Source organism: Rhea pennata, chromosome 5 (genome assembly GCF_028389875.1).
Source record: "Rhea pennata isolate bPtePen1 chromosome 5, bPtePen1.pri, whole genome shotgun sequence".
NCBI classification, from domain to species: domain Eukaryota; kingdom Metazoa; phylum Chordata; class Aves; order Rheiformes; family Rheidae; genus Rhea; species Rhea pennata.
In genome coordinates, this window is record NC_084667.1 from 46,173,044 (window position 1) to 46,417,592 (window position 244,549).

General features: G+C 42.9%; 8 protein-coding genes across 24 annotated transcripts; 2 read left to right on the top strand and 6 right to left on the bottom strand.

Moving 5' to 3' along the window:
• Nucleotides 1-1,771: 1,771 nt before the first annotated feature.
• Nucleotides 1,772-6,404, bottom strand: LOC134141633 (neuroglobin-like). Its single transcript, XM_062577959.1, is given in 7 exon segments — nucleotides 1,772-1,900; nucleotides 2,826-2,883; nucleotides 2,885-2,943; nucleotides 4,696-4,719; nucleotides 4,721-4,808; nucleotides 6,243-6,296; nucleotides 6,298-6,404. Coding segments are annotated over 7 exon segments (459 nt in total). The 5' UTR covers nucleotides 6,345-6,404.
• Nucleotides 6,405-7,208: 804 nt separating this feature from the next.
• On the bottom strand, nucleotides 7,209-45,386 carry LOC134141660 (protein O-mannosyl-transferase 2-like). 6 transcript variants are annotated; one of them, XR_009958689.1, is made up of 22 exons: nucleotides 45,119-45,386; nucleotides 44,233-44,317; nucleotides 43,299-43,403; nucleotides 42,268-42,376; nucleotides 41,281-41,389; nucleotides 39,282-39,441; nucleotides 36,643-36,749; nucleotides 35,589-35,671; nucleotides 34,678-34,787; nucleotides 32,477-32,543; nucleotides 31,778-31,850; nucleotides 29,978-30,056; nucleotides 29,051-29,202; nucleotides 27,218-27,309; nucleotides 26,034-26,110; nucleotides 24,805-24,876; nucleotides 24,206-24,265; nucleotides 23,900-24,005; nucleotides 21,814-21,954; nucleotides 20,832-20,946; nucleotides 15,851-20,262; nucleotides 7,209-8,223 (listed from the first exon to the last, which is right to left on the bottom strand). XR_009958689.1 is itself a non-coding variant. In XM_062578013.1 (21 exons), exons 1-21 carry the CDS (start codon nucleotides 45,349-45,351, stop codon nucleotides 20,157-20,159), a joined length of 2,238 nt encoding a protein of 745 aa, XP_062433997.1. In that variant the 5' UTR covers nucleotides 45,352-45,386; the 3' UTR covers nucleotides 14,755-20,156. The 6 variants fall into 6 exon arrangements, 4 of the variants coding, with proteins under 4 accessions (XP_062433997.1, XP_062433996.1, XP_062433998.1 ...); XR_009958688.1 differs by lacking the exon at nucleotides 7,209-8,223 and adding an exon at nucleotides 14,755-15,424; XM_062578013.1 differs by lacking the exon at nucleotides 7,209-8,223 and having other exon boundaries at nucleotides 14,755-20,262; nucleotides 31,778-31,847.
• Nucleotides 45,088-56,734, top strand: LOC134141662 (maleylacetoacetate isomerase-like). 5 transcript variants are annotated; one of them, XM_062578019.1, is made up of 10 exons: nucleotides 45,088-45,361; nucleotides 46,603-46,804; nucleotides 49,195-49,246; nucleotides 50,178-50,245; nucleotides 52,143-52,223; nucleotides 52,706-52,831; nucleotides 53,463-53,538; nucleotides 54,408-54,460; nucleotides 55,785-55,834; nucleotides 56,326-56,734. In XM_062578019.1, the coding sequence occupies exons 2-10, from the start codon at nucleotides 46,751-46,753 to the stop codon at nucleotides 56,450-56,452; spliced, it is 687 nt and encodes a 228-aa protein (XP_062434003.1). In that variant the 5' UTR covers nucleotides 45,088-45,361; nucleotides 46,603-46,750; the 3' UTR covers nucleotides 56,453-56,734. The 5 variants fall into 5 exon arrangements, with proteins under 5 accessions (XP_062434003.1, XP_062434007.1, XP_062434006.1 ...); XM_062578021.1 differs by lacking the exon at nucleotides 45,088-45,361 and adding an exon at nucleotides 48,631-48,718 and having other exon boundaries at nucleotides 46,399-46,804; XM_062578018.1 differs by lacking the exon at nucleotides 45,088-45,361 and having other exon boundaries at nucleotides 46,400-46,804.
• TMED8 (transmembrane p24 trafficking protein family member 8) lies at nucleotides 46,500-72,076 on the bottom strand. Of its 2 annotated transcripts, none has more exons than XM_062578017.1 (6): nucleotides 71,867-72,076; nucleotides 70,149-70,227; nucleotides 67,334-67,448; nucleotides 66,284-66,425; nucleotides 65,700-65,999; nucleotides 46,500-46,988 (listed from the first exon to the last, which is right to left on the bottom strand). In XM_062578017.1, the coding sequence occupies exons 1-6, from the start codon at nucleotides 71,973-71,975 to the stop codon at nucleotides 46,855-46,857; spliced, it is 879 nt and encodes a 292-aa protein (XP_062434001.1). In that variant the 5' UTR covers nucleotides 71,976-72,076; the 3' UTR covers nucleotides 46,500-46,854. The 2 variants fall into 2 exon arrangements, with proteins under 2 accessions (XP_062434001.1, XP_062434000.1); XM_062578016.1 differs by lacking the exon at nucleotides 46,500-46,988 and adding an exon at nucleotides 60,904-65,002.
• A 19,210-nt stretch (nucleotides 72,077-91,286) lies between these two features.
• VIPAS39 (VPS33B interacting protein, apical-basolateral polarity regulator, spe-39 homolog) lies at nucleotides 91,287-110,674 on the bottom strand. 4 transcript variants are annotated; one of them, XR_009958568.1, is made up of 22 exons: nucleotides 110,627-110,674; nucleotides 110,378-110,470; nucleotides 109,739-109,838; nucleotides 108,195-108,338; nucleotides 107,205-107,243; nucleotides 106,798-106,862; nucleotides 103,760-103,816; nucleotides 102,670-102,762; nucleotides 101,966-101,999; nucleotides 101,408-101,510; nucleotides 101,296-101,323; nucleotides 101,028-101,101; nucleotides 100,391-100,466; nucleotides 99,963-100,097; nucleotides 99,371-99,412; nucleotides 98,851-98,940; nucleotides 98,284-98,370; nucleotides 97,583-97,672; nucleotides 97,087-97,247; nucleotides 93,802-94,041; nucleotides 92,294-92,588; nucleotides 91,287-91,328 (listed from the first exon to the last, which is right to left on the bottom strand). XR_009958568.1 is itself a non-coding variant. In XM_062577292.1 (22 exons), exons 2-22 carry the CDS (start codon nucleotides 110,468-110,470, stop codon nucleotides 91,520-91,522), a joined length of 1,968 nt encoding a protein of 655 aa, XP_062433276.1. In that variant the 5' UTR covers nucleotides 110,627-110,674; the 3' UTR covers nucleotides 91,425-91,519. The 4 variants fall into 4 exon arrangements, 3 of the variants coding, with proteins under 3 accessions (XP_062433276.1, XP_062433278.1, XP_062433277.1); XM_062577292.1 differs by lacking the exon at nucleotides 91,287-91,328 and adding an exon at nucleotides 91,425-91,563 and having other exon boundaries at nucleotides 92,416-92,588; XM_062577294.1 differs by lacking the exons at nucleotides 91,287-91,328; nucleotides 92,294-92,588; nucleotides 93,802-94,041 and adding an exon at nucleotides 95,955-96,862 and having other exon boundaries at nucleotides 97,143-97,247.
• Nucleotides 110,675-110,914: 240 nt separating this feature from the next.
• Nucleotides 110,915-117,199, top strand: AHSA1 (activator of HSP90 ATPase activity 1). The gene is made up of 9 exons (XM_062576812.1): nucleotides 110,915-111,240; nucleotides 111,795-111,985; nucleotides 112,159-112,241; nucleotides 112,607-112,724; nucleotides 114,205-114,293; nucleotides 114,632-114,766; nucleotides 115,374-115,475; nucleotides 116,239-116,290; nucleotides 116,785-117,199. The coding sequence occupies exons 1-9, from the start codon at nucleotides 111,161-111,163 to the stop codon at nucleotides 116,955-116,957; spliced, it is 1,023 nt and encodes a 340-aa protein (XP_062432796.1). The 5' UTR covers nucleotides 110,915-111,160; the 3' UTR covers nucleotides 116,958-117,199.
• ISM2 (isthmin 2) lies at nucleotides 112,033-149,169 on the bottom strand. Of its 3 annotated transcripts, none has more exons than XR_009958517.1 (7): nucleotides 149,032-149,169; nucleotides 134,151-134,411; nucleotides 133,223-133,562; nucleotides 131,904-132,044; nucleotides 131,181-131,258; nucleotides 130,048-130,620; nucleotides 112,033-112,048 (listed from the first exon to the last, which is right to left on the bottom strand). XR_009958517.1 is itself a non-coding variant. In XM_062576811.1 (6 exons), exons 1-6 carry the CDS (start codon nucleotides 149,167-149,169, stop codon nucleotides 130,103-130,105), a joined length of 1,476 nt encoding a protein of 491 aa, XP_062432795.1. In that variant the 3' UTR covers nucleotides 125,809-130,102. The 3 variants fall into 3 exon arrangements, 1 of the variants encoding a protein (XP_062432795.1); XR_009958516.1 differs by lacking the exon at nucleotides 112,033-112,048 and adding an exon at nucleotides 125,809-128,373; XM_062576811.1 differs by lacking the exon at nucleotides 112,033-112,048 and having other exon boundaries at nucleotides 125,809-130,620.
• Nucleotides 149,170-154,498: 5,329 nt separating this feature from the next.
• SPTLC2 (serine palmitoyltransferase long chain base subunit 2) lies at nucleotides 154,499-228,258 on the bottom strand. 2 transcript variants are annotated; one of them, XM_062577233.1, is made up of 12 exons: nucleotides 228,079-228,258; nucleotides 216,609-216,803; nucleotides 208,414-208,568; nucleotides 207,169-207,317; nucleotides 206,663-206,787; nucleotides 201,383-201,476; nucleotides 198,333-198,438; nucleotides 197,321-197,540; nucleotides 195,407-195,533; nucleotides 165,040-165,175; nucleotides 163,621-163,750; nucleotides 154,499-157,196 (listed from the first exon to the last, which is right to left on the bottom strand). In XM_062577233.1, the coding sequence occupies exons 1-12, from the start codon at nucleotides 228,202-228,204 to the stop codon at nucleotides 157,077-157,079; spliced, it is 1,683 nt and encodes a 560-aa protein (XP_062433217.1). In that variant the 5' UTR covers nucleotides 228,205-228,258; the 3' UTR covers nucleotides 154,499-157,076. The 2 variants fall into 2 exon arrangements, with proteins under 2 accessions (XP_062433217.1, XP_062433218.1); XM_062577234.1 differs by lacking the exons at nucleotides 154,499-157,196; nucleotides 163,621-163,750; nucleotides 165,040-165,175 and adding an exon at nucleotides 166,015-166,260.
• Nucleotides 228,259-244,549: the final 16,291 nt, after the last annotated feature.

Sequence of the window (244,549 nt, forward strand, 5' to 3'; positions counted from 1 at the left end):
CAGATAGAACATTCCCATTCCTGAACTTCTGACAGTGCCACAGCCAGCACCTTTATCCAGTGTCGGTCCTTATATCCCTGACTGGTCTGGAGCAAAAATGAGCAGAAAGCACCAGTTTACAGTGAGACCCACTGATGGGGACAGTTTTGGGTGAGGAAGCATAATATCATGCTGCAAGACTGCAAAGTGGAGCCCAGAACCACTGAGAGAGTAGGAGAGGAGAGTAGCTATGGTGAGCAACACAGGCTGCAGGATGTGAAGATGATCACAAATGTTTGTTAAGCAGATTCTGCCATGACACCCCTCAGCTCCCCTCTCACATATGCCTGGAAAGCTCTTGACTGCCTGTAAAAGATACTTGCTCTGTAGCCCATGGGCTACTGACAGCTAGAAACACAGTTGTGTCCATCCCACAACAATTTTCCCATAAAGATAAGCTCTTCTTCAAAGTGCCCAAGTTCAGCTTCAATTAGAGCCATCAGATGCTGCTTCTCAGCCATCTGCCTTGGATTTCATCTGGCAGACAGTGTTTCTTTACTCCTGGTCTAACACAGCATTGCTGCACACTGCTATCAGATGCCTTGCTCCCCTCCAAAGTGGCCATGGCTCAAAGATGGCTGGGAGTTATTACTAAAGGGTAAGGAAGCTCTGCAAATGCACATTATGTGCATCTGGGAGGCATTCCAATCCTGACAACATCAACAGATAAATTCCAGCTGTGCTTCCTCTGAGCAAGACCTAAATGGTTGCATCTTCATTTTTATTCTAACACAGCTTTTCTTGTGTCTACTTAGCTCTCTTTTCCTTTACATAAAGCATTTTAAATAGTTGCCACTGCTGCTGCATTTCAGCTGGCTCTCAAGTTAAAATAAATGGCCAAGCCAACACAAATCCTGCCAGCGAGAAGCTCAGGCCTGCTAAAAGCAGCCTTACCTTGGATTAATGTGTTCCCAATGCTTGAAAAAATTCCTCGGAAACACACTGAGTTGTTGCTTCCACCAATCTTACACAAGCAAAGGCCTTGGATACCATCTAGGAGAGAGACAAGGCAGAAGAGATCACCAAGATTAATCATCCAGGAGTGATGCTGGGAGAATGCTTGGGTTAAAAGAATAGGGGAAAAAAACACATTTCAAGTTTAGGAGAGGACAGCTGCACTACATGGCCAGTTCCCAGCATCTCTGTTGGCCAAAATGGCTACAGGCCAGCTGTCTCTACTTCTGCAGGGAACCAAATTAGCTGTCATCTATACAGCAAAATGAAGCACAACAGCACCTGAGGATTGAATTGTGACAGACTTGACACATCTTGAACATGGCAAAGAAGAGCCTTGCAGCTGGGCACGCTCCAGTGTGGAGAAGCCCAAGAGACTTATCTTAGCTGTCACTGAGCTAGGGTGGGTAGCAAAACCAGGGAAGCCTGCTGAAAACCAGAATATAGACATTGGTGATGATGCTGCAGCTAGCACGAGGGAACTTGGAGCAGGTTGACATATGTATGCTATGTCACTTCTACACTTTGCTGCAAAGAAATATCTTGTCAGCATCAAAGACAGATGTGATCATGTCAAACCAAGGCAGAATTACTGAGAGAGCCCTGAAGAGTTCATGACTGGAAGAGACAGAGATAGACTGGTGCACAGTGAAAGGCTGAGAGAAAAGTAGAGTGAAGCAGAGAGAGAGAGAGAGAGAGAGAGAGAGAGAGAGAGAGAGAGCGAGCTTCCCTTGTGCAGGGTTGCTGTGAGGTTAGGGATGGGAAAGGCTCACAGGCTCTAGTCCCAGCCACATCGTATGGCTTTCACCACCTCATCACAGAGTTTGATCCAAGCCTCCTGCACATCCAGGCAGAAGACAGTGCCAAGGCAGTTTTCCAGCATGTACAGCAAGGACTCGCCAACAGTCTGCAAATCAAACAGGGAGGCATCAGGCTCAGCGTCAAACACTCAGCCCATTCTCTTGCTTCATCACTTTTTTGGACTTCTATTGTGGGGCAGCCGCTTCCTCCCACCACCAGCCAGCAGACCAAGCCACCCCCTTCTCTGGCTGTTCAGAAGAGCCCCAGAGCAAGGCTGGCCCCTGTTCAGGAGCTGGTCCATGCTGTGCCCTTCCTCTGCCCTGTGCTGGCTCTATCCCCAGGTCAATGGGGAGCACAGGCTGGCTGGGAGCGAGGTTTGACACAACAGAGAAGCAAGAATATATGCACGTAATACCAGGGGAGAGATATGTATCTATCCCCTGCAGCTCCCAGATGCAGGTAGTCAGCACAGTCCACCACCATTTCTGCCCATACTTGCTGGCAGGACTGAGGTAAGCAAGGGTTTGAGATGAAGGCTACTTCTGCCTTACTGCTACAGAGGAAGAGGGGATGAGTATAGAGCACTGGATTATGCATGGGAAAATGCAGAGACTGAGGTTCAGACACCCCACACTGGTGCAGGTGCAGAAAAAGATATTCCCATTCCCAGGCACTGTGAGGTTTGCCTACAGTGTCTGATGATCTAGTGCCCAAAGCAAAAGCTGAGGCTTCAGGAGAGACTGCAATGTACTGAATGGCGGTCCTCCTCAAACTGGGGAAATATCTCATTCCCCTCTGTCCTCTTTCCCTGGTCTCGCTGAGGGCCAGTTGGCAGTGTAGTGAGCTTGAGGGTTTTCCCAGTTAAGCCAACATCACCACGTAGGTATGGGCAGCTTGGGGGCTTTGCTGGGCCACCAGCTTTCTCACCAACTGCTGAAGCCAGCCGGTGAGCACAGAGGGATTGTAGCAGCCACAGATAGGGCTGCACAAACACAGCTGTTGAGGCAGCTGAGCAAAAGAGGATGCCTCACCAAAAGAGATTCAACCTTCACACCAACTGTCTGGTGCTTCTTGTCAAGAGCGCAGAGATTCTTCCAAGCATGGTAAGTTCTCCAGGTGGTTCACAGCAGCATCAATCACCAACATCACCTGCAGGAGCACAGCCAGGCAGAATGGCATTAATGGCAAGGCCATTAATGGCAATTGTGGCAATACTGGCAAACCCACTCAGAGGGGCAGGCTGACCCTGCTGCTCCACCCTTCTAGCCTCATGGTCACCATCACCTCACAGCACTGCAAATGCTTTTGCTTTCCTCTGCTCTGTTACGATGCACTGGCCAGATACCAGCACATCTAGTGGGAAACTGTTCTCATGCAAGGCAGTATGTCTCACAACTTCCTCCTTGCTAGGAACATCCTCTCCTCCTTCCAGTAAAGGGAACCAAGGGAGCCCATGCTCCCCCTCCCGATTCTGCTAACCCTTCAGCTCTCAGAGCTGGGCCCTATCTCCAGCATGCTGACTGCAACACCCCACAGCCTGCCAAGGGCACTGCCAGCAGTGCTACAGCAAACAGCTCTGGTGACTCACCAGGGCCATCATTGTCCCAAAGGAGGCAGAGTAGCTAATTGGCTAAGATTTAACACTGGTGGGGTCATTACAGCTTTTATGACCCTTTTATGATGACAGATCCCTCCTGAAAGATGGGGAGAGAATGCTGCGAACACTGGTCAACCATAAGGCAACTAGAAGTTGCTAAGGTAGTGCAAGTGTGAATCAGGCAATTGCAGTTCTAGGACAACCAAGGCATTTTGAAAAGATGGGCTGGGTAATACAGCCAAGAGACCTTGTGTGGCAAAGCAGGTACCACTGTGGTCTCCCAGGAGCAGGCAGAGTCAAATAGGAACTGAGCAGAGAAGGGTTAATGAGGGTTGAAGGGCAAAGAGAGGACCAATTTAGGAGAAAAGATTAAAGCCTAGCATGGCTAACCTGGCAAAGCCAAGGGGTGATAGAATTGTGCTCTATAATTTCAACAGGGAAATTATCTCAAACAGCAACAAAAAGCTGTTCAGCTTATTAAGAAATAACGGCAGAAATAAAAATGGGCCTAACTTGGCTGATAAACAGAGGCTAGAAATAGTAAAGAGCTTGTAGCTATCAGAGGAGAACAGTCCCCAAACAGTCTCTTAAAAAGAATAAAAAGGGGCAAAACACCGAACCAGCTTAAAGATGAAGCTTGACAATTTGTGGAAGCCTTTCCACACCAAGGCTATGCTCTGCCCCATGTGGCTACATTTCAGGGTTCAGGAAAGGCATTCTGCTTCATTGGATATAATTCTTTCTGTGTACGAGCTCCTGCAAGATCACCATCAATTCTCTCTCCCTGTTCAGGAGAAGGCAAATACATATCACAGCACTCCCCAAGAGGCTAAACAAGAGGTGCTCTGGGCCCTCTGGCTCTGCAGCTGCACTGAAAGCCTCTACAGAAGAAGTGGCTCCACAAGAGCTTTGCCCACTTCTCAACTTCTCTGTGTCACCTCCTGCTCAGCACATGGCCAGAGGACTTCAGTCCTTGTCTCAGCAGAAGTATCACACAAACGTGATAAAAGAAAGTAGCTTCCAACATTCACAAGAGGGAAGTGACCCTGAGGTTAGAGCATGGGGATCAGTGCGGCACTCTTATCCAGCACAACCCATATCCTCGTTCCCTCCCCACTGTTTTCAGGTACTCGATCCTGCCACTAACACCTCCTGCTACTGCAAGAAATTTCTTATTGTTGTTGTTGCAAGAGTCTTTCCCTGCATTCCCCACGGTCAGATATCCAATGGCCCAGAATCATTGCCTGAATGGCTTCCTCTTCACAGGGGTGTGTGCTCCAGCCATGTTGTGACCCCTCTCTCACCTCCCTAATGTGATCCAGGAACTCAAGGGGCAGAGAGGCATTCCTGAGGGCTGGCAAACTGCTTGCAATTGTACTGGAAAAGGGGCAACAGATCAGGGTCCAGATCAAGCAATCTGCAACAGTGAGAGAGAAATCCCCATCTTCTCTTTTCCTCAACTTTCATTTCAGAGTCCCCCTCATCCCAGAGAATAACCTTGTGACCAACATACCCACAGCCCCCCTCTGCCTCCCTTTCCATTAGCTGATCCCTCCCCACCTGGAAAGGAGGCAGAAGTTCTGAAAAGTCTTAGTTTGGGGCAATCCAGGTTATTAACAGTCAAAAAAAAGTCTCCATATCAGGCACAGGGTCCTGAGATCCCTGGTCTCCAATGTGTTCATGGCACCTGAGGATCACTCCCAGTCCACTGGCATTCTTCCTAGCCTGGTCCTGCTCCCCAAAATCCTGTTTGTCACTTTGATTCTTCCTATTCACACTTCACAATCCTTTTGAGGCCCAAGGCTGTTAAATGTGGGGAAAGCCTGCAAGCTTCCCAATTTCAGAAAGGTGGAGTGTAACACCTCACTCTCCCACAACATTACTAGTTCCCAGTTTATCTCCTGTCAGTCTCCTCTGCCAGCAGGTGCTATGCACATATGGGTCTCAGTAGGAGCTACCCAGGCACGTCTAATGGGCTGATGCCGTCCTTGGAGACCACGGAAAATTCAAGCAAGACAGTCTCTTTTTGCTCTCATGTTCTGCACATTAAACTACCATGTCCCTCACCCCTTTGCTAAAACTTTCAAATGTTGCTCTCATTAGTCACAATTTTTTTGTGCAAAGTTTGGCTCATGACTGCAATGGCCCTTTCCAGGAGCTGGCCATCAGCCCTTAGACTGTGCTTTTTAAATGAATTTTCATGGATTTTTTTTTCCTTTTTCTCTTCCCATAATTGAAACATTAATCTGCTTAGATGAGACAAGGAGTTGGGTTTCAGATGTTCCCGCTGACATACCATATCCTTTACTTTGGGATGGAATCTCTCCCCAGTGGCCAGGTCTTTGCCTGGATCTGGAGACTGCTATGTCAATTAGGAAGTTGCTGATACACTCCACAGATTTGATTATACATACAGCTTTTCAAATAACAGAAATATCTTCCTCAGTGACAACGTGTAGAAAGGCACAAAGCATGCCTGCTGCCTATTTCCTTTGTTCTTCATCTTCTCCATCTCCCTGTAACAAAGTCCTGAAGTATACAGGGCCGCAGAGCAGGGGACCTTCCCCACACCTCTACCCTGCAGCAGCTGCAGCTAAATATTAGAGGGGCTTCATCACCATGCTTCGACCTTCTGTCTGCAAATCCCAACCAAAGGAACAAAGGACTGGGTAACAGAGCCAGTAAGGAGCCACTGACAAGCAAAAGCAAGCATTTCTCTCCAAGAAACAGAGCCCATTCACCCCAATGCCACCCACCAGGTCAGTGCAGGAGGGCAGTCCAGGGCTGGGATGCTTGTGCCAGCACCCATGCTGCCCTGGGCTGCCTGCTTCTCCGGGCATCCATCGCTCACCTGCTGAACAGCACCATGCTGTGCTGCACAGGGTCGTTGTTCACTCACGACCAGCTCTCGGATCAATGCTTGTTGCATGAGAGACAGCACTCCACTCTCCATGGCAGGGGGACGTGGAGCAGGAAGCCTTCTCACTCCTGCCCAAGGTCCCTGCACGCCTATGCAGCAGGTGGCTGTGACCAGCCCTGGCACCAGGAGCACACCTCCTTGCTCTGTTGGGGCCCTGCTGCTGCCCCATCACAGTCACATGCCTGGCAGGTGCCACTCTTACATCACGCAGCTGGACCGTCCTGGCCCATGCAGCACAGAGCCCCCAGGCTGTGGAGCAAAGCCTTGTGGGTGGTACCTTGTGCAGGTTGGCAGAGCCAGCTCTGTGGCACCACCTCCCTGCCCGTGCCACCAGGTGGCCCTGTCCTGAGGAGGGCAGCAGGCAGCACCGCAGTGGCCAGCAAGGCTGGCTGCACCCGGCATTCAAAGGGACAGCACCCTTCTCCCACACAGGGCTTTTAAACGGCCTCACAGAGCTCACTTTACATTTCCATTTCCCATAAAGAGGGGGAAGAAAAAAAGACCATCTCCTAACACCAACCCCAGGACTTTCAGCCACAAGGCAGAGTAGAAAGTTTAGCTTATTCATGGTTGAAATTTTCTGATCAGCCTGATTTTACAAAAGGGATAGCACAGCAAAGCAATGCTAGCAAGGAGACAGGGACTCAGCATACTCGCTAACTCTTCAGCACAGCTCTCCATGAGTAACTTCACTTTAGAGGTCTTCAATGACATGCTAGAGCTACACCATCCATCCTCTTGCTCTGTGCTACTTCCTCTGAGTCAGCTGCTATCTCCATGGGCAGATGCAATCTAGACATTGCACCATCCTTGCATAATTTAAGAGGATTTAAGCCAATTGAACCAGGCAAAACTATCAATAGGAGCTCAGAAGACAGTTCACATCTGTCAAACGTGTTCAGGATGCCAACATCTCTTTATTGTTCAGATGAAGGGAAGCACTGCAAAGGCAGCAAAGACAAAACAGAGAGCAAGCAACCAAGGTCTCAAGCAGCACAGCAGAAACCCAGCGTACCAGGAGCAGTCATACAAGCTGAGCTTTCCAGAAGCATCTGAGCAACACAAAAGCTCAAATGTTTCTGAAATAACAGTTGTGCTGAGTTTACTGCAAGATTTGGTACTATACACAGGACTCATTTCTTTTAATTAGCAGAGAAGATGGAAAACAGGGAACCAAATCAGGAGCACATTGATTCAGTGTAAGCAGCAATGGGGCTCTTCTCTTTGGAGCACTGATGTAGGCAAGTTCAATAGCACAATGCTACATTATCAGCTCCAGTCCTATCTCATCTCCCATGGGCCTTCCTCCTAAAGGGCCAGTTCTCCACCAGTCTAATGGCACTGCTTGCAGTGACAGCAGGAGACTAGACCTTTGACACCTCTACTGTCTCCTGTAAATTCCCATGCTCAATACCATCATCCTTCAGATTATGGCTGGCATGTCCAGGGAACATTTTCACTGTTGGTCAGTGATGACTGCATTAGATGTGATGGATGAGACAGTGCTCATCAGAGCTGCTCAAATCAAATCTGCAGATAAGACAGTGGGAGAAGGAAAGTAACATTGATATAGACAATTGTGTCTCTCTTCTGAGCGTGTGTGTCCCTTTGCTGCTACTCTGGGCATCAATACAGTTTCAGGAGAACAACTCTGCTCTAGACCTGCTGTCTCTTGGCACAGGACACCTTCCCTGGTGTATGTAGCACAAGACACACAACACCTAGCTCCTGGTAAGCCCAACAGGATCCAGGCTCTGGTCTCACACCAGCTTATTGCTATAGCAATGGCTTTCTTTTGGCTCCAGCACAGTGGGATGCAGGACAGGACAACCAGCAGAACTGCCTGTACTGAAGGATGAAGCTAGATGGGGGAACAGGCTCAACATCACAAAGACCAAATCAGTGCATCTGACTGGGATTTGGGGGAAAAGAAAAAGAAAAAAAAAAAAAAAAAAGAAGAAGAAAGTCAGTGCATTTTCAGCTGAGAACAGGAACTCAAAACACTTTCAGGTAAGAAAAAATGGTCAAAAATCACTGATCACTGTTAAAAATGCAGCATTTTAGCTTTCACAGTAACTTTTCAAGAAAAGCCTGAAAAAAACACAATCTCTAACATGTAAATTCTTGGAAAATAGGGGATAAATAACAAGCATTCAGCATTAAAGAACAGTCATGAATTGCAAAGCAATATTATTTTGGAGGCTTGGAACATGCAAGTTGACAACACTCAGAGTTCCTGATTTGGCCACCATCTCCTGATCCACAACAAGCTCGCATTAAAATCAGTCTCTGGGCTGTATGGTTGCAAAGAAAACATTCACAACAGGAATCAAAGGTGAATCAGTGCAGAGATACCTGCTGAAGCTGCAGGGATTCTGAAAGAACAGTCAGCAGAAAGGGGGAAAATACTAGGTTAATCTAAGCAGGCAGAATAACACAAAGCCCAGCAATGACAAAGCAAACATTAACCTTCAGCTATCTTGTGGGCTGATCAAGCACATAAGTAAAAAACATTAAGTGTCATCCTATTTGCATCTGCACAAACTACTTCAAATGATATTTCAGATTGTAGTCACAATGACAGCCATGGTGCTTTAGCAGAGCCTGGCTGAACATTTCAATCTGATCCTACTAAAGAGGGAAAAAACAACAAGACAGCATTGTGCTAACAGAATGCTGTAAAGGAGAGAGGAGAGCCCTAACTAGATGCAGGATACCAAGAAACAGATTCAAAGGATATACATGCAATCAGAGCAGCACCATGGCTGAATATTTGCCTAGCAACATTTTGGATATATTCAGAGGTGGATGAAAGGAGAGGAAGAGAAGCACCACTGAAGTAGGTTATTGTTGTAAGAGTGATCAGATCTTGACTATGAGCAAGCTGGATACAGAAAATAGACACACTTTGGAGGTGCAGGAGATGAAGATGGGTGAAACAGGGAGACAACATGGTGATTCTTCCTAAAGCTTAGTTGGGATCTGAGATGCCTTCCTTTGGGTCCATGCAGCTGTTGTACCAGGTATCATAAGGCCAACAACTAAATCCAGATTTAGCTGTCACTCCTGATGAAAAGGGTATCTCAGGCAATAGCAGTGAAACCATTGGGTAATGGGAAATAATGGCTTTTGTCCAAAGTTTTGCCATACCCCATTCACACTTTTTCTCCATGCTGCAGATGGTGGCTGCATGCTACATGATCACACACGCAAACAAGATACAAATGCCAGAATTAGACTGGCCACTAATGGCTGCAACAAAATTGCTGAGCATGACCTGCCTTCTCCTTCCATGGTTTGTAATGGTGACATAAGAGACAATGGGCTGATGATATCCTTGCCTGTCTCTTGGCACCTACCCCCCACACTGGTGTTAAGTTCAGTAAAGGCTGAGAACTGAAGAGAATTAATTCCTTCTCTACCCGTCAGCAACAGGGGTTGGGCCTCAGTAGGCCCAGGTAGGGTAGGATCACATTTAGGGGCAGTTTGCTTGCCTCTTTGCATAGGTAATCTATTCTTTCATTGCCTTCTGCCATTGTTACTTGTTCTTTCCATTGAAATAGGAAAAAAAAAAACCACACAATTTTATTTTTCTGTGACAGAACAGGTCTCCTAAGTAAAGGACAAGGGAGCTCTAAGGAGGGATTTGAGGTAGGAGACAGCAAGATCTCTGTGTAAGAAACATGTGAAAACCATTCCTGTGATTTAAATGAGCGAAGATTCAGGAGATGCAGTGCTTTTCTCTGCATGCAGAACAGCTTTTCCCTCGCAACTATGTCTCTGTCAGAAGTTTTTCCTGCTGCTATGGCATTGAGGTGTAGTCCAGAGAGGATATGAAGTACAAGGGAAAAACAAGCAAGCAAATCTGTCTTCTTGTTCAAGTGTTTAGCAAGCCTTCAGATGTGAAGAATCATCTAGCATGCATCAGGAAGTTGGGCACTGTGAAAGCTTCCAGTCTGCAGTTTCCCTCAGTGGTCCCCAACTCCCTTGGCTCTATGTATCTAGCCTGGCAGCTCAGCTCCTTTCCAAAATGTTCTTGGATTTCTGTAAGACTTTCTACGGAGCTGTCATAAGTGAAGAGGAACCAAGTCACCACACAGACTGTTCCAAAATCACTGTTAGACCATTTGGAGAAAGGGAAGGCAGATTGCCAGTGAAACTCAATGACCAGTAAAGAAAAATAATAAAACCTTAGAAGAAAACAAGTTTATAATGTTAATTGGCAGAAGGTCTCATTATTCTAATCTACAGCCCCTTCAAATCACAATGTCAACTTTCAACTCCCCTTGCCAAGTGTCTGCTTTGCTTATTCAGCACCTCAGTCTACCCACTGGGAAAGAAACTTGTCCAGTCTCACAATGCAGTGTGACAGAATTGGGAATAACCCCACAAAACACCATTCCCCAACCCTGCACAAAGGGTTCAGGGCACCTAAAGTACGTATTTCCCTCCCCATAGACATTACATCAGCCTGGCCTAGGGATGACTATGCATGCTGCTGTGACACTGTCAGTTTTCATCTCACTTGCTGTACTAACAAAAACTAATTTCCCTTTGGATATCTGTTCATTTCCCTTCCTACTTTTGCAAGTCCTCATGAATAATGCCACTCTGATCTAGCTATGTAATGCTCCCTGCTTACCCTGGAGCCAGCTTCCTGGGCTTGGTTCATCCCCTTTCTCCCCTTTGCCCCCAGCCTCTGTTAGAAACTGCAGATCATGACGTCTCTTCTTCTCCCCCGGCCCCATCCTCAAGTGAGGACAGAACTCATGCAATCAGAGCAGCTTTCCCATCTGTTTTCTAAGCTACTCCTTCAGGATGCAATGCAGCACAGCTCAGTAGCAAAGCAAATCACAAAATGCAGTTGCATAATACAAAGCATTAAACGATTAAGGCAACAGCTGCAGAGCTCACTGGGAAAGAAGCTTGTCCAGTCTCATAATACTGTGTGACAGAATTGTGTCATTGTGTCTGTGGGGAGAGCAGGGCACCACTACCAATCTTGAAGATTTGGATTATGGGGACAGGGATAAGCAGAGGGAGAGGGAACATGAGGAAGAAAATTAAAAAGCAGAATAAAAAAAGTAAAATGTGTCATTTGCATTAAACATCTCCAGGTTCTTCTTAGATCTCCCATGGCCTGACTGCGGAAAAAAAAGTCTACAGACAGATGAAAATAACCCAAAGCATGACAGTGCATGAACCATCCGAAAAATCCAGAGGGGACCACACAGAGAGCTGACAGGGTATTTTCGACATGAGGAGAGCGGCTCTTGGAGCATGGCTGGCACCAGCAGATGTATTAGACCTTACCTAGGTTGTTATTCACCTCATGCTCCCTTTAGTAGAGCAATAATCAACTAGTTGCTACCCCCACCCCAATACTTCAGGAAGCAATCTCTGCCATCCCCTCTAAGTCATTTTACCAATGTGACTTAAAAAGTCACTTTACCACAAAGTCTCAACATACAAGTTGAATTTGATTGCAAGACACAACTACTGAGGTTGTCACTGATGGACCTGCACTCTAAGCTGGTGGGATGCACAGTCCAAAGCTCTCCAGCCTCATTAGCTCAATGCTGTTCTCCAGCTAATAGGGCCTTACAACCTGGTGTGCACTGTGTCAGCACAGTTACCCCACTTCTGTCCTACTTCGGGATGGTACACATGGGCTTGGACCAGCTTCTAGCTATTCTTACACTTCTGTATTAGATCACTCTTCAGCTGCTAAAACATCACAGCAAAAGCTTAGAGACAGGATGCTTCAGTCCCAGAGGAGCCACCTCCTCAGTTTCCCAGCTAGCTTTGTCTCATTTCACAAGTGCTGTCAGTGCTTCTCTCTGAAGTGCTCATTGAATGTTTTTTCTCTGATCTTGATTGTGTCTCTGCTCTTTCCTTCCTTCCTGCAACTGGAATTGATGCTATTGACCAGAGTGACTCCTACAATCACCTGACCTACAGTAGTTGCCTCCAAGAATAACGTCTCTGCTGTGATCTACCGAAACAAACATTTTGCTTCTAATTCTCTGGAGATCTTCAAGGCACGCCTGGACGCAACCCTGTCTAACACGCTCTAGGTGATCCTGCTGAGCAGGGAGGTTGGACTAGATGATCTCCAGAGGTCCCTTCCAACCTTACTGATTCTATGATTCTAACTGCACCTATTCCTTCATTGCAAGGCTATGCGAGCATTACAATCTTTCACCTCTGCATTCAACCATTTGCTTTCAAATTAAACCCCATGTGTTATTGTTTCTACGTGTGGGATCCTTTTTCGCTTGAGGCCTCTCCTCTTAACCCATCTAAGCCATTCCAATTTTTGGGCTCTGCCAAAAATATTTTCCAGTTCAATGAAGCTTTGTACCTGTTAACTCCAGAGTTAAAATCCATAACCACTGAATAAATATTTTGGTTCTGTCTTGAAGAGAATGATGTCACATCATAAAGCACTTTCCAATCCATTAGTAACTATATAGGATGTTAAACAGCATCTATTAGAAATAAAAACTTTCAAAATAAGCAGGCACAGATAGCTTGCACCCATGAGTCCTACAAGAGCTGCCTGAGGAAATCGCATCTCCAATCCACTTGTATCATTTTTTAGATGATCCTTGGAATACCCAGAAATTATATCAGAGTTTAGAAAAGAAAGAAGTGCTAATACTCAAAAAAGCCAAAGAGGATGAAAGAAACTTACTTGTTTGGTAAAGGCATGGACAAAATAATGTAATAATGCCCAGCAGGGGAGCTTACTATGAAAACATCTGGAGTATACAACTCCTCAGAGCAATTCATCAATCCATACCTTTCCATCTTTGCTAAACACTGGACCAATTCTTGCTGCATCTTTTACTGCTTATGTCCTGACAGTTTCTCATTCTTTGATGCTCTTCATCATGTGTACCTCATTTTGTGAGGCAGTTTTTTTGGCTTTTTTCCCCTGTGTTAGTCTTTCATAGTAGCCATTAGTGATTTGACAGTCTCCACTTTCTATATGCTTCTCTTTTCTGTTTGAAGCCAATTAAGAATTTGTTATTTAGCTTCTAATCTTTAGTTTCTTACCGTTCCTGGTCTTGCTTTGCACTAGAATAGTTGGTGCTTGTGCTCTTTTTATCCTTTATTTAAATACCTCTCTTTAGACACGCTTCCCATGGGATTTTTACCTGCAAATCATTAAATTGTTTAAGGTCATTTTCTTCAGCTGCACTGGCTTTATTTGCACACAGTCTATAAATCTGAAGAAGGGAATGTACCATTTCACCCACTTTCACATTCTTATCTCAGTAGTTGTAAAAGCAATGAGGATCTATTTCAGCACATGGAATTGAAGAGATTGAGGCTAGAAAACAGTACATATTTTGGGAAAGCCTATGGGTAAACTGAAGAAAATGAGAAAAGAGGCACTAGAGATTTGAGGACTACAGAAAGCACCTTGCAGTGAAAGGATCTATTTGGTTAACAAGAAGAAGATTAAGCAGAACTTGAAGATAACCCACAATTTATATGAAGAGAAAACACTACATTGTTAACAGAGTTTTGATCTAGTTCAAGAATGTGTAATGGGATGATGGCTGGAATTCAGAAGTCTAGAAACTAGACAGATACAAAATAAGAAATAATGAAAATCATATATACCATATTTTTCAAATGGAATCTATCATCAGTGTCCATCCGTATTAGACCTCACTTACCTGGAGAAAGAAGCCATTCTTCCTTTAGAGGGCATGGAGAAGCAAAGCTTTGCTTCAGATGTTATCATGTTCTGAACAATGCTTCTTGACATTTCCTTATAGTCTTCTTCCCTACCCTCTAGAACGGCTTCTGTATCAGTAGTCCTTTCTTCCAGAAAGATGGTCCTAACCAGACATTATCCAAACATCAACTTGCACTTTTTGAAGCAATGTCAGGCTTTTCAGTAAGGTTTATTAGCCTATTTTATCACTTTGTGCAGGCCACAGCCCAGTTTCCAGCTGTTCTGGCTTGCTTCACTCCAACAGCCCTTGGGACATGTACAAATAAACCGACTGGTCCTCCAACATTGATCTGGGCGTGTTTCATAACTAGGACAGCCACAGACAGGAAGACTACTTTTTTTCCTTCTAGCTCCACCTCAGTGTTGCAACCTCATAAGCATACTATACTCATAGTATACATTACTGTCATTACTGCCTGGGGTGGAACCAGATTCTGATTTATAGTGTTGCCACTTTTATTCACAGAATCTTGTATTTAATTCGCAGCAAGGACCTCACTTGTATGAAACTGTGCATCAGTCTGATGTTACAGACAGTACACAAACTGTGTATCAGTCTGATGTTATGGACAGAATACTCCAAACCACAAATCACAGAAAAATTTGGGGCTCAATCTGTCAATTCAACTGCCTATAGGCAACATACCAGAAGTGTGAGGAATATATCAAATAACACATATTAAACATATCTACAGTTTAACATAGCTTTAATGCGAAGAGATTAAACCCACCTCAGCAAACAGTACTTCATTCTCATCCAAATGTACCAGTTTCATTTCCCATTGTGCTTACCAACACATCTCTTGCACTGCAGTAAAACATTGTCTCCTGGAATTACAGTCCAGCAATATTTGTTGATTATATATATAAAGTTGATGCTGGCCATGGCTTCTGTTGTATAGATCACCACTGGCAAATAAATAAATAAAATAAAAACTCTCCAATGGGTCCATTTAAACTTCATGTTGCTATTCTGGGGGAGGGAGGGTGAGAAAGAAAAGAAAGGGGGGGAAGATCTAGACTCAAAGAGTGTTTGAAAGAAAAGCTATTTATCACAAAATAAAATTCTAATTAGAATTCAAAGTTCTACCTCATTTTCCATGAGTTCCCGTACAAAATGCATTATAGCTCAAGAAAGCATTCTCCAATCTTTACTGTGCAGTGCAGTAACCATACCTCAGAAGAATAAGACGACAATCAGTTCATGGACTGATGCAGACAGACAGGGTTATCAGCAGCATTAGTAAGAAAGGTTCGGAATACAGAACAGGATTACAAAAGAACTCCTCTCAGCAACACTGCTCTGAACTTCTATTCAGTCACAGCTCAGCTCTTGGAAGTATGGCTCTTAACAGTTGCCCTTGTAAAACACAATAAATTTACCTGTCAGAGTTTTAGGACCAAATACAAATTCAACAGGAGCGGTTTTAGCACTAATATTTTCTCTTCTTAATTATTATCGGTGACATTCAATAGCCCTTTATATCCAATGAAAAGGGCATGAGGGAATTTAAGTAGTAAAGCAACTCATAAGCAACCATGAAACCCAGCTGTAAGTGCCTTGGAAAAAAGAGCAGTTTTCAGTCCTGACTGCTTGCAACCCACAAGCTCCTTAAATGGAGCAAGCATGCCGTAGAAGTATTGCTCTTATCCCCAAATTTCCCTTCCCAGTTGTCTTATGATGTTGTAAGAATCCACGCATTTTATCCTTCACAATACACACTGCGCTAATGGTAAAGAGGTCACTTGCTGGAAAGGGGGGATAAAAAAAAAAAGTCTTACTTACATTCAGCGGGTGGAGATGCAGGACCAGTGCTGGAGATGTTCACGTTGCCAGTAGGGACTTGACAGGAAGAAATAGTGTTCTAATGGTACTTGTACAGAGAGTGCCAACCCGGACCCTAAGTCACACAGGCATAGATAGCTCTGGAAGGAAAGTCACTATGCCCAGCAATGACGGAGAGCTTCAGGTAAATTTCTGTGATTCCACACTGAGTTCATACTCAAGTTCCCTGAAGATGATCGCCAGAGGTACGCAGGATGGACAATTTGCAGAACACCCCTGCCCTACAAACTCTCAAATAACACATCTTTTTACCTTTCTGTAACAAGGGTCTGGATTTACTGTCAGTGCACGTGACAGGTGCTTATTCACTCAGGATAATATAAGACATCCAGTTCTACTTTTCAGACACACTTTGTAAGAAATGGAAACACAGCCTAAAGACCAGAGAAGCAAAGAAATGCCTGTACTTTGTGCAGTACTTGAAGTGGAAGGAACAGAATGGGGATATAAATAGGTAGGTATTAATGCACTCTGTGCAACAACAAGCCCATCCAATTAAGATGCAAAAAGAAAATTCCCTGCAGACCAGTCTGGTGGTGACTTTCTCAGCTCACAGGCTTGTGAATAATGCTGGTGAGCAGTGCATGACACACCAAATCTTCCACCTGGAGCAAAGACAGCCTTGGCAAAGAAAGCATGACTTAAATCCTCCTCAGTCACACCTCTGTCTCATACACAAGTAGCCTGCTCCCTGGAAACAGGTCAGTTGCTGCTGCAGGAAGAGGTGTGTACGGGTATCCTGAAGCAACTGCAAACAAAACCCTTTTCAGATAGATGGATTGTCTAGGATAATTTGGATGTGCCTAGAGCCCTCCTGTCCGTTTATCAAAGACGGAAGAATTGAAAACAGAGTTTATATGGGGGGGGGGGGGGGGAAGGGAGAAAAGAAAGAAATGGGAACCTAGAAGCCTGCAGCTTTTTGCAATTTGATTCCATAGACGCACAGTTTGATGAAATACTTTGCTAGTGATAAAAAGAGCGCTGTCAGGTAAAATTCAAAGAGAGCAGCTGCTTTAGTGAGCAGCTTCTTCTGGCCTTGGGAAGGATCATTAGCTATTTTCCACATGACTGGGGAACAGGATTCATAAGCAGTCCTCAAGATGAACCTGAACTCGTTCCACAACCGAGAATGGAAAAACTGAACTGAAACAGCTCAAATTACACTCAGAAAGCAAAAAGAGTGCCCTACTCCAATTGCTTCATGCCTGCTCCACTCTGAGACATATAATGTAGTGTCAGAGTCAGTAAGGGAATCAGCATTATTATATCTTACTGGCCTCATAAAATATAGGCTACTATTTTGTTTTCAGCTATGACCTGACAGATTTCTTTTGAGAAGCAAATATTGAGGGAAAAATTCTCAGCTAAGATAAATTCCCAGGCTTTCTCTACTGAAAAAAAGAATAGAGCAAAATCAGTTTACACTTCCTTGCAAATCCATCCCTTGGACTCCAGAAGCAGCAGATGAAATGCATGCCCTCTTAATGTCTGCCTCTAGTCTTCAAGTATAGACCTTTCAGTACTCTTAATTCCAGATGGAAAAAAGAAATGCTGCTGGAGGCTGCTTCCTCTTGTGGGATATCTAGACTTTTCTCCAGTGTATGCCTCCATCCCATTACTAGTATACAGGACATAAAAAATGAATTAGCCCCAATGCTAACCAAGTGCTCTCAACAGCAGATTTCAAAATTGTCCATACTAAATTAAAATAACCCTTTGTTTGTATTGAAACAAGCTGAGTTTGGGCACAGAAAGTTGAATCAAGGAATTCACTGGCTCGTCTTCCTCAGGTAGCTCCTACAAAGCTAATTCTTTCATAACCACTGCACTAATTGAGGCTACTGAGGTGATTTTTAATTCCCCACACTTTTAAGTTGATGAGTAAAGAATTTCAGAAACTGTAACTTCAAAACACTCACAAATTTCTTAGCTTTTCCAGTTAGTGATTATGGCAAGAACGTGATCACGTGTGCTGAAAAATCCATGCCTTTAATCCACGTCAGTCTCTTATCAGCCCCTGTGGCAATTCCTTCCCACAGCAACGAGGCCACTGTATGGAAAGCTCATATTCATGATAGCACAGCATTAAGCAGATAATCTCACCAAAAAGAGAAGAAGCCGAATCTCATTGCTACAAATGCAGCAGAGCACTGTCTGCCTGTCATATTGCCAACAGCTAACAAGTTGCAGCTGCTGCTTTAATTCCTGTCAGACCTAGAAGGATTTGAAGAAGTTTGCAACCTTCTCCCTCACCCTTCTTGCCTATATATCATCTCTGTGAAGCCCTGGTTCAAGCAGGTGGGAACACTTTCTGCAATAGCAAATGAAAAAGAATCATCAAATCCAGTAGCTAGTTAGCATAATGACTTCCCACCACGAATTATCAGCAGGTAATTAATTCAAAACCTTTTGAATCAAAAGCACACATCCATACCATCTGAGTTAGTTTCTATAGAAGTCAGCATCTGGAGGTAGATGTGACACTCCAAGCCAGAACCTTACGATAACAAGCGGCTGCCTTACTGAACAATCCTCTATTAAATGGATCCTCTATCAGAAAGGAATGAAATCAAGCCTGATTAGAGTCTCAGTGCTGTACACAGGACAACCACCTTGGGGATAATGCAAAGGCACAAAGAATTCTAGGTTCAGTAAGAGAAAGAATGCACAATTCGTGTTTGAGAACAGACACATTCACCTGCTGCTCTCCCAGCAACATGTGTACATCATTTTGATGCAAGCCTGAGAAGGACTCTGAAATGACAGGCTTGAGTTCCTTGATACCTACACAAAATATTACTTGTTGAGACAGAAACACAGCTAGAGTTTAAGTGTCATTTGCTTTGGATGTTATAAGGTAGTAACAGTAAACTGTGACAACAAATTATAATTCAGGCATTAAGGATGGGAGACTGAACGTAAAGAACATTCAAAAGGCCCAAAAAAGAACCATAACAGTAGAGAAAGGAATCAATAACCAACAAAAAGTGTTCTGCTTTCTAAGGAGGAGTGAATTCAACATCCAATGACACCTAACACATGAAGAAATTTGCCTGGTATCACATTTCTTTCAATGTAGTATTTCAGTGGTCAGCCGTCTATGACAGGGAAATTGCTCAGTATAGCAATACGGTGTGCAAGTGGCACCCACAACCAGTTTTGCAGATGCCATATTCATTAAGATGACGCCTTCCTCCTAAAAGTACAGATACTGGCACTGGAACAGCTGAGATTAAAAGGTGAATGATAGCTGTCAGTACAATTTCCAAGTTAGCGTTTTAATTCCTAGCCCATCCCCAAGGGGACCAGTCTTCACAGTACATTGGGGCAGGAAATAAATTACGTACTGCTTCCATTATAATTTCCTTTGTAGCTTCTTTGCAGTTCTGTACGAAACTGTTGAGCGCTGAGCTAAAACAGTTCAACTGTGTGTAGAGGCTTGCTGGGTAATCATTACAAACCATTAAAGGTGTCCAGAAAGCAAGGCAATATACAGGGATAAACAAACAACCTCGACTTCCTCTGTCTGCAAAAGGCCTGAGAAACAGACAAGGCACAGTGGCTCAGGGAGATTTCAAGTGGACACCCTTTCAGTTCAGTCAAATTCTGAAAGTAGAGGGTCAGCACAAAAAATGCAGACAGACAGTCAGGGCAAAGTGGTATAGAGATCCCCAGATACTTAGAAGAAGCTTTTTTTTTTTTTTTTTAGATAAAAAAGAAAAAAAAAGAGAGAGAGAGAGAGAGAGAGACTTGCTATAAAGGCTGTTAAACATGATTAAAAAAAAAAAAAAAAAAAAACATATCCATGCCTCAGACACTGACTCTCGAACTGCAATGGTAAATGGATTACAGAAAGACAACACACACACATAAACATCCACACATGTAAACATGAGACAACACACACCCTATGACTTGTACAGGGCTCACTCCTGGAAAACCACTGCTTTTTGACCGTAACAGGTTCTGACATATTGCTCATAAGAATAGATTTAAGTAGCTGGCTGCCCAGAAACATAACCTAAAGATTCACAACTTGAGTCTTCCTCAGAGAGCCTTCTTGTGGTCACCCTCTTCGTCTTCCGAAGCAGGCAATGCAAACAAAGGCCAAAGCAACAGGGCTCCTAGATCCAGAGTTCTCCAGAGAAGGCATTTTATAGTTACATGTCTTCAAAGCCCCAGAATCAGCCTGATATGCAGCAGATCTCACATTTCTGTCTCTGCTTCCAGGCTCCCTTTGCTGCCTTTAGAACTCCCAGGAGTCCATCCACTGAAGCCCTGCCATGGGGCTGCTTGGGTCTGAGGCCATGGGTCCTATCATGCCGTAGGACAGAGGATGGAAGAGGTAAAAGCTGTGGAAAGAATCCAAATACCCATCAGGGGCTAACTAACTGCAGAGTGTTCTGTCTCAAGAACACTGCAGATTAATCCATACAGGAGACCTCCAGGAACTTTGTTTTTAGGCTGCTATAAGCTCCACTAAGAAGCTAAACCCAATATACATGGTATGTAGCTTTACCACAGGTGGTACTTTCTCTTAGAAAGCAAAAGCTCTGGAGCAGAGTCAGCAGGGGAAACCGACAACTGTTCATCTGTATTTGAGGGATCTGACCCTATCTAGTATGGGAATAGAATCAGAAACCACTGAACTGTGGGTTCAGACAATAGCGTGTTCACGCTGAATAGTGGAGGAAAAGAATGAGATTCCCTGTAATAGATTTTTGAAAATCCATTACTGGGACACAAATCCTGAATGTAATGAAATATGAGCATTTAGAGTGCTTGCAGACTTGATGATGTCTGACAAGTTCAGTAGAGAAGAGAGGCAGAGACAAAGGCTAAGGATAATTAACAAGCACTAAGGGTTTCACTGAGACAGTGGCTGTAAAACTTTCAGGAAAGCTAAGCTTTCAGCACTCACCTGTATATGATGAGTACAAGCAGTACCAGGATCACCCCTCCATATACTTTTCTAGCTGTAGTGCTAGATGACAGGAACCCAGTACAGAACTTCAGTAGTGTGTCCCAGGTGATTCCTAGAAGGAAGCAGAAATCAGAAGCAATGCAGAGGCCAAAGAACAGAGCTGCTACATTCAGGCATAGACTGAGCTGATAAAGCTCTGTTGAAACCAGAGGATCTTCTCTACCTTTTAATTAATTTACCCTGTAAACCTTCAGAACTATACAGAATATTTTCTGTCAGCAGAAAGTTGTTTTTTCCCACCTTCTCATCAGAATGAATGGGAAAGAAATGGGTGCCCCAGCATGCTAACTAAGTTAGTATAAAATCACAGAAAAGGCTACCAGACTGAAGTATGAACAGAAGTGGGAGAAGCAAACAGAAGAGGGAAATAACTTGTATACAATTATACATAAGGACAGTGACACAGTGGAGAACAGAAATCAAATCTCTAAATTCAAATGCCCTAACTACTAGACATATTGCCTCTTCAGGGTGGTAACAAAAAAAACAAACAAACAAAAAAAAACAAACCAAAAAAAAAAAAAAAGACAATTTGGCACCTCAAGCTGCCTTGTGGGAAACATTTTAATCTAGCCATTTCATCAGTTCTGCGTAAGTATCAAGAAACATTTATCATTTCAAAACAGCATGCATAACACAAAAATACAGTGCATATGCAGACCTTGAGAGTAGGGCATTGATCCAATTGGTTTATCTCCCTCACAGCCAATAGAGGTAGCTCCTGGCAGTGTATTTGTTAGAGATCTATCCTGTTCACTTCTAGCAAACATAGTTTTCAAGCGTTCATAGTTTTCAAACACTATGCTCAAGCAAGCAGAAAACAAGCAAGCATAAAAATTTACAGTTTAGTCTTAATGTTCCATTTAACAGAATTTCACCTGTTTCTCTGCCTCTTCTTCTACCAATCTCCAGTATTTACCTGTCAACATGCTGGAAAAAAGCATGGCAGGGAAGTAGTGGTGAAAATAGAGAACTCGGCCCATCATAAAGAAAGGGAGATAATGAAGGAGCCAGCCCAGTGTAATCTGCCCTCCGCCACACAGCAAGACTTGGGACAGTTCTGGAACAAAATCAAACATGTTTCAGCAGAGAAAGCCTCAACTCCAGTTTCTCTTTGCATGCCCTAACACAGTAAGTAGTGTGTGAATGACAGTAAAATCAACAAGAATGATCTTTGCAGGAAGTTGTCTACTGGTCTGAAATTGTTCCAAGCTTCTACAGTATTCCAGCTGTATTCTTTATGCACTACAAATACTTCTCAGGGGAACAATTACTAGGAAAGATATACAAAGATACAAGTCTTGAGGGAGTACCAGGGGGTTGAGGGGTTGACCATAATCAATGTTAAAATCAAGCTTGCAGTTTCTCAGGATGTAGATTAGACTAAATAGGCTATTCCAGTTTCTAATATTTTTGGTTTTCTCTGCAATGAGATTAAGAGCCATCCAGATAACTACTTTGTCATCTTTCTCAGGAAAGGAATGTTGCCTACTGTTCAGAGCCTGGGAAAGGGACTGAGAGCTTTGCTGTCTGGCTGCAGCTTAGCCAATAACTCACTGTGTTACTGAATAGCTTCACTTCCCATTTAGAATTCATTTCCTGCACAGAGACCCACAAAATGAAGTAACCATTGACGTAAACTAGAACGGTCGAAGTATGATTTATTAGGCCTTGCGAAGAGCCCCACTGCCCAGGCACTGATGACAATAAAGAATTATTGCATCCGTTCTATCTACCATTTCATCGGTTCTGCATAAGTATCAGGAAACATTTATCATCTCAAAACAGCATGCGTAACACAAAAATACAGTGCGTAAGCAGACCTTGAGAGTAGGGCATTGATCCAATTGGTCTATCTCCCCTATAGCCAATAGGGCTAGCTTCTGACAGTGTATTTGTTAGGGATCTATCCTGTTCAATTTTAAACTACTTGAGATACAAAGCTCCCACTCTTTTCCTTGAAGAGATTGCTCTGTAACCTAGCTCAATGGTTTTCCACCCTTGGTGTACAGAGTCCTGACTTCCACACACTTCCAAGGCATCTGCAGAAAGCACCTATGAAAAGGAAACCTATTATCAGTAGCCTATGTGGGGTCAGTATCGCCATTAGAAGAAAAAAAAAAAAAATCTCTGAAGCCTGCAAATCAGAAGAAGGTAAAAGGTCTCTCTGCTTGAGACCAGTAGATCTCTGCATCAGGAAGGTTCCCCTAACATACACTCAATTGCCCTCTCCTACTAATACGTCCAGATCAAATACGTTCTTTCGAACAGATACGCATCCGTCATCACTGAACTGCAGTAATTAATGCAACTGACAGCAACTGTGTCCAACATCTTGGCTCTTGAGCAGTTCATGAACAATTCCCATGCTAGACTGTGTGATCAATCACAGAGTACAACTGGCATATGAGCTACTACTGACCAACCTTGTCTCCTGGAGGAAGCAATTCAGCAAGACCCTACTGAGACTTTCCTTTTTGGATCACCTTAGGCTGCCAGCCTCAGCAGTCCCACTCAGTACTCTCTAGCAAAGGAGTGGCAAGACTTCTGAGGAGCCACTGGTCCTACCTACCACCTGTAAGTCGCTCCTAGAGTTTGTCTCCTTTTCCGCTTTCTAAGTATGTGTCTCAGCGTCCCTGGTCACTTGAGGATTTCTGATGAAGTCTTACAGGCTTAGGAAATTTGGCAGTTCAACAGGTATGGTCTCTGCTATACAAGAAGCCAGATTTGTTAATCAGAGTGATTCTTTCTAGTATGAAACCCTTCCTTGATAATCACATCATCTCATAGCACACTTTCATAGAACTGATTAGCTTATCTTTTTGCACATAGTACTGTCTTGAGTGCATGTGTTTTTCAACATCCAGAAGCTTTAATACAACACATGAAAAGATCATTGTATGAAAAGACACAGGAGTCCTAAGGAAAGTTTTCTTGTAACAGGAAACTAGGATGTTTTAAGAGAGGATTCTGCAGTGCTGTAAGGATAGGAAAACTGGCCTCACCTTTGAGTTCAGATGTCAGCTGGACACCTCTCTTCAGGGCCACTGTGGCAGAAATTGCCATTAGAAGATACAAACCAATAGTGACGAGATTCAGCCACCAAATCACCTAAGTAGCAAAAAAGAGAGACTTGGGACTTTGGGCAGGGCTGGAAGTGGGAGTGAGCATGTCATGGAGAATGAAAAGCTACATGCAAGCGTAAGAACACAATGAGAGAGGCAGCCCAAAAGGAAGAAGAGAAAGAGAATCACTGTCACTAGTTAAAATTTGCTCAAGACATTGGCTTGGAATCTCCCTCTCCAACTTACCGGATTTCCCAGCAAATAAACTCGATAATCTGTCTCATTGACACCAGAAAAACGCAGGCCCTGAGGAGAGAGATTGACGTTAGTAAATTGGGTTGACATCAGTCCTTATTTATAACCATCTTTAACAGTGTCAAAGGTGAGACAAATTCCTTTCCATTTATCTTAGTCTGATTAAGAGGTGCTAGGCTTTTGAAGCATGGCAAAAGCTGTGAAAAGATAAGACGACTTAGAAATAGAGCCAGACTCTTCAGCAGTGTCCAGTGACGGGATGAGAAGCAACAGGCACAAACTACAAAACAGGAAGTTCTGTCTGAATATAAGAAAAAGGGTGGTGGTTTTTTTGTTTGCTTGTTTGTTCCTTTAAAGTATGAGGGTGAGTGATCACTAGAATAGGTTGCCCAGAGAGATTGTGGAGTCTCCATCTTTGGAAATATTCAAAAATGATCTGGGCATAGACCTGGACAACCTGCTCTAGGTGACCCTGCTTGAGCAGGAGGGTTGGGCTAGATGATCTCTACAGGTCCCTTCCAACTGCCACCTTTCTGTGATTCTGTGAAAAGCACCTGAAAACAGAAAAGAAAGTGAATTGATCAACACACCTGGTAGTTGATAGGCCAGTGCCAAGGTTTAGATGTAACTTCATTGTCCTTTGGTTTGAGGCCACTGTTTCCCTACAGAAAAGTCAAAATAAAATTGAAATGAGTGGGGCAGTTATGCTGCAAGGCCTGGCCAGACATGTTTGGGTACACAAATGTACATGAATATTCTTCCCGAGTAAAGGCTATTTTCTGACTACATGAACAGATCAACTTATGCAAGTGAAAACGTTACTTGGCTACTATTAGACGCATTATTCTCTCACTGCTCTTCTCTAGGTTTTCTGTCACTGAGGACACATGTTGCTTAAACAAGATCTTTGTTCGTTAAAAGGCTGACTACTTCAGCAGGCTTCCCTCCAATAAAAGCAAATAAACGTTTCAGAAAGATTATTTCTATGGAAACTCATGTTCGTACTTTCTCACCTGAAACAACGTTATCACTGGTTACCACAGAAATTATTAGCCTTAATAATGATTTGCTTGACTACCTTCTTTCTTTTGAAAATTCAAGAAGAGCTTTACAAACAATAACAAACAAAACCTTAGATTCCCCTCTCCAAATGGTAACATTCCCATTCTTCAGCTGAAGTAGTGAGGAGCTGGAAACAGAAGGGAAGTGGCCTAGATCACAGAGAACTAGAACATAGATCACATGGGAAGGACTACAAGAACAGTCCACCCTGAAAATATGAAATCCATTTCTTTTACAACTATCCTCAGGGATAAATAAAGAAGAGGAAAGCAGAGAATACAGTATCTAGATGAACTTTAGAAAAATTAACAGGACTTTTCCATTTTCAACTCAAACATTTTTTGTCCTTTCCATTTTTTGTCTGTTTACCTAATTTTGTGACTCTGACCACAGTAACATCTTCCTGCCTTACTCATTTAACTGCCTTATTCCTTTAACTTTAACTAGCCTTCCCGCAGGATAAGAAAAGTTTCAAATTCTCCTTTAAAGAAGGGAACTTAGCAACAAAAGGATTAAAGAACTAGACTGCAGCCAGATCACATTAACAGTAGAGCCAGATCAATTCCAGGGCTTCCAAGCTTTTAGAGTTTTAACTGTAAGACCATCCCTTTCTCTAAGCACAAATCCAAGTAGGTTGCTGTGGCATATAAGTCTTGCCCTACCTTGAAGTCATCACCCCAAAATCTCAGAAATTATGTTTCTTTTTAATGAAAGAGAGGAGGAAGAAAATAATAATCTAGAATTAATACTCTCTTACCCGGATCATAACCATATGGGATTCTAGCAGAATTTCTACAAAAGAGGGCTTCAAAACATCCAGGCTGATATTGGGCACTTCAGAAAAAGAGAGAAAAGTAGATTAGAAATCTGTATTTTTTACTTCAATTTAACTCATGCATAATAAACTCTGTCCTCCTGTGACAAATCTGCTTCTAGTACCTCTTTTAATTCCCTACACAATTCAATCATATTCTAAACACAGAGGCTTGCAGTCAAAAAAGCATCCCCCAGTGAATTTCACAACGAATTCACTCCTTGATTTCCTACCTTTCTTTCAGGAGCAAGAGAAGTAGATAAAACTCCCCCAAATAAGTGGATTTCTGCTTCAAGCTGAAATTACAGCCTAGCTGTTCATAAACTGCTGTTTATCCATAGATGAGCCATGAGTGGAAATACGAAAGACAAGACAACAATAGAGGAGATTCTACCACGTAAACAGCCCAGGATTGCTTTATTTTGGTTTGCATACAGTGGCTCTGAAAGGCTGAAAAGCACTAGGTATTTTTAAAAACTGCAGATTAAGCTCAAGTTATCTGCAATTCATGAGATGAAAATTACATCAGATATTCAGACTAAATGAGGCTCTGACACATATCAACTCCCGGATGAGGCTGGAAGGTCCATCTGTTATAACTGGCATGCTTAGTTCTTCCCTAGCCCCTGTCATATTTCCACTATCTATTACTTGTCATTTAACAAAGTCGTCATTTAACATGCCCCTCCAGAAGTGAAGGAAAAAAATACAGCAAAATAGGGTGCAACCTAACTTTTTAATAAAAATCATTAAAATATATACAACATACTCATATCAATCACAATAATCCCTGCAATTACAACAATGGTGTTAAAATAATAGCCTGTACCACAGCATCTGCAAAACTTCTCCTTTTGTTATTCATGAATACCTCAAAATCCTTGAAAAAAAGATCTTTATACTTCTACTACACTTGAAACACTATCACCAGTTTACAGTACAAACACTGAAGAAGAATAAGGCCATGCATCTCTGAACAACTGGCCCAAGTTCAGCAGGTTCAAACTGGAGCTGAGAAAGCAGGCACAAATTCCAAACACTAAAGTCCAGTTTTCACCATCTCTTCCCTTATCTCTTCCCTTAAGAGCAAGCCATGATGCACCCAGAAAGGGAAATAGATCACTCACACTTAGGGTTAATATGGTCTTCAACATTCCAGAGGGAATTTGGAGTCTCCTTCAGATATGGCGTGCAGGTAACTTCTACTTGTTCCCAGCCCCTGAGGAACAGCAGGGCAGTTAGTCACCACCTCACAAAAAGTCACACAGTATTTCCGGTTCATGTCTGACCCCCCACCCCCACCCCATTTAGTCTCATTCTTCCCCTTAACACCTAAAACACTTCTCAACCTTTTTTTCTTACATACTCAGGTGTCCTGCTCTAGCAGTATGTAGAAACTGGAACAGACCTGCAGGGCAGCCAACATCAAAATTTTACTAAACATATGAGACCACATACCTAAACTTAGGTGCCTAAAGCCAAATACCTACACATAAGAGCACACATAAGCTGTCTGATTTTCAAAGAAGCTGCACATCAACAATCAGCATCTGCTACGAGTCAACCCTTATAGTCTCTCCAGAAAAAAGCTGTCATCACTACTTTAAGTCAATTCATGCCTAAAGCAATTCTACTACAAAAACAAAGGAATGACTTTAGAGGATCCCATCAACTGTTCATTTAGTCTGTTACCTTATTTCTAGCAGTGGGCACATTTTGGGAAGAAATGGAGCAGATTCTGCAGCAATGTGAAAGATCAATCAGGAATTTTCTGCCAATCATCACTTAGCAGGTGATCTCAGTTTTCTGAAGGACAAGGATTACTCCCCTTTAAATTCTTTTCAAAAATATGTAAAAATTCAACCTAATCTAACCATCATTATTCCCAGTTACCAGTATTTTACCTGAGCTCTTAATGTCCACAACATTTTGCGGCAATGACTTTCATCCACAGGGTAGGTTTGCGTCAGGAAAAAACATGATCCTTTCTTGAGCACTGTCATCAGACTCAGTGGTTTGTTTTTTTGCTTTATTGTTTTGTTTCACCCACAAGCGCAGGCTTATTGGAAATAAACAAAATACACTTGCATTCTTGACCAGGCAATCACCAGCAAAGATATCTGCCTGCACTCACTATGATTCAGCTTCCATGGGCTTTCTTGAAAGTCCTTTTTACCATCACACAGTGAAAGGAAAGCTAAGCTAGCAGTAACAGAGGCGGCTTTGGAAGCAGAAGTAACATTATTATACAAAACGCTGCTTCAGGATCCATATTAGTTTCCTACACAGTCCAGCTCCCCAGATACAATAGCTTGTTTGGCATTAGTCTGAATGGTTCTGCACATACTGTTTTATGATGAGTTTATACTCATACAACCTAAGCACATATTAAAATGCTCTCCCTGCTAGTATCAGCTTGTTACAGCTGCCCTTTCACCTCAGACGCTGCATATAGAAATGGCACAAGGTCTTCCAACTACAAAAGAAATTAGTATCAATATAAAGAAGTTTGGTGAATTATGAAATACAGCAGTATAAATTGCCTCAGTTTCTGGAAATTTTTGCAAGCCCCAATGATAAAATGGGCCTTCAAGAACTACTGCTTCATGTCTAGCATCCCCTCCCTGGACTTACTGGATGGCAAGATCTATGCTCATGCCATTCTGCCATTCTTGAATCTCTTGGTAAGGGGTACTAATTTTCCAGAGCTGCTGACCACCAGTTACTTTCACTGTAACAGACTACATGAACAGAGGTTAGGAAGTTCTGGGTTAGGTTATATGCTTAGAGCCTACTAGATCTTTAAAAGAATAATCAAATATAAACAAATGGATGAAAAGTGTTTTTTGCTTAGTTTAAAAGTACTACTGAGCAAAGGAACATTAAAAAAAATGATAAAGGATGAGGAACGTCAGCTGTCAGTTCAAAGCTTTTGATGGGAAGGATTACAAGCTATTTACCATTTTGGTAGAGTCTTTCCAGAAGAGCCCAATATGCAGCCTGTGGCTACATGAGTTAGCCGGATCTGACTCCGCAGGACTTTTATGAGCTTCCCAGTCTTTCTGCCCACCACTTCAATCTTCCAGAAATCATTGGAATCTCCTGTTCCATTCTATCATCCAAACACAGTATAAGAGACAAAAAAAAAAAAAAAAAAAAAAAAAAAAAAAAAAAAAAAAAAAAAAAAAAAAAAAAAAAGGAATGAGGCATAGCAAATAGGAACTTCCGAAACTCTAATGCTGGCACAGCTAAACTGAAGAACTCAGACTACCCTTGCTCAGAATTCACAAAACACATCCCCCATCAGGAAAAGATGATTCTAGACATCAGCAGCTACCAACAAACACAGCAGGTACCAGCAAATACAGTTTTATCTTGCTGATCTTAAGAATTTTTATATCAAATTCATGTTTGACTCCAGCTCAGAATTACGTTTTAAATGGGGGTGGCTTGGCTGCTTCACAGAAGCAGCTTAGGCAACAGCCCCTTGCCTTTGGAAATTCAGCCTAAAGCAGATCTCATTTTCATGATTCCAAATTCTGTCATCATTCTGTCAATAAAAGCCATTTGTCTATGTGATAAGGACGAACACAGAAAATAAGACTTCTCAGAGCAACTTCAAAGTTGCCCAGTTGGGCATTTAAGGAGGTGAATGCTGCCAAAGCTAGACTGGGAGTAATAGCTTAATTCTTTTCCTGACTGTGTTCACACTAAGTAGATCTTAAATACAAATGCACTATCTTATACTAAAACAGATTTTATTCCAGTCTAGCAGGTCCAAATCTATCACTCTGACTAACAACCTAAAAGCAGGAACAAATCCCCTTGGCAGGGTATGAACTCCCCCCAAAAGGAGGGGGGTTTGTTTCATCTTGCCATTCACTTACTATTCCATAGCCAGTGACCTGAAAATGCTTCCTTGTCAGGGGAGCCTCGTGCTGGTGACTGTGGAGATTTCTAGAAGTTCTGGAATGAAATTAAAAGTCAAGCCTGGTTTGGTTTTACGTCTTAGTCAATTTGTGATAAGAACTTTTGTTCGAGCTATTCAGAGAGAGCAGAGAGCGGTGAGCCTGCTGACCGCTGAATCCTGAGGCAGAGCAAGATGCAGCCGCAATGGTGTTGTGGTGCTTCCCACCACATGCCTCTGAACTTCTGCCACACTGGGCAGTGCTGGCAGAAAGGGAAAGCATGAATTAATCCAGTCCTCAAGCTATAATCCACCACCTCCAGATGGAAAAAGACATTGATTATCGTTTGCCACAGTTAGGAAAAAGAAAGCATTTAGCTGAAACTACACTGAGGTTTTGAGGGGGTTTTTTGTTTGTTTTTTGTTTTTTTTAATGAATAGCTAAAATGAGACTAACACTCCTGCTCTCGCAGGAAGCAAAACAAGTTCCTGACCTGTCTTGACTATCAGTTTTGCTTCTGAAGGAAAAGATTGTATCATTTAGTCAGACACAGACTTACTGAGGAGGGTGTCACTAGTCCCCATTAGTACCTGACATACTCCCTAAGGCTCGTGCTGCAGTAATCTAGCTTCTGCCCTAGCTGGGACTCCTAACTTAGAAAACCAAGAAAATCTGGCCATACCTAGGTCAGTCTATGGCTATGCGGTAGTTCTGACAACAGATGGTTGATTCTTAATAAAACCACGCAGATAGTGAGCCACTCCCACCAACAACTGCAGCAACAACTGCTTCCAGCCCTGCTTTACTTGCACAAAAACCCTCTGGTCCACACTGAATGCTGGTTTTATGCAAAGAGGCGATCACCATCCGCCAGATCTTTTCACCAGCACTGAGGTTTCTGGAATGGGAGATGAAACTGACCTCCCTTCAGCATGTGAGTAAAGATAGACCAATATTGCAAAATCAAGAATTTACAACCAACATTTTCACATATTTGGATGGTAAAATCCAAAATTCAAGGCATCACTTTTTTTTAAACCTTGAAATTCTTTTGGAAGCCTAAGTCATGATTTGTGAATGTGCAATATTGAGTGCAATAGGGCACAATTTCCAGATGTACATGTACAGAACTTCTGTTAAGCAATAAAAGTTCAGATAGCACAGGGCACTGCAGCATAGTGACATTAGACTAGATAAAGATTAAATATCAAGTCACTAGTGTTTCCCCTGTTTCCCTTCAGGTATTCACTGGAGAGGCAGAAGATACAAGCCAGTACTTTTCTTTGAAGTGTTTTACTGCTGTGATCTCAGTGTTGATAAAAACTTCAGGAGGCAGATACTGTCTGTATACATGGGAACAGGATACGTTCAGTATGTTGACAAAACCAGCCAGTCAATTCATCTAGCAAAGTGGGAGAGCAGGGACAAACAACACAATGAGGATTTTGAAATTGCTTATTTGCAGGAAAGTGGCCCTTAATATTGCACATCACACAGCTACACAAGTCTTTCAATGGGTGCTGGATGGGTTGTCTAAGCAGGCACATCTAATAAAGCTGTGTGGTTCTGTTAAAGGTTCCCCATTCCACAGACACCCACCAAAACACTGAGCCATAGAAAAAAAACTCCACAATCCCCTCACTGGAAATCCAGACACATAGACACATCTGTCATACAATCAGCTTGTTCTGATCTAACCATGAAGTCTTTGGTAGGTCAAGTGTGTCACCAGTTTTATTCAAACACTCACTCTCTTCACATCTCAGAATTCACTCTTACTCTTTATGTTCCAGGCGAATAATATCTCCATGCCTCACAAACTCCACAGGACTGGAGGGATCTAAAACATCTGCTGAAAGAAGGCAAATCAATTACATCAATGTGTTGACAAACAAATCAGTGTCTCAGAGAAAGTTTTGTGGGAGCACTCATGCCTCAGGCAGACCATAAACACGAGGCAAACTCACTCGTGTGGTGGGCTTGCTCCAGTCTAAAGACCATCTCTGAGGGCTATTCTGTACAACTGTGCAAAATCATGACCCAAAGCAGCACATACTGCCTTTAAATAAAGAGAATACGTGGCCAACCTAACTGAACAGCACAGCTATAATCTTTATTTCTTGGACTATGTCATGACACTTGCAATTTCTCCAGAAGCCACAGCCTCAGTAATAAATTCCATAAAATATTAACAGAGCTCAGATTAATTTTCTGTCTTTTATTTGCAGCCTAGCAACTGTATTGACCAGCTTAAAGTTGTCAATACGATCTTCAGCTGAGAAAAGCTTGTCTACTTCAGCTATGCAAACTGGAGAAAAAACAAAAAGCATTGATCAAGATGAAGCCAGATTCCCCTTGTTCTTCATCCTTTTCTTCCCCTCATACCAATGAAAGATCTTTTGCAGTAGGTGCACTCAGAATATTTAAGCAAAAAACTGAGGCAGCAGTTACAAAAGTCATTCTGCTGGTATTTGTTACCTGTATTTGAATCATGTTTCTTTATAATCCACATGTTATTCAAATCTTTATGCAAGTAGGCAGTGACCTGAAAACACAGTATAAATCATTTAATCGAACAAGAAAAAAGCTGGGCATAGTAAACATGCATTCATCAGCAAATCCAAGTCCTGAATAAATGCACTAACACAGAAAACCTAGGATGATTTTTATGATGTTGCCCCCTAGAAAGTCAGTAACTAGCCACTGCTTAATCCAGATCACCTTTTTTAGTCAAGGTATAGCCCATGCATTCATGATCACTACACTTGATATCATTCACACACACCATGAGTAGCAGCTTTCAACCATAGAGCTTGCCATCCTCTCACCCTACTTTGGAGGCTCCTTCTACAACAACAGGATACCCAAATGCAAACTTTTCGAATAATTACTGACTGGTACCAAAACCAGTTGATGAAAACAGCACTAGCTTTATGGACAGGTAATATTAGTAGAGATTTAGGACAGGAGGCTGCCTGTGGCAACCATAATATTTCAGCCAAAAGATCCAAGCAAAGTAAGGGGGATACAGGGATCAACTGTTAAAGCAGCATGTGCTACCCAGAGGGTTAATTTTCACCTGCCTGCTCAGCCTCACACAGAATAACTGCTCTCTTGCTAGCAGGGGAGCATCTGGCCAGAGTGTGCTGCCACCAAAGGCAACCCTCCTGAGCAGCAGAAGGAAACGTACACACTTGTCACACACTCCCCTTCCAGCTGCAGCTAAAGCAAGCCCAGCTCTCAGGGATCCCATTCCAGTCCCAGACCTGTGCCTCCCACTCAGGTGGGAGCAGAAGGCCCCAGGAGTATGTAAGATGGAGCCAGAACATACAGGAGTGTCAGGGGCCGTGGGAGGGAAGGAGAAGCACAGGTGAAACTTCACACCCTGAGGTCATATTGTCAGGAGAGGAGATAAAGGAGGAGGCAGAAGAAAACCCCTGCCTCCATCTTTTCCTTCTCAGTCTCCTGAAGTTCTCAGTTCCCTTCCCCTCTCCAAATCCCCAAAACTCTCCCAGCCTCCCATCTTCGTCCAACCTCAAGAATACATTGGGGGAGGGCGGTTGTCTCCACTCCTTTCTGCTTAGCCTCAGGGAAACTCTCATTAGCATCTTCCCTGCTTCTAGCATCATAAAGCATATTCTGCACTTGAATTCTGTCTATCCTTGAGCCAGTTCTGATAGTGCATCTCCACTTACAGTAATAAACATTAATGCCACATGAGAGTATTAGATCTTCTGGTTGGGAAGAACAGCAAGAAAAGAAGATTGAAGCAAAGATTTAATTTTTGAAAAGAAAGTCTTCCTCATAACAGAGATGGATTAAAATGGAGTTAAGCAAACAAACAAACATGTTTTGTCTGGCAACTTTCTTTCAAAAAGCTCAGAAAATTTTTAGACATTAATATGCAGACTGCAAAGTCTAACTGCAAAGTCTATTTTGGGAATGTTATCAAGCCTGCAAATACTGTTGAGGCTTAATGATGACAGACAAAACCAGGAAATTCATTTTATTTTTGTACTAGTTACTTAGTGATAATTACATGGTATCTGATTTTTACTTTGATCAACCAGTTAATCATTTATCAGAAGCCCTTGAAGAGTTCAGGTAGGCACCCTTCATTACAGCTAGCTTATGAATGTACAGAAGTATAATTTAATGAATAAAGCCTTACAAATACTCATGTGACAGCTCAGAAAAACAAGGCAAAAAAAGGGGAAGTAGTTAATAGAAGGTCAGAGGCCAATGGCACATATGAAAACAACCTTAGCACTCCTGTTGATTTTAATACACAGCAATGAATACTATAAGATAAAGCAGTAGATCTGTTTTACACATAAGTTTTGCAGCCTTCCTTGAGGTAACAGTTCCTTCATTATTTTAAGTCCTCTTGGCCTCCATCTACAGAGGGTAATCTTGCTACTATAATGAAGCCTCGCTACTGTATGTTATTCTTCTGGTGCAATAGTGGCAGGTTCTCTTGAAGCAACCTAGCTACTAAGGTTTCCAAGACAAAGGTAAAGATGTGGTCCTGAGAGGATACCAGATTGAGTATACACATAACTCCTGTCACAGCAGCATTTAATGCTAAGCACAATGGGAATGCAGCAGCAACAAAGGAAGCCAAGTAGGATAACAGAAGATGGCTGTAGTCAGAGGCAGTACTACAGCAATACACTAACCTGTTGCTGGCGGGCTCCTATGCCCTCTGGGTAGAGGTGCCAGTGTGAGTGAAGGTATCCCCCTGCCATCCGAAGGTTCTTCATTGTGACCACAGAACCATACGCCAAGTCTAAATGGGAAGGAAGAAGAAGCAAAGGCATAAGACAGCTCTCCTATAAGCATCTCCCCCAGCCAGCCTGCAGTGCTCTGATTAGGCATATATGTCCCAGTTTTATTTTTATGCAAGCTCACTTCCTGTTTCACACATTTTTAAGCTCCAAACAGCTTATCTTCCATCACCAATCACCATTCAGTAAAACTGATATATAAGCTTCAGTTGAAACATCTAAAATTCTACCAGCTAGTTTTAACATAAACAGAAGTGCTAGCTCTTTTGAATGCAATCTCAATAATGATTGAATGAATGAATAATGGCACCGCTTTCCATAACAGTATACAGCCAAATCAGAACATTATTGATTTTGAAAAGCATGCAACTAGTTTTAACCACCCCCAGTTCAGCTTCACATACACAAGAGGGAAGGCAGCAAGCTCTGTCAGCTATCAGGTAGTAGAGCTGGCACAATGGCTTTAGAAACCTTCCCTCACAGCCTCCCAGCACAAGTGGAACATCCAGGAGAACAGAGCCGATACTCTCCCAGCAGCACCTCTAGAGCAGAGAAATGCTCCAAACAAAAGACAAAACAGCATGACAAAAGCTACCAACGTGTTAAACACATTTAATGTTATTTTCAGCCTCCTCCTCTTCTGTAGATACATAAACTTGCAAAGGAACAGCATGGATCCGACTATGAGCACACAGCCATAATCTGCACTGTTCTGTTCTGACTCACAGGAGACCTTGTTTTATTTAAACGCACAGGTACATTGACAAAACTCATCAAAGCAGTTTATCCCCTTGGATACTCACACTCTGGAACAGAGATGTTATGAAGATTGTTCCCAATCAACTGGGACTGAAAGGCAGAACTGAAGAAACCATCCCCAGGCCCACTATAAAAGACAGCAAAGAATGTGAAAGTCAAAAGTCTGGCAAAACAGGTATACAAAGCTCTAACATGCATTACCAAATTGTTGCTACAGAAAGAAGAAGATAAGATCAGACACAGCCTCAGGAGAAGAATGACTGTGGCTCCTTCACGTGTACTTCTCATGTTGTGAATCACAGCAGAGGCTCACACTTACAAGCAATTGTCCAGAGATGCAAGGATTTGAGGTCACATAAATGCAAGTCTTCTGAAAGTGTACAAAGCACTATCAACCATCTTTTGAGATGTTGTTTTTATAACAAATAAACTTGACTCACTATCATGTTGGGTACAGCAAAACCTCACTCTGTGGCCCTTAAGTCCTGCTTCTAGTAAGAAACTAGTGATAAGACTTAACAATCTGGAAAACATCAGATTAATTATGTTCTTTTTTATGTTGAAATGCTTATTCACCTCACTTTTTTATGATGGCATATGTATCATTACTTAGCCACTAATCATTATTTAGCTATTTTACTATCTGTTATGCTCTTTCCAGATAGACATAATCCATTAGCTGCAGGCATTCAGAACAGAGCCCACCCTTTGCTAACACTCAGACTATTTTTTAATATGAGTCAAAACATTTTTCAGGAATGCAATGCTTAAAACAAACAACCAAAAAAACAAAACAAAACAAACAAACAAACAAACACACAGAGGGGTTGAGCCATTTCCAAGTCCAGGAAAGAGAGAAGAGAAAGGAGACAGGATGCTGGTTGGCATGTCAGAAAGTCTCTAGCTCCAACCCTGTTTCATTGCCAGCTTGGCCAGAGCCTTCCTCTGAGAAAAATGTAGTAGTCTGGGAAGGGAACTAATCAAAGACACAGCTTGTGGCTGTGCTTCTGACACCGAAAATGGAGAAATCCATAATCAACGACCTTTAATACAAGGCAGAGACAGGTGATTCTTCTGGAGAAAACATCTGAGAAATACCTTTTATTTAAAACTGCAAAATGAACTGCAAACATAGCTGTGTAGAGGGCAAGCGGGAGCAGGATGAGGCAGAGCACTCGAGCCAGTAAATGCTTTCCAAACATGACCTGTAACAAACATAACTTGGATCAAACAGTGTAGCTGCAGAAACAACTCGCGCTCCTTACTTAACCAGACTGAGTAGCAGTCCTATGGCAAGAGTCTGCTGCACCTAGCAAGTTGCAAAATTACTTTAAAGGCTTAGAGAGAGGTAAAAGGCAAGGCAGACCTTATTGCCCATCTACAAAATCTGAATTTGGGGTTCCTCAAAATTTCAGGGACATAGGAAGAAGACAAAAAAAGGTAATGGTAAGTTTTAATTTTTCAAAATGTCATACATCCCTAACTATTGCAAAAAGAGCTTCACGCTTCTCATTTATAATCCCTTGAAAAAGAGGAACATACACTTTAACTTGTTTATAACAACAGTACAGGTCTTGAGACCAAATCACAGCATGGAGATGGCTTCCAGAATAGCAAATATCAAAAGTGAGCAAAACGGAAAATGAAAGCATAAGGGCACAAGCTCTAGCTATATCTATCTATCTATAGATAGATAAAGTGTTTCCCCAGCAAGTGTCCCTTGCAGATGTGAATGTAACAAGGACTTCTTGGGGACCTAGGTATGCTTCATTCAGAGACAGCAGGTCACTTAGCAAGGATGTTCCCACATTTTGTTGCTGCTCCTCAGCCACAAGTTACAGAAAAGTCAGGAGCAAAACTTGTGAGTGTTTCAGCTTCCTCAACACAAAAGCAGAGCACTTGACTTAAACCACTGAGGGAGGTGGTTTGCACACTGATGCCCAGGATGTGATTACATGCCTCTATACCACTGACCCTTCTAGTAGTAGAGCAAATAATGTAAAGTACAGGATGGATAACAGCTGTGGGAAAGGAAAACACCTGAAACTACAACAGTTGTTTGTGGAATGTCTGCATCTAACTCTAAGGCTGGCAAAAACAAGTTTACTTGCTATCTTCTGTACGTTGTTTTTACATGGTACCCATCACACAATTATTAGGCTAATCATCCTCCAACCCTTAATATCAGATCAAATGATTTTGGAACTAATGGAAAAGGAGCTGGACATTACAGAACTGAGGAGGAAAATTGCAGCCACCTAACTGTAGGCAAGGCTCTGAACCCACTTAAGTCAACAGAAAAGACCAGTTGCTCAGCCCATGTACTTGAACTGAACACTTTTCAGAAACAGCTGTGTGCAGCACTTACACAGGACACTTGCAAAAAAAGCTGATTCTATGACACATAACCAAAATTATGCAGCATAGCAGCTAATCTCTAGTCCCTTACTCAAAATGACCACATTATCCTGTAGAAAGGATTTTTTACAACTACAGATTACAATGCAAAGTCAGAAGAAAATGCACATAAAGGACAGTATCGAGCAAAACAGAACAGTGAATCAGTCAGTATAAGCCAGGAATTCTAGAAATCAAATTAGTTCCAAAAACATTGCATGTAATATCAATCATGACTAGTTTCCTAAAAAACGCAGAGAGTAGCACAAATGAAATCACTCTGCAGCTGTCTGAAAGCTTAGACATGATGGATTTGTTCCATTTCAAATGCAACTAACTGATTCTGCTCAGGAAGTATTTCTCTGGAGCTGGAATGCTGCATCTTTACAGCCTATACTAATCCACATTAATCAGAGAAAACGAACCACACAGCAGAAATACAAAAAGTCCCCCCAAAACCCCGCTGTTTACCAGACAGAAGTAGGACAAAAACAGTAAGTGAAAGAAATAGAATTTTTAAGCTTCAGAAGAGGCTGAGACAAGAGGAGAACTGAACATCTTTTAAAAGATGTGCGTGAAGAAAATTTCTTTCTCTCCTAGCTGCAAGACAGCAAATGGCATATCAAAGTATTTCACTAAACAGCAGATTTCACAGCCCCCAAATAGAAGATGCAATATATTAGAAGAGAGCACCCAAATACACAAGCAAATTACTTAGAATTTGTAAGAACTAAACATGCATGAAATCGTGCAGGCCATAGCTGCCTGCACCCTAAAGATGGGTTATGAAGACTGTAAGTTTTAGAGTATGTCTATGACTCATGATGGACTATAGCATACTAGTGCTACACAGTAGTACAGTACATCTCTGTACTACTGGCAAAGCATAGTCTCAGCTTGCTCTGCTTCTGTGGACTACGTGCTGCAAGACATGCCTGTCTGCCAGCTAGCAGGTACTCCTCAGAAGGTCACATAACACTGTTTTGGACGTTTGACTTTGGGCCATCATACAGCCACCACTGACAAACATTTGTAGCTTAGCCTGAAATAAGATTCAGCCAACTGGAAAGGTAATAGTTTTTCTTGGGAAACAGCAACAATCCTTTTGCTTTTATGACAGTATATCCTGCTGATTTTTTTTTTTTTAATGGAAATAGTTTTTCCATTAAAAGCTTCATCTTTAATCATCATCATCCAGCTCAGATGCCCCTGTTTACTGCAGATAGGACACCATAGTTCGGCTGTTTTCATGGACGTCAAAAGCTAGGAGAATTACAAGGGCAACAGAAAGCAAAACAACAACAAAAAATACTTTACAAAGAGAAGCTTTAAACACTCACCAGTGATAGGCTGAGGTTCCCCAGCAAGTCCCAAAGATGGAAGACTGTGTTCAGGCCAACCAGTAGGACTACAAAAAGGCCTACAAACTTCACCCCCATTGCTCCAGCAAGGTTCACTCCAGTCAGGCTCAGCCAGAACCACCAGGAGGTGGAAAACGGCCTGCAGGACAGACAGAACAGGTCAGCTCATAAATGATGGCTTCATGCATGGACAACAAAAATCACAAAAGTAAACAGAAAATCAGCTACCCTCCAAAATTACATTCTTTCTTCTTCTCAGGGGTCCATGGAAATAGTAAGACAAGTTTTTTATTCATTTTAGAAGGATGAAAGGATATCCTTGATACAGAATTCAGAAGAGCCCCTCACTTAAGCCTGGGCAGCCCTAGATCTCCCTTTTAAGGAAGAGAATATAAACTAAAACTCTAGTGTGAAGAAAATAGCACATATAAAAGACCTGAAAGCAGAATTAGGAGTTTTGCTCCACAAAAAACAAACAGAAAAAACAATAACAAAAACCCACAAGCCTACATCAATTGGAGAACCAAAGGACATGGGAGAGGACAGAAGAAAGACAGCAGCCACCTTCTTTTCTAGTGGAGAACATCTATCCAAATCATAAACAAAAGCTTTGGCAAAAAGCAAATAAGTTACAAACTAAATTAAAATTAAAACACAGAGAAAAGACATGGGAAAATGTCAACAGGATTTAAAATCTTTCCCTGCTGACTTCTGATGCTATAGTGCTTATATTTTGACTAGACAAAATCCCCATGACCACCTACTAAGCAGTATCATAGATAGAGTTGGATATTAATTTACATAAAATTAACTACTAAGAGCTAAGCCTGTTTTCAAAGACACGAAAAATAAGATCAGGTCATGGTACATAGAGCTGCGTTATAAACTGATCAAACACTTCCCTTTACCATAGTGCCTGCACTCTCTGGAATGTGTGTTGTACAAAAGGGTCCCGATGGCGTTACACGACGTTGTGGGCTGAATTTTAGTCATGTCTGCTGCAGTCGTGCTAAGATTGGTATGATCAGTTCCTGTACATTTCATAGAATTGGTAAGGTTGGATGGGACCTCTGGAGATCATCTAGTCTAACCCTCAAACGAGTGGCCCACAAGGCGATCGAACCCACAACCTTGGCATTATTAGCACCACGCTCTAACCAACTGAGCTAAACCTAACCCGTTTAACAATGCAAAAAATAGTTCATATATAGCATAGCCTGCTAGGCTTTCTCATCTTCAGATCCTAGCTGCATTATGGGGAAACGACTCCGTAGCACCTAGCCATAGAAGCTTTTTGACATGTCCAAATACCTACAATCACTATTCTTCTCTGAGGTATTTGCTACAGAAATATCCAGACAACTCAGTTGTTTCATTCATAACCATCCTGGCAATATTTGCCTTAAATTTTTGAAATCAATTTCTTTAAATCCAACAAATTACACTATTTACCTCAGCCAGCAGGATTTTATAAACATTCACAGGATTACAGTCACAAATAAGTTGCATTTCTCTATCATGGAGACAAAGCAACTGGGTAAAGATGATATGTTAATAATTTTTCCATTAAAGATCAATGCCTTGGCCAGGCTACAGTCAGCTTCCATTCACACTCTTCTGACCTATGATGCCCTACACTAGCTTTCTTTCCTGTCAGGAAGTTTTAAAAAGCTTTAACACTCATTTCAAGATATGTAGTTCCATCAACATTAATTCTGCCGAAGTTTCCTTTCACACTCCATAACCTATTTAAGTCTTCTAGGTTACCTTAGCCATGACACTTTCTCCCTTGTTTCACAAACCTTTATATTGAAAATAACTCACCTCTACCATAAGCCATTTTCACCTCTAAATTTCCAGAAACAATCTAATTTCAGCCATTTACCCGCACTATCAAGTATGAAACAAAATCTGGCATTTTACCTCTGTGAAAGCTGAATGCCTATAGTTTAAAAAAAAAAAGTCATCTTTATCTTACCTATCTGCACAGCTGTTACATTTAACCATACTCAGAACAGCTCCCATGAGGAAAAACATCAGAATAGGGTCAAGCAGAATATATTGGGACAAAGTAATACAGCCCGTATCTGCAAACAGATGCACAACACTGTGAGAAAGGCTTGCAGTTACAAAGCAAATCTAATATTGAAGGAAGCCAGTTAACTCAGTGTAGTCAAGAGACTAGGAACAAGCACAATTTTTGAAATGGAAACAGGTTGAAAAAATTCAACTTCTAAGTGGGAAACAAATTTAAAAAAATTACAAAAAAAAAAAAAAAGATAGTACAACAATAGCAGAGAAGCACAACTTGGAAAGTACTGCTAACACATTCAGATGAAGAGTGTTACAGTCATCATGGATCTACCAACGGAAGTACCAGTATAGTACCAGAGGATGCTACAGAGGGTGGGGGAAAAAAAAAAGTAATTTTTCCAATGTTATCTATAAAATACAAACATGATTTGAGTATTTTAGATCCCAGTTAATCAAATCTGTGCAATTTGGCAAAACCATAATTTGAGCTAGCAATGCTAACTTCTTCGCTGTTGGCTCAGAAGCCTTATTCATTTCTTACCCTAAACCATGCCACAGTACTGCAGTAGGCTATTAAATACCCTATAACACATGCCACAGTACTGCAGTAGGCTATTAAATACCCTATAACACATATAGGAGATGTCAATATTTAACTAGCGGACAAAATTATTCCTGACCACATATCTTGTAAAGAATTATTAAAATTGAGGTGCAGTGAAGTGCTGGGGAAAAAAAGGAAAAAAAGAATTGTAAAATTATCTAGAGGATTGTCAGTTAAAAAGGCTCCTATAAAGCAGACTTGCTTGGCTTTTGGGAATCTCTCTTATTAGCCACAATATCTTCTGGCCAGGTAGTGACATGAGATTCCAAAAAATGAAATTCTCTGAACAACTAACCTGTTCTGTTCTGCAGTAGCAAGAACACCTACCAAAAATAAGGATGACAGATGTGAGTAAGGCTGCAGGCAGTGACTTGGACAGTTCCAGGACTGTGAGGTAGGCAAAGGGAACCAGGCAGGAGCCAAGAAATGCACAGAACTGCAGGAAAAGAAGATCATGGGAGATGTTACACCCCTTCCCAAGGTGAACATGCATGCATATCCCTTCCCTTCCTCCATCTGATACAACTACCAACAACAGGCAGCTTTGCAGGTGACTAAACTGGCTCACTACAAACATCAGACACAAGTCAAATGAGTAAAAATATTGTTAGAGAATGCCAGTTGCTTACTCTGTTCTTAAGAGATTTCAGTAACAACAGTTGGTCATGTTCTTTCTGACAGATATTTAGAAAAATATCTGTCAAACAGATGCAATACACATCTATCATACTTAGTCTAATATCAATTTAAGATACGGAGTGTGAGGGAAAATATGTGTATCACTCCTGCTAGGCACTAGAAATTGACCACTGTTTCTTCTTTTGAGTTGTTTTATCTGCTATTTAGGAAGACCAAGAGCCATAAGCCTGATATCAGCACCACCTAGGCTCCAGGTGGGGTATCACTCTGAACAATGGCATTTTTTCCCCATCAGCTCTTTTAGCTTTAGTGTCACTCGGAGTGGCAAACTGTAGGCAGCAGTGGATGCTAATGGCTTTCTTGAAATCCTTGGCTCTCGGCCATTAGAGACACCAATATGGCAGCCAGGCACACCAGGGTGAGCAGGAGCCCAAACTTAGAAGAGTACTTTCTGCAGGACAAGCAAGATATACAGCCCACAGAGACTAAGGAGTGCAGCCCTGCTAAGGAGTGATAAGAATTGGCCTCAGTTATCACTTTATATTCTCAACTAGTTTCTCACAGTCAGATATTAAGACGTACTAACACTTCTCTAAAGAACCTAGAGACATGACACAAAGCTTTGACTTCATCCAGTACAGCTGTACTTATGACATAGCAGTCTACGCTGTATAGCCAAGGAGAGCTAACAAGCTAGATACCAGCCTGTAAAGCCTTACCCCTCTCATTCCCACATAGCTGTGCTGTTCATATCTGTCCCCTGGCTTTTGGAAAGGAAATGTACCATCATATCCACTAAGATAGCCAGCAAGTCCAATCAGCATCTGGAGAGGTAAGGTGGAAAAAACCGGTCAGGGAAATCTCATTGGAAGAAGAACCCAAATGAACAGCAAAGAAGATTTTTATAGCAGTCAAATTTGAATCAGAGAATAACTATTGACTAATTCAGACACATCATCAAAACAAGAGTAAAGAGCTTATGTACAGAATTCATATACATACACACTGTCTTTTGTGTAAAGGCAAAGTCAGATGGGACCAAAGAGATTGCAGCTGCTGACTACAAAAATCACTGCAGGCTCAAGAGAAGTAACTGTGTGCAGGATTTAGTAGAGAGAATTCTGTCTGCAAGTTGTTCTCATAGCTCCCTATTCTGATAGATTAAAGAGTCTCAACCTGAAAGGAAGATAATCTTCCCAAGGCAAAAGGAAAGCATACAGATCAACACTTCAAAAAACTTCTTTTTTTGCTAGAACAAGATTTCAGTTACAGGCTAGTAAGTCAAAGCTTTTAAAGTCCTTTCTAGCAGGGATCTTATTTACACACAAGCTATCATGAAATGTTCGTCTCTTTAGATCTGTAGGGTTCCATTAAACATCCCTCCAATCCACGTAAGTCTCACATTCATTTTTTGCTTTACATCTCCTCGAACACAATACTGTGTTGTCTTCCCATATTCAAAGTATTTTTATAAAGAAAAAATACACAACCAGAGGCTCATGATGTGGAAGGCAAATAACAGGATGCCAGCCACGGTTAGGTAAGATTTGCTGTTCACTGCATCCTTCAACTAGTGAAAGGTGAAGACTTTTCTTGGCCTATTCTGAAACATTTCTACATGCTTCTAAAATACACAATAAAAAAGCAGGTTACCTTCCCCAAAGGAGGATGGACATCAAAGAAGAAGGTCCGATTAATGTAGTAACTTCCCATCTTCCCAAAATGTGTTTCATCCCAACTGAAAAAAAAATAACAGAACAACCTGCTCCAGTGCTGAAGAAATTCAAAATCCAGGGAGGTAGTTTTCCTACTGTTTCTTCATCCTACAGAGGGTTACCACAATTCCTTCTATATAAGACACTGAATTAAATTCATTAGAAAAACAGAGAGAGTACTATAGCCATTTCAGGCCACGTCTCTTTTAAGAGTTTGCTATTAGTGCTCCAAAGCTTCCATCTACCTGATTCCAGAAAGAGTTCAGAAACATTAAAAGGTCAACCTGCAATTCACACATCCCAAAAGCTGTCCACCCAAGAGGCCATCTCCTCCCTGCAGCACCTGGAGGCAACAGGCAACAACCTAGAGAGCCAGCAGACAAGAGTCCAGTGGGGAAAATGGCTCTGCAAGGCCAGCGTGCTATCCAGGCACTCTCTCACCATCAGAATCCCACTACATCACCAGCTGGAAATAAAATCTCTTTCCAGCCATGCAAACCAGGGGTGGTCGGGATGTTTGAAAACAGGGATGGGGGAGGCTTCTTACTGATCTGGCATACAGATGAAAACTTTTTCTCTTTCGGATATCGACCAGCAGTAAGTAAGTCCTCCCCCCCTACCCCGCAGAGTGACGAAAAGGCGCTGAGCAGCGCAGCTCCCCGCGCTGCGCATGTCCCTCGCCAGGGACGCGCGGACGGCGGACAGGTCAACTCCCGCCCGGGTTGCCAGGGCCAGTCGCCGCGCCGACCCCGCCTCGCCTCGTGCCAGGCCGCGCCCCCTCCACGTCGGCCGCGCCCCGTTGCCACGGCCCTGAGGCCCTGTACCAAACGTGTGGCGGCTCTGGCAGACAGTAGAAGCGGGAAGCGAAACTGAGCAGGGTGACAAGGCCCAGCGCGGCGTCAGCCCACGCAGGGGCCGCCACACAGCGGGCCAAAGCGGCGGCGGCGGGAGGACAGGGCAGGGTCGGCCCTCCCGGCAGCCAGCGGGACCCCCGCTGCCAGAACGGCACGCCGGGCGGGCCCGACTCGGCCTGGCAGCTCCTCGCCGTCAGCGGCATCCGCAGCCCGGTAAGAGGAGGCGGCCACCGTGCTCCCCGGTGCACAGCATCAAGGGAAACGGAGTAGGCGTCCTGGTGCATTGTGGGAAACGAAGTGCGGGAGCGGGTGCGCGGCAGGAGAGGGCGCTGGGATGTTCGCAATGCACTCTGGGAGATGTAGTTCTCCGCGCAAAACACAGTCCCAGTCTGGACGGGCGTGCTAGCCGGCGGCAGCTCTCGTTCCTCCTCGGCCTTGCACCTCCACGGGCCTCCACGGGCCTTGGAAGAGTGCCCTGGCAGCTGGTTGCACAGAAGCTGCAACCCTGGCCCACTGCTGGCTGGGGGTCCCTAGGCAGCCCTGGCTGTGCAGGGACTGCCTGCTCTCAGCCTGCACCTGCCTGCGCCCCCTGCACACCTGGATGTGCACCTGCACAGGGATGCCATGCAGCACAGCGTACCTCATGTCTGGCCCACAGACTGCTTCACCCTGCCCAGGCCCTGGGACCCACACGGCTTTAAAACCATGCGCACTGCAGAGTGAGGCCAAGGAGTTAATTCATCATGCTAAACTATATTGTGTATGCTTCTGAGAAGCAAGCAGGTATAGTGGGATGCCAGCCTTTCCTACAGCTCTGCAAGCAATAGCAACTAGGGTCTTTGTGACAAAAGTGCCTAAACATGCCATTCTCACTACCCTGCTCTGCGGATGAAACTGTAAGCTGTACCTGCTTTTGGCAGAAGTGTGTTTGGTTGTATTTATAGCCCTCCCTTTTGTATTCTGCCGTGGGAGGTAGTGCTGGCAAACTGGCTGTCATTTAATCCATCTTCACTTTCTGGTCCATCACACAACTGCTGCATTCTTCAAGTGGAAATAGATATTTCAGGGCAAATTTGTTAAATTCAAATTCTAAATATAATAAGAAAACTCACCAGTCAAATAAGGACGTGGCTCCAAAGCTAGTAAGACTTGAGAAAGCAGCTAAAACTACCATTCCCATAACTCTCTGCCACAGCCCATTATTGGCAAGCCCGGGAAGGAACACACACACATCAATGTGATGCAAGTTCAATCCGCTTTATTATTCTGCCTATCTAGCTTATATAACCTTTCCAGCAAGCTCATGCGTCCACGCGCCTCGCAAAGCATTTCTATTGGTTGTCTAGCACTGTCCACGCGCATCTGCTCAGTTTCGAATAGGCTGCTGTGTTGACTCTCTTCCCAGGTGCACATACTTCTGCTTATCTTGGTTTCTCACTCTTCTTGCCTTCAAGGACTTCTTCTTCGGTGACCTTGAACAGCCTGTTGCTTATTTCAGCTCTTCATACTCCTGTAAAATAGCCAGGGCCCCGACACAGGGCCCCGACAACTCTCTGCGAGAATAAACCAAAGAGGACAAGCCCAGGAGGTCTTGTGGTGCACATGCAGGAAGTAAACTGCAGCCCTGAAAGGAAGATGAGTTACGCAGCGGCAAAGGTATTTACGGCTTGCAGTTTGTTGTTTTCATATTCTTACTTCAAAGGTATTCAGTTCCGGTTTGGAGATACTTGGGTTAATTCAGGAGTGGCAGAAGTGGAACTGCAGTAGTAAAGTTTTGGGAATAATGGTGGAGCCAGGTCTGTAGGGAGAAGTACTGTAGGGAGAAGTACTGTTAGGCCTGCTGATAAAAGGAGAAAGAGCAGACAAATACTTCTTACACACAGTTCTTTCTGGTTGAAACTGTGGGCAAAACAGAGGTTGACATTTCTTCTCTGGTTTGTGTTACTTTGTCAGCCCACATGGACTCATTTATTCACACAGAAATTCATTTTAGCCTTCTTGTCTATCTTGGCAGATTACTGGAATCGGGACCTAAATTATTTTCAGATGTCTCTGAAGGTTCAGGAAAGAAATAAGTACTGTTTAATAAAAGGACAGCTGCACAATACAAACAATCACTTACAAGGATTTCCACTATCAGACCCTGGTCTGGTAGCCTTATCTCAAGGGCAAGTAAGGAATTTGACTCCCTGTTAAACAGCATGTATAACAACATAAATCAGACTATTTTGGCGTTTTGTTACACATTGGCATGATGGGGACTCAGCAAAAAGGTGAAAAGATCATGTCTTTTCTAGTATGTCCTGACAACTGCCTAGAAAGAGATGATACCTGGAGCAAAACATATTGGACATAATGGACAGGCTTGGAAACCTCAGAGCTTACTATGCTAAGTTTGGGGTGTCTACCAGCTTCCTGAACAGTAAAATGTATTTCCAGGGGGAAGGATCCTCAGGAATGCTCTATTGTGCTTTATGCTGATTGTCTCTCACAGATGAATTTCTTCAAGCTTTAAGGAATTGAGTCTTATCAGCTCCTTATGAAGTATGGCCAGGGTCACAGCACTGTGCATCAGTGACAAAACTCAGCTTGAATGCAGAAGTCAAGATGAACGTCTTTCCTCTGCTGTCTGCGCCAACTTCCGTACTGTTCCCGAGTACTGGGGGCATCCCCAAAGATGAGAGTCAGAACCTCTTGGCAAGAGGCTCAGGATGCTATGTAGTGACTCTATGGAAAGAACCTTATCCTGCTGTTATGCCCTGCGCTTACAGCTGAATTGACCTGGGCCCAGACTTAACAAAATACCTTTAGGCATTTAGGAGTGTAAAAAGTTGTAAAGCCAAGGCACTCTAGGCAAACCCCCCTACCATTTTTCCTTTAGCCCTGTTCTCTCACAAGCTTGGCATCATTTTCTCCTCTCGAGAAAGCAGCATTGGCTATTGATAGTGTTTATGTCAGTGATGGATTATCACAGGCCTCAACGCAAATGAGTTATCTGCCTTGCCACCCCAGAAGCTGATGAGTTGCTAGCTCTTCCTGGGTTAGTCATTGTGTGATAGGAGGCTTCTTTGGCAACATTTTCAAAGGAAAGAGGGCTGGATCATTGGGGATAAGAAATTCTTTCATTTTTTTAAATCAGAATTGAACAGCCTGTTGCTTATTTCAGCTCTTCATACTCCTGTAAAATAGCCAGGGCCCCGACACAGGGCCCCAACACTGGACAAAAAGCTAGAGAAATAAATGATTCCTAAATATGATTATACCTTCAAAGCTGGTAATTGCTTTGATACCAGAGTTGGGGCTTCAACAGATGAGGATGCAGCAAATTATAGCCACTCAGTTGCATGTGTCTGGCTCCACTTGTTCTGTCCTGGACAGAGATTTGGGGGCATGGTCCATTTCTCATTGGCTTTAGGAGAAAAGCCTTCCCCCACCCCATCTGAGTTGAAAAGGAAAGGAGCAGTTGTTCTCATCCTCTGCAGGGGATTGCATACATTGACCATGGCGTCTGAAAAGGTGAGACCTTGAATGCAGCTGAGGAAGCTGTCTCATGCTGGAGTTCAGGTAGAGGTGAGTTCCCTAAACACTTGGCACTCACCTGGAAGAGCAGTGGCTCTTCTCATTTGGAAGAAGGCCTGGTCTGGCCTTGCCAGACTGGAAAAGCCATTTCATGCCACTCAAATCCTCTCTGCAGCTGCTAGGCACACTTAGCAGGGAATTTGCTTTAAAATCTGTGAGAGGGTAGAAGATGGTAATATCTGATAGTGACGAAGAGGGGAGCTTTGTTGGGGGTTATTTGAACACAGCTTGCATACTGCTGAAAACATCAGATGCAATGAAACATTCAGAGGGCTTGCATGAAAAATAGTGACATTAGCTGTAAGCTCAAACCAGAAACAGTCACTTTATAAAGGGGAGCTCTCCCCGAAAAACTTCATCTCATGTATCATATAGTTCCTGAAATGCCTTCTGTTCATGCTGTGCTCTCCTTAAAATATTCTAGTGTTGCCATGACAAAATGACCTGTTCTGTCTTTTTCTTCTCAGCCGATACTTTATAGCTATTTTCAAAGTTCCTGCTCTTGGAGAGTGAGAATTGGTAAGATCCAATTTTGATACCTGTTTTGCTGTCTTGCCTGTATTGCAGTGTCCTCTCCTTCACTAACCCAATTAATCAGTAACTTATTGAAAGAGAAATCAGCAAACATGAACCTAGAACAGTGCCTCTGCATTACCTCCAGCCCCTCTGGAGTGGGGAGAAAGGGAATAAATACCACAGCTCACCTGGAGCTGAGGGAAGGGAGAGGAAGAGAGAGAAGAGTTTAGCAGGGAATCTGAGGATAATTCCTGTAGCTGTTTGAAATTCAAGTGGCAGTGGGAAATGGGAACCTGCTGGGGGGAAGAGGGCTGCTTGGTTGGGGCAAACGTCTCCCCAATTATCCAAAACAGACAGCAGAAGAACAGCTGAATCCTTTTCTGTGGACAAACCTCACAGGAAAACCTTTGGAAGATTTTTCCCTCCCCTTGACATTTTTTTGCAGATTGTCTCTGCAACTAGTTAGAATTTCTCCTTTTGCAAATCTAACACAATGCAGATGGCTGTTTCCTCTAGTCTTCAGTGAAGCCCTACACTCTGTTCTTGTACAGATACTTCCTCAAACTGTGGTGTCCCCTAGTCTTGAAAGCTAAGCCGGACTGGGCATGGTCACTACATGAGCTGAGAAGTCTCAGGAAATGTTTTGCGGATGAGCACAGAGCCCATCAGGAGGAGCTGCACTGCAGAGGGTTACCCAGCTTGTTTTGAACAGTTTTTCCCAGGGCTGATGCTTGGTGCCTTGGTCCATGGTTTGCCAGAGCACTGTCCTCTCAGAGGACACAGACCCCCTCTCTTGAGAGACAAAGTCTTTTTTGGTTTTAAAAACACGCTTTTACAAATGGAGAGGTAACATTTCCCTGAGCTCGTTTCCTAAAAAATTGAACTTCTTGGACTCAGTGTGACTGTCTGAAGCTGTACATTGTGTTCTCCCTAGCACTGGCTTTGAAAGGGATTGTCTATGACCAGGTGCCAGTGAACCTCCTGAAGGACGGGGGGCAGCAGGTAAGGATACAGCTACCACTGGTCTTCCTGGGGGAACACGAACTTGGGATCATTAGGAGAACTGAGATTAGCACTAGAAAGTTCAAAGGAAAGTCACTATTCCTGAAGGCTTCTCTGTAATTAATTCTTGCTTTCAGTCAGTCTTCCATGGCCTGCAAGGCAGAGAAAGATGACTGTGAGACTAAAGGTTTTCTCCTCTCTTAAATGTCTATGACTGAATTTCATGATATTGCTGATCTTTTGCCCCTGCTTATCATGATGTAACTGAGCACATCTGGATGAGGGGACAGAGTGCCTCCTCAGCAAGTTTGCTGATGATACCAAGCTGGGAGGAGTGGCTGATAGTCCAGAGGGCTCTGCTGCCATTCAGAGAGACGTGGACAGGCTGGAGAGTTGGGCAGAGAGGAACCTCCTGAGGTTCAACAAGGGCAAGTGCAGAGTCCTGCACCTAACAAAAAATAATCCTAGGCACCAGTACAAGCTGGGGGCTGACCTGCTGGAAAGCAGCTTTGCAGAGAAGGACCTGGGAGTGCTGGTGGATGACAAGTTGACTATGAGCCAGCAATGTGCCCTTGTGGCCAGGAAGGCCAATGGTATCCTGGGGTGCATTAGGAAAAGTGTTGCCAGCAGGTCGAGGGAGGTGATCCTGCCCCTCTACTCAGTCCTGGGGAGGCCTCATCTCAAGTACTGCGTCCAGTTCAGGGCTCCGGAGGATAAGAGAGACATGGATCTACTGGAGAGAGTCCAGCATAAGGCTACAAAGATAATTAGGGGAATGGAGCATCTCTCCGATAGGAAAGGCTGCAAGAGCTGGGTCTGTTTAGCCTGGAGAAGAGAAGACTGAGGGGGGATGTTATCAATGTGTATAAGTACCTGAAGGGAGGGTGTCAAGGGGATGGGGCTGAACTCTTTTCAGTGGTGCCAAGTGACAGGACAAGAGGCAATGAGCACAAACTGAACCACAGGAAGTTCCGGCTGAATGTGAGGAGAAATTTCTTCACTGTGAGAGTGACAGAGCACTGAAAGATGTTGCCCAGAGAGGTTGTGGAGTCTCCTTCTCTGGAGATACTCAAAGCCCGCCTGGATGCAAGCCTTTGTAACGTGCTGTAGGTGACTCTGCTTGAGTAGGGAGTTTGGACTAGAGGATCTCCAGAGGTCCCTTCCAACCTTACTGATTCTATGATGTATAATCTGGCATGCAGAGTTCAGAGACTGCAGTGCATTTAAAATGCAGTGCATTTTAAACACAAACTGTGCCTCACTCAGCACCAGAAGGTGTATGTGTTGGGGGTGGGGGGTGAACAGGAGGTCAGAAAGAAGCTAAATGACATGGCAGGGACTGCAAAATGTTCCCCCTGAGAACCTTTTTGTGGGAGCCATGGGTGGGCATCATAGGATAAGACTCTGCTCACGTGTAGGGTAATGGTTAGGGTTAGTAGAGAGAGCCTGGAGCTGCACCTGGAATGGAACTGCCAAAGGAAGCAGAGGACTGGCAAAAAAGATCCCTCCTGAGAACTTTTCCATGGGGGCCATAGCTGAGAGTTGTCGGCTAAGTAGTACCACCCAACTTGGTGTGCCATTATGGGCTAAGACAGTGCTGGGAAAATAGAATAGTAACAGTGATGCTGCCTTGGTACCACCCATCTTGAACTTTGTATTACCAGTTTATCAAAAGGTGAGGCAGTCTGTCCTTTGATAGACAGAACCCTGAGCCCTAGTGGGAGCCTCCTGTCGGCTAATAATACAACATAACTTACTGGAAATGGTATGGAGGTAGAGGGAAAAGCTAGGTTAAAAAAAAAAAAAAAAAAAAAAAGTTGGTAACTGGATTCTAGGGGAAGAAAACAAGGAAGAGGAAGAATTTCTGGTTGCAGTAATCTCAGGTTTGTTTCCTCAGTTTTCTGCTGAGTTCAAGGCACTGAATCCAATGCAGCAAGTCCCAGCCTTGAAAATTGATGGCATCACCCTTTCTCAGTCGGTGAGTTACCAGACACATCTTAACCATTCATTCCAGCCTACTGCCCAGACTGGAAGGGAGGACTTTGCTCCATCTCTTCCCCCAGAATACCAGGTTTGTACATTAGAGAACAGATGGCATTTGTGATGAAGAAGTCAGTCTTACCAGAGGTCAGAAATAGCATGTAGCTGCTGCTGGGAAACTGCTGTCATGTATTCAGGCTCAGCTTGGCCTTGGTTCAAAATCCCACCTTTTACTGAGCAGTTTGTAGTCTGTCTTAGATGGCTGTCGCATGGTTTGTCTTAAATCACAGCTGGGCTAAACCACAAGGTCTCAAGCAGTTATCAAAGAGGATATTTTGTGGCTTGTATTGGTAACAGATTCTATTCAAAAGCCGTTATTTTCTGTTGGATCAACTAGGAACTCTTGTCTCCTAGATATTTAGGCCCTATATTTTTATTCCACTCTCCAATACCATCCCCTTATGTCTTTGCTCATTACAGATCGCTATAATTCATTACCTAGAAGAAACCCGGCCTAACCCCAGGCTCCTACCCCAAGATCCAAAGAAGAGAGCCCAAGTCAGGATGATCTCAGATCACATTGTCTCTGGCATTCAGCCACTCCAGGTACTGCCTTATCATATCCATGCAAATAAGAAAACCAGGACTAGCTAATAGAGCAGCAGCCCTTAGACTATGTTAGCAGATGAAATCTATGCTTCATCTAATATGCCAGTGGAAACAGTACATATTTCCTACAAAGAAAATTCTGTAGGATGCCAGAATTCTTTAGCTTAGCCCATAAGGTTTCACTGCAAGTTTTAAGATGTTTCAGGGAGAAGACAGGCCAACCCCTAGGGCACTGGCAGGGAGATATCCAGGAAGATGCTGTAACAGAAGGACAGAAACAGGTTGTGCAGAGAGGCTGTGAAGTCTCTGTCCTTGGAGATATTTAAAACCTAACTGGGCATGATCTTGGGCCACCTGCTCCAGCTGACTCTGCTCTGAGCAGCTGGATTGGACCAAATGATCTCCAGAGGTCCCTTTGAACCCTGACCCCCTGTGATTCTCTAACAGTCCCAGGAGAGAGATATAGCCAGGTAAATGGTTCCTTCAGTGAGGATGAGATCAGGGCTGACCCAGCAGGCTGAGCTCAAGCTGAGCACCTCCTAGTCTTCCCTCTCCCTCTCTTGGGGAGACATTGGCAAGCTTCAGCTCACAGCAGTCACTCTAACCTGGAGATTTCTCACCTTGGCAGAACCTGAGTATCCTGCAACGAATGGGGGAGAAAAAAATGGAATGGGCTCAGCAATGCATCACATTTGGCTTCCAAGGTGAGTCCCACATCTGACATGATCACCACTTCGACTGACCCTTCAGAACTCTGTGGGGCAGCATGCTGTACCACTGGAGTCCTACTTTCTCCTCAGCCAGAACAACAGGCTTTCCTAGGCTGGTATACTAGTGTCCTGCCGTGCTGGGAAAGACGAGCTCTTCCTGCCCAGAATATTTCATCTAGGACTGGTAGCTCTGCAGTGCCTCCAAGGAGGGAGCTTGTCCATATGCAGTGCCACTGCTGTGCATGGAAGAGGGAAAGCCTGGAGCTGTCCTGAACATCATGGCCTTCATTTCACCTTGAAGCGTGAGGGCTGACAACACTGTCCTTTCCTCCCTGCTGCTTCCAAGCTACTGCCTTTTGCACTTAAGTTCCTATATTAATATGTTTTTGCCTTAAGCCAAAAGACATCTTGTGGCAAGTAGCAAAATATTTCTTTAGCTCCTTGTGAAAAATAGGGTGCAGTTTCACAAAACCCTTTCCCTCCACGTGCTGGAATGGCAGGCTCATCATTACATCTGGACAGACACAAACTGACAGAACCTTTGTACTTCTCCCCTTCACACTCTTACATATCTTCTTACTGTGCTCTTAGTACGTCAGGTGCATTGCCTGAAGCAGCTAAAATCATCCTGGATCCCAGATGGCTCAGGGGTCATAAAGACTCCTATAATTCTTCTGTGGTAAGATTTCTGTCTTTTCTCAGTTCTGACTCAGATCACTCCTCTTCATGCCTACTAGCTTAGGGTTGAAATATTCTTGTTCAGATTCCCAGCTATAGCATCCCCCAGCCTCTACATGCAGTTTCATTAAAGCTTTGAAATGAGTTTCCTGTGGCTGACCCCAGTGTTCCACCTCTCTTGGCAGCACTGGAGCAGATTCTGCAGCATACTGCTGGATGCTACTGTGTGGGGGATGAGGTAAGTAGCTGAATGTCATGCATAGCTGGAGAATCAGAAATCTCTGCATCTTACATAAAGTAGAAAAGAGTTAACTGTGGAGACACAGGCAAAACACATCCTGTGCCTAGAGTTGCTCGCTGTTCCTTCACCATTAAGAAAACAGCTGCATGGATCCTACTTAGGCCATTACTGACTTACAGATAGTCATAGGGATGTTTACTTGTCCCTGCCTGCTGAGCAACCTGCTGTGGCCAGATTGTGCAGATGCATCTAGGATCTGGAAACTGACTGCCACTAAAAGATTAAGTATCTTTTCGTCAATCAGGAGATTTGGAGTTCAAAGTCTCCCCTTAATAGGGCCAAAGCTTGGTTCAGGAAAAAAAAAAAAAAAAAAAGTCAATTTTTAACTGTGAGACCTTTGGCCAGGTTGCATCGTATTTTTCTGCTGTGTTTCTCCAACTTTAACATGGACACATTTCAAAACATAACACGCAAGCTGTTTTGACCCTTTCCAGGCTAAGGGCCACACAGACCTGTTCCATTTAGCTGTCCTGTTTGGCAGGCAATCAGATCTTCCCTATAAAAGGCCTGTCAAGAAAAACAGACTCATATCCTGTGAAGCAGAGGATTGTATGGCAGGAGACTTTTAGGACTGGAGCCCTTGGTAGCCAAAAACTAGTTGCAAGATCTTATGCTGGAGAATATCCTGTGTCCTGAAAGATATCCAGAACTTCACGGCCTGGGGAACAGGACGGCGGCAGCTGTCATCTGTGCAGAAAGGCAGCTATTTATAATATACTTTAGTTTTTTTCAGATTGTGTGTCCCTGAGTGTGTGTGCAAAGGCCTATCACACAACAGGTCTTGATCTTGCCTGGAGCTGCTTGATGGTCCTCCAGTCCAAACAAGCAAGACTTACTCATCTTTCCCCCCGCCATTACAAACTCATTGGCAACCGCCATCACTACCCCCGCCATCTCCTTCCTCTGCAGCCTACCAGCAAGACTTACTTGCTCAGTGGCAGTTGCAATGGAAGCACAATGTTGCTGAGGTTGCTACAATCAGCTTGTAAATAGGAAGCTTCCTACAGGCTGATGGCTTCTTGTACTAGTGACTCCTATGAGGTTCGTGTCCTTGCACCTTTGAGGTATTTTCAACGCTTGATTAAAAGATGGGGCTGCCATGAAAAGTCCTCTCTTCACCCCAGAAATGCATGGAAAACCTTATCAAATGCTACTGGCTGATAAAGTAACAGTTGTTGTGCTGTCAAAGCCTGCCACCACAGTGGAGGGTGACGGGACAGGCTCTGGATTACTTTGACCCTTTTTCTCTGCTCCACTGCAGGTGTCCATCGCTGACTTGTGCTTAGTGCCTCAAGTTTTCAATGCTGAAAGGTAATAAAGGCTAAGCTTGAGGAACAAGAGGCTAGACTGTCTTCCCAGAGGCTCCAGGAGTGAAAGCTAATCTGTGTCCCTGGAAAACCTAAGGCTGTCCACACTCCACATCCTCCCTCCTCTTTGCCCTGTATTTACACTGCACACAGAGGGGGAAGAGCAATCTGACTGAATTTGTAGAGAACACATACCCTGTGCAAGTAGGGTCTGTGTAATTCCCAGGAGGTAGTCATCATTAGGGAAGAAAGCATAGTGCATTCTTACTGTATGCTGAACACTGCAGAAAAGCCTAGTGAAAGAGAAGAGCTAACTAAGCTTTCCTCTAGCTTTTATTTTTAAATTTACAAGAATCTACCCTTTCTCTTAATGTAAACATATTTCAGCTGTGAGATTCTCGCACACTAGGCAGGTACAGCACAGTGCTTTGCCCTGTACACAGCTGCACTCGCTGTCCAGCTGAGAGTACCTGATAATTTTTTTTCCTTTTGCAGATACAAAGTGGACCTGGCTCCATATCCCACAATAACCAGAATCAATAAAGCTCTCCTAGAGTTGGAAGCATTCAAAGCCAGCCATCCATCCCGGCAGCCAGATACCCCTGCAGAACTGCGAGCTTAAAGCCCTTTTACACATTAAATCAAGAAAGCTGGAGTGGCAAAGAGGACAACAGCTAAAGGTTGAGGAGGATTTGAGTGCCAGCAGGAAATACTCACATCTCATTGTCACCTGAATGGAATGAAGGAAGGACAGAGGGAAAGCCCTGTTGCTCCAGAAGTAGCCTGCATGACTCAAAAGAGCTATCACTGTGCTGGAAAGATCGCAGCTACTTCTGACTATGTTTTTCTATTTTATCTCTCTCCATGAAGCAGAATAAAAGAGAAGCATCCATAACTATTAGAAGCCCGTTTTGTATGGTTTTGGATTAGGGAACATAGTCAAAAACATGTATGGGTCATCTAGCCAATTCTAGACGCCCCCCGCCCCGAGGCTTCTCCTTTCCACCAGCCATGGAAAGGACATCAGAGAATGTGGCAATGTGCTGCTGATCCAGTAAGCCTGCTTGTCCTTGCACCTGCCTTAAAGCTATGGCATTGTCAATGCCATGGATATAAACACTAAGGGATAGACCCTGACAGAAGAGATTATTGTTGGATCCCATTGTTTTTGCTAGAGCCAGCTGTCAGCAACTCTGCCCCACCTTGCAATGACAAGAAAATTATTATTTGGAATAGCCAGGTACGTCTTCCCTTTGTCCACCAACTTGCAGAATTAGTAAAGGTCTGTCTGGAGCAAAGCTAGGTGGTCATGCCACAGTCACTGAGTCAAGACAACCAGCTCACTCCCTTATGCTGAAAACAATGGTGTTTTCTTCCTTTTCCTACTCTCAGACTCTGCTCTAGGTGCTTTCCTGGTTCTCAGCTGCAAACTATGTCCCAAGGGAACCTCACCCCAGATTCCCTCCAAGCCAGAACCATGCTGGTACTCTCACTGTGAAGAACTTCCAAGTGGCAGCAACCAAATCCCATTCCACTCATCCCAAATAAAACCAAACACCTGAGTCACCTTCACAGCTGAGAGCACCCTGGGATGACAGCCCAAAAATCTGTAGGGCAAGAAGGGAAACTAAAGCTTGTGACTATCCATGATCCTGTGCAGGCTCAGCTAAGATCCCACTGGTAATTTTGGTATCTAAGTCCAGATAGCAAGCCAGGGATACGGGAGGGAATTTCTGACAGTCTGATGCTGTATATCCAGCAGCCCTAAGAGGGCAATGCTCACAGGCCTCTCATGCTTGATCCTTTATCTCCCCAGTGATCAAGAACAGCAATCAACCCTTCCCTGAACACTTTTTCTTCAAGCTATTTAAATACAGTCTTATCCATAGATAATGATATGAGATAATCCTCATGAGCAAGCAACTATAAGGAAACTATGAACGGGAAACTTTCCATAGATATCTGAAGAGAGATTTTTAATCCTTTAAATCTAGAGGTGAAAAGTGTCAATATTAAGCACCAGAGGGAAAGGCAATATAACTTCATCTGTGTCACCTACAAGGAAGAACTTGGCAACTTGCTCATTTCTCTCCTGTTCTTCAAACATTCTTAACTCTTCCAGAGAATGCAAAGAATTAAAAAAAAAAAAAACTCAGCAAGTCATTTTTAGCAGACAGAAAAAGGTTTAATTGGGTTCTTGTTTTGTAGGAATTCCGTAGTTCAGTTTTTTTCCATTTGAAAACACTCGCTTGCTTTAACAGAAGATAAAAATCTTGTTTGCACAGTGAAAAGTTTATTTAAAGAGGATAGGTTCCAAGACACTATTATAAATCAGCCCTAACACAAACAACACAAACCAAGCCTAGAAGGAATGCAAGCACACTATAGTCTTCGTATGTGCCTTTTGGCAAGACATTCAGTGTTACATCTTATTAAAATATCCTCTTCTCCATTTAAAGCTCTTATCTTGGGAGGTTATGAAAAGCAGCAGGGTAACACAGAGAACTTAGATTTGAAATTACAGGACATCAAAAATACTCACTTCACATAGACTAGGACTGACAGACAACCATTACGTTCACAACAACACAGGTCTCAGAAAGGTATGACCAGCTACGAGACACTCACCATTGAAAGACTATGCAAGCAGTTCGGAGCAGCGAGTCGAGGGCAGATTGCTTCATTCTGAAGAGGGCAGGCAGTCATGAGGGCATCCTAGAGATTGCTGGGAGACCTTCTCCAGCCATTAAAGTTTTCAAAAATAGCTACTAAACTTTAAGGTCATTGCTTGACAAAGCCTTCTTAGCTGTAAGCTAGATGGCTGGTATCCAGCTTCTTGCCCAAGGGATTTGACTCATCAGTAACGGGTGGGCTCAAACTAGACAGCATTCATTCAAGAATCATAAAAGCCTTCCTCTCCCTGCCTGATAAAGGGCATATTTCTTGCAACGATGCATTTGAGAGAAACATGTAAAATTGAGAACAGAATGCAGAAATGCCAAAGGGAGTCAGATTCACTATCCATTTAGTCTGACATTCTGTCCTCAACTGCTGCCAGCACCAGGTGTTTCAGAAAAAGGTGCAAGAGACTCTTTGGAGGCAAATGTGGAATACTCCCACCAGAAGCTCTCCTCATAACAAGATGTGTTTGAACTCTGAAGTTTTATGTACCTTTTAAAAGTTTAGTTAGTATTTATTGAAAATCCACTTATTTGGATAAGTGACCTATCATTTTGATTCCTGCTAAACTTCTAGTTTCTTTCACAGTATAATTAGCCAATGTTTTTAACAGTATCGGTTCTCAATTTTCCATTCTACCAATTCAGATGTAGATCTACATGACATTAATAAATATATCCAGTGTTCTCCCAGATCTGAAAAAATGAGAAATAGTCATTTTTCTCCCACATTTATGTCAAAAATTCTCTGTTGCTTTGGTCTTTCATTCAGTCTTTCAACACATAAGCACACACTGCCCACAATGTGAATGGCCACAAGGAATGCTGATTTAGCTAGTGTTCCATTGGTCCTCAGGCTTGGCATATCAAAAGCCCCATATAATTTTCAAAGGCAAATGTTCTACGGTACCAGCAGATTGGAACACTATATTCTACTACTCATCTTTCAGCAACAAGGCAATCTATTAAAAAGCTTTAATCTCCAAAAACAACCTGTAGGGGCTCTCCTTACCTGACCTTAGGAAGTGCCTCCTCTCTACCCAAACAGGACAGAGAAACAAGGAGAAAAAATACCTTGGATTAATGACATTTATGGCTCTTATTTCAGACATGCACTTTGTTCCTAAGGCATCTTGTGATAAATCCTCTGTAGAGTGGCTTTAGTAAAGGCAGTGAGACAAGAAGGAAGAATATAAACAATGGGGATAAAAATGAACTCATTTAGGGATCCCCTCTCTACCCTTATTCCCCACAAGAGTGGATACTTCTTTCAGCAGCTAGTGATGGGACAAGGTTCCCCTCTATCTCTAACTCAACCTTACCAGGTCCAGCACCCCAATAATTGCTTTGTGTAACTGATCCATTGCAGGCCATGAATGAGGGTTACATGCACACACACACTTTCAAAGAGGTAAGTGAACATAGCAAAAAAGAAAGGAGCATGGTTATCATTTAGATTAAGTTGCATAGTAACTCAACTTTCTTCTTAGCACCTGAAGTCAGAAAACTAAGCTCTTTCTCTCCTTAGATCTAACTAAACATGCATTTTCATTTTATCTGTACACTTAAAGAGCTTGTTACAAATAATGAAGATTAAATGGTCTCAAACATTAATTTTCCACTAGTCTAAATATGACACCAGTAACCTTTCCAAGAAGTCCATATTATAGGCCTCTAAAGAGTTTGAGAATAAATTAAATTTGTACAAACAGATTGATTTAAGCAATTTTAAGCTCTCAGTCCTCAGTGAAACACATAAAATTTAAACTCTACAGAGAGAGAAAAAAAAAAGAGAAAGCAATGGGTAGTATATGACCTTTTCAATATTAAAAAAGGCCCAACAAATTGTTATAAAGTTTCCATTATTGTAAACAAACAATTATACAACTTGATTTTTATGCAAGTCTTACATTGCGGGATTGTCCTATGCCTCTGGTTGAATATACTAGTTTTACTCCTAGACTTAAGGAGGAAAAGTTCAAAACAAAATGGAAAAAAAAAAAAAAAAAAAGAATTATGCTTCCATGAAAGCAAACTCACATTAAAAAACAAACAAATAAAAAGATACTTTGCAAAATGCGAAAGAAGCTTCTTCACCGATTGACCTTTTTGCATTTCCAGACAATTTACAGCGAGAAAAAAGCACATTTTAAAAACCTGACTTCCCTCAGAGAAAGTAATAGGGAATTTTCCTTTCTAGAGAAAGCAGTTCCATCTCTGAAGTGCAGCTGCCTTCTTGGTTAATTTGTGCACATAGATCAAAAGTCTATTTCTATAGGTCTTCAATTAAAATAAGAAAGGTTTCCTATATCGTTCCAGCAAAATAGCAGGATCAGACACAATCTAAGAGACAGAGAAGGCAGGAAAAGAGATACATGAGAAGCAGGCAGATTACTTCTTTGAACCGTGTCTTTGATTTTGAATGGGAATTGCTGCTGTTAATCAAAGTTGTACAGATAAGCTATTAGATTTATCAGAAAATGAATAAACACTATATATTCTTCCAGAGAGAAGTTGTCACTTGGATATTTAAATAATAGAGAAACAGCAAGTTCATGTAACACAGAAATTAAAAAGCAAACAAAACCAAGAATAAACCTGTACAATTGTGAAGCTTGTTTCCTGCAGATGAAATATTCTATATCTAAAACTATTTTATCTTTATATGAGGTACCAGGTACTTCTGGGAAGCATAAGCAGTGAAATAACACACTTCAAAATCTTTCTGTTCCAATGCAGAAAGCATAGCTATGGGTACAGCATGTTTTCAGGACAATCACATACATCTCATTAGCCTGGGGAAGAGAAGACTGAGGGGGGATCTTATCAATGTGTACAAGTACCTTAAGGGAGGGTGTCAAGGGGACAAGGACAAACTCTTTCCAGTTGTCCCGTGTGACAGGACAAGAGGCAATGGGCAGAAATTGAAGCACAGGGAGTTCCACCTGAACATGAGGAAGAATTCCTTCACTGTGAGAGTGACAGAGAACTGGAACAGGTTGCCCAGAGAGGTTGTGGAGTCTCCTTCTCTGGAGATCTTCAAGGCCCGCGTGGATGCAACCCTGTCTACCATGCTCTAAGTGACCCTGCTTAGCAGAGGGGGTTGGACTAGATGATCTCCGGAGGTCTCTTCCAATCTTACTGATTCTATGATTAGGAGGACACACTATATTCAGTCTTTTTGACTAAAGCCAAATAGCAGCACTAAGAGATTTGGACAGATCAGAACAAATGACCTGAGCCTCATAAAAAGGTGGGTCCACACTTCATAAAGCTAGAACCGAGCAGTAAGATTACAATCTATAGGGCAACTTATCTTAGCTAAATACACTATTGGCTTGATAACTGGTGCATATTATTTGTTTAAACGAGCGATCAAAATTAATTGCAAGGCAGGCTTTATCAATTTCTTACAACATGACAAAATTATTTGCAACTTTGATATGAACAAAAGTCAGCTTATGATGCACAGGACAGGGGGGAGGGCAGAGGAAAGGAGTTAAAAATTATCAACAGGGAGACACAACACAACAGGAAGTTTTTACTGGCGGTAACTCATTAGCTTGCAGTAAGCTGTGCAATTCAGGATCAGTAATTCTAGAATATCTAATGTATGTACAGATCAAAATTTCCTTTGCCATAAATAACACCTAAATTAGCGGACTAGGTGCCACACAACGCATCATGTGTTTACCCAGGAAGTGCATGCAGGCTCTCCAGAGCATATAACAAAGGACCAAAGGCAGTTAATGAGAGCTCTGAAATTTTAGTCAGAAATTGGCTAAGTGTCTTTTCTGTCTAGTGCCTAAGAACCTGATAGCCAAAGGATGAGAAAAGGGGAGAGCCTTACCCAAGTTGCTCAGGCCTGCTGTACAAAGACTACAACTTGGTCTTTCATCTCCCCCAAGAAGGCCTTAAACAAACAAATATTCCTGACTTGGCTGCTAAATGAAAGAGCACCTTACTTGCACGGACACCAACAAGCCCTGTTTTACCTCCCTGTGGATTCTCCCATTGTTGCCCCTGCTTGAATAAGGCAGCTTTGCAGTTTATCCTAGCTGGGTTACTTCACTCTCTCTTTCCCTTGAGAAAGGAGGCTGTTTTCTCCCCCATCTCAGGGTGCAGAGTAGCAACTATCCTGCTCCTTATCCTGACCAACCCTGCTCTCTGCCTCACCCAGAAAGTCACTGTGCTCCAGCCAACATCCTTTGTATTTTCACTCTTTCTGCTGAGGAAGACCAGCTTGGGCTGTTTTACCGTACTTATTCTCATCTTTTTTACCTACTAAGTGCTTCAGGGCAGTGAATACATAAGGAGAGGAAGTTAAGAGTCTTACTACAGAGCAAATTGCAGAGCATTAAAATATAGGAAATATGCAGCCCTCTTAGGAGGGTGAAGTCTTTGGCTTTAACTATCTGTAGTGAGAACACCTGTGGAATATTCAGTGAGGAGTCAGTGACTGGCAGACTACATAATAGCAGGCCCAACATGTGAAACTACATACTGACCAAATTCCCAGAGCCAGGCATGCATATTCCATTTTGTCAACAACATCTAGCTGCTTCGTAGGTAGTAGTTGCTCAAGGTTAGAATAGGTGAGATAAGAAAATAGCTCTAGCAGATTTAAGAGGCCTTTAAGAACAGTAAGTCAACTCTTGCCTGGGTGTCTGACCTGTGTCTGCAGCAGTCTCTCATTGGCAACCCCAGTTCACGATTCCCAGGGCTCCCCATGCAGCTTGGGGTGTACATCCTTTATCTTGTCTAGCCCCTTATGAACCTCAAGTGTCTCCCTCTGCCAGTATCCAACCCTCTTTTGTCCACCTTGAAGTCACACTACCCAAAAGTCATTTTTCCCTCATTCCCTCTCCAAGAGAGTAGACCAGGCAGAGCTGCATTACTTGGAGGACTTAAAAATAAAGCTTAGAACTCTTCTAGAATCACCATGCAAACAGCCATTTTGCATCTCTGCAAAATGAAAATACAACAGTATTCTTAAAAAAGAGAACAATTAAGTATTAAAATAAAAAAATGAACTATAGTAAGATACAGATAAATGTGACTTTAAAATCATCTCTGAAGGATTAAGTTAATCCTTGTTCAACTCTGCCAACACTTGAGCTGAAAGTGATCACTAACGCCATTGCTAGCCATCAAAACGTGCCAAGGAATTCTGTGCTTTACCACACGGTGAGGGTTAGCAATAGCCTTGCTGATTCTAGCTTATAAAAAAGATTGATTAAATCCCACACCTTAAGCTTCTGAGCAGATGTTCTTTTTTAACAATAGCTTGTAATAGCAATAGCAGCTGACAAGTTACACTTTCCTGAGGAACATTTTCCTTACTATATTATGCAGCTGGCAACAATACCCGTGAATCAATATGCTGCTACTAAGAAGCATCTTCTGTATATTTATTGGTTGTATCCCAATCTGCTTGCTGGTTTTGTATTTATTCAGCATTGCAGTAAGTCTTTTCTTCCACTTCACATCTGAATTACAAAGAAAACTCTTTGTGGCCACTGAAGTTTTAATCACCTACATATCCCTGTAATCAGTAGATATAACATCCAGTTCCCACTCCACAGGAAAATCTTCCTGTAGATCCCTACATATACCCCCCACCACCACACACTGTACAAACGCATAGGTACTACACCATTTTGGGCCTGGCTACTGTAGCATGACCTGGCCACTGCAAAAGAGGCTGTCACTGGCCACACTGCATCCCCACACAACTTAGTGATGGAATGAAGCACTGCCTGGTGGTGACATGTAGCGGTGGTAAGTGATAAGATTGTCAGTGGTTAGGTGACCAGCCAGTCATGCTTTGCCTCATTTTGGCCAACAGCCGCCCTCTAGTGACACAGATGCAGCAGAGTCTGAAAAGTTATCTACAAAACAGTAACAAATCAAGGAATATTTTGACTTCATTTTGTACTAGCACAACAGAAAGAAGCTCAACTACCTGAACCTGGCCTCTGAACATTTACTGGCTGTGACAAAGAGTCCCAGCCTGATGCCTGTACAGACCAGGCCTCCTGAGGTTTTACCAAAAGAGCAGTTGCCTGTGGACAATCAGGCAGAAACAACAGTCTTCTTCACTGGGTCAGCCGGGAAGGAATGTGAGGGGAAAAGCCAGTCTGTATCTGGAGAAGAGCTGGCAAAATTGTGCCTTGACTCTGTAACACAGCAGTGCCCATTAGGGAGTACAAGGGCTGGGTGGCAGCCTGCTATGCTCACCATTACTTGCCTGCTGTCCCTGCCCCCTCCATTCCTTCAGCTGGTGTAATAGATGTGAAAGAACAGAGTCTTATTGCGGAGGAGAGAGTAGGAGTTATCAAATTTGAGGAGGTAGATGCCCTCCCCTGGGTAGTCATGGCTGCCTGCCTGCACCTCACGATGGCTGTCTCTCCGATACACAGGCATGATCTCCCCATAGCGGTTCCACAGATAGCTTTTGGAGCCCCTTTCCACATCACCAACAGGGACAAGTCCTAAATAGCAGAGAAGACACAATAAATAAGTCAGAGCCGGTAAAGCTATCAGGCAGTCTAGAAAATGATCAACAAGTCCCAGAATAAACCACAGGCATGCAGATACAAGAAATGCTGACTACAATAGCATTACATGTAATATCTGCCCTGAGCCCTGACCTCTGCTCACAGAATTCAGCTTTCCTTGATGTGACAAATGCATTGAAAACCAGTTTTGGGGAATACCGATGAGTCAGTGGCCATCCACCTGCCTGGCCTCCTCTCCCTGCTGATACTTTTTAGACACATGACTACTTTTACTCACACCACAACAATTTCTCCTTAGAGTCATCCAGTGGATACTAACTTGGGGCAAAAGAAAGCTCAGAAGGGTCTTCGCAATAACTTCACTGTTTCTACATGTACTCAATTCATTTCTCCATTGGGATACCTCAAAGAGAACAAGTCCCTGCAAAATATCTTTCAGATACCAGACCCTGCATTTAAGAATGCTCTTGGAGGACAGCCTTTAACATATGCTGAAGCAGGAAATGCTAAATGCTTTCTCGTCACAGCATAACTGATAATTCCAAAGGCTGTAGAAATAACAAATGGGCTGAGTAAACAAATTATGTGGAAATTACAGCATTTGACAGATGCTCTCAGTAGCAAGGCAACAAGCTCCACAAGTTAACCCTTATAAGCTCTGCACCAGTACCTTCAATTTCCTCCTCGTCCTCTTCATCCTCCTCATCACTGGATTCACTGACATGCACAGTAATGGCAGTGCTAGTAACTGTAGTCCAGTCAAAATAGACTCCAAATCCAATGTCGTAGTCATCTGTAGCAAACTCCCAGCAGACACGTTTCCCATCAGGATGGGTTGGCACATGGACTGTCACCACCTCGCCTCGCTTCACCACCATCCGGCCATTCTTCTCCTTTCCCATCTTGGCTTTGAATTCCTTCATCTTCTCAGTGGTCCAAGTTGTGGGTGGAGCCAGAGGGGAAGACTGAGCTGAGAGAAGGGAAAAAAATAAGATGAGCTGATGGCTTTGTCTTTACTGGCAAATTGTTATCTGAAAACAGTGAAGTTATTCCTGATAAGATTCTTGCATTCCAGAGCCTGCTCTCAGAAACCTTGGATGTGAAGTTTTCGCACTTGCTAGCCATAAGCTCTCATTTCCAGCAGGAGTCAGTAGTGCCTGCAAGACAGCCTCTGCACTTTTCTGGTTAGGTCAGACACTGATGCTTCAAAATCAACCCGAGTCACCTAACAAGTTCTTCCCTTTCAGGCCTCACCTTTCCTCTGCTCCCCCAGGAGGTCTGCAGTCTCCAGCTCAGCTGAAAGGATATCCACAGCACCTGTGTGATCCGACTGAATCATGACTATATCCCCTGCTCCTTGAAGGACATGGTACTTGGTCATCCGAACAAAAGCTTCCTGCATAAGGCACATAAGCAACTGTCAGAGACCATCACAGTAAGAGTTCTGAACTGGATTTAAAACAACTAGTTAGTAATCCAGGCATCTTTCGAAAGCCCAGTCAGCTCTGCAGGAGCTTCTGTTACAGTAACAAAAGAACTGGCTGGCTCTGATGCACATCTGTGCATTATTTCCCCCACAACACCAAGGCTACGAACTCTGAAGTCAGGCACCACACTGATGTTGCATATTATACAATACCTCGGCCTCCCCAGGAGGCAGTCTCTCTGGGCAGGTACATCTGGTTATCTACCTAAGTTAATTGTTATCGCTAGTAAAGCAACTGCCTTCCAAATTTAGCTGATTACTCTCAGAGAGCCTTCCCAAGATACTCTCTCTCTCCAGGGACAGCCCTTTCACTCTGTCAGCTTCTGACTGCAGCCACAATTGCACTGACATTTGCCGTGTCCTAGTTAAAATTCTCTCCTCATACATGCAAACACACAGCTCCTGAGCCAGGTGCAACCTGTGCAGGTTTTCCTGGCTGTATTTGTTATTGGCTGCTCACAAAAAAAGCTCATCAGCTCCCTCTTCAATAAATTTACTAAAAGTGAATTCCCATGAGAGTTCCCAGAAGTCTCGGACAAAAGGTAGAAGGTGAGAACAACCTTGAGGCCTTAATGAGCCAAAAAACAGCAAGGGAGCAAAGCCTAGCCCAAGGTACAAGAGGGATTTTACAAGCCAGACTGACAACTCTTTCCCCTTGCTAACATATAGAAGAAATATAACTGAAACTACATTGATATTACCGTGTCTCAACACAGCTCTTGAAGCCTCAGTCCCACAGCCATAAGCACAGCGATAGAACAGAAGAATTGTTGCTGCACCTCTTTCCTTGCTTTTTGAGGTAAAGAGTCTCCACCTACCTCTTCGGGGGAATGGATTATGTCAGCCAGCTTGTCCTCCAATTCAGTTACTTCCCGGTCCTCCAGAGTGCCATCTTCTTCCTCCAAATCCTGTGCAAGTGACCCAATCTGCGACCTCTCAGAGGAAGACAGCATTTTCAATTCAGTATTTAAACTCAGGATACAAGGGGCAGACCACAGCCACCACAGAAACCACTCCATGCCAGGACTGCAATTCAAATGGACTGAGGAAAACAAGCTTCCTATAACCTGCCACCTGGAATGAAGGATTCTTTTCACTCCAGTTCTGCCCTCATGGGCAGCTCTGTCTTCCTTCCATGGTGGCCAGAGGGAGCAACTTCAGTGAGCTCATTCCCTATTTACTGTCCTTTAGAGAGCAGTAACTTAGAGCACTCCCCTCACCACATGCTAGCTTGTTAATGCTATACTAATTGCAGAAATCAGTAGTAACTTTCCTGCTGAAAAAAAGGAGAACTTCTATGTCAGCCACTATATGACACATATATATATATATATATGCCAGATGAATCAGTGAAAGAATTCAAAACAGTTTTGAAAGCCATCCTGAAAATGCCTTGTATTCAAGTGGCCCATCAGGTCTTTCCTATCAGCTAACCCAAGAGATAAAGAGGACACTCAGGTCCATCTATCATATTCAATATGCTGTACCAACAAGCAAACTATAAACTGTGCAATGGCAGCACAATAATAGTAAATAAGTCCAAGCACTGCATTATGACAAGAGGAGATGGAGATGTTAGAACAAAAATAAAGCTGAACAGCAGAAAAAAATGTGAAAAGAAACATCCTTGGTATTCATTCTCTGTTGAAGATTTTCTTCTAAACTGCTTTTTTAAAAAATTGCTGCACGTTGTCTATTGTTGGAAAGAGTTATCTCAAACAAATTTAAATGTATGTCATGACAGTTTCTGCTGTCATACTGCTAGGTACTATGTGAAACTGCCTTAAAAAGTGACCTGGTCTTTAATAAGAATAGAAGCGGTCTTATTTTTGAGAAGCAAACCACTGTCACGGCAGTACAAAACCAATGCCAGTTGCCTAAGTCTAAAAGATTAGAAACAGGAGAATGTAGTAGTTATGGAAAACACGTGCATTTCCTGAAATTTCTGCTTTTAGGAATCAGAAATATTCTGATTAGCAAAGGGGCAGGCTATGAATATGGTGTGGAGTAGTTTTAAAATAAATAATTAGAAGTGGAGAGCAGGGGGAAGGAAACAGAAACAACTTAATTCAGACACATTCTGTATTGTATCCATAAAGAAGGAGATCAGAACAGGGCAAATGTGGCTTTTGTTTCCAGCTCTATATTCGTATGGGGAGAGGAGGCTGGATCCTGAAATAAAGCCATTTTTTACTTAACAAAATTCTCTCAGTGCTGCAATTTCCTCTCCTGGAAATGGCACGATACACCAGAAGATCTGTAAGAATAGCTCAAATGAGCTGAATGCTAGCATGCTCAAAATGCCAGCAGATAGACAGGAAAAGAAGGAACATCGGGGGGGGGGGGGGCACAAGTTTTTGTTGTTGTTTTAAACAGGAATAGCTCTCACAAATTTGTAACTGTTCCTTTGGCAATCCAAAAAAAATTAGGACTTGATATCATTTTCCACTACATTTGCTTTTTATCTTAACACAGGTCACACCAGATGGTCACTTACTACCATCCATGTACACATCTGCTCAAAATGCTCCCCATCAACACAGGATCTGACAGCTTGAGAATTTTTTCTTTTTCTCCAAACATCACTGAAGCCCAAGAATGTCACACAAAGATTAAAAGGAGCTGTACAAGCTTTATAAGTAGATTTACAAAGACAAAGTTCAACTGATTCTTCTTCATATGCCCCTTTTGGATGACTCCCTTTCCTTTCAAGGAAGATCTAACAAACAAATTTATCTCATAACATCCACAAGTATCTGGCATCTGCTTTGGCCCTTTTGCTTACAATTTATATTAATTTATTTGAAAAAAAAAATAGAAGACATAGTAAAGAGAGATGGAAGAATATATGTTTGGAGTCAAGAAGGCTGATACAAAATTTCATTAGCATTTGGACAAGATGACCTGCAATTGCTGTTTTAGTAAATTTTTCTTTTTTTCTTTTTTCGTTTTTTAAACAAGGTTGTGGTTTACTGAGTGGTGTGACCTAGTGCCTCACCTATTCAGCTCACACATTTCTGAAGTTGCAAGCCACACAGCATGCATACAGTATTAGTGCTTGTAACCAATCCAATGACTAGGCCACAAGTATTAAATGCCCAACAAACAGACAATAAGCCAAACACTTGATAACATGGTGTGTCAGTAATATGAAGGACAAGATGAAGAACAAGTGCATAGAAGACAAAGGGTGAAGAATAAAACATTGTCAAGGAAACAGCAAAAGGTGATGTCTTTCCCAGCTGCCCTGGGATTATACACAGTGAGAATGCTTAATAATTAAAGTATCCTTCAGACAGAATGGAGAGAGCAATTTCCTGTCAAAAATTTATTAGCTCTTATCAAGGTTTGACTATATAACCTTTCAGGGCACCTTTCAACCTAAATGATTCTGTGGTTTTAATAGCTGAGCTATGAGCTACACATTGTTTTAAAGCTTATAAAATAATCATAAGCCTATAAGAACAGCTCCTCCTATACTCCTGTACCAGTACGCCCTGTCCAAAAGCACATAGTTCAGTCTCCAATCCTTTCTCTCAACCTAGATTGAAGCAACTGCCAGACACAGTCAGTGACAGGAGTGAAACAAGCTGTCATGTACATGGGTCACAACACACAAAAATATTTTCCTACCTGCACTGTGAAGTACCGGACTCCAAAGAATCATCTGGCTTATCTGCAGGCTCTGTCTTTTGGGTTGAATCTTCATTTTCTAGCAGTAAGCAGAATATATGGAGAAAAGGTGAAACAACTTTTAGTCTTTAAAAATATGCAGATAGTATGGCAAACTATAGCCAGTACTCAAATGTTTGTAAGGTCAGAAAACTGTGGAAACAATAGCTGTTCCAACTGTGTTCCAGCTGTGCCAACAAGCTTTTCACATTACAGGCTGTCTCCTTGCAAGACAGAAGTTTGTTGCCTGTAATGACTGTAAGAAGGGAACACACACACACACACACACACCACAAAGCACAAGGTACAAGGCATATTTTTGGTGCAGCACCACTCTCAGAAATAGAGTTCTTTCAGAAACCACCAAACCCTGCTTCAAGAGCAAAGAACGAAGCAAATTTCATCATTTAAAACTGGGCTGACAAAGCCCTGGAGAAAGCAATCCTGCACTGGCTCCCACAGTGCACTGAATAGATTGAAATTCATAGGTTACTGCTAACAAGACAGTCTCCTCTGAGTTTCCTCAGACTCTGGCAAAACTCTGTCCCCACATGACTGCAGCACATGCTCTGCAGTTCTGTCCAATTGCATGAAGGCAGTAAACTAGACATGGACAAGCCCCAGATTTTACAGCTCTCTAAAAGTACGTACTACTATCCCTAGTTGTTTCACAGATAGTTCAGAGTTGGAAGACATCTCCAGACTACAAGCATAAAGCATGAGACCTACAGTTGACACAAGAGACTGAATAACCAGAGTATTCCAACTCTTGACTGGAAGTGGCCTCTTTTATGAAGGAAAACACCTTATTACCCTTTCTTCTACAGGAAATAAGCACAGGGAACTGTTGCCATGCTTTCAAACATATAAGTCACATGTTAGCTGACCCCTTACAAGTCACTGGCAGCATAGGTTTTATGTAAGAGCAGGTAATATATGTAGCAGTGTACCCCTAGACATCAACAGATTGCTTCTTCTACTTCTAGTAGCCAAGTTACCTGATTTTGTAAATGTTATCCAAGGACTTTTTTTTTTTTTTTTTTTTTTTGCAAGGAATACTGTATTTTCCACATAAACAAGGAGCAATTCTAGAAATAAGACATCTCCTCAAGAAAAAAGGCAAAATGACTGAAAAAAGGAAACCTACAGCATTCTTCCTGGGCATAAGACCAAAACTAAAATATTTGTTTTCTCATATGTGTTGCTTAACCCAGTCAACAGCCATTTGAAATACTTCAAATACTTTAGTTTAGGTAACCGCAAAATCTTTGGAAAGTCTGAGCGAGTTTGCCATGCTAACTTGAAGCACTGTAAAAGAATGAAAACAGATGACGTTTACTGTTAAGTTTATTCCTCGCGGTGCTGCTCCAGCCCCTAAGGCTCTCCGGGTAGGGCGCACCCCGTGGCAGCCCCCCAGCACAGCCCATTAGGCTCCCCGAGCAGGGGGCACAGCCTGCACCGGAACAGCCAGAGCTCGCCACCACGAACGTCCGCCCGTCCGCCCGCGCCGCGCCAGCGCAGCCTGACCGGGCCGGGCCACTAGCTCCGGGCCGAGCCACACAGCTGGAGCAGGGGCGCAGCGCCAGGAAGAAGCGCGGAGCTCCTGCGCCGGGCTCAGGCCCTGCCTGTGCCTCGGCCCCCCGCGGCCGCCGCTCCCGCGCGGAGCCCTTGCCCCATACCTGCAGGCGCCTGGCGCCGCCGCTCGCTGGCCTGGGCCGCTGGGCTGTCCGGGGCTCCAGTCGCTGGGGGCTCGAACCAGGAGCCGGCGGAGGCCAGCACATTCGACATGGGCCAGGCTGCTAGGGCGGCGCGAGTCGCGAGGGCGGAAAGAGCCGAGTGGAGCAAACGCGCTGCTATCGCCACCAGCGGAAACGCCTGAGTGTAGGGGGCGGGAAAAGCCGAGCCGCTGCGTGCAAGACAGGAGGCGGTGTCTCGGTGCTGCCGCCTCAGACTTCCTCCTCGACAACGAAGCCGCCCAAGCATGAGTTCCGCAAAGCCAAGGGGCGTAGGACTCGAGCAGCTTTGCAGAGCCAATCCTCGGAGTCCACAGGGGGACGGCGGAGGGGAATATCGGAGGTACCTCCCGGAAGTAGCGGTCGCCTTGGGAACCCACGGCTCGGAAGGACGCGTTACCATGACACCGCGGTTAGGCCCGCGGCCGCGAGGATGACGTCGAGCCATGCGCCCGAGGGGCCTGGGGAGACGGAGGGGCCCGAGGAGTCGGGGGAAGCCGAGGGAACCGGGGAGGCCGAGGGACTCGAGGGGTCGGCGGAGGCCGAGGAACCCGAGAGGCCAGGGAAGGCCGACAGGGCCGCGAGGCGGCGGCCCGCCCGCCCCTTCTTAACCTGGAGCGCGGCGGAGGTGGCGCAGTGGATGGGGGAGCTCGGCTTCTCCCAGTATGAGGTGCGGAGCTGCCGCATTGGGCCATTGTGGGTGGGGGCTGCTGGCCGCGGCTGGACACCAGCTCCAAACCTGAGGCCTCACCGTATCCTTAAACGGATGCTCTTAATCGGGCGTGGGGGGGTATATAGCCGAGGGCGACCTGCCACCAGGGGCCCATTTGCCTTTCCCCTGCTGCCCTGCCCAGGAGTGCTTTAGGGACAATGGCATCACCGGCCGCCGCCTCATCTTCGTGCACTGCTCCAACCTGCCAGCCATCGGCATTACAGACTTCGGCCACATGCAGGTGCGGGCTGGGCAGCAGAGCCAGTAGCTCCCTCGTCACCCTCCCGAGCCCAGCTCTGACTCTTTCTGCTTGGAGGGAAGCTAGATGATATGCTGTCCACCAAGGCAAATTGTTTGTTCAAAGAGTCAGCCTGAAACTGGACAGCCAAATTTACTCAGCCGTACAGTTACCCTTCGTGAGTCCTTTCAGTTCTGAACTCTTAACTGTCTTGACATTGCAGGCTTCCTCTCCAGCATGCTCTAAGTGCATCAGAAGCGTTCAGTCTTTTTTTTTTTTTTTTTTTTTTCCTTTTCTTTTGGCCTATGGTGCTCCTCTTTGCTCAACAAGGTGCATGTGACTTTGTTAGATTCTCCCTCAGAATTTATTTTCAGTAATTTTCCACTTGCTAATCTCTTTGATATAATCAGTAGAATTTCTAAAAAGACAATGAACTTTAACCTGCAACAATTGAACAACAGATCCCAAGCAGCAGAAAGGCAATGTGTTATTACTTCCTTGTTTTATACTCTGCTGAACGCAAACCATATCTATGCCACTTCTCCATTTTATAAGCATGTAATTTTCCTGTAGACCTTTCAGACCTCCATCTTGTTTCTAATGAATGCAGATAGTTATGCCAACTGGACTGATGAAGGTTACAGTGTGGCCTTCAAAAGTTTCTTGAAGGTTCAGAAAAGAAGCATTTCATATTTGAAACATATGTAATATATTTGTATATATGTAGTACTTATATCCTTTTATACTCATTTAGGTTTACCTAGAACCATGATGGAAGAGAACAACTTGATCTTTTATTGCCTCATGGGGGGATGCCAGTAGGAGATACAAAAAAACCTCAGTGTTTGAAATGCAGTAGACAATTCTTCATTAAATCACACTCCTCTTGTACAACATATGCAATTCTACTCAAATGAGTAGAAGTGCTGTAAGATATTAGAGATGGGTGCTGAGAAGTTTAGATCAACATCAGAATGGTTAAGAACCCACTAAAATGTCTAACTTATGTGATTATGGCATTTTGGTTTACTTTTCATTATAGCTCTGAACCGCAACCTAAGCAGCTCTTAGCCAAAGGAGACCTCTATTTTCAGGAGACTTTACACATGACTGTGGAAGCAGCACGAATGTTGTCTATGTTTTATAGAGTGTAAAATACAGAAAGTAATAATGATTTGTCTTTCTCTAGCTTGGGATCTGCTGTATGATTGTTGCAGTTACAGTTATCCATACTCTTAAAATTAGGAAACAAGAAGAAAATTACAGAAGTGTTGAGGAAGAGTTATCTAACAATTAATGCCCTGTTAAGCAGTTAAATAGAAAGGCGTGGATTTAGTTGAACAGTTCCAAAAGAGATGTTTCACAGTCTTTAACCATGCAGGGATGGATCCACTATCTGGGCAAGGGCACCCTTCATCTGCTATTGACTGTAATTTTGGTTGTCCTGAGGTCACATTACTGTTAAATGCATTCTCCACTTTCGCAAACAAACTGTAATCTAATCTCTTTTAAAGTCAAAAGGACTGAACCTTGAGTCTCAGCAAGGGGTAACGTAGTTCTTTACTATTGAAGAAGCGTATTTATATTTAACAGAATCACAAAATCACAGAATGGCTGAGGCTCAAGGGACTTCTGGAGATCATCTAGTCCAACCTCCCCACTCAAGCATGGTCACCTAGAGCATGTTAGACAGGATCACGTCTAGGCAAGTTTTGAATATCTCCAGAGAAGGAGACTCCACAACCGCTCTGGGCAGCCTCTTCCAGTGCTCTGTCACTCTCACAGTGAAGAAATTCCTCCTAACATTCAGGCGGAACTTCCTGTGGTTCAGTTTGTGCCCATTGCTTCTAATTCTTTCACATGGGACTATTGAAAAGAGTTCAGCCCTATCCCCTTGACACCCTCCCTTCAGGTACTTACAGACATTGATAAGAACCTCCCCTCAGTCTTCTCTTCTCCAGGCTAAATCGGCCTAGCTCTCGCAGCCATTCCTCATAGTGCAGATGCTCTAGTCATCTTTGTAGCCCTGCACTGGACTCTCTCCAGTAGATCCATGTCTCTCTTGTTCTGGGGAGCCCAGAACTGGACACAGAACTCGAGATGAGGCCTCCCCAGGACTGAGTAGAGGGGCAGGATCGCCTCCCTCGACCTGCTGGCAACACTCTTCCTAATGCACCCCAGGATACCATTGGCCACAAGAGCATCTTGCTGACTCGTAGTCAACTTGTCATCCACCAGTACTCCCAGGTCCTTCTCTGCAGAGCTGCTTTCTAGCAGGTCAGCCCCCAGCCTGTACTGGTGCATGGAGTTATTCCTCTGTAGGTGCAGGACTCTGCACTTGCCCTCATTGAACCTCAGGAGGTTCCTCTCTGCCCAACTCTCCAACATGTCCAGGTCTCTGAATGATAGCAGAGCCCTCTGGACTATCAGCCACTCCTCCCAGCTTGGTATCATCAGCAAACTTGCTGAGGAGGCACTCGGTCCCTTTATCCAGGTCATTGATGAAGAACTTGAACAGGATGGGACACAGTACTGAGCCCTGGGGAACTCTGCTAGCCACAGACCTCCAGCTAGACTCTGTGCCACTGGTGACAACCCTCTGAGCTCTGCCTTTCAGCCAGTTCTCAACCCACCCCACAGTCCACTCATCTAACCCACACTTCCTGAGCTTGCCTAGGAGGCTGTTACGGGAGACAGTGTCAAAAGCCTTGCTGAAGTCAAGGTACACAATGTCCACTGCTCTCCCCTCATCTCCCCAGCTAGTCATTCCATCATAGAAGGCTATCAGATTGGATAAGCAGGATTTCCCCTTGGTGAATCCATGCTGACTACCCCGATCACCTTCTTTTCCTCCATATGCTTGGAGATGACATTCAGAATGAGCTGTTCCATCACCTTTCCAGGGATGGAAGTGAGGCTGACCAGCCTGTAGTTGCCTGGGTCCTCTTCTTGCCCTTTTTGAAGACTAGAGTGACATTGGCTTTCTTCCAGTCTTCAGGCACTTCTCCAGTTCTCCATGACCTTTCAAAGATGATGGAGAGTGGCCTGGCAACAACATCTGCCAGCTCCCTCAGCACCTGCTGGTGCATCCCATCAGGGCCCACGGATTTGTGAATGTCAATTTTGCCCAAGAAGAACTCTAATCCTATGCTCCTCAACCAAAGGAAAGTCTTCCTTTCTCCAGGCTTTCTCTCTCATCTCTAGGCTCTGAGATTCCTGAGGGCTGCCCTTAGCAGTGAAGACTGAAGCAAAGAAGGCATTCAGTAATTCTGCCTTCTCTGTATCCTTCATCACCAGGCCCCCCACCACATTCATGGGGCCCCCACCCCATGTCTCTCTTGTGCTGGGAGCCCAGAACTGGATGCAATACTCCAGGCAAGGCCTCACCAGGGCTGAGTAGAGCGGCATAATCACCTCCCTTAACCTGCTGGCAATACTCCTCCTGATGCACCCCAGGATATCATTCTTCTTGGCCACAAGAGCACATTACTGACTCATGGTCAGAAAAAGAGTCTCAGAACTCCAGCTGTAAAAAGAAACCTAGTTAAAACTACTTCATATTGATTTAAGTTATTTATATAGGAAGCCCTATCAAAGATGCAGAAGGTTAGCTAATACGGAAGGATTAGAAGGAAATCCAATATGGGATCAATAGGAACTGCATTTTAACAGAAGCCTCAGTACAAAGCAGGTACACATACACTTAATGATCAGAGTGTTCTGAGCCTACATGGATTAGCCTATGTGCACAGACCTGGAATGTGGCTCATGAAAGATGATGTTAGAGACCAGACTGCAAGAGCTCAGACTGGAACAAAAGAGTGACTGTAATGAGTGTCAGCATCCCAGTGAGGTCCTGATAATTCTAAGAAAATAGTGACAAAGAGAAAAATACTAACTCCAAATCATGTAACAGAACTAAGGTAACCCTAGAAATAAAACCCGGGTACTATCTCTCTGCTGTAGTTGCACGACCATCTTTTCTTCCTCTTTTTCAGTATATGGCTGAGAAATTAACACTGACTTCACAAAAACATGCAAGTAGTTTCCAAAGGGAAAATGTTATAGAAAGTAAAACTGCTAAAACAGACCCAAAATACTTACAGATATTTCCTAAAATAGCAGACCCCTTCACAGAATAAGGAAAAAAATCTTTAGCTCATAGATAGGAAAAATGATCTGTTTTTAAAGGAAGCTGATATCTGGGTGTTTTTTTTTTTCAGGGCTGCTCAGTGTAGTTTTTTTACACAACTCATTGACTGAAAAGCCAAAGAGAGTGCTTGGCCTTTGCTGACTTCTAGTTTTCCCACTGGATTTCTGTGATCTTAGAAAAGCCCTTTAGGCCAAATTCTTAAGATCTGTCTTACATTGCTTTCAGTTTAAACTCAGTATTAGCTATTTTGATGTCATTAGGCTGAATTCCACAAATGAACGTGTGGATTGTGTATTTATACATCTTACAGGGAGACTTAGGTTCTCTGAATGTTGTTGCACAAAATGGCTCACTGAACATGAAATTTAGAAAAGAAAATTCTAGAACCTCTATTTGCATCCATTTCTTCCACGTGTAAAATAAGGAAGTTCCTCCACAGCAAGACTAAAAGGGGTAATTACCAAATTATTTTGACAATTTGATTCTGCTAGAACTGAGTCTTTGATGCCATTCTTTATTAGAGCAAATTTGCTTAAATTTCATCACCTTCCTTCCTCTCTGTAATGGAAACCACAGAGGGAATGCCATTAAAGAGCCCAAAACATTTTAATGTTTAATTTTTAAATTAACTGTAATTTACAGTTGCTTTCCCGATAGGATACAAGGTAGATGTTCAAATAACCATCAAGAGATAAAATCTTTATGCTCTAGTAACTAGAGTATGAATTTTTTTTTCCTATTCTACAGTAGCAAAAAACAAATTGACCAGTATGTTTCTGCCTGGCTGAGCAATCTTAACACTTCGAAATGAAAAATACCACAAAAAGATACTGATTAGTACCAAGAATTTGCCTGTTGGTTGGAGGAGAAGGCATCAAATTGCAATGCTTAGTTTCTCAGAGAACAGCCTTTCAAGAACACAACAGCATTTTTTAGTACAAGCGGATACCACTGGCCTTTATAGTCAGTCGTTTATGTTTGCCACAGATGGCAAACATCTTACACACTTTTTAAGCCTCACCCTCAAATTGGAACATTAGAATTATGTATGGTGGTAATATGTCTACCATTAATACATAGTGGTTAGAGAAATCACAGATTAGGGAAATCATATGGAAAACCTCTTCTTCTTCAGGAAGCAGAAATTCTTCAGGGCCTGGATAAGCAATAGCCAATGTACCCCAGCAAACTTGGAAATGAGACTGTCTCTGTAATGTTTTCAGAAGCTTTAAAGTGAATTAGGAACATCTCACAGACTTCAGTGGAACCTTGATGTTCCTGAAGATCATGCCCTAACCCAATATTTATTTGCTTTTTCTAACTCTACACAGTTTATAGCCATCTCTGATAGACTCCAAGTTTGCAGAAGTCAGAGCAGAATGTGGCCTACCTGGCTCTTTCAGCAAGAGCCTGGTAGGGCAGGTACAAAGGTAAGGCCATTGTGCATATAAGCACATCAAGTTCATGATAAGGAATATCAACAAAAGCCTATGAACAGCCAAAACCCAGACAGTTACTACAGAAGTTAACATGATAGCTTCAGTTCAGCGAGATGGAAATATTTTGCGGTTTAAGGAAAACAGCAGTTTGTTAGAGAAGCCCTACTCATTGGATGTGGTGGAAGCTTCTCATCATGGACAAAGAAAGTAACTGTTAGTTTTAATTCTGCCATACTATTTTAAATGATATCAAAAGCACTCAAGGTATCAGTCCAATGTTCTTTTGATATCATACGAAGTAGGGTACCAAGTGGTATCCAAGTGGAGATTGGGGGAAGGTTTTGAGTGAATGCTGTGAAAGACCAGTAGAACCTTGTGAACTATATTTCAAAGTCTCAGTCAAATCACAAGGTTATAGTCTCAAAAGTGATTTCAAAAATAATGGCAAAGCTCTGTTCACTGGCATTTCTTTGTCTAGCTGGCTCAGACAGCCAGTCACCCATACCTTTCTTAATGAGCAATATGGTTATTGGTTTGTTAGTCTTTCCACATCTTCTATCAATAGACTCTGTTTTTGACAATAATTTAGCAAACAGTAGTATCATTTTTGCATTAGGCAAAGCAGAATCCAAATCACTCAACCATGACTTGTTTGTTCTGCAAGTGCAAACAGGAAAGCTAGGCTGTTTGTACCACTAAAGTGAGCAACTGTGATGCCATCTCCCAGAGTAAATCTGGTGAATGAGCCATCTGCTCTGCTTTTACAGTTTCATATTGGGTGCATAAGTTCAGATCCTGCTTGGGTTGCAACTTCAAGTGTGAAAACATTCCAAAATTCAGAAATTCAGTTCCTTTCTCTGCTACTCTGGCACAGAATGTATTAGCTCTTACCTTGTGAAATGAGAATTTCAGGTATTTTGTCTTACATTTCAGGAGATTTCACGACACGTGCGAGAGCTGCTGGGGATTGAGGATCCTCTCTTCAGCAGATCCATTGCCCTCCCATACAGAGACAACATGGGTCTCTTCCTGGAGCAGAAGTCCCAATTGGGAGAGAAAGCAGATACCCTCACTTTCTCACAGTTCGTCCAAGAAGCAGGGCTGGAGCCCTATGCTACAGTTCCCCCTTTGGAACAAATCCAGATGGGGGTAGAAGCAGGTACTCTCCCAGTGTTGCAGAACACCCAGAGTCAGGATTAGAGCCTCTCACTGTAGTTCTATCTCTTTAAATTGTCCAGTTGGGCCAGCAATAGATACCATTATTACCTTGCAGTTTGTCCAAGCTGATACGGTTCCACTTTCTTTAGGTTAAAGACAAGAACACTGCTGCTCTTAGCCATATCTTGATAGCAACACATCCCTATATTGGCTCTTTTGTGCAATCACCATCCTTACTTTGCTTCTAGGAACTAAGTGAAGCAGAAGCCGTAAGTCAAGCATGATACTGCAGCCTATCATGGTCTGCTATTTCACAGTTGATTAAAAAGACAAAAGATAATCAGAGATGTGCTTTAATTATCAGCAATTGATAATTACTTTCCTACACCTCAAGTGAATAGACTTCTCCCATACTTTAGCATTTGCAGACCTGGTTCACTGTTAAACCTAGATGTAAGATAAATGATGTATACAATAATTAGTATATATTTGTGGTGCCTGATGCTGTCAGTGCTCTGAAAGTTTTTAGTTACAACATAAACAATGCATCCCTGTCCTGATGGCAGAAATGATTACCTGTGAGGTAAGACCAGGCAGCAGTTTGTTGTAGTAAATAGTATTGAAACACATGACAGGGACACACAACAAAGGCAGGAAGCACAAGAGAATACTGTAAGCTGAACTGAAGATTTGTCCTGGGTAAATTTAGACCCGGCTAACTCCACTTTGTTTGAAAGAAGTATCACATAAATGATAGAGGTGGTGCGGCTTTAATTTTACAGCCTATCCAAAGTGTGTACCATCATCAGCAAGGAAGTATGGATAAGTGTTGATTAAAGCCTGGCTCAACAGGTAAAATGCTCCTGAGTATATCATCACTACTTTGTCTAGCAACAAAGACTTCCTTGAGATCCTCCATGAAAAGAAAAGAACTGGGCTTGATCCTGTTTGGTTATTTAAGTGACAGCTGTAGCCACTACAACATAATTGTAGTTCAGTTTCCTGTTAAAACTGCAACAGAAGCCCAGGGAGGTTGAGTCGGGCTCAACTAGGCTAAGACTTTATGATGCAACTTTGCATCATGACTTCTTAATGAGCAAGTCCAGACTGAAATAAAGCAAGACTCAGGCAAGCAGATTTGCTGGGTGGTCTAGTGCATGAAACTTTTAGAAGCAAACGTACATAGGGTTATTGGTTGTATCCGTACTACGTGATACTTGATGGGAATGGTGTATCCGTACTACGTGATACTTGATGGGAATGGTCCGTGTTGCAACTTTTGTATCTGTACCACTTGCTATTTGGTGAGAATAGTCTAGTGCTGTAGCTTTTTAGTGCCTAGAACAATACCGCTGTGTTAAGTGGGATACAAACAAGTAACTAATAAGATCATGGAAATCTGTGAGAAAGAACAGCAGTTGGTCACATATAGATTCTGTGGCTTCCAGCCACAGAATCACCATGAGAAGCAGTCGACATGAAGGTCAGAAGCTGAAGAGTAGTGAAATAGCGACCCCCAAAGTCAAATGTGGCCCCCGAAAAAAGTCTGCACGCGTGCGCAGTATCACAGCCCAATTATGCAACTGGGGCGGAGTTGGGCTAGACTCCCTGCACTTGCTGGCCCCAGGTGCCAGGACTCCCGCCTACCACAAGTAATCATAAATGCCGGAGTTTTCCGAAGGATGGTGAGGCTGCTACACAACAGAGGACCACACTGCCTCCTTGGGGACACCCGAAAAGATTGTGCCTGCCAACTCTCCTTCTCGCCATACAGATGATCGGGACAAGCATTGAGGTGGTCCTTCTCGAGATTACCATCAGGTCAGTCTGTTTGTAAGTATCTACTAATAAACTTCTTGCTACTGAAGAGTGTTTGTGCATGTGTGTGTGAGTTTGTGCTGGCTTGCCAAACCAGATGTTTGGCCCCTGGGAATCTAACTAGAACATAAATTGGCGACGAGGATGGGGTTCCCAGGGTTTGCAGCATAGTGTGATTGGTGAAGCGCACAGCTGCACTGAGGCTGCGCCACCTGCATTGGTGGGACTCAGTCAGTAGAGCACACAGCCGTACCAAGGCTGCGCCACCTGGATTGGTGGGACTCGGTCAGCGGGGTGCACAGCTGCACTGAGGCTGCGTCACCTGCATTGGTGGGACTCAGTCAGCGGGGTGCACAGCTGTACCGAGGCTGCGCCACCTGGATTGGTGGAACTCGGTCGGCAGGGTGCACAGCTGTACTGAGGCTGCGCCACCTACATTGGTGGGACTCAGTCAGTGTGTTTTCTTGTATTTTGCCCGGGCTTGACATTTTGGTGTGCGCGTTGTGGACATAGCATTGTTTTGGAGCAAGGTGCCTACTGCTTATCTTTGTCACCGTAGTCATTGCAAAGTATATCGTACCGAGCATAGGATTAGACTTGAGCCTGCTGGTTCAGGCTGTAGGAACAAAAGGGGGGAAAGGACAGCCCCATTCCTTGAGTGTCCTGGGTGAACACAAGAGCCATGGACTGCACTATGTGATAAGTGGGAAACATGTATGGGTGCTTCTCTGGAGCCACGGATCGGGACAAGCCCCATGGAAGTGTTAAAAGTACAGGGAAAAATTTGTAGAACCCCCCCACACACATCAAGGACAAGGAGCGATTAAAGCATGCAGGGTGAATGGCGGGGAGCCCTCCTGTTTGCCTATAAAGTACTGGAGGGACAAGCTCATGAATTAGCTAAAAAGGTAGGACAGCTAGAACAACAGATGTAAGAGCAGAAAACTGCAAATCTCATGCAGCAACAAGCTTTGTTAACCATAATGAATCTGAAACCAAACAGGGATTAGACAAAGCCTCAGGTCCAGACTGCCGTGTACTACGACATGACCTGCGTCCCTTTGTCTTGTGCACTATTTGGTGGTCAAAAACAAATTCACAATAGATTTGGGCATTCGTGGACACTGGGGCAGAGGTCACTATTATACATGGCAATCCTGACAAACACAAAGGGACACAGACCCCTGTCTGGGGTCTGGGCGACCAACCCATCATGGGAAAAAATGACTTAGATGGATCCCTCTGGGCATTTGGTACCGTGCGGTGGCTACACATCCGTGCTGTCCAAGTGGGAAAGGTCATGGAAAAAAAAGTCATGGAAAGCACAAATTCCAATTGCTACCACTGTTGTTAATCAACGACAGTATCGAATTCCAGGGGGTGATGAAGCTATTCAAGCCACAATTAATGACTTACTACAGGCAGGAGTAGTGCGATACGCACATTCTCCATTCAATAGTCCTATTTGGCTGGTAAAGAAACCCGATGGCAGTTGCAGAATGACAGTGGACTATCGAGATGTGAATGCAGTCACACCGCCGATATCCGCTGCTGTTCCTGAAGTGGCTGCCTTAATACAGCAGATCCAACAGCATGCTGGCACATGGTATGCAGTCACAGATGTAGCCAAAGCTTTCTTTACCATCCCCATTCCAAGGGAAACTCAGGAGCAGTTTGCCTTTACCTGGAATGGTAATCAGTATACTTTCGCCAGACTGCCTCAAGGCTATAAACATAGTCCTACCTATTGTCACCAAGCCATCCACCGCACACTCGTAAAAATAGAGGTACCTGCCCAGGTACAACTGTTGCAATACATTGATGATATACTAATAGAGGGGCTAACACATGAAGAAGTGCAAACAGTCCTGGACATGACTGTTTCATGCTTACAGGAAGCTGGATGGGAAGTCAATCCAAAGAAAATACAAGGCTCAACACAGAGTATCAAATATTTAGGCATCGTGTGGAACCAAGGGAAGCAGCAGATACCAGAGCAGGTTGTTGATAGCATTCGGAACTGGCCTGTACTGGCTGCCAAACGACCAGTACAACAGTTTTAGGTGCAATGGGTTTTTGGCGGGCTTATTTACCTGGCCTTGCCATCATCCTGAAGCCCCTGTATTAGGTTTCACGGAAACGGGCTTGCTTCCAGTGGGGTGACACTCAGCAACAGGCCTTTGACAAAGTAAAACATCTGATTCAGGAATATCTTGAATTACATCCCTTAAGGGATGGTCCAGTGGAACTTCATGTAACACTTGAATAGGATGTGGCTCTATGGAGTCTTTGGCAGTTACAGGAAAATAGGCAACGACCTCTTGGCTTTTGGTCCCGACGGTTGGTTGGAGCAGAGCAGCGTTATACCGTATCTGAGAAACAGTTGTTGGCTGTTTATTGGGCTCTGCTCCACACAGAAGCCAAGACCCTGAATCTTGAAGTAATAGTCTGTACGGACAGCCCCGTGATTGCTTGGGCACTCACACCCACCACTTCACATAAAATGGGACATGCTCAGGAAGCTACCATTATTAAAATAAAGTGGTATTTGCAGGAGTGGGCGAAACCAGGGAGTGAAGGAGTACATCAATTACATGAAGCAATCAGCCAAGGGGTACAAGGAGAACCAGGAGACCCCATGAATTTAGTCAATTATCAAATTGGCAAATGGGCCAAACCTTATGACGAATTGTCTAACACACAGCGACAACAGGCGTGCTTCACTGATGGTAGTTGTACCGGAAAGGGATGCTGGCATGCTGTAGCATTTAACCCTGCAAGTGATACTCAGCTGGTAATAGAAGGGCAGGAAGGTAGTAGTCAGTTAGCTGAACTGGTGGCCGTGTGGCAAGCTATTGAGGCTATACCCATAAATCACATTTGTTACTTATACACTGACCCATGGGCAGTGGCACAAGGTCTGGTCAATTGGCTAGGTAAGTGGCAGCAAGACCAATGGCTTATTGGCACCAAAGAAGTGTGGGGAAAGCGGTATCGGGAACATATATGGCAGTTATTACAAGAACAAGATGTTCGAGTGTTTCACGTGGACGCCCACACTACAGCATCCACAGAAACAGCAAAATGGAATGCGCATGTAGACCAATTGGCTCTCATCCACTGCCTCACCATCACAGCCCCAGAGGAAGAGGCGTTAGCAAAGCAGGCTCATGATAAAGCTGGCCACGCAGGGCAAGATGCTACCGTTGCATGGGGAAAAGCACGGGGTTTGCTATTGAGCCAAGCATTAGTGCAGCAAGTCATTGATCAGTGCTCTGTTTGTCAGATGCTGAAGGAACGGAAAGTGTTATCTCAACCATTGGGACAGATCAAGCGAGGAACCACGGTGGGGGAAAGTCTGGCAACTTGATTATATGGTTCCATTGAAGGAACATCGACAGCGATATGCCTGTGTAGCAGTAGATGCCTGTTCTGGGCTGGCTGTTGTCATTCCTAGCCACTATAGTAATGCTTTTATAACTATTCGATGTTTGAATGCCATTGAGATGGCATTGAAATACATTGATACTGAAATACAATCGGATAATGGTTCACATTTCAAAAATAAAGCAGTGCAGCAGTGGGCAGAAGAGCAGGGAATTATGTGGACATGGCACCTCCCTTATCATCCCCGGGGAGCTGGCTTGGTAGAACGGATAAATGGACTGCGAAAGGAGCAGCTCTGGATATTAGGAGGAGGCTCCTTTCAGGGTTGGGTAGATCACCTTCCAGAGGCTGTTCGTATCTTTCCAGTCTTGGTACCACCTGCTCCATGGGTTAATGTGTATTATATCCACAGCGTAACACCAAGTCAGCCACCATCAACTTGGTTTACAGCAGCTCGCGTCTGGTACCAACCCCCTTTACAGCCGGTACCATTTCCGGTGGAAATACTTGCAGCTGATGATTCGCATGTAGTAACCATTGTCATTCAGGGAGAGCGGTAGTGGAAGTGAGTACCAACTGAGCACCTTAGGCGAAGAGAGTAGTCAGGGACAGAAGTATGTTGTCTTCCCCTCCCCCTCTTATTTTCCCAGGTAAGCCTGGACTGTACCTCAGCCACAACAGAATGTCTGGGTGACTCTAGCCAATGTCACGGGACAAGATCACCTGTGCTTAAGTACTGCTACTCTGCAGAACCCGTTCCCTACCTGCTTGGTTGGCGCACCGTTGATGGCAGAAGAATTAACAGCCCTGTGTAACACCACACTCAGCAGCAGCTAGTCTCGTGGTACACAGTGGAACAGCTCCTGGGATGGCTGGCTATCGCGAGCAGGCGTATCACCTGTGTTACCGCCACAAGAACTGCAGTTTCTAGGGTCTTTGTCCACTACTTATTACACTATGTTTAACTATACTGAGAAAAATCAGTCTGCAACCTGGTGGGTGAGCAGTACCAAGGCAATTTACCAAAATGCCACTGCTTGGTGTAACATCACTACTACCAAGGGGAAAATGTCCTTTAAAATTGCAAATGCTCAAGCATTAGCTATGCTAAATAAACTTGGCGGCTGGTTAAGTAAATTTAGTAACGCCACCAGTAGTGCTTTAGTGGGCTTGCTGACTGATACGGACTCCATAAGATAAGCTACACTGAAGAATCGTGCTGCCATTGATTTTCTATTGCTAGTCCATGGTCATGTCTGTCAAGATGTTAAAGGCATGTGTTGTATGAATTTAAGTGATCATTCGCAATCCATTCATGCAAAGATCCAAGAACTACAACACTTAACAAAGTAACTGCAAGCTAGTGATGAGTGGAACCCTTTTGGAATGTGGACATGGAGATGGCCTTGGCTACAGAAATTATTGCTTTTTTGCTGCTTACTATTTGTAATTTTCCTTTGTATTTCCTGTTGTATCCCTTGTATGCTATCGTTATTACGTTCTATTACGGACTCCTTTTTACGACACCACATTGTTCGTGTGGTGGAATATAGCAGTGTTCCAACAACAGACCAGGCGGTGGCATGTATCCGTACTACAGCATGTATCCGTACTACGTGATACTTGATGGGAATGGTCCGTGTTGCAACTTTTGTATCTGTACCACCTGCTATTTGGTGAGAATAGTCTAGTGCTGTAACTTTTTAGTACCTAGAACAATACTGCTGTGTTAAGTGGGATACAAACAAGTAACTAATAAGGTCATGGAAATCTGTGAGAAAGAACAGCAGTTGGTCACATATAGATTCTGTGGCTGGAAGCCACAGAATCACCATGAGAAGCAGTCGACATGAAGGTCAGAAGCTGAAGAGTAGTGAAATAGCGACCCCCAAAGTCAAATGTGGCCCCCGAAAAAAGTCTGCACGCGTGCGCAGTATCACAGCCCAATTATGCAACTGGGGCGGAGTTGGGCTAGACTCCCTGCACTTGCTGGCCCCAGGTGCCGGGACTCCCACCTACTGCAAATAATCATAAATGCCGGAGTTTTTCCAAAGGAGGGTGAGGCTGCTACACAACAGAGGACCACACTGCCTCCTTGGGGACGCCCGAAAAGATTGTGCCTGCTGAATCTCTCTCTCATCATGCAGACGATCGGGACAAGCATTGAGGTGGTCCTTCTCGAGATTACCATCAGGTCAGTCTGTTTGTAAGTATCTACTAATAAACTTCTTGCTACTGAAGAGTGTTTGTGTGTGTGTGTGTGTGTTTGTGCTGGCTTGCCAAACCGGATATTTGGCCCCCAGGAATCTAACTAGAACATTGATTTGGACATTTAAAACTGTTCAGGAGCAAATAGTGCTGATTCTCACATTCCACAGACTGGTCTGAGGCACCAAGTCATTGTCTTTTTCTACAGCTGTTCAGGAAGAGCCTTGCTCACTGGCATAGTTATTTGTTAACAACCAGGCCCAGGCTTCAAGTCCATAGAGTTCACGACTCAAAATGTGAAAGTCAGAGATCTCAGTGCTTGTTGCATTAGTAACAGGGTTGCTGCTTTTATGCTTGGCAATGCTGAAGGTTGATACAAAATGGTGTTTCAGAGCAGAACAGTGGAAACACTATGTAATTCCACTATCTAATCTTTCATCTATCTCCATTAATGGTTATATCAATTTATGTTATGATTGAGTAATGGTTAAATGAATATTTATTAGGTATTTGGCATTATTTTTTCCCCTGCAAGATGAAGTCCTCACGTTGTGTTCTTTCACCACATAAAACCACACGAAACCAGCAGAGAGAACTGATTTCCAGTATCTCTGGGTCATAATCCCTTTGGGATGGGATCTCAGCAAAACCTTCCATCATGGGCTCCGTTCTAGTTTATGAGGATTTAGAATCCTAGTCAGTAGTTTCTTCCAGGATATCTGATGAAATCTCGGAAGCAGTTGTGGGGAATGAGGACTTGTGATTCAGAATCACACCAGCCTCCACTGCAGCTGAAGAAAGAGATGTGCTGCTGCTGATCAGCCCATGTTGCTCTATAGGCCAGTCTCCAAAGGATTTCTGGTATAGCAGAGCAAGATGGCTCTGTACAGACTCACTGTTTTCTAGCATCCGGCTAAAGGGAGATTCTCTCAGTTGTGCGGCTGTCAGGTCAAACCAGGGGAAGGTTCTGGGAAGAGAAAACAAGCTGAATCATATATGGAAAATGATAGCCCACGCCAGCTAACAACAAATAATGATTTTCTTGATCTCTGACTACTCCTTTCTTTCTAATGAGAGGACAATTAGGCTTGGAGACTTGACTCTTAGACTGTTCCAGGCATTCAAGGCTAGAACTGCCATGCTGAGCAAAAGTGAACGTAATGGCTCAAAAACTATCATGTACAAGAGCCTTTTCTGTCAACCAGTATATCCTCAACCTTACATCCTGAATGGTCTAGTCTAGTGAACTACCATAAATCCATCGCCCATAAGAAGAGCCCTCTGCAGATATTACTACAGATTTTTTTTCTGCATTCAATGCAACTGAGCCCTTGTCCTGACCAGTGGCTTCAGACAATCCTCACAAGTAGCCAAATGCACTAGGGACCAGGGATAAAACATCTCAGAGATGGAAGTCCAACTCTTCTATTGCTTATATAACATCAAGGGCAATCTTTCATAGCAGCTACATGGTCCTGGAAGCAACACCAGTTCAATGCCTTCCAACCCAACATGAGAAGTCCATGCTTCAGCTGTGGAATGGGGCAAGTTTGAGAGCAAAGAGAAAGCCCAGACAAGTAGTACCTCTGTGTTCAACCCTTTACTTACTCCTCTTGAGTCATTGAAGAGGCGAATGTTTTGCTAACAAAACTCTCACACACAAACTGCGGGCATGAAGATTTTTTTTCTGCACAGATGGGGCACTGTTCAGGAAAACAGAGGTCATTGAGTAATTTCAGTGCTTTCTGGTGTGGCAGGCTCTGCCATGTGCTGCTATTCAGGGCTGCATAGAAAATAGCGACCAACCACTTGGCGTTGACTCTGATTTTCCCTGCACAGTAATCAAAATCAAATGTCAATAACCAATATGTGTACAAGTGTAAGGAGATACTTCAGTCTTGCGTTCCTCTGAAGAATTGCATTGGAAATCACATCTGATTTATTTGAAACCTATGGTTTAGGATGATTTTATGTGAGGCATGCTGAAATTAGTAATAATAAGCCTAGTATAGCTTTTTTCAATAGTACATTTCCTTCAAGTAAACAAGAGTCCTTTACAAGCTGCATATAAAGCCATGTAACAGCTCCGTCCAACAACCACCATGGAATAAGAGCACTGCAGCTGTTTTAAGAACATCCAGCAAGGCTGGAATTAAGTAGCATACAATAAAATTGTGGTGGACCGAGGTAGCAGCTGGTAATTGCCAAGTTGGCAATAGGAAGGGTGTGAACACAGAAATTAAAATTCTGCCTGAAGCATGAGAGAAAGATTTTGGGCCAGACACTTGCTCAGAAACCAGATCTCAGCTTCTGCTCATGGTTTTAGCCTCTGAGCATTAGAGCTACTATTGTCTTGTCAAGGAAAAGGTCTTAAGAAATCAGATGGTACATTAAGAGAGAAAAGTGGTCCTGAACTAAAAAGAGTGACACTGGGAGCACTAATCAGAGAAACTGGTGAGGAAGACACACAGTGGTCATTTTGCCCATTCACTTCTAGTACAGGACCCATTTATGTACAATTAAGGTTAAAAGCTATTGTCAGTCCATACCCAGCTCAGAGTATTACAGGCAGTGGAACAGCCAAGTGCAACTCCAAAAGAACTATGATCAAATTAAAAAAAAAAAAAAAAAGAGAGAGAGAGAGAGAAAGACAGAGAGAGGACAAAGTCGGGGAGAGAAATTTTACCCTGGGAACTGCAGGGACACGTTGCCTGTACGACAGCTGGGTCTTTCAGTGCAGCTGTGACTGCCCCCTTCATCTCCCATTCATTTATGGGCTCCCTGCCAGAGCACTGGTACTGAGGTCTCACGATGTCACTGTAGGAAAGTAGTTGCTTCAACCTGAAAGCAAAGCCAGCCAAAGAACTGTGTGCCAAAAAGCAAGAGGATGTCCCTCAAGCACTCTATCACAGAGAGCTTTCCAGACCCTACAGCAACAGCAGAGATGCAGCCACTGCCAGTACACAGCAGCTTTCGGAGTGTGCAAGAAGAGACTAAACAGCCTGAGCAAACCTTTGCTCTGAGCAAGTGCCAGGAGCCAGCTGTGGCTGCAGAGTACAGATGAGCTCAGACATTTTTAAAGTCAGATCTGATGGAAATGCAGAGAAAACCACAGGGATCACTGCATCAATCAGCAGAGGCTGAGGCAACAGTGTTGGAATTCAACCTATTATGGATTTTAATGACTACCCTTTTTTAATAGCTACTACAACCAGTTGTAAAGGTTCTTCCCATTTAACAATTCCTGTGCATGTGTTCAAGCTAGTCAGTGGGCCTTAACATTGCTAATGGACAGATATCCACAGAAGGACTGCCAATTTTGTAGCACAATTAATGATCTACTAAAAAAAAGGTAAAAATTGTCCCTTGTACTTACTCCCTCTGTGTGTGCAGGCATTGCCTGGGTTAGGTAGGTGAGAAGAAACTGGGTTTAAATGGCAGAAAGGAGGAGAAGAAAGCAGGAAGTTCTTAAAATCATGATAAAGAGGTCAGCAGTTACCATTTGTGGGATCAGCAAATTTTTTACCAATTAATAGCCTAGCCCATAGCATGAAGAGCAAGTGTCATGTTTGACCCCTTGTTAATTATCTCAACAGAAAGCCAAGAACTGGACTGATCAAGAATAAGCAACACCCCTCTGAGCATTTGAACTCTTCAGGACAGGCTCCTCTCCAGAGCTACAGCAGCTTGAAATGAAACAGTAAGTATTTGGCTTAGGGTTTTTTTCAGCCACAAAAAATGTGCTCTGCATCTTTGCTCCCTTTTTTCTGGGTAGCTTACAATGGGCCTTACAGCGATGATCTGAGGCTGTGGCAGAAGGGGGTTTTCAATATCAGTTTTGTTTTTGATCTGGAGCTTTTCTGACTCTTTTTTTCACATCTTCTAATCATGTTTTCATGTTTATAGCCATAAAGTTTAGAAACGTCCTTTAGAAAAACAGAAAACTGGAATTCCAAGGTATTCCCATGACTCTAGTAACTGAGGATTTGGGAGATGGCTGAACGTGACAAGGTTTGTGATGATGTTTTGCAATAAAACATGCCCTATGCTTGCCCCATGAGATCCCAGATGAGGACAGCACATTCAGGCTCTCCAATGACATAGTTCATATTACCTGTGGAGAGGAACAGTGGTGACAAGGCTGTACACAACACAGGGTTTCCGGATTGCAGGCCGAGCAGCAGAGCAGACTGTCAGCACATGTGATGGGAGGCAGCAGAGGAAGACCACATCCGCCCAGGCTACCAGCTGAGCATTGTCGTAAAAGCACCTAACCCCCTGCTCCTGCAGGTCTGCTGAGATAAGCAAGGCAAAAGGTGCTCAGAGCCATGAACCCAGGGCAGGTGAGCAGCCAGCACCACCAGGCACGGGCAACATGGTACTTGCTCCCTGCTGCATGCAGATGAAATGCAAACCACCTCTTCCTGGCTGGGACTGCCCTCCCAAGGTAGCACTATGAGATTTTGGCAGCTACCCATCACCATTTCTACATGGCAGATGGCACCTTGGTGACAAAGCAAGCAAGTATCTCTGTAGAGAATAAACATGCAGAGAATTCAGCTGTCAGGCCCCAGTTCATAAACACTGATTTAAAACCTTAGCCAAAACAACCAAGTCTTGGGATCTGGCTAGTTTTCAAGATCTATAAAAAGCCATTTAATAATGCTTCATCTCTACTCTGAGATTATTAGAGGATTTTATTGTTCTAAGCATCTCCCTGGAGGAAAGTTCTCCCCACTCATCCTGTTTTATATAACAGTTTGTGGGGCAGTTGACAGTTTGTATGCAAACAGTTGCTGTAATGCTACAGTCTAACCCCCTCTTCTCTCTGGGCACTTGGAGCATTTCAAAGCACAGCAAGAAGTTTGTCATGTACAACTGGCCCTACATTAATCAAATAAGGAGAGGAGTTTCTCAGTCTCAGCATCACTGCAGATTTGGAGAGATGTTTCTCTGTTGGGTGAATATTTAACAAGCTACAGCCTCAATCACTGAAAAAACTTATGGAAAACGTAGCATATGACAAGGAGAATTTTGAAAAGAGAGGCAAAAACTGGAGGGAGGTGGGGTGGGGAAGGAAGCCTAAACTAAAAGTGTCCTGAAACTAACAGGCTTTCGAAGGAACAGAGTTACTGGGACTGGTGAAAAAAAAATTACACAATTAAATTAGCACTTAGTGGACAGTGGGTTTCCAACTGAATAAAGATTTTTTCCACAATAATATTCTCTGCTTCCTCATAAAAATTTGCAGTTTCAGTACCTTCAATATTTTTGGCAGAAGAGCGTTCTCTAGTGAGTTCTGCCTGACGTGCTATAGGAAAAAACAGTTAAAGTCCACATAAATGCAGTCCCACTTCCAAATCCAGGCTCAGAAGCACTTACCCAGGCTCTCTGGGCGCCTAGTGGAAACGTGGATACCGCAGCTTGGAGCCCAGCTCAGCGTCAGCAGCGTTTGGGCCAGCTGCTTCCCAAGGTGGCCCCCACCGATAATCCCAACCTTCAGGCCACAGTTGTCCACCAAGGACGTTGGCAAATCCTTCTCAGTCTTGCTTGGCCTAAGGAAGCGGAAGGGCTGACTTCAGCCCTGTGGGAGCCCCAAGCTGCATGCTGTCCTACCCTTCCAGGAAAAGCCCCTTGCCAGATAACACTTCCCCATCACCCCTGGGGAAGTGGGAGATGCTGATGCCTGGAGGTTTTTGTCTCTTGGGCACTTCTTTGAGTATGACTCCAGCAGATAGTAATTTGCAGGCCCCCCCCAACCACCTGACAACTGCAGCACAGCACATGTGGCATCAGTGCGGCATCAGTGGGGCTTAGGGCGAGACCCATGGGAGCAGATTGTCTGCAACACTCAACAGCACCCTGCCGGAGCTAACTGGCTGCTTTCCCCATTATCAAACACCTCCAAAGCCTCAGACCTCCCTTGGGCAGAACAGAGGTCTGGCCAGCTAGAGTAAAGCCACTACTACCTTTTCAGGGGCAGGGAACTGAAAAGAGGCTTAAGGACCAGACAAGCTGTTGGGATGTCTCCCTTGCTCTGGTGTGTCATTGTAAAGCAGACTGGTGACTAAGAGTTGATACCTGTCTCACCCACATCAACTCATGCAACGGCCAAGCCCAGGAACAAGTCAGCATGAAGAGTACAGAATAGTGACAGGAGAGACTGCTGCTGAAAAGTGATGTCCCATGTGTTAACACGGGACAATTGACTCTTTATAAATCATATACATTAACTGCAGGAACATGTAACAAGTGTTGGGCACTGCTAGGTTTCTGGGGTAAAACCTTCCTTTGGTGTGAGAGACAAACTTCCATTCTCTGGTTTTCTCATGGGAAAATTAGCCCAATTGAAGGGAAATCCCAGATGTTTAAGATTGATTGTGAGTTTATACAAATGCAGATGTTCAGTGGCTAGTGTGGATGTGAACAGTATGTAAGATACTACCTAGGAAGAACCAGATAAAAAGTCAAAAAAATGTAACTGGCATACCCACATAATGCTTATTTCATACAGACTTAAGTGTGAACTGCTCAAGAAGCTCCCTACAGAGACCAGCTACCTTACTCACTTCTCCCAGTGACACATCTATGCTGTCTAGATCTACATCAGAATGATCAATGATATTCCTTTATCACGTTTTAGCTCAGTAAAGATGCAGTATCTTTGGAAAGAGCTCAACACCTCAAGGCTTCCTCCTCAAAGCCTATCTCCCTGACGCTTCTGTCACCCAGCCAACACTTTTTACCAACAGCTCACTTCCACCTTACCTGACAGCATGAAGAAGTTTGCAGCAGAAGATGGCATGGGCAAACGCATTCACTGTTAGCCCCTTGTAGCGCCTTGCCAGATACATCAAGGCCTCCTCACCTTCTACTTCCTCAGACTGAGAAGATTTGAAAATCTCTGCAATATTCCACATCATGGCCCAGAAGGACAAGCTTCCACAATGAGGATTTAGAAGAGAGACATGGCCTCCGCCCACATAGTACTGCAATCCAGACCAGCACCTGCCAGAGAATAAGTGGAGGCAACATACAGGCGCCAGCTCTTCTCTTGCAAAGAAGTAGCCTAGGAAAGCAACTGTTCCCTTCACGCAGTGCAACCACTAAGAACAAGAGACATCAGTGGATATTTGAATCTGCTGCTTTTTGAGGCTACAGCCCCCCATTATATGAGCCCCAAATAGACTTGGAAAGTCAGTCATCTGCAAGCTGCTGGCATAGCACTTGACCAGACTTCATTCAAGCTGCTCCAAGGCTGAAGGTAATGAGAAAAATCAAACCTTTTAATAAGTGATTTGTTTTTTCATTTCAAATCTGCATACTGTAGTACTGTGCTTCCAGTCCTCCCCAGCAGAGCAATCCATCAGCTCCTTCACCTTCCCTCATTTGCTGTGGAAGTCCCTATTCCTTGGCACAGTCAGCTCAGCAGCAACCAGTTGCAAGGACCCCAGCTGGTACCTGTGTTATTGCTTCATGTGAACTACAGGGACTCTTATGGGGGTACAAGGCAGTTGCCACAAGAAGACAGTGGTTATGGACAGTCCACAAAAAGTCCACATGTGCCCAGTGAAACCAGATTTCCTTCTGTGCTGGGGAGCTGGTATTTCAGTCAGCAAGAGTGCTGGGGGTTTAGAGGTAGGGTCTCCTAGTCCTACCTGTTTTTTAGCCTGACATGAGGTAAACATACAGCGCTCTTGACCGGAGCAGGGCACTGCTGAACTATCTGAATTGCTTCTGTCCCTGATACTACAGAACTGTTAAGTATATCACAAACCTGCACTAGACATGGAGAGAGAGTAAACAAAACAGACTGCTTCCTGCTTTCTGCAGCTCACCCAACCCAGGTGTGGTTCCCATGGGGCAAGAGGCACCAATAAGGCTGAAACATCCTCAGTCAAGCTTGAGCCAGGGAGGAAGAGTCCAGCGGATTCAAATATCCAGTCTAAGCGGGTGTCCTGTCTCCTGCAACTGTTCTTGGCCTGCAGCCCCCTGATGCCCGTGGCACCACAATCAATGTGAGGAACAAGAGCAACCTGAACAAGCTTCTTTGCTCAGCTTCTGTCCCTGTTCGTGTGCCCTGACAGTAATGTTGCAGCAGGAGCTGGCACTGCCTGTGAGGGCAGCAAGCCCCAGGCACTTGTTCTCCAGACTCCAAGCTCCCCCATGGACACCCAGACAATGCAGCCCAAACAGTGCTGTTGCCATGGCGAGCACTTGGTTATCAGGTGCCTCAGCAGAATCTCAGCTTTATGTCATGAGAACCAGGAGCTCCATTCCTTCCAGAGCCCAAACAACATCCCCTGGAGCATTCTGTCACTCAAATCAATCACACATGAGGATCAAATTAACTCCAGCAACCCTTGATTTTTTCTGCTGGCTTGAAGACCCCATTTTTCAGAACACAGAAAAAGATATCTGGGTTCCACCAGATTTCTCCATGAACACATTCAGCTTCTCCAGTTGGTACTCCTTGACACAAACTCCAGCCACTGACACCATTCCAAATCCTACAGCTAAGCAATGTCCCAGTCTGGGATGCATGGTTTAAGCCTGACAGCAAACCTCATTTTAACAAATTGAGATTGCATTTTGTACACAGTGCAGCAGGCATCCTGGAGCTCAGCCTTGCCCCCATGAAAGTACATCATTTTCATACATAACCTTCAACTCCATGTGACCATCCCTAGGGCAGCAAAGTGCCCTGCAATATTCAACTATACCCATCTGTGCTGATAGCATCGAAGGTGTGAAATAAGGTACTGCTGCAGGCAAAGCCACTTCCTGGTCATACTCATTGCGCTTTTCAGGACATGAGAAAACACCCTCCCTACTCACCCTGTAGAAAGTGTGATGAATTGCTCAGGATCAGCACTCACAGTGACAAAGTGCTCAGTATGGGAAGGAAATAAACAACCCCAGGAGAAAGAGACAGCTTTATTTAGGGAATGAAGTGACGTCTGGAAGGGTGAAGCCAACAGTTGCTGAGGAGTCATGTTTCTGAGAAGGTGCAGTTCAATCCTTCCTGGTATAACTCTCTCAGAAAAAAGAGCTGCTGGGTCCAGCAGGTTTGTGCCTAATGAAAGGAGTCCCTGCTTGGTCTTTGCCCAACCCAGCAAGGCTCTGACCAGCTCCAACCAGGTGCCTACTCTTCCCTGACAAGGGAACTTGCTGAGTACCAGCATGGAGATAGTGGCAGACGCTGTTGCCTTTGCTCTCAGGAGTTCACACACCTCTTTTCTTGGGATGAGTAAGAACAAACCAACAAAAAAGAAAAGTGGGTTTTACGGTACAGCTGGTTCTTTCCCCTGTCATGCTCTTTGAGGTGGGGAGAGTACAGCCTTGTAGGCTTTACTCTGGACACAGCCATGGATGATGATGCCCAAGTCAGCTGGGAGTGCTATAGGGACTGGTCAACATTGTCTGTTGGAGAGACCCATGAGTGTGACTGACCTGTTCCTCTTGCTAGAATAAGCCCAGACACCACACAGAGCAAATATAACCCTGCTGTGCCAGTGACTGCCATCTGCAAACACAAGCCATGCCTGGCTTACAGCCAAGTCAGAGACTCAGATTCCAAAAAGAATCAACCCTGGTGGATCAGTACCATGTTTCACTGTCTACACTGGAGTAGCTGCCTTCAGCCAGCCCAAATGCCTGTCCCACAAGCCACAGGCACCCACTGTCACTGACTGATATTAACCATGCAATGACAAGTAACAGAGTTGCTCTGTTGGCACTGGACCAGGTTTCATGGTTTCCTCTCTCACTGGCAAGGCAATGGCCAAGTGGGCTGCTTCATAGGTGCTCAGTTCTTCCATCGGATTTGCTAAAAGAGAGGCAGAACAGAACATGACTAGCATCAGGGTTTACTATAGATCCCTTCAGAGCCAAGTTAGTGGGCCCCACACCCCAAAAAGCACAAATATAACCATAAAGTGTAATTTCTATCACTTTCATCCTTCATTCCTACGCTGAATGCAACTCCAAACATAACATTATTTTCCTAGCAGGGAGAAAAGGATGTGGAATAGCCACACCCTTACTACTCACCCAACATACGCCTGTCTCTGACGAAGGTGTCTAGAAAGTAAAGCAGGGTTTCTCACCATATTGTTGAGAATGTTGTCTATCTTCTCTTCTTCTGCAGAGCCCCGCTCTACTTTGCATCTATACGCTGCCAGCTGGATACGATCTTTTAGATCTCTGTATGTCTAGATAAAGAGCAAAATCAGAGCCCAGATGAGCGAAGGGGACACTTGCACAGTGGGATGGTGCCCTGCAGATGAAAACGAGTCACTCTTCAATCCACCCTCAAATTTCCATCAACAACTTTGGCTGACTGTGCAGATCTGGCCTGGGCACAGCACAAACCCTAGGGACTGCTCTCCTGATTCAGTTGGCTTCCACTGACCATAATGTTCCAAGCTCATAGAGATAAGAAAACCGCACCAGGCACACGGAAGGAAAGAAAGAGAGAGACAAAGAAAAGACAGGGAGGAAAAGCAGGCTCTCATCCTTCCTCTTCATACACACAGCAGGGACTCACATCAATGACAACATCATGGCACTTGTACTTGGTGGCAAGGTTTAACCGTGTCTCCACATCCTCCACCAGGCGCACATACTCCTGCAGCACCTGCAAGGGAAGGGTGTGTCAGCTCACTTCTGCTAGCACCTCCTGCCTTACTCTCTCACTCCAACCACAACATCTTTTTAAGATTGCTGGTTATCACAGACTTGACCCATTCCACCCTAAGACAACAACTGACCAGGATAAATCTGCTCAGGACCATGGAGGCACTAAAGCTTTGCTCACAAAGACTCTAGTCCTAAGCTACTTCACTCCTGTGTATCAAGTTAGCCACTGCCAGATTGATCAAGCGTGAAAGTTAAATGTAGCAAACAAGGGTGGCAACGCACTGTGTGGAGAGTGCTCCCAGACTCCCTTACACCTGCTGTCCTTCTTGCAGTCAGCTAGGACCCAGCTTTCATGTCTATTTTCACTTTCTGTTGACATGTGGGTCACTAGCTGGCTCAGCTGAATGCTGTGCCCCAAAGGCAGAGCAGCTGTGAGGCAGCTCATTTGGGGAATCAGTCACGTACCAAATCCCAATGAAGAGCAGGACACAGGCAGTGGCCTCTGTTAATGGCCCAAGAGGTCAAGCCAAGAGGCTGTAAGACAGCCTGAGATAGGGCTTGGTGACCTAAAGGGACATCTGACCTTGAGCACAGCAGTTCCTTCCTCACCTGCACAGGAGCACTGTTCCTCTGCAAGATCTCCACCACTCGGTGGAAGCCAATGGGTGCCTTCTTCTTGGTATAGCCCAGCCAGTTCTGAAAACAAAGCCAAACCCAGCATTAACTCTAAGGGTAATCCCTCCAGCCACACTGCCAGAAGAGGCAGAAAAGCAGAGAACAGGGTTGTCATAGATTAAGGCTGGAAGAAAGAGACTTTTTGCTTTTAATGAAGGGCGGAAAAGGTCTCTCTCCAGCTGCTGGCAAGATTTCCCACCTGTAACCACATACACTGTTGGCAGAGCTCTTCATTCAGTGACTGGGTTCAGGCTGGCAATGAACCCTTTACAAACTAGGCATGAGGGCAGCCCTTCTCCCTGACCCAGTTGCTAGGGCTGAGGCAGGCCCAGCAGAGCTCTTATGCAGGGAAAGCTGCCCTATAAGGAACTCACTGCAACCTCCTGCGGCAGAGATGCAGTGGGCCCCACTGAAATAAAATCAACCTGCATAGCAAGCAAAGTATCAGCACTGGCTATCAGCCTGGGAATTGAGCTCCCAGCAAGTCCTTCCCCAGCTCACCTTGGTGGTAAAGAGGGCATCAACATCATTCCAAGCTCGCAGCTTGGCCCGTGCAGCCAAGGCAGTCAACACGTACTGCTTATCAGGAATCTGCAAGGCAGACAGCTGCAGTCAGAGCAATAGCACAGCTCAGAGGGTCTCTGCAGGATGGAAAGGAATGTCACCGGCTTCTGACCCTGGCAGGACCTGTGCCCACAGCCAGGCAAGGAGCGAAGGTGCTGTGTAAGGCCAGGGCCAGCACTTGCAGAAGGCATGAGATAGGAATTTGCAAGTGCTGCTGCAGCCAGGCTCTGCTGGCCCCTGCTCAGTGGGACAATGAAGCCTCTGCACAGCTCCCATTTGCATTTCAGAGGCTCCAGAATTGCTCTGCTTCAGGAGAATGCAGCACTACCCTCCTCTTCTCAGTGCTGAGCCCATCAAACCCCCCTCGCTCAGCCTCCTTGCTAACTCAACTTGGCTGCCTACATTTTCAGCTGGTGCTGCCACAACATCAGGACAGCAGTCATAGAGGGTCCCATACCTTAAATGTTTTCTTCAGGTTGCTCGGGCTGCTGAACGTCCCCTAAAGAGAGTAGACAAGTCAGCGCAAATTTGGCATGCAAGGTCAAGAAAGAGGTTCAGATACCTTCTGTGTTAAAGCACTTGCCTCACACAGGGTAGATCTCCCATTCACAGAAGTCTTCACTGCTTGTTGCTCCTACCAGTGCCATAAGAGGAAACAGCTGGCAGAAGGAAGAGCAACTATTCCACCCCATTAGCTCTCCAGTTTGGTTCTTTCTACATCCTCAAACTGTGGAACCTCCAGCACTTCTGAGACCATTATCACATACCTTAGGCTCATGGGATCAAGGGCCAATTCTGGCTCCTTGGAAGCAGAAGTACAAGACAGTGATTGCTTTTAGGTAATTCCCAACACACCCAGGCTGAATGTCCTGTCTCAGAGTACAGGAGAAAACTCCAAATCAGTCCTGGAAGGTCAAGGGAAGCTGTGTCCTCTAGGTCTAACTAGAGGATGAAAACATGACTTGCTTCTTTCACTAACATGCTAAGCTTAAGCATTCTATGTGCTAAGGGCTACAGGGATGAGATGTCATCTCCCACATAGTCCTCACCTCAGCCTCTGTGTAGTGGTAGAAACAGGAGTAGAAGAGAGTGGTCACCAGTGGCATGTTGAGAATCGAGGCCTTGCGAGGATACTTCCGAAATATCTCTGACTGCCCAGCTGTCTCTAAGTGCCGATCATTGGCCTGGAAAAGCAGAGAGAGAGGGCGAGCATGAATCAAGGCAGCTGCCTGATCTAGCTGTGGGGCAGAGATCTGGAGAGAGTGTCGTGCAAGTGATGCACAAGCACACCCCAAACAGGCCATAAAATCTCAGGTCTGGTATTTCATACATGTGCCTGGCCCTGCAGCTTGGATGGTATTTAAATTATACTAGTAAGGGCAGGCTAGTTAGATAAAAAGTGCTGTGAACTAGGGACGGATAGGGACCTCACAGCCAAACCCCAGTCATTTCCTGACCAGCGAGAAGGATTTCATACCTCAATGATTATCTGTCTCTCCAGCAGGGTATAATGGTCTTGGATGTGAGATGTATCATCAGCTGAAAAAGGTAGCCTAGCCAAACACAGAGGAAGACACTGTCAGCAGCTCTTAACACAGTATAGCTGAGTGTGCTCCCCATGTACAGGGATGTGGCAAGGAATGCATCCCTTTATCCCCAACCTGAGAGGGGCTAGTAGGTACTCAATCTCCTGCCTCACCAACCCCCAACCCCACTGACCACCCTTCCTGTCTTTCTCCCACATGAGCTCCAGAGAAAGAGAAATTATTTGGCACCCCTCAAAGGACAACCTAAAGCTGACACTAACGATTCCTTAAGTGCTCAGGCACCCAAGCTTTCACCCTTCACAACCTGAAGGGTCAGTGCTCAGAAGATCCCTGAAGCATCTCTGCCCCCAAATAAGCATCAAAAGATGATGAAGCAGTAATCATCCTAAATTCTTCTCTGATTTACATTGCATCTCACAATACCCCACTCACCCCAATACAAAATCAACATCAGCTCTTGAGCTACATAAGCTGCAGCACAGCACTGGGAAAGGGGTCTCATTTTCTTTATTACCATCTTCTGTTAAGCAGCTACATCTCACCCATTCTCTTGCATTTTTTTCTTACCTAATGCAGTCTTTCAGAAACTCCCTTCGTTTTTCTACATCCTGGATGTTCAAATGCTCCTGGTACTGGGACAGCTGGAGAAAGAGGGAAGACAAGGACAGTCTGTTCTCATGGGCTTGGGAGGTACAGGATTCTAGAGTGCAGAACCAGGATGCCAAGCTCTCCTCTGGCTACCAGACACCCTGCTGCTAGCCTCTCCCTGCCCTTCCCATACTCCATGCTCCCTCCTGAATGAGGAAGGAGAGCTTCAGCTCCTGGGAATACTCACTGCAACTTCCTCAGTCCTGTCCAGAAACCTATAAAAAGGAAGCAGCATTAGTTCTGGGGCAACTTCCTAGTAGCACACTCAGCCCTGCCACAGGACTGGGCAAGAGCCTCACCTGAACAGATCCAGAAGCAACTTCTGCTCACCCATCTCTTTGAGGAAATGGATCAGATGACACAGGGCCACTTGCCGCACCTCCAACTCCCGAAACAAGATCTCTATGGGGGAGAGGGATACATGCATAGGGGTAAAGCAAGTTAGCACCAATGAGCCACAGAGGGAGCTATGTACAGTGCACAGAGCTGCAAGCCACTACCGGAATCCAGCAACCCCATCCCTCCTCAAAGCACAGCCCTAGAGACCTAGAGACAGAAGTGTACCATTCACCAGGCTGCCATCTGAATTCACAGCAGCTTGCAATCCCTCCCGATTTATTCTCATTCACCCCATTACTGCTACCACCTACCAGTGCTTAAAGCTCCTCTTTGGGGCCTTCCTGGGCTTCATCACTTCCCTCACTTTTTACATGCACTGCACTCACAGACATTTCATGCTCAGTAAAGTAGCAATGCCCTAGCTGCTTTCTTTTCTCAACTTGCAGTCTGTGGGAGAACCAGTGCCTCTGCCTTTAATCGAAACACACCATAGAAACCTTGACTGTGGTCATGCTTACCTTTCCTTAGTGTCTGTTTCAGGAATATCAGGACCTGTGAGCACAGAGAGGCAGCCTTCAGCTGAAGAGATCAATCTTCACCAGAATTAAAACAGACAGACACTGAACTGGTCAAGGCCTGGGGAAGCTTTTGTAAAGGCCTTCTGAAGGTACAACTCTTACAGCACTGAAGTGAATTCTGCTGCTTACTGGACACCGGGCAAGCAATGAGCCAGGGTCACAGCTGCCTGGATTCTCTAAAGCTTTAATAAATGACATCAAGTTTTGCAAAGAAAAGGCTTTACTTGGGAGATTGAAGGTCTTAAAAGGCTTGGATTAGGGATGCTCTGACACAGCCTGCCCCATTAACTGCATGATGCTCTGGAAGCCAGATAAGCTGGAGAAATCCCTTAAGTATTCTGTGCTGCAATAAGCAGATTAAACCTTGGCCTTCAAGAACTCACTGCAGAGATCTAGAAAGCTGAGGGATCAGGTTCCTTGTCATCAATTGATGGGAACTCTGTGAAGTGGCAGGAAAACCAGTAGGAATATGTAGCTTCCCAAGCTTTAACTTTGACACTCTGGTAACTTCTTGGTTTTAAGCAAAAAACAATCCTTCATCTTGCAAGATTAAATGGTCAATTGATGGCATTCACACAAGACCCATCTGTGGGGTCACTGAGGAAGTCCTAGCCCTAAACGGATATGGCCCCAGCAGGACTCACAGCTGTAATGACGTTCCCATCATGCCCTGCCACAGCTTCATCCAAGAGCACCAGCTTGTCCTGTAAGGAGCGGAATCTCTCTAGAGAGCAGACCTAGAGACGGAGGAGGTAAAAGATGGTATATAGGGGATCAGGCAAGTCCCCAGGCTGAACTAAGCCCCAAGATCCTACCCATTCTTTCCCCTTTCAGCACAGCCTTTCAGCAACATGAATAACTGTCCTCCCATCCACTGGCGAACTTTTCATCAGTTGAAACCATGCACTGCATGATCTCTGGGAATCTGTCCACAGGGGTTGCAGAATTAGCTGTCACTATACTGCCTGGCCTAGGACAGCAAACATTGTACAGGAAGAGTTCTCCCAAGCACCCTTGTAATAAGGCCAGATTCCTTGCACACCACAAACTACCAGCTACCAGGAGGAAGGAACTCTGCAGGGCCATAGAGGAGACGAGAAAATTGGAGTTGTGGAACTTTTACTTCCTTCCTCTTACCCCATAATTGTGGTCTATCTCAGCCTTTGGTCCACCTGCCCCATTTGAGGAGACACATGCAGAATAAAACTGTATGACAGCTGGTAAGGAGAGGTAGCTTCAACAGCAACTCTACAGGGCTATGGTGGCTGCCTCTGTACAAAGCTCCCTGTGTGCTTGCTGCAAAGTCTAAGGCAGCTGAGACTATGATTACAGCTCCAGTGTAATAAAGATTGTTTGTCATCCTCCCTCCATTTGCCATCAACTATGGCAGGAAGTCCCACAGTCTCGTACTTTTTCCTTAGGCTCAGAGAGTGAAAAGGGCAGGCAAGAACACAGCTGTATAGATACCTTCTGTCAGAGCCTAGCTGAGGGGGAAACCCAAGTAACAACCCAAGAAACTCTGCAGGTCTCCTACTGCTCATGATCTAGGGTGATTTCAGTGCTGTCACCTGGCAATGCAATAGACAGGCACAGCACACACCCTGGTAAGTGCTGCAATCAACAGGGATCCCCTTCCTGCTCCTGGACACAGCCAGAAGCACGAAGAAAGTATAAGGCAGTTTGAGAGCACCCAACCTCCTCTCTGGCAAGCAGGTAGAAGAAAAAGTTCCTTACCTTGCCCCTCTGCATTCGCCTGACAGTATCTTTGGGGTTCCAGACATTACTGTAATCCTGTCACAAAAATAAATAAATAAAATTTATTTTATTTATTTATTTATTTATTTTGAGCCTCCAGAGGCCTGATTACTCTAACAGGCTCCAAGCTGGCTTTCACTTGTGTTGGACCAGAGCGATGGCTACAGTCTGCTGACAGGACAACCAAACCCAGCCACTCAAGGACACTGTCCTGAAGTACCCAAAGGGCACTCTGCGCAGAGGAGGTTTAGGCCCAGGTGTTGCTTCTTGGACTTCTCATTCAGCTGCTGCAGGGAGATTATTAGGAGGATGCATCTTCACAGTCTTCAGATGGGAAATGTTGTGCACTGAAAGTCTGCTTGCTGGTGGAGAATACTAGAGGCTGAGAGGTCAAAGAAGAGTCTTTCTATTGACTGGGTAAGGTTCACCACCATATCCTTTACAGGAAGTGCATTTCAACAAGGTAACCTCCTTGCAAATTAAAGCTCTAAGGTTGGTTTCAGAAGGACAAATAAAACACATGCAAAATTGACAGCCTGGAACTGAGAGAGAAGGATTCAGTTTCTTACCACAACACAGACATACATCTCCTGGTGAGCATTCCACAGCACTGTGGAGAATACAAGGCCAGCAGCCTTAGGTAAGTGCTTGGGGACTCATACAGGACTAGTCAAATGTGACAATAACACTGAAGCCTGTAGCTAGGCTATCCTCAGATAATGCTCAGATATGCTAAAGATGCTGTAGTTAGCAAAGTTCTTCCCTCAAAGACACCAGGATCTGGAAGCACTGGATAATGGATGGCCCAAGCCAGGCCTGAACTCAGACTCCAAGCAGGTATCTAAGTCAATGTGAGGCCCTAGGAAAATGTGGTCATAGTACAGCACTTTGCCTCAAGAGAGACAGAGAAAGGGAATACGCAAAGGCAGCTTTAAGGATACTGAACTTAAAATTCATTGAAGATTTACTAAAATCCCAGATATAGAGAAAAAAGGACTTATCCAGTCCCTTCCCATTAGGGGACCATTGCATATGAGTCACTGAAGTCACAACACAGCTGAGTGTCAAAAGTCCTGTGCACTGAGGCGGCCTGCTGCACCTCTGGCAAAAGGCAGTTCCTCAGTCTGTCACTGTCAAGACACCATTTCAAAGCTGACATTAGCTTTCCTTTCTTAGTTCCACTCCACTTACATACTCCTGCCTGTTCTATGGAGCTGTGCAACCCCCCTCCTTCCTACTTCACTGTTTCTGAAAGCAAGAGAGGAGGACAGAACATAGAATATTTATTTCTCCTGTTGCACTTTCAGGAAATGCTGCCTGCTAGGTTATGTGATCAAAGAGTAATCACCATGAACAGACTGATCTGGTAACAATCAGATGACCATGGACAGGATGAAGAATCCCAGTAACCTAATCGGTGCAAAACGAGCACACTGTCTTGGCTACTTCTATCTACCATCAAATAAGACAGATTAAAACATGATCCGTTTTATGATACCTGCGAATAGCAGTAAACCAAAGAAACTCTCCCCAAACACCATACAACCCTAAAGAAGTATAAGAGTAATATTGGACGAAGGGGAAAGAGAACCTTGGGATGTTTTAAGAGGACTGTTGGAATGTGTGAGCCTTATTACGGGATGCTCACGGGAAGGACAAAAGGTACAGAAAGGGAGGGATCAGGATAAATTTGGGAGGAACAAGCATGGGAAAATAGAGGGAAAAAGGGATAATGGGGGCCAGTTGAGTGTAAACAGGTGGCAGGTTGGTGTGCTTTTCTGAATGAGTCCTGCACTTGATCACCGCAGTCTTTCTTATTAAATCTTATTTTTAATCATCCTCTGTGTGGGTTACCTCTCTATTCCAAGTGTGTGTGTTTGTGTGAATGCTAGTGAACTTCAGGCTCACTTAGCCAGTGAGTAGGCCGAGTGATCCAAATACTAGCAATTGGAGCGAGACAACGAAGAACAAGAGCTTGAGCATCCAGGTGCCAGTAAGCAACTGAAGGAGACTGGGATCTGGAAGCCAGATAGACTGGGTGTCTAAGAGCAGTTACTGGAGAGACTCATGTGGTGTGGGTATGCTATGGTAGTGGACTTTGATCCTGAATAGAGAGAGAAAAGGCTCAGGATCAGGCCCGAGTGCTGCATGTTTATTAGTCTGCTGGTAAAGGCACTGTTCTCTGTCTGTGGACAGCTGTGTTAGTATTCTGTGTGTGCGTATGTGCCTATTGGGAATGGGCTCAGCCTTGTTACTGCTGAACCTGGAGACAGAGAATCACAACCTCCCATCTGCTAGGCTAGGACAGGAGAAATCCGTTGGGTGCCAAAACCCATGAGATTCGGCAGCATCTAACACCACCTACCTTGAGAACATTCCTGCCAAATGGAACTCCATCTTTGTGCTCTCCCTGACCAGGGTGTTCCCGTGATTCATGAGCAAGGGATTTGGAAGGCTGTAGGTTCCTGTTTCATTTAAGGAATATAAATAATGCCAATGCATCTAATGCAGCATGAAAGAATCATAGACACTGGAAGATTGTATGTACTGGAAGAGGTTGCCCAGAGAGGTTGTGGAGTCTCCTTCTCTGGAGATACTCAAAATCTGCCTGGATGCAATCTTGTCTATATGCTCTAGGTGACTCTACTTGAGCAGGGAGGTTGGACTAGATTATCTCCAGAGGTCCCTTCCAACCTCCACCATTCTGTGATTCTGTATGAAAGCAGCTTACAGGCAAGGCATTACTAAGAATTCCTTTCACAGAAACTGATGGGCAAAACATTAGAAGAAAGAAAACTAATATCCCTTTTCATAGAACCAAAACTCCCTCCTCCTGGGCACAAGCAGAGAATGCCTAAATTACTGTGAGGCTGGTTCTACATTCTGCATCTCCTTGTCCTATGCCCTGCATTGCCCTCTGCAGTCTGAAATAGTGATTAATCACTTCCCACAAAACCTTTAGAGTAGGCAGTTCTGGCAGTGCTCTGGTCTCAACATTACAAACACAGGTTGCTCACCTTGTACTCTGCTTTTGGTCTGCGCAGCTCTGGGGTGTAGTTTTTAATTCCTGTGTCAGAGAGGGCTGGGAAGGAAAGACAAAACTATGAGTAGCAGCACATCAAGATCCTGATTCACATTCACTTTTGAAACCACTCTCTTTTGGTTTCCCTGGTAGAAGACCCAAACTCAAGTATCAAATGGCAATATAAATTTGATCTAAACCCAACACTCTTCACTTATATATGGGTTAATATGTTAACCATCATGCCAATTTTGCCTGTTTGCTGGGTGACTCTCATGATTCAGTTTCCCTTTCTGCAATATAAGGAAGATGACACCACTCCTTCTTTGGAAATGCTTTGGATAAAAGCTTCTTACACAAAACAATGCCCATCCCAAAATGAGGCAAAGATTCAAAACTTACCATCTGAAAGGGACTGGAAACTTGGAAGTTTATTTCGTCCTGAAATGAAAAGAAACTGCCGTGAGAGATTGCTTCTTTCCCAGCAACATCTCTTGCAGAGAGAACATAGCTCTAGACCACAAGCCAGCAAGCCATAGCTATGTCAGTATAGAACAAGTGACTCTGTACAGCAATTTGTGCTATATTGTCATACCTCAGGCTCACATGCTTGCAGTCATCTGCTTTCAGATAGTCTGTGGCCATATGTACCGTATGGCACCCTCACCTATCTGCTCTCTTTTGACCAAGGCCAAAAGAAGCTAGACAGACTGCAGAACATAGGCTCACGGGTACAGCACTGTTTAGGCGACAGCAGCAAAGGGAAGCTTCGTTCACCAGGGCTATGATTTTGACGCCCTTCATTATCACTATACTATGAAAGCTGTGGGTAAAAAAAAAAAAAAAAAAAAAAAGATAAAAAAAGGAAAAAAAAAAGAAAACAGAAAACAGAAAAAGAGAGAAAGTAAAGGCTGGCTTGTTCTCTAGCTGCAAGAGAACTGAACGGAGCTGAACTCTTGCAAACTGCTGTGTATGCTGAACCAGCTATAGACATCAAGAGCAGCCAGCTATGCTCCAAGTAAAGGATAATTAGCCTGTCTTCTCGACAGTACTGAGGATCAAATGCAAGCCATATAGGTCAAGACAGTCCCGTTGTGGTTCGCTTCTTTCCATCACGCAAATAGGTAGCTGTAAAGTGCCATGCTCTATATAGCTATTCCATGAAATTTGGCTTTTAAGAAGCCAGATCATCAAAGTCCCCTTCACAAGAGCCTGTCTTCTTCTGCAAAAGACAAGCACTGTCTCTGATTTCTGACTAGTGGCAGATATACCTCTCCTCTGAACAGAGATCAGACCTTTCCTGTTCTGCAATACACTTAGCAGAAAAATGATAAGATAAAATGATTTTCCCTTGAGACTCTTGAGGGAAGAACTGTGTATGAGGAAGCTCACCTTTGAATAGGCTGCTTAGGGAGTAGGAAGAGGCTTGTTTGGGAAAAGTCGTAAAGGATGAAGAGCCCTTCTGCAGGCTGGAATCTCGACCCCCCAGGAAACTAGCGCTGCTAGAAGCTGTCTCTTTGATTGACCAGGAGATACCTGACAGACAAAATGTACAGACAGAACTACTGTAGTCATTTAAGGCAGAGAAAAATAAAATCAGTCTGTAAAGAACGACCTTAAGGCAGGGCAGGAATGTATGACTCCTGGTCAGTTCTACGGTAGCACATCCTGGTACATCTTGACCCCCAGCACTAATCAGATGCAGTGCACTGACTCTTAACATCATATAATATTGCTTACTAAACAGTTACCTGTTCTCCTCCAGAAATGATTCACTTCATCAGAAGTGATACTAAAAAAAAAAAAAATGCCATCCAACATTTGTGTGTTGTTTTATGGGGTAAATCATATTCCTTCTCAAAAGTACAAGGCAAGACAGAGACTCTCTTGCTTATCTCAAATTAGAGACACGTAAGAACACCCCTTCGTGGACACTGGAAAGCCAAGATACTTTTGCTGCCCACAGAAACAAATCAACTATGAAATACACAAGCTGCTGGCAACAATGCATATATCTCCCTCCTTCTTGTTCTAGTTCTGCACTTTTCATGCAGCTGCAGAACATACATTTTAGGACAGAGTAGTGTAACAAAAGAATAAGTGATTTCTCTTCTCTTAGGTGGGAAGAGAAAAGACCTGAACCATAGGGAAGAGTTGCAGCACAGAGCAGGCAGATCAGACTCTTTGAAAGTCCTCTGGATGATCCAAATTTAAGCTTTCACTGGTTGAAAGGTGCTCAATGGCTAGCAAGTGCCTGAGCTGTTTTTATAGCAGTAATGGGTCACAAACACCAAAGAACAGCAAGTAGTGTTCTGTGAAGATCAGAACCTGCTCCCACCATCACTAGAAATGGATTTGCTTAATGCTTTCAATTCTCTTTCAAATTTCAGGGAGAAAGGTCTGCTCTTAAATACACATCAAACCTTGAAATATCTCCTCAAAGTGTTGCAAGGCAAAGCACAGAGAACTTTAAGTAGCTTAGTTATTTAATCATAAAATCAGTAAGGTTGGAAGGAACCTCTGGAGATCATCTAGTCCAACCCTCAAGCGAGTGGCCCATATGGGGATCGAACCAGCAACCTTGGCATTATTAGTATCAGGTTGCAGTGTGAAGCAAATGTCACCCACAGTCCTGCAGGTCAGCTGAACATGATGAAAATCAAAATGTTTTTAACCCTTGAAATGTCTGCTCTAGGCTGAGCTACATATTGCAAAAAACATAGTAAACTCCCATCATTTATCTGCCTTCTTTCTAGTTATGTCATTTGCTTGCTCTCTTTCTAGCATATCCTCACAGGTAAAAACAAGCAGCTCACAACTTGATCTGAAGTAACAGGAAGGGCAGGATTAGATAGGCTCAAATAAATGGCATAAGTTAAATGGTAATTTTAATCCTACTTCCTCCCAAAGATAGCTTGGAGTACTTCTGCACTTACTTCCCACAGGTTCCCCACTCCAGCTGACCTTCTCAAGGTCATCGTCATCATCGTCGACAATATCCCGAAGGCTATTCACTGCCCGTTTGGATTCCTTTAGCTACGAACAAAGAAAGAGCTTGTAATAAAGACCACTAATGTTGCTTGGAGCTCTTTGTTTCCTGTTACCTTCTCCAACAACCTCCCTCAGAATTTTGTAAATAGCTTCTCCAGCCTCTAAGCCACTGAAGGACTACCATCCCTGGAGAAGGCATTCTATGCTTGTGGATGTATAATAGCCAAAGGCAGCCTCTCCTGTTCTGATGTGGATACACAGGCTGCAGGCACCCACACAGGCACAAATAGCTCAAACTAGCAAGAGATGCAGTGACCTGTGGCAGGAGTAATCATCATAGCTTAAAATGAGATTTCAGTTTGTCTATGAAGGGGTGAGGCGAGAGCTCTTGACCTCCAGGTGGGCAACAGTACGACTCATCCCACCCCTCACCCCCACCATCCATGGCCTCCTTCGAGGCAAAGCCAGTAAAAGGGCCGCCGCTTGGCGGCCGCGAGGGCAGCAACCTCGCTCCCCGCGGGACCTCGCATCGGCACTTGTAACGTAGCCCCGGAGGGCACAGAAAGGGGTTGGAGAGGCCCTACCTGGGACAGTTCGTCATCCTCGTCGTCGAAGGTGAAGGCTCGGAACTTGGAGCTGTGCCAGTACTCCTCCTCGTCCGCCCTCGCCCTGCTCATCTGCAACGGCACCGCACGGCACGGTCAGGCGGGGGACAGGAAGGCCCCGCCACCGCCACCTCCCGGGCCCCCCCATCGCAGCACCACGGCGGCACAGCCAGGAGAGCACGACCGCAGCCTGGACATGGGCCTGTTCGCCTCCCCAGGCTCACCCACCTTGCCTGCCCCGCGCAAGACACCGGCACCGGTAATGGCGCAGCACCACAGGAGGAAGCAAGGCCGTCGCAAAGCACGCCGGGACCCGTAGTGTTCTCGCGGCCCCCACTTCGGCGGCCCGGAGCCCTTTGACTACGAGTACCGACATGCCCTGCGCGCTCCGCCATCGCCCTGCCCGCCGCGGTCGAACTACAAGTCCCAGCAGGCTGCGCAAGGCGCTGTGGGTAGTTGTTATGGGTGGCGTTTCCGCTACTGGCCAGTGCTGGGGGCGATCGTGGGATGCGGCGTGGTGGCCTGGCCGTAGGGGATCGGTTGCAAGAGCTGCTGGGAACGCGTGGGCGGAGCGAGGAAGCGCTAGCTCTTGGCAGTGTGGAACCAAGAAGGCAGGGCCCAGTCGGCCGCGCTAGCGGGGGAAGAGCCCCGGAAGGGATCCTACCGGTGACGGAAGCCGGGAGGTGGTGGGGTGGCTGGCGGTTCTAGCAGTTTCCACGGGCGGTCGGTGCGGAGGCGGCGGGCAGGGCAGTGGCGATCCTGATGGCAAAGTGGGGAGAGGGAGACCCACGCTGGATCGTCGAGCAGCGGGCGGACGCTACCAACGTCAACAACTGGCACTGGTGAGCGGTGGCAGCACAGCGGGGCCTGGCCCGGGGGGCTGAGACGCTCCCTGGCCGGTGGGAGTCCGGGCCTGTCCCCTGGGGAAGGCCCTCCGCAGCCCCGTGTGTGTGCGTGCTTGGAGGAAGGGCTCTGGGCTAGTGTCTGGGAGAAGGCTCTCTTTCCATACCCGTGTGTGTGTGCGGGTGTGATTTTTTGGGGGGAGAGGGAGAAAGGCAGGCTAGCATTGCAAGGGAAACTCCTGCTTCGTCTGTGTGCGTGTTTGGGGGGAAGGGGTCCTGAGGATGGGTGTGTGTGCCCCCCCCCCCGCACACCTGCAGCTGTGTGTTTAGTGGGTGGTGGATCCTGACAGTAGGGTGTGTGTGTGTGTGTTCAGTTGAGAGGGGGTCCTGGGGATGGGTGTGTGTACTGTTTTGCCTTGCCCTATGTGTGTTTGAATGTTAGAGGGAGGTGAGGGTTGGGGTTGGGGGATGCGCAGGTAGTCTGTGTATAAGCAGTTATCATGACCTGCCCCAGATTCTCAAATCCTTTCCCCCACGCTTGTCTTTTTCTGTAGGACAGAGCGAGATGCGTCCAACTGGTCCACAGAACGGCTTAAAACTCTCCTCCTACTTGTCAGAGTAGAGGGTGAGGAAGGGGCCTGCGAGGTGACAGAAGTGAGCAAACTGGATGGAGAAGCCTCTATTAACAACCGCAAAGGGAAACTTATCTTCTTCTATGAGTGGGCTATTAAGCTGGCATGGACTGGTGAGTGATGTTCTCCTGTTTCACAGCCAGATTCAAGTATACGATTAGGGACACTTATCTCATCTAGGAAATAATAATAAAGAAAAATAATTTTCTTGTGATACAATACAAGGTTGCTCTTGGAACAACCAGAGTAAGGAACATTGATCTGAACAACATGATTGCTGTTGCAGGCACCTCAAAGACAGGAGTGAAGTATAAAGGATATGTAGATATTCCTAATCTCTCAGATGAAAATGACATTGATGAAGTCGAGGTAAGCCAATTACTAATATTAGTGACTGTACTGCTCTTTACTGAATTCTTAGAGGGCTAAGATTCCTGTGTTATCGTTTTAAAGCGATTGTAGAGGGCCTTTTTAGTGTTAAGGGACTGCTTAAACCTGTGTTGTATTGCTATCAAGTAAATTCCTTTCTTGTAGGTGTATGAGAGCTATAGCACATGAATGAACTCAGCTAGGTGCATAACTTACAGTGGGCTGACAGAAGATGAAATGAAAAACTATAAAACTGCACAACTTCTTGTGAAAGCTTAGATCAAAGCCTAAGTGTGATGTTGAATCAAGTGATAAAAGGACTGTAAGTGTGACTTTGTTAACTAGTGCTTGTCTTTCTGATTTAGATCCTTGTCAGCCTTGCTAAAGATGAGCCTGACACTAACTTGAAGACCTTGATGAAGCAAGAGGGTACAAAAAAAATAAGAGATGCAATGAAAACTTACATCAGCACTCTCAAAACTGGTATGTGACTGAGAGGGAGAAGTGTTTTGGGACATGTATACTATCCCTATCTCAATAGGAAGGTGTCTAAGTGACAGCAGTTATTTTTCTGACTTGAAAAAGGTTAGTGTTTAACAGGAAGCACTTCTGTCTCTAGATCCTCTAGTACACATTGTCTGCAGTGATAACCCAATAATAAGCAGTGGTTTCTGATACACGTTTTAAAACTGAGCATGTTTTTCATATGCTGAAGCCCACCGATATAGGCTGTGCCAGTAAATTCTGTATTTACTACCACACAGTATCAGTTACTGCATGTGGCACAATCTGGCCTTTGACTCGCTTGTTTCTAGGAAGGTGGTGTTTTCAGTCTAGTTTTCTGATTTACTAGTTTTTGTTACTTTCTCTTCTGCCACACTAATAAGACAAGATGCATCTAGTGCTATTTGGATTTGAGAAAAACTGACCATTTGAAATTGTTCTGCAAGCTTAGGTCTCATTGAATGAACTATCTTAGCATCTGGAACAGAGTTATTTTTTAGGAGATAAGTCTCCTTGGTTCCAGCAGTTGGGAGTTGAATCAGTATGCTTTGGTTGAGTTGTGCTTTGCTGTCTGGTACAGTATCTGGGTACAGATGCTTCTTATATCTACTTACCAATTTACACCATATACGTTGGATATTCAAGTTTTGCTGAGTACAAATACCACTTTTCACTGTTTTTCCAGGATCAAATTTCTGTACCCTTGGGTTTTTTAAAGCTTTTTAATGTTAAAGTTGGGAGGTGCTGTCTCCCAGTGGAAGATGAGAATATTATTCGGAAAGAACCATATAGTCTTGTGGGCTGGAATAAGTAGGTGGTAATAGGTGGGAATTCAGTAGTGCACATTTTAATAAAATTCTACTGTATGATGTAATTTTGCTGGTTTGAACAAGCTAAAAAGGAAGGAGAAAGACCAAAGTGTTTTAAAATTGGCAAAGGCAGAACTGATACAGCTGTTTTTTGCTTTTTTTTTTTTTAATTTTTAAAAACTATGACTGCAATGATCTGAAAAAATTGGAGAGCCCATCTGAAAAGAAATGAAAGAGCTTGGTTTCTTTAGACCGACAAGATAAAAGTATTTGAGATGTGATTACTGTTTATATTAGAGAGTAAAAGAGAAAAACAAATTAAGTATAAGCTTGATACTAATGTGAGAGCAGCATGTGTAAGACAGCAATAAGAATATCTAGACTGGAAATAGGAAGTTACTGACTGTTCATACCATCAAGTTTTACTGTAGCTGTCAGTGGAGAGTAGTGAGGACAAAAGAATTAATTGCTTATAAAATGAGGCCTGTTCGTTTGATTTTTTTTTTTTTTTTTAACTGAGTTAAGGATATAGGTACTAGCAAGAGCAAGGGAGAAATCAGAAAGCCCTTTTTGATTATGTGTTTCAAAGATCAGTTAAAAGACTTACTTGATCTTTTATTAGTTTTATGGGCATTCTCCTGTCTTTCCAGAATTCACCCAGGGCATGATTTTGCCCACAATGAATGGTGAGCATGTGGAAACAACACCTCATGTGACACTAAAAGCCGAAGAGTGCAAGGTAAACAAAACTATGTAAATGTGTTTCGGGGATCTCTAAAGAAATATGTAACATGTAAGATACTGCAGCTTACAACAACTTGTTCTGTTTATAGAATATATATTTGTATACGTGTATATAGGATATATATTGGCAATCTGTGGTGCAAGTCTTAATGTTTCTATTTGCAGCATCTAATATTTTTTAATTCAAGTGTTAAATCTGCTTTATAGACTCCAGTATGGTGTAATTCCTTCTTTTCCATACAATTTTTGTTTCTCTCTTGGATATGCGATTGCTTGTTGAGGTTTGGTGGGTGGGAAAGTATGTGTGTGCTTCAGTGCTCTTTGTTTTGTTAGACCACTGCTAGCAGCAGTACAGCCATACTGCAGTCCAAATCCATAGGAGTCAAGATTCCTACTTGTAAGATCAGCTTGAGAGACACTTTCTTAACATCTCCTGAGGAGCTCTACCGGGTATTTGTTACTCAGGAGGTAAGTCCATGATTGTTCTCAGAACAGCTGCTCTTTGCACAGAAAATGCTGTTCCTGAGAAGCTTTTTAAGGTGGCCTGTAGGACAGTCATGATCCATGAGAGTGGAATAAGAAAGTTGATCTATAAAACAGTTGCTTAAAGCTCCTTTTCACCCGGTTTAAAAAGAGTGCATTAATGCCAGCCAGAAGCCAATTCCAGGTGATTCTCAGCACCTGTCAGCAGGTGCATCCCTTTCAGCATGTGATCAGATCTTTTGGGATATACAGTTTTGGTGGGTTGGTTGGTTTGTTCCTTTTAAGGTTAGACGGTCTCAAAGCCAGAGAAATGCTACTTAAGGAATAGATTCCTCCCTGCACAGTACTGTGTGGTTAAGAAACTAGGGATTCTTTTCTCTTGGCAAGCAAAATGCTGCTGTAGTGGCTCTAGCTTTGCTTCTTCTCACTGGAAGAGGGTTGTCTTTTCTTTTTTAATAAAGACCTTATAATATAGACTTTCTTACTCCTCCAGAAGTTGTGGAATTTTTGTAGTTAGGTGGGAGGCCTTAAGCAACATGTTTGCAGGCAGATAATGTCAAGTAATACAGGTTTCCTCATGAATTCTTTGCAGATGGTCCAAGCTTTCACCCATGCACAAGCAGTCTTGGAGGCTGATAAAGGAGGCAAGTTTCAGTTGCTGGATGGCAGTGTCACAGGAGAATTTGTTGACCTAGTAAGTACTAGCCAGTGTTAACTCTATCTTGTCCAGGAGGAAGTGTGTTAGTTTTGGATGCATCTGTTCTGTAACAATCCTTCAATTCACTAATCCTGAATCTCTCCCTGATGCCAGGTAGTTGCATATAATCACTGCAGCTACTGAAAGTCTCCTTATTGCTGAAAGATAATATGAGTACAAGATGTTAGCTTGGGGGGAAAAATGATTTCTAGTCCTGCATCTGTCTTGTTATTGTGTGTGGGTGTTGGTGGAAGTTGTTGTTTTTTATTATTATTATTTAATTGTGAGAGTATGGGGTGGAGCTCAGAAGCAGTGACCGACTCTTTTCCACTTTAACCCTCATGATACTGAATTCTTCTGAAAAGGGACACTACATCAGTGTTTGAGACTACTATGACAAGAATTAGTCTTCAGTGACTTCCTTGTAGCAGTATGTAATATCTGAACATGATGTACAATATTCAGAACTTGCTCCTGTATTTCGTGGTTGTACATGGGAGTCTGAATCTGAGATTTCCCACCTTCCTTTCTGTAAGCCCTTAACTTACGTGCTTCGGATCTAGCCTGGCCTGGCTTCCTGGTAAAGGAGTGGAAAGAACAGTCAGCTTTAAGATACTGTTTTTCATGTTTTTCAAGGGATGATTGATAAAGCTTCAGATCAAGCCTTATCTTCTAGTTTAGTTTAGTTTTAGTTATTTTCTATTAAAGATTGCAAGGTTTGCAAGAAATACTAGTCTTCAGTCATTTATCTCTTTCATAGATCCCTGAGAAGCAACTTATTATGAAATGGAGATTTAAATCTTGGCCAGCTGGTAAGTAGTCCAAAAGTGGACTATGGTATTTTTGCAGCCCTTGCCAGTGTTCAAAGAATCACAGTCTTATCTACCATACTGCCCTCCAGCTAGTGATTGGGAGGGAATGGGAGGGTGCATGCAGCACTCTGGGAGCTGCACCAATTTTATTCAAATTTCATATCCCAAATGACTAGGTCAGAGCCATGAACCACTGGTTAGGACAGCAGTGAGGGATTAGGAACAATGAAGTAGCTTGCTCTACTGCAGCTGCTTTGAGACATGAAAAGGGAGCCCTCTCCTCCCTCTGTTTCTAAGGAAGACCTGCTGCTGTCATAAATAGATCCCTCTGGGAAGGATCCTGGAGAGTATTATTTTGATTTGGTTTTTTGTTTCTCTTATGGTGTTTTTCTTTCTTCTTTTTTGGTGCTCTGCAAAAGGAGGAGCAGAGCAGCTCTTTGGGGCAGCTGATACTATACCATGCACTGCTGACAGATATGCTTTGGTTTCCCTAGGGCACTTTGCAACAATTACCTTGACCTTCACTGAAAAAGGTGGTGAGACAGAAGTGTGCTTGGAAGGCAAGGGCATTCCTGCCAGTGAGGAAGAAAGAACAAAGCAAGGCTGGCAGCGCTACTACTTTGAGGGCATTAAACAGACATTTGGTTATGGCGCCCATTTGTTTTAACACTGGTTGCTGGGAAGGCTCTGCTCCAAGGCTCTGCTGCACGGACTGATAAATTTCTTACCTGTCCCTTTCTAATCTTGGCCCTCTGCTTGGAGGAGTAGGATGATGGATGATAAGGAAGGCCATTGACCAGCACCACTGTTGGCCCCTAACTGCTTTGTGCACGTCTCATGTTGTAGGGGATTCTACATGTACATACTTCTATTCCTAAATAAACCTAACTTAAAAAAAAAAACATGAAATTTGTGTCTTCAGCTCAGCTTGAGTTCAGAGGATTGGTGGCTAGACCAAGGAAGGGATATGGCTGGAAAAACACTGATCAATGAAAAGTGATCCCAACATGATTTACTTCACTTCTGAGTGAGCAGAGAGCGTGAGTTTGATGCAGTTTTTAGTCTGAGCAGCTGCTCAGTTTCTCTTTACTTTTGATCTTCTGATAGTAAATATTTCAAATCCTTCCATTCTGAAGGAATTTAAGGCCTTGTTCAAGCTATTTCTCTTCCATTGCACATCCCCCTCTTCAACACCATCCTTTTTACACTTAGCATACTAGCCTGCTCTACAAGAATGCATATCATGTAGTTGCCCAGTGTCCAAGAAAATAAGCAAACTACAGCTAGGAAAACTCTTACCTATAAAGAGTGTTCTAGCAAGGGTGTGGAGTCTAGGGACAACCCCAAGAACATCAGGCCAATGCTAACTAGGCTCTCAGTGGGGGTGAGATTTGTTCTGTAAAATAAACAAGGTGCACTTCAGCTGTTCATTCTACTGGTAAGGAAGGGAAATCACATGTTTTTTCCTGCTAGTACAATTCATGGAGATTTCTTCTGTGCTGACTAAATTTCTTGCTGGAGATGGGAGAAGGGAATGGGGAAAACAGTTCCAGTGAGAAATGCCAATCTGCTTAACAGCTAGAGTGACTGAAGTGCTTAATTTTGCCTTTGAGGGATGAGCTATTTGTTGCGTTTTCTGATAGTATAGTTTAATCTACAGAGCAGCTCTAACTGAGTAACATTACTTACTTTTAGTTAGCAAGAACTGGAGGTTGGTTGGTTTGTTTTTTCTTGATGGCGTGTCTTAGCTATCAGCAGAGAACTCAAGAAGACAACTTTAATGCCTATTTAAAAGGCAACTCAAGTATATTTGTTTATCAAAATAGAAATTATTTCTAGTCTTGTCCCATCATTATTCCACAGTGGTTATTCACAATACAGTGTGTCTGAACATAAAGTTACAGAATCATGGAATAGTTGGGGTTGGAAGGGACATTTGGAGATCACTAACTCCCTTGCTCAGGCAAGGTCAGTGAGAGCAGATTGTCCCAGACTATGTCTAGTTGGGTTATGAATATTTCTGAGGATGGAGACTCCATAACCTCTTTAGGCAACCTGTTACAATGTTCAACCACCGTAATGGTGGAAAAAATATTTACTTATGTTCAAGTGGATTTTCCTGTGTTTCAGTTCGTGCCCAGGTTCAAGAGAGTGGCATAAAACTAAATTCTATATTGTGTATTTATCTCTGCTGAGCTATGGCTGAAACTGAAGTTGTATGAAGGACCAGGCACTTGTAATACGGTAGGGCTTCCCTGTGTCCGTGATTCCCTCTTTTGCTAGAAAAGTGAGTGTAGGTATTTTTCAAAGATGCTTATGCGCAGATGTACTACTGTAAGCAGCTGGTAGACTGCAGGAATCTAGCATGTTATAAGCACTCTAGCATTATTTAGAGTGCATGTTTGTTTTTTCTTTAGGAAATGCTAGACAGAAATACAGAAAACCTTAAATAGCAGATTTGGCAGATTTGTTCACAGGCAAGACAAGAGCTTTGGTGTAAGTAAAGCAAAATTATTTCAAAATAGAGAAAATAAGCTCATTCTGATTTAACTTGAAACAAACTTGATACTTGAATCGTAGCGTCTTCATTGTACTTTACTAGCTGTGGCAGCAGCTGGCCACACTGTGGCAGCAGTGCTCCCAGCAGGTAGATTTGCTCTGGCATAGCTGAGCAGAGGGCAGCAGAAAGTTGGCTGCACTAATCACCTGCTGTTGGAAGGTTGGGAAGTGGAACAGGAAAGCAGCTGAAGTGGAATTTTAATTGCTTTCCTTTCATCACAAACATGGTTTACTTTGGGCTTTCTGCTACTACTGTGATAGGACACAGTATGGCCTCTGCCAGCAGTCCACAAGCACATAGCAGTGCAGACTTAGGCTTTTGCTCACATGCAGTTTGAGAGCTGTGGTAGACATTTTCTAGCAAAACTGCCTGCCATAAGTTATGCCAGTGGTGTCACAGCTGACTCCCAGCCTTTTGAGCTGAAAATCACCAACCCCAAAACAGTAGAACAGGATGTGTAGCCATGCTTTGGCTGTTCACAACAGAATGTACTGGATTAAACCACTGGTGAGTGAAGGCCTGTACTAAAATACTTGACTGTGAACTAGCAGTTAGTCTGAGATGCTGAACATACTGGGATACGTTAGCTCCAACTGGATACAGCCGTGGTAATCTCTTGCAGTACTTCTGCTTCCTTAGTGAAGGCAATCCAAGCCTTAAGTTGTCGCATGATATGTAAACGTTCCTGTGCTGAGAGGTCAGAGGTGGTGCTATGTTAGATAGCTGGACAGTTATGAGACATATGGACAAGTAAAGAGCAACCATCAAATGAAAAAAGCCAGAGTCAAAACAAGCAAAGCTAATAGTTCTTTGAACACACTTAACTGTTCAGGAAAGTCCCAGGTTCACTACAGGTATTATGGATGCTAAAAGTTTACATGGATTCGGAACAGGAGTGGACAAATTCCTGGAGGACAAAAACCACCAAGGGATATTAAACAGAATAACTATTGTATCTGGCATAAGAAATCACTTTGCTACCAGATGCTGGCAGCAGAGAGATTATTTCAGGAAATTAGCAACATACACTTGCCCTCCTCTTTACTCTTCCTTCCTATTTAGCTGCTGTTGACTGCTGTCAGAGACCGGATGCTGGTTTAGAGATCTATGATATGATTCACTTTGCCCTTCTAATGTACTTAGTAGTTATTTATGTACGTGAATCTTCAAAAGGGAAAGTGAGGTCACAAATCAGGGACTGAAATCCCCTAACCTAGGTAACTATAAAAACTATTTTGAAACATCAGCTCATCCCTACTTCAGTAACAACGTGGTAAGAATGTACAAATAAAACTAGGATAGAAATAATTGGTTATTTGCAGCATGACTGGGCTTGAGGCGGCTTACCCTAAGAGACCTACTTGGAGAACTGGAGCAATTTTAAAATTCAATAAGGATGGGAGGGAAGGAGACAGAGGGGAGAAAGGGAGAGGAGAAGTAGATAAGGGAATTAGACCAGAGATTCTAACATCAATTTGTGAAAAAATACAGAAAAAATACAATCAATAAATTTGTAAATACCAAGATAATCAGGCCATAAACAGTCAGCACCCTTGTATCAAGTGTGATTTATATCCAGTCAATCTAACTTCTTTCTTTGGCAGGGTATCTGGGCTCTATTAAGACTTTAGGCACTGCTTCCTATGATGTTTCTATTAGCAAATCAGGGAAGGCCTAATAGACTCATAATGAATCCAGTATTTTTCAGTACAGAAAACAACATAATTGATAATATAAAAATCTAACATAATTCATAGTAACAGAAGTGCTGCAAACTCTTAGAAGATGAATTTAGAATTGAAAATAATCTTGATCGAGTAGAAGAGTGATCCAGAACAAAAAAATTGTATTTGACCTTACTGAATTGTAGTTTTGCATTGAGGCAGAAGCAACCAGTAATATATGTGCAAGAGGGGAAACAACAGACTTGGTAACACAATCATAAATTACATTTAAGTTGGACAGGTTAGGGTGGATTTTCAAAGGAACATAAATTTAAAACAAAAGCTGCCTGGACGGGTTGTTTCATGTAGGCCTCATGAAGAGATCTTTCCATGTAGCATTAAGAAAGCCTCCAATGAGATTCTGTGTCTTCAGTTTAGGGCTCCATACTTCAAAAAAGACGTGAATTACTTGGAGCAAGTCCAGTGGTCTAGAAATACTGCTTATAAGGGAAGAGTGAAAGCATTGCATTTTTTTAGTCTAGAGAAGAAAAGACTAGGGGCAAGGAGGAGGGAGCACAATGATAAAATTCTGCAAATATGTGAGAGGTAGGAGCAAATAAGGAACTGCTATGCTTTCTAGGACCACTGCAGATAAGATGTAATGGTATTAAAGCAGGAAGGATTTAAATTACCGTTAAGAAAATACTTCTTCCTGCAAGAACAGTAAAGCTGAGGGATACTGTGGCATCTCCATCTTTAAGATGCCAGAGATCTTTAAGCTCAGGAGAGAGAGAGAGAGACCCATGGGTAAGGAATGATTTGCTCATGTCCCTGTGGTGGGAAGTGGTCTATGTGATTTCTTGAGGTCTCTTCTAAACCTGTTTTCTGTGGTACGTCCCCCAGTGTGTAAAGGCTATGATGCCCTGTTGGGCTTTCTCCCAGCCTTTCAGCCACCAGCCAGCCACTCTACCAGCTGCAGCCTCAGCTCCCAGCACAACCACTGCAAACTAGACCTAGCAGTGTCCAAGCTGCCACAAATCACCCGTCACCAGTGGCAGCAGAGGGTATTGCTGTGCCAGGGTGCCATGGCACCATGGCACTTCTGTCCAGGCAGGCACATTTTGTCCACCAAAAGGGGTTATGAATATCTTCTGCTGCTGAACAAACACAAGATGGAGGTGGCAACGATAGCTCACATTTTCCAGACAAGTGCTAAGCCTCCCTGCAGTTGGGCCACTGCCAGCAGAGCTCTCCCTCCCCAGGGCCTGGCCAACTGCCTGCGCTATGAGGGCACATAGCTGCCTCCCAGCTCACTGGGGCTGGGGCTGGGGCTGGGGCTGGGGCAGTGGCAGTCATAGCAGCACCCTCATCCCCAGGCAACCCGATGTCCCAGAGATTGTATCTAATACCTCTGAATCCAGCAGCAGTGCCTTGTCCTGGTTGAGACAGGAGGTGGTGGCCTCTTGGAGAGCTCAGCATTCACTCAGCACAGTGCTGGGGCTGCTTTCCCCTCCCTGTGGGGAGCCCACAGCCTGGGAAGGTCATCACCCCTCGGACTGGGCAGTGAGGGCTTGTCCAGGAGATGGGACATGAGTTTAGGCCCTTCCTCATGCACTTTGTTGCCAGGCAAACAGAGGTGGTAGCCAGTGGGGAAAGGCACTTGTTCAGGAACCGCAGACACCCCTGGTGACAGCTAGGGTGAGAGAAAGTGGAGGGACTCCATGAGGGCACAGAGCCATGGCGGCCAGTTTGACCCTTGCCTGGAAGGGCAGGGCTGGTGCCTGTGGGGTGCCTGATGCTCCTCGTGAAAAATAACTTTACGGCAATCAGATCTGCAGCTGGTCTGTCACTGCTGTGACTTGAAAAGGCGAAGGGCCATGTGGATGGGGCAACAGCGGGCCACACTGCTTCTGGTGCTACCTCCCTCTGCCTGCACAGAAGACTTTAGCCACTGACTGGTGAAAATGAGCATAGTTTATTGCTTCTGGCACCCGTATGTGTGACCCAAGGCCTGTTGGCAGGAGACGGGACAACTGCCAGCATGGTATCTGTGCTGGGGACAGACCCTGTGTTGCTGAGGCTGTCCTTAGACTCCTCCTCTACACCTCACTATTCTAAAAAAAAGCATTCCCCAGCGGTAGTAGTATCTTGCTTTGTAAATGCACTGGAAGCCTTGAAATCTGATGCTGGTTGTCCCCAGTGGCTAGCTTCCTGCTTGGCCAGTCCCACCTGATGAAGAGCATTTGGGCTGGGTGCTGCTCCCTGCCAGACCCTGCTGCAGGGTCGAGCCTGCATCTGCCCTTCCTCCATGGTCAAGCTGCTTGGGTTAGGAGCAGGGTTACTGCTGGATTGCCATGCAGTGAGAAAAGAATAACTGAAATGCTTTCAAGGACCTGGAACAAAGTGGGAAAGGACCTGGCCAGCTGGGCTCGTCTCATGCGTTTCCAGGGGGCAGCTGTCTGTGGCATCACTGTGAAAGGAGAGTGAGACATTCCTCCTCCAACTGCAAATGCATGGGGTCCCTCTTTTGCAGTGATGGATATGCTTAGTCCCAGCCCATGAGTACATTTGGCAGGATTGCCCCAGCATGACTGCAGCATCCCCAAGGCTGCAGTTTGGCTTTGCATCTGGTGAGGGTATCAGTGAAATGAGAACTTAGAAAGGCATAGCCTGAGAGCATCCAGGGCCAGGAGCAGGAATGCCACTCCATGAGGAGGGAATCTCAACACGCAGGATTAAAGCATGGCTCAGGAGACGAATTCCTGAATTCCTGTCATGAATTCCTCATGAATTCCTCGTGAATTCCTGTCATGAGTGCCTCTTAATCCAGTATATATGCTGCAGCCAGAAGGTATTGCTGAAAAACTGCAGCTCATGTAATACTGTTACACAGAGAACTTGACAGCTGCGTGGCACACTGTCCCCACCAACACGCATTTCCAGAAGGGCACAATGTGTTGCACACAATGGAGACTTTCCACAGGCCAGGAAGGCGACTGCTTGATTTCTACCTGAAAGGATTTTTTTTTTTTCCTTTCCAAAGCTTCAGTTTTAACTCAAGGCCCACAGCCCATCACTACCATTTTTATCGCTTAAGGCCAGGCCTTGTGGTTCAGGTCTGCTCCACGGGTTTTGGCTAAACTCATCTGGTTTTATCGGCCTGTGTCTTCTCTTTCTGGAGTGGCTCATTTTGGGCTCATTTGGACTTTATTGTGCGTTTTCCAAGAAGTAGATTCTTGGAGTAGGAGCCCTGAAAACAAACACAGTTAGTGAGATCCCTGCTGTTATAAACACATTCCTATGAAATCCCACATTCTCTCCTGAGATATGGGCTGCGCTCACTCTCTTTGTCCCCAGGTAGCTTAACTATGCAAGGTTCCCTTTGAAATGTCATTCACAGTAACAAGCATTGTCTACTCCCTACCCATTTGGGGCAAAGATGGAAGGTCAGCAGGGGCAAGTACATGCTGACAACATTGTGCCTAAGAAAATCTGGGCACAGATCTGTCTATGTATAAATTAACTTAGCTATGAGTCAGATGTCAGAGAACTGTTACAGCTGAGACATGTAAGCTCTTTCTTTGGCATGCTGGCAAGGTAAATCAGCCAGTCAAGAAGTCTAGGGTTTAAAGCAGACGGCAAAGATCGAGACTCTAGCTTGCTAGAAACTTACTGTGTGACCTTGGGTAATGATGTCTCCAGTTCTTAATAGCTCCTTTCCATACTTGCAAATTAGGATATTAATTTTTTCTGTTTCCTCTCCTTTGGCTATGGGATTTCTATAGCTTAGGAGTTTCTGGAGCAGGACTCAGCACCCAGCACAACAGGGGCCTCATCTCAGGGGATAAAGCATTAGGCCCTTTATACACAGTAGTAACTCTTGACCACCACGCCAGAGTAACAGTGTTTTTTTTTTTCTTTCTTTCTTTTCTTTTTCTTTTTTTTTTTTCTGTGCTACTTTTTCTGCACAGCTGAGTTCAGCCCGTTCCCCCCAGACTGGACTGGGATCCAAGCAACAATGTTTTTGATGTTGCAGAAAGGTAGAAGAAAGCTCAGCGTGACAAAGCATACTTCACCAAGAGGAGCTGTCTGCTCCTCCTCAGACAGGGGCCAGCAATGGTGCGAAGCAGCAGTGGAGCAGCACCATGTGTTGTACTTGTAGATAAGCCTTGACAGATGTGCAGCCAGCAGAATGAAAAAGAGCGAGAGCAAGAAAGAGAAGGAGGGAAAACAGTTGGAAATATCAAGAGCTTGGAAATAGAATTTATGCAACAATTTAACAGCAACAAAAAGTTGTGATCCCTGGAAAGCTTTGCATATCCCTCTGCTGTCATTAGCTTTTGGCTAGGGAGGCTGTAGGCAGGAAACAATTTATCAAATCATATTTCCAGGTGCAGTGATACTGTTTTTTTCACACACTCCCATATTCAGCACCTGCTTAAAGCAGTAAGCTCATGTAGGGTCAGCAGGCACCCAGATATTGCTTGGCTGAGTGTGGAATAAAACCTGGCTTCGAGGTTCAGTTACTTAGCACTGACCCTGACAGTCTGCTCTTAGGAGATGTTTCGTTCACTGCGACCAGACTTTTGCCTTCTTGTGGCCATGATGGAGGGCTCTGAATAATACCTTTTATCCAGAATTCTTGCAGCACTTTCTAGATGTTCCTTTGTTTCCCATTCCCAGGACATCACTTCCCGTCTTCCAGGTGCTATTAGTTTTAGTTCATCAACACCTGGCAGTTTTATCAAGGCACAAGTAGAGAAATGCCTTGTCCTAAAGAGTTTAGAGACTAACCAGAGAAAATAAGAGGTGGGGGGAAGATGAGCTAAGTTAATAGACATGTGGAAAAATGATGTGGCTTGCTGAAAGTCATACAATAAAGCATTGGCAGAATAATGAAAATTAATTAGTATTTCATCTATTTGTTGTGCTGTTGGTTACGCCATCTTCAGGCCCTAGCTAGTGCACAATCTACATCCAACTACATCACCATCTTCACCTACATCTACACCTCTCTCCGAGGCCACTTTTGGAGTGTGAAGCCTTGGGATGATTCAGAAACACAGGGAAACCAGAGGCTGCTGAAGGATAGTCCTAAAGCTAAGTACCCAAATCCCTTCAAACCTAATGTGGCTGTTCTGCACAAAACTAAAACGTGCTCACATATGTGGGGCAACAGCCATCAAGTTAGGAGCCCCATGGGATGAAGTTTCCAAGCATTACAGAGCAGATATAAACTGGTAACAAAAATGTTTATTTTTAAGAGATGTCTATAATATATTTATTTGGGGGGGATGAAAGGGCAGAGGAGTAAGGGCTCTATATTCAGTTTACACACACACATCTCAACAGCATAATCCTTATCTCCCAGCATCACTTGCACCTGTTCTTAAACTATCATCAACATCACCACAAACAATAAATATTGTGTATGAATGAACCAGAAAATTTAATGTGCTAGGACTGAGCAAAGCACTTGGAAAGAATACCAACGTTCTGCACCACCTCACAATTGAAGGCTTTGGGATTTGAATCACTATTATTAAAGCAATTGAAAGTAGCCTTATTGTTCTCCTTCTCCGCTTTCTTCTGACTGGGAATGGGAGTATCAGAAAGTCACCAGGTCAGGAAAATCAGATTCCTCTGAGCCTTAATGATAAGCTGGAAATTACCATCTGCAACATTCAGAAATTTCTGCATCTCTCTGCTATTGAAGTTTGCTTGGCATCATCAATTGCAAACGGTAGGAGAAGGAAGCAAATCCATCAGGGTTCTTGCAATACAGCTGTGGCTAGAGTGCCAAAGTATGCAGCATTAAACATGGTGTCATCCCTCTCAAACAAATCAAAACTTTCTGGCAACATTCATTTCAGTTCCCAACTAAATGACAACGGCAGCACATACATATTAAAGTGCTTTATTGGAGAGTCAGATAAAGAATTCTTCTCTATGAATTTTTGTAGGAATAAAATACATTTTATATATATTAAACATATAAAATAATAAACTTAAGGAGTGGAAACTAAGAGATTCATCACTTAAATAGCAGTGAACTGGACAGAATCTTTGATGGGATACAAAAATAAATGCTCGCTTCGTCTCTACGTTTTTTATGGTGCTCTGCAAAGCCTCCTAGTGTGTAAGGTGCTTGTGTGAGGAACAACACTGCTTCTTGTTTCTCATGCTTCAGTTTATGCCTGTGTCTTCCAAACCACAGAGACAACGAGGCAGAATAACCACTTGGCTTTCAACCAGGTTTTAATGGGGGCTCACTGTAAGAAAGTTTTCTACCTACTCTTAGACAGGAATAGCATTTGTTACAAAAATTATTGTTTCATTTTTAGGGAGTACGTTGATTGACATATTCAGTATAAACAGGGAGAGGGTGCAATTCCTGTGTAACTGTCCTTATTATAAGAGGACTTCCTCTGAGACCAGCCAGTGTAAAGAGATTGGTTGACCTACTGAAAGTCTTTCCAGAAAGACTTTATTTGCAGAGATCCTGCTTCCATGTGTAGGTCCAATATTGGACCCATGTTTAATGGGAGGTTATTTTAAAGAAGTCTAGGTATTGATTCAAGACAAACTTGTCTGAGAGTCCTCTGTTGTTAGTGATAGCATTTGAAATGGGAGAAGAAATATGAGGATGCTCTACTGGATGACAAACGATAACAAGCTCAGCCTTCCATAGCCTCAGCCACTCAATATCTGTCAGCTTCCTGTACAAATGTCTCCATGGCTTCCTCAGTGAGCCCCCTTGCACATGCATGTGATAAGCTCCCAGAACCAAGCTGCTCAATCACTGCCATCCCCTCATTACCACCTCCTTGTAAACTCCCTCTTTACAGGAAACTAGTCAAAAAATGACCACTTGGGCTAGGGAGCATGTAATGGTCACTGATATTTACTAGAATCTAGGTCTCCATCCATGCTTATTTGGTTATATCTTCTCATTCTTTGCATGATACTTGTCATCTAAAACTGCATGCTTTGGGGAAAAGCACTGTGCCTACTTATATTCTGATAGCACCCGTAACTTGTGTCTGCGGCTGAGTTGTGTACTAGCTAAAAGAGAACAGTTTAGTGACAATTTCATAAATGCTTTTGTTTTACCAGCAATGGAGTCCTATGCACTGATGACCGAGGATGCAATATTCTGTAAATAACAAAGGCAAAAGGATCAACAGATACAAGATAGTCCCAGAAAGACTCCCTGTAGCTTGGATATTTCCTGATCCAGGAGAAAGTTGTTCAAATGAGGATAGAAATTTCACAGACTAATCAATCTTCTGAACCTAGATAGATGCCATTGCATTTAACAGAATTCTGCAGAAAAATATGGAGTAACCAACTACCTTGGTTAAAGTCTTTAATCTAGAACTGATTCCAGCCTTCTTTATTTTTGCTTGATTTCCTCTTTTATTTTTTTCTGCTGCATAAAGTTTGCTAAATGGAATCTGTGAACAGTTTTTGCCAGGTTTAGCTACACAATGATGTCCAAAGATTAAGATGTTCAGCCTTGTTTCTCTGTGGGAAGTTTGGGAGCTTTGAAGCTCATTTCCCAAATGTACTGGAAGAAAACTGCCAAGGACCTGCGAAAAGCTGGAAACCCCAGGTAAGACCAAAGTGGCAATAAAGTGTCATATTTGTGACTTGCAGACTCCAAGAATTAATGACATCTTTGTTAGTGTACGCACGTCTTCCTCATTTGGAGCCACTTTTGACTCTCCTGTGACACTAGCTCTTCTACGTTCTACTCTTCACCTTTCCATCACAGGTGAGCAAAGGAAATGGCACGGTTCTGTGTGCAGAGCTGGTAACTGCTCTAGGGCTATTCCAGCTGCACAGGACACAACCACCTTGGGAAGAAGAATATACACAGGTGAAGAATGATCCACTACAATGGGATAAGATGGAAGAATGGGGAAAATTGAGGCTATCCAGAAAGCTTTCTTATTGCTCAGGGTAGGGGAGGAAATAAACAACTTCATTCCTTTCCTTGCTCCTGCACCTGGCATTTCATTGAGAAAATTGTCCTGTATACAGAGACTGACAGTAGATGCTAGGCAGAAGCAGCCCAAGTGAGACAGGCACACCTCAGCCAAGCAGGAAGGCTTAAGCATGACATGGTGTGACTACAGCTTGCTTTTTGGGGGCTGCCTCTTATTAGAGATCTGGGCAAATTCATCACAGAGAAAGGCCAGAGTGCTGAACAGTAGACTGGAAATGCAGTAACATTTCGTGCTCACAGTAGTGAGTGGTTTGTTCCCATCACTATGGGGAACTGGTCCCTGAGGTCTAATGAGAGTAGAAGACAGCTAATATGGGCATTACAGTAGCCCGTAGCTGTCTCTGCTGCCACATGCTTTTGCAGGTATGTGGCAGTTGACTAAAAGGAATGAGTTTGAGGTCAAATCTCTGCTCCCCAGAATCACCCATGAGAATGCAGGATGAGCTGTAGTAGCCTGGAGTGTGTCCCAGCCATGGGCAGGCTGGTGAGAGTCCTGCTTGGGGCTGATTTGTAAAGATGAGTGGAAACTCTAGGACCTGAGCCCTGAGCTGCCCCAGTTAAGGAAAACACAATCTCCAAGTGAGCTACTGTGTTGTAAGACTAACATTCATTGAGTGGCCAGGTGGGCATCTCAGACTCAAAGAGAAGCACCAGGGCATGAACTGTGCTGGAGAGGGAGGCAGCCTTGATAGGGTAACCTCCAAGCAGCAACAGGGGATGTAGTTCATCTGCTCCCTTTAACCAAAACACTGTGGTATTGTTTTTTTGTTTCATAGCCAAAACTGCTGTGGAAGGTCATCTTGCACCTGGTCCTATGCACCTTCAGGAGCTCATGAAACCCTCTTAGACCTCTCCCTTTTCCTTCCCAATTGTGAATGCAAAAAGCAGAGAAGAGGGGAGGCCCACGCTCTACATATTGCTGGGGAACAGCCCTGCATCTCCTAGGAGGGTCCACTCCAAGTTTTAGAATAGAGTCAGTACATGCCAAGGCTGGTATACAGGCATGACCAAGCAGATCCTTCTTGCACCCAGCCAGCTCCTCAGATGTAGTGTGAAACCAACATGAACTGAAGCCGTTTCACACTGCAGACCCTTAGCTTACAGGTGGCATTGAAAAAATCATAGAGAATGCTTTAGAAGAAGTAAATGGGGGTAACCCAGCTTCCACTTTACACTCATCACTGCCTCCCATTCCCTCCAGCTCCCCCCTCTCCAGGCTAGAGATCTGGCTGGGCTCTGTGCTACCCAGAGGGAAGCAATGGTGTGAGATCTGCCTCCCGGATAGCACAGCAGGGATCACCCAGTAATAAACTCCTTCACCTTTGAAAATCAGAAAGGAACTGATGCACCCTTCTGAAAGGACAAAATGGATGGTAAATCCTCTGCCTGGCACCAGCAACGAGCCTGTGAGCAGGACCTGGAGCTTTGCCAGACTGCTGCATTCCCAGGAAAGGGATACACAAGGGATGACAGCTATTACAGCCTGGGCTGTGGTAGGAGCCACCAGCTGCTGGGGGCTCACCTGAGGGTGCATGGGAGACCTGCTGCTTTGTGGCTCCCCTGAGCATGGCAAGTGGCTAGTACTCCTTGGCCTCCTGCAACTGGGAGAGGTACTCCTCCTCAGCAGGATTGTCAGCACACTGCTGCCCATTGTTGGGAGGCCGCACAGCATGGTACCGGCTCCAGTCTCCCTTGCAGAGGATCCAAGGTAGCATGTCCACTTTGTAGTGAAGCTCTGGGGAAAACTCAGTGCTAATGAGGTTGGGGACACCAGCCCCTTTGCCCCGGGTGATGAGACGGGTGTGATCATCGTAGCAGCAGTGCTGGGCAGCAAGTGTGGTGCTGTCCAAGGAGAGCATGGAGCGCAGGCAGAAGCGGGCTGTGGGCTTGTAGATGTCCAGGCGCTCCTTGGGCCCACTGGCATCCCGCCAACGGAAACTCTTGCCCTGGCGCTCATCCTGCAGGTTCACAGCACTGTAAATGGCCTCCAGTGGGTAGGAGCAGGGGCAACTGGGCAAATCTGTCAGCACCTTGCTCAGGTACTTGGTGAGGAAGTCGCTTTTGCAGTTCAGCCACTTCTCACAGCTGTCCACATCTGGTGGAGAAGCACGAAAATAGTAAGAGTATGATCAACCAGCCTAGCTCTGTATCCAGCCAGCATTTGCCATTTGCCTGCAATTAGACAAGCTAGCAGCCACTAGAAAGAAGCTACCACGCTACTTGATAGAGCAGGTGCTGAGGGAGTCTGGCCAGAAACATCATGTTGCTCCACCCTCAAGGGCAGTGACAGACCAAGAAGGAGCTACCCTCCAGAGCAGAGAGTTGCCCCTAGCGGGGGACTCTGCCCAGTGCACCCACTGTTTGTCGCTACTGGAGGTAGGCTGGCAGTGTCAGCACCACAAGTAAGATTCAGGAGGGCACATGGCAAGTTAGTTTCAACTAGCACACCATAAAATAGGACTGTGAGGTAAATGGTATCCCAACATGACTAGCTACAACACAGCTGAGTTTATATGTGGCAGTGAAAAGACTGATTCTCATAGCAGATCTGGGAGCCCTTGGTCAGAGCACTCTGAGCTAGCCAGCTACATCTCCCATAGGGTTTTACACAGAAAGCACCCAGGCCCTGATTACGAGGAAGAAGCAAAGGCTGACCTGAGTTAAACAGCTCTGTTGTATTGTCACTTTTAAAATGAGTCTCCTCTGTGGGGAAGGCCACTTCTCCCTCTGCTCCTTGAGAGAGAAAAGACAAAGTAAAAGGCCAGGATGAACACCAGGTAGGGTGACAGGGTCTTTTTTTTTTACTCCATAAAGGTAGCAGATGCTGTCCATCTTTTAACCTCTTCTCTCCTTTGTGCCTTTGATGACACTGTCCTGTGCATGGAAGGTCCAACAGGAAGACATGCAGGACAGCCTATGCTAAAAGGGTCTAATACTGTGGGTTACACAAAGCCCAATGGATGGAGCTGGCTCACAGACAGCGAGAGGGCAGACTTCAAGCTCGCCTTGCTTCATGATCTATGGGCTATGGAGCTCCACCTGTTCTTAGTAGAAATGAGTCATCGTTTTCATTAACCAAGACCACAGTAAATATAACTAGTTCTTGAAGCATGAACAGTGTGCCCAGGAGAAGAGGAATATGGCATTTTAATTCTGGAGAGGGCAAAAATTATGGGGGCTGGTGTGTACATTTCTGGAATAAGCATCCCATTGTTACCTGTTAACAAGAGATCTCCCTGAGCCAGATGCAGCCTGTGCCCTGCGTAACCCTCCCTCCCCATCCCAGCAGAAAGCCCAGTCTGCCCTGCCATGACACATGGACCACCAGCCCTGCACAGGGGCTTGGATGGCATCCAACAGATAAAGACTGAGGCTCACCAGGGCAGCGTGGCAGGTCACACGTCCTCGACTCTGTCGCTGTGCAGGCGTAGCCACAAGACCGGGTCCTTTTCTGATTGCCACTGCCACAGGTGAGGCTGCAAGGGGACCAAGGGCTCCATTCCTCTTCATCTTCATAGTCTAGGAGAGGCAGAGAGCAGTGAATCTTGTGTAAAGCCTCAACAGGATAGGAGCCTGGAGCCACCCATGGTCCCTGGGCCACCCTCAGACCTGTCTTGTCCCTGAGATGCTTTTTAGAGGCAAGCAGGGCCAGTGCTGCCTGGTGCATCTGGATGGACCCTGAGGTATCCTGCCAAGTGATATCAAGAGCCAAACATGCCTTCACTAGCAACCCAGGAAAGCGACCTCAGAGCTTTGACTGCCAGGCTTTGCCACCAGCCCCATGACTCTCCTTAAAGCTGCAATTCTATCTTCAATAAATATTGTCTCAAAGCCAAGTCCTCGCTCTTGGACTTGCTGTAGGAAGTAATCAGGATTCCCACATAGTGGAGATGGCTGGAACCCTTGCTCGGTTGTGGTCTGAGTCTGGGAATATATTTGCAGTATAGGATTCACTCCTTCCCCTGCTGTTGCAGGGAGAAGTCAGACAGGAGGCGTAGGAAGAAGCACTGATGTAAAAAACAGACTTTTAGTTTCTGCGGCTTTGCTCATGGCCTTACTGTTCCAGTAGGGCATCACTACCTGCTCATCCTCTTCCTCACTGTACCTGCCCAAAGGACTGGCCATGACAGTTAAACCGGCTGGTTGTGCACTCTTAGGTGAGAAACTCAAGGTGGGAGTTACTATGCTCCCAGGCCTCTCCACCCGCCCAAGACCAAGCACCTCATATTCTGCAGCTCCACTCCCCGGATACGTCCAAGCTGCAGCAAAGGCTTCAGGCACTGATGTAATCTCAGAAAGCTGCTTCAATGATAGTGACACTTGCCACTAAACATTTATACTTTATTTCTAGTCTTAATGTGCCCTCGCTAGAATTTGCACTCAGGTCTGATTACATGCAAGGGAAATCCCCACCATGACGCTGGCATTTTTGGCTGCCCACAGGATCAGGTGGATGCTGGGGTTGCTCCCCAGGTACTTGCTTATTTTTTAAACAGCCATTGAGCACCAGCATGTTCTGATCTTCTCTGCAAGGATGCTGGTCCCTCCTGTCACTGTTGGCTTGCTGTGAAGTACCTGGGAAATACTGACTGCTGTGCCTTTCCTAGCAGCACAGGGAGAGCTGTAGTCAGGCTGGGCAGGTGAGAACAGAGGTCTGCAGGGTGGCTGCTGGCTGCATGGGGCTTAAGGGGACTCACCATAATTATATTTTTCCTTAAAGATCCAGTTCTTCTGCCTGGGCCACTGCTGGTCCCAGTCATCTCCCACTCCACTTAACATGGACTCTTCCTCCTCATACTCTGCCATGTAATCTTCTTCTTCTTCCTCCTCTTCATCCTCTTCCTCTTCGCTGTCCCTTACATCTAGGTTTTCATCCTCTTCTTCCTCAATGGGATCAGTGTACTCCCAGAAGAGGGGCCAGAAGAGGTCTTTGTGGGATAACCACTCAGAGGATGTCAGGGACCAGTCATTGCTCGTCTCCTTCAACAAGTCCATCTCCATCTCAGCCTGAGGATCATCTACCACTTCAATGGTCACCTGAGAAATAAGACACAGGCAGGGCAGTTAGCCAGGGCACAGCTGACTGCCCAGCTGCTGGACATTCCCTGAAGCAGGGAGAAATATTCCAGTCTGTGCATTGACTCCTGGCCTGAGAGATCAAAACTGCTTTGGTCTATGGAACTAGTGCAATGAATGTGATAGGTCTCACTCACCTGGAGGGACTGAGGAGGAGCAGAGTGGGAGGCACTGACTGCAGCATCTCAGTAGTTTGGCAAAGGTTTCTGGTGGTCACCAAAACAGTAGAGAGTAAGCACTTAGATACATATGCAGAAATGGAGAGACTGTCCTCTTAGGGACTTCTACTCCTGCTCTACGGAGAGGGGCTCTGGAGGGCAGGGAGAATGACCATGAATAAACTCCTTCTGCAAGGAGCTTATTTATCGGTGCCAGTTATTTGCACGTAAGAGATATTTATAAAGATACACGGCAGCAGCCACATGGAGTCCAGGAAATGGACTCCTGCTCAAAAAAGCATTCCTGTTAGGAAATCAAACAAGGCAATAAGGGAGCACAAGCAATGACTGGCTCACAGCACCCCATGGCCTGCTCAGGCTCACTCCCCACCTGGATATTTGGGTTCTGGGCACTCAGATCGACGTTGGCCAGCCCCGGTAAGCTCTGCAGGTCCAATACAAAGGGCAGGTTCTCCTCCTGGCCAGCACCGCTGGGCTGGGGCACCGCCACACTCCTCACAGCCTGCTGAACAGCCCAGCGGCGCCTGTGCTGCTGTAGGCCAGCCTGCCCGCTCTGCCTCAAGCCCCATGCCTTGCCCAATGTGGGCTGCTCCTTGTCCCTGGCCAAACGGGGATCAGACGAGGCAGATACCTGGACAGGGAAGAGACAGTGAGGACAGGTCCCCAGACATCTCCTTCAGGGTGGCAGTGCTGGGAGCAAACAGCTGCCCAGCGAAGGCAGCAGGTAGGAGCATACACACATATATGCCAGGGCCCACTTGTGCTCCCAGCGGGGGTTGCAGCGCGACCAGGCCAGCAGCAGCTGGATGAACCCTGACAAATGGAATAGCTCGTGCCAAGTTCCCACGATACTCGTTTCTGCACTGAACGTGCACTAGCGTGAAAGGGTGCAAGTCAAAGGGACAGCAGGCTTTAGTGCATCCGAGAAATCGGAGACGACTGGTAAAGCCTCCCCCCACCACAGTCAGGGCCAAGGCAAGGCTGTCCCCAAGATTTGCAGGGCCCTAAGCCTCAACATTCAGAGCGGAGGGGCCCAAATCCACAGCATCTCCACAAGCAGCTGCTGTTTCTGGCTGCTCAGCTGAAAACCTCTTTGTTCCCAAGTTCTTGCCCCTTGCACCAGCTCAGGCAAGAGCTGTGGGATTAAGGAAGAGAGTGGAGCAACCCTCCCCATGAGGGATGCAAAGAGACATTTCTACCTGCAATTAGAGCCAGATGGGTCAAGGAAGGACTCCCCTCCCTTTCATCCTGATCACTGGAGCACTTCAAAGGCAGCTGGAGCCAGGCCAGGCTCTCATGAGCACACACAGAGGCCTGTCTGCTAGCCCTGTGCCTGCACATCAAAGCTCTGCTGCCTGCATCCCCCTCCTCCAGGGAAGGGAAAAGAGCTGGTCCCCAAGACACTGCTGGTCTGAGCAGAGCAGAGTTGGATGTGGGGAAAGGACTGTGACAGACTTTAACAGATGGACCCTGAAGAGAGGGCTGTGGGAAAAGAGGGGAAGTTGCACTGCCCAGGAAGAGCCTTTGAAGCTGCCGTCTCTCCATAGCAGGGAGGACTTCCTCCAGCATTGACAAGCAACAGAAAGTTGGCAGAGTTGGACCCCTCTGCCTGCCCCTTCCCCTTCCACTCCTTTGCCTTCCCTGAACCCTTGTCTAAAACCATGCAGAAAGATGCCCAGCTCTGTGCCAGCCCTTCTGCCACTGGTCTCTCTGCTTCAGCCTATTGCCAGGTCTCCCTGTTCTCCCTCTTATGCCCAAGGGCGCCCTGGCTGGAAGCAAAAAGGACCCTGGAAGGAGGCAAAACAGCAAGGAGAACAGACCAGACAAGCTCTGCAAGTCAAGAAGACCACCTTTGCCCTATGGGTAGACCCACCATACTTCAGGGTGCCCTGACCCCTCCATGCTGCCCTGGAGTGCATCTCAAGCCAGAAGAGCTCAGGATGGGTTGCACTGGGGCAGAAAAACAATGGCTAGTGAGAAGGAAGAGATTTTATCTAATCTGTCATGGATCAGGGTCACCACCCCACCTTGACTTGCTGGACAGCAGTATGCCCTGGCCCCTACCCAGCCCCCAGTGCAAGTTAGTCTGAGCAACCCTGTTGTAATAAGGTGCTGGTACCTCCTTGGCTCCGAGAGCTTGACTTCACTGCAGGGAGATGAGTAAGGAGGAGGCCTTGCTTTGGTGAATGGGAATGTGGTGATGGGGTGTGGGTCTGGCCACTCCTGAGGATATCTGACCATGGAGACTCTCAGGATGCCATCCTGGAGGTAAGCAGGCTGCCTAGCTCTGAGCAGCTCACAAGCATGGTGTTACAAGTCTGCCCCCTCTGAAAGGCCTCCAGTCCCATCTGGCTTTCCAGGGACATGGGAATGTAAACTAGGCCATATCCTGCACAGCCAGATACGTGTTTTGCTAGCACTAGCCACAGGACACTGGTCACTAGTGGTAGCTTTGCGTCCAGCTGCATGTGGCACTCCAGACTGTGCCAAACTCAAACTCTGTATGAGGGAATGCCCTACAATGCTGGCATTCATGGATAATTTGCAAGGAGCCTAACAAGACTGGGTAAGTTCATTTCACAGACAACCCCGATTTTATGCACATGGAAACTGAGGTCTGAGAAATAAGATTTGAGTTCACTCAAAGATCTCACAGTGATAGAGCCAGGAATGGACACCAAGTCTCCAAACTTACACTCAGTGCCCAATTCAGATTGTATACTCAAACATATTCAGGAAATTCAGAGTACTATTCTCACAGGGAAAATACAACCTGCTGCAGAGGAATTGGCTGAGAGAGTGTTGCAGTGTAAATAGCACTTTCTCTGCATCCAAATCCTCTGGAAGCACAAAGGCCCCTCAGGGTGTTCACTCTTGATGGCCCCACCTCTACTGCTGTGACCTCCAGCAATCTGGACTTCTGGCAAGGAGTTGTTTGTTCACTATCTGCTTCCACAGCCAGCTGTCCAGCTGTTGCCCCCAGCCCCAAAATGGCATTGTTATCTGAATCTTAGCAAGGAGCTTGACTGAGGGATGCTCCTTGCCCTTTACTGCATGTGCAACAGCCACTGAAAAGATAACAGCACCCATGCAGACTCTGCAATACAAGGTCTCATGAGCATAGCTCTTTCAGTAATGGTCACTACACTATGCAATCCAGCTCTTCCCCAACACTATCATGTGCTTCGCTCTGAGGCTTCTCGTGGTTAAGATTTGGCCCTAAATCAAAAGATGTTCCTCATGATCAATTTCCCACACTACGCTCTGCCCCAGCCAACTAAGTTATCTTCTTGAACTGTGGATTACATCTAGGTCTTACAAGGCCCAGCAAGCTCTCCCATTCACTGCACTCACTGCATCATGATCCATACTCACTGCATTGTGCTTACTGCACTGCCGACACATTGCTCCTTGCTGAGGAGCTCCCATCAATGACACAGACAGCCCCCCAGAGGCTTGCACCACCGCCATACAATACCAATTCTCTTCTCAGTCCTACATAAGGAACAGCTGGATAAAGCCGTCAAGCCTTGAACTAAACTATTACAGTGCATTAGCTAATGAAAAAGAAAAGTTTGCCTGTCCAGAGTGAAAATGGTATTTCTTTGCTCTGGGGCTCAGGGGAAAGAACGCATTTGCTGAGACCAGTGGCTCCGAGTCTTTTGGTCCAGCAGAGTCCTCTCTGGTCTAAGCATGTGTCCCACTGCCTGTTCTCAGTAGGCATCCCAAAGCCCACTCTCAGTCAATTGGTCAGTCAGCTGGTACAACCGTATACATGCAAACTGCAAACAAAGCAAGCCTCGTCATCAGTAAACCATGGCAAACCTAGCAGTCAGCAGCTCTCATCTGTCTACCACTACCGCATTTTTCCCATCAAACATCAGAAGCAGAAAGCATAGTGTCTGGAATTCATCAGTATCTCATGGCTGCTTCCCAATTCTAGCCTTTTTCTGCAACCAGCCAGCATCGAACAAAAAAAAAAAAAAAAAAAAAAAAAAAAATCTGAGCAGGTAATTCCACTAGCCCAGCACCAGCTCCTTCTACACACACTTGATGAGCACATCAATATGCTTACTGACTTGGAACAAAGATTTTATGGGACTGGAACTCAGCTTTCCAGAACTCTAGAAGGACTTGTGGTTTCTATTTGCAAAAATCATGCTTAAACTGAAGACAATAAAATCCAAACACTCTGATCACACCTGCCTTCCTACTATTCCTGAATCCTTCCTGAATAGTCCCAGGCTATACTGCATATAGGACTATCTAAACCCTTTTGGGCACAAACTCAGCAAAGACATTAGGAAGTAGAAGAAACTGAATAGCAATTCACCCCAGTGTTGTGCCTGCTTTATATATGACAACATGGAATATGGGAAAGAGGAGGGAGAGTCCACACCTAATCGCTAAAGACTAAAAGCTGATGTTTTTCCATTTCTAGTCCATACACATTAAATGACACAAATGACATTGAAGTCATTTGGAAATCTGCAGGTGATTAAGAGAGCAGAAGAAATTCAAGGCGTAAAAAGACTTTGCCAGTGATAGATTTGTAGAATTCAATCTGTTGTTGAAAAGATAAAGCAATGACTTGATTTCCCAGTTCTTTAAGGAAATGACCTGACAGGCACCAGAGATTCTTTAATCCAGAACAGAAGCACATAATGGGAACCAACATTTATGAGTCAAAGTGCAACAAATTCAACTGAGAAATACAAATCATGTTTTTTAATTCTGCAGGTGATTAACCATAGGAGTAAGCTAACAAGGAAAGTGCAACATCTCTTGTGGAGACAGTCAAATGCAAGTTACTGGGCTCAACAAATATGTACAACATCTGTGCTATGGAGGATATTGGAGGATCTAATGATTTCTTCTGGTCTTAAAATCTGCAACTTGGCTATAAACTTGTCTAAGACTCTAAACCAAACCTTTGTTAAGCAAGTAAAATTCAGCTTTTACATAAAAATGATTAGAGATGTCAGAAATCAGATTCCACAGCAATTTAAAGCCTGGGAACATCAATAAATCAGTCCTGCATGCTGTTTTCCTATGACAACTAAGCAACTGGCTGCACATGAGGGAAGTGACCTCCACTATCAATTAACTCATTGCCTGTTTAATAGATTTTCCAGAACTGTGCCGAAACATAATTTGCTGCTAGTGGCATCAAAGCAGGGTGGACACATAAGAGAAAATTGGGAAAGCAAAGATGCTATCCTGTGCTTGTTATTGGCAAAACTCCTTAGCTACAATCCCAACAGTCAGAAACAACATGTTTTGACTTATAAATGAGAGATATAATAGGAGTCATCACTCAAGGTTTTCACAAAGGAGCTCTGGTAGCTCCTTTGGCAAATTAAGGCATCAGACACCTCCAGTGCCCACTTCTGCACTTGGTTACACTTCTATTAGTGAAGGGGGCTTCAGTGCAGGTCCAGCACTGGCAATAGTATTAGCTCCATTCCTATGGGCATGGTCAAGGTGACTTCCACTGCAAACTGCCTGACACCGAAGGATGCCAACACAGTCATTGTCTGTCAGTCCAGCCTTCTGCTGCAAAGCCCAAAAGAGAAAATCAGACCATGTACATCTGGATTAACTCTAGGGCTGCCTGGACTCCTGAGCACACCTAGCTGAGAAGACCACCAGACAGGCAGGAATCACACAAGGCCAAATTGCTAGGTCCAGCAGAGACCAATAAGAAACCACAAAAGCCCCTTCTGACCAGGACCTGTCCCTGATCCTGGAAAGTCCCCTTCAGTGCAAAGAGCCAGCTTGTCAAAGAGAGAGATTTGGTCACAGCAAAGAGCAGGACCAGTATCTCTCAATTGCTGGGTCTTCACCAGTCCAGCTAAGGATCAACTGGCATACAAGTTTGGGTCTTTATTAATTTTAAATGAAGACCTGAACAACTTCCTTTATTTTTTGAAAGAGTTCTTCAAGTACTCATGGAATAGATATCACTTGTATGCAACAATCCTGTTTATTATAGACTGGTGGGAGCTGGCAGTAAACTGTGAGCGGTGGAGATAACTATTACACCTTCAGGACTGTAATTTTCATGCAGTTATCAGAACACTTCAGAACATATGGAATCATCCTCTTTTCTAAATAGTCTATTCCACTTGTCTTGAAAAAGGACCTGCAGGTGTCAATATCAAGGAATTCCTCATTTTTCACATTTATTTTCACATTCGTGACAATTTTAATCACAAAATGCTTTCCATGGTCTATAACTACATTGCTTCCCAGATACAACCATATTTGGTGCAGAAGACACCACAGAACAGAGAAACAACAGTGTGCAGCACTGGGAAAGGAGGAAGGACACAGCATGGTCAGCTTTGTGCAAAACTGAAACTGGGGCAGCTGGCTGAGTGGCCGTGAGTGCTCCTTGCCACACATCCCATCTGCACAGCCTGCCCTCTCACCTCTAGCACCCTTTGCAGCAGGCACTCCTGCAGGTGCACAGCCAGATAGCTTGCTCTTGCCATCCTCAGACAATTTCCCAGGATACTTGTGACACAAGCAGGACAGCTAAGTGTCTAGTGGCTCTTCAGCTATTTTGATGCATTGTTGTTGCCCTCCTCAATGTCACAAACAGGTGCTTCTCTACCGTAAATGTCTTCTAACTCCTTGCCCAAGGTCTCTCACATAGCCAGGGGCAAGGCCAGAGAGAGAGCCCATGCCATTCGCCTGAAAGTAGCCTTCCAGGAAGGTTCCCCAAAAGCTGCCACCACTCTGTTTCTGCTCCTGACATGCTGCCCAGGACAGATTGCTCTGCCTCCCACTCTGAATAACCAGTAGGTTGTCACAGAAAAGGGAAGGCATCTATTTAGCAGCACAACAGCATCCCAGAGAAGCACCCTGGGTACCACAGCCCTGTCCTTCCCCACAATGTGAGATTGTGCTCAAACACTGAGGTTTGGGGGCTAACCCTTGGCAGGTCCTGCCTGCTGAAAGAGAGAAGCACTGAATGCAGCAGCTTCCGAGGACAAAGTGGCTGTGAGCTTGGACCCAAGCACCTGACGCCTCCTGCACACAGCCCATTTCCCTGCAGAGGCAGCAGATGCACACCCATATCCTCCTATGCTTTCTGGCACAATCTCCACTAGGGCACATGCTTTCTGTTAACATAGTTGTTATAATACACATAAAATCTTAAGGCATCTGACTGAGTTGCTGTTAACTTGTTCCAGCTCTAAACCACACGTGCTTTAGTAACCATTAACTTGTTCTAGCTACTGATATACATTTGTTTCCCTGTACACCATAACCTTTCAGTTGCTCCAGCTGCTGCTACCATCGCAGCTCAGGCAAAATTGTGAAAGGAAGAAAATCCAAATACAGCAAAGCAAGTGCCCCTGTTCCCTCCATCCCCCTCTCCCCTTTCCAAACAACTTGCCATCATTCCTGTGAAGCTGTCTGGATTTCTTTTTCTCAAAGAGAGTAATCGGAGGAACCAGACCAAAGTCTGGCATCCCAACCTACTGGAAGATGTTGAAGTGAGGAATGGGGAGGGGGGAATGCACGGCAGGTGAGACAGCTGGGTGGCCCCACTCCCCTTGCCCAAGCACTGCATGCCAGCTGCACCGGGAGAGTCATGGGTTTGTTTTGCAGTGGCAGCAAGACACTCTGTAACCCTGGCCTCCTTAAACTCACCAGCAATGCCTCAAAGTGCACAGAATGGGTGCTCCCCAGCAGGCTTAAGGGCCACAGTAAGGAAAGGCTGGGGAGGAGCACTTCCAGGATGCGGTTGTCCTTGGGAGCAGGGCATGGCTGCTGCTGGGAGAAGCCAAGGCAAGAGTGGAAGCACAGGGCCAAGTGAAGGGACGAGCTGCATTTCTGTAGCTGGGGTTCTGATGCTTTTCAGATAAACCAGAGGTATATCCATCAGGGATTGCTTCAACAAAATGGGTGCCCAAGTTGGTCCCAGAGCAACTCTGTGCCCTGCAGGAAAGGGATCCAGGCATCTCTTGGCCTCTGCATCTCTACTTTCCAGGAGAGCAAGACTAGGGACATTTCACAGAAATCAGCCCCCTTGTCCCCTAGGCATTTAATCTGCAGCTCCCTAGCAATGACTGGCAGAGCAGAACAAGCTCAGCCTCTCTCTGCATCAGCTCCTCAGTGCCTTCCAATGGCCTGGCAGACAAGCTGGCATCGGCAGGGTGATGTCCTTGTAGGAGCCCTGCTACCTTGACTGTAACCTCTGCATTTAAGCAGCTATACCATAGGAGAAGGCCTTCCAGAGATACACTTTTCACAGCTGCTGAAGGCTTTGATGACAACAAGATGAAAAAGACCAGCACGTTAAGGTTTATCCTCCCCATGCCCTTATGGTTACCACCTCCTTCACAGGCTAAAGCAACTCCCAGGGTCATTTTGAAGCCTCCTCATGGACATAGTCCCCTCAGTGGATGCTCCCATGTGATCACCCATGGTATGTTCAGGATAAAAGCACATGAGCAGCTGCCTTGTGCTGCCAAGTCTCCTCTCCAGTCAGGTGATGGGATTTAATGACTCCTTTCTGTCAGCATGTTGTGAAGAAAGGGATGCCGGGGTAAGGAAACCCTTCCCCTCTGGCTCCAGCCTGTGCTATTTTTAACTCCTTTGTTCATGAGCTTTTTGAGGATAGTTTCTACTATATCCAAGTGCCTCACAAAAAATACCTTTTTTCTTACCAAATGAGAATCTGACACTTTCAGGGGTGCAGAGACAAGCCCAAAGTCAGAGATAAGCTAAGGTTCTCTCTAGAAGGAGAACTCTGCTTCCCCAACACCTTAGTCCCCACTGATACCTCCTTTATATTTTGGCATAATTTTCCAGCTGGACCTTAGCTGTAACCCCAGGACAGTGACAGCTCTGGGAGCTACAGCTAAGATCTTGCTTCTCATTCAAGTCTTAACGATTAAAAACAAATGATACATTTCAGTAAAACTTTAAAACCTTTTCCTCTTAGTCACTCCCAGAATGGGAGTTGTGCTTCCCACATGCTTCTCAATGGAGTGTACCTGGATATCTAATTCAGCACTTTTTCCTCAGCCACTTTTCCAACACCAGAACCCCAGCCCACCCTGAGGGCCCAGAAGGAGAAGCACAAGGTTCCCCAGGGTAAGCTCAATAGCTGAGGTGTCATCTCAGGCACTGGGGAAGCCAAACTCCTCCTGAGACTCCAGCTGATGCTGACAGGCAGCTGCCAGACTCCAGTGCCCACACACCTTTTGCACATCCCCCATCACCTCTTTGGCAGGCGTGCAGTGAGACACTCCACTAATGCTCCTTGGGAAAGAAGATTTGGTTGCTCCCTTAAGGGGAGCTTTGATTTTTAAGCCAGCTTAACTGTGCAATATACCTACAGTGTTGCCAGGATTGGGCGGGAGGGGAAGAAGGGAAGGCAGACATGAAGATATCTGTACAAAATCTTGTCTTACTGGAGATACCACACAGAGTGGCACACTGGGTTTTTGGCTGAGAGGCTGTGGAAGCCACTGCAAACCAAAGGGATGAAAGGCACCATAGTGCTCAGAAGAAAGCCTTGGAGGGGATGCAGACTCTCTGGCTATACCACCAGGAGTAATTGTAGGGGCTGGCTGGCTGCAGAAGCAGAGGGGGAGAGAGAAGAGCCCTTAGCAGTGTTATCTCAGAGAGATGAAGAGGTGCTGACCCTCTGCTCATGGGACACTACTGGCCCACCCCACAAATACTTGTTATTCATCCCTCTGCACTCTACCATTTAAAGATGTCATGCCACTGCTTGGGCTGGCTGAGGCATTTGGAAGGCAGCATACCTTTGACATGTGCCATGCTCTCCCCTGCCTTGTATGTGACAAAAGCAACGTGCCTTGGATCCTGAGGCTCGGGATGTGTTCCTAGTCTTGCCTCACACCTTAAGTCCTGTGCTCCAGATAAGGCCCAGCAGATCATGCCAGCTAACTACTTCTAATCCAAGGGAAGATAAACCTACTTCTCCCAGCTCACCTCCTCTGCCCTGCATGCAGTACTACTGCCTGGCTTTTTGCAGTTGGCTCCTGGCCTCACTCTCAACTAGTAATGCTGGAGACCAGCAGAAGGCAGCAATAATCAAATTTACTGCATTTTGTTCCCTTTGAAGCTTTATCCTTCTGCTGGAGACTGAAGAAAACAACTTACAGTCCAAGTGTTGTTGCCTCTCACACCAAGAGCCACTTGCAACTCTGAGGCATGGAATCACCAGCCTTTTAGCCTTTTCATGTCTTAAGTGCTAAGCAGCTTCTTAGACAAATCCAAAGAGTCCCTACACACATGGAACTCACAAGAACAGAGCAACTCTGACACATACCATGCAGGTTGATTTCTACAGCTGGCTATGTAAAAGTATCATAGAATCATAGAATCAGTAAGGTTGGAAGCGACCTCTGGAGATCATCTAGTCCAACCTCCCTGCTCAGCAGGGTCACCAAGAGTATGTTAGACAGGGTTGCATCCAGGCGGGCCTTGAATATCTCCAGAGAAGGAGACTCCACAGCCTCTCTAGGCAACCTCTTTCAGTGCTCTGTCACTCTCACAGTGAAGAAATTCCCCCCACCACGTTCAGGTGGAACTTCCTGTGCTTCAATTTCTGCCCCTTGCCTCCTGTCCTGTCACACAGGACAACTGAAAAGAGTTTGTCCTTGTCCCCTTGACACCCTCCCTTCAGGTACTTATACACATTGATAAGATCCCCCCTCAGTCTTCTCTTCCCCAGGCTGAAGAGGTCCAGCTCTCGCAGTAATCCAATAACCAATGAAGGTTCCCTGCAAAAATGTTAACAAAAAAAGACAAAAAAAAACAAAAAAAAGGGAAAAAAGTCCTTACAGGTTTCAGTCTGAAACAGAAATATTTTCACATACAAACAATGCTGCAATCAATTCCCTGCTTCTTGGCTGTAATTTTCAGTATTTTCGATAAAAACAGAGTCTCTGGGCAACAAAACCTGCTTTGGAGGAGATCAACAGCACAGTCCACCTTGCTGTCATGACTAGCTTAGATGATTCTCAGGCTTCCTTATGGGAGAGGTGGTTGGGTGTCTTATTCAGGATCTATTCTCAGTGAAAGAATATTCATTCATATAATATGAAACAAAAGATTCCTGGTTTTCACTCCCCACGCCCAAGACACTGCCAAGAGCAGGGCAGATTTTGTTCCCCAGAACACTCCCCACATTGCCTTGCTTGTGTACCTCAAATTGGCATGGAGGAGGCATGGCTGGAGGCACAGCAAGTCTCCCAGCCTGGTTTACATTTAAAGGGAAGATCATCCTGCCTTGTGCTCACCTGGTGTTTCAGCTGCTGGAAGGATAGCACAGAGGGAAGTATTGGTTACTGCCGACCACAAGTGAAACAGAGGTGAGAGTCCTTCCTAAAGAGCACCTTGCTTATTGACAATGGCTTTTCCCGTTGGAAATCCAAAGAGCCAAGCAATGCCCTGTGGGGCAATTTATGCCTAATCTCTTCCCCTTACATGTGCCTTTTACAGGATCCCCTTTGATTCTGACAATAGAAACTCAGACCTATTTGTGCAGCGAAAAGGGAAGAAGACCCCTTGTTCAGCAGGTTCCCTACACTCAGCTCCCCACTGTTTTTGCTCCTGACTCAGGCCCAGGGTGGGAGAGTTTCCAGTTGTGTTGGCTAAGATAATTTGGCACTCCTCAAAAGGAAATTTCTACAAAGGAGGCGCATAAAGAGCCCCTTTCAGAGTGGAAGGATGCTTCAGTGCATGTTTTGTACCCGCAAATCCAATCTCCACCAAGGACAAAGCCAGAGACAAGAACGCTTAATTTCTGAAGAAATGAAAAGGTAAATAGCACATCTGTAGGCAAAATGACTCTGCTACTGCCACAACCTATAGCAGTCCCCTCCAATGGGAACATCTGCCCACTCATGCCTAGGTGAGCCCTTGCAGGAAGAATGGCTTCACGAAAAGGGAGCTCCTGGGGAAAGCCAGGAAAGATTTGGGAGCTGTGGGGTGACATCAAGGTAGGCCCTCCCCACAGGCCTCAGCATTGCAGTGACCATGTACCCACTACTCCAGTGCTCCCAGTGCCAGAGTCTTCTCATGCACTGGCCAGATGATGTCAGGGTCCCCAAGTGACAGGGCTACCCCAGTTACAGTCTCCTGGCAATCCACCACTATGAAATTCTCCATTGGGCCCACCTGACTTTTCCTTTTATCTCCTTTGACTCTACTCTCCTTGGACTGCCTTCACTCCCCATTTTCTAGTAACTCAGCAACGTTGTACATTTGAAATACATTTGTATTATGAGACCTCCTAACTCAGAAATTTGAGGAATGTGCTTAATATTTTTATCTAAATTGTTTTAATACAGTAGTGCAACTCTGAGGTTCAGTATGATTACAAAAATTTCTCATTTAATTTTGAATAGAGGAAAAGTGTTTGCTTTAAATGACTACATTAAAACAGGTCAACTTTATGTAATTGTTTAATCATTTTAATTGCCTATCTACTCCTTCATTTCTATATTTTGTCTCCAGGCCTGCTTCATTTTACCCACATCTGTATGGCATTATCCATAATGTAACCAATATTCCAGATGTGGTTGCACTGCTGCCATAGAGACAGGGCCTATCAGCTTCGCAACATGAACCATCTGTGCATATGACCCAAAAATCACTCTGGCTACTTTTTTTTTATTATTATTATTTTTAAACCACCACACTGTTTTGCTTGTATTGTTTACTCTACTTCAAACAGGGCACGGCTACTCCAAAATCTCCAAAATGCATATGCACCAAAATTTCCTCCTAAAACACAGCCACTGCATGTTGGTAATTATGTTACAATAGCTACAATTTTATCTCTGCTGTGTGCATCCTTCAGGGCATAAAAGACAGAAATATGAATGCAAGCACTAACAGACCCCAAGACAAATCAGTTCTTATTTGTGTTTAACCTCCACTCTCAAACATTTACCTACAAACTTACTTTATGTTTGCATTTCTCCAAGAAGAAAATGTCCCAGGGCAGAGGCCCTGCTGTGTAAGTGCTGTAATGCAGTCTTTGCCCAATCACTCAATGCTCCCTATTCAGAATCATTTACAGACCCCCTATTCTGAATCATTTACTGACAACAGCACTCGTTTCCCATCCTATTATAGACATCAGATAAACAAGGGCCTGAGACAGCCCTGTAGCGCCCTGTCCAAATTCAAAACATGGCATTTTTCACTATCCTTTGCTTGTGGCCTCTTCTGGATTTTTTCAGCTAGACTTTACAAGATACTAATCAAATGTTTCATCAGTTCCTATAGGCGTTTTTCTGTAAATTAGCGTCAGTCATAGTGCCCTGACATTGATAACAATTAATTGTATTCTGCCTAAAATCCTCCCCCTTCAAACTGCCAGAAGATACAGAAACAAACAGATCCAAACACGACTGAGGGCTGCACTGGCCCATTCTAATGCTGAGGGGAACTCCCACTAACTCTGCAACTGGGATACGATATTTTTCGAGATTTCAAGCCTAAGTTCTTATTCTGTCTGCAGCCAAACAGCCTGAGCACGTTCTGTCTGGCATTCTTCTGGTAAACAAAGAAACATCTACACTTATGCTTTAAGTTTCTCCAGAAAAGTACATCATCAACATACTATGAACTATCAGTGCAACAGCATGTAGCATCTACAGCAGTCTGGTTTTCATCTGTTTCTTCCACACTCCAAACAAAACTATTACCAAATTTAACTAGTGATGCTTAGCCTTAATACAACCTGTGCCCTCTTTCCTTTTGCTCATTGGCCAAGTTTTAAGTGCTGCAGGTGTACTTTCAATGTTTGCTCCCTTTATCTTATACTGGAATGGAGTTCACGTGCTTGATAGGAGCTGCCGGATCACTCCTGTGTGGATCAGCATTGAATTTTGAAAATAACTAGCAGAGAGGTAAATCCCCTGCCCCCCATAACATGCCTATCACTCAGTACATTTGTTATTAGTCTGACCAACCTGCTAGCTCAAACCTACTTCTTTTCACCAAGTATTGCCAGCAAGCAATTGCCCTGGCCTAATCAATCTCATATTGTTATTTTTTACAGTATTCTTTTTACTTACTTTCTAGCAGTAGCATTCTTAAAAATAGTATTTTAAAAACACAGCTCTGTCTGAACCATTTTTTTTTCCTAGAGAAAAGTTCTAGAAGAAAATAGCTTGCCTTAACCATTCTCCTGTTACTGTTCTCACTTATTCAAAACCCTTCCTTCTATTTCCATGCTTGCTTTTGTTTCTTCCCCATTTGCCTTTCTTCCATTCCCATCAGGTTCACCCATTTGTTCCCAGATCTAACAAGCCCCTCATCACCTGCCGAAGTTTTCCCTTCCCTAATCCCAGCTGTACAAGCACAGACCTCCTAAATCCAAGCTGGGCAGGATACAGCTCTCAGAGGAGAGGCATAGTGCAGGGACCTTTACTGAGTCCTGCAGCCTTTGGAAACTACAGAGGCAGCCTGCAGGGATGATCTGAACAGTGCAGGCTGCTGGATGAAAACAGAGCATGACCACTCTGGAATCTACCCTAGGCTCATCTCAGCGTGAAGGATGGATGGTGGCTGAAGTCTGTCATGTCTTATTTTTGTAGTGGAGTTTCTGAGTTCCTAGCAAGCCACAAACCTTGCTAATTTTACTGTAGGTCAGGTTATGCCTGGACTCCTCTTTCTTACGAGGGATATTGCCCCCTGGAGGTAAAAGATATTCCTGTGTGTTGGGTCACTGCATTTAGCCCGTCTCACGGCATTTAAAACAGCATCGCATGCCCCTTTTCCTGCAACATCTGTGCAAAGCAAAAATGTGGGGCTATATCAAAATCTGGGAGGTGGGGAAGGGACTCTGCCCCTCTATGAGCAAAGAGACAACCCAGAGAAGGATGGACACAAACCCACAGCTCTCCCCATGCGGGGCCCATCTGTGGATGATACATGCTGGATGCGTGTTCCTCCGGAGAGGCACAACTGACCCCAACAAGTCCTGAGGCCAACCCAGACAGCAGGCTCCCTTCCTTGGCCTTCGCACCCTCTCCCTTTTCATGCCAAAGGGCTAGGGGGAGCTCCACAACCTCACGGCTGTCACTGGCATGCAGGGCTCCCACAGCACCCTGTTCTGCCCCACCAGAAGTGACCCAGGGTGGTGGTGCCCCTTGGTGAGGAGGGAGCCTACCCCAGCATCCTCCCTGGCTCCCGAGGGGATCTTCATCCTCCCCCAGAGACCCACCGCGCCGGCTCCTTACCTCTGCCAGCCTGGAGCTGTGCTCCATGAGGCTACTCTTGCGCTGCTTCCTCACGGGCAGCCCTCTCACCGCAGTCAGGCAAATGGTCAGAAAGACAAAGCCTAAAATAAGCACAACTTTCCCTCTAATCCAAGACATCTCTCCCTCCCTTCCCTCCCTCTCGCCCCACCTCGCACACACAAGGCACGCACACCCGCCCCACTACAGTCGAATATTGCAAAGTCAATCCCTTAAGGAGAAAGGGAGTGGAGCAAGGCAAAGCCGCGCGAAGAGCACAGGTCGCTGCGGCGGGCGGCGGCTGGCCGCGCCGGGCGGGCGAGCAGGCAGGGGCTGCGGCAGCGTCTGCCCGCCTGCTCTGCTCCCTCTGATCTCTCTTGCAGTTTGCTGAGCACGTTTCGGTTTCGCTGCTCTCCCCAGGCTCGCCTCCCGGTGCCACTGATGCTGAAGGATAACTCTGAAAAGCTTCGCAAGTGTGTGTGTGTGTGGGGGGGTACTTCTCCTCCCCACTACCCTTTCTAATCCTTCTGTCAATCTGATTTCTTTTTCTCCTCTTCTCCTCCTCCACCAGAGTCCCCTGGTTGCGCCGAGTCTCTTCGGGCAACTCCAGACACCAGTGTGTGCCTGCCCCACGGCAACTCCCCGCCTTTAGCCAGCAAAACGCTCTTTTTTTGCATGAGACGCGATCAAGCCCCTTCCGGGCGAGCAGCTCTGGCCACGGCCCCGCACGCCCTAGCCTCGCCGAGGAGCTCTTGGCGGTGCCAGACTTCCCCCTTTCTCCCAACAAACACTTCCCCCTCCGGGGCTCAGCCGGCCGCTCCTCCCCTCCCGGGCAGTGCACAGCCCGGGCCGCCGCAAGCCTCTCCCTGGCTGTGCCTCGCGGGTCGCTGCCCCTCTCGCATGGCGGGCCCGACCGAGCCCGGCGGGCTTTTTCTTCCACTCCTCGTGCAGCACCCCTGGGCCGCGGCTCGCCTCCCCGGCGCCAGCCTGGCACGGGCTCGCAGCACCGGACGCCTTCCTCTGCGCGGGTGCCGCCGCAGGAGCCCTGCAGCAGCGCCCTCTCGCCGCAGCTCCGGGCCTGGCGCGCGCACCCGCCCGCTCTGCCGCAGGCTCCGCAGCGCCCTGCTCCTGGCGACGCCTCACAGCGCCCGGCCGCGGCTGCGGTCGCAACGACGTGGGCAGGAGGGTGCCGCCCGCACCAGCATGAATGAGCAAGCGGTGCATGAATGAAGCCGTGAGCACAGTAGGGCCGCGGCAGGCAGTGAGCGAGCAGGCGGAAGAGCACTGCACACGCGGCGGAGGAAGGGAAGGGGGAGCTGTGCGGTGCCTTCAAAGCAGGGAGAAACGCTTGGTTTTGCGAGACCAGTCTGCCTTTGCCTTTCCGGGCTAGAACTAAGGGCTGGGACTCATGGTGCTGCTGAACATGGCAGGCTGCAAGGGAGTGGGGCTGCAGCACCAGGAACGGGACTCTGGGGCTGGAGCAGCCCCACTGGAGAGAGGGATGGAACAGCTTCCACCTGGCACAGCCTTGCGCCAAGCAGAAACAGGGTTCTGCTATGGCATCAAAGCTCCAGCTGTTCCTGCACTGCAGGAGCAAGTTTCTGTCCCTTGAAGTAAGTCTTGATTCGTTAACCAGCTCTCTCCTGCTTGCAACATCTTTTCTAGCCCTCAAAGAAACATAGTGTATGTATTTATTAGCAGCCTAGTAAGCATCTTTCCCAGGGTCTTCACAGGGGGTAATCAGCTTTCAAATTAGTGAAAAACACCAAAAGGCACGCTTTGAGGGGGAAATAAGCCAATATTGACATAGATTGGGAAAACAGATGCCCAGCAGGGCAAAAGTCACGAGCCAATTCATGCACCCATGGGTGAAAACAGTACTTGAACCTCTTTTCTCAAATACCAAAATCTGGTTTATGCAAACTTAGGGCTGAGATGAGCAGAAGGGAATGTTTAAAACAAGCCACAGACTGCAAGCATGTCTTGCAGCATTTCATGAGCAGCATGACAGCTGATAACAGTCTGACACTCAGAGTACTGGTGGAAATCCACTTCGGCAGCATTGAAGGCCAGCAACCCACCTTCTGCAAAGAGCCAGCCTTATGGGCTAGCAGAGAATCCACTTCCTGACCTCTGAAACAGGCTAGACTTTTAGCCAGCCATTCCAATATGAAACTCTATTTTGAGGGAGGGCTTTTTTTGGGCACAAATCTCATTAGCATTAAGAAAAATCACAATGTAACAATGGCTTTTTTTTGAATTCTTTATTATGCAGAACATAGAATACATTTGAATGGATTTTTTCCAAGCAGTTTTTTTTTTAACATGCATTGTTACCTTTTTAAAGCCAATGGATGGTAATCCATTTATGTTTTCCCTGCCCACAGAGCATCCAACTTCACGTTAATTCTGAGTGTAAAAAAAAATTACAATTTTACTGGCATAAAATATTATGTGAGGAGAGGAGCACATTTAAAAATTTTATCTAAAATGCTTTATCTACAAAAAAATCCGATATATATGTACATTATAGCAACACAGAGGCATAGGAATACAGCACAATTTAAGACTTAGTGCTGTGACTTGGTGGTAAATCTGCCCAGGGCCTGTGGAAATGAGGGCCACCATTGGCTTTGGCGCTGCTAGCCTAAAGCCTCAGGCTCCAGTGGTACTCTGGCCTCTCTCAAACAGTTCTGAAGTTAATGCTGGAGCTGCATTTAACTTAATATACCATTAGGGGGTAGCAGAAATACTGTCTGAGCAGGATAAGATTTGCCTCCCCCCCCCCCCAAAAAAAAAGAGCGAGAGCGAGAGAGGGGGGGGGGGGGAGAGAGAGAGCCATTATAGTTTTCAGATGGTTTAATGCATGTTTCACTTAGCCATGGGTATTTCTGGGTATTACTGCTGAGGAAATTAATTCGCTACCTATCACTGCTTCCAAACTCCCTGACTCTCTCAGTAAATCTGCTTTCAGCAGCCTTGGAACAAGTTACCAATCCTTGCTACACAGGAGCATGGGTACAGAGAACTGTACTATTTTTGGCCTTCACATGCAGATGCCTCTTCTGCTCTTTAAACAGCTGATAGCCAAGGTCAAGCACAAATTGAGCTGAACCCATTCCTCCCAGCAAAACAGCAGTACGTACTGCTTAATTAAGAGCACAGAATATCTGTGGGTTAAAATCTACTGCATTCTTCAGGGTCAGTTTTAATTTCAATTCTTCATACCAAGAGTCACAGTTTAAGGCCTTCAACACACACCACAATACAGTTATCTTTTCCTCCTTCACCCAATCCCTTCTGGAGATGTAAACAGAACAGCTCCAATCTTTGCACTAAACACTTCTCTTTTTAGTGAAAGATGAAGCTTCATACTTCAAATAAACACACTGTGAGTATGCTTTAGAGCTTTAGATTCACATCCAATTTTTTGAACAGGAAAACAACTTGCAAGTCTGGGAATATTTACAGGGATACAAGCCATTACAATGTTATCTGAGGTTTTTTCTTTTTCCTCTTTCAAAACTATGTCAAAATTATATAGGTCATGACTGCTGCTTTTCCCAAACAATGATTCAATACCACTTGGGTGCCAGGTCTAGTGCTGAAGCCAGCAATTTACCCAGTGAGGGGTCATACTAGGCATTCACAGGCAGCCCAGTGCTTCACTCATATTAGAACAGACTGCAGGTACCTTAAGTCTCCATATAGCAGTTTCAGCCCACATGGACACCTGCATGCTTGGCTCCATCACAGGCTGAGCATAAACTGTAGTAATTTAGACTGAGCACATTGTGTATCGGACTAAATCTCCACAAGTTTTATTTAATGTGATGCAGCAAGGGGGCTTACACACAGCACTCCAAATATAACGCTGCAAGATGTTCTTTTGGATGAAAGGGACAACTCGTGGCTTTTCTCCAACCCTTCCTATAATCTGTATGAATGGATAATACGGTTTCTATATGAGAAAACTGCAATAAGCCAAATACTTTTCCAAAGATATAAAAAATGAAAATTTGCATAGAAAGATAAGAAATGTTTGTCTGCTTCGTGTGGAAAAGTTTTATAGAAGTGTCCCTCTGAGCATGTAAAGTTGCATTCCTATTAAAAGGATCCTTGTTCCAGTACACATGAAAGATCCCTATATAGCTGAAAATAATTTATGATCAACTGCCCCTTTTCTCCATCTCTGCTATATCAGGAAGCTAGATTTCCTTCATCCAAACAGCACAGGGCTGGATCACTAATTTCACTGGAACACTCCCCTTTCCTGCAGTTCTGAGAGCGGGTACCACTTCTGTACTCTGAGAGGAAACAGCAAAAGGAGGATAAATGATGTAATTCCTTCACTGAATGACTTCATTACACTGAAGTGTTTGGTCAGATCACTCCCCAGTCGTTGTCTAAAGCAGAAGCATGCTACACTGGTAGCTCAAGAGCCAGAACAACTCCTTAAGGATACTCCTTTGAGAGAGAAAAATATAGGAACTGAATAAACAGTGTTAAATACACCATATACACAGATACTATATATGAAGTTTGTGTCTGTGTGAAAAAAGCCCTGCATATTTGGATACAGAAAAACAAAACAAAACAAAACACAACTTTGTTTCCATCCTGCCAAAGGATTAAAGAGAAATTATGAATCAGGCTACTTAACACAAACGTCTCCTACTTGAAGAAGCCAGTTTCTGACAAGAAGCAGATCTCCCACTCTTCACTGATGCTCAGTAATAGGAGCTTCTCTATTTTCTTAAAGAGTGAAAATGTGGTCACCAGCCTTAAACTAGAATGATTATAAACTTTTCACTCAGCTCAGCACAGTCAAAATCTTGCTTGCTAAGTTCTTCAGAGAGGTACTGGGAAGGTAACGACTGTATGTTTATGAATGAGTTTAGCCTGTATACAGTATGATGCAAAATGCTTTGTTCAAGCACAGCCTTCATTTTCTTTTCAGCTTTGTGTCTCTTAAGACATCCCAGGAGTCATTTTCAATTAGAAGTTCCCAGAAAAGTTGTCAGGGAGTGAAGTCTTATTTCTTAAGCAGCTTCTCTTCCTGTGTAATCTCTCAAGACTGGTTCTTTCATTTGCTTCTACCGCCAGGATTAAAAGGAGACGGTTTATAGCCAGTTTGTAACTGTAAAAATCTGCAATTTGTTCCACACACCTTTGCCACCAGTCTTGCCTCATATAATACAATAATGCACTACCCTTTAGTTGTGGAAACCAAGTTTTTCGGTAAATATGAAAAGATTTTCCTGAGTTTCATGCTCAGTGAATTACTAACTTAAAAGTGCTAAATCTCAGACTCATAACTTACTACACTTTCAGAAGCAATAGGGACTGGAGTTTAGCAAAACAGGTTCCCCTTGAGTAGGGAAAGAAGGCAGGAGGAAATGCTTCCCCAAATGGATGTGGCAGGACTGAAATGTAACCAAGGACTCTGCAAATGCTACTAACTGCCTGAGTGATTTCTGAAATGTCTTAGCAACCGAGAATTCAGTTATATGCAAGCAGCGTGACACAGCAGAAAGATACTAAATGGTAAAAGTTTAGCATAAACACAGTCTCTGCAAACAAATGCAAGGGGAATCCCGGAAGATACCAATCATTTTAAAACACTGACAATCAATCATTTTGAAACATTGATAATTTCAGAAATGTTTTATAGCAGTTAACCAAATTACTGATATATAGCCAGCCTTTCTTTCTCCCATCTAAAGACAAGCTGCCCAGAACTAAATTCCAGAAATAAGATTAGGACTCAAGACTTGCAGAATATAAGACAGCCCACCTCTAACTTAGTATGTCACACTTTTCAAACTGACTGACCACACAGCAGACACAGCCACTGTATATTTGAGAATGCTCAAAATAGCTCCGCGCTGACCCATGCCTATGCCTATGCCTCTGCATTGGTTCCTTTTGTCAGCTCTCAAACTCTTTCCTGATCCTGCTGGAATGTTAGAAGTTGTCCTGGGCAGAGTGCAGATGAGGAGGGTCAAACTGACAAGGTAAGCTCAGCTAATTGCAGTTTATTCTATGGCTGAACAAATGAGATCACTCCATACCTATCAAGGTTGGAAATGCAGGTTATACACTTTTTAGATTGTGCACACATTTTGCTCCAGAAGACTAACAAATCAACATTAGTGGACTGACTAAATCAGAAACAGTTATCCTGACCTAATTTAAAAATAGCCAGTTTTATTTTTTCTCATCTAATTAAATTTCTGAACTGCAAAGGTAAAAATGGAATCAGTGTTTTGAAGTTCACTTAACTAAAACACATGAAGACAGATATTCTATAAAATAGAAGACAATTCTGCTTTAATTCACAAAATGTATTTGCAGAACTCTTTGGTTCTAGTGACTAAAGAGTTCCATCCCTGTTAGCTGCAGAGTGAACATAAACAAATTTTTAAAATAACTTTTTTTTTGCAGCACCAGGCATTGTTTTGAACTGCACTCTGCTTTAAGATGAAGAATTTGTTTAAAACACTCCACTGTCACCTACAAAAAGTATGACTAACTGAATCGTACAGCTAGCCAAAACCAAATTAACTTTCATGCTTCACAATGCTGAAATATTGCTGTCTTTGCAAAAAATTCACATGTCCAAGGTAAACATACAGGAACCAACAACACTGCAACTGACCCTTGCTGTAAACGTTTTGTTTCCTCTTCAAAGATCCATTCTGCTTGCTGAAAGAATTCAAGATGCAATGACTAAGTAGCAGAACAGCTCTTATATGTGCTAAAGCAAAGGTGTCTAAAGCGTCTGTTCTATACTCAATGCAATTGTGAGCACATTCTCTCTTTGGGGAAAGCCTAGAAAGACATGCAGCTACCAGTTGAGAGATTTTGTTGGTTGCCTAAAAAAAAATACGTATGATACAAGACCCAGGCTGTCTATACTGTTTGCATAAAAGCCTTGCACTGCGAGGCCAATGAAGAACATTTCTAATATGACAAAGAAGAGTGAATTAGTGTGGCGAAGGGTAGCAATCATTCTTTCACAGATTTGCATGAAGTAAGTGGTTTTCCTAGTAGTCATCCATTGCATAGCCCTGAGTTTTGTGTGGTTCTGATCTTACAAAGAAGCACAAGGCTTGTTATGGTTTATTTGATTCCAAGAATATCCTTCTAATAACTATTAGTTACCAGATATACTTGTTAATGTTTTTTATGATAGTTTCAAAGCAGAAGATAAATTCATCTGTAGATAAAAAGCAAAATTCACTGAACCCACTTAGAAACAAAACTGAAGTATGTTAGAAGGAAAACAAAACTCAGCCTATGAAAAAAATCTCTCCATCTTCAAAATCAGGAGACAATCTGGTACCCATACTGCAAAGGGAAAGAGGCTAGAGTCCCAGAAGACTTTCTGTTTGTGGCTTACAAAACTAAATAATGTTTGGGAACAATGGTCCTGTCAGTGACTTGTCAACAGCATGTTTATTTTAAAAAGGCTAAAGTTTTAAACACAAGTAACTGCAAAAGAAAAAAGCTTTGGTTGATTATCCATCTTGTTAAATATGTTAAAGTTAGCAATCAACAGTTTCTCTAGGAGTTCCAGAATGAACAGACAGGTCAGCTCGCTCCTTACTGGGAAGGTCAGACACCTAGCAGTGACACTGGAAATGCTGCCATGCCAGCATCACACATTACAACATCTCAGCCAGCATTAGGAAGGCTAATGGTGCATACAAAGTCTGATCTGTTCACCCACAGCCAGCTAGGGTTGCTGTGAATTCATTGTGACAAATAAATAAAAAAGCATTAAGGAAAAAATCAAAAAAAAAAAAAAAAAAAAAAAGCCAAGCACCTCTAGGGCCAGACCCTGAAGACACAGGAATCAAACCTTTTGTTTCCTCTCCCTATTTACAAAATGCCGTTTAGAGCTGATGTGGCCACTTCAGTATTGTAGGGAAATGTCTTTTATGCTAAGCAGTCATAAGCGTGTTGTTCATGGGCTCTGTGGCCTGAGTGCCACAGTGTGTCCCACGGGGTGCATTCTTCCCACCAAGGCACATGGAGGAAGTTCAGTCTTCTGTTTCTTCATATGTAGTCTCATCAAATGGCCGGTCCAAGAGAGGTACCAACCGATGACGGGAATATTTCAGTTGCAAAAGGTCCCCAACTTCATTGATTTCTTTTAAAGCCTAAGAAAGAGACCACAGTGTTTCAGCAGAGGAAACATGCAAGAAAATTAACAGCACATTTTCTTTCTTGCATGTCTACAGACAGTGATCTTACCTGAATAAGATTTTACCATATGAGAAGCCCTTAGCTTCAAAGGTACATTGAATTTGCTTTAATTTTAGCAGCCAGAAGTCTCAAGATCAAGTGATAAGCACTGTTCACTTAACTAAGCCCTCTGTATCCACCTGACTACTCCAATCCCAAGGCAAGAATATCACATCCAGCAACACTAGCTCAAATTTTACTGTTATCTCAAATACAACCATGACCATTCATAGGCAGATTGACCATATATTCCTGTCTTCTTGGAGGTTTATAAAGCTGAAGCGGAGAAGATGTATTTAGAGGTTTAACTCCTCTGTATGATTCATTCCAGTATGAAAACAAAATGTATGCATGCTGGAATACTATCTGTGAACTACTGAATTTTAATTGCAAGACAGTTAAAAGCAACACACATTATTGGGCTAACAGGTTTTATTGGTGCATTTGTTTTATCTGTAATTGGTTAACTACAGATGCTTGTATAGAACTAGAGCAGCAAGCTCTGTATCATAAATAATGTTGCATGGGAGATTCTTTCCACTATATCCAAGGAAAGCACAAAGCAGTTCCCAGGGTGGGATCCCAAGCTTTCTATCCCTAGAAAGCAAGTTTCACTGACTGAAGTCACCACAAAGGCGGCACTTAGAGGACTGATAGCCCAGAATACTGCTAGTAAACTAAAATCTTTTACCATTATGTCCAAAAGGCAAGTCATACGAAGTTACTAGGGATCAAACATCTGCTAGCCTGTAAAAGAGATGTTAAAATCCCTGCTCAGACAATCACACTTTGCACTCTCTTTGAGCAGAGACTGGTTTACCACAGAGTTTGTTGAAAATCAAATCCTAAGCTGCAGTTTCTTTGCAGAACAATTCTGCAGCAAGGTTCAAAACAAGCAAGTCACTGCTGTCAAATTTGCAACAGTATGTGATGCTAATCACCTTATATATGGCAAGTGACAAAGAGATGAGTTCAGAAGATGAATTCCAAGTTCAATGCGATTTTTGAACTCAAAGGCTGGCATTTTGCCCTCCTTTGAATTTAAAGTTTGTTCAGATAGATACACTCAGCTTTTCTTCAGAATGCCACTAATTCAACATTAATGCTCCAGTTTTAACACGTTCTGGGTCAAATGCCTGTCTCTTGAGAATAGTTGGCAGACAGGGGTTAATATCCCTACATGCTTTTCCTTCCTGGATGGATAGTTCAAGTCTTTGTTTCTTTAAACAATGGCCCCTCAAGTTTGTTATATCTGGCAGCAAGAATCTCTGCACTCTAAAATCTGGGGGAATGACAAGTCTAGAAGTTGGACTTCAGTAAAAACAACAACAAAAAAAGTGTGGGCATGCTTTACTAGAGCTTTAAGTAAAGACTACATATGGAAACAATTTAAGGTTGAATTTGTGTTGAAAGATTCTGTTAACTGTTATTCTTGAACTCAGATTTAGGATTTTATTAATTTAAAACAAAATGGACCATGTGATTAGCAAAGACTACAAAGGAAATGGCACTGGTGAACTCTGACTTCAGGAGAGTGTAATGTATTTTTCAACACTGAAAAGAAAGCACCAGCCCACAGGGATGTAGGTTATAAGGAACTTCACTCTGATCTTGAGCCAAATATTTTCAGGCAAGGAAGTTTTATTTACATAAAACAGTGAAAACTGTAACTGAGAACTGCTCCCCATCATGTGAGTTCAGTTAATAAGAACAAGGAAGCATTACAAATACCACCATTTACAAGTTGAGTTTCTCTCCACCATGCTCCAAACCTAGATGAAGTCTGTATAGAAAAATGCCAAGATAACAGCACTAGCTAGCATCCAGGCATGCACGGACAGGCTACCCAGTTCTCTTCTCTAGTACTGACTTTTAAAGGCCCTCTCCAGTTTTATTCATTTCACTTTTTCTCCTAGCCATTATGGCCACAATCACCAGAGAGATCAGTTCTGATGGTTGGCTTAATTATTGACTGTTTGAAACCAATCCTTCTTCATTACATCAAAAGAGAACACAAGAAATTGTCTACACAACAAGGACTTGCTCCTTATTAACTCCACTTGCCAGTGCTCTGGGAGCAGAGTACACAGCTGTTTTGAACTTCAAAGTGGATTACGCTAATTTGGAATAAAGCTGCTACATGCCAAGTAAATCAGGATTTGTTCATTTATTTTGAAATTCATAACTCATTTTTATCCTGGATTAATTTTCCTCAGATAGATATGTGCTAGTATATTAAATGAGCATTTCTCTTGATTTAGAGCATTTAGCACCTACAGAAGTGCTAAAGAAATGAATCTTTACAGTTAAAGCAAATGCACAAAACCTGAAACATTTTATGGGAGGCTGAAAGACTTGTAAATAGCATGACAGGAAAAGAGCTTTTTAAAGCAGAGCAATAAAAGTTACAGATTGGTTTTGGAAGGGAACAAACAGTACTTTATAAACACTCTGTGAAAGACCTTAGCTAAGAGAGAAGAAAGAATCCAGCCGACACCAAGACTCTGTGGTTGCTCATGCAATGTCAGAGCATATCAGGTTTGTACAGCTTAAGTTGTGGCTGTACATAACTTGCTTTATTTGCAGCAATATGACGTAAAAGATTTCAATTTCCCTTTCCCCCCCCCTCCTTCCCATTCATTTCTCCATGTCCACCTAGAAGTTACTGCTTCCTCATCTGTGTCCATGCATTCGTTTCTATTACCATGCTCTAAGAGAAATCTATGATACTATTCATTTTATGTCAGGGTAGGAGGGAAAGGAGAGGGCCCACTCTGTACTTTCTGAATTTTATTTAGAACAGAAACTATTGAATTAAGATAATTCAGGGAAGATTAACAGGACAAGTAGCTGGGAAGGAACTCCTGAAACAGTCTGTTGCTGGAGTGCTGAGGCAGAATCTCTCAGGTCTTACAAGGCAGAAATAACACAGAAGCAGCAAGAACAGCACTGCAGATACATGACTGGGTATTTAACTGTAACAGAACTACACTAGACATACATTACCAAACTCCACATTCTATCGACTTACTGATTTTCCTAACGAGATTGACATCAAAAAGGCCTACTTTCAGCTGTTGATTTAAAAGTTCTGTGGCAGTGAAGTGCAAGAAGGTTGAATCTTGTTTTTTGAAAGATGTTAATAAACATCTGCTTACATGCAAACTCATATCTGCTGTTCCTCTGCTGAAATGTTACCACCCAATCATATTGGACACTTTTGATAAAACAAATCTAACTGTACTCCATCTGAAACTGTTACATCCTCATTACAGCAGCCATCAGGGCAGCTGAGTGAACCATTCCTGTGTTTAAATATTCTTGTTTTCACTAATACTGTAGAGAAGTGATCTGGAATGTCCTTGCCATCCTTCTTTCTTCCCTCTACCCCAATTACCCTTGTTCTTCAACAAAAGCGTAAGAGGGTACTCTAAACAGTTTCTCAGCCAATTCAGATAACTCCAGCTGCAGCATTCCCTAGTTTTGTCCTGAGCTACTTTCTGTGGTTCAATGTGAGGGGAAAAAAGTCACCAACTGATTCTGTTGGTCACTGAGGTACTTCCTAGGAGAAACAGGAAGTGGTAACTCCGAATCACAAAGTAGTTAGTTTGGAACTCTGGAGATCCAAAGATCCATTGGTAAGATCCCCCCGAGCCTTCTCCTTCTCCAGGCTAAACTGACCCAACTCTCTTAGCCTCTCCTCATGTGACAGATGCTCCAGTCCCTTAATCATTTTTGTGGCCCTTTGCTGGACTTGCTCCAGTAAATCCATCTGTCTTGTACCACGGAGCTCAGCACTGGACACTGCGCAACAGAGGTGGCTTCAGTAGTACTGAGGGGAGGTGAAGGATAACCTCCCTTGACCTGCTGGCAACACTCTTCCTAGGACACTGCCTAGGATACTGTTGGCCTTCTTTGTTGCAAAGGCATAATGCTGGTTCATGCCCAATTTGCTGTCCATGAGGACCCCCAGCTCCTTCTCTCCTTCTCTAGTCAGTCAGTCCCAAGCCTGTACTGGTGCATGGGGTTATTCGTCTCCAGATGCAGGACTTGGTATTTTCCTTTGTTGAACTTCATGAGATTCTCATCTGCCCATTTCTCCAGCCTGCTGAGGTCCCTCTGAATAGCAACACAATCATTTGGTGTGTCAATCACTCTTCCAAGTTTTGCACTGTTGGCAAACCTGCTGAGGGTGCAGCATCTCATAGCCTAGGTCATTAATGAAGATGTTAAACAGTACTGGCCCCAGTATCAACCCCTGGAAGACACCATTAGTGGCTGAACCCAGCTGAAATTCATGCCACCCCTTTGAGCCTTTTCACAGTTCACCCAGTTAAATCCATCTCACCATCCACTCTTCTAGTCCACACTTCTTCAGTTTGTCCGTGAGGATGTTACGTGAGGCACTGTCAAAAGCCCTTCTGAAGTCAAGATAAACAGCATCCACTGCTCTTCCCACATCCATTGAATCAGTCATTTCATTGTAGAAAGCTAGCAGGTTGGTCATGCACAATTTCCCCTTTGTAAATCCATGCTGACTACTCCTAATCACTTTCTTGTACATAATATGTTTATTCCAAACATATATTTATTCTAAGTGTATTATGTTTGGAAATAGTTTCCAGTATTATTTGTTCCATCATCTGCCCAGAGATCAAGGTGAGGCTGCTCAGTCAGTTGTTCCCCAGATCCTCATTCTTGTCCTTGAAAACAGGAGTGACATTTCCTTCGAGTCCTTAAAAGTCTCTTCTGATCACCATAACCTTTCAAAGATAATCAAGTTGCCTTGCAATGCATAGGTTAGTTTCCTCAGCACTCACAGATCCTTTCCATTCATGCCCCATGGACTTGTGCATGTCCATGTTGTTTAAATATTCTCTAATTTGATCCTCCTCCACTGAGAACAAGTCTTCGTTGCTGCAGATCTTCCTACTGATCTCAGGGCCTGGGCTTCCTTAAGGCAAGTCTTATCAGTAAAGACTGAGACAACAAAGACATTGAATGACCTTTGTCACCAGGTCCCATTCAGAAGCAGGCCTGTAAATTCCCTCCTCTTTCTTCTACAGCTATTCTCCTTGCAAAGGCCCCTCTTGTTGCCTTTCATTTCCCTCACCAGATTGTTGGGGGCTTCCCTAACTTTGGCCTTCCTAACCCCAACCCTGCATGTTCGGACAGTGTTTCTGTATTCCTTCTGGGTCACCTGTCCTTGCTTCTACATCTTATGTACTTCTTTTTTGTTTCAGTTATGTCAGGAGCTCCTTGTTCATCCATGCAGGCATCCATGCAACACCTTTAATTAATTTCCTGCACATCAGGGTGGACCATTCTCAAGCTTGGCAGAGGTAAATCCTTGAAAATCAACAAGCTTTCCTGAATTCCTCTTCCTTCCAGGACCATATTCCCTGGGATTCTTCCACGTAGATCTCTGAAGAGGCCAAAGCGTGCTCTCCTGAATTCCAGCATTATGACTCTGTCTAGTATAGGTTCTGAGTCACAGAATAGCAAAGCATGAAAAAGCATAATGAAGAACTTTGACACAGCCTAGGACAGCCCATGTATATGTCTAATCAAAGAAAACACAAAAATAAATGTAATTACCACACTAAAACGTAGTAAGGACAATCAGACAATCATATAATCCCCAGGCAACTGGATTTGTCAAAGAGTAGAATTCCATCTTTAAATGTTAAGGCAGCATCTCCTAACTAAAATTCCCTTAAAGGGGACTGTCATTCCCATTGGAACAAGCTAACTGCAGAGAGGAGTCAGGAAGTCACTGCAGATGGCAGAAATTCATATGATAATATGAATTTATAGTTTATGAACCTATGCTCTGAAGCCAGAAGTGAGAACTGAAATAGCAGTCTTTGGAATAAAAATTGTCATAGGTAGGTCACATGCTGAAGTCTGCACTGGGTCTTGAGAAGAACTTTTTTTATATACACACACACACACACATATACACATACATATTATTTATATAAAACTTTTGCATCCAAGGTCAGAAGGAGCAGAATTATTCTCCTTCTCAAAGATTCAGTTCTAGAAGTCCAATTGAGTCTTTTAAAAGCTAAAAAGAATTGTCTCAAAGGAATGAGACTGCCTCTTGGGTCATTTAAAATGGGAAGAGAAAGTCCCTGAGATTAGGGTAAAGATCCCATCATCAGGGTAAAGATCAGGTAGATCTGGAGTCATTGCCCGCTTTCCTACAGAAGGCTTTGAACATTCAGTTCAGTTAGCTTGTGCACCAAACATAGAACCAGTCTACAAAAAAAGAGACAACTGTTATCTCTGTTTATAGAAGGCATGAGCAAGAGGGAGACAAGACAAAATACTTACTGTATCAAGTATATCTTTGGTATGAGCTGCAGATAAACAGAATCTGGCTCTGGATTCAATGATTGGAGTTGCAGGGAAGCCCACAACCACTACACCAATGTTCCGCTTCAGCATCTCACGCCCAAATGCACTGCCAGAGAAAGCAAGGAACAACGTGAGACAGGTATCAAAGTGCAGACAAAGCAGCAACAGCCGGAAGGTTGGTACGTTAATTCATACAGGCCTTTGATGAAACAAGCCTGTAAGACTGCAGCTCAAAGCTGCTAGTGCTTTCTTTCAGAGGCAGAATACCTGTTCACAAAAGCCTTTTCTTGTTCAACCCTGTGGTGGTCTTCCTAGGAAGATTCCACTATATTAAGTTTTAACAAAGATGAAAGATTATATGTGGCAGGATCTGGTCTTTTTAGTAGGCAGTTTGGATTTGTAACTTAAGCGTGAGAATCTTTCTGATAGGAAACAGGGACTTAGGCTCAGAAGTTTGACTCTACAAGGAATTCCCCACTGCTGCTCACCCCCAAAGCAGATACTTTTGCAGTTTCAAAGTTTGTTTTCATCAATTTAATTAGGGTAGGTTGTAGAGTCACAGGAAGCCAAGCTGAGTTAGAAGAGGACTAAAGATGTTTTGAATTGCTGAAAATGAAGCTACTTCTTGATAGTATTATGAGTGCCTAAATATGCTTTCCAAGTTTGAAGGTGTTGGCTGAGCACTGCATTATACATGAACACTGTAAAAAACAGCTACCAAAGCCAAGCTGTACTTGAAATCAAGCTTTTGTATAACATTGCAAAAAAAAAAAAAAAAAGAAATTAATGTATACACTTATCTTACTTGTAGAATTTTAGCCTTAATTATTCACACAGCAGTCTACAATTCCATAAGCATATATAAAGCAGTATGATACAGTTCTTCTAGTATCTGCAATAACAATACCTAAGCTATTAAACTCAGACCATTTAACAAACTTCAAACTTGGGATTCATCAATACAGTTTATTCTTGTCCTACTTCTCTCCTGCTTTTTTTTTGTTTTTTCTCCAGAGTTCATTGGTGAAAGTGTTGGCTGCTTCTGATCCTACAGTTGCTTGAAAAATTCCTCTAGTAATGCTCTTATGTGAAGGAATAATTTCCACTGAATTTCAGCTTCCCTTTAGTACATATATGCATTTTATATTTCAATGAAACAGAAAAGCTTTTAAAACACGGAACATAGTGCTAAAATTACTTCTCTGAAGAGCTTTGCAAGTACCTTAAGCTACAAGCCTGATTCTTTCTTGACCACTTACATAAGTTTCCATGTTTTATAAGACTCAGTAACATCCATAAAAGCAAAAAGTAAGACGATATTTTCTTTCAGGTAAGTCTTGTTGTAGAGTCCCATCTTTCAAATAAATGGATCAGAAATTTTCCTGTTAAACCTACCCAATTTTTGCTGGCATGTACAGCATAAGAGGCACAACAGGGGAATCTTCATTTCCATAGATGATAAAGCCCATCTCTTTCAGTCGTCTTCTAAAATACCTTGTGTTCTCTGCTAGCTGCTGTACACACTCTTTCCCTAGAAAGAAAATAAAAGTAAGACCATGAACACAGTAGTTATACATCAAGCATAACTGCAACACAAGACCTTCAGCTACAGTACAGAATGAGTGCTCCTTTTGTGCTTATGGGAATGTTAACTGCAAAATGAAATGCAATGGAATTTGGAGTTTCTTCTTCATCAGTGTAATTAATTATTCTTTTTCTGATTAGGCTATAACTGAATAGACTAAGGCAAATATAATCTTCAAGTGCAACCATTCTCTGGTTTTATCGTCAGTTACATTTGTATCCAGATATAACTTGCAAAACAGTATAGTTACCTACTTTAAATGAGAACGTTCTCAATAACTCAAAATTCACTAGTAACTGCATCTGAAATAAGAGTTTGCTTGCCTTTTGCATGATTAACGAAGAAATACTGAATCAGCTGATGATGTCTAGCACATATGTTCTAGTTTGCCTGTACTGATCAAAGATATGGAAGATACTACTTTCCTCCTTGGATCTGCTTGCTGAACTGATCATGTGGCTGCTCTCTAAGCCTTTTCAGTTAAATCGAGCTGGTTTAAATTAAACAGATTACTTTTGATAATCCAGCTTGCTTCACACAAGCAGTAATAGCCAATTTACTATGTGTTCAGCCAATTCTGTATTGAATTTTTGTATGCATGGCAAAACTAGCACACATGATATTAGATCAGTAAAAGTTAAATACACCAGCTATTTAGATACCCATAGAAATACCTCTTTACAGCTTATTTTAATTCTAGTTTAATATAGAACATCATATATATTTCTGTACTGCCTAGAAAAAGTTTCACATCATCTTACTTAAGCAGGTACCGTAGAGTTCAGGATCCTGCGTGGAGGAAGCAAGGCAGTAAGTAGGATCTCAACCCTATACTTCAGGAGAGCAGACTTTGGCCTCTTCAGAGACCTACTTGGAGAAATCCCATCGGTTAAGACCCTAAAGGAAGGGAGGTCCAGGAGAGCTGGCTAGTATTCAAGCGTCACTTCCTCCAAGCTCAAGATCGGTGCATCCCAAGGAGAAAGAAGTCCAGTAAAGGGTGCAGGAGACCTGCGTGGATGAACAAGGAGCTCCTGGCAAAAGTCAAACAGAAGACGAAAGTACACAGAATGTAGAAGAGGGGACAGGCCACTTGGGAGGAATATACAAATACTGTCAGAGTATGCAGGGGTGTAGCAAGGAAGGCTAAGGTCCATTTGGAATTAAATCTGACAGGAGATGTCAAGGACAAGCAGGGCTTCTTCAGATACATCAGTAGCAAGAGGAAGACTAGGGAAAATGTGGGCCCACTGCTGAATGGGGCAGGGGCCCTGGTTATGAAGGATGCAGAGAAGGCAGAGTTAGTGAATGCCTTCTCTGCTTCAGTCTTTACTGCTAAGGGCAGCCCTCATGAATCCCAGAGCCTGGAGATGAGAGAGAGTCTGGAGACAGGAAGACTTTCCTTTGGTTGAGGAGGACTGGGTTAGAGATCTTTTGGGCAAACCTGACATTCACAAATCTGTGGGCCCTGATGGGATGCACCTGCGGGTGCTAAGGGAGCTGGCAGATGTTGCTGCTAGGCCACTCTCCATCTTTGGAAGGTCATGGAGAAATGGAGAGGTGCTTGAGGACTGGAAGAAAGCCAGTGTCACTCCAGTCTTCCAAAAGGGCAAGGAGGAGGACCCAGGCAACTACAGGCCGGTGAGCCTCACCTCCATCCCTGGAAAGGTGATGGAACAGCTCATCCTGAATGTCATCTCCAAGCATATGGAGGAAAAGGTGATCAGCAGTAGTCACTGGATTCACCAAGGGGAAATCATGTCTAACACAACCTGATAACCTTCTATGATGGAATGACTGGCTGGGGAGATGAGGGGAGAGCAGTGGACGTTGTGTACCTTGACTTCAGTAAGGTTTTGGACGCTGTCTCCCATAACAGCCTCCTAGGCAAGCTCAAGAAGTGTGGGTTAGATGAGTGGACTGTGGGGTGGGTTGAGAACTGGCTGAAAGGCAGAGCTCAGAGGGTTGTGATCAGTGGCATAGAGTCTAGCTGGAGGCCTGTGGCTAGGGGCGTTCCCCAGGGCTCAGTACTGGGTCCCATCCTGTTCAACTTGTTCATCAGTGACCTGGATGTAGGGACAGAGTGCCTCCTCAGCAAGTTTGCTGATGATATTAAGCTGGGAGAAGTAGCTGATACCCCAGAGCGCTGTGCTGCCAGAGAGACCTGGACAGAGTGGAGAGTTGGGCAGAGAGGAACCTCCTGAGGTTCAACAAGGGCAAATGCAGAGTCCTGCATCTAGGGAAAAACAACCCTAGGCACTAGTACAAGGTGGGGGCTGACCTGCTGGAAAGCAGCTCTGCAGAGAAGGACCTGGGAGTGCTGATGGATGACAAATTGACCATGAGCCAGCAATGTGCCCTTGTGTCCAGGAAGGCCAACGGTATCCTGGGGTGCATTAGGATGTTGCCTCCTGTTGGCAACCTCTGTTGCCAGCAGGTTGAGGGAGGTGATCCTGCCCCTCTACTCAGCCCTGGGGAGGCCTCATCTCAAGTACTGTGTCCAGTTCTGGGCTCCCCAGCACAAGAGAGACATGGAGCTACTGGAGAGAGTCCAGTGTAGGGCTATAAAGATGATTAGGGGAATGGAGCATCTCTCCGATAGGAAAGGCTGCAAGAGCTGGGCCTGTTTAGCCTGGAGAAGAGAAGACTGAGGGGGGATCTTATCAATGTGTATAAGTACCTGAAGGGAGGGTGTCAAGGGGATGAGGCCATACTCTTTCCAGTTGTCCTGTGTGACAGGACAAGAGGCAATGGGCACAAACTGAACCACAGGAAGTTCCGTCTGAATGTTAGGAGGAATGTCTTCACTGTGAGAGTGACAGAGCACTGAAACAGGTTGCCCAGAGAGGTTGTGGAGTCTCCTTCTCTGGAGATATTCAAAGCCTGCCTGGATGCAACCCTGTCTAACATGCTCTAGGTGACCCTGCTTGAGCAGAGTGTTTGGACTAGATGATCTCCAGAAGTCTCTTTCAACCCCAACCATTCTGTGATTCTGTAATAATTATGCATATCTCATAAGTTGATTCTTTAATGAGTTTAGGAGAATAAGCACTATGCCACTGATGAAAGTATGATAAGTAACATTTAGTATGGTTTATCCTAGATTAATTTCCTGTCTCTGGTCCACAAAGTATTTTTTGGATAACTGATAATTCAAACACTGTCTTTTCCACAAGTAATTCACATGCTGAAGCATTAAATATAAAGCAGTGCTGATCTACGCCACACAGGCAAGTTAGCTGCCAGGTATTAATTATCTTCTTTTAAAGTTGTAGATGACATAGGGTGATTTACCAAAGGGAACACCAGGCCTCAAAGAAACACCCACATAACTATGCTCTAGACCAGAACAAATGCAATTTTCTTTAAGAACCTATATAGTTTTCCTAGCCAAGAGTATCAGACATTCCACCCACACCATGCAATCAAAGAGAAAGCATATGAAAAAAAAGATAAATCCTGTTAAGCTTGTAAAACTTAAGTCTGTCATTAGGGCGCGTGAGTAGGCATTCTTAATTGCCCTCACTGCCACTTAAGACATCTTTTTCTTTTCTCTTCCATTAACATCATTATTTCTTAATTTCCACCTCCTCTCTAGAGTTTCTGCAGAAGTTTAATTCCTCTTCCCTCAAAACATAGTAATATTTCAGAAGGGGAAAAAAAAAAAAGCACAAGCATCTCATGCTTATGAAACGTATTTTGTAATTGTCTCACATTAAAGCGGATCCTCTTGCTGAGACTCAGCTTTTTTTCTCTGCTTTAAAACAAGATATTTAGTTTTTCTTTTTAAATGCCCCAAACTGCAAAATAAGGCTAAAGGAAAAGAAAAGCAAGCCTACTCTATGACACTAGGGAGTGTGGGCCAAATTCGTTACTTACATTTCTAACACTGAAGCAGTCAGCAAAAACAGAAGTGTCCAAGGACAGCTTGAAAGAGCAAACTACAGGCAGAAAGAAAATGCTATTATGATAACTTCTGAGAAAGCTGTACTCACTTATCTCTATGCAGAAATGCACAGCTTCTGACAACATTTTGATCAGTGGTTTATAATCCCCTCAATATGAGCATTAAATTTCACTACTGTGAAAGCAGTAAGGCAACATACACAGTTGGCTACAACTGCTGTGACCAGCCCTCTCCCATGACTGCAAATGCAGCTTCTCCCATACCACACAAGATGAAGTTTAACAGTGCATCAAGCAGCAGAGGGAATTTCAGTATCTTAACAGTTTTTTCACCTATGTGCTCACACTCTTTCCAAATTGCTGGAAGCCTTTTGGGCTAAAGATTGTGCAGCAACCTTAACTTGTAGTTGGCAACTTCTTCATAATCTTCCCTAAACTCTTTCCTATGAAAAGAGTTTATGATTCTAAATATATCCTTATAGATGGAAGAATGCTTTGAAACGTGAACAAGTCCCACATGCAAGCCTCTCAGTTCTCTTTAGGGACATCATCACGTTTTACAGCAACAGATAGATTTGAAAGAAACTTGTATTCTTCAGGTTTGCAGGCTCAGAAGCTGGTCTGCTTTAACTCTGCTCCAGAACCATCCATCAGATGTATTACTTCTCTAAAAATTTGTTATCATGACAGAATTACCAGGAACTTGAAAACATATTCTGTGATGTCTTCTCACTACCAATGTGTCATTACCATCTTCTGAAGAGAACTGTAGTTGCAGTGAAGCTAAGCATTCAGGAATCAAAACAGAATTAGGCAGGAGTTACTTATCCTCTACTTTCACTTCTGAACAACTCCTCTCCTATTCACTTCAACATATTTAGTCTCCTACTCCAATATATAATCCTGAACTTGTGATTCCACATGCTATTTGAACAGGGTTTACAAGATTATGCAAAAAGCGCACACACAGTCTTTTAAATCTTGGATTCATTCATCTAAAGACTTAAAGATGTATTCTACAATGTTGCTTTGAAAAGTGATCCCTGAGCAACGAAATCAGAACTATACACTCAAGCTGCAATATGACACTTGTTGGCAAATAAACATTCCAGTTCAATGGAAAGTATTTCTCATGAGGTATCTATCATGAAGTTGTTATAGCTGTAAGATTAGTTAATAGAACAATGTGTTCTACACATTAGAACTTCTACTCTTATGGTCTTGATTTTTTGTTGCCTACATGATTATAAGGCCAGATTTACCAATTTCATGCCTCTACTGAAGGTAAGGAGGAATTTCTTCACTGTGAGAGTGACAGAGCACTGAAACAGGTTGCCCAGAGAGGTTGTGGAGTCTCCTTCTCTGGAGATATTCAAAGCCTGTCTGGATGCAACCCTGTCTAACACGCTCTAGGTGACCATGCTTGAGCAGGGGGGTTGGACTAGATGATCTCCAGCGGTCCCTTTCAACCCTACTGATTCTATGGGACTGTATATACTAATTGAAGATTTCTAGGTTTAGTTTCAGTTATTAAATGGAAGATTTAGAATAAAGAGAAAACTCTTGACATGAACAGATTTCTATTTAGTGCATGTAAAATTATTCTACTCATGACATTTTTATTGCCACAAGTACTTAGTCTCTCAATAACAGCTCAAGCTCTAATACAATAGAATGTCATCAGTTCCAGTTGTTATTATGTGATTAACAAAATAAAATACTTACTAGCAGGGATTTGTAAGAAATCTATAAGAATTTGTGAAGATGCACTATGATAAGAGCGTATAGCCTCTGAAGAGATTCAGTATGCAACTAGTAAGAAGTAGGCTTTGTCAAAAAGATCAGCTGTCATATAGTAAAGACTTCTAAATCTCCAGCAAGATGACAATTAGAGCAAGTTAATCTAAATATCAAATCCTTAGGCATATCTGAGATAAAAACACTTCATTATTTTTTTTTCACAAGGCTTACTTTCAATCTGAGATGTATTTTTTTCACATTTGGTTTTTCAAGCCAGTCTCACCTTACAAATTGCTGCCAGTGCAGAGGTATCAGAGAGAAGTAGCATTATACCACCTGTTGACAGATGTGCCAGCCAGTGTTTCTCTTGGTATAGGTTATTTCAGTCAAGGAAAGGTGTTTACCCTGGAATAAGTTCACGCTAACAAAAATCCCCCTAGATCTGCTCATGCAAGCGCAACCTCAGCAAGAGTACTTTGCTACAAAGGCTATCCATTCTGTAATACTGTTTACCTGGGCAGGTCTCTTACCATCCACTTTCCAGATAGCAATAATCTAGTGAATTTAATCAGCCTTCTTCCTCCCTTGTACAACACTTTCCTCAAGGTAACAGAAGTTAATCATTCATACATGAACACTTTTTCTGGTCTTTCTTGGCAAAAATTTAAGCTAACTTAGGTTAGCTTAAGGTACGCAGGGAAATGAGAATGCTAATGGGGATTATACTAGCTAGTACATGGGTGAGTGCGTGTGTGCACATGCCAAAATACCAAATAAAATACCAAAGCAGTAGATCTCAACCTACTTCCTCAGGGAACAATACTGAAAGGCCCTTTATAACCCTAGCAGTAGCTTTTACCCAACCTACAAGCCAACCTTTTTTTTTCCCCAGTGGTTTCTACTGAGAAAACATAAAAGAAAATAAAAATGCTTGGAGAATGAAAATTTTATTCTAAATTATGTACAGATATCACACCATTTAGAATACTTTTCATATCTTATTGTTTAAATTGCAAGGATAAAATGGCTCCAAACGTACCCCATCTGCTTCCTCTAAAGTTTGCATTCATGAATATTGCACTGCTGCCAATATCTGCAATAAGAATTTTATATCCTTTACTTCAGATGCCATGTGTATATTTTCATTACAGATCTTGAAAAAAGTATCTAGATGCCATTTTATAATGTCACTGAAGATTACAGAATGTAATATTAAGATGTAAAGATCAATATACTATTTTTGCAGAGTTTTACATTCTAAAGCATCAGTTCACATAGGCACATGTCAAAACAATGAGAAACTTAAAAAACACACAATTAGAGTCATCTCTTAATTCAGTTCTACAAACACCTATTACTATTTAATAGCTAAAACTCTAGTGTTCAGGCAAACTGCTCAAAAGAAGGGAGCAGCTCATTGGATTTTTCCAAGCTGTCCTGGCTGCATCAAGTTTAAAATAAAGTAAAAAACATGAACTATGCTTTTTGGTAACAGCCTGAGAACACTAGAAAGACAGAGCTGCTTCCACTAGGGGCCACTGCTACACAAAGGGAGATTGTAGCCATGCTCAGGTTCTGCAGCTTGCATCCTGAGCTGGATGCCAGAAAGCAGTTGCAGAAGAATCTGCATCACCATATTATGTTAGATCCCTGCTTAATTCAGTCAGAACTCAAGTACTAAAGAACTGCTGATGGGGGAGGACAGTTGAGTCAATTTTTTTTTATCCTTCTGACACACTTGCATGTTCCTCAAGTTCACCATGCAGAAGATAAATTACAAATAATGTAGAAGGCATTACAAGACCTATCTGTGCCTTTTTTAAGCACACAGGAAAGCATGAACTAGGAAATCAAAAAACCATCGAGAGTTCATGTTGGTTGGCCATATGGCAGCAGGAGCATTAGCAACAAATTATTCTGGGGGATAGGGTAACTGGCTTGGCTCACAACTATTCTAACCATTCTAATGTTGAACCCATGCCCATGGCTTTTCAACAAGACTGTGTGCAGAAGACTTGCATGGATTTCATGAAAGTACTAAGTATGGAGCCAATGTGTAGGAGAGAACAAAAAAAATGTTTTAAAATAGAGAACAAAATAGTTAAAACTAATTTAAAAATTTGCCAATAGTGAAGTCAAGCAATTCCTGAATAGGAAAAGGAGAAATAAAGATTTATGGCTGATGTTATTGGCACTGAAAGGTCTCTAAGAAACGAAGTATGTTAGTAAGTGTCCATCATTGCACTTGTTATCAAACTAAATAGTTCCATGCCAAAAAACAGCTGGGTGCATGCATTGTGTACTCATGAAATCTATATATACTGGTGAGATTGAAGGATTCTACTTATTCCAAAATCCAGAGGAATACTTTGTACTTTCTGATTTTGTTTGCAACTACCAGCTGCATGCAGAAAACTCCAAGTCAGTCCATCCCTATCACAAACTTCAGCATTAAGAGATTAAAGTTACAATATTAAGAGATCAAGCCTCTCTCTTGATGCAACTGGAAAGATACGATCTGTCAAATAACAACAATTTAAAATATATAGCCTTAAAGAGGATTTAAAAAAAAAACTTCAGTTGAGTATGTAATGGAGGCACTTTACCAGAAGATCTTACTAATTGTTTAAAACAAACCCACACACCACATTTTATTATTCTATTAATAAAAACTTGATGTTGATGACTATAAAAAACTTTGATTAATCAGACTGCACATACTCACAAAATATCACAATGACAGTTGTTTGATATCTTTGTAGATGTCAAGACAACATTTTTATTAATAGTGTAGTCTCATTTCTTGGTACTCCCTTGATCTGTGTGCCATTTGAACTGCATATTCTTTACAGTAGAGAGTACCTCTATACAACACTGAGCACAACAGGGTTCTAGCTCCTGTCTAAAGTTTTCAGAGATGTAACACAGATGTTACCAAAAATATGGTAATAAAATCAGTTTAAAATGATTGCTCACTTATATACAACCATGACAGTGTTAAAATTATTTGATTGGCTGCCATTGTTTGCCTCAAATAGCAGACTGCTCATTATGTGAGCTGAGGAACTTAAGTAAGATTCAGGTGCAAAGCAGACCCATATGAACAAACATTTTAAGGTGTTAAGTAAAAGCAATATTAAAAACAACAGATCTAAACTGAGCCAATGTTTGTCAAACTACAGAAGAGAGCTTTTCTACAGCCAAGTCCCTCTTCTAAGACTCTGAAAACTCAGGCTTTAAAGAGGTAGAGGGACAGACCAGTGCTACTGGTATCACAACCACAAAAAACTTAAGACATAATAAGCAACCATCCTGCCTCCAAACTGGCCAATGCTGGCTGCTAAAAGATACCAGCTTAAAACCGGCCTAAACCAAATATTTAGTAATAGTCACAAATAAACAAACTGAGTAAGCTTCATTAATCAGAGATGTTTATAAATGGTGAAACTTGGAATTTATTAACCATTAAAGTGAGACTATAAATGTTATCTTATTGCCTAGACTCTGTCATTTTTATACAAATGAACAGCTAACAAAAAGCAGTTGTGTCTGATGGAAGAGCTCTAGAGTTAGCACATGGGTATAACTCCAGGTGTAACACATTTTATTGACCTACCATGTAGCAGATCATGATTCACATATTCTTCAGCTGGGCAACTGAACTTAAGGGCTCTCTACCACTGCCAACCGCACTTACTTATTTCTCCATATAGTTAATTAGACACCCCAGTGGTTAAAGCATATCCAAACTACTTAAGCATTCCTATCCAAGGAAGCAGCAGTGAGAAGCATTTCAGGAGAGCCAAGACAGGCAAGGAATCTATCTAGCCAGTGACTGGACTTGAAAGACAGTAACCAAACAGCTACTCCAGAACTGCTGAGCTAGGGAGATGTAGCAGCTGGCTGAGTCCAGGCATAAAACATTCTACTTTGCAAGATAAAATTGTTCCATTGAATCTTGCCTGTTTATCTTGCCTGCACATCTTTTATAATGGTAGCAGTTACAGATGTGAGCAGCATTGAGCTGGGGATAGAGCGTGCCAGAGCTTTGATGATCAGCTCCAGAGTTCTACACAATCAGATCCAGAAACATCTCATACATCTACAGTCTGTCCAAGAAATGAAGTGTCCAAATCACATCTTGCACAGATGATGGCTCCTGAAACATTCACTCTGCAATTTTCACTCATGCTCCAACAGTGTTAAGCTGACAAAAAACAAATGTGGGTAAACTTGAATCCTCAAGCAAAGGAGAAACAGTGGCAAACTCTACTGGACAATGCCAAATTACCCAAGCAAAGGAAACAACTAAGAAATGGAAGCTAAGGATGTGAACTTTTGTGCCTCTGTACCGCTAGGGACAAAAGGATGATGCTAGTTATCCATTCAGGCCACAGTTAACAAGAAGTCTATCCAGCCCATCCATGGCACTTTCACTTCAGGGAGCACAGGGATGGAGCGAAGCAGATCAACTTCCTGGATAAGACAGGGGAAAAATACGGCAAAACTCTCAGAAATCTATGACAGTTATTTTTCCTGCAGCCAAAACCCAAGACTAGTGTTCTGCGCTCATGCTCAGTTTAAGATTTGTATAAGAAAGGACCAAGTGACACAGAAAAGCAATACAGTACTACAGTTGTGCCCAAACCTCTAAGATGAGGCCACAGTCAGTACCACACAGGTAGAGCAGCGTGTGATGCCAGTTTCCAAGTTCAGAAGTTATAAAAGTACTGATATTACAGGAAGCACTCATGTTGGGAAAAGTAGGTATTCATACAGCTTCATATAGACAAGAAACACACTTCAGGTGTAATTCTGTGAGAAAGGAAGCACTAAAAATTCCTCTTTTGAAAGCCACAACAGCTGAGTAGCAGCACTCCTATATTTGTCTTCAATTCTTCCTGTATGGACTGGACCACCATCACCAACTTCAAATCTGAGGCTGTCAGGTCTATGATTTAGAGAAGCTGGCAAAATAACCTGGAGGTCTTGAGGCCATCTTCTGAGATACGTGAAAATGCTTCTTACAAGCCTGGAGTTTAATTTTTAGAAATGCTGTGTTTCTCTGTGTACCAGGCTGCAATACCTGGAGTGCCCACTCATCACTGGAACGATGCCTGTTCAAAACATCAGATCTTGAAACACTAATGTTTTGGCAACACTAAATTCTCCATGACAGTGTAAAAACAGAAAACAACAATAAATAAAACAAACTTAAAGAACTTCGTGAAAATTCACAAAGCTCAAAGAGGAACAAGTTAAAGAGCAGCCCCAAGCTGCAAAGGAGTGGATTCTCCTGATCCCACTTTGGAAAGAGAATCAAACACTCATTTTAAAAATATATATAATTATATATATATACACACACACATATATATATAAAAATATATTATTATATTATTATATATATTATTTTTATATATATATATTAGTCTTAAGATTTCTCAAAGCAATTTCAAGCAAATTACTTGCTTGAACATTATTTAAGTAAAAGCCTTCTACATAGAATAACCAATATATTTTAATATCATCTTAAAAAACATGCTAGTACTCTTGCCCATTATGTACCATTCCCTCTCAGGGAAGCAATACTGTCATAGCTCCCAGCTGCTGAGTCTAATTCCACCAAGACTCATGAATTTAGCTCTGAGGGTACCCAGTTCAATTCACTGGTGCTTGAATAAAGGTTACGTAAAGGCCAATAACTTGGACATTTTCCCTCTTAGAAGTTACAAAAATGGAAACATTGTTGCAAGAAATTCACAGAATGTGCTGCATGTAGTTTCCATGCAGGTTAGGAAAAACTTAGAAAGTTAAAATTCCACAGCTAGCCACCTACCTGAGAACTAAAGCAAACAACCTGCCCCTCCTCCTCCCCAACCTTAATTCTGCCTTTGTATACAGGCCTCTTACAAGACTCCAAAGTCTGATGATGCTCAATTACAGTATGTTCAATATATTCAGGTACAATATGACATTTAATTGTAATAATATAGCAACACTAGCATGCAAAACATCTTGAACAGTTTATTCAATTTTAAACTTGCAAACTGAATTACCTTTACAAGCTAATCTCCAAAACCCTTTGACTATTTTAATTACTCAGTTTTGCTGGCAGAGTATTGTTGTTTCCTCATCCACAAAAAGGTCAAACCCTTGGTGTAATTCAGGGGAAACAAGAAAATCACTAAAACAAGTTTAGCTGATCACATACATGTCCTTTATATGTTAATAAGCATTTGCTAAAACTGCCATAGTGACCTTTACAATATGATTAGATTTACTGTACAATTTAAATGGGACAACTAGTAAGGCAATGAACACAACAATAAATAAAATTAGGTAGTGTGTCATTTCAGTTGGAGTTGTGGAAGATAAATACAGTGAAAATTTTATTTCAAGTTATCCTTAAAAACTTATCTTTTTAAGTACTTTTACAGAGAGGTTAGGATAAGTTGGCTTTAGAAGGGAAATCAGTTAAAGATTGAACACATTATTTCCTTCTCTCAACTCCTACACTACATCTGTACTCTCTTTAACAGAGATTGTAAAAGAAATACTTGCAATGTTTTTAACCTTGATCATTTCAATAATGTGCTTTATAGCACAATCCTATAAACAGCTGTAGAGATGAGACTAAGTGACAGAAACCTTTAAGCTTGTTAGCTAGCCAAAGAAAGCACATCACTAAGCATGACTGAAACTGGTCCCCCATCCCCATATACCTGGCTGCCCAATGGACCTATGTTCTCTTTGTAAGTTCTCAGTTCCCTGCAGGAAATATAGGAGTTTGCATGGTTATAGGAGTTTGATGCTGGTGGGATTACCCCAAACCCTTCAAAAATGTGTCTGTATCCCTGAACATGAAGTGTACTGATCTCCCTTTGTCAGAATGGTAAACAGACATCTACAGTGTATGTTGGCTGATGAAGGAAAGTTGCACAAGGTAGGTAACCAGTCTTGACGATTCTCATCTGTAGAAATATGTCCTGTCCACTTCGACTTCCTTTCCCTCTACACTGTACTGTACAGCATTTAAGGCTGTCACGGATTTTCTCTTTAGCTGGTACTGAGATGCATGGTATTCAGAAGCCTATTTAGGCAATCTAAGAGTTACCTAGACTCTTTATTTCAGTCTCATTGTGCATTACAGACAAATCATTTGAATGCTGTGCAGTCCTAAAGAGCTGGAAAGATATCCATAGAATGTAGGAGGAGCTCTACAGGTTTATTATACTTTGTGTCAAAATATAAAATGCACCAAGATACTAAAATAAAGAATGCTCTTGCTGCATGAGATACTGTTCTACCTTTTAGTTTTCAAAAACTCCTACACTTACCCTTTTAAATCTTTGATAATTCCTGAAGTTATCTAAAGTTATCATTTATTAGATACAGAAAGCAGCCCAAATGACCTACATTAATTCAGTTCTATCTTGTGTTTTCTGCCACCATCTGAACAGAATAAAATTCCAGTCTATCATTTTGACAGAACAATAAATGAGCAGTTTGCAATTTTTGCTCATTAACATGCTGTACATAAGAGATACGAGGCATCTGGCCTAAATGGCTTGAAGCTGCCAAGATTTTGCACACAAAATGTGAAGGCCAAAGCTGCCAAACCTCCAAATAATAACATATCCGCTTCCTATATATCCTGGCAGCCAAAGAGCAAGTCAAACTTGCCAGAATATTTTTCTCATTATGCATAAAATGTTCTGCTGAATTTTAGTAACAACTCAACATGGCTTCAGAGTTATTTTAACTGGTGGCCAGTCCCTACATGAATGTCCAAACTGCCTAGCCACAGAAATAACAAGCATAGCAAAGCAAAGTTCAAAGTGCTTTTTCTTAACATTTAAATCTAAGCTAAATGTTATTCATGTCACATGGCAAATATAACACCAAGAACTCCAGCTCTAAAAATAGAAATGGTAGGAAAGTAAGAACTAGCAATGAGTGGTATTACTGCTACCTTTGCCGAAGTGAGAAAGTTTAAAATGCTTTGAACAGTTAACTGATGATGCTTCACAGCATCTACTTCGCAAAAAGTGAAGCAACAAAAAGCAACAGAATTCAACAAGAAAAAGCTTCAGTCTGGAATTGCTTTTTTTTTTTTAATAAAGTAAATACAAAAAGTACGTGGATAAAATTTCTAAAGCAATAATAGTTATGCCCAGCAAGAGATTTTAGAATCACATTCTGAAATAAAACAAAATCTGACAGGGGAATTCAACAAACATTCTCAGCAAATCAGACACTACAGTCCAAGTCTTACATTCAATACTTGCCACTCACAAGCACTTAACCCTGTTTTAGAATGGAGTTAGAATTTTGACATTATGAGAAGCCAAACTGTCTCTCCCCTCCAAAACCCTTGCAGACATTTTTGTTTAACAAACATCATTCACTTAGGTGATTTGTTTTGCTAGGGCACAGACAGAAGTCTGAATGTATCCATAATTAAGCAGGTTAGAAGAAGCAGTAATGTTTTGGCTGGGACAGCAAGAGAAAGAAGTAGCTGCCAGAGGAACCAATTAGCTAGCTAACTACCTAGTATCACTCTGTTTTACTTATAGATGCAAACTGACTACTTGGCAAGTTTTCAGAAAAGGAACCTACCTCCCAAAGCTACAGCAACCAACGATTTTAAGTATTACCATCCCATGAGAAGAAAAACTTACAATAACATGCACTTTAACAGCTGGGTGAGAGCTACAGTAATAGTCCTTGAGTGGTAAAGCACTATAAATGGTGCCAGTTATACCTGAAACACACAAGATAGTGACCCTCAACAAATTAGAGGAGTTAACTTTTGCTGCAGATTTTTCTGCTGAAGAATGTTGTGCACTATTTTGCTTTCTGAAAGTTTCCTTCAGAGGTATATCTAAACAGATGTAAAAGAGGCAAAAATCTAGTACTTTGTGTACAAGGACAGAGAGGTAAGCCATTGTCATAAATGAGATATTTCTTATTTTCTACCAATCTGGATGTGAAGCTTTTCAGTCATCTGCTGCTACAAAAGAGCTGCAGCCTCTCCAGGGCCATGTAACTTACTGCAATCAGATGGCATGTTGTCAGTAAAGGAGGGGCTGCTATCATGCCAGGACAGAGCAATTACTTTCCCTTTGAACAGATGACAATGTTTTTATTGAAAACTTAGAGCTGTTTAATGCAACTTCCCGTCTGTCAGACTCCTACTGTGAGTCTAGTGAATCCTGGAGTTGCACAGAAGTGAGACCATTTGTTAAAAACATAGCACAAATTGCTCATAATGGGCATTGATGATATGCAATTAAAAAAAAATAAACAAACATGCATTCTGAATCTTCTTTAAAAACTGTTTACACAGGCCTTTTCCATTACAAGTTTTACAGGGAAGATAGATATACCGTATTTAGCTTCAGGACACAGATGACACTAAACAAACCAGACCACTGTTACATTTTCATTGTTTTGGCATGTACCTCTTCTGGGTCTGCATTATTGCATCTCAAAACAAGGAGTAGCAACATTTGCTCTTGGAGGAAAACTAATAAGCAAAGGTTGTAAAACACAGTGAATTAAAGGCCAGCTAGTAAGAGAAGCCAGAGGAGAACCCAAAGTTTTCCATCTTTTCCAGACCAAAAAACTACTAGGCTGACATACCTCTGAGATATCCGGAACCTCATTCCCACAATACTTGATACTGGAGTAACTCAGAGAATTAGATCTTGCAGTGTAATTAAACAGGTTACACAGTCATACACAGTGCAAGCAAATGGTACCTTCACTTTGATGCAAAAATGCTGGATAAATTAAACTATATATTAAATAGTCTCCAGAACTTCAAACTGCCAAATTAAATGCAGCAATTATTTGAACACTCAAAGTTTTTTTTTTTTTCTGAGTCTGTTTCCAAACCAAATTTTGACTTTCAGCTTCCCTTTCTTTCAACAGTAAATATTTAATGAAGTGGTTTCCTTTCTTCACAACAGCAGAACATTTTGTTCATCTTTGAAAGCCAGAATAACTATCAAGCCTGGAAAATCAAAGGTGAGCTGCAAGTCCAAGTATGATTGTTTTCAGGAGTTGCATATAAAATCAGAATAGAATGAAAATGTTTATGTTGTTTCACATCTAGGATGGTAACACACAAAATCTGTTGAAAGTGAATAAAAGATGAGTTAGCCCAGCTTACTGCTGAGTGATCCTCTACCAAGACCAAATTAGCGCCTTTATTCTTCATGCAGCAGTTGCCCAAGGAATGCTACTCAGATTTTATTTCATCTTAAATGTGAATTACAATATTAGGAGAAAAAATATTTTAAAATATTTTTAAAAGCATGATAAAGAATAAAACATTTGAAAGGTATCTGAAATTTTGCATGTCTCTTAACTGACTTTTACTTCCACTCATCAGCTCCACTCTGTAGCTGCTGGCTTACCACTCAGAAGACTCCAAGTAATCAAAAAGGACAAAAGACAAAGTATAAAACCCCTTATTCCTCAAAGAGGCACAGCTAAGTGTACAAACAAAGCTCCACAGGGAAAGAATAAGTTTTCTCTTCTATACGAGCAGAGTAGCTCTTACCTTGCAATAGCCGTGTCCATCCCCACCAGAATTTAGCAAACCTCACTGAAAAATCTTGGTTGGTTTTCTTAGTGAAGACATCTAGTATGGGCATAATGCAGTAGAGACAACAATTAAAGAGTTCCCATGGAGACAAAGATATAGCTCTATTTTTACTAAGGCTTAATCTCTTCTCAGAGTTTGAGCATTTCTTGCACCTTGCACAGTAGCCCACAAGGAGATTTTTCTGGCTATCTGCAAGTTCACAGAGGCAGGCAAGCAGCAACTCGGACTGAGTGCCTAAAGGGGCACATGAAAGACATTTCCAAGGTCCTTTTCAAGGTAATGGTCATTGTTTCTGTCTTCAGACACATGCCTGTTACATATTCTCATCTTGATAATGAATTATCTATACTGTTCTTGTTTTGTATAATATTGTTCCAACTCTTCTGTATTACACAGTCTACTACCAAATCTTCTGTTTAGATCTCCACCAGTTATAAAGCATTAGTGCTGCCACTGCTATTTTAATGAAGAAGCAGCAAAATTTATGCATTGCATTGTCAGTAACCAGACAATATGTCAATCAACCAAAGGTCACTGGAACCATTTGTCCCCACAAAAAGACATCTGCATTGAGGTGTCATTAAATGAAACAAAGGAAAAAATAACTCACAAGGCACCAGTAGTGAACTTTGCTGAGCTTTATAAAACAAACTTCAGTACAGTCGTGGGAAGTTCAGATTTTAAGGCTTCATTTAGTGTGCTATATCATAAATTCACAAACTAGCACCAGGTATTTTCAGCAATGTAACTGATGCCTTATCCAATAACTCATCCTTGAAATTAGTCTATGTATCATTTTACATCTCTCTCCTTTACACTAGGAGCAACATGTGTCTTCAGTACAGCTGAAAGACAGTACTATTTGTAATTTAATGTAGAAACATTTCAGCTGTCGTAATACCAGCATCATTCCTATGCAAGTCTAACATTTGAAACATGCAATGCATTTATCTCTTAAGTGTGTACGCTGTTCTGTCCTTTCATAGGGTCCATTTGATTGCCTGTAATGCAAGCTGATGCATTGCCCATAATATCCTCTCCCACACATTTTCTCAGGCTGCTGGAGAGATTATTAGCCCTCTGAATTCAGAGCTTTTTAATCAGACCATTTCTTCATTCTACAAGAGACCATACAAACTTCTGGTGTTCACAGCTAAAGGGACATCAACCACCTGTTCTGGCTGCAAGCAACTCAGCAAAATGCATATATTTATACACATGAGCATTTTAACAAGGTATTAAGAGCCACAGTGTTGTTAGCACAGTAATCCTCACAAGTTTTAAACTTAAACTGCAGAGTTTTCCTCTTGATTTTAAAAGTTGCACTTTACCTCTGTACAGATAAGACAGTGACATGCAACACGGATATTGATCCATTATAATCCCAGACTCTTTGTGTAATAATTACAGGAAGCAATTGATAACCTCAGGTAGTCTTTGAAGTCTGCACAGCAGGTACACTTAGAGAAGAGAGAGGGATTATTTGGCAGAACATACATTCTCTTAGGGTTGCCTCCACAGAAGTGCTGCTGGACTGATTCTTCTGTCAAAACATGAAAATACCTGAGCAGCCAAAATCCTTTGAGGTTAGAGACAATATTCAAGGACTGTAGTGAAACAGACTTTGCACATCTGAGTGTTATCTAAGCCTAACATATAAAAAGTGTCAAAAGCCAAAAGCATTACTTTTCAGAAGTCTGAATAACAAATCAGCTAGCACTGTATATATAAAAAAAAGAAAACTCAAACTATACAGCTATGCTGTTTAGAAAGCAAATCATAATTCTTACTTACACAAGCTTTTATCTTATGTAAGAGAGCACATACGCTAAAATGAAATGCTTACATTGTTAACTGTGAGCAACCCACTGACTTTAAAGTTACAAAAACTACCAAATAGTAGATCCATATTGCATAAGTAATCCATATGAGTTAACCATCTAAACGAGAACCTCATTGCAAAGCAGAATGCCACAAACTTGTAATTTATTCTAAGAACTCAGGCTGAAGGGTTGCTAAAGCATAATATAGTCTTGTCATTTCTCTGTATATTCAAAATACATTGCATACAAAAAAATTCTTGCCTTCTAGAGCCTCAGGAAAGGACTTCCTGTCAACAAGACTGTTGTTACCAGATTTCTTAATGACTATTAGAGTTAAGTTCAGCTATTGGAGTGCCTTTTTATCATTTTTTCAGCAGCAACAATGATCTACCAGGTTAAAATCAGGCACTGCAAAAATAATGACTAACTCTATTTTAAAGTATGCACAATGTAGAACGCTCATGTGTTCAATGCTACTCTTTATAGAAAATTAACCTAGACATAAGTTGGAGAATTTGATGTCTTTGCTCAAAGAGGATCTTGTCTAAGGCCAAAGAAAATCATTGCCTGCTGTGAACAGCCATCAGAGACACAAAGGCCTCTTTCTACTTGAAGTGGTATTCAAGATACTGCTTGGTTTGATAGAGCTGATCAAAAGTTATCCATCAACACTATTTTACCACACACACACACAAAATAGTGTGTGTGTGAAAACGTGTGTAAGTAAAATAAGACTGAATATAAAACTATTTCATATGCAAAGGATTGCACAGTTCCTCATGGGACCAACAACTCATGGTCTTGTACCTAATTAGGCTTCTCTCTTCTGGTATGTTCAAAGACCTGTAGAACATGCTGTAGTGAGACACTAGTCTGATGAAGGGACTCAGCACAGAAGATCTGGCATCCCCCATAAGACACCACAGTTAACTATTCACACAGAGCTGTTTTCAGTGGTTGAACTCCTGCTGAAAGAAACTCAAGTTCTCTTTAGAATATTATACCTGAATAGAATAGCTATATAGATAGGACCAAATAACTGTCCTGTAAGAGAAAGCAAGAGCAATACTATACTACTAGCTCAGTTTTAGTCTGACATGGGCCAAGGGATCTGCTGAGGAACAGCAGTATTGCCTCTTTATTTTTTATTTCATTTTATTTTTTGTACAGGAGAGAATCAAGGAAGTTTGCTAAATATAAGAAATAGGGATAAAAATTTTCATAATTGTGTACTTTCATATTTAATTTATGTCCATGTTTAATTATAACTAGTTCACCAGATCTGCATTATTGTCACGGAGGGGACTTGGGAGGAGAGAAGGGGAGGGGAGTGAGAGAGAGATGTGTGCTCACCAGACTACTCTTTTGAACTCATCATAGCATCTCCACCACCAAAGTCAGAAACATGAAAAAACTAATGCAGTTTCAAGAGAACTTGATTTGCCAAGTTAATGGGATTCTAGAGAAAATAAGGTATTTTAAAGCTTTTATTTTCTTTTTTTATTACAATACCTTGGACATCAGAATGCAAAAAGTACATCTTTGCTCTTAAAATCTCAAGAATAAGACAAAGCATCAGTGAAGAAGAGATGGAAGGAAACAGATTCAAATCTTTGTACAATGCAAGTAGACTGGCAGGCCTTCATGACAGAATGAAAAGTCAAAGAGCAGGAACATCAGGAATACACACAAATACCACATTTCTTTACAAACTAAGGAATGTGCAAGCTTCAGCAATGCATGTTATAAAAGTGATGTTTATAATCTACTTCCATGGAAACAGTTCAGTAGCTTTACAACATAGAAACAATGAGTGTGAGCTATATTTACCATCTGTTTTAAGCCAACTGTTTTTCTACAATGGAAGCTAGTATCAAAGCTAACTATTCTTTTGGATTTTAAATCACAATGCGAGTAAGAAAGAAAAAATGTTGTTTGTCTGTGTATTACAAGAGAAGATCATGAAAGGTGTAGCCTCTTCATACTTCAGTCAGGACATGTTGCAAATAACTTAGCTGAAGCTAGGTGACCACTAACATTACTAACTGCAAGATATCACAAAAACATAAAATACTTGACAGAACCAGAGAGGCTTTCACCTCCAGCTGAATACCTTATTGTAAGAACAGCAAGTAAGTCCACTTCCATGTTTAAGACAATTACAGTAAATATGCAAGAATAACAAAAAGGAAATGTTCAATATAAAACACCTATTCAATTTCAGCTTAAGTGTGTGAAGAAAAGAAAGTGACAGCTTTATAAGAAAGTCTTCTATCTCTGAAGCATGTTTACAGTGGTAGCATAAAATCTCCTCTCAAGGTACCCACCTCAAAAAGGCAAATAATATCTATTGTACTAGCATATATAGTTAGCATGAGTTCTGCCATGCTAACATTGTTATATTGGAAGACATCCCATACTACACAGCCTAGATGTTCTCCACACATACGACTAGTTTGCTAGAAACATTGTAGTAAGCCACACTTCCTTTCCATCTAAAAGTATACCAAAAAGCTGTAACGCACATTTAAATCCATCTACCACCATAGTTTTTCCAGGAATACTCAAAATGCTCCAGTTAAACAGGCCTGCTCTACACAGATAATGACCTACATAACAAAAGCCATGGCCTCAACCAATACATAAAGGCACAATTACCAGGGTCAGTGGCTTTTTTTTTTCTTTAATTTTCTCCAAGGGGAGACAGGGGGGAAGACCAAAAAGATATCCAAGTGCTCACATTTATAAGCAATTATTTTGCTACTCCAGCAATTGGTCTTTGAGATGCTAGCTTCTCTGTGGAGAAGCTTGCCTTAAAATCAAATTTTTGACTATACTGTTTTTCAAGTTTCACATCAAACTTGTAGAGAAGTACAAGGCTCTACAACACCTTAACCCTTTTCCTGTTCTGAAACTCAAAGCCAGTTCATCCAGACAGAAGAACTTGTACATCAAGCAGAATGAGATTGAAACAGTTCTTCAGTACAGATTAATTGCAAATGACTTCGCAAAAATCCTCTCCCTCATTCCTCCACCAGTTGACAGAAGAAAAGAAGTTGCAGCTGCATCAGCCATTTTACTGTTTTTAACTATGAAATCAGATGGGAAGTACGTAAGTCCAAAAACCAGCATTTGACAAAAGTCGGTGGATCGATCACATTCCATGTCACCACCTTAAAAATTTACATCATCATTCCTGAAGCAATCAGAATAACACTTGAATTCCAGCAAAGCAAGGCTTAATATTCAGCAGAAGAAATATATTAGTCATCTATAGTGTCCAGCTATGGTTAGAAATAGCCAGTAATCAGTTTAGTCTAAAAAGATACAGAGCTAGTACACTCAGTCTCAGAACATTGAGCAAGACTGGGACAGGGATGGGAGGTGTTCAAGTATCCTTTCCTTTGAACAACTTCTTTGAGAGATTTCAGTCATAAATACCAGAGTATACTCTTCTGACCAAAATGAAGATAAGCCAGCTTTATAGCGAAGCAACGCCAGGAGCATTCTGAAATAGTCTCCATGAGCTTGACAATCATAATGAGATCCTACACAAGAGTAAGCTCACCAGTTACTGATGCTGTAAGATATTATGAGAATAGTTTTATTTTTGTCCTAGCAATCTGAAAATCCAGGAAAAAAATGGTGGATGGACCACTTTTACTAACAGTTTTTTTTGGTAAGAGATAATACAGAGAATCAACGGGTTAGTCTTAAATATCCACTTTTCCTCAGTAGTATTAGACTTAGTCTCACAGGATAGAGCACAGTAGCTTCCAAAGTGTTTTTCTCCAACAGATTTTAATATAGATCCCAAAGCTGCTACAGACTTCACCTAACAGAACTGACAACTGGAGAGGCAAAACATTGTGAGCAGGTACATTCTCCTTATTAATCTGCCCTGGAATTAAGTAATTTATTATTGCCACTAGGAAGGAGCTCTTTATATGGAGAAGTTAATGTATGAGGCCACTGAGAATTTAAAGGTAGAATCATAGAGTCAGTAAGGCTGGAAGGGAGCTCTGGAGATCATCTAGTCCAACTCCCCTGCTCAAGAAGGGTCACCTAGAGCATGTACATGCTGTCCCTTAATGAGAGTACATTCTGTCCCTTAATCCAGGCTATTAATGAATACATTGAACAATATTGGATCCAGTGCTGACCTTGGGAGACATCATTAGCTACAGGCCTCCCACTTGACTTTGCACTACTAATCACAACCCTTTGAGCTCTGCCATACAGATCTCTCCTTTGATGTCAAAGATGCTTGTAGCAAGAAATTCAGCTTACAAAGCTATTTGATTACAATCAAAGAAAACTTGCAGCCATGTTAGAGTTACTCATATCTGCCTGTAAATCTGTTATGCCAGCCATATTTGTTCTTCTCCGGTGATTTCTCAGATTTACCCAGAAACTCTGCAGTACTTTCAGCAGGAAGGATGTTTAGCTTTTCCATGTTAGTAAGTTGTATTTGTCAAGCAACACCTGGTAACCTGCCACCTGGAACTACAGTGAGGAAGAAGAGTAGACTTTGTGCCTGAAAAAGGCCCAAACCCTGGAGGCCTTGTCTTTGCTGTGACTTTCATAGACTTGCTTTTCCTGTACTGCTGTATTTTCCAAGGAACCTGAAAAGATCAAAGCTGTGCCTGTAAAACTCACAATTGTCTCCAAAACGCTAAGTCCTGAACAAAGGAAGTTACCTGTGAGGAATATAGCAATAACCTAAAAGAAGTAGAGAGATTGTTTTCAGTAAAGATTGGAGGCACTTAACCTTTTGCTTCCAACTCTTGGTATAAGCAGTTGTTAGGACATCTTACAAGCTGGCAGCCAACACGAACTTGCTAAGTATGCATCAACTGTAATCTTTCCCCCACATTGTCAGTCTTTTATCTACTTCTTTTTCACTAAGCAGCAGTACTAACTAAGCACTAATAAAAGCTCACTCCTAACACCAAGAAGCTCTACAGATTGACTTAAACTGTTCTTGACAAGGTAAATTGGCTTGAGCCGAACCTACTGTTGAAGCTAAACTTCAACAGAACCTGAACAATCTCACTTAAAGTTGTCTCAGATCTCCCCACTAGTCACTTGCTTTCAAAACATACATTAATTAGCATGCACATTTTTCAGACAGCTGCTTCCTTCAGAGATGAAATCTGTCCTATCTAAGGAAAAGCATTAATTTGAGGACACAAGGAAACATCTTTACACCAGTAAAAATTAAAATGCACATGTTACATTGTGTTAGATTAACTGTACTCATATGAAACGGATGGCATGGACTGACCAGGTGCCAGTCACATTTTATATCAGAATCCAATAAAATAGGCAAAGATACTGGTCCGAGATCCCTGTAGGCTCATGTACCTGCTCACAAGTCCACAGAGAGGGAGTTAATTACAAACTTTTGCTTGTTTCCAAAGAAACTAGAAACAATTACATTATATGCACTTCACAGAATGAAATTTTGCCATGTGTCTTCAAATTGCAGATACTACTGTGATACGGATTTAAGTTTTTATATGTAGAAAATTGTTTCAGTTACCACAGGTGGTGGTGCTTAAATGAGCCATTCAGGTATTTCCAAAACTTCTTTTTTAGCACATTACACACCACGTTAGGAACCATCAACTCACTTTTATGCTCCCAAAGACAAAACGCACCTCACCTCATATGCTTTTACTTTTGTTCAAATTACTTACTCTAGCATTCATATTGCCTTATGAGCATCTTAGAAAAACTGCTGCTAACAACATGCTAGATAGATGCTCCCCAGTATTTTTTCCTTTCTGGATATAAGCAGCACACTAGAAATATGCAGTAGAAAGGTGGTATGTCAAATATTATTGAAAGTACAAAGCAACCCACACATTTAAATCAAATGTAATATAAGAAATGAAGAAAAACAAAAATACTTCAGTGAAGCCACATTCCTAAATGGTATTTCTCCTTTGACAGATCAGTGTTGAGGCTATGCAAATCTGGGATGACAGCTCACACCTGAATAGAAATAGGGAGAGTTGGAAAAGAGTTACAAGAACAAGGTGGGCGTGCAGTTATAAAGCTTTATGAGCTCTTACATAAACACTGCTATGTTGATTAAACTACAGAAGAGGACCTGAAGAATTCTGGCATTCCAATGCAAAACAAAGGATACAGCTCCTTTAACATTTGTAAACAGTCTTCAAAGCACCAAAGGCTGGAAGAGTTCTCTCCCCCAGCCTGGTTAAAGCAACTTTTCTGGAGACCTGCCATGCTCTATGGGAGGAAGGTAGGGGTGCAGCAACAAGCTGGATTTAAAAGAACCCCAGCTGGAAGTACAAATACAGAGTGTGATGTTTAAAACTGTCAGTCCCCTGGGGAGAAGTAGGAAACTCTCTTTATGACCCCCAGAGTATTTGTTTTTCCAACAGTTCTCCAGCTCAGCTTGAGATTCTCAAGGGCAGCAACAAAAAAAGTTTTTGCTTTGCTCAAATTAGTTTTGATTGGTCTCTAGGTTCCCAATGTGATAATTTAACACCTCATTAACAAATGTATTATTAGAGGAAATTCAAATGAATTGATTTTTAATGCTAACTGAATGTTTTCAACTCAACCTACACAAGGAGTTTTTATTCTCTTTTCAAGCACATAGCAGCCACTACTACCATTTGTGGATCTACTACACACAATGACAAGGTACAAACTGCATTTATAAATATGGTAGGAATTACTTAAAATTCAATAGGCGTGTGATAAGATGTGGGCTATTCCTTCATTGCTACTGACATTTTACATCTGCATATACCTCTGACTTATCTTTAGAAGGAAAACAGGAATTTTACAAAATAATCAACTTGAAGAAACCTACTAAACATGAGGCAGATTATTTAACTATTGAGGTCATATCTCTCTACTTGAGAGCCTGACTAACCACACAGAGGTTAATACACTAATTGTAACTCTTCTCCGCTAGAATTTAAGCAGGCCAGGCTTAGCATTGTTTCCAACATGTTTCTCCTCATGCATATTAATAGTATATCAATGACACTGTCTTCTAAACAGCTGAATCAGTCTCAGTTCTCTACCAACACAGCTGTACATTCTTACTCTCTGTTGTCTATAATTAGTTTAACTACCTTTTCTGATACAAATCACAAGTTTGTTGCACATAGCAATGTCAAGACTAGAAATCTAGTTCTCTTTTGTTTGTTTTGTTGTACTGTTATGATGGACTAATTGTAATCAGCTACTAATTCTTCACAACTGAGCCCCTCAAATAAGACAAATACTTATCAAACTATGTGCAGCTGACTAAGCTTCAAAGATTAGTTATGCACTTCTCATATAACAGCGAGGCTGGCCTATGCCACTATCACCTCCACTGCTTGCAACATTAAAACTTTGTAGGAAAATTCTTGCTTTGCATGCAGTCTTCAAGGCAAAAGTCAAATTAAAAATTTAAGTGTCACCTTGTGCAAAGTTTCTCCACAACTTTTGCTAAAAATATACATACCATTTTAGTACAGCTCTGTGATTGGGTGTGGGATATTTGGCTCCTGAAAGCAACATAGGAAGCAATGAAGTTGTTACAAGCATCAACATGTGTAATGATACTAAGTGGACCTGGAAGGAAGTAGTTCACCTCTTTTACAAGTTGTTAACACACTGTCCATTTTAGTTTAAAGTCAGAACACTCCTAGATTTAAGGCTCAACTTAAAAATTTAATACACAGGACAGCAGGCTACAAGTTTCCGAAGGAGGTTAATCTTTCCAGGTACAATCACTCCATGAAACAATCCTAGGAAGAGATCAACCTCCCTAGACCTGTTCCTCTTGCGTGTTTTGATTTATCAATGTTGCAGTACAATAACTGACAATTTACTCCCTTTTGCCCTCAGCAATATTATCAATGACAACGAACAGGCTCAGTCCTGAATTGCAATGATATTAACAGGACTCCAGTGGCCCAGAATTTATCCCTAGCTCTTCTCTAAGTGGCAGAAAGGAGCCAACAGGTTCTCAGTCCTAGAGCGTTTAAAATGGTGGAAGATCCAGCTTTCAAATCAAACTGAACCACTGATTCTCAAGAAGTCATTGGGACAGGATAAGTAGTTGGTATTGTGAATCCTGACAGTGTGTAATATACCGGGAGTCCTTGACGAACACCAAGCTGACTCACTTTCCCACAGTTTCAATAAATTCAAACAACTCAAACACTGTAGGAACACAGCAAGTCTCCAGAGTCCCATTCTAGGAAAGATTTTGTCATCCTTGAGTATACTGATTGTGACCCCAAAGAAGACTGCTTATTGTGTCATTTTTATTACTGTCAAAAAATAAGCCCCCTCCCTTAAAAAAAAAATCTACAAAGCTATCTGAAGTGAATTGATCTTTGTGACTAAACAGAGAGGAAGAGATGCATCCACTGAACTGCTGTCAAACATCTGCAATACTTCTTCACAATTCAACCATAAAGACTATGAAGGTTAAACTTAGCTCCAAAAATTTATTCCTGTGGAAAGTAGCCTACTCCTCCCTCCTCTCACCCTACTCTCCTTCAGTAAATCCAAATGTGATATGGGAGATATCCATGTATGTCATCACTAGAGAGTTCCCATAAGACATGTTACATGCTTAGTATGTTCACCACTCAAGGCCTATTTTTTTGCAGAAATGTTCAAAGCGATCAGAAATCAAATATGTTTCATCAAGACTGCATGATGGTCTTCTAGCCAATTACATTTAAAAATAACACAAAGCAATATCAGATAGAGATGTAGCATTGGACTATTAACGTAATTTTGAAAAGTAATAATGGAAGCACTACTTCCAAGAGCCAGTACGTGGCCCTGCCATGACTTTGACAGATGGACTAGTTTTTGTAGCCTGGATCAAAGAGAAAGCAGTATTTGTATTCATGATTCAGTATGTTCCCATAAGTATGTCCTTAGAGATACTGGGGCTTGCTAGTTCCTTCTGTGCATCAAAAATACCTAGAACCAACTGATTAGTTTGAACAGAAATCAAGATGCTAAAGAAACCATCATCTCAACTTTGGCAGCATGTTTGTGTGTTATCCAATCATTGCTATACTATGTTTTTTGCAAACAGCCATTCAACTTTTCATAGCATCTGCATTTTGTCTGTGCCACCTCTTACTAATATTCTATTTAATTATCAGCAGCTTACTAGAAAGATTTGAAAGGAGATATTTCCTTTTTTTAAAAAAAAAAAACTTATGTAGAGTTTTACTAACTACAATGCCCTATGTTGTAAGTTTAGGGCCTCCAGATGTTTCATCAGATTGAGAAATCCACTGAATATAGGAGAGAATTAACTTATTCTTGCAAAATACAAAACAACTCCCCAACTTTGTTTCTCAAAAACTAATCCCTTACTACTTACTGCCCAACTACAGGCCATCTCAATCTGACTTTATTATTTCCACAGAGGTTTGACATCAGGGACGACAACTTCCACAAGTAGTACATGGGGAACAGAAACAAGCAGACAAAAAAAACCCATAAGCCTAGAAAGCAAGCATTCTTGGAGCCATTAAAAGATTTAGCTGTGCCTCAAAACACAGAATTGGAAGCAAGCAGTCTACTGTTCTAACTCGATCAACTCTTTTGCCCTTTCAGAAATCATTATCCTACTTCAGCTTTCTTTCACTCATTAATTAGGCTTTACTACTACATTAAGAGCAGTAGGATGCTTACCAGATGTTTGCCAGTGACCCAATTTGACACTATTTCTCTACTTGTTTGCCTTCTACAGCCTGCACCTCTCACCAGCATCATTCTATTTCAGACTTGCTTGTAATCAGAGCAATTAGAGACAGTGGCCTTTAGAGCCCCACCCATAATCCCACAGAATCCAAACAGAAGTTGTTCTGCCAAAGAATTAAACAAGGAAAAAAAAACTTGTCATGCTATCACTAAGCAGCTGTTCAATCCTCACAACTGAATTTTAGCCAACTTCACCCAAAGAACAAGTCTATAAAGTAATACTACCTTTAAAGACTTAAGCAAATAATGATGTGCAACAGGGAATAAGTACTGTGCAAAAAAAATGAGCAGAAAAGCACTTTCCGGCAGGGATCATCCTATCATGTGCTTATCCTAGTGAGGGTTGGCTTAGATGCTTAGACAGTAACACTTTCATGAGAGCTGCAGAAATGTTTCTGAGTATGGCTGGACAGGACTGGCTATCCAGTCATTGCATTTAGCACTTCTGAAAAGCACCTAAGTTCACTGAGAAATCTGAAGTATACAGACTTTCTTGAAGTAAGTATTTTGGGCATTTGAAAGCTGTGTTATTTTGCAATATAAAGAGTAGCTAGGAATTCTGACACTTTAACACTGAATTAGAATATAGCTTGACATGCATTTAAGTAACACAACAACAACAAAGACTTCTTTAGTTGAAAGTTATATTTCGCCAGATTCGTTCCTAATCTAGTTTGCTTTTCAACTCTTGACTGTTTCTGCTGGCCTAATGGCAGGAAAACAGCCTGAAGTGGAAGTTGCTTTCATTCTCATGGCTTGAAGGTGTATCAAACTATAGTCTCACAAAGGGGCAAAACTGCCTTAGTTTGAATGTTCAAGATAGAAATCAGTTACATATGCCTTACCTCCCACTTCATTAAGCAAAACAGATACTGGAAGAAACCCAACACAAGCAATGCTTGAGCAGACCACACACTGTGGCAAATAACTAGCTAAAGAGAGTTCAAATAGTTTTAAGAAGCCAGTAAGACCCAACCCACTGGACCAGCTTTTCATGTAGTTTGGAACTAGGTTAGTATCTCTTCTGGGAGAGCAACTGGGGACAACTCTTGGCAGATAAAGGTAACTCACATGGACCACTCTGGAGTGCTCAAGGCTATATCATACATACAAACACTGCTGCTTGTGGGTACTTGTCACCTTTCTGACTAACTTCTGTTTACAGCCACTATCAATTGCTACTGCTGAAACTAACTATTCTCAGATAACGTAAGCAAACAGAATTAAAGCAGTTATAACATAAGAATTCCCGAATTATTTGTCCAGTAAGTTTTTTCACCACAGCAGTTACCTTTCAGGTTAGTTGTCAGATGAGTTATGTTCAAAAGCAAATGTGGTTCTTCAGTAAACACCGCCACCTTGTGGCCCGATGCCTGAAACTCCTGTAGTCAGTATATTTACAGGTTTGAATTCAATGAGATTCTGAACCAAAATCCCCAGACAGATCCTGAGTAAACTACACTGTCACACTGTATAAGCTAAAGAACTTGCACAGAGAGCAAAGTATCCTATGTGTGAAGTGCTGTACCATTTCAGTTTTAAGACAGCCTCTGTTTGTGATACATCAGCTATACACTGAATACTGTAACTAAAAAGTAACTACCTAACTACTTACCAGGCAAAACAGACACACAAATTTGGATTCTGGACTTTGTATCAAGACTAGCATAGATTTTCCCTTTCTAATTTCTGTCACAAAAAAAAAAAAAAAAAAAAAAAAAAAAAGAATCAACAGAGCTGAATATGCTGAATACCTTCCTCAGGTGTATTACTCCTGCTTACCTTAAAAACTGCCTCTAGCTTTCAGAGGGAAAAGAGATTTCAAAAACATTCCCATGTTTACTTCTAACTGAATCGGCAAATAGCAAATTATACTAGAGATGAAAAATCAGAATCCTGTAGTAACCAGGCAGGACTGTAAAATACACAAAAAATACTCTTAAAGCAGTCTAAAAAGTGGAGCAAATGACAAATTAGGACAGAAGGGGAGGAAAAAGAGGGAGGCTAGAAGAGCTAAATGCAGAATTAAAATTATATATATATATATATATATATACTTATATATATAAAAAGACTATATTCTGTCTTATATAAGGCTGAGATGACTTACCTCTAGCTGTTATACTGTTATTAGGCTGACCTCCCAGGTAGGACAACCACGGTATCTGATAAGTAAACTGGCTTGTTGCTCCAGAAATTCCAAGTTCACATGAACTAACAGATAATTACGAATGCATGCATTGAATAAATTTTCTGCCAAAGCCATAAATAGGTTCTGTTTGGCTTTTCACCTTCCACATGCTTAACATTAGAAAGACTCACCAAAAGTTGAACCATCTTCACCCATAATACACTTCATGGAGGTGATGATCTGCTCCACAACAGGAGGTGACAGTGATGCTGCATACACAGCACTGTGAGAGTATGTCCTGAGGTAATCAATTAATTCCTAGCAAAACACAAGAGGCAATCAGACATTGCCCTACCAGTACTCACAGGAACACTATGTTGTAGCATCCTAATCACACAATAAAACGTGTCACTGCAGTAAGCCTTTTTCAAAGTCTCCCAGAATTGTCTAAGTAGCTCAAGAATTGATTTTACAGTGTAAATAATAAATGCTTGAAGTGCAGACAGTAGGGACATGACAACCCTGCCTTCTGTGTTACAGAGGAAGAATGCATGATCAAAGACAAATGGCTAAGGTTGACTTGTTTTGCCAACAACATCAGCACTGTAATGCAAACACCTTGTTGCAATCCTCAAGCTGTGTGCAGGTCATACTTCAAGAGTGTTTATTATAAGAGCGGGAATATACAACAAATGAAATAGTGAGGAGTAGGACTCAGAGGTGCTTAGGTATCACATTCAGTATAACTGTTTTCCCACAAAAGTCATCGAACGAGGCACAGGTCACAAGATTTACTCATGTTTATCAGCAAAATATAAATAAAGCAGCAGGTATCATCTAGGAGTATAAGAACATAAGCCTACCACTCCTGCATTTGCCTGTTAAACATACCTGCTACATTTGTTAAGGATAAAGGCAGGTCATATGGAACGAAGGACAAACATATCACAGGTCTAGGCTGCTTGATGTAACAGAATCATTCTATAATACTCAGACCACTTCAGTAAAATACTGAAAGACATACCTGGACAAATTGTTTTCTGCTACTATGAAATTAATAGGACAGCCCTGTAAATAGCACAAGGTGGAAACCATATTTTAGGAATGTGTGCAAGTGTTTAATCTTATGTTGCTGTCTGCTTGGAGTCAGAGTTAAATTAAAGGAGGTTGTAAAGTGGCTTTCAAATAACCCAGCCAGGAAGATTTAATGCCTACTTCGGAAGCAATCCCTCAAACACAGTAGCTGAAATACAGTTGTGAAAGACTGTTCACTGATTCAGCTTGCACCAGCAGAGTTAGACCCACTAGTTCAATACTTGGGGGGGGGGGAGGGGAGGGAAATAGTACAGTGCTTTTTGGGGGGGGAAGATGTCAGAGTCATTTTAAACCAACTGCAGTAAACTCAAAGGAACATCTGCAAAATCCATCCCCAAAAGGATGCGCTATAGTAATTGTCACTGTTTGTATCTAAAGCACTATGGTCCAGGCAAGCAAGTGGTAGAATTTTATCTTGAAATAAATAAATAATCTGTGGGGTACACTTCAAAATATGAGAAAGGAGACACACGCAATTGTCTATATCCCCTCCTAAAAGAGGATTTTGACAAGGGCAACACTTTCTGTCAGTACCTTCCATTAGGAGATAAGAAGGGTCAGTACCCAGAAAACAAGAGGGAAGAACTATCTTTCTAGAAAGCAAAGTCTACAAGTCCAGTAAGAATCAGCTTCACCAAGCTTACTTAGGAACTGGATCTTCTTACAGAAGAGCCTGAAAAACTTCAGTTTTTGGAGTTCTTCCTGTTAGACTCATTAAAAGGTAACATTAAGAAATCCTTGCTTCCTTGCTCTTAGCAGTTCCTAAAAAGATACTATGTCACTACCTTACATTCAACAAACTGAGCTCATCACTGACCATATGGGAATTATGAGGAACTTTCCTAGACTAGGCTTCTCTGCATTGCACAGACTTTCACTGTACTAAACAGTATGTAAAATTATGAAACAAACAGACATCAGGGCAACTCAAGAAACAGAAGAACTTTGAAATGCTTAGTGAAGCATTCCACCATGAACCTGAAAGGGTCATGAGATTGCCAGCTTTTTACCTTCTTGCCTCCAATGTATCCTCCAGCAGCTCCAAAGCTTTTGGTAAATGTTCCCATCATGACATCCACATCTTCAGGATTGAGTCCAAAATACTCCACTACACCCCGGCCACTGGGACCCAAAGCACCTATACTATGAGCCTCATCAAGGTATAGGTAGGATTTGTACTTCTTCTTAAGGGCAATCACTTCAGGCAAACGCACTATGGATCCCTCCATACTGTTGGAAAACAGAAGTTTTGAGTTGATTTAATTGTTGTAGCCTCTTTATAGAATCCAAAGTCAAACTTTCCCTTCACTTCCTTTCAGTGAATATGGCCACCTGCGAAGTTTGTTATACATATCACTGTTTGCAGAGAGATGGAAGGTAACTCCTCTTTGCACTTAGTGTCCAGACCTCCATATTCTACATGTTTAACATCTCTGGGATACTGACTAAACAGTAGCAGGAACACTGAGTCAAGGCAAAGAAATGTCTTCAGGGATAATTTTGTACACAAACTAACACTTCCACTCTCATATCAGTGTTTTTCCTGACATCATCTCACCTATCATTTTTAGGTCTAAGAGCTGATGATAGTAGTACTCCAAAACACCCCATTTTTGTGCTGAAAGTCACCACCACTTCAATGCTTAACACAGCTATGCCGATGACATACTCCTACTCACCCTCAGAAAAACCATTTGATCTGCACACTTCCATTCTCATGAGTACGACTGAGTAAGCAGAGAAAGAATGGGACAAAATTTAAGACCTCAGCTCCGATATAAATAATAATTTAGATTAATTCATTTTTGGAACCTGAGCAGGATGTGGGAAGAATTCTGGAAGTGCCAGGTGCAGCTACAGTACTAGCAACAGAAAGTCCAGGATGCGAGACATACATAGCTCAATTTAATTCTCAGATATCATATCCATGGAATAACTTAATTTGATTTGACAAAGGAACTGAAATGCAAAGTAGCTAGATCTCTCTTAGAGGGTTTTGGCAATATAAAGAACAACTTGTACCTGTATATTCCTTCCACCAGGATAAGGATTTTCTTCCAGGGCCTTCGTGTACGAGGTTGCCCATATACAATAGCATCTTTGAGCAGCTTCTCCAGGCTTTGCATATCTGCACCAGAAATCACTGTTAGATGGTACAAAACAGCTTGAACTTTGATATGACTAAAGACAGGAACACCCACAAAAGCACAAACTGCTCCAGTGTGGAGGTCAGACAACAATAAGTCAGTGAATATGGGCTGTATCTTCATCTAGCTACAGGCCCACAAGTGAGATTAAAGGAAATTGGTAACTGTGTGAACTCTGAGGAGGAATTTGATCATTAAAATGACAAATTAGAGCATCAGGCACAAACAGAAAATCAGAAGGAGACTAAGAAAAAAAAGAAGAAAGGGAAAGAAAGGTGACTCTAGTAGGAAGCAGGTAAGCAACAGGGAGCAAGAGTGTCCTTCTGGATAGAAAAAAGGCCAAAAAAGAGTAAATACGCTCAATGACGAATAGAAGGCAGTGCAGAATAAGACAGGGAACAAGTGTTTATTTTATATTACTTTTGTCTAAAAGCTGAAGAGACTGGAGCAGTGGAATAGAAAGTTACTAAGCAATAAAAGCAGAAAAACACTGATCTGCGAAAAAAGTTTAAGTTTCGTGGCTACCATCAATGCAGGGGAGCAGATATCACAGTCAAAAAGGAAAAAAGAAGAGCCAGTGTAGGAATGGGGACAAAGCTCAGCATACCAGACATAAACAGAAGAAATAGTAGCAGTGTATTCTGAATCTTTACTAGCTTTGAGCACTTGACATGACTTTAAAAGGAAAGAAAGAGTAATGTGAGCAAATATATGCATGAAGTCAATTCTGAAAATCATCTGAAGAAAGGAGCAGAGATAGGAATAATTAACTCTCAAAAACTAAAATGCTGAGCAAGAGAGATAAAAACACTAGGATACAACAAGGAGCACAAACAAACATGAAGAGAGGATTAATAGACAAGAGTAATTCTGCCAGCAAAAGGAACTGAAAATCAGAGCGCTAAACAGGTCAGTTAAGAGATTGTTAGAAGACAGCTGATGCACAGAAAAAGACAAAGACGGAGAAGTCAGTAGAGTGTCTATCTCCAAACAACCTCTCAAGAGAGGAAGGGGCAGTTTACTGTAGAACACCAGAACAGACACTTCTGCTCTGGTCCATCAAGAAAGAGAAAAAGACTGGGAGCTAGACCTAATCTTAATAGCAAGGACAAAATGCAGAATGAGGTAGGAAAAACAAAAAAATATGGAGCAAGAATTTTTAAGAGGATCTCTCATTTTGTTCCATGGTTTTCTAAAAATCAGAATGTGAATGAACCCATCAACATTCCAGGGAAATGAAATGAATTAAAGTAGCACTGAGTAAAAAAGGAGTAGGACTCTGGACACGTATGTAAGTCAAGGGGCCGTACGTTATTTTGATAGGCTAAATTTATAGCCTGTATTTTGCCTTCCTCTATCTCACGCTGCTTTTTCCAGCTTCTAATCTGCCAGTCCATTTACGAGATTTTCACAGCATCCCCCCCAAACCTTACTTCACTAGTTTGTACCCCGCTCCCACAGACCTCCTAATCTTCCTCATCATACCAGAGCTTCTGAGCCATTCTCATCAAACACAGAGCTACATCTGCTACCATTACTTCAGCTATAAATTTTATTATGTTGAGATTCTTCAACTGTAAGCATCAGGAAGACGAACAAAAGCACCATCATACAAAGATGGATTATCGTTCATCAGTCATATCACATGCTCAGCAGAACAAGTGGCTTTAATGCTGTCACTTAATAGTTACAGGGCACAACTCCACAACTGCCTTATTTCAGCCTTCTAGGATTCTAGTTCCACCACATCCTCCCCAATCTCTCCATAAAGAGCACATTTGGATTCTCATTTCTGATGCCAATATTCTCTGAAATTCTGGAAGTGGATGCACTGTTCAGAATCATGCTTATACAAATGCAGAAGTTGAATACAAAGCTTTTGTGATCTGGGCCATCAGTGAAGAGGTGCTGCAATGAAGACAGATGAAGAACAAAAATAAAAAAATCAAATGTTACTGCTAAACTCTACACTTCTTTCAAGAAAACTATTCAGAGAACAAGAGAAGATACAAAAGAAACAAAAAATGCAACAGAGGATCCACTATCAAGCAGGACAAGGGAATGAAAAGATTTGCAGCCACCCTTACTTTGCTGTCACCACCACAGACCCTCCTCAAAGAGAGCAAGAGAGTCATTGTGACCTCTGAAAATACTACTATAAAAAAAGTATTCAGGAGCAGCTGAAGAATGCAGTTAGTGGCTTTACTAGTTAAGGACAACCAGATACCCCTTTCACTGAGAATAAAAAAAGGAAACTCTCAGTATTTTAATCTGAAGATTATTCTAAACACCTCCTTTGTAGGAAGCTGAAACTAACCAAGTGAAAATTTCAAATATTTCTTTCCAAAGAACACTACCCAAGCAATTCAGTGCAATCAATCTGTGCCGCATGCCCTGAAATCCTCTTTGTACTACACCATAGTACAATCAATGAATGATTGTCTAGCATGGCTGTGACATGCAAATTCTTATGTTTTTGTTAATATAAGATCATATCAGCATTTGGTCCTAAATTTGCCCCCAAACTGTAATCTAGACCACTACAAGACTGCATTACCATTTGACATGGCTTGTCACAAGAATCTAATGGTGCTGAGCTACCCAAGTAATGCAAAGGCATGTTAGAACATTAGTGTCGCTAAACCTCTCCGAGAGCAGTATGTTCTTCTTTCATATGCAGAGATGTGAGACAGCATAGCATCAGGATAAAAAATGTTGTTAGTTGAAAATGAACACATTAAACAGTCTCCAGTCCAAGGTTTGCTACTACATTAACATCTTGGTAGTAACAGTCTTCTGACTCTTTGGGTAACCAGCAATTTATTTCCTTATAAGAAATTTAATTTCCAGCTATTAGAAAATAGAAGAGATTGCATCTGAACTATAGCACCTGCAGAAAGGCAGAGTCCCCCATCTGATACTTACTGTTGTGCTTAAAGATTCGAATAGTTGCTCCTGACAGTCTTGCACCAAGCACTAGTGATGCATGATTCAGTTCATCACTCAAAATCAGACAGCCCTGGATTAGAAGAGCAAAGAGAAAGATATTGAAAAGGTTACATTTCACAGTGAAGTATAGAATACCTTTGAACATCAAACTGCTTACAGGTCATAAAAAAAAAAAAAAAGAAATAAGTAGTTTAAGCTATAAGTTCTATATTAAAAAATCCAATAAAAACGCAGCTAATCACGCTAAGACATACTTTGTAGTCTTAAGATGGAAAATAAAAACCCCATAGCTGTTAATTTGAAGAACTACCTCTCTCTCAGAGAAAAAATAAAAAATAAAAATCCTGTACTGCTAAGTAAAATAGAGAGCAGAGTAGTCACTGTTCACTCAGTAAGTCTACAGTGTTGCTAAGAAACAAAATTCTGGTCACCCAAGTCTTAGATTAATGACCTAATCACTAAGTTGTACTGTTCCGTACATTAGTCCTCTGTAAACACATGGATTTACTCAGTGGTTACCTCCTGATTTTCTTTAAAGATAAAGAAAGTACAAAGTATTCTGTAGATAGAGTTAACATACAGGAGATATTGAGCAGGAAACAAAACTGAAGAGGGCTTCAGTTTTGAAGCTTTTAGAAGCCCTTAAATATTATATAAATTTTGTTTACCTTTATAAAGAAAAAGAAAATATATCCTTAGACAAATACCAAACTGGGACATGTCTGCTTTGAGAGCAGCAGTGTTCCAGGCCAACAGCTGATATGTTGGACATTCATTGCACAGCACTGCTACTGTGGTCTACCAATTCAGGAATGCATATTGTGGGATCCTGGGCTGCATTAGGAAGAGTGTTGCCAGCAGGTCGAGGGAGGTGATCCTGCCCCTCTACTCAGCCCTGGGGAGGCCTCGTCTCAAGTACTGCATCCAGTTCTGGGCTCCCCAGAACAAGAGAGACATGGAGCTACTGGGGAGAGTCCAGCGTAGGGCTATAAAGATGATCAGAGGGCTGGAGCATCTGCCCTATGAGGAACGGCTGCGAGAGCTGGGCCTGTTTAGCCTAGAGAAGAGAAGACTGAGGGGGGATCTTATCAATGTGTATAAGTACCTGAAGGGAGGGTGTCAAGGGGATGAGGCCATACTCTTCAGTTGTCCCATGTGACAGGACAAGAGGCAATGGGCAAAACCTGACCCAGAGGAAGTTCCGCCTGAACGTGAGGTGGAATTTCTTCACTGTGAGAGTGATGGAGCACTGGAACAGGTTGCGGAGTCTCCTTCTCTGGAGATATTCAAGGCCTGCCTGGATGCAACCCTGTCTAACATGCTGTAGGTGACCTGACTGAGCAGGGAGGTTGGACTAGATGATCTTCAGAGATCCCTTCCAACCTTTTTGATTCTATGATTCTATGATAAACTTGTTAAAAAAGGGTAATATTTCTGTATCACCTTGGCTCCTATTACCATGCAAACCACTGCAACTCTAGAAGTGACCTGGATAAGTAAAAAATCTAGAGAGCGTATCAAGGTAGGGAAGATGTGACACTAAATGCTTGGTCCCTCTATGTTTCTCATGACACATTAGTGGAGGGAAGATTCAAGTACATTTCTTCTCCGCAGCGGGAGATACTAGGAGGGACTGTGAAAGGTAATGCCTATGGTTACACAAGGAAGTGCATCAGACAACAGGAGTATTCTCCCTACAATAAAAGAAATTTTGCAGTAGAATCACATTGTACATAGAAATGTTTTACATCCTTTTCTTGGAAAGCTTGAGACTGGTTCTCCCCAGGAACTGCACTAAATCTGAAGTGTTCAAACTGGTGTTACAAGAGAGATTCACACTACATATTTCAGAGACTTTGGTGAAATAAGAATGAACATCCCAAACTAATATTTGCTCTTTGGAACTACTAACCACAACGAGGATTAAGTGTATTGCAACACAGTGCTTTGCTTCTCAAATGCTGTTAGACACTACTATATCAAAATCTGAACATAATAATCCAGTATTAGTTGTCCTCTTAAATGGTAGGAAGTAAGAAGTGATAGAAAAAAGTAAATTACTAGTCTAGAAGAAACTTTCCCATAAAAATAAGTGAGAGAGCTTGGCAGAAAAAGAATTTAAGAACAAAAGGATAAGCAGTCTATTTTCACCATTCTGTAACAGGAGGGGACATTCCATAAGATAAAAGAGATTAATTTAAACCTGAAGAGGAAGTAGAAAATCTAATATTGCCTGCCTCTAGAGAGAGCAAAGATCAGAGAAAACACTTTCAGCACAGCAATTGCTGATAATCCAAAACTGAGGAGCTGCTACTACAATGATAATACTTTGGTTGCATTTATCAGTCTTCTCAAACTTAAGTTTGAGAGAGTAACACTAATTAGAGACAACACTGCCAGTATCAAAAATGCCAATGAAGATGAGACCATGTGAGTCCAACAAAGCAGCCATGGAAACTGAAGTGAAAACCATGTTTTACTATGAAGTGCTCCATATGAACTGCGTAATTGAGTCCTGAGCGCTTAATTTCACAAACTGACTACATATAGAAGTTCATTCACTGTTGCTCTAAATCCATTATCTAACCTCTGTCAGTCTGACGCTATGATGAAAAGCCCTCTGCTAAAGGCTGTACAGAAGGTCACTCTTAGATAATTAAGTAATTATATTAACAGTACTTATTCCAAAATAGGGAAGTTTGAGAATCTAACTTCCCTCTAAACTGTCTAAAAACTTCTGACCTTCTGAATCCCCATATCTCACATTATCTGTGGTCTACATTCTGCAAACTTGGCAATGACTGTACTGTGCAGCCAAGAACTTGACCGTCAACAATGGGTCTCTCCAGCTGAAAATTACCAGGTACAGAAAGACCTGGTTTTAGTCACGCTTTAACAGTGCTGAAATGCAACTTTCAGTCTATACCAACTATAGGTGTTTTGTGTACCTACTTAGTAGAAGCTCCTGTTGACAAGGCATAGCGAACAAAGATCAACTGGGTAATGCTGATGAAGCTTTTGAATTTTTTTTGCTAGCAATGGTGACCAGACTATGGGGTAGACTTGGATCCTAGGATAATCAAGTCATAGCTGCTGCTGTTAAAAGAGGGTTAAGTAGCAACGAAAGCTAAATACCTAAGGATTTTATAGAGGAAAAGGGGAACAGATGGTCACGTACTACATATATGTGAACAGCTTTACTACTTGTATTTTAAGCTAAGTAATTATGATGCAAGAACCCATCACTGATTATCAAAATAACTCCTTCTGGTCAAGTGCAGTAGCCATTTACAAATACATTTGCCAAAACTCCGAAAATGCATGTTCTAAGAAGATTTGTACCTCAAATGTAGATAGAACAGACAGATACAAACAACAGTGAGCTGAGAGCTCAAGAGTTTAATCAAGCAGAGGATCTATGATCTATAGGCTTCACTGAGGATTCTTTATTAAAGCCTTGCCAAATAGGCTGTGCACACACAGCTACCATATTCTGGGTGGTGCTAGAATTCAGAAATGATTTATGTGAGTCCTTCCTTATTTGAAGATAGAAAAAGATGAAAAGTGCAATAAAAAAAAAGCAATGTTAGGCAGACAGAAATAGCATTTAGTTAGTATTCACCACTGTAAAACTGCTCACTAACAACAGCTGTTATCTTCAGAAAAGGCCATGTTTTGTTTGGGGAAGTCACCTGAGTATAAGGGCATTTCTAGTGTTATGAGGTAGAAACTTATTATTATTTACTTAAAGCACACAAAAATTAAGTATGCTTATCACTAACAGTTCAGACTTGCTATAATCAATTTGAATATGAAAAATAAGTTATTTTATTACATATGTAAGTTATGTATATGGAAATAGGTATGTTATGTGTCCTGGAATGCACCGTTAAGACTCTCAATGTATGTAAAAACAGTTAAAGTTCAAATGTAGCAACTATGAAAGTGAGTGAGGTGTCTCAAAAGTATTTTGGTATGCTATTAAAGACAATACATTGGATCTACATACACAGAAAAAAAAGTTTTGAGTTACTGTGTAGTAATGGGCAATTTCTATGTACTTAAACAGGTAGAACACTCAGATAGTCAAAAGTATGTTTAACCAGACTTGTGAATTCAGGATCTCACAAAAATCATGAATCATTTTTCTAATTAAGAGAAACCAGGGAAAGGTAAGAAGACAAAGAGCAAAAGATGTAAACTGGTCACATCTTCAATGTTGTTCAAAAATATAGCATTATGGAGCTATTTAACTCCAGAAAGACTAGATCTGACACACTTAGTTCCTCTCCGGCATCTGATTCAAAAATAATCATCTTTATGGAAAGCATCTGACATATTTAAAATTCAACAGACCAAGACAAAAGAGCCACAAAGCAGACAGCATTTGTAACTCTGAAGGAGCACTATGAGAAGTGGGAAGAGAGACTACAGCTACTGAAGAAGGCGATCATTAAGAGAAAACATTATTGGGAAGAACTAGGTGGATATTTTATGAACTGTAGATACAACAAGTGGAAGAACTTAGAAAATGATCTGAGCAAGTGGAAAAATAAAGTGAATAAAGGGTAAATAATCCAGTACACAGGGATAAAAAATTCCAATATGCTTGTAGCACAAGGCTAACAGGGAATCATCTTCAAAGACAGCAAACAGTCCCAGTACTTACACTATTTCATTCTAAGCAAGAGAAAACATGTATTTTGTATCAGAAGATTAAAAAGAGTTCTCTTTCATTTCATTTTCCACTTACTAAATACCACAGTTCACATGGTGTACTGTTTTATGGGGCACACAGTAAAGATAACCAAGTCCTTACATTTGACCTTCCATTTTTCAAATAGTTTTGGAGGAATACATTCCTAGCAGAAAAGACTTCTCAGATGTCCCTCAAAGATAATAAACTTTGTATGTATCACATGCAATTCAGCTTATCAGCACATCCCACTGAGACAGTCACTTCTTAGTGTCTTAAGAGCATCAAAATACCTTCAGCTAATTGCGCCTGAGAAAGCAAGCCATAACATGCTATGTTCTACCCTAGAAAGAGGGCAAAAGCATTACTGGTCTCCAGGATCTTGTTTTCCCCAAAGATTTAGGCCCAGAATAGAAATGCATACTGTGACCTATAGTTTCCAGACAGAGTATCTGCAGGGGCTGTCAGTGAAGAAAAGCAAAAACAAAGAAGTGGCTTCTGGAAAACCATACAAGCAGAATCTTTGTTACATGTATTTTTACCAATGACTTAAGTTATACCTTGCCAACTAAAGCAGGAATGTTCATAGAGTTAGTCGCAAACCCCATTCCATATGCCATTGCAGATTCCACACCTAGGAACCTGGCAATTAATTTTTCCAGCTCCTCGTGTTTGTCCAAGTTTCCTGTATATAAAACAAATAAGAAATCCAGAGTGAAGAGAAACTTCCCTTATTGCTGTATTCTGCTTGTATATTGCTGTATATTGCTTCTATTCTACAAGAAGCTTTTCAGCAACCAAGCTGTTCTTTGTTCAAAGTCCCATCCAAAAAAAAAAAAAAAAAGAAAACTGAAAACAAATGAGTCAGCTGCTATGCTGTATAAATTAAACCCAGTAAGTCAACTTATCTTCACTCAAGTCAACTTATCTTCACTCAGGGACAACTTCTTGATCGCTTAGGCTAAAGTTCAAAAGCTAGAATAAGTAATGTTTAAAAGAAGCCAGAGGTCAGATTACAAACTTCAAAGCACACATTCTAGGAACATCTGATCTCACTCCAACTTACCCATCTCCTGTCTAGTGCTGCACACTCCAGCGCCATACCGAGACAGAACTTTAGCTGCTGCTTCTTGGCAAGCCCCAGTATTCTGTGCAAATCCAAGATAGTTGTAGGAACCCATATTAATAATATCCTTTATCACTCTCCCAGTGTACCTTTATTTAAAAACAAACAAACAAAAAACAAAACAAGTTAAGACACCAGAAATTGTAAAACCAGCTATACAGGAAGATTCTTATTTCAGTTTCCTAGAAGAAAATGCTGAAATGGTAGAAACCAATACCATCAACTATTAAAGTTTTTTTTTTGTTTTGTTTTTTTTTTTTTTGGTAATGATCCTCACAATCAAACTGAAATAATCAGTGAAAAAAGTGTTCACCCCACGTTGTGGTCTCAAACTGAGGATAGAAGCTAGTGCCTACAACAGTTTACATTAAAAGATACATCTGCTATCATTTAACATTGCTTGAGACTTCTCAAAACATTTGTTGTTTCCCTGGCATGTTCCTCCTCCACTCCAGAAATATATAACTTTCTTTCCAATTACAGAATTGGATCTCTAGATCAATTAACTTGGCAGCCTTGCGAGCAGGATATCCTCTAACCACAGAAAGGAAATACATCTGGTACTGCTGTGCTAATAATATGTGACAAGAAGATTAATGAAGAAGTTTAGCAAAAAAAAGTTTGGTTTATTGTTTTGCATATGAAAGCCAAGCTGAGACATGACTAATTTCACAAAGTATTCTGCTGCAAATCTCTTCATATTAAACCTTGTGGTGTGTCAATCTCAATTTTAACAATCCTTGAACTTGGACTTCTGTTTTCTCCACAGTTTATTTCAGTCCTGACTCAAAGTAATCATGCTAAGTACAGTTTCAGGCAGCAACACTTACTCTAAGTGCAGAGATTTGATTCTAAAGCAGCTCAAAAAATTACAAAAAGTCATGCCATTCAGAGCATCTATTCCACGTTCTAGTCATCTCACACAGAAACATTAATGCTGCTATAAAAGTCTGCCCATGAAATGCTAACCCAGCCAGGAGCACTGAAAAACATTAATACTCAAAAGATTATATGAAAATAATTATTTTGGTGGTCAGATGGGTTTCAAAACAGCAAAAAATCATTAATTCATGTCTGAAACAAACATGATTCACAACTCCTTTAACTGCACAGACTTCAATCTGCTCGTAGACAATCCCTACTTAAAGACAGCCATTGGAAGCCTTTTTTCCAATTTTGACTCACATGAACGTCCAGTTATAGTCATAGGAAACTCTCTCCATCATGTCTACTTTGGCCCCTGGCACACTGCAGATTGGTCTGTTCCAGCTGTCTCGAATGCGCATGTAGAGGTTTCTGTTGTAGAAATTTTCAAAGTCCTGGTACAATGGGACAAAGTCCTGAAACACATCAGAAGTACCCCAAGAAAAATGAAGATACACTCCCAGTTTGCTGTAATATACGGAGAATGAGTTGTTTGCTGTATCAATGAGTAATATACAGATGAGGAAAGAAGAAAATGCAATAAAAAAATTAAGAGCTCTTCAGTCTCAGTCCTGAAACCAATTCCATCTAAAGTGTTTCCAAGTCCAGTATTATTACTGCTGGAAGTTCATGCTAGTGCAAAATTGCTTGACAGTGAGACAGAAGCAAAACTGAACAATAGGAACCTATTACTGTGAAGTCTATCTGCCAAATGTGATTTTCAAGCTTCCTCAAGTTCCAAATCTACCAAGCCCCCAAGGTTTCCTCACTAGTCCAATTCCTGCAGAACAAAAAAAAGCCTACTGAAAAAGAGGCCACTTTTTCCTTGTTACTTTTCAGTCAAACCTTAAGTAACTCAAAGAATCTAAAAAGCTCTCAGCCACAAACAGGAAAAAAAAATCACTGCATTAGGTCATGCATTAAGTTAGAAAGTCTCAAAGAAGTCTAAAAAAAATGGGGGAGGGAGGTGTCAAACCAATACAGAAACTGAATTGAGAGCGCCTAGTGATGGAATGAGGCCTTCTTCTCTGAGCTCCAGACTAGAACTTGGAAAACCTGGGCTCTCTTTATAGCTCTATTATCAATTTGATGGGTATTCTCATCAGTAGAGGAGAGCATCCATCTAGAAAATAGGCAACGATTCCATTTGTTGAATGCATGGATGTATAGTCCTTGCAAGAGATCATCGAATCACAGAATCAGTAAGGTTGGAACAGACCTCTGGAGATCATCTAGTCCAACCTCCCTGCTCAAACAGGGTCACCTACAGCATGTTAGACAGGGTTGCATCCAGGCAGGTCTTGAATATCTCCAGAGAAGGAGACCTTCAGAGTTGAAGAATTAAAAACAAGGGAATGTGCAATGGGTTTTTAGCATCAGACCGCATGCACTGCTTTACTGAATTACACAAAGAATTTGGAAACTGAGGTGCTCTGCTATTTTTTATTCTATATAAAAAGAAATATATTTAATATAGCAGTATTAGTATTATCATAGAGGTTATCTGTAGAATAAATTTGTATGTTCAGAATCCGAATGATTAAGCTACATTATAGCACCTCTCTCCTTCACAGTTTATCATTGCTCAAGTGCCACAGGATTTCTTTGTATGAGCATTTCCTGAATTCTAGCTTCCTTTCTTATATTCTGCAGGAACACTAAGTGTCTGTCTTGAATGGAGAACACAAGAACATCAAACTAGCTGTGACAATAAGAACATCTAAGCACAGAAAAATATTTTTTATGGTCTAGTCACAACATTCAGAATTCATGAAATTTCCTTAATATTATTCAATTAGAAGGAAGTTTGACATTCAGTAATGGTAAGAATGCATAATGCATTTGCTACTGTTGCAAAAAATGCCCTTTTAATGATCTACAAAAAGAAAAAAACCCCAGGATTTATGTCAAAGTTATGGGCCAGTGCAGCATTTCTTCCAGTTTTTCCTTAACAGGAATCAAAACATGGAAAGGGCAATCGATTTTTGGTGATTGGATAATAAGGAGAATATTTTTCTGATACTGATTTTCAAATTTTAGGATACTTGACTCAGTGGTACAAATATCAAAGTTGGGAGCATTTATGCCAGGTTTTAAATATTAATTGCAATAAATGGGCATTGACAAGCTTTTTCTTACAATGCTCAATGGGAGGAAGAGGGGCATTTTGTTTTTTTGTTTTTGTCTTCCTATTTTAATGACTTAACAACATTACCCTTTCAGTTTGGAATAAAGGAACTATCTAGGCCCATGCCTTTGCATCTTCTTACCCGAAGCTGCACAGGAAAGATGGAACTTCAACATTAACTTCTAAGCAAACATACTTGCACCCTAAATCCCCTTCCAATCTGCATAATGATGTGCAAAAAAGGCACAATGATACTCTTTTTCACCATTTCATCTACAGTAAAATAAACCAAACCTAGCCAGAGATCCTTTCCAGGGAATCACAAGGATGTCCTTTCTCAGCAAAGAAAGGCAGCAGGAACAAGATTTCTGTGAGGTAAGATGCACTGAAAGGCAATCATTTCTTCCATTTCTTCTTCTTTTATATAAGTATAGCTTGGTCTTATTTCACACTTATGTGCTGTGTCTTCTCTATAGGTCCTCTGCCAATGAAACTCAACAGGAGTAGTCAGTCAGCTAACACAAAGCTCTAATCATCTAGACAATCACTGGTTTCTGAAGTAGGTACACAGCTCTACCCTTCTTTAACTTCAGCACCTCATGTTATCCCAGGCAGAAGATGGGTACAAGACTGAATCACTAACGAGTGGGTGAGAATGACAGAGCACTGGAACAGGTTGATCAGAGAGGCTGTGGGGTCTCCTTCTCTGGAGATATTCAAAACCCACTTGGATGTGATTCTGTCCAACATGTTCTAGGTCACCCTGCTCGAGCAGGGGGGTTGGACTAGATGATCTCCAGAGGTCCCTTCCAACCTCAACCATTCTGTGATTCTGTGGGTTATATTCACAAAGGATAAAAGCATCTTTGCTTTTTTTGGTATTGACAAACATTTGACATTTTCCTTCACATATGAAAAATTACATAGCTACATATGCATAAGAGTACTTGTAACACCTATGTAATAAGACCACCCTAATCCATGACACAGAATCCAAGAAATTATGCACAAGTCTCTGAAAGCCTCTCCTGCAGCATTTTTAAGGAGGTAGGGCAAGTGAAAAGGTTAAAAAAAAAATCCCTGACACATCAGATACTTTTAACAAGTACAAATCCCTCAAGTGCTGAGTATCTCAAAGACTCAAATTAGACTTAACTAATTACAACGCTTCTTAATCATCCTTGCATAAGAATTCAGCTTTGCGGGAGTTACTCAAGCTATTAGCTATGCAGGAAGTCAACTGAGACTTTAGCCAAGGTTTTGGCTAGGAGAGGAGCCTGGAAATGAGTCATTGTACCAACTCAAGCAGGTACGCCTGGGCTGATACAACCCAATTTCACCTCAGATTACTTATCAGATAGAGCATGTTTGATTTTGAAACTCAGGCTGACAAAGCAGGAAGAGGAACAAGCTCAACTAGTGAGATACAGATAATCACTCACAATATGGTGACACTCCCAAGAGATACAACACAAGTATCACAAGGAACCTTACAAGCCAACAGCATAAATTTAAGTTTAAAGAGATTTGACTGTGGAACAGTTATCATAAGGAAAAAGGTGTCTTACAAGTCAACAGAAATTTAAGGACTATATTATGGATAAGAGAATTTTCTTACTATTTCATGTGGAGCCATAGCGCTGTGTTGCAAATGTCCTATCTACGCTGCTGGAAGCAATCACTGTTACGTTTAAATAGCTTTAGAGCTTATTATTATTTTTCTATCCTATCTCATCCTATTTCAGATCCAACATTCTTTCTAGCCACAACAGACTAAGGATATCAGCCTTAGATAGAACAACAGTTTAATCTGGAGAAAAAATACCCTGGGAGTAAGCTGATTCTTTGAATAGTATTCAAAGTTACCACCTAGTCAAATGCTCGCAAAGTATACACTGTTTCCAAAAGAGGAAGCAAAAGCAATCTGTTCTTTCATCTGAATCCTTACGAACATGAAGCTAAGTAATCTTCAATAGCTTCATTCCTGCTTGTTTGAGCCCAGAACACATCTCCCAACCAGTATGGTGATGTTAGATACAGAAATTTGAAAAGTAGGCATAGCAATTTCAAGAAAGAGTGATAAAAGGGAAAGAAAATTCTCCCTTAGGGGTGCAGTACCTTAATATAGGTAATTTGAGAACCCAAGATTTCATTGTATGGCAAATGAATAATAGCACAAGTGAAGATCACGATGAGCTTTGTAACAATTAGCTTAGGGCATGGTGACATGTAAATGCAGTAATTAAGTTGCTTATAGAGCCAAGTTTTCATGGCATTGCACCTAAGCAAACAAATGGTGCCATGAGCATCAGCAGTACTTATCTGCAATTCACATAATGCATTCCATGATAATATAAAACTGACTCTGAATGGAAACCAAGTAGGCAACTACAACAAATCTCAAGCTTCTAAAAGGAAGTAGAAAGACCAGTTCAATTTCACTGCTACATGAGTCAGGGAAAAAGAAAAGGAAAAAAAGAAAAAAAAAAAGAAAAGGAGCAATGACTGTGGGTAGCCTTTACATCCTCAGTAGACCAATGATGAGCTATATAGATGCTAAAGACAACATTGAGCAAAACACTGCAGGCTGCCACCCCTAAAATACTCCTACAGCTGAATCCCTGTGAACAACTGTTTGAAGACCCCATCACCTAGAAACATGTAAGCAAACTACTGAGCAAGAGGTCTGTTAAAGAGTTAGGTCCCCATTTGGAAAATTGCATCTGTACACAAAATATATAAGACAATTAATATGCAAATGAGACTGAAAAAAAGGTAAAAAAATATTCTTAATTCTGCCAATAAATCTGTAAAATCCACATCATATCTTAACTACACTGCTACTGAAAAAGTTAACACTAGGCATTGAGTTAATCTGGGTAAGGTTAAATTGATATTGGGGTAATTACAAATTACCACTTATTCACTTATTCATGTCTAAAACAGATTGATAATGTGCTACACAACATTGGTTTCCAGGAAAGGTCTAGTTAGATATATTTTAAATTAAGCCAAAAACCATCAAAAAACCTACTTCTTGGAAATCAGTATTAGCACAGGCTAATACTTTTCATTCTTTTGTGTTCCACTGGTGGTGAAATCTACAGTGATTAACTCCAATGCACTGCTTTGTAATAAGTTTCAAGGACCTTACCCGCTGTCAGAGACAGCTCGGTATAATCTCATCGGAAAGTCTGCTCTATAAATCAGTTTGGCCACTTTCATTTGCTAGTTCTGGTGCGCAAACTAAGACCACACTGTTAAGTGACAAACAATTTGAAGAAGGATTTGTTCTACTAAACAACTGCCCTCCAAAATGCACAAATACTGCCTTTTTTTTTTTAATACTGTACTCTGGATCTAAGTTTAGGCTATGCTTTTGATTGCAATTCCCTTCAGAAATACAACACAGAAAATCCACATATTTCAATTCCATGACTGAATGACAAGTTCATTCAGTGCTTTATGAAATACTTGTACTATGTAATCTAGTTTTGTTCACAAAGCAGGTTGTTATACACTATTCATCTACACAGCTACTGCCAACATTTGCTTTTCACTTTCCTTCTAAGTAATCCATGAACTACTTCAGAAAGCTAAAGCAAACCCTTTTGCTTGATATTTAAGAAAATCATAATTATCTGGCTGGTTGTTTATAATTTGAAGAATAAAAACGTCACACAGAGGTCACAATCTGCCAGACAGTACTCCAGGGCAACTGCAGGGCTCTTCTGATTTACATGCAAGTGCAAGTTTTAAGCCTGTTCTACAAACTAATATCCATATTCTCTTCCCTAAAAGATCATTGGGAAGTTAGCCAGCAGCTGAAGGGATTCAAACATTTGAAAATCACGACAAACTGTTCTGAAAACAAATCACTGAGCGTCCCCTTACATGAAAATAAAGCCTAGTTTCCACACTAGATATACTATAAAGTGCTCTCAATAGTTCTTTTACAGGCAAACAGAGCCTGAAGCACTAAAATGTGAGCATAAGTACTGTATGCTCTAGACCTCATGTGATCACTTTCCTATTCTTCCTATAATGGAAACAGCTGTTCCAATCTAACCACTGGAAACATGATTTAAATTTAATGAAGCACATTAGCCTGGGATTTCATCAACATCAACTTTTTTAAACAGGATTTTCTGCTCTTCATTCTTATATCATATTAACTGACCCACTTGTCACATTCGACAGCTAATAGAACCTCTTGATAAAAAACACTTCTTCCTAAATCTATCCACAATGGTTTTACATACAAAATAAAGACAGAATACAAGTACCTCTTCCCTCCAAGTCATGACCGACACACACAACCTTAAAGGGTTTCAGTTCATCTGCAAGTACAGGCAGGAAGTATACTTGTTAAACAAATATCTTTCAGGGGAAGATGCAATATTAAAATTAGTTTATAAAAATTTTCAAGGCTAGTCTTCTTTTTAGAACTAGAATGGTCAGTAGCTAAACAAACTCTATGTCCCAGTGCGCAGTGTGACAGTATATGGAGTCTAATTTCAACACTGTATTTCCAAATTGGACCTACTGCCCAAGATCTTCCTTTTGCACCCCTTCATGTAAGAGTCATGGCTGCTTTTACAGAAAAGGACCACCATGAGCAGTCTCACACCTTACAACAGTAACAAAACAAAACAGAACAGTAACAAAACAATTGTTTTTCAAAGCAGAGATAGAATCTGTGAAACACTGTTTAAGAAAAATACAGGAATGACAGTTCAGTGCAATAGACCTAATTTGCTCCAAAATTTCAGTTACCCATTCTTAATCCTCAATTCAAGTACTGTGAGTACAGGCCAGTATTTCACCCTTTATTCTAATATCTAAGTCTTGGTAGGTTTCTTCATCTCTTTGACTTTTCTGATTCTTTTCTATATCAATTTCTTTTATATAGAGAAAAATACGAAGGGGTCATATTCTCACATGACACAAACCAGAGCAGGTCAACCGCAATTAATGAACACAGCACGTTAGAAGTTAAGATTTAGCTAGAAATCCTTATTTGGATAGTGTAGCTATTATGAGGGATCCAAGATTTTACTTCCCAATTCCAGAAGTCGGTTTTGGAGACAGCGTAAGTTTAACTTCTGCACTTTTAACTAATATAAAATATGTATTCTTTATTAAATTCCAGTGAGGATGTTTCTATCCACCTGATGGTGCTTGATGCTACTGTGAAATAATTTTAGGTATCAGTTTGCTGCATTTTAGCTTATCTACCATAATTTGACAAGCACTTTAACCCAATGCTGCCTCCAAAAGAAGTCGTTCTTCCTCCTCCTCCCCCTCACCTCTCCTTCCCACCCTTGGTTATTTGTTTGCATTCTTGAGCTGCCACCCCCCACTCCTTTTTCTGCAATTACTTATGTTTCTGCATGCAGAAACCAGCAATTGAAAAACAACCAATCTTGAAGTTTTATAAGCCAGATCAGTTCCCCAGAGTGGCAAGGAAAAACAGAACCCCAATCAGCAAGAATAAGCCAACTCGCCCCACCTTCAGAGCAGACTTCACTGTTATTTACACTGTACTAAGAGGGCTCACACTAAGAATTAACAGAGAACAGCTACTGAGCTGCAGGTTTAGATGGTAGCTCTTCACAGTAATTCCTGTAGGGAGTAAAGACCTCTAAACATAGATTAAGACAATTCAAAATCAGGATTATCTACTCCAAAACAGTTTCTGAAGCAGGCAAGACTCTTCATCTTATTATTAATTATTCATAAAAAACAATGGGTATGGAATCAGTACATCTAATTACTCACTGGCTAACCTGCTAGTGTCTTGAACGCCCTATGAATTTAAAACATCCAGCTGTGCTCTGGTTCTCACTCACAAGGTTTTCTTTGCAACTACTTAGTAATACGCTTCCTCTTCAAAACACAGACAAAGCTACCAGAATAGCGTTAGACTGCCTCCCACTGCTGTCAAACTCAAACTAGATCCTTTGACAAGCATTTCTTTCGCTGATTTTGCTGGCTTATGCACTTTGCCTCTCCCAAACCCTTGTTACAGCAACTGAGGCATCTCTTGGCATGTGGATATAACTTTGATGCAGCATTGTGTGCAGCATCACGGTGAACCGGATCAGGGGACTGCTCTAATACAACAAAAAGAAATGTTAGTTTGGTTAGTTTAACCACACAGCAGTACTAATATAACTAATGGGGGCAGTCCAAATGCATGGAAAATAGTTAAAAAAAAAAAAAAAAAACAGCATATTGCTCCACAAAGAAACGCCCAAACTAACTATAGTCCATATAGCCCAGCCATATCATTTCCCATGGAGCATTGATATTTCTCAGTGGTTACCTTCTGTTCCTCTCTTTCTGTTGCATTTTGACACTTCTCAATCTTCCACTGTCGCAAGAAATCTCGCAGGTATCCAAACAGAGTGAGAACACCATAGCCTACATAGGTCAGCACAGCAACCAGCATTGGTGTTTCTTCAAAGGCTTCATTGAAAGGCTTTTTGTATAATCCTCCATTGTGCACAATATGATGAATCTAAAGCAAAAGTTTAAAGAGAGACAGTCATGAGATTTTCATTCAAGAAACATGGAATGGGCATTTCAGAGTAGTCTCTGGTGTACTGTGACCTGTTACGAGCTTTGGTTTCCCCTTGCCCAGTTCAAAGTACTTCTGGCTGGACTCAAACATTACTGCCAAATACCATCAGCCTCCACAGACAAGGATGCTGCGATAAAGACTCCTTTAGTTTCAATGTAATGAAAGTCACAGTTACCAGTTCAGTGCAGCTGAATTTAACATTTCATTCAAGTTCCTTAGTTAGCTAAGTTATATAGATATCATTGCTAAAATTCAGGCCACTCCTAATGAAAAAATTGCCTGTTTCCTTTTAACAAGAACCAGGTAGACAGAAAGAACAGAACAGAGAGGCTTCCCAGGCTCACTTTAGAAACAGAAGAATTAGAACTGAGGAATAATTTCATTAAGCTAAACGATGTATTATCGGGATTATGAAAACTGAAAAACTAACTGAAAAATATCAAAATGTACTCAACTTTGGAAGCCTGTATGACTGTAGCAAAACAAGTATAACTTACATGTCATCATAGCTTTAGCCTAAAGATGCTGCCAAAAATACTGCACTTGTAAGTTGGGCATGATGCCACAGACAAAAAAGTCATTGTATATACACAGTCTGAACATTGCATACATGTTTGCACACAGAACAAGCAAATCTTTCTGCACAAAATCCACAATAAAATCTCATTACTTAAATACTTGCCAAAGGCTGATCAAGACTATCTCCTGAAGACAAGAACTTGATTAGTGGTATAACACACATGCATGCCCTCCTCAGGTGTGATTCTCATAATGCAAAATATTTGTGACTAATACATAAAAACTTCTGCAGTTATAAAGAAAGAGCTCACTCAACATAATTTTGGCATAGTTTTAATTAGATGCTTATTCAAGGAAACTAAATTAAAAGATTCAGATCTCAGAATTCAATGTATGAAAAGAAAGAAACCCAATCATTAGATGCAAATTGCTATCTGCATTCTTAAAACTTACAGAAGAGCTATTTACACGTGTGAAAGAACAAAGCCCAAGACAATCCCCCTATCTCTAACATCAAAAGCAACAACAAGGTTTACTGCTTTCAGGATTAGATTAACTTTTGCCAGTATTATCTGGTTTACAAAAAGGAGTACATATTAGGTAATTTAAGTAGATTGAGTCTACCTTTTGGCATTCAGTTTCCACAATGCTGTGGTACCCAAATATATTATGAAGGACGTTGCCAGATGTGAATGGGGTAACTTGAAAATAAGCATGAAACTAAGATAACATTCTTCAGTAAATGCCTATAATATTAATAACACCACCCTGAAACAAGGGCTAGGACAAGGACACATCTAGGATGTTGCCCAGTTTTCACTGCAGTTCATAGCTAGATACAATAGGAAACATTTTTTAAATATTCTACCCAGTAAAGAAACATCAACTCCTAGAAAAGAGGTCGATCATAAGTATGTCAAGAAAGGACAATAACTAATAATTAATGAGGGAGTGGGGGCTGGCAGACAGAGCAAAACAAGTTTTTCTTCCATAACACCCATGTTGTCATCTCAAGATAGATCAAAAAGGAAGTCAGAGCTGATGAATCAATAAATAAAGCCCACATGCTTGCCTTACCAGAGCCTGAATTATATGGAAACTGATGCTTGTTCACCTCAGATGCCAGTGAAATTCCATTATTTCAAGACTGACATTAATACCATGAAAATAATTTGGGGGGGGGGGGGAGATCGAGGGTTTGTTCTCAGGACAAAATTATGCTGTAGTTATATGGTCACTAATTGAGTATGAACTGCAACACCACCTTCTTGCAGCTATTCATTTCCATCTCTGCCCTTCTGCCAGCACAAGCACCCAGATAGCTACACAGCAAAGTTCCAACCAGAACGGTTCCCCAATTTAGTCAAAACACGGTTGTGCAGACACTAGAATCAGTCAAGTGTGCAGACAAAACACTAAAGGTAGAGTGGGACCACCTCTTTTAGCAGCAGCATGTACTCAGGCCAGATGTAAATGACTAACTTGCTGTGCTTTGAGGCTAGTTTTAAGATTGGAGAAGTTTTAAGGACATACTGACTACAGCAATGGCTTAAATTAGAAAATTATCATGCTTGGAACAGGAGTACAAACACTTTGTTACCACATCTCAGCTGAGAGCAATTTAAAACATTAAAGAAAGCCACAATTTCATATTATGTTTTCTTCAGGAACAGCACCAACCAAAGAACTTCCCCGTCTTTCCCACTCACTCCCACTTTGAGCCATCTGTATTGCTCTTTGGCTTATACAACTAAAGTTAAATTGGATTTTCAGCACAGCACCTCTCCAATACTGAACTTATCCAGGTGGAAATACAACAATTTCAAGATGACACATATATATCTACATGTAGTCTTAATCAGAAAAATAATCAAAGTACACTGATTTTTTATGTCTTTAGAGAAGCCCCTGCTCATGACAAATCCTATACTAGAACAAAATTTGAACATATTCCATACTGTCAAAACCAACATTTTAGCATGAAAGGCCCTTTCAAGAATTTCTGTATTGATTCAACACATACCCAAATCAATTCCATCTCTTTAGTTTTCTTCTACCAAGGTGATATACATTCTTTTACTCTTATGTCATCTGTTCCATAAGCTGAAAAGCTACTGCACATTCATATTTGAATTAAATGTTAAAGAAATACTCTGAATGCAATTCCACGGACTTTTCATGAAGCGTAAGATGACTATAAATACACTCTAGTACTGCCTGTAGAACGGAATTTGTTAGACAGATTTTAGACACAAGCCTGCTTGTTTTCTCAAGAATGCTTATTTATCTACATACTAGCCTTCAAATGAAGGCTTGCATACTTTCAGCTCTAAGCCAGCTACAAAGGAGCAGCAAGTTCTATTTCAGAGACCAAGAAAGAGATGGGGGTACTGTTAAGTGACTCACTTCCTTTTCTGAAGGAAAGCATGCAAGGTTAAGATGTTTATGATTTCAACAAATAAGTCTTATCATAACGCATGGTTATTATCATAACCATGACCTTTGAACCAGAATATACTGCATAAGTGGAGATGACAAAGAAAAGTTCAAAGAAAAGTTCACCTAATTGTGGAGTTCAAAAAGTGGAAAAAGCAGGTATATGTTCACATGTCCCCAGGGAAGTCTAGCTATAAGTGATTATTCCCAATAAGTATGTACACAAAAAAAAGCACCATTATATTAAGAAATTCAGCCGTAAGAGAAAAGTTAGAGCACCAGCCAACTGTTTATAGGAGGAGACCAACGTCATTCCAGATCAGCTACAGGTAACAATTATGTTGGCCCAAGTTTTGGAGGGAACAAATCACTTACAACAGTACTGTAACCATTACTGAAGCAGTATCATCATATAGTTACAACTACAAAGAACTGCATTTGCAGTCTATGTAGAACACATCAGGGAATCTAATTATAATTTTCCAGACAGTTCCAATTCACCAGACATCAAAAAATTTTCTGAAGATTTAGTTTAACCTAAAAGCCAGAATCATTAAAACTTGCATGATAACATCTCTGATATAAGCAGAGGATGGGATTGCGGATGTATGCACATATAGCAGAAGTATGTCTAAGCTGATGTTCTTACATATTTACTGCACAAAGTTATACTTTAAACAGTACTTTGGCCTCCAGATAGCATCAGATTTTTCAGGGCTTTAAGGTCAGTTGCCAGCTCTCCACAGAAGGAAAGGGTATTTTTGCCTATTCTGAATTTTTCAAATACTTTAATGACATACATGGGAAATATTTCATGTAATACTCTTATACCACCATCTTTTGCAGTTTTCCTGCATGACTGTTGGTGACCTGACATGAAGGACAGTACTGTTCAATCTACTTAAAAATAGTTCTCATTTCAGCCACCCCACCAAGCATACATTCACACTAGGGACATATCTAATCTACTGACTACAACCTCTGCTATCTTACCAGATGTGCAGATCACTCCTTCACTATAGCATTAAAAAAAAAATCTAATTTAAACAGCAGTTAGCAGCAACTTTGTTCTTACTAATATCCTTCACCACTTTTCCTTTCCTAAATTCATGCAGCAGGATTTTCAGAGAAGGACCACCATGTCACACCTTCTCATGGACTTGCAAAGTAAAGTGAAACCAGCAAACAGGGTTTTAGAGTTAACTAGTCTTTCACTGCCAGGAGAGACATAAAGCAGGCCACATATGAAGCTGACATTACTCTGAATCTGAATTTCTTTTCGTTAAAAACTTATTTCCTCAAAGCTGATCGAAAAAACAGCTTAAGATATTGTTATGCCTGTGTCACTAGTCAGCTTGAGTAAGAACCCTTTCTAAGTGGGGTCAGTACAGTAGAAAAAAGTAGATATAAAAGAGCACACAGAAACCATACACTCTCAGACTGAGGCTCTGACAACATAGTTTACTTTCAAAAGCACTAGTGAAGAAGTTTTTTGAGAAAACATGAGACAAGCTTGAACACAGAAACATTTACAGGCACTGTTATAGACAATAGAAGCAGGATTTACCACAGGAATCTTCTACATAAAGTTGCTTATTAAAAATTTCTGCCACATTTTGGCACAGCTTGCACAGCAGGAGAGAAGATGCTACATGTGCAACTCTGAGTTAAGTCCACAATAAAAAGTTAATTTTGGTGCTACCCCGAGAAAACTAAAATGCATTGTACTAAAAGGACTGTTCTATTTCTTGCTTCCAGAAGAACAAAATCAGCTGAAAATGGCATACATCATGTAAAGACCTTCACAAGATTTAGTCTGGAACACCACTTTGTTAAATTCTTAATAAAAGTCAGTGGCTTCTCATTGCCGCATACCACACACATTACAGAAATGTTACTAGAAGCTCTGTGACTTTTTTTTTCCGATACAATACATGGAAGACTGCTTCCAAAAATTATTTGCTTTTTTGTCAGATTCCTGCTAACTCTAGGAATAAATGGAAAGATATGATATACAGCTCTGCTCTTAAAAGTGGTCACATTTACTAGAAAGTACTACAGGAATCATCACTAAAAGAAACTATAAGAGTAAAGCAAGTATTCCACAAAAGCCGCTACTTCTATGGTGTTCTGTATTTTCAGTAATTTTACTACCACGTCCAACGCTTTCTTGTGCCTCTTTGTTCTTAAACTTCAAATCTTGAACAGGTGCATGGGTAAAAGGATCAACATGCCTTTAATAATAAAATCAAGAATGAACTGATTTGAATCACATTTTGAATTTTCAAAAATGACAAGAGTGAAAATCTGTTTTGTAAAGTATGTTTAACACTCCTACATATTTGTACAATTTGTTTTCCTAATTATTGTTCTTTTGGTAGGTATAACCAAATGTTTTCATTTGCAACTACTTATTTCCAACAGATTTGGTACTGTCTTTTGCTAAATAAAATGCACTTGTGGTAACCACACACAAACAGAATATATCTTCATAAACGTTCACAGTTTAAATGTATTCTTTTGTTTACTAGTGAATGATTCAATTAAGTGTGTGGGATTGTTTGTTTTGTATTTTGCTTGTGATTTGTACAGAACTACATTCAGCTGACAGTTTGAATCCTAAAGACAAGTTTTTTTTTTTTTTTTGATACTTTGCCTTAAAGTACCTTAAATAACTTCTGGAATATTTATCTAGTATGTTCAATTGATTTAAGGTATACAGCATTGCAATAAGGAACGCTTTAAACACATTTAGTTAAGTGTGCAGTTACAAGGAAGATTTTCGTAGCAAGTTAGCACTAGTTTAGTGCTTCTCTCAAATAGGCCAATCTTTGGCTCTCAGCTACCTCTGAAAGTGTTCCTCAAGTACTTTAGAACTCATTGTCATTGTTTTCACAGATATTAAAACCCACCACTTTCTAAACTTTTCAACTGCTACTTTCTCAACTGCAAGTGGCCTTCAGAAATACTCTTTTCAAAAAAATAGTTTTTTCTAGAAGTGATTTCTTAACTCTGTTAATGAATACTGGTAGTTATGCCCCCATCTTCAAGGAAACTTTCAGTGTTCTATGCTCCTGCAAACGAAAGTGAAGCCAACAAACAATTAAGATACAGCCTTTTTGTCAATGAATTGAAAGCATAGCATTTAAGAAAACACAAATAGCTTTTGTTGTACAATTGAGGCTGAAAAATACAATGTATTACAAGATATGACAAATCAATCAAGTAGTTACACTCTAATAGAAAAGGAACTTGCACACATTTCTAACAACTATAGCATTTATGTCTTAACATCAGCTAAATTTGAGATGGCATTCCCAGTATAACTGGGAGAATTAAACAAACATTTTATTCAAAGTGACTTCTCAGCTGCATATGTTCAGATTTAAGAGAAAGCAGACATATTAAGAGCTACTACAGACTTTTTTTTTATACCACTACAGAGACACAAATTTTCAGGAACAAGTACAACACTGACACTACACCTACTAATTTAATACAATGGCCAGATAAAAATGCTGTGTAGCGATTCCTTACACAAAGGCTTATAGCATTTTGTAATTAAACTTGGCATTGGAAAAGTACCCTCATGCACACGTAAGTTTTTTTTTTTCAGAAATTTAGTTTTGTCAATTAAAACATCCGAAAAAGACTGCAGCCTTTTCTAGGTCAGGTAATTTTCTACTCACTTTGGGTTTGTGTTATTCATGCAATAAATGCAGTCAATCAAAAAGACAAGCAAGATGTAGAAAGCAATTTCTTTATTCAGGTCTGATGCAAACCTCAGAATACACACTTCAAACCGTGATGGCATACATTTTTAGAAGGGTTCAAGGACTAAACACTGAGATCTTTAACTTGGACAAACTCTCTTGCAATCCATGAGTTTATCTGTGTTGATACGTAATTATCTAGGTTGGAAGGGACCACCAGAGGCCAGCTAGCTGACCACCAGCTCAAAGCAGGTCTAATTAAAGCAGGTTGCTCAGGGCCACATCCAGTTGAGTCTTGAACACCTCCAAGGATGGAGGTTCCACAATTTCTCTGGACAACTTTGTCTAGTATTTGACCACCTTCTTGGTAAATTCATTTTTCCTTAGATCTAATCAGAATTTCCCATCTTAAAACTTACGCCCATTGCCTCTCATCCTATTGCTGCATGCTTCCAAGGAGAGTCTGGCCCCATCTTTTCCATATCCTCCAAGCAGCTAGAAGTAGACGACAATAAGGTCTCCCTTGAGCCTTCTCCTCCTAAGCCTGAGCAAACCAAGGTCTCTCAGCTTCTTCTTGTACCTCACATGCTCCAGCCCTCTAAGCATCTTAGTGGCCCTCTGCTGAACTTGTGGATTCAACTGGATATGTCAATATCTTTCTGGTACTGGAGAGCTCAAAACTGGACACAGTATTCAAGATGTGGTCTCACAAGTGAATAGAATAGAAGGATCACCTCCTTGTGAATAGGTTCTTGAGATTTAATTCTTTAGGACCAAAGTTTTTCTTTTTATCAGAAGTATTTGCATCATATAAGTTTGCATATAGATTCAAAAAAACACAATTCTGTACTCAAATTCCACTGCATGCCAGTGATAGGCCAGTTATTTTAAATGTACTAATTTAAAATCTTTACCTTAGCTTAACCTTTATCTCTAATAAGAGCGTATTCATCGCATCACCGCTTTACTTAACTCATCGTAATGACAGAAAGTTGTCCATGATCTATTGCATTCATTTTCGTAAATGTGTTCTCCCAAAGAAATCACATTCAACCTGATTCCAGGAAAAGTCTCTACAAAACCAAAATGAATACAGCATTCCAGTGCACCCTGAAGCATCTCATGAGATGCACCTACAAATAAGATTGCTATCTATAAAAATGAAACAGGAAAAAAAAATCACAGAACTGTACAAATTGTTTTTAGCATATGGACACCACAACTGCTACAAAAAATACTCTGTCCATTTTAACAGCTGTAAGAATTCAGGACTTGTGACAATTTTAAAGAAATGCAAATCCTACAGCCCTTCTTCTTCTTGAAGAAACTACACCTTCTCTTTCTGAAGTAGAAGTATGAAACCTAGTTTGGCAAAGCAATAAATTATCTGCAATAAATTATCTGGAAACTGCTATACGGTGGTATCTGAAGTCCTTCTAGAAATTTCAAGGAATTTTAAATTTGTTTATATGATTCCCTTTGGTACATAACTGCACAGCAGTGACTTGGAAACACTATGCACAACAGGAATTAAGAACCTGGGATCTCAAAATCTATATTACAATTACTTTGTTTATTTTGAGTCTTTCCTCCTCAATTTCTAAAAGCATAGCAGAAGCCATGTTAAGGTGAGAAGCTTAATTAGAGAGTCCAAAAAAAAAAAAAAAAACACATTACTGAAAAACTGTTCATAATAATGGGTAGACTCCAGTAAATTAAGATGAAAAATAAGGGCACCTTGATCTATTAAATATGTCCTCATCTCCTTATTTTATGTAACATGAAGATTTTTTTTTTTTTCAAATGCAGTCTTAGAAAACCATTAGCTGGTTGCTTTAGAGCAAAACTCTCCAAAGGAGAAATATATTTCAGGTTAATATTGCATTGCAGAAAGAAAAAGCAATTTTTTCTGCATCAAGACAAGTGTCTTGATAGATCCTAAAAATTATTTTTCTATCAAACTCACTTAACTCTCTCCAACAGACCAGATATAAATAAAAAGCAAAATTATGCACAATTCAGAAAGGTAACTTTGTTGTTCTTTTATTTAGATTTGCTTCCTTTCTTCTGATTGTGTCATTTCCTCATGTCATGACTATATCCTTGGTGATGTCAGGCCTTAATCTTAAACACTGGGGTACTAAACTGAAACATTAAATCAGTTTTGAACCCATCTACAGATTACTACTTTTTCTATTTCTGCAATCTCTTAATTATACATAGAGTCAGGAATAAATTATTTATTTTTCTTCAATATCCCACAATTTTTTAATTGCTAGATGTTTTTTCAACCTATTTTAATAAAGGTGCTGATAGTGACATTGCTGCATTCACTGAATTTGAATCTCAAGAGATTAACTGTTAGCAGAATCACAAAGAAACCTGAACCTTTGCCATGAAAGCAGAAAAAAGAACCATTATTTTTCTCAGTACTTCAACACGGTGGTTTTTCTATCTGCTGAAACCCTAATTTCAAATTATTACTTTCCTAGCCTCTGATGATACTTTCATTGATCTCCAAGGTAGCCAAAGTCAGCTAGACTACTTTGCATTCCACGGACATCTTCACTTGCAGATTTTAAAGTGTTGTATGTGGCATGTACCTATGTATAAATAGCTACAAATAAGTATAAATACATAAATACAGGTACATACAAATATATAACATACATGGTGAGAATTAACATGTTTCCCTTCCTTTCCTGTGTAAAGGAACAACTAAAGAACCAACCAAAACGAACAACTAAAATTCCAAAGCCAGAAAGCCTAAGTGGCCAAATCCGAGATATTTCAGTGACCACACCTTTCACAGCACTAAGCCCCCATCACCAACACTATGCGAAAAAAGCTGTAAACAGGTAGTACACCTAAACAGTTAGGAGATTTAAGTCTTTTAAGGCTATTACATTTAAATTTTGAAAGTTACTGACTTGGTCCATGTAAAGTGTTGGAGAAAAGAACACAAGACTCTGGCTATAACCTCTGTCTGACCAGCAAATAGATGAGAGAAAGATCCAAAACTCTGTCATACTCCTTTTGTATCCTTGGATAATGTTACTTCAACTTTGGATTTTTGCTAAGATCTCTCATTATCCATTCTCCAACAAGCCTTGCTCCTTCTATGGGTATTCATCCCAAATTCCTGGGGACTTGCAAGACACATTCAAAAGTAATTGCACAGATATGCTACTAAATGAATATAATTCCTCAACTATTTCATTTTTTCTTAAAGCTTCCTTAGTTTGAGGGTGGTAGCTCTTACATTTACATACTGCATTTCCCATTATGTCTTCCAAATACACAGCTGAACAAAATCCTCATGGAAAAGTTTTCCACACTCTGCTTTTCCTTTTTTTTTTTTTTTTATTTATTTTTCTCTCTCTTTTTTTTTTTTAGGCAGAAAAACATAATTGCACTTAGATCTGTGCGAAGACTGGGGGGGGAGGGGAAGGGGGAAGCGAGGAGGTCAACGCTTCAGCCCAGTACAAAGATTTATAGCTAAGGTTTTTTGGACCACTGTGCTTGGTGTGTGCAAGGCAAGACAACCAGTGCCATAGTTCCCTGAATAAAAGAAACAGATTGCGCTGACACTGTTGCTAATTGTTCACTCCCAGTACTGTGCTATCTCCTTCTGTGTGTCAAGACAAGACTACAAGTGCCCATAAAAGAATGAAGTTTGGTATATGACCTAGCTTAAAGTTAACTCGGGGGGGGGGGGGAAGTTTAGTTTTAGCCTCCATCTGTTCTCAATCTGATTTGCTCAAGTGGCTGCACACAATTACACTAGAAAAACAGAAGGTGCAGCACAACAGCAAAATCAAGGAGCTGCAGGAGGGCTGACAATAGAGGAATGCTTTTTTAAGGAGCAGTACCAGCTTTAAACATACAAAGAAGCACAACTTATTCTGTATCACTGGGATTTCCCTTCTGAGAGTCCATTAAGTATCCTGTATTATAACACAAAGATTTTGCATTCTGTGAGAAGCAACTGGAAACACACACACTTGATTCATAAGTTGTTAACAGAGCAAGATGGCAAGTGCTGCATCAGCTAACTCTCCTGCAGAAGGGAGTCCCTATCCCAGGTTAGTTTTAACTGCAGTACTACACATTACACATGTAACAACGAAACAGTGGCTAAAATCGTTTCTTCTAAACGCAGACCACTACATTACGTTGCAGCCAAGTTTACTCTAACTGGCTACTGCTAACAGAAACCTCACACTAAGCGCTCTGTGGCGACTCCAGAGCCGAACGGTTCCTGTCAGTCACCAGCTACGAGTATGCCCCGCGCAGCGGCGTCGACCTCGCCTCCTCCCCCCTGCCGCAAGCGCTCGGGCCCCGACGGTTTCGGGGAGCACTGCTAACAGCTGCGCGCCGCAGGGCTGGGCCAGATCAACCGCGCGGCGCCCCACAAGCCTGCCTGACTCTCGGCAGGGGCACCGTCAGCCACCTGCTGAGAGGCTCCTGCCGCCGCGGCTCGGCCCCAGCGCCGGGAGCCGCCGTCAGCCCGGCCGCCTCCCGCGCCGCCCCGCCGCGCACACCTGGGTGTCCGGCGCGGGCAGGCCGCGTACGTAGCCATTGCGGAGAGCGCCGTGGGCCGTGCCGCTGCAGCCGTTAGCACGGAGCTGGGCGCCCGGCTCCACTGCGGGCCACTCTGGCCGCTCCATCCTCCAGCTCCAGCCGCCTCGCTCCACAGCCCCCACCCGGTCGCGCCGCACCGGATACGCGGCCCCACTGCCTCAGCCAATCGCCGACGGAGACGTCACACCCAGGGGCAGGCTGGGGTCGGAGTCGATAGGGAGAAGACGGGGCCCGAAGGACGAGGCCCAATGAGAGCGCTGCATGCTTGCAAGAGGGAAGGGAGAGAGGAGAAGGAAGAAGCCTGCCCAACTACGAAGCCTAAAGTTCAGAGGAAGGTGGAGCTAGAGGGTTAAAGCTGTCCAATCATCTAGCTAACAGCTAAAGAGAAACGGGGAGAAGGGGACGAGCTAGCCAATCATGGAGCAAGATGAAAGGAGAAGTTGCGTAGACCGTGGGCTCTACCCAATGAGAAGAGGGAAGAGCAGGGAGGTGGTTGCGGCGGTAGCCAATGGGTGGGCTCGCGGGGCCCATGTTCTGTCGTGTGGGGCATGACGGGAAGTTCTGCAACGGTCATGCTAATAGGTGCGGTAGTGCTGCCTGGGGCTGCCACTGAAAGCGAACGGCTCTCAACACTCTCTGGCTTCGGGGATCCCTTGTTACCGCTTGCTCTGAGCTGAGCAGTGGAGGCGCAATGGAGTTCCCGGCAGCGGGGAGTGCTGAGGCAGGCGGCGAGCTTTGCACTGGCCCGGCAGGGGCTGAAGGTGAGGGGTTCGTGTCACTTCCGTCGCAGGCTGTCCTTGGTGTGGTCCTGACATGTTTTGTAAAAGACAGATAACCTGAGCAGGGATCTGATGGGAGACTGCTGGAGTGACATGCTGTAATCAACGTGTAAAGTCAGACTTAATCGCTGTGACGCCCTTTGCTGCCTGGGATCGGCTTAGAAGGGATGTATCTTGGCTTTCATCTGCCTGGCCAATACAGGCCCTTACTGGGAAACCCTACAGACAGGCTCCAGGTAGAATTTAAGTCAGAAGCATTTAAATTTGGACTTAAAAGATAAGTGTATACTTGAATACTCTGCGGCATGCGGAGCTATGATATCTGTAGTTGCCAGTCTGTTAGCTCTACCTGCAGCTGTGTTTAAAAATCACTTTGTGTTTGGCTGTAAATTTGACTATTTTATGACTCAGTTTGGAAGTATTTATTGTGTCCAAAGACTAGGCAGACTAAGCGCCCTGTTTAGTTCAGGGGTAAATCTTACCAATCCTAATTAGTAAAGTTTGGGTTACCAAGCATCACACATACCATGCCAGAGAAAAGGTGGCTTGCAAACCAAAAAGCATCTATACTTGAGCCCTGGCTCAAACTTTCCTAGCTATGAAAGAAGGAGTGGCAAGGGGAAAGCATCAAGAAGTTTCTGTAAGTTCCCTGACTGTTAATCGAACATTTGTTTTTGTCTTATTTCATCCTCCTCCCAAAATTGTAGAAAACAAGTAGCCAAACATGTTTAAGCACCTACTGATAAGATGGAAGAGTCTGACCTGTGATTCCTCCTGGTAATTGAGAAGCCATGGTGTTTCGTAGAATTCAATGTGTGAGAAACAGAGTAAGTCCCAGTTAACACAGTGGGAAGATAACAGGTTTAAGCAGATGAATTTGAGAGGAAAAGCTCAGTTTGCTGCTGCTGTTGATGGTTATTTTTCTGTACTATGCTCAAATCTCAAAGCATCTGTTATGGATTTCAATGGAAGGTTGATATGAGCATGAATTCATTAACAAAATTTAATTAAGTATTCTGAAAAGTCTTCCTCCCCCCCACTTTTTTCCAGTCCTCAGGAAGACTTAGGAGACCATGAGACCATCTCAGGTGGTTTCAACCTATTTGTAGGCTGCAATATGCTGCCAATATACTTCATATCTCTGGCCACCTTTGGGCAAGAGGACTTATTCAAGGCAATAAATAGGATCACAACCCTATACTTCAGGAGAGCAGACTTTGGCCTCTTCAGCGACCTACTTGGAGAAATCCCATTGGTTAAGACCCTAAAGGAAGGGAGGTCCAGGAGAGCTGGCTAGTATTCAAGCGTCACTTCCTCCAAGCTCAAGATCGGTGCATCCCAAGGAGAAAGAAGTCCAGTAAAGGGTGCAGGAGACCTGTGTGGATGAACAAGGAGCTCCTGGCAAAAGTCAAACAGAAGACGAAAGTACACAGAATGTAGAAGAGGGGACAGGCCACTTGGGAGGAATATACAAATACTGTCAGAGTATGCAGGGGTGTAGCAAGGAAGGCTAAGGTCCATTTGGAATTAAATCTGGCAGGAGATGTCAAGGACAAGCAGGGCTTCTTCAGATACATCAGTAGCAAGAGAAAGACTAGGGAAAATGTGGGCCCACTGCTGAATGGGGCAGGGGCCCTGGTTATGAAGGATGCAGAGAAGGCAGAGTTAGTGAATGCCTTCTCTGCTTCAGTCTTTACTGCTAAGGGCAGCCCTCATGAATCCCAGAGCCTGGAGATGAGAGAGAGAGTCTGGAGACAGGAAGACTTTCCTTTGGTTGAGGAGGACTGGGTTAGAGATCTTTTGGGCAAACCTGACATTCACAAATCCGTGGGCCCTGATGGGATGCACCTGCGGGTGCTAAGGGAGCTGGCAGATGTTGCTGCTAGGCCACTCTCCATCTTTGGAAGGTCATGGAGAAATGGAGAGGTGCCTGAGGACTGGAAGAAAGCCAGTGTCACTCCAGTCTTCAAGAAGGGCAAGGAGGAGGACCCAGGCAACTACAGGCCGGTGAGCCTCACCTCCATCCCTGGAAAGGTGATGGAACAGCTCATCCTGGATGTCATCTCCAAGCATATAGAGGAAAAGAAGGTGATCAGGAGTAGTCAGCATGGATTCACCAAGGGGAAATCCTGCTTAACCAATCTGATAGCCTTCTGCAATGGAATGACTGGCTGTGTAGACGAGGTGAGAGCAGTGGACATCGTGTACCTTGACTTCAGCAAGGCTTTTGACACCGTCTCCCATAACAGCCTCCTAAATAAAAATCAGGAAGTGTGGGTTAGATGAGTGGACTGTGGGGTGGGTTGAGAACTGGCTGAAAGGGAGAGCTCAGAGGGTTGTGATCAGTGGCGTAGAGTCTAGTTGGAGGCCTGTGGCTAGTGTGGTGTCCCCTAGTGCTCAGTACTGGGTCCCATCCTGTTCAGCTTGTTCATCAGTGACTTGGATGAGGGCACAGAGTGCCTCCTCAGCAAGTTTGCTGGGGATACCAAGCTGGGAGGAGTGGCTGACGCACCTGAGGGCTGTTCTGCCATTCAGAGAGACTTGGACAGAGTGGAGAGTTGGGCAGAGAGGAACCTCCTGAGGTTCACCAAGGGCAAGTGCAGAGTCCTGTACCTAGGGAGGAATAACCCTAGGCACCAGTATAAGCTGCAGGCTGACCTTCTGGAGAGCAGCTCTGCAGAGAAGGACCTGGGAGTGCTGGTGGACAGCAAGTTGACCATGAGCCAGCAATGTGCCCTTGTGTCCAGGAAGGCCAATGGTATCCTGGGGTGCGTTAGGAAGAGTGCTGCCAGCAGGTCGAGGGAGGTGATCCTGCCCCTCTACTCAGCCCTGGGGAGGCCTCATCTCAAGTACTGTGTCCAGTTCTGAGCTCCCCAGAACAAGAGAGACATGGAGCTACTGGAGAGACTGCACTGTAGGGCTACCAAGATGATCAGAGGAGTGGAGCATCTGCCCTATGAGGAATGGCTGTGAGAGCTGGGCCTGTTTAGCCTGGAGAAGACAAGACTGAGGGGGGATCTTATCAATGTCTATAAGTATCTGAAAGGAGGGTGTCAAGGGGATGGGGCCAAAGTCTTTTCAGTAATGCAATGGGACAGGAATAGAGGCAACAGGCACAGGAAGTTCCACCTGAATGTTAGGAGGAATGTCTTCACTGTGAGAGTGACAGAGCACTGGAAGAAGTTGCCCAGAGAGGTTGTGGAGTCTCCTTCTCTGGAAATATTCAAAACCCACCTGGATGCAACCCTGTCTAACATGCTGTAGGTGACCCTGCTTGAGCAGAGAGGTTGGACTAGATGACCTCCAGAGGTCCCTTCCAAACTCAGCCATTGTGTGGTTCTGTGTGACTTTTTGTAATGATGAAGGCTCAGGGGTAACAAGAAGTTCAGGTTGGGTGCGAGACCATTCAGGTTAAAGGAGAGCTGTGTGAGGCCTTACATCTTTTTTGCTGTCTATGGACACCCCCTTATCTTGTCTGCTGCTAAAGCAGGTATGAACATGTCTGGGAAATACTCTTTCTTTACTTGGTTTCAGTATGCAGTGAGACATGGTCAGCTACGATTGGATTGACTGTGTCCCCTCTTTAATATTACAAAGCAGAGAGCATGAGGTAGACTGAAGTTGCTTGGAAGAAGCTAGTGATCAGAGCAACAAACAGCTGTGTTCAACATCTGGGAGCTTGTGGCACATGGATTTGCTTCGGTGTACATGCAGTTAAGAGTGCTGCTGGGGAAGAAGCATAGGGACCTGCTGAACTGTTGCTTTTGAGCTTTTCCTGGATAAGGAAGGGGAGGGCTCTTGCAGACTGAAGGACTGAGGAAATGAAATAGAGGATAATGAATGAAAAATAAAAATGAATGAGCAAGTGAAAGAGGAGTGTAGTAGGGGACCATATAATGTAGAATTTGTTTTTGCTCCTGCTACCATAGTTGGCTGTAGATATTTTCTTCCTGGCTCCCCTACCTTTGAACAGAATGGCTTGCATTATACTGACCAATAGGAATCAGCTGTGTGCCATGGGGTGCAAATGGTCCACTCACAGGGTGTGTGAGGCAGTGCCTTATACTTACTGCCTATCTGCATACATGGCAGCTTCAGGTACTGGTGCTTTCTTTTTCATGAGGATAAGCCACTTTAGCTGCCAGGCACTGGATAGCACTGCAGTGTTATCTGTTGAATTTAGAAAGCCTCAAACCCTTCCATGTGTAGGTACCTGCAGACTAGTTACCTCATCCTGTTGTTAAACCCAACTAGTCTAACACATACAATGCAGTCGTTTCATTTTGGTTTAGAAAAGACAAGAAATAAAAAAAGTGACTTCTGTGATTCTATAACTTGCCAATTAACCCCTATAGGACTAGGCAGTCCCACACAACAGTTGCAGCAGTTCCTTGCATGCTGACAGGACCCACCTACCCTCAGCATGTTACCAATGTTATTGTAACAATGGTATCTGAGGGGCACCTGGCCCCTTCTGCCATGGCGTGGGAGGCAGGGCAGGCAAGGCCACACTCACTGTGGGGCTGCTGTGACAAAAAAGTCCAGGGCACACATAGAGTCAGGCCCCAGTGCAGGGGTGCCATTCTTGGCACAGCTGCTGCCACAGCAGCACTAAGCATATCCTACAGAACTCCTGGAGTTGCACTGGTGGGCAGCTGTGATGTGGCTCTGTGTGACATGCAGAACACCTACATATACAGGTGAGTGCAGCTTGTACCTCCAGCTATAAAACTGCAGCAGAGCTAAATAAACCCACAACAGCAAATTTCCTGTTCTAGATTTCTTTTTAGGTCTCAACAATGCTGTTCATGTGAGCTGCCAGAGCAAACAGCCTTCCTTACTCAGAACTGAATGCAGGAAAGAACTGTGTCAGAAAGACAAATGCGTTGAAAGGAAGAGCAGACCATGAGTAACAAGTCAAATTGGCAGGAATTGCTGCATAGAAGGGGCATATCAACTGATAGCTTATATCACTGACGTGAGTCAATGCATGCTGTCTCTAACACCTGTAGATTCAGGAATCAGAGTAGAGTTGTAAAGTTTGAAGACAGCAGAAGGCAGATTCAGCAATGGGGTAACCAGTGGGACAGAGAAATATAGGAGAAAAGTTTCCTATAGTTAACTTGATCTGGGAAAACTATCCTGGCAAAAATGGAGAATTTGATCCTTCCATGTAATTTGCTTTCTGCCTATATTTGTTCTGTAGTTTAGCAGAGCAGGAGAAACAGGTTTGGGAATGAGTGATTGAGGTGGAATGGCTTATTTTGTCATCAATCTTGGCTTATGTTGACTTTTGTTAATGGAACACCTGACATAGTATGTGGTCAAGATGGAGGAGTATTGGCAGAATGGTGGTGAACTTAGTATGTGATGACTTGGGCAGTAGTGCCTGGGAACAGGATAATCTCAGTAGCTCCTGATCTTTTATCTGCTCGCTGTGATATGTTGTATATATGTGCTCCTTCAGTTCCTGTGTCTGTCCTTCATGGATGTTCAGCGTCGCTGCTGCCTGCTGACATTTAGTTTGGTGAATGAAGAAGCAGAGTAGTGGAAACTTTCTTTAGATCTCAGCTTCAGTTAGGCTACTTTTGACAGTGAGGCCTATTTATTATGATTGTGATATCTGGATCAGCCATAAGCAGGATGAGGGGCTATCCATTAAATATTTTTTTGATGCTTGTCTTGGAGCAAATCTGAATAGTCCGGGAAATGAACAGGACCATTTTAATCTCCATTCTTACAGTGCTTCCTGCATCTAAACAGGCCTGTCTCCTGGATTCAGGGCTTTCTGGAACATTTATTATTAGCCCCTCTCTCTCAAACATATTTGACTCTGCATAATTGACATGATGTCTTTCCTATTTAATGACAAACTCATTTGTCACTACTAGTTTTGAAACTGAAGAAGGTCCTAGTGTTGTAACCTGTGATGAGGTCCTGTGCCATCTCTGCTACTCATGTTGGATGATACCATCTTAATTAACATTGTCTTAATCCAAAAATGAAGCTACTGGAACCATTACCTTCCCTCTCCCCTTCCCATGCAGGATGAAGTGAAAGGCTACATCTGTGCAGTATAAACAAAGGCCTAATTTACATGTAAATGACTGTTACTGCTGTAGCAGCAGAGTTGTACCTGTGAAGCCCTCCTTGTGTGCTGGCAGTTTATGTCAGCAGGATAGGGCTCTCTTTCTGATGGAACTTTTCCAAGTACTATTAGCTATATCAGCAAAAACACTGAATAACAATATAACTGTGTCTGTGTTAGGACCTAGAGCCCTGTAACATTTTGATTTCTATCTTTTGTTTAGTTATTTGTATACTTCTGAGCTTTGGCCTCAAAACGCTGGCACTATGGAAGCAAACCCCAAACCTTTCTCCTCATCACTACACTGGCAAAGGGTTTCAGAGCAGATGTGACCACACTATCAATGGCTGCAGAGGACTCTGAGGAACACTGGTTGTTGTGGGATGACCAACTACCCTACAGTCCAGGACTGTGTAGGCTTCATGAGATGCAAAGGAAGAGAGGAGGGGGAGAAGGAGGTTTATTGCATGACTCCACAACTTGTTTCAAAATCAAAATTTACTACACAAGTTACAATGGTATAAAGCAACAATTATTTTTAATGGAACCTTACCTCAACTAGACTACTTATTTTCTAATTATGCTAAAAGTTATGCTAATGGTAACTGCTTAGTAAACAAAGCTAGCTAATTTATACTAATTGTAACTGCCCAAATAAAGGAGCTAGGCAAATCAGTTCTGACTGATCTTACCCACTGTTATCTTAGTGGCCAACTGTACACTCAATCCCAGGGAAGTAACTGCAAGAGGGTGTCCCTGTCCTGAGGGGTTCTGCAGATTGGCAGACCTGCTGTCACCTGCAAAGAGACCAGGATGGCCTCTGGGGCCAACCTATTTTTACCCTTCAGGGGAAGGTGGAGTTGTTAGGCTAATCGCAGTTCTCTTCACACAGTTGCATTCCCTAGATCTTGGCTGCTGCAGGGTTCAGCTCTCCTCCATCTTTGTTATGATGGTGGCACTCACGGTGATGGGCAGGGGAGGGGAGGGAGGGATGGCCAAACACCCTCAAGGGCAGGATAGCTGCCCTTAGCCCTCTTCAGCACTGAAGAAAGGAGTTTGAGTGATTGTGAATGACTGGTTTACTCTTGCAGTTGTGGTCCCAAGGAAAGATCCCATAGCTTGAGTAAGAAGGAGTTAATTCCAGTCATTACAGTGATTAACACTGCCCCAGCAGTGAGAGCAGGTGTTATCTCTCAAGGTCCTGGCAGAAGGAGATAGTTCCAGACTACCCTAATTAACACTGCCCCAGCTGTGAGAGGAGGCTTTGTTTCTCAAGATTCTGGCACCCAAGTAGGCCTTATCTGAAAGTCTTGACAAAGGGAGGCCTTTCAGAGTGTGAGGCACAGGAATGCAGACTACTTGTAACTAGCACCAGATCAAAACAGGGGGGAGGGAGGAGCTAGGAGCATCCCCTCACACACTGGTAAAGGTCACTGAGCCTGACAAAGTGAGGTCAAGCTGCTATGGGTAACTTCAAGGAGGACCACAATTGCTTCTGCTTTTTCTGACAATATTGTTGGTGCTGCAAAGGATAGGATATGTTCTGCCTTATTCACCTTGTCTTGCATAAAGACCAGGACTAAAAGGGCCTGTAGGCCCCTGCACTAATGATAGGGGAATGGAAGAGTGTGTTCCACATGGTCTCCATACACTGTCACCTCAGTGGCTGTGTCTGCCTCCTTTATGAAGAGCTGTGCAACAGCCTCTCATCTACTGTACATGTGGGAATTGCAGTTCTCTTGTCCTTCACTATGTCTTCCTCTTATGTAGCCACTGCCCTGTGTCCCCCAGCTCTCCTGCTTGAACTCTTTGGGCCTTCTTAGCCTCAAAATCTCTGCCTGTGAAGACTGTGGCATAATGTAATTTTAGTTAGCTAGAAACCCCCCTGAGCTCTTAGCACAAGCCTGTTGTGATACAGGAAGAGACATGCAAAGAATCAGTGATCTTTGGACATGCCTTGCCTTAAGGGAAATAAATCCCAACTCCTCACAAAGCCATTTTGCATTAAAGAGCTGCCAAATTGGCTGCAGTGCAGAAGGTGGTTGAGTGGCAAAGGATGAAGTGAGCAGGAATTACCTGGCTTTCAGACAAGGCAGTCTGGCAGAGTGCTTGATCAGTCAAGGAATTGGTGGCAGCAAGCACTGTTACTAAGTGGGGGAGATGGGACCAGGCATTTATTTTGTCCTCTGTGTAGAGAAAGTAAGTAGGGCCACAGTACTGACTTGAAGACATCTCTATTGATAGCCTTCATTTTCATCCCTAACTAAAGCTATTACAAAGGTGGCACATGAGAAGAGAGCATCTTGTAGAGAACAGGAGAGAGAGGGGGGACAAGGAGACATCTGAATAACCTAGTGCCTGAGTAGAGACCAAACCTTAGACTGAAGATAGAAGGAAGGAGCAGTTTGTCCCTAGGTATCAAGTACACTTTTGCAGTTTTTCATTCTTCCTTTCTTCTCTTCTGTTCAAAAAAAAAAAAAAAAAAAAAAAAAAAAAAAAAAAAAAAAGAAGGAATACTTAAGAATACTTAAGAAAATGAGTTGACAAAATACATGACTGGAGGCACTTTTGTTTTATTCAGTTTTCTACTTGCAGGGTGAGACGGTTCAATTCACTGATCCAACAAGAAAAATGATTAGTTTTCTTTTGGATCAGTGAACGGAACCAACTGACTTGGTGGCTAGAGGAAGGAGCCTCCAGAGCTGCTGTAAGAATAAACTACCTCTCCTGTGAAACAAATGCTCCTTAATTACAAATCCTGTATTTGGGGTGATGGGAGCACAGAGGGAAATGGCTATTTGAATCAGCTCAATCCAGAGAAAATAGTGCTAGAAATAGTACTGGAGATCTGAAAAGGCTGATTGCCTCTTCTTTTGATAAGAAGTTTGCTGGACATTATTATTTGGATAAGAAAGAAAGAGAGGCTTTGTCATACTCTGCAATGTATATAGAAAAAGGTGGAGAAATTGAACTGATTCATTAACTACTCCTAACTTGAATAGTTAGAAACTTTCAATTCAAAATCAAAGTAAGTAAAAGAAAGGAAAGATGTCAGAGGCTGTGTCCTGCCATAGAGGAATCTGCCCCAGGACCAGGGATGGATGTTTGGGCTTCCATTATGTCATGCCTCACGCAGGACACATGCTGAGGACTCAGGAGTTGCCTTGGCTGCTGATGCAACTTGCGTTGATCTGGAGCAGCTGAACTGCTTGCACTCTCAAAAGACCACTGTGCTGGAAAAGTGTGAGGCAGCTACTGGAAATACCATTATTCCGTGGAAAATCACAACTTCAGTGAAGGTGCTGAAGACCTGGATGTCTGGTTGCTGTATCAGGCATGGCCATAAGAGGGAAGTGTGTGCTCAAGCATTAGGTAGCTTCCTCTGGGCTGGAGCAGCACTGGCTGGGTGGGCTGTGGGCTCTGCAGGCAGCATTCACTCTGGCCTGGACCCATCTACTGTGCAGGGCTAAAAGAAGGCCTGTGCCTTTGAAGTAACTAAGCTCAGTCACAGTCAGAGATGCAGGTAGCAAGGATGAGAGTGGAGAGAAAGAAAGGAGCAGGGATTGGAACAAGAATTGCATTGTTTAGATCCCTGTGGCTTCTCAAATCTAGGGGAGGATGAGATGTGCAGTCCTGACCAATACTAGGAGGAAAGGGACCATGTTCACCAGAGGCACTGGGCAGCCAGGTGGAGAGATCTCATGTCAGTCATATCCTTAGGAACTGGTCACATTAGCTGACCATCATGCTCGGATCAGGGAAGTCGGGATTGAGGATACTGAATCTGGATCATTTTTAGGAGAGGTATGGGGAAGGGTTGAAGAGGAGAGTTGAGGTGAGCAGGGGGAACTTGAGAAGGATCTACAAGGAAGAAAATGGGCCCAAGAGGATATGGGCTGGCATCCCTGCTGTCTCTCTAAAGGAAACCTTTTTACCTGAGGCAGTTCTCAGAGCATTTTGTAGGCCATGTGCATAGAGCACACAAGCCACGTAGCAGAACCAAGCAGCGCTTGGTTACTGGCAACCCTTCAGGGTCCAGGGGTAGCTGTCACCCTAATGAGATGAGCTGCCCCTGATAGTCTGCTTTTCCTAACTGCTTGTTAAAACTCACCATTGTACAAGGCAGAAAAGGATAACTGTCCGAAGTAATATGGAAGCCTTGGGCCCTAGCAAGTCTGAGCCTGATAGGCCCTGTTACCTGGAATTATTGTGTACATATGGCTGAGGAGTTTGTATTTCACCTGGCTGGGGAGAGGCCTGTACCCACCACAGTAACATGGCCCAAGCTCTAACCCCACCAGCCTGACATGACAGGGGTACCTCTGGAGATACACCCATGTTGTGTTTGGTGGCATTGGCGAGAGCTGAGTTTGATCTGTATGTGTGGAATGACACCTGATTGGTGTGTAGAAGAGGGGGTAGGGACTCAGCTCATGCTTTTTGTTTGCACTACTCTTCCTATGCTATGACGTTGGTCATTGCTGTTCTGTGCCTCTGTTTCCGTGCTATCAGTAGGGAGCTGAGTCCTCCTCCAGGGATCCATAGGGTGCTTTGAGGAGAAATGGCATCAAAACTGACTTCCTACAATTACCTGCCAAGAAATTTGAGCAGCAGGTCCAGCTAGGAGGGCCAAAGGACCTGCCCACCCGCTTCTCATGAGTTCACAATGCCGAGAATGGCACAGTCCTCTCTGTACATAACTGTTTCTCAGGGACATTTTTTTTCCCTCAAAAGGCAGAAGCAGAGGAAAGCAAACGAGACAAAGCTGAACTTACTCCTTGTTCATGCCACAGTATCTGAACAAAATGCATCTAAGAAAAAAATGCACAAAAACTATAGACAGCTTTTGTGGCAAGGCTGCAGGAGATAGGCAGTGTTTGGTTCTTGGAGGCTCACTGAACATGCACTGATTCTGTGCTTCTACAGCATCTTATGTCTGTGTAGCAGAGGGACACAGCTGTAGGAGCAGAGACTGCAAGCCTGACTGATTGTTTAGAGGAATTTGGGATGTGGCTGGAAGAGAACTGAGGGAATGTGTGTTGCTCAACACATGCATGTTGTGAACATCATATATGGGGAAGGAGGATGTTGCAGAGCAGGGTGTGTAGTGTCTCCATGCCCTGTGTGGTGGCTAGGTGCAGGGTGTTGCTGTGTGTGTGCATATGTGTACAGCATGCTGCCTGTGCTATGCAGAAGACAGATGTACCCGCAATGGCTGCATATAATGTCACAAGAGGTTACTTTGCAGTTAAATGGTGAAGCATTACCATGGCAACTGTGCTCTCCTCTGCTCCCTGCCAGATGCCAGGCTCCCAGGCAATAATGTTTGTATGCTCTTTTGAAAGCTCCAGACTCACTTTCCCTCTCTTGATGATTGGTGAGAGCTGTGCTGACCCCTTTGCAGACAGAGGGTGTGGTAAACCCCAGGAATGATGTAGTTTTTGCACACTCCATTTTTAGAGACGAAGAGGTTTCCTGTCTGGTTGCCTCCTACACTAGCGGCTGGTGCAGTGCAAAGACAAAAGGCTGGGATCTGAATTGCTGCAATAATCTGTGGTTCTAGGTCCATGCATTTATAAGCAGTGAAGTTTGAGCCAGTTGCCAGTCATTAGGCATGTGCTGTGTATGGGCAGAGCACTGCCTTGCTGGAGGACCTTGCCTCTGCGCTGCAAATGAGATGTGCAAAGGAGCATCACAGTGAACAACTTCAACCTTAACTTCACCAGGAGGGAAACTGCTTGGAGCTCAATATTGATAGGTACTGCAAGACTCCAACAGATAGGCATAAGGCAAATGTGCATCTAAGGCATAATACCTCTTTGCAGTAGTGTATTCACACTCAGTTGCTGCTCACAGAGTATATTTTCTGTTCTTGCTGAGTTGTGTCAGATCATGCTATAGCCCCTGGCAGAGAAAATATAACTCCAGGGCAGAAGGGCCAAGATGCATTCTTCAGAGACCTTATTCTTTTCATCAACTCCCTAGGAATAGTGCTCAGTGGTCTGTGAGGCCATATAAATCATATCGTCTCTCCTGTGCTCTCAGTTAAAGGTTGGGGAGAGGGCTGCTGGTGATCTATGGGAAAATGGAAGAGCAAAGGCTTTTTGGCCTGAAGTGTTTGGAAATGCTTTGTTTGGGGGGGGGACGGGGGACACTGGTGTATACTGCACAGACCTATGTGCAAAAACTGGAAAAAAGCCATTGGCACTCTTGTCCTGCAGGTTGAAGTGCCACAGGAGATTGGAGAGGTGCCATAGTCCAGCATAGCAGTTCATCACATCCCTTCTGCTGCACTAGAACATTGCAGACATACAGGATACAGCTAGAGATGAAGGTTCAGTGCTCTTCCTCACTGATGTACCTACTGCAGCATCTTTCCTTGAGTAGTCACTTTTTCCCTTTAAGGGCTTTTGTTTAAAGCACAGAAAGGCATTCTAGACACTGACAAACAGGTGGTATTGCCACCTTGCAGGGGGCTGGCAAAAGAACAAGTAGCTGCATTTTGGTTGGAAACAATCTCTACACAGCAGAGTTTTGCTAATTTACATTGTCATGAAGTCTCGTTCAAAACATATTTTTGAATGAAAAAGCAAGAAAATGAGGCAAAATAGATCTGAGTGTATTCCAGGAGATGGTTAAATTTTTCATAGTGCTAACATATACCAGTATGTGTGCTGTGAACAGCTCATCATAAAAATACATCATGGGAGGCTTTTGCTATTTATTCTTGGCTGAGCAATGACCTTGTCTATTAGATTTCAATTAACCAAATCCATGACTAATGCTTTTTCTCTCCAGCTTTTCTGCTGCAGAAAACAGTATTCGATGAAGCAAACTCCGAGTGCTTGCATGCTTACTCTCCATATGGGAACCACAGTTACTAGACTTCATAAAATGTGAAAAACAGGATTTCTTGCGTGAATTCCAGGGAAAAGAGGTATTTAAAAATCCTTGGAGGCAGAGTTTGCTGGCTTCAGCATGGAACAGCCTCTGCTGTTCTTGAACAATGTACGTTGTGGAGGCCAGAGAGAAGCAGTGAGTAGGCAGTAGAGATCAAATAGAACAAGCCACATCTTCACTTCTTCATACTTGCTCACCTGGGATCCTTTAACCTTCCTTTAACTTTTCTCCTATCATTTTGTTCTAGGAGAAGGGAAGAACTGCCAGTGGGCTAGACAGTGATAGCAATAAGACCGTGCAAGACTTGCCTTGCTGCATAAGACCCCTGTGCAAACTAGAGGATGTCTGCAGAATGGTTCCAGTTTCAGCCCAGGTGAATGCTGAAGCATCAAAGCATTGTGCCAAGCCCAAATCTGTCTTGGAGGGCAATCACAGCACTGGGCCAGGAAGGGCTTGGAGGAGATCATGGGACGAATACTCCCATATTGCTTGTGTTTGACATTCAGCAGCAGCTGGCAATAGCAGGAGCAGCTACAGAAACAGTTGTAGGGGAACAGTGCTTCTGCCTCTGAGAAATGAGGGTGGGAGGTTAGAGGGAAGGAAGAGCTCTTTCTACCAGCTAATTACACATGCTGCCTTCTGTTGGGATTCAGGCAAGAATTCTGTGGCAGAAACTCAGCTACAGAGACAAAGGAAGCAGCAGAAAGAGGATTGATTTTGTTGCACTTGTCCTGTAGCACACTGCTTGGAGGCAAGAGGAAGAGTGAGAAAAGTGGATTGAGGATGAAGACACACTACCTGCTACCAACTGCCAGCCCTGCAGGGAGCAAAAGAGACATTATTTTGTCGCCCACTTTGTGATTAGGATTTGATGGTGCAAAGACAGTGTGAAGTATAGGTCTTATGCATGGTGGAACAAAACTGCTGCTTCTAAAGGGCCTGCAGCACATTTTCAGCTGTCTGGGCTAGAAGGGGCTTATTTGCATGCAGTATTCAGCTGCATACAGGATGATTACAGATTATTTGCAGTGGTGGGGGCTAAATTCTTTCCCACCTCATCACAGACACCTCATAATCAGCTCTTTTGCAAAATCAAGTCTCATCATGGCAATGAGAACAGTCAAACTCAAAACCATCGTTACAAGCATAGTGCCATTCTCTGAGAGACCTTCCAGGTGCTAGCTGTAGTTGACAAAAAGTCAGACTGATACCTGGCTTCAGTCTTAGAGGAATGCTGTCTGGAAAGCCAAGGGCAAAAATGTCAATGCATACAGAAGTGTGCTGACTGGAGTGGCAGAAAGGTATACCTAGATTTGATCAGGTATACTTGATCTCTGCCACTGGGATAAGGTAAGTCAGTGACAGAATAATTCTCTCCATTTTAGGAAAGACTGAACATGCTGTGCAGTAACTGAGGATGATAAGGGTGTTAAATCTTGGCCTAGTCCTAAATTTAGCCTATGGTTGTTCCCTCTTTTCTGCCTGTATTGGCTGTGAGCAGTGATGCTTTTTCTTCTTCCTTAGCGGGAACAATTTTTAAACATGACTTTTTCATTACCACTACTAACTTCACAGCCCACTCAAGTTTACTTTTGTGCAAGTGCATCCCTTGATTCCTAGCTCCACAATCCCAAGATTTGCTTAAGAAAGCATCCGTGTATGAACCAATGAGTCTTTCTAAAGTTGAAATTCAGTATGAAAACAAAGATGACACCAAAGCTTCACAAACAACCAATCCCTCTTCTTGAACTGATCGTTTTTAAGCAAGAACAGGATGAACAAGATCCTTAAGCTTTGAAGGATGAGTCTCCTTTTCAGGCTATATGTGCTCTCCTCTGGCTCCTCCATCATTTCAAAATGAATAGCTATCTCTGATTGCCCCCCCTTCAGATCCTGCTCTTTGCTATCTCAGTTTTAATTTGCCACAGCAAAATTGCAGTGATTTTTTTCCCATCCTAATTAAGAAACTTATCGATTAAGGAGAAAGAAAACAAAACCAAAACCTTCTTATCTAAGCCCCTAGCACAGAACAGAGACAGAAATGATTGGTGAGAAGATCAGTTTCACAAAGCTAAGGCCTTTATTGATTCTTCTGGCCTTCCTCAATAAATGCAGAATTAGAGTTTTAAATTCACCTAGAAGAAAGTGTAAAATGCTGACTTCCCAACATCAGAGAATAAAGAAGCAATATGTCTTTGAGTCTTTCAATTTTATATGTGTAGTTTCAAAAAAAATGTTCAAGAGCATGTTTCATTTTATCTCACCTTACCTCTAATTCAGTTTCCCCACCTTTTGATATAAATTTGAATTGCTCCCAAATTTCCAGGGGATAATGGTCCTGACTTATTTGGAAATAATTTGGAAAAAACATTTGGAAATGTTTTTAGATTTGTGCATGAAAGAGATTTAAAAAGCTGAGTCACAGGCAAATGGCTCCCTCCAGCTCAACCAACAGCACTGAACTCTGAGTTAAGAAAAAGAGCGCTCAATGACAGTAATGGAGGGCTCAGCCTAGAAGAGGACACTCAACAGCAACAACATAGGACGATGTCAGAGACAGGACTGGCTTCCTCTCTGGCTTCCTCTAGGAAAATGAGATGAGAGATGCCTCCACAGGGCATCCTGTTTTATCTGAGGGAAGAAATCATAGAATCACAGAATCAG

Bases quoted from the DNA above. Each gene is read 5' to 3' on its own strand.
- LOC134141660 (XM_062578012.1), bottom strand. From the start codon at position 45,351: ATGCCGCTGACGGCGAGGAGCTGCCAGGCCGAGTCGGGCCCGCCCGGC. The intron at 24,006-24,205 runs GTAAGTTGGAGA...TTTGCTACTTAG, and splicing joins TTTATTTGCTGGGAAATCCG to GTGATTTGGTGGCTGAATCT. The intron at 20,947-21,813 runs GTAAATACTGGA...GCTTCCTTCTAG, and splicing joins TTTTTCCAGCATGTTGACAG to GAATCACCTGGGACACACTA.
- LOC134141662 (XM_062578019.1), top strand. From the start codon at position 46,751: ATGCAGGAAGTAAACTGCAGCCCTGAAAGGAAGATGAGTTACGCAGCG. The intron at 50,246-52,142 runs GTAAGGATACAG...TTGTTTCCTCAG, and splicing joins TGAAGGACGGGGGGCAGCAG to TTTTCTGCTGAGTTCAAGGC. The intron at 53,539-54,407 runs GTGAGTCCCACA...CTCTCTTGGCAG, and splicing joins CATCACATTTGGCTTCCAAG to CACTGGAGCAGATTCTGCAG.
- TMED8 (XM_062578016.1), bottom strand. From the start codon at position 71,975: ATGTCGAATGTGCTGGCCTCCGCCGGCTCCTGGTTCGAGCCCCCAGCG. The intron at 70,228-71,866 runs GTATGGGGCAAG...GCTTACTGCTAG, and splicing joins GCGGCGCCAGGCGCCTGCAG to AAAATGAAGATTCAACCCAA. The intron at 67,449-70,148 runs GTAGGAAAATAT...TTCCTCTGAGAG, and splicing joins TCCGGTACTTCACAGTGCAG to GTCGCAGATTGGGTCACTTG.
- VIPAS39 (XM_062577292.1), bottom strand. From the start codon at position 110,470: ATGAGCAGGGCGAGGGCGGACGAGGAGGAGTACTGGCACAGCTCCAAG. The intron at 106,863-107,204 runs GTAAGTTTTGAA...TTTCCTTCCCAG, and splicing joins TTTCCAGTCCCTTTCAGATG to CCCTCTCTGACACAGGAATT. The intron at 94,042-97,086 runs GTGAGTAGTAAG...ATTCTCTGGCAG, and splicing joins CAGAGACAGGCGTATGTTGG to GTGCTGGTCTGGATTGCAGT.
- AHSA1 (XM_062576812.1), top strand. From the start codon at position 111,161: ATGGCAAAGTGGGGAGAGGGAGACCCACGCTGGATCGTCGAGCAGCGG. The intron at 111,241-111,794 runs GTGAGCGGTGGC...CTTTTTCTGTAG, and splicing joins AACGTCAACAACTGGCACTG to GACAGAGCGAGATGCGTCCA. The intron at 112,242-112,606 runs GTAAGCCAATTA...TTTCTGATTTAG, and splicing joins ATGACATTGATGAAGTCGAG to ATCCTTGTCAGCCTTGCTAA.
- ISM2 (XM_062576811.1), bottom strand. From the start codon at position 149,169: ATGTCTTGGATTAGAGGGAAAGTTGTGCTTATTTTAGGCTTTGTCTTT. The intron at 133,563-134,150 runs GTGGGGAGTGAG...CTTATTTCTCAG, and splicing joins CCCAGAACCCAAATATCCAG to GTGACCATTGAAGTGGTAGA. The intron at 130,621-131,180 runs GTCAGCCTTTGC...CTTCTCCACCAG, and splicing joins AACAGAGCTGTTTAACTCAG to ATGTGGACAGCTGTGAGAAG.
- SPTLC2 (XM_062577233.1), bottom strand. From the start codon at position 228,204: ATGGAGCGGCCAGAGTGGCCCGCAGTGGAGCCGGGCGCCCAGCTCCGT. The intron at 208,569-216,608 runs GTAACCACTGAG...GATGTGTTTCAG, and splicing joins CAGAAAGAGAGGAACAGAAG to GACTTTGTCCCATTGTACCA. The intron at 206,788-207,168 runs GTAAGTTGGAGT...TTTTATATACAG, and splicing joins CAGCACTAGACAGGAGATGG to GAAACTTGGACAAACACGAG.